The sequence below is a fragment of the Neolamprologus multifasciatus genome, chromosome 23 (genome assembly GCF_963576455.1).
Source record: "Neolamprologus multifasciatus chromosome 23, fNeoMul1.2, whole genome shotgun sequence".
Classification (NCBI taxonomy): Eukaryota; Metazoa; Chordata; class Actinopteri; order Cichliformes; family Cichlidae; genus Neolamprologus; species Neolamprologus multifasciatus.
The window spans coordinates 9,170,878-9,458,533 of record NC_140460.1 but is presented as its reverse complement, the minus strand read 5'-3'; the positions used below and the strand labels follow the sequence as shown (position 1 = coordinate 9,458,533).

Sequence of the window (287,656 nt, the reverse complement as noted above, 5' to 3'; positions counted from 1 at the left end):
TGTACACAGGAGGGCCAGGAACTGGCAGTAAACGGTATTTTGTTTGGGGTCAGCGAGTGGTTACTCCATAGATGTGTTTAGTAATTTGCATGTAGTGGGATGAAAGACATTGTGTCTGTAAATAAATTTCAGAAAAACCCACAGACGCGTTTGCTGACCTAGGAACAGAGAAGAACATGAGGAGGAACAGGAGGAGAGTTTCAAGGGCTTCTGAAAACTTCCTGTTCTTCTCACATGTGATCCAGGCCTCCATCTGGCCTCCAGACTGCTGAGTGTTTTCTTGCCTGTAGACAAATGTGTGGGAAGCAATTTGGTATGTAGCGAGGGAAACAAACAAGCTCAGTGAGTTGTTGTAGTTGTTGGAAAGCTTGAATGGATTATTGCTCGTTTCCTTCTATACAAAATTCAGCCATTTAGATATAGGATTTCTGCCACACCAGCGCTAAATACCACTTGAACTTTATGAATTCTGATTTCTGCATGTTGATTCTGGCACAAGTTTTTAGCCGGATATGAACAATTGTTTCTGGCTAATCCAGTGTCATTAGTACACACAGTTTATCTCATTTAGTCACAAATGTTACAGTTTTTCAAAATTACAGCTGTTTGCAGAGCAGCTACCTAAACTTTACTCCCACAAAGGGTGATAAACTTTTTAAGTGTCACACTTTCTGCAATGCTGAGTACTGTAGTTACTCTGAAAAAGAAGGTGAAAAATTGACTCTTTGGTGCAGTTCAAAAACATGAGCTTTAAAGGGGGTGGGAAGGAAACAGACTATTTTTCTAGGCTAGTTGAAGTTTCCAGCCTAAGTTTTTTTTTTCTTTCTTTTTTTTTAAAAAACACCCACTGTAAAGCTAGGACTTATTACTTAGATTAGCTTCTTTCCTGTGTTCTGTCTCTATGCAAAGCAATGAGAACCGGCCACTGGCTGTAGTCTTGTGCGATGAGCCAAGACATGAGGGTGACATTGATCATTTCATCTAAACCTTGGCAAGAAAACTAACTGCATTTTCCCTAAACTCTCAAAGCATTTCTTTAAGGTGGTTACTTCCATTACTTTGCCACTATGCTGGGCCCCCATCTTCGCTCTCTCCCAGAGTAGGATACTGTCTGGAGTTTGAATGACTCTCTTTCATAAGATTCACTGCACTGTCAAGAGACCCATAAATAGCTTTAAAAAAAAGTCCTCCTGTGTGGCGTTTCCATAGAAACTCGAGAATGGAAGTTTTCCTTTTGTCTCAGAGTGAGAGTGAGACAACAACTCCAGATGAGTAAGCTCTGTCATGAGGCTCTGGTGTGACAAGAACTCATCTCAAGGTCCCTGTGTGACGCCATTATTCTAATGTCAGAAAGTAAAACTTTGGCATGTCCTACTTGTTACTTCCCAGTCTTCATTTTCTTTTAGAGGTTGACCTGCCAAGTGAATTTTCTACATTTCAATATTATGTAATTGAGTATTATATATATAAAAAAAATGAAACTAGTTTGTGACGGGGGGTCGCATTAGCATTACCAGTGTCACAGATTGGGTCTATTCCCATAAGTAAAGCTAAAGACCTAGCACTGCTGGAGGGTAATGGCATGCTATTCATAAACCTGTGTTTCTGTTTTAAATTTAAGAAACGCTGTACGAGGAGACACACGGAAATTTAGACTATCATAATTAGTGGATGTATCTCAACGGGTAGCTTCGGTGTAGTCATCTAACCTCTCAGGTTCCAATATTTTTTTTATATTGTACAGTAGATTGTACAATAATAGATACAGAGAAAAACCCAACAATCATTTGACCCCCTATGAGCAAGCACTTTGGCGACAGTGGGAAGGAAAAAATCCCTTTTAACAGGAAGACACCTCTGGCAGACCCAGGCTCAGGGAGGGGTGGCCATCTGCTGCGACCGGTTGGGGTGAGAGAAGGAAGACAGGATAAAGACATGCTGTGGAAGAAAGACAGATTAATAGCAGGTACGATTCAATGCAGAGAGGTCTATTAACACATTGTGAGTGAGAAAGGTGACTGGAAAGGAAAAACTCAATGCAGGCTACGTCTATTGCAGTATAACTAAGGGAGGATTCAGGATCACCTGGTCCAGCCCTAACTATATGCTTTAGCAAAAAGGGAAGTTTTAAGCCTAATCTTAAAAGTAGAGATAGTGTCTGTCTCCCAAATCCAAACTGGAAGCTGGTTCCACAGAAGAGGGACCTGAAAACTGAAGGCTCTCCCACCCATTCTTCTTTTAAATACTCTAGGAACAACAAGTAGGCCTGCAGTGTGAGAGCAAAGTGCTCTAATGGGGTCATATGGTAGTACAAGGTCATTAAGATAACATGGGCCTGTGGCAAACTTGATACACTCATTGTGATTAGACATGTAAAAAAAAATGTCAGAAGATGGAATAAACTTAAATTGTCAGCGTTGTATTATTTGAAAAATCATTAGCATCATGTCAGTTATAGTTGTTAGAGAAAAATGTGAATCGGTCAGGCTCATCTATACACAAGATGTGGCAATTGGTGTCGCAATGGTTCTGATAGGTGTGTCATTGTGCATCAGTGCATACTTAGGTTTGTAGACATGTCCCTCCCTATAAATAAAGACATACAAATTGAAGTTACGGACAAATAACTTCAATAAAGCTTGAAGGCAAGTGCTTGGTGTGAACCATGCCTAAATGACAACCTTCAATGGAGCTTAAATGAAGTGTTTTAGAGACGCAGAAAGCTGAGCATGGATACGCATCAATTCATCCATACACAAGGAGACAAATTGACTACAGATGGAAGAATTTCAGGACTCTCATTTATAATGGGCGTCCTAATAAGATCTCACATAGAACAAAATGTGCCATCCTGTAAGAATTGAAAAAGAACTCATGAATAACAGCAAGACACCTGCAGGAGTCCCTGCAACTTGTGTCTAGTATAAGAAAGATTTGAATGGAAGTAGTATTAATGTAAGGATACCATGAAGAAAGTATTGAACATTGAGTATAAAACATTGGAGTACATTTCATGTTTGTAGAAGATTACCAGGTTATTTAACAACTCTTCTGTGACAGTGTTCCCTTCTCACACCAGGTAGAGGGAGCATCAAGATTTCGAGTGTCTTTCTTACCTCGGTGCATGATTGTCTTTTTGTTACTAAGAGAACAATTAAATCGAATTTATGTAGCACATTTGACAGGATAATGTCAGGACAGCTGTCTATAATTGGGAAATTAGGAGTGGTTAATAATAAGACATGGACTCAAAGCACCTGAGTAAATCAGCAACTAGTGGTTAAAAAATAAGAAATTAATATTTTTGAATGGCCAAGTCAGAGTCCTGACCTGGATTAAAATAATTATGCCACATGACGTAAAGAGAGCTGTTCATCAGGATATCAGAAATATTAAACTGAAACAACTGCATCTGAGGAATGATCGCTGTTAACCATAAGAAGCTACAGGACACATCTAATGGAGCTCTTTGCTCAGGGAGCTCTACAGGTTACTAAAGTCAGGTACTTTTTCGAGCTTGGAGTGTGAAAAGCAATGTGCGTGCCATTAACTTACTCTGTAGTGTAAGTGTAAGTTACTTTGATAGCAGTTGAAATTGGCAATTTCAGAAGAGCTGTAAACGCAAGATTTTTTTTAGGATGAAAACAGACCCACTGGTGCCACCAATAAGCATTTAATATTTGGAAGAAACCTTTAAAACACACAGTCCATGAAAACACTGAAAGGAAATGTGCAGTAAAATAAATCTTAGGACAAAAAGTTTATAACACTAACAGCTTCAGATTTTCTGCATCAGATTGCTCACTCGTGTGTTTGGCACATTTTGTTTAACATCTTGGCTCTTTAACATCTCTTGTTCCTGGCTTTCATAAGCTTGACATCACTGCCCTTTGTATGCCCCTCTTTTTCTGTTTCTGCATTTCATGCCAAGAAACTCTTAGCCTTTTAGACATTATGCGGAAGCGGTGATAAAAGCCCACTCTGCAATGGTCATTAAAAAGACCTTTAGGAATCAATTTAAACTAATGGAAACAAGATGGCCTGAGAATTTTTCACTCCCATCATGTGTCAGTGCTTGTGCTGCAGCGTTGGTGGCAAGATCTTCACTTAACAGCAACTTGGTAATGAACAACAAATGTCCTATGACCACCTGGTCAGCTTGGCAGATGGAGCCTGTGCTGCTCTTGTAGAGCGCTTGACATGTCTTGGCCTTGAAATATTTGTTGGGCAAACCAGACGGACAGACACCCCCTCACGCCCCTCCCCTCACACACACACAGTTTTGGCAGTAGTACCCCTCTGCTCATTCTTCACCTCCTGCTGAGAATCTGGAGGTGCCCATATGGGAGTGGAGTAATGTCTGGCACTTGCACATAGGGGGTAAAGGTTTCTGTCTGCTGTGGTTACACACAACCCTTGGACTGCTGACAGAGCAAAAGTTACCTGTATCCCTGATGTTGCAGCTGTACACACAGATTGTGTACAACACAAGCAGTTGTTACGCAGTGTAGAATTTTTCCTGCAAAAAGAAATTCCCGGAAACCCCAAAATGTAGTTACAAGAAGAAAACCAAAGAGGAAATCCTTCGTTCTACTTCAGTGATGTAATAAAATTATTTTTGTAATTAGGCCTTCACTTATTATGGTGGATTTGATTATATAATCAAATGTTAAAAAGTTAGAAGATTAATCGATTATGAGATCAGAACTAACAACAGTAGCTCCCTGGCTCCCAAGCTGCACACAATTCATTGATTTATAGTTGGGGAATTATTGACCGCTATGTGAAATATCACATACTGTGTGTGTCTAAGTCAGAACATCTGTGTATCGGTGAAGTTCCCACTCGTTTGAACTTCAGTCACGTCACTCTCGGTATGATTACAGAGTGATAAAGTGGTGAATGATGTAGACTTCTGTAATAAGCAAACCTAGGTGGAGGATATTAACTGCACAACTGGTTGTAAATAGTGTTGTAACAAGTTGTAGGGTTAGGGTTGTTTTGTACTTATTTTTAAAGTTTTTTTTAATTGTACAAACTATTTTTGTCTGTTTCTGTTTATACGTACATGCTCGATAAACGAGTGTAGCTTCTGTTGAAAAAAACAAAACAAAACTCTTTTACAAAATAATCAGTATTAACAAAAAATAAAAGTTTTTTTTGGTTAATATTAATCATTTATCAATAAGTTTTGTTACATTTTGCATTTACTAAAGCATGAGAGACATTATTGTTTATGAAATGTTCAAAAGTAACTGTTTTGTTTTTTTTGTTTATTTTTGTCAAGTACATGTTTCCCACATATAGACCTTACTTGGGTAGGCAAACCCCTTGCTCTTATTTTGAAGGTCTTGGCACTGCTAACAATCTAGCTTCCCATCTCTTGTTTTACTACCTGGCTGGCTAGGTCCTTGTTGAGGTGTTTCTCGTCATCTGTCTGTCTGCGGTTGGATGATCTTCAGCTCTAATGAACTGCAGCTGGCATCCATAGTCCCTCCTCTCTCTACTGTAAGCTGGTGGACCAATCTAACCAGAACCTGCAGCAGGTGGAGAACTGGTTCATTCATATGCCACTCATCAAGGCTAAAGAGTAGAACAAAGAGTGCCGTCACCGTCTACAGCTCAAGATGGTGGAGTCTGAGTCTTTCCATGGAAAGAGAAAAGTGAAGAGGCAGTTATTTGGTTCTCTATTATTTATTGTCACAAAGTGTATTCTTTATTAACTGCTTTACAAAAGCACAGATGTAAAACCTTTCTCAAGTGCTCACACGTGCTAATGCATGAGTGCCCCATGCCCCCCGTTACCTCCTCGAGTACAGTCCTAATTCTGTGGGAAATGCTGAACTCACTGCCTGTAGTGTATGTGGACAATTATTCTCGCAGCTGTGGGTAGTCACCCTCCAAACAGCGATTCTGAGCCAGGAAAAACCCTGCAGTACGTTTGATCATGTTCAGAGTTTATTTTTATTTTGGAGAGGTGGTTGATTGCATGAACCTTTTCGTCATAACAGTTTAACAGTGTGCTGGAACAATGTGCAACAGTCTCACAGAAAGGTCTGCTATATTTTCTTTAAACGTCTCTTGCAAACATGACATGTGTAAAGGCAAGCTGTTAGTACAATTATCCCCATATGACCTAGTCTTTCCTCCATGACATTGCATGGATTTTATGCCTGCCTACTCGCTGGTTGTTGACGTGTTGCTGTGCTGTAGAGTAAAACTCGAGTAATTCAGTTATAATCCAGTGTTGTGGAAGGGAACACTATAACAGCTAAATCCCTTTAGTGCACAGGTCTAATTGCATTATCTGCAATACAAGAGTTATTGCTCACACCAGCTGATGCTCTGCACATTTGGGCTTGGCTCTCTCGCTTTCTCTGATCTGTCTGTACCGCTTTCCAGTATATAAACACAGGTTAGTGTTCACAGCTTCTAGTGCAATTTTTTCCCCACTTGTTACTGCTTATACATCACACTATAACATTCATGTTTGAAAACTGGGGAGGAACCACAAGTCCTACTTTTGTGTCTGATTGTTCTTTTGGCAATTGCTTTTAACTATGACAATTTCTTATCCGTTTCCCTTTGTAAAGTATAGTTACAAAAATGTATGGTTTCATTTGGTAATTTCAAGTCATATTGAATTTAACATAATGTTATTTTGTAAATTATGATCCCACTAGACTCAAAAACGATAATAAAGTAAAGTAGGCTTTACTGTGGGATTGACATTGAAAGCTAGCCTGTGAGCTTGTAGCCTCAGTTCCAAGAGATGTCCTCTGTAATGCAGGCCTTTACATTTTCTTTTAAATTATTTATCATCTGCAGTGGTGCTTTGTTCACCAGAAATTATTATTTAAGTTTTTGTTTTGGGGTAGCAATAACAACTACTACAAGTATTAACAACCTAATGCGGTCTAATGGGGTTATGAAACAGCTGCCTGGTGTAACTTGTGCTTTCTCACTGCTTGTACTGTAATTATTTATACGGTGTCTGCAAACCTAAATATTTCTTTCACCACACCACTTATCCACTATTTTAGCTGAAATTTAGCAGCTGGGTGGTATTAAATTGTCTCTAAGTAACACTCTTAGTGCTTTTGGTGTTGAAAAATTAATGTCCCTCAAATGTCTTGTGGCCTGCAAACTATCTCTTTTGCTTTTTGGGGGCTGAAGTGGGATTTTGCTGCTGTTGGTAATCATGGATTATAAATGTTTAAAGAGGCTAAAAGTCATTAGCCATCTGCGTATTCTTAGAGTAGCGACCTTGTGTTACAGCAACACGACAGTGGCTGCTGTTGCTGTATAATCACTTCTATAAACTTTCACTGCAGATGTTGAACAATTGAAGGCTTGTAATGAAAAAAAGACGACTTGATTTGACCAAAATAAATCCTGTGTTGTAGATAGCTGTTCTCTTGGCTGTCTGGCAGTTGAGCTTGAAATCAGGACAGCGCTTTTTCCACAGCAACATTCATCCAGAGATGTACACTTCCCATCCTGCCCCCAGGGAGGGGTTAAAAGCAATAAAGATGAGAACGATTTGTGTGCACTTGTGTGTTTATGTAGTGTGTGTGTGTGAGAGACTTTTTTTTATAGCATTCATGTGGTTGAAGCTTTTTAGCTCGCTTCCATATGTTCCTGTTAGAAGCTTCTTGTGCTCTCCAGGGTGATGTTTGGTCAGGGTTAATGGTGCTTCTTTATGAAAGTCTCCTGCAGAAACAACAGCACTGTCTCCATGGATTCACACCGGATATTAGCCCCCACCCCCAGTTTAAGACAGTCTTATGCACACTCTTGCATCTAGCTTCCAACAGCTTGTTTCTGGCAGATGATGAACTAAGTGGGTGCATTATAAAATAAATGAACATTTTTCTATACTTGAAATCATTTAACACTACTGTAGTAGAATTAAAAAAAAAAAAATACAAATATGAAAGTAGAAATTGGAATAAGAGTGCCTCCTTTCACCAGGCATGAGGGGGAGATTGAAATCACAAATTGGTGGTAAAGGAAGTACCTCTGATGTGTGTCGCAGGTTTGTTTTCTGCTTTAAAATCATGCCAGGATTGCTTCAGAAGTACTGCGTTTCGTCTGCATCAGGTCCTTTATTTTGAAAGTTGACTGCGTTTGTCTTCCTCTCGGCCTTGTCTTCTTTAAATCTTAAGTTGTTTTTAAAACTCTCTTCAGAACTGAGAGCTACTTCTGTGTTTGCTCAAATCACGAATGTTATCCTGAGTGGGCACGATCAGCTCTAGTGGACAAATGAATGAAGTTTATTGTCATATTCAGTGAAACGCTGACAAAGCATCCATTGCTATGGTCCGTTGACCATATTATTAATTTATCTATGCATTTTTTTTTTAAAAATGGTCCAGATTGATGGAATTATTTGGAAAATCTGAAATTCACATGGCTTTCAATGAGCCTCTTTCCAGTAGGGTTTTTGTACTTTATTAGCATGTTGAATGACTTTTACTGTGTATAGAAGCGATTGCATAAGAGTGCTGATTTTGGACACTGCGCTATTGCTGAAGGGTTTTTATTGAGTCCTGGCCTCAGTGTACAAACAAGTGGTTACAATTGTCCCCGTTTGAGGGGGACAAGCATTTTATATTTACAATGTAATTATATCCACTTGTTTTTGTATGGCTTGAACCTGTTCTGTCATTTAAAACAAAAATGGCAGAGTTTGCACTTTCATTTGCATTTTCATCACGAAACTCCCTGCCAGGCCTGGGTGGGCTCAAAAGCCCTGTTTCCCCCTGAAAGGAGGCCCAGTTCCAGCGCAGTGTGCAGGGGGCTGCAGCACCGCTCCTCCCCTTTCTCTGTCTCCCACAGGCTAGACCAGCAGAGTCGGAGAGCGATTGGCTCTGTGCTTCAGGCTGGGTGATTCTCTGCAGCAGGGCAATGTCACCCTGGCTCACCATCATGGTTCACTCTGTACTTTTACTCTCCACTGAGGCTTTAAACAGTTCATTAGTTTTTAACAAGACCGCAGAGCTCCAAACTCTGCTTTTTTAACCCCTCACTCTCTTGTATCTACTTGAGTCTTCATTGCAGGCTCTACTCTGTGTATTTTACACTATCAGTTTTTTCCAGTCTGTTACATAGCATTTGTGATTCTGATCACTCCAAAGGGAGCAGCATGATAAATGGTGGGGGTTGTCTGGACTGAAGCCTTCCTCATGGACACCCATCCTGAATAGAGAACATTGATGCTTCTCTATCCTCTATGCTGCTTCTCCCCCTTACTTGCTGTCCCTCTTTACTTGGATTGTCATTGCCTGAATGAGCCTTTCAGGACTCTGGTCTAGCAGGCTGAGATTAAAAAAAAAAGTTCCTCCACAAGATAAAGCGAGCAGGGCCCTGAGCCTTCTGAAGACGCTCTCTCCTCACAACCAGCCGCGGCCACACTATAAGTGTGAAAAGCACTTGTTGCTTTTCCTAATCTCGATAAACGGGTGTCTACATGTGAATATATGTGTAGTCCACAAGTTCTGTTTGATCAGGCTGTGATTGCATGCAAATTAATGGTCCTTTAGGAGAGTAGGTTTGTCAAAATTCAAAATTCAATCTTCAACCTTATTTTGAACTTGTTACAGCCCTGAATACATTCATGTAGGGGCTGAATACATGCTTGTGAGCTACATGTCTGCCACTGCTACGGTCCTGGTGTGGATTCTGTCCAATTTCCATTTAAAATGTCAGACTTTTTTATTAATTTATTAATTTTTCTTTACCGTTCTTTGTTGTTCCAACTAAAGAAATGTTAAAACTACACAACAAGAAATGTTTTGGAGCATATATGGAATTTCACAATATTGTACAAATAACATCCATCCATCTCTCCATTTCCTGCTTAAGCAGCTGAAAAAGATAAGTAGTCCTAAAGATAAGTAGTAGTCCCACTGGCTCCAGCACCGGGCAGAAGAGACTAAACAACCCGTCTGATTTCAAGTCAGACTTTGGCAGGATTGGACAGGCATTTTATTTACATGATTTCTCTCAGTTTTCACACCAGGACAATTAAAAAAGCTGTTTTGAATTATAATAATCATTTAAAATGTTATGTTTTATAACTATTGTGGTTGCTGTCGTGCACATTTTCGGTAAGAAAACAAGATTTAAAGTGTTCTGTCTCATAAATGCAAGATGCTTCTAGCATCTACTTAAGAGTCAGTTAAAAATTCACACAAGCCATTATAAATTTAAACTGTGGATAGTCCTTCTGCCACATTATTCATCATATATACATGTCATTTAGCTTTTTTTTATCGTGTTTTTTATTATTTATTTTTTGCATTAATAAATAATGCCTTCTCTAGATATCTGCTGGCTGCTGTGGAAGTCCTGAGAAATTGGCCATTGTCATCAGTACACTAACTTGTGTTTGTTGGCTGTTTGTTTTCATGTTGGTATTGACTCATGAAAACCCTGTCACTCTGCGTCTTTGCATCATATAAGTGTGTTGTAGTTTCTTCTACACATGCTTCAGGCACAAAATGATTGAGCTTTATATGCAGCTGTCCACAACTACGTTTTTCAATCTTTTCTCTCCCCCTCGGTTTTCAGGGCGTACCCCAGCTCCCGTGTGCCAAGGCGCTCTACAACTACGATGGCAAGGAACAAGGAGACCTCAAGTTCAGCAAGGGTGACATTATCATCCTGCGTCGACAAGTGGATGAGAACTGGTACCACGGTGAGATGGGTGGAGTCCACGGCTTTTTCCCCACCAACTTTGTCCAAGTTATTAAGCCGCTGCCACAGCCGCCACCTCAGTGCAAAGCTCTCTATGACTTTGAGCTCAAAGATAAAGAGGCCGACAAGGACTGTCTGCCCTTCTCAAAGGTGAGGCGCAGCAGCACTGCAAACCCACACCTCTGCCACATGGTCAGTGTAGTAAAACAAAAATACCTCTCATTACAGTGACACTCTTTCTTCTAAGCTTTCATTTACTCAGGTCTTGTGTGTATGTTGGAATGTCATTGTTGTTGACGCCCAGAGAAATGGTTTAGATTTTCAGCCAGACTTCTTGATGAACAGCTGTAATTAGGAACGTCTTAACTACAATAATTAAGCAGTTATGTCTGTCCAGCTGTAGGGTCATGCTCTGCTGTTTATTCTTTCATCAGTTTGTGCCACATAAGCAAAAACCGAAATAAGCTTACCAAGTATTTTTCCAAACACAATGACCCCCGTGTTTTTACTCGTGGGCATATACCGTTTAATAAAACTTTGCACCCACCTCATTATTTCTGTTCAGTGTTTGTTCCTCAAGGATGAGCAACTCTCTTAGTTAGCAGTATGCTTAATGAGTGTTTTCCTGTCTGTCTGTCTGGAATTTCAGGACGATATCCTGACTGTGATCCGCAGAGTAGATGAAAACTGGGCCGAGGGAATGCTGGGAGATAAAATTGGAATTTTCCCCATCTCGTATGTTGAGGTAAGACGACTAACGGGACTCTACAGTGTCACCAATCGCTCCAGGAGCAGGTGTCTCACTAAGATCAGTTCCTTTGAACACCTTCCTTATATATCTCACAAAATATGTATGATACTCCTCATCCTTTTGAAATGCTTATGTTTCATTGAACCATTAAAAGCGTCTTTGAAGATTTAGACAGTCGCGGTCTCACTGACAGTCTCGTGTAAAAGCTTTAGGAATAATTTAGACTGAATTAAGCAAATCTTTGCCCTTGAAAGATCATTTCATTTTCACTTGAAGAAACCGTTCACGTGAAGATCAAATAGGTGCGACTCGCTCTGCAAATGTCTGCCTCCTCTTAAATATGCACTCATTGACCACTTTATTATGTGCAGCTGGGATTTCCACACACTGGGTTCTGTAGAGTTTGCAGAGAATGATCAGTTTCCCAAATATATAATACGAAATGGAAATCGTGGATCCATCCTGCTTTGTGTCAGATGTTCAGGCTGGTGGTTGTGTTAAGTGTTCAAGATGTTTCATTGGTACATTTTGGATTAGTTATACCTACTGAGCACTGTCCATTCCTTTATGGTGGCTGCTTCCAGGATTACACACCATGTGACAATATATATAAAGATTTAATGCAGTTTTGAAGACTGACAAAGTGTACCTAAGAAAGTGTCTGGTGAGTTTATAATGGAGTATAATTGTTTGGGGGTGGGGGGTTGTTATGAGCAACGAAAAACAAAGAAAAATTAGTCTCTTTCCGGAAATCATGCGTTGAGAAATATCCACAGACCTTGTGAACAGTTTCTTGTAGGAATCATACTCATTTTAATCACACTGCACCCATCCATCTACCCATTAAGTGAAACTGAGGCATGTGACAACAGGAGAGGATGCAAACGTTAATGGCGTCCTTGGCTGAGCTGGTATGTTAGCCCTCTTCAACCTTCTTTTGATAGCAGATGTAAACCATAGGAAGCAAAAAAACAAAAGTTTCCTGAATGAAACTGTTCACATTTTTGGGTAATTGGATGATGATGTATACAGCTGTTGACATTTTTTTTTTTTTTTTTTAAATTTGACCGGCTCAAATCACGTTTTGTGGTTTAATTAGAAAGCATGCACCTCTGTAATCAGTATATCTCCAAAACTGGGCAACTCACCAAAATAATCTATATAAATTATTATAGAAACATTATAGAAAAAATGTTTTTAAATGCATTTGGTGGAGACATGGTGTCCATCAATTAGATTGCAGAAGAATCTTGAGGTTAGTCTGTGCAAGTTTTTCAAAGCTGTAACAGTTGTTTTTTGTTTTTGTTTTGGCTTTTTTTTTTATTGCTGTTGTATGTTTTCTGTCCTTTTATACTCGTATTTTTCTACACTGAGTAGTTTTTTTTGCAGAAGCAGAATGCAGTGTTTCCAAGGCTATAAATCATTTTGTATCTTAACAACTGAAACTGCAGAATAGAACATTTTGTTGTCTTCTCCCCTCGATGCTAGGCAGTCGTTTTTCTGGTTTAATAAACAGTGGCAGAATCATAGCAAATGTACAGCAACCTAAAATGTTCTTTGTCTCTGCATAACCAGTGAATATCTAGGTCATAGTTTTTCTTTTCATCGCCTCTGGGGCTTTTGTTGCGTCTTCAGTTGTGCATATGAATTAATCTATAAAGTTGGCCTTATAATTTAATGAGATGAAGGGCTCTCACCTGGTGCTTTGCTCTTAATCCTGCATGTATATGTCTTAATGTGCTGACAGGTCAGTGATGAACCTGCACAGGATCTGAGTGTAATGCATAGCTTTTATGTCCTAAGTAGACAGAGCTGCTTGGGGCAACCTGTGACAGCAAGTAAGCACACCCCGTGATTAACTGAACCCTTTTTAGTGTTGCTTCTTTGATTTATACCTCACTGTCAGTCATATATTATGGTGCCTGAAAGGGTTACAAAGCCTGTGGTTTCATAGCTGGCTTTGAACCATCAACTCTTTCAGACTAAAGCCCCCTGCACAGAAGATGTAGCATGAACAGGCATGGTACACCACCAACCCGTTCATTTGTCTAACCGTTTTTCCCCACTCGGTGACACACCCGCTGGGGGTCAAACTCTGGTAATTGGTGATTCTGTTCTCAGACATGTGAAGCTAGAGACACCGGCAACCATAGTCAATTGTCTTCCAGGGGCCAGAGCAGGCGACATTGAAGGAAATTTAAAACTGCTGGCTAAGGGTAAACGTAAATTTAGTAAAATCATAATTCACGTCGGCAGTAATGACACCCGGTTACGCCAATCGGAGGACACTAAAATCAATATTGAATCGGTGTGCAACTTTGCCAAAACAATGTCGGACTCTGTGTAGTTTTCTCTGGTCCCCTCCCCAATCAGACCAGGAGTGACATGTTTAGCTGCATGTTCTCCTTAAATTGCTGGCTGTCTGAGTGGTGTCCCAGAAACAATGTGGGCTTCATAGATAATTGGCAAACCTTCTGGAGGAAACCTGGTCTTGTTAGGAGAGATGGCATCCATCCCACTTTGGATGGAGCAGCTCTCATTTCTAGAAATATCGACAAATTTATTAAACCCCTCAAAATATGACTATCCAGAGTTGGGACCAGGAAGCAGAGTTGCAGTCTTACACGCCTCTCTGCAGCTTCTCTCCTCCTGCTACCCCCCCAAAAACCCATCTCCATAGAGACTGTGTCTGCTTCCAAAAAGACAAAAAACAAACTAAAAACCAGCAACAAACAACTTAAACATTTACAAAGAAAGAATAATACAGTATCCACATCTGAACCAAAGAGTACAACAGTGAAATGTGGATTATTAAATATTAGGTCTCTCTCCTCCAAGTCTCTGTTAGTACATGACTTAATAATTGATCAACAAATTGATTTACTCTGCCTTACAGAAACCTGGTTGCAGCAGGATGATTATGTTAGTTTAAATGAATCAACACCCCCGAGTCATTCTAACTACCAGAAATCTCGAAGCACAGGTCGAGGGGGCGGTGTGGCAGCAATTTTTCACACCAGTCTATTAATTAATGAAAGACCCAGACAGACTTTTAATTCATTTGAAAGCCTGATGCTTAGCCTCGTCCACCCCAGCTGTGAAACTCAGAAACCAGTCTTACTTGTTATCATCTATCGTCCACCTGGGCCTTACACAGAGTTTCTGTCTGATTTCTCAGACTTTATATCTGATTTAGTTCTGAGCTCAGATAAAATAATTATTGTGGGTGATTTTAACATCCATGTTGATGCTAAAAATGACAGCCTCAACATGGCATTTAATCTGTTGTTAGACTCAATTGGTTTCTCTCAAAATGTAAAAGAACCCACCCACCACTTTAATCTCACTCTAGATCTTGTTTTAACATATGGCATAGAAACTGAACATTTAACAGTGTTTCCTGAAAACCCTCTCCTGTCTGATCATTTCTTGATAACATTTACATTTACAATAATTGATTACGCAGCAGTGGAGAGTGGACTTTATCAAAGTAGATGTCTTTCTGAAAGCGCTGTAACTAAGTTTAAGAATATAATCCAGCCACTGTTATCATCGTCAATGCCCTGTACCAACACAGAGCAGAGCAGCTCAATGAACGCTACCCCAACAGAGGTCGATTATCTTGTTAATAATTTCACCTCCTCACTACGTACGACTCTGGATACTGTAGCTCCAGTGAAAACTAAGGTCTCTAATCAGAAGTACCTGACCCCGTGGTATAATTCTCAAACACGTACCCTAAAGCAGATGGCTCGTAATCTGGAGAGGAAATGGCGTGTCACAAATTTAGAGGATCATCATTTAGCCTGGAGAAATAGTTTGTTGCTTTATAAGAAAGCCCTCCGCAAAGCCAGAACAGCTTACTACTCATCACTGATTGAAGAAAATAAGAACAACTCCAGGTTTCTCTTCAGCACTGTAGCCAGGCTGACAAAAAGTCAGAGCTCTTTTGAGCCAACCATCCCTTTAACGTTAACTAGTGATGACTTCATGAACTTCTTCACAAATAAAATTTTTATCATTAGAGAAAAAATTACTAATAATCATCCCACAGATGTAATATTATCTACAGCTACTCTTAGTACCATTGATGTTTAGTTAGACTCCTTTTCTCCAATCGATCTTTCTGAGTTAACTTCAATAATTACTTCCTCCAAACCATCAACGTGTCTTTTAGACCCCATTCCTACAAAACTGCTCAAAGAAGTCCCGCCATTGATTAATTCTTCGATCTTATATATGATCAACCTATCTCTAATTATCGGCTATGTACCACAGGCCTTCAAGGTGGCTGCAGTTAAACCTTTACTCAAAAAGCCATCTCTAGACCCAGCAGTCTTAGCTAATTATAGGCCAATCTCCAACCTTCCTTTCATATCAAAAATCCTTGAAAGAGTAGTTGTCAAACAGCTAACAGATCATCTGCTGAGGAATGGTTTATTTGAAGAGTTTCAGTCAGGTTTCAGAGTTCATCACAGCACAGAAACAGCTTTAGTGAAGGTTACAAATGATCTTCTTATGGCCTCTGACAGTGGACTCATCTCTGTGCTTGTCCTTCTTGACCTTAGTGCAGCATTCGATACTGTTGACCATAATATCCTATTAGAGCGATTAGAACATGCTGTAGGTATTACAGGTATTGCACTGCAGTGGTTTGTATCATATCTATCTAATAGACTCCAATTTGTGCATGTAAATGGAGAGTCCTCTTCACACACTGAGGTTAATTATGGAGTTCCACAGGGTTCAGTGCTAGGACCAATTCTGTTTACATTATACATGCTCCCCCTAGGCAGCATCATTAGAAGACATAGCATACATTTTCACTGCTATGCAGATGACACCCAGCTCTATCTGTCCATGAAGCCAGATAACACACACAAATTAGTTAAACTGCAGGAATGTCTTAAAGACATAAAGACTTGGATGGCCACTAACTTTCTGCTTCTTAACTCAGATAAAACTGAGGTCATTGTACTCGGCGCTGAAAAGCTTAGAAATATGGTATCTAACCAGATTCTTACTCTGGATGGCATTACCTTGGCCTCCAGTAACACTGTGAGGAACCTCATTTTTGAGTCATTTTTGACCAGGATATGTCCTTCAACGCACATATTAAACAAATATGTAAGACTGCGTTCTTCCATTTGCGCAACATCTCTAAAATTAGAAATATCCTGTCTCAGAGTGACGCTGAAAAACTAGTTCATGCATTTATTACTTCCAGGCTGGACTACTGCAATTCATTATTATCAGGATGTCCAAAAAACTCACTGAAAAGCCTTCAGTTAATCCAAAATGCTGCAGCAAGAGTACTGACAGGGACTAGAAAGAGAGAGCATATTTCTCCTGTTTTGGCTTCCCTTCATTGGCTTCCTGTTAAATCCAGAATTGAATTCAAAATCCTGCTCCTCACATACAAGGTCTTAAATAATCAGGCCCCATCTTATCTTAATGACCTTGTAGTACCATATTTCCCTATTAGAGCACTTCGCTCTCGCTCTGCAGGCCTACTTGTTGTTCCTAGAGTATTTAAAAGTAGAATGGGAGGGAGAGCCTTCAGTTTTCAGGCCCCTCTTCTGTGGAACCAGCTTCCAGTTTGGATTCGGGAGACAGACACTATCTCTACTTTTAAGATTAGGCTTAAAACTTTCCTTTTTGCTAAAGCATATAGTTAGGGCTGGACCAGGTGACCCTGAATCCTCCCTTAGTTATGCTGCAATAGATGTAGGCTGCTGGGGGATTCCCATGATGCATTGAGTTTTTCCTTTCCAGTCACCTTTCTCACTCACTATGTGTTAATAGACCTCTCTGTATTGAATCATATCTGTTATTAATCTCTGTCTCTCTTCCACAGCATGTCTTTTATCCTGTCTTCCTTCTCTCACCCCAACCGGTCGCAGCAGATGGCCGCCCCTCCCTGAGCCTGGTTCTGCCGGAGGTTTCTTCCTGTTAAAAGGGAGTTTTTCCTTCCCACTGTCGCCAAAGTGCTTGCTCATAGGGGGTCATATGATTGTTGGGCTTTTCTCTGTATCTATGAAGCGCCTTGAGGCAACATTTGTTGTGATTTGGCGCTATATAAATAAAATTGAATTGAATTGAACAGCAAAAATGTTATAATTTAGTATTTGTTTGTTCAGTTCAGTTCATTTTAATGTATTAAAAGTCATCCTAGACATATTAGTTAAAAAAAAAATGTGTGCACAAACCTAATGCTAATTGTGTTGACAAATTTGACTAAAGGTAAAGAGGTCGTCTTCATATTGTAGTGTACTTTAGTGTGTTTTGTAAGGGAAAAATTGTCAAAATTGTTGCTTTTTATTATTTTTAGTTTGGTTAGACTACAGTCACACATGCCAGGAAGACATTCAGTGACCCCTGCCCCGTATCCCCCAGCCACTGGGGGAAAAAAATGCTTATTGTTTGCCTACTGGTTGGCGAGAGGTTTGTGGGGGGTGATTTCTGTCACTGAGTAAAATCAGTCACAAAGAAGGTGCTGCGCCAAAATCCTTGTGATTTCTTTGATCGCTGATCACTTTGATTGCTGTGGTCGGTCATAGTTTGTATGGAATATACCGATTTGTCTGCAAATACTGGCTAACTACTCCCTGACTGATAGTAAAACTAAAAGTGCAATTTAAACCAGAACCAGAGAACTGTCTTCTTCAAAGTAAAAATTGCACCCTTTAAAATGTGTTGGCACAAGCTTTCATCCCGTGACAGGAAGCAGCCCCAAACAGCTACTCACTAACTGGTCAGGGGATCCGCTTTTTTTTTTTTTAAAACTAGTGATCAAAGGTTGTCATGGAGTTGCCAGCTGGTTTCTAGGCCTTTGTGACCGAGGCTTTAACTAAGAACTTGGTTTGGTTTTATATAGAAAAAATCAAAAATTTTATTTATATGGCATCTTCACAAAGTCCTTTTACAAAAAAGCAAAACCAGAATACTAAATTCAGATGGGCAGATATCAGGATCAAAAGCATACAGAAGTTAAAATTGAGGAAAACATGACAGAGAAAAAAAGTCAACACAGATTATAATACTAATAACAATGTAAAAGCATTTTTAACAAAAAGCTGAACAGCTATTCATAAATGATGAAGGTTAGACAATAGGACTACAAAATATTGCATGAAAGCAAATATGTAAAAATGTGTTTTTAGGAAGTTTGTAAAGAATTTTAAGTGCATAAAAGCTTTTTTGTCTCAGTTAATTATAAGCTTGACATGTAGCAACCTCATTTGTGTCTGTAAAGGTGACAGTGCTGACGTTGGAGCTTATTCATGTTTTGAAAGCTCTTGGAGGCTGATACAGAATCTCTATATTGGTATAAAATTCACTTCTTGTGTTTATGGGTGAAAAATTTGAGTTAAATTGAATTGTGTAAACATATGTAAGTTAGACAAATGTGAGACAGAGGACTGAAAATGTGATACTGTATGTCCAACTTGGGCACGTTCTTTTCCTGACCCTCTCCACTCAATACATTAAGAGAGACTTCCCCTGACAATAAGATTAATTATAGAGAGTGACAGTTTTCGTGATCATTTTAATGCTTCTTCCCCCATCAGTCCTTCATTTTTCTTACTTCCAACTCCTCTCTTCATAACCCTGCTGGCTCTCTTCCTCTCTTGTAGTTCAATTCGGCAGCTCGGCAGCTTATAGAATTGGACAAGCCGTCCGACTCCAGTGGAGACTCCGGGGAAGGGGCCTCCTCAGGGCCTCAGACAAATGGTGCCCACCGGGCAGGGGAGAAGAAGAACAGCAAGAAACGACATTCTTTCACCTCTCTCACCATGTCGCACAAACCCATGCTAGCGCCTCCCCCCCAGCGCCACTCCATGGAGATTAGCGGGCCGGTCCTCATCAGCTCCAGCAACCCCACGGCAGCAGCTCGAATCGGAGAGATCAGCGGGGGCCTCTCCTGCAGCGCACCTTCACAGGTATGATGCCATTGGGGAGTGCTGTTGCCTCTGAATGATGCTATACAAAATTTTTTAGATGGGTTGTACGTGCCCAAACATATGTTACACACTATTTGTGGTTTTAAAGATAATGTGTTGTTTCTTCCTTTCTTTCACATATATAACATATATATTTCTGTCACATATATATATAAGCTCATAGTAAACATGGCCAGAGTTTAAATAATGAGGTCAAAAGTAATCACTGTAAGACATGTTTTTTTGTACTCCTGCATCAGTCTGATGTCAGACCAAGAGGACATCTCCACTTCTGTGTGTGGAGTGTCATCTCCACACACAGAAGCTGCTTTAACCTGTGATGGGCAGCCATTCACAAGAAAGGAGGATCAAGGATTTTTCAGATAATCAGAGCTGGAGCAAAACCCAGCATTAGATAAACAAGGATTATTTTGAGCCATAAGTCATGCAAAGCTTCTCTAACAGATTTCAAGAATAAGAATTTGCAGTTAGGAATGAGAATAATGGGTCTGCTTTAAACACACAGAGTTGAAAAATGTGCATTCCTCTTCACTCCATGATTCTGGTTGAGATGAGTCATTTAACCAGCTGACTTGTAAATATCCTGTTCCCTGGTCTGTAATTGCATAACTTGAAAAAAAGAAAAAGAAGGAAAAACAGAAACCAGCTTCAGCCCTTTTTTCCACAAGATATTTATTGCTTTTCAGAGGCTTCACTCTCCTTCTGTCAGCAATTAGGCCGACTTCCCTTTCCCCCCGTCATACCAAACAGGCCATTGCTCCATCCGAGCGTTTGAAATCATGGATGCGTGACTCTACTCATCCACAAAAATGACTCCAGCTTAGCCCTAAAGGTTTCCACACCAACCCTGACATGACGGCAGCTCACAGCTGCCTTGTGGTTGCCAGCCGGCTGTGATTGAGCTCTGACTTGGCGCTGTGCAAGACAAATGTTTTGTGGGTTTAACTTGGCCTGGAGCTGTCCGTTTCTTAAAGTTTGTGGATCTAATAATAAGTAAATGGTATTTGAAAAGAATTCAAATAGTTGTTGCTTATCAAAGGGAAGTAAAGGCTGTTAAATTGTAATGAATTCATTCAAGTAACTCAAGTAATTTTATAAATGGTGCTGAATTAATCCAGTTAGTTTTATTAGGGGAAGGTGGATTCCCTGACACTTACTGGTAGTTTAAATTCCTGAGCATAAGAGGAAGGGACCTGTTATGCCTTTTCTTATTTTTCGTCATTAGCATCCACTATTGCTTATTTAACTGCTACTGAGTCTTAAGCAGCAGGTTTTCCCATCTCATTCTTAATTTTTGGAAATCATATCCAAGCAGATGTATCTGTGAAACCTTGGGACGGTGCATGCTTATTGGCTAGGGACTTGTCAGTCACACAGTGACTACCATGCTTTATCCCGCTTGTTGATAGCAATGAGAACCATAATTCGAAAATTTATGCCCATGTTCCATTTAGTATCACATAAAACTAATGATAGAGGACATAAACATATCAGGAAAGTGTTTACAAAAGTCACAAATAAGGGAGCCAGTTTGCCTGTAGACTTTATACAATTAGTTTGCTTTTGCAGCAGAGGAGTCGCCTCCTGCTGGCCAGAGAGAATTCATGTAGGTTTAAGGCTTTGCTTTTCAGGCCTGTAAGAAATATTCATTTTTTATAGACACTGCATAGCTATAGTGGCTTCTTTCAGACAGAACATGAACTGAGGGGCTTCATTAAGACCCAGCACAAGACAAGTGGAAGGATTATTTTGAACTACAAATTATGCAGTCTAGTCGAATCCATTAATCAAAATATGGAAGAGTTGGAGGTTAATATAAGGCTTGTAGTTTATTATTATTGTGAGAGAGATTTTTTGTTCTGGGAGTTGTCTGGGAGCTTGCAGCTAAAACATTTTTTCTGTTACTTTCTGATTTTTGTGTATTTGTTTTCCTCTCCTCTTTTTTTTTTTTAACGTACTTACTTCATTGTCTGGTTGCTGCAGACTGTAAGAAATGCTACGTTCCAAAACCCCCTATTAAGCTCAATCATTAATCTTTCATCTGCAGTGAGTGTTTATGTGCTGCTTTGTGAGAGGGAGACAAGGCGAGCGCTTGTCTGCAGTAAAGCGGATATTGAGGATCATCCTGTCTTTTTTCTTCTTCTTTTTTAAACTAAAAGCTTTTCATGTAAATATGATTTACGTATCATCAAAGTCGTCTGTCTGTGCAGAAGGCATAATCAGGTTTATAACGACCTTATCCCAGTAATCATTATCAAGATATTTCAGGAATAAAAGAACCTGTATATGTCTGCGTAAAGTGATCCCCCCCCTACTGACAACAGTGCTAATGATATGTGTGATTTATAGAGCTTTGTTTAATAAAAACACAACAGAAAGAGTCCCCAGGCTTTATACGCACAGATTTTGTCTCCTGTCTCCCGTTCACCTTTTTTCATCTTCTCTTCTTCCAATTCCCAAACAATAGACAAAGGTAAGCCAAAGAAAACAGGCCATGTTTGAAAGCCTTGACTACAAACCCCAAGGGAAACGTATTTATTTAATTTAACATAGTGCACCCTCCTTGTATTTTGGCATTTATTCTTTTCAGACAGCCGTTTCACTAACGGTGCCACTTTTGAGTAGATTTTTCTTGCCCTCCTTTCTGAAAAATACACCTTAGGAGGCGGCTCTGTCTTAGGCAGTCATCCATGGAGAGAGACCACAGGCTACAGGGAGATATTGTGTGTCCAACAGTATGGCCTTGTTGCCAGCACACCATCATGACTCACGTGGATGACTGACTGGGAAAGCCGCCTCTCTTTACACGTCCAATGAAATGTCCTGCTGTGCAGTCACCTGATTTTTGTTGGCCTGTAAGGTCATGAGGCCAACTTTGTGGTTATAACTGGAATAAAAAGCCACACGTGTGCGTCACTGTTTCAGTGAGAGTCATTTACACACAATGTGACAGGCAGTCACAGGGTAATTTTTCACGTCAGTTTTCCCCCACACATAGACCATAGACATGTTTTTATAGAATTTTGTAGTTTTTAATCCGCCTGTTAGAACTACGGCATCTGCATTAGATTTACTAGCACACGTTATTGCCTGAATAAAAACTGGCCTTGTGGGGGTGATTATGCTAATAGGCACAATTGGGCTGTGTGTAGTTACTACAGTGAGTCTCTCTTACCCTAATTAACACAAATGTTTGCCCATTCCTGTTATTTTTGGCCTTTTGATAAGAAGAAAATGTGTCATATGATTTAGTAAATGAGATTCCACTGAAAGAAAACTGCTTAAAAGTATTTTTATCATTTTCCTGGTGATTTTCATTAGTAAGACCAAAATCTTTTTGGAGAACACCAAAATTATTGTGTGCAAGAGAAATCTTGATTGTTGACAATACATCCGTCCACTTCAAGGTCACGGGAGAGTGGAGGGTCGTAGGGTCCTGTCACAAGGCTTATTATCGACAGTCCCCTCACTTCTTTTAAAGTTCAGTCGCTGTAAACTCTTTTCACTTTTTCCAGTGAGTCTCTTCTCTTTCCTGTGTTGGACTACAGCTGAAACAGATCTGGATATCTGCTGCTAACTAGATGGAAATTCTAACATGAATCTGGAGGCGGTGAAAACCTGCTTCATGTTGCTCTACGCAGACCTCACAGAGGCTGCACAACAAAAGAAAAACCACCAGCTGCAGTCCAAAGTCATGAATGCAGCTACTCGGAGACCATTCCAGTGGTCAGCGAACCGTTTTATTGATATACACTGAGGTGTTTAAACTTATCATCAAGGGTACAGGGGAGGTTTTCCAATGTTGTGTTCATGGCAGAAAGACTGTGAACAAATGGTGCAATGCAACAAAGGACTAATGCAAACTGATGGTTTCAGGGAGATGGGAAACATCGGGCTACAAGACACAGCCAAAACAAATCCAAGATGATGAGACAGGGGAAGCGAAACTAGAAAAGAGGTCCCAGTGACAGAAACTACCAGTATAAAATGGGAAGTCATAAAACAATTAAATACCTAACACGGAAAGGGAGACGGTGAATACAGGATGAAAAACTGAAGCTCAGCTAATTATCTTATTTAGCTTATTATATTAACTTCTTACATTTTTTATTTAATATAATATAATTATTATATGTAAACTATATCTATTTATGAATCGCAAAAGGAAACAGAACTGAGACAGGAAAGAATAAAATCCTGGAAAAGATAACAGGAGTTAGAAGCTCGAATACAAAACAAAATGACCAAAACAAAGGGCAAACTAAGAAGTAAATATACAGCAATACCCTAACTAAAATCTAAGGTCAAAAACCCCAGACCACGATTGTTGCACGGTTATTTAGCTGTACTGACAATCTGTGCCATAAACACTCAAAGCTGTGCTGGGATCAGCGGTGATGCACATATGTCCTCATCCTGTAGGTGTAATTAATCAAAATAGCTGGAGCTCATTTCTATTCTTTGTGTGTGAGGAGTCGTTGCAGTGTTTTTAATGGTCTACATTTGTCTTTTGTTGACAGGTACATATTTGCACAACTGGCCTAATTGTGACCCCGCCTCCTAGCAGTCCTGTTACTACAGCAACCGTCTTCACATTTCCCTCAGAGACGAGCTACACATCCATCCCTGTGGTAAGACTTTAAAATTCATACAAATGCTGTCTTGAGCAATTTTTTTTTTTTTTTTTTTTTTAAGTAAATGTTGATTGTTACTGGGGACTTGAGTGGTCTAATAAGGATCATTGGTTCTCTTGTTGTGGGTAATTTAGTAAAAAGACATCCACCCACCATAACCTCTTTTTACCCCTCAGCCTGTAAAAGGCTGATAGGGCATTTTTGTCAACCTGCCAGGCGGGCAACGTGGACACCTAAGTTTGTCAATACGACAACTAGAAAACGAAGCAACGTAGGAATTTGAAATTGATGCTATAAGTGCATCTACTAAAAATCTTGGACGACTTTGAATCTCAGTGACCCTGACCTCAAGGTAATAACTGGAGAAGGAAGTCACTCAGGATTTTCACATTCACAACTTAAGTGTATCTACTAAAAATTTCAGTGGCCGGTGGCCTTGACCTCAAGGTCAAAGTGTGAATGCCCTGTCAGGCCTACCGGAGCTTAGATGGACTGTATTGCAGGGCTTGTAAAAAGTGGTAGAAGCCCAACATTTAGTACACCTCTTATGTCACTCCAGACTTTCAAAAACAGCATAACATCATCTGGCAATGGCATACATTATACCGGTTATTCTATTAAGATTGGATTAACTGATCCAGTAATCCTCTGAGGTCTAAGTTATCGTCTCTATCACCAGTAGGATTAAAATGTAGGTTTGCGGTTACCATCAATGAAGACTTAAACCTCAGAGCGTTAAAACATGTTGCTGATGATTGGCCAGACATCCGTTTATGTCAGGGTCTTTTAGACATAAAGTTTTGTTCACCTGTATTCTGTGCCGATAATGGTTTTACAATTCTACACTTTGCAAACAACTTTTTAACAACACCTATGTGCAGGGAAAAAGAATGAGTGCAGCTAAAAATGTCAAGAAGTCCCTGCAGCCCACACAAAGCAGCACGTACACTTCCTGTCTGTCTGTGTGTATGCTCTGGCATGTGGAGTTTCTGAATGAGCAGGAATGTGTACACAAAAGGTTGTGCTCTCCGCTTCACTTGGGAACCCAACATGATGTTTTTGTACAGATGATTTCTCCAGCCTGCAGGCAACCTAATTATCTCAGCTCAAGCGTCGGCAGCGAACCGAAACGCATATCGACACTCACACATACACACAGCCCATACGCACACCGCAGGGCTGTCTGAGTGCCACTCTCCTCCCCCAGTGTGTCATGGAAGCTATTACTCTGCTGTGCAGAACTGCCAGCATTCGGTTTGGGAAGACTCATCTCGCTCCTGGATAGGAGAGTCCTCTTCAGCATCATTCCAACACACTGAGACTTCATCTGTTTTTTTTTTGGTTTTTTTTTAACAGTTTACGATTTTATAATGTGTTGTTTTCTCTTTTTTTGATTATTTACTGTGTTTCATTTCCAAAGTTACTTATAAACACGGATTAACTGACTCCAAAACTACGACTCATGGCAAACAGAAAACAAAAGGATTCATAACCAAAGTTTGAACACAAATTATAACCGGTTAATGCCAATATATGTAAGTCCTGCCAGATTAAATTGTTATTAAAAAATATGCCAGCCATAAGTACTAAATATACGCAAGTTAAAAGTACATTTTGTCACCATTTTGGAGTGTAGAAAGAATAAAAGGGTTTGGGAAGAGCTCAAAGCTCAGATGTGAAGAGGAAAAAAATAAGATGAAGTTTCACTAGACCCAAAATTAAATCTGTTTGATCTTTATTCAGAAGAACAAATTTCCACTAAAAAGAATATTGAAATATAACAAAAACATCTGTTTGAAAAGCTTCAGGGGCCATTTTTACTGTCGTAAAAGAATGTCATCTTACATTTATTTAGAGAAAAACAGAGCTGTTAAAGACAGATCCTTCTATTCAATTTTGCTTATGTGAAGTTGGGTAGCAGTTGGTAGCAGGCTAAGCAGGGTAACACTTTTTGGTTACTCCTCCTGTTGAGGCGTTTCCAAGCCACATAAAATATTCTAGATCTATCCTAGACCTCCTTCAAATTGAGCATGCCCAAAAATCTCCACAGGAAAGCAGCCAGAAAGCATCTTGTTTAGATGCTCCAATGATACCACCAAAGAGATGGAGAACTTGGGTGAGCACTAGAAAACAGTTTCCTCCTGGACCTGGAAGGGAAGCCCGTTGTCAAGCATCTGGTAGCTGTGATCCATATGGCTCAACTGAGCATATCCTGAATAAATATGTGTTTGCTGTCCTTTGGTTTGCCCATCCATCGTAACAGATTTTAAGGTAGAGTGCAATGGAGGCTGGGCAGCAGACATCAGATAACAAGTTTATAATTTTCAAACATGAAAAATTAATCTTGTGAATTTTTGACTTCTTCCTAAAATTGTACTTCTGCTTTGTCTGGTGACATAGGAGATTGGTGACTTATATCTTAATCCTGTAATCCTAGAAGCACAAAAGACATACAAAGAAAATCCCCTAAAGGCCTCCAGTCAAAAGCTTGAGTCTCTTTTGACCTTAAAGACGGTCACCAAGGGAAAACAAGTGAGTCAAGATGAATCTACTCATGACTGGTTTGAGGGTTGCTCTCAAGTGTGCCAACAGACATGCTTTTCACTTCATATGTTCCCAATTATATACTGCAATGGATTTAACATCAAGCTATGCGGTGTCCTAGCAACAAACAAACAAGCAGAAAAAGAGATTCTCCGTTGCAATGGGATGTCGGGGACGAAACGACGGAGGCTGCCAAACCACTCTCCCTGGTGTTGACAGCTGGAGGGAATAACCCAAATGACAGATGATCTCTCATTCTTCTTCTTCCTTTGTTTCTCATAAACAAACTGGTTTCTGTGCTTATGCAATGTGCAGTCTGTTTGGTTTTTTTCTTCTTCCTGTGGTCCATTCTGCTTTTTTTCTCATCTTTCTGATTCAAACTGAGAGGAAATAAGTGACATAGTGAAAAATAATGTGATTTTTTTTTTTCCTCTATAGGATGCTCTCCCACCACCCCCACCGCCTCCCCCTCAGTCCTCCGTCGGTGGAGCTGCATATTCGCTGGCTGCCGGACAGAGACCCTCCCCCAGCATAAGCGACCAAAGTGGGAGACAAAGACCCACAGTGTGAGTAATAAAAACAGTCCCACATGAAAATATGCAGTCTTCTGAAATGTGCAGTGAAATGTCACAAGCGGTTTGTGCACTGATGGCCCAAAGCCTTAATGCACATGCTCGGATCAGAGGGAGGAAATCCTCGTCTGTCTCTCACACAGCCCCCCCTTTCTCCCTCCCTCCCCCTCATCTGTCAGTTGAGAGTCTGCAGAGTGTGAGCTTCTGCTCAGGTGAAGGGATCAAAGTCTGGGAGTGACAGTCTCCTGGGTCCCATTGGTCCATCCACTCGGTGACCCCTGACTTTTGACCCTTTCACCTTTTACCCTCATTACTCCCTGAAGACAAACCACACACCTGATAAGAATTAGATCCACTCATGCCTGTTTTCCCGACATTGCATGCATGTCAGACTTATCCATTTATGTTCCCTCGCAGACAACACTGAAATCAGACTGAAAACATCCCAGCTGAGGCCTGTTTTTTTTGGCTGCAGTAGAGACATGACCCACAAATTGTTTTGTCCTCTAGTGCAGATTTTCTCTGGGTCAGAGGGCACTGTCTTTGCTGGAGGCTCCCAGAGGAGCTGATGACAGATGTACTGGATGATGGGATGAACGCAAAGCAAATGGCATGCTTTTATTCCAGAGGGGAGAAAGTCTGCCATGAAAGCCATCTATGTGTCTGGTAAATGTCTCATCTTTGTTTGTTTTTCATGCAGCTATGTGGCAATGTTTCCCTACACTCCTCGAAAGGAGGATGAACTGGAGCTGAGGAAAGGAGAGATGTTTCTGGTGCTGGAACGCTGTCAGGATGGCTGGTTCAAGGGCACGTCCATGCACACGGGAAAGATTGGAGTGTTTCCTGGGAACTACATGAGCCCCGTCAGCAGGTCAGGCATTTATTCTTATCAGCATACTGTATACACACACACTCGCAGGTGCACTCGCTTTCACATCCTTTTGTTTATGATGCAAAGCTATAGCATAAAAATTCCTCCAGTTTGCTGATAGTGTAAAGTATGCTGTGTTTTATTGATAAAGCCACACCTGATGTTTATTCTGTACTAATGCTTTTTGCTGAGTTATTGAACCAGCTTAGCAAAGAATAATTCCCATAAAGAATACATTTTGCTGCACAAATTCCTCGTGAGAGTTTTTTGTTTTCCTGCATTCAGCTTTCAGTCTGACAAAATTGTAGACCTCATTTAAGGTTTTAGTAAGTTTTTGGTTTAGGGTCAATTTAAACCATAACCGTGACTCTTATTAGTCACAGTTTAAGACCAGAAATCTTTACCTTCTTATGGCTAATGTAATTTACTAAATGCTGCTTCAGTTCCAAACAACCACAGAGAGACACTCAGACTTAAAACTTTCCAGATTCTTTCAGGGTCAATAAAATGATTGGTACAGCTGCTCCTCCAGGTGCTAAAATCAAAAATATTGTCCAGGCATCATTGACAGAAAAGTGTTTATGAGGTGGATTGGGTAGTGGTAAGCAATGTTGGGAAGGTTACTTTTAAAATGTATTCCATTACAGAATACAGAATACATGCCCCAAAATGTATTCTGTAACGTATTCCGTTACGTTACTCAATGAGAGTAACATATTCTGAATACTTTGGATTACTTAATATATTATCATGCTGTTTACAACTACGTGAATGTACTATTGCTGTGATTTATTACTGTTACTGAAGGTCCGCGGCTCCGAACCGTAGTAAAGGGACCTCTGGCTAATACGTCGGGTTCTGTGTCTGGCTCGTAGCTGTAAAATAGCTTTACTTTGTTGTGTGGGTCAACTTTGCTTGCGAGAGACAGAGAGGCGTTGAAAAGCTGCTCCAACGGAACTTATTGTTTCGGAGGAAAACACGAACACAGTCGAGTCTTAATAGCTTACTTACACCTGGGCTCGTCAGGCTCTCTTCTTGGCTGCAGTGGTTATTATTATATTTACATGCTTCCAGCTCCCGTTTTTGCTCCACGATAACTCGTGCTTTTCCTTTTTCTCCCTCCTCGTGCTCACAGACACATAACGGGTATGGTAGTCCATTCTCCCTGCAGCACGGACTACACTGCCCATGAGGCTACATTCTTTAGAGCTATACCTGTAGCATTCTGCCTGTTAGCTTAGAACAACAACAACAAAAAGGCCTCTCTCACCCAGGAAACACGCAGAGAGAGAGAGCGTTACCCTGTAACCATGGCAACCGCAACGTTGCCGCCTGGAACAACAGAACGTAGCTGTCAAACAAAACCAAAACAGGCCTGAGCCGCGACAATATGAAACAGGAAAGTACCGCCGTGTAATCCATTTATTTCAACAAAGTAACTGTATTCTAAATACCACCTTTTTAAACGGTAACTGTAACGGAATACAGTTACTCATATTTTGCATTTTAAATACGTAACGGCGGTACATGTATTCCGTTACTCCCCAACACTGGTGGTAAGCTACTTAAATCTGGAAATGATGCTCCATGTTCTGACTGAGGTCCTTCTAAAAACAGGGCTACGGTGCTGTGCATTTTTATTTGTCCGTTTATAATCTTCCGTTTATCTAAAGTCAGGTCACAGTGACTGCTGGCTAAGCCGGGTATTCCAGACCTCGCTTTTCCCAGCAATGTGTTCCAATTCCTCCTAGGGGATCTCGAGGTGTTCTCAAGCCAGCCAGGAGAGCTGTGTAATCCCCAGTGAGTTCTGGGTCTATCGGTTGGGTACAGCTCGTAAACCTCCTAAGGGAAACATCCAGGTGGCATCCTTATAAGGATGAGCTGTGTCCTTTTTGACACAAAGGAGCAGCATCTCCACTCAGCCACCCAGTGGGTTAGCTAATTATGTTAGCTTGTACCCGCAGTCTTGTTATTTTCAGACACTGTCCTCACCATCACTTGTAAAGATCCTGAAATATTTAAACTTTCTTATTTGGGGCAACAACTGTCCTCCAAACCAGAGAGAACAATATGCTTTACTGAAATATTTGGTTATCATAAAGTCAGGATCTTAAATTTGATGTACTGAAATCTTAGTTGTCCAGGCTGTGATTAATCTTTTCTGAAACCCTAATATATTGGTGTTCTGGATGCTAGTGCACACACTAGAGCTGCCGGGCACACTTCACACTAAAGATGCATCTCATCATATAAAGCTGCACTGTGTCTTACACCGTTTTACTTCCTCTCTCCCTCTGCAGGACGGCGTCTGGGAGCTCTCAGCCCAAAGTGCCCTTGAGTCTGTGCACTCAGGCAGGCAGAGGTGTCACCATCGTCAGCCCCTCTTCTGCTCCCCTTGGAGCCATTGTTTCAGGGCCTGATTTTAACAAACCGCTCACTGTATGCCCCGCCGCTGCACCTGCCAGCTCCCAGCCTGCAGCGGTGGTCACCACAGCTCAAACAGCCACAGGCCAACAGCCAAAAGTCTCGCTGCACGTCACCTCCCAGATGACCGTGAATCAGGCTCGCAACGCGGTCAGGACAGGTAAACTCACTGGCTTAAAATGGATTTTGTCCTTTTGTATGAAGACAAATTTAAACCTATGAAAACTAAATTTTAATATATTGAATTTGCAGCTGCATGTCACAGTCAGGACAGGCCCACAGCAGCAGTGACACCAATACAGTCTGCAACACCCGTGACGTATCTCCCACACCTTGCAGTGTGCTCGCAGCCCGGGTCAAGCCCTGCACAAGGCTGCACTCGAGTAGGGGTGGCAATGGGCTGCGCAGCTGCTTCCTTGACCCCACCCAATGTCAGCGCTGCATCTTTGGATAGTGACGCTTTGAGACCTGTACCTGTCCTCACTGTGCCTGTCAACCCTGGGAGCAACTCCGCTCTCAATTCCACATCTAACAATGCAGCTCCTGCCTGCAGACTGGATAAAGACATCAAGGTTGGATTTGTTTTTAGACACTCTGAAAGAATTAAAATGGTCTCCAATTGTATGTTGCTGTTTGTGTTTTTAATAGATACCTGTTTTGTTTTTTTCCATCATAGTAATGAATGTCTTCATTTGTAGCAGATGATTGAAATGCCCTGGGAGACTTAATTTTTATTTAAATGTTAATCATGCAGGGACGATTCACCAGTAGGAACAACAAGGAGGGCTGTTTTATATATATATATTTTTTTAAATTTATTTATTTATTTATTTTTAATGTCTGCTTAACAAATAGATGCCATGTTTTTACACATTTACCTTGCCTGCAAAAAAAAAATAAAATTGGAATTTGTCCCACCACAGTTTTTAGTTTCCGTAGGGAGAAACGAACAGGTCCAGACATTATATTATGTCTGTCTGTGGCTTCTGAAAATTACTTGTCATCGCCTCAGAGGTTGCTGCAAAAAAAAAAATGCTTGTCTTCATTTTGCAGAGAGAAAAGAAAAGTCTTCTGAAGCTGTTGTCCTCCAATAAGAAGAAGTCTCGCCCTTCGCCCCCCTCCTCTCCTACCCTTGAGGCTGAGCAGGCCGCTGCTGCTGGAGAGCTGCTACATGGCGCTGTGGGCCCTGACACCTCCCCTCCCTCTGGCCCAGCGAGCTGCCTGGACTCTGAACCTGCTGCTGCTTCTGCCTCGTCATCCTCCTCCTCCTCAGTCCCAGAGTCCTCCCATCGGAAGAGCAGTCCCCTTGATGGATGTGTTCCTATCGCTCCTCCTCCCCGCCAGCCCTGCTCCTCTCTTTTATCTCAACAGCATGACGCACGTCCCATCATATGTGAGAGGTAAATGCGCAGTTTCTTTAGACTGTTTCAGATTATTGTTTATCTGTACAACTAGATCAATCAATAGCCAGATTCATAAAGGCCTGTTTAGACTAGAACTTTGTGTCCATGTTATGGTGTTCCTAATTCAGTTCAGTTTGAGTGGGATATATACACGCGGTACTCAAATTTTTCCATGTGTGCATGTTGTTTGTTGTTTTTAAATCTGTTTCCAGGACACACTCATTGCCATTGTTGCAGTGTGTATCATTCACGATCTGCCTGGCTATTCTCTTTCAGGTACAGGGTGGTTGTATCATATCCTCCCCAGAGCGAAGCAGAGCTGGAACTTAAGGAGGGCGACATTGTGTTTGTTCACAGGAAGAGGGAAGATGGCTGGTTCAAAGGCACGCTGCAGAGGAATGGCAGGACGGGACTGTTCCCTGGCAGCTTTGTAGACATCATTTAATACACGCACGTATACACACAAACACACAGTGATCCATCTGACTGCTGCTAGCCTCGTTAAGGTGTCACTGCTCCCAAGGTTGCTTGGACAGGTCAACCACGATGACACTTCAAGTCTTGAAATAGACCACTGTTGGCACTCGAGAGCGCTGCAGAGAAAAATCAATGAAAGCACATTGGACAGAGTTAGAGGAGAGCACACACTATTCATGAACTTTTCTTTGCTTTTTTTTGTTGGTTATTTATATCTTTGTAACAATTCAACTGTTAAATGTGTGCCTTGTACTGTTCCTCACTTTATTGTACATAAGGACACAAATATGATTAGTCCTAAAACATCCAGTATGAACTGTTTATCCGTATGTTACACATTTTAACTTATTTCATAGATCAACCTTTTTGTAGTGCCACATGTTAAGGGGTTAAGTAAAGCACACGCCTTATTTTAATACATCAGACTTGCTTTTCTCTATATGACTGCTGTTCAGACTGTCAGAAGGCAGTTATATTAGGTGGAACAGATCAGAACAAATTGTGCTGCAGAGTAATAAAATAAGATACTTCTCCTCCTCCGAAGGCATTATTTAATCCGGGGGATCCTAACAGTGATCTGCTGTATTGCACATTTGAGTACTCCGCTTTGACAAATAATTTCTGTGTGCCATTCACAGGCATCTAGTTTTTTCTCGCAGTTTGGTTGCAGTGTAAAGGGCTGATACTGCATTGATCAAACATTTGCATGTGATTAGCAAAGCCATCCGCAGGAGACAAAGTGCTGACAGACTGTTTGGCTCTGCCGTTTTTAATATGCGAAACACACACTCCAAAATGGACTCAAATGATGCTTACTTTGTACCTTCTTTATATTTACTGACCAGAGTAGCTGCTCTCCTAACCTCCCTCGGCAGTAGCCGAACCTGGACAGAGCGCTCCATCACAGGAGCGACATAACATTTCAGTAACAGTGCACGGCCGATTCCTTTCAGTGTGTATTTATTTTATGTTAGCTACAAATTTCAGAGACGCTGACACCTGCTGCTCGTAGAGAGAGTGTCATATAACTAATCGGACACAGTCGCCCCCTCAACGGGCTCCGTTTGTGAACACGAACTCATTCCTAATGTGACTTGTGGCAATAAGAAACACTGCTAGCTAAAGCACAGAATGTTTGCCTAAAGTAGCATGTTGTATCGCTCCACAGGAAGAGGTGCATTCAATCTGTTGAATCCAATCACAAATTTTTTTTTTATTGAAATCAATCACATTGAGCCCTTGATTCCACCCCCCCCCCCCCGGTTTTTCATGGTTAAGCGATTCAAAGTTTGTTTCTTGTTTTTCTGTTAATTGTTGTACTGACTTGAATTACTATAAGATTTCTTAGTGATTGGAGGGGATTTGGCTGTAGGTTTGGTGCTTGTTGAGCTGAAAATGAATTAGCAGTTTTAGAATACTTTTAAAAAAATGAAAGTGTAATCTTCATAAAAGATCATTCTTCTTTGCCTTGAAGTTGACCAGTTATGCTCATTTTTAATTTTGGACTCGAGTATTAGCTTTGCACAACTCACAGTTGGAAATAATCCTTCTTTATCTTATACTGGGCATTGGTGCAGCCTCTAAGTTCTTCCTCTGAAACAAGCAGTTTAGTTCCTCTACTTTTAAACCAGCTTTTATCTGATTGGCTGCGCCTAATAAACAAAAGGCTTTTGATGATAGAGGAGCCAAAATTGTTCAGGAGGCATGCGGTGTCTCACTCTAAGAAGGTCCTGGGTTCAAATCCAGCAGTGAGTTGGGGCATTTCTGTGCAGTTTGTATGTTCTATGTGGTTTCTCTCCAGGTGTTCCAGCTTCATCCACAGTCCTTAGACTTCCATTTTTAGCTGAACTAGTGTGAATGTGACCATGAATGGATGTCTGTCTATCTGTGTTAAATCTGTAATAGACTGTACCCCACATCTTGCCTATTGACAGCAGGAATTGGATAGGTAGAAGGAAGTGGACAGATGGTTTCTCTATTATTATGTTAACAGTTTTAATCTGGTTATCTTTTAGTTATTAACTTAAAGAAATTTAAACAAAATGTGTTTTTATTCGGGATTTTCCTGAATTTTATATATTGTTCACATAATTTGGGAAGCATGGTGTTACAGTAGGAACTTCCGGTCCATCCGGCCGGTGTCCTCTGTGAGACGGCATCATTAGACGACAATGGAATCAAGAAGAGGAGAGGCGAGTGCAATGGAAAGCCAAAGAGCCGATTCAGCTGGCACCTCTATCACACACCACTTTTAACAGAAACATTTAGATTGATCGTGTCAACTTTAAACTGGAAGTGAGTTTGTGTTTTTTTTAGAGGACTAAATGTACAACAGTGTAAAAAAAATAACGGGGTTTGCTTGATTTAAAACACAATACATGAAGTAAACCTGCTAGTGAAATATGTACACCTTTAGTTGTTTGATCCTGATCAATCAGATTTAAATTTAAATCCAGTTCACTGCCCAGCCTGCGGTGGGTCGCGCTGCTCTGCTTATAGAGCTACGTTGAGTCTACAGCTTAGGAGTTTGTGCTTAGATTGGATCACTTTTAAAGTCTTCTACCTGGTTTCAAGTCAGTATGATTAGTGTAGACACATTGGGCTCAGGTATAAATGCAAACAATGACAGGACCAATAAATAAAGCTTGAAGGATAGCTTTATTCAGAAGGACAGGACGCTGACATTTTACAGAGCCAGAAGTAGAAAGACCTGTCTGAAACCAGGAGTTTACTGCACTCTGATGCTCGAGCTTAATTGGTGACCTCATTATGTCAAACTTTGGCCATTTATAATAAAGCATCCACCTTTGTAGCAAAAGCTGTATCACAGAAAAGAAGGAAAAGCATGGTAGGTTCACTTTAAAAAGCCCTCTGAAAAATCAATGAAACCCTTTAGAGTAAACGCATTACTGTGAACCCACCCCCCACCTCCTCGCCTAAGGGAACCTCACAACAGTTAATGTAATGTGACTTATTCATCAGATTTTTTCAGGAAGTCGTTTGAGGTCCGTGGGGTGTTTAAACATGTTGAGGCAATCACTGAATCGTGCCAAATTTGGCTTTGAGAAGGAGTTTAACGACTGATTTAGACCCAGAGTTTCAAGCGTCTGTGATAATTATTTTTTAAGTCTTTTGTTGTTAATTGAGGGGACCACTGTGTAACTGACTGCTGGAAATATGTTGTCATTTGCTTGAAATTTGGAGTGAGGGCGGAAAGCGATGGTACAAATCACTGTTAGGGCTTCTTTTTATATAGAATTAATCTGATGTTTTCTTGTCGTCTTGGCCGTCACCACACCAACCTCAGGCGCTCTGCTCAAACTCTCCCTCATCGAGTGTCTTTTCATTTCACTGGGAAGCCTTTAATATACAGACATACTCCTACACAGAGGCACACAGTTATACTGGCATACACACTACCACACCGTTTCAAATCATACTGACGTCTCGTACATGTTTTCATGCATAGGCTGCACAGTTTACAACTCAGAATATGAAGCATATTGAATGAAGACTAGTAATTATTTCTTAAAATAATTACTAGTCTTCATTCATCCAAACACACGGCAACTTAAGTTTGCTCAATACAGCTTAACAGATTTCTTATATGCCAAGGTGACTTACTTGATTTTTTTGTTTTGTTTTTTTTAAGTCTGTTGATCATCTGTTATGTCTGAAAATGATGAAACTGAAATTGACGTGTTTGGCACAAATCTGTTATGTGAAAAACATTCTGAAGTATTTGAGGGAATCGCACATTTTTTTTTTTTTTTGTAAAAATCTCTAAAACAATAAAAGCTAATGGTTTCCATATTTTTCTGAGGCTTGGTCATCATTTTGTGAGAGCACTCTGGTGTTTTCTCCAGTGACTGTGTGTCACGTCACAGCAGATGTATCTGACCTGGTAAGTAATCGGAAATCTGAAAAAGTAAAGTGCTGTTATTTATTATTATTTATTATTTATTACCTTAAAATGTACGGGCTCGCCATTTATCTGAAAGTACAGCAATGTGCAAAACTCTTGAGCCATCCCTCACTTCTTTATATTTTGCTAGGAAAATGTGAAATGTATCCAGTGATTTATTGAAATGTAAAAAAAAAAAAAAAAACACTTGGAAATATATAAGGCAAAAACAGAGTTTTTAGTAATGAGCTTGAAGGTCAATATTTGGTGTGACCACCTTCATTCTTCACAGCCTGAACAATTTTAAGCTTTCCTATAGTTTCTTTAAGTAGTCTTCAGGTATGATTCTTGTAGGACATTCAAAGCTCTTCTTTGGATGTTGGCTGCCTTTTGTTCTGTTCTATATCTACATGATCCCACACTGCTTCACTAATGTTGAGGACTGGGCTCTGGGGAGGCCAGTCTGTGACTGACGTGTGTGGTATTTTCAGGTATTTTACTGCATTGGCATCGTTGGGATCGTTGTCATCCTGAAAAATGAAGCTTTTAACAATCAGACACTTTCCAGATTGCATTATAAAGTGGTTCAAAATCAAGTGGTATTTTTCTGATTTCACAATTCCTTTAATTTCGACCCACAGCACCAAGATCACTGGCTGATATAGTTATATACAGTTCCAAACCGGGACAGAACCTCCACAGTTTTCAGTTTTCAAAATTTGAATTCTTCACTTCATGAGACCTGTTGCCACTGATTTTCAGGCTGGTTCTTGTGTAATTTGACTTCCTCAGACATTTCCCCACATTTTCCTTAAGAATGACATCTTGGCCTTTCCGTTGAGACCATTCCTGGTGAGGCTGAAGGACCAGATCCATCTCTCCAGCTTTTGCTGGATTTGGTTTTACTATTTCTTAAGGACATCACTTTAAGATATTGATCATCTGATGTAGATATTTTCTTTAGGCCTGCTATTACTTCTTTTTGTCCTAAATATTTATTTTTTATGCCTGAATGAGTCATAGGTCAGTGTTAAGTGGCTTAACAAACAAAAACTCTTCTGAATACTGTCCGGTAGAAGGACTCTACTAAAAAGTAGCAGAACAAGGAGCCAATGTCCAAAAACAAAAAACTTTGCCAGATCTTCAGAAAGCCTGCAGAACTTAGGTGTGACTTCTTGGAAGCAAAACATAAAGAAAGTGGTGACAGAAGACGTTTCCACAGTACTGTAAACACACACTGATTATTGCCAGGAAGAGAGACCTTTGTCCATCAACTGTATAAAAAAGATGGCCACCTTGACATAAACTGGCATTTCAAAGCCACAGTGTTAGCATTCTGGCTGCCATAGTGTTACCTTTAGGAGCCACATGTGTCTATATTTGGACAAGTAGTGAGAGTACAGACCCAGGTGCCTCCTAATTAAAGACTAGAATTTGACTGACCTCAAGGTGGAGAACTTCTCAGGCAAGCTGCATCACACAGCAAACCACAGTGGAGAGGCCCAATTCAGTGACTGAAGTTAGCAGAGGTGAAGTCTAACAGATAGCTATTGAGTACAGCAGCTTCAAATAAAACTGAAAAGTGTAGCTTATTGAAAATAAAAACTGAGCCTCTTTTAGCCCAGGCCTCTCATAGTGTCATGAGAACTTCTACACTTCCCTTTCTGTCACTCTACACAATAGACAGTATAAAACATGAATATAGTCACAGTGAAGCCACCTCCTGGTTTGTGAAGTCCTATTTTGAAGCCTAGAGATGAAACCAGGTGTGATGAGTGAGGGTCCGTCTGACTGTCAAACATAGGGTACATGTTCTTTAGCTAACGTCTGGTGAAAGCTGTTAGCCGACGACCTTTCTGACTTTTAAAATAACTAACATTTACAAAATTAACATATTTTATTCATTATAAACCAAAATGCCTGACTAAATCCATAAACTTCTCATTAAGATAATTACTGATGTCAGCACCTTAACTTTTTACAACTACAGATAATTCCCCCTGGTGGCCTTTATAGAGAATGGCGGTTTTAAGGCCAAAAACAGCTTTTTATCCAGTAGCTTTGTATTTCAGTTCAGAAGCTGACACTCTAGAGTAATCATAATCAGAAATATTTACCAGGATTATTTATTGAGTATTAAAGCATTTTTCATTTGTTCCACTTTATATTAAAAGTGGCTTATCCAATTAATTGAACCCAAAGTGTTTCAGAAACAGTGACGTATTTCTTGGTGATCAAAGGCTCTTTTTTTCAGCCGTGTCTCAGACTGAACTAAAGCTCTCAAAGCCTGGTGGTGTGGTGGTGGAGGAGGAGTCATGAAATAAAGAAAAGAACAGTAACAAGTGCAATACAAACTAAGCTGCATAACAACGACAGAGAAGAGCTGGGTGCTTCAAATTAAATCTATTTGGGTGCTCATTATAGTATTTGCTAATAAAAGGTTGTTACTGCTAAGCAGTGTCTCCCATGACTTACAGCAGAGTAAAGAGAGGTGAGCCTTCCCAGAGTGTTCAGCTGGGAAATGTTGACAGGAACTGACAAGCACCCAGGGAGGTCATTGTGTTGCACACAGCTCCCTGCAGAGGATGGGTTTCCATGGAAATAAGTTACTCCAATATATAAGTATGAGACTATAGTGAGGAGGAATAAGGGGGGAAAAGTGTCTTGTAAGGAACATTTACACTTTAATCATTGTTTGTAACTCTAGGTTGTGTTATATCATCTGTCCACTTGGGTTGTTGTGCTTTAGTAGATTATGCACATGTGCTAAATCTATTCCACGAATATTTCAGGCTGACAGGACTGTGAGTTACAGGTTGGGTAGGGACTGTGTGTAAATATAGGCAAAGCTATGTGTGCATAGCGCAGGTAAAATATTCAGAGTTAGGAGTGCTGTGTAGAGTTAAAGAATTAAGGCCCCAAGGTCAACAATTCTTGATAATGTTTAAGCACAAGGCGTGTGAGCTGATTCAATTAACTGCAGCAAAAGGAATCAAGTCCTCCTTGAACTCTTTAACAGTGCCCGAGGAAACGGGCAGGAGTTATGTGCTTGGCTTCTTGGAATAGATTTTCTGTGCAATGATACCAGAAAAGTAAACGTGTGTTTTTGTGGGGCATGAAGAAAATGTGGCAGCATTTAAAAATAACCCAATGATCAGGCAAAATAGTTCCAGGAACTAAATAAATAAAGCGTTTTCTTTCTCTGAAAAGAAATTCAGTCCAGTGTCTCTCTGATGCACAAGCACACCTAATGAACTCTCGGTTGACAGGCTTAGAGTCACCACATTTAGAGAAATCAAACTGTTTGTAGTGTTTGCATTTTGTTCCTTTTATACTGTGTATGATTCACAGCGCTCAGGGCTACATATCCACTCTGGCACAGGTGATGAATGTGATTTCGCTTCAGCAAATCAATCTGGCAGAATAAGTCTCAGACTGATGAACTGTCCAGGTGTAGGCCAAGGCCACCCAACCGGTCTCAACATGATTCATTTTTTTTTCCTTTTTTTTTTTTTTTGTGTGCACTGATGACAGATTTGCTTTTCTTCATGAGATATATTTCCACAAGGGAACAATGTGGAAAAACGAATGGCTGCAAATAGAGATCACAGTGCTATTTCACTGGCAGTAAGATACAGATGAGGTATGCTGTATTTATTTGAAAAACGTTGAAGTTCCTGTGCTACATCAGCTAAAACAATAAATATAATTTCTAACAAAAAAGCCCAATTTAAAAAAAGTAGCTAGGATGTAACAAAATAAAACAGCTTACTGAGATAACAAGCACTCTAACAGCTAAATCAAGGGAAGTAATTAAGCTAGATAAATAAAAATATTAAAAATATATATAATAAAACTATGTCAGAAGCTTTTGATTATATTACAATAAAGTGATTCTTTATACTAAAATAGATCAACAAAAATGAATAAAAAGGTCAGACTAAATATAGCAAAACAAGCACAGCAAATGTCAGATGGCAAAGTGGGTCAGTGTACACAGGGTGTAAAGTACAGTGGACAGTGTAGGGTGGAACTACAGTGGCTGGGTAAAGGTAAAAAAAAAATCACAAATCAATCAAAGCAGTGCTGGTTCAGTTCAGCCAGTCCAGCGTTACCACAGCGCCCTCTACCGACTAACAACGACCAGCACAATAACAACAAAAAACATGGCGGCGCCCATGACTACCCGCTCCTCTGGTATTCTTTATTTGTTCAGTAAATAACATTTGTTACATTTTAACAGTGTTTCTCAAACGGGGTGACAGACTCAGAAAAACGAGGTAAGTATCATATCGCTGCATAAACGTAACTGTACGATCACATTTAAAGCTAAATACGGCTACTATTTACCGGACAGCGACTGTGACTCTTAGCCTCACTGAAGTGACCCGGTGTCCTACTTTGAGTTGTGCTGCAGAGCATTTTGTCCCACATGTTAAGACAGGGTGTCATATTTTATAATCTTGGCTGTGTTTACTTGCCTAGACCCATACAGACAAACAACCAACCTTACCGTCACGTATTCATCCCAGCACGCGCACTTCCGTGCACTTCAATAGATATAAACTCTGTGCCAAAATAATGGGGGACAGATTAAAGAAAAATATATACTATACTATAAAATGAGTTTTTAAAACAAATCACACATTCAAACAACCTGATGATGGCCGAAGAAGACTGCTCCAAATTTTAGGAGCTAAAAAAAATTGGTTTTAAAGTATAATCGCGCAGCCTCAGTGACAAGGTCTCTAAAGGTAATAAATTAGCCGATACCTGTTTATCTACAACTTAAGAAGAACAAGTGTGATATGTGAGCACCGGCCATCCCTCCTCTGCACATGCCCAAACCCTACCACCTTTGCCTCTCTCCCTTATTAACAGTGATGGTTAATCCATCTGTGCGTAGTATAGATAGTGCTGTTAAAGCCTGTTTTTCTGTTTGCTATTGCAGCGTTTCTTCAGCATCTAAAATACATTCAGACTGATGTGTGTTGACTCAAAAGACAAAAATCCCAGTATATCCCAGTGTTCCAGTCCTAAACCAAATGAAAACTTTGTTAAAGCAAACAGGGTGTTATTATTACTCTTAAGCTCTTAAATCAACAGAGAATTTTTGGGAATTTTAAGTTGTCATATAAATACATTATGCTTATATACTAGGGTGACCAGATCTCAACAAAAGATTGTTTATATGTAACACACATGGGACACATCATATTTGTATTTGTGTAACACTGAATAATAACTGACAAAAAAAGAAAAAAAAACCCCGGTTTTTCTAATTTACTGTCACATCATTTGTGGTAGTGTCCATCGGACACTGACTTTCCCAGTCGGGCAAACAGAGTTTAACCTGCACTTGACTATAATAAAAGTGTTTCCTACTTTCTTCAGCCAGACTTTAGAAAAACATGCCTGCAGAGCCGATTGAAATATGGAACAAGGGATAAAAATGCTGTGTATTTATGCTGTGTAGCTTCCATTCAATAATCAGACTACACCATCGACTTACGAAGAGCATAAAGGGAAGCAGGCATGTCTCTCCTGTTTTTCATCTGAGATAGTCTGGATGCTGTTCTGTAGCTGTAATTGAGCTGTTGCCTCTCCTGCAGGTCATCATGTCCAGACTGGCAGTAGTGTGTGGGGGTTCCAGAGGCATTGGGAAAGCAGTGTCCCGCCTGCTGGCAGAAAGAGGCTGCAGGGTAGCCGTCGTCTCCAGGAACAAAGACGTCGCCCAGGCAACTGTGGCATCTCTGCATGGAGGTATAATGTTGTGCTGGGTGTAATACAGTGCTTAACAAATTTATTAGATCACCGGATATATATACAAAAGAAAGCACAAGTATTTTAGAAGTCTGCGAAAAACAAATTAAATTACTGAACTCACTGAATGGAATTGTTGTTTTAATACCCAAATTATAACCAGCACACTGGACTTCTCTCAGAAATTAATCAAGCAGAACATTCAACCACTGAAACATTTTTAGTAAAATAGTAAAAATTTTTAGCATTAAAAATATTATTTTTATTAACAACTGGTGGATTAACCATTACAGAAACATAAAAAAATATTTTGGTAATCACCAATAGTGTTGATTTAAGGTAGCTGTGGCGTAAACCTTACCCTGGATTTTGGTCTAATAAATGAGTTAATGAGTAAAGTGTACAGACATGTGCCAGAGCTATTAGAGCTTTTCATTAGCGTGCTTTTTTCTGCACAATGGCCATCCTCTAAAGGAAAATTACCAATTTTTATTTTCAAAAGTATGGCTTAATTTACTCAAGCTTAAAATACAGATTTGTTATGAAATTGGCAAAAACAACAGAGAACAACAGCATATGTTGTCTTGAAAGAAAAGCCAAATTTTGAGAAGGAAAAAATTGAATGAATCTCACAGTTAGTTTAAGTTTTTGTAATTTTTGTAATGTGGGGAGCATTTATAATTGAGATGGTTTAAGAAGTTTCATTTACCCACTAGATAAGCAGAAGAAAATGGAGTCATGGGTACAGTTCAGATCAAACAGAATAAATACAAATATGCATCAAAACCTCCTTGTGTAGATTTATTCAAAATTACAAATAATAAAATTAAAGACTTCTCTGTATCATTTTGATTTAGTCTTTGCAAGTACACATTCTAAATAAACAAGCATGTAGCTCCTTCTTTCTTTATAAATATGGGTGGGATATTTATTTTAGTCTAGCTCTACACTGGCATCAACTGTAAGTAAAAGATGGACGTGACATTGGTATGATATCTCACACTGAGGGTTTTTTGGCTTTGAAACTAGATGTGACTAAACAGAGAGACACTGTGCCCTCTACTAACTTGTCAGTCAGTCACATGTTAAATATCATAAACCATTAACCTTTGTATAATCCTTTGTGACTATAACGTAGAACATATTTTACGAAGACAACACTGTTTTGTATTTGGCAAGACTTGAAATGAGAGCTTGAGAACATAAACTCATCAGTAAATCGTTTACTGAGGTCATAAACCAAGTTAGAAGATATGGTAGTTTTCACATGGCAACTGTACAGTCAGACTTTCAACCAGAGGAGTCGCCCCCTGCTGGCCATTAGAAAGACTGCAGCACTCAGAAGCTACGCCAATTTTTAATTAAATACAGGGTTCAGTGTAGACTTAGAGGACCTTTATAAACATACTGCAGTGATGCCGACAGTAGATCTGATGTGTGTCCTCTCTAGATGAGCACATTGCTTTTAGCTGTGACATCTCTAAAGAACAGGAGGTGCAGAAAACATTTGAAATGACCCAGAAGACCTGTGGAAACATCTCCTATCTCGTGAATGCAGCCGGTATCAACAGGTGAGCAAACACTGAAGTTGACACCTCTACTGATTCTCAGCTGCATTTGCAGACATATTTAGACGCATATAAATGCTGAACCCCTGCAAGTTGCTGTTGTCTGTTTGCACAGGGATGGTCTGCTACTGAGGACCAAACCAGAGGACATGGTGGCTCTGCTTCACACCAACCTGCTGGGCTCCATGTTGACCTGCAGGGCAGCGATGCGCAGCATGCTGCACAGCCAAGGAGCAGCTATTGTTAATATAGGTACTTGATGATTCACATTAGTGGTGTGTCTTCAATTTAACCACTAGATGGCTGTGTTACTACTTTTATAGATTCAAGTCAGTGTACCCTTTAAGGAGGATAGTATTTTGTACGGTGGCCCTGAGAGACCAAACGGACTGCAACTTAAGAAAACACCAGCAATAAGAAAAACGCTGCAAAAGCACACAAAACACAACGGAAATAGGAAAAAACTGATTTCCAAAAGCACAATGGAAGTGTTTCTGGGGAGACAATAACCCAATGTTGCAGGGACCAAAATATGCTAAGAATTGCGCTGGGAGACACTTAAAAGAAGTGGAGGATCTATCGGTTTTGTGAGGAAAGAAAAGATGAGAGGTAAGTGTGTTAGCCTAACTATTAGCCTAAAAATCCATCATCAGTATTATATGAATCATGATAAAACACACCAAGCATGTTTTGGGTTCGTGCAACTTGTCCGTTGGGTTATTGTCTCCCCAGAAACCTTGTGCTTTTGGAAATCTGTTTTTTTCTATTTCTGTTGTCGTTTCTCCTATTTCCATTGTGTTTTGTGTGCTTTTGCAGCGTTTTTCTTATTCCTGGTGTTTTCTTAATTTGCAGTCCGTTTGGCCTCTCAGGGCCACCGTAATTTTGTGCGCATTTAATCCAAATAAAATCAGATACTGACAATCTTTTTGAATTCACGCAACAAGCTTGTGGATCTATGGTTTTATGTTTCTTTTTCCTCATGAACTGTAATCAGATACATTATGAGTGAGAGAGAGAGGGTACTAAAGAATCCTGAATAGAAATCTCCCAGAAAATAGATGGTGGCACAAGTAGGTGGTAAAGTTTGAGTTTCTAGTGTTCCAGTTGTTTTCTTTTTTTCTTTGTTTTGTTGGTATATTAAATACAGAAAATAATATGTATTTGTTGAAAAAAGCGGTTTGAGAGGCTAAAAACAACCTACATAATTTACAGAATAACAACTGTCTACTGCTTCTATATGTAGCACCATAAAATAAAGTGAAACAAAATCATATAGAATATAATAAAATACTAAATGTAACAGAAAACAAAGTTTAGTTAATGGCAGATGATATTAGTGTCTCAGTATTGGGGAAAGTGTAGTAAACGGTGCAGGCTTGGGAAAAAAAGCTGTGAGGTGAAAGAACAGATGATTCTCTGCTAAACAGATGTGTGGAGTTATAAACATTACTGCATGAGGAAGAGATTACCTGAATCAGTCTGTTAGTGGAAGTTCTCTGCTGCCTGTTCAGTAAGTGGTGCAAAGGGTGGTTGGGATTATCCACAATTGATAAAGGTTTGTTGAGGGACTTCCTCTCAGAGTCAGCCTTCCTGGTCAGTTTATTGGTCTCTGATGTTGCAGACTAAAGGAAAGTATACACTGCACTCGTCACAGGGACAACTAAAATTAAAAGTAACTTGGATATACCTAAGTAACGGCCCAAGCTGTTTCAAGATGGTAAGACTTGCTCCCAGAAGGGCTTTGTTGAAATCTCGAACGCCACCAACACCTGGGACTGCAGCTCTTAAGAAGCACCGGATTGACTGCATCCTGTAAGAAAATCCAACCAGAATCTGAAACCACAAGCACGGCTATAATAATATTAATGTTAATTCTTCCCTCAAGGTTTACAGTGTTTATATTTCTTTGTAAAGAAAATCTATTAAATTATACAGACAGAGTAACAAATTCTTCATCCAGCACGCTGGGAGTCAGGTAATTTGATTGTGATTCATATTAAATGTGGAATCAAGTCATCTTAATGGATTTCTCTGGTCATGTCTGCAGGCTCTGTTGTGGGCCTGAAAGGGAACTCTGGCCAGTGTGTCTACAGTGCCACTAAAGCTGGTCTAGAGGGTTTCACTCGCTCCTTGGCTAAAGAAGTTGCTTCACGTAACATCAGGGTTAACCTCCTGGTTCCAGGTACAGAATATGCTTCTGATTCTTTCACTTTTCTCTCTCTGTCTTCTCAATATCTGCTACAACCTCTCTCGTTTCCATCACTGGCTTCTTGGCTCAATAAAATTAACATGTTTTACATTAATCTTTGTGCACGCACCCTCCAGAGGAAGCTCATGGCTATAGGCGAGCGTGAGAATGAATAGTATATTTGAACAGTAAAATGACGGTCTCTTCTGGCCCATGGTATCCTTTTACGGTGCCTGATTGCATGGCTGATGTATTGGTCTACGGAGAGCCAACAGAGAGGACCTCAACTATTGCAAACATGCTCCTATGTAGTCCTCCAAAATCCTATTAGTCTTCATTTCTATTCTGCTCTTGACCATGATGTAAGTAGCCTACAGACCAGTTGTACCCCATACTTTGGACACTTCCTACATCTGGCAACAGACACTCTCTGCAGGTAGAAAGGCTGTCTTTAGCTCGCCAGAGAACCACACTGAGCCCTTTAACCAGTCAGCGTTCAATTTACGCGTAGTGTCATTTATATCGAGCTACGTGTTGTTGGTTCCTTGGAGGACTGCGCGCAAGTGGTTGTGTATCTCTTTGAGTAGACTGTGTGGACAAATACCTAATACCAAACCAATGAGTTTATATACAGTCACTGATGCAAACAGACACAAACGCAGTACCGTAAAACAAACACAAATCTCTTGTTTACTTCTCCCACTCATGAACAAGACCATGAGATACTTGAGCTTCTCCACTTAAGGCAGCAACTCATCCCTAACTTTCCTCCAGCTGCCTTATATTCCTAAGAACCATGGCCTCACTTTCATCCCTGCCACTTGACACTTGACACTCTCTGCTCCAATGCAACTTGCGGCGAAGATTAGATCCTTAGATTAGTGATTGGTAATTAGTACAAAGCACTGCTTGTGTCAGTCTCTGTCGTCTCATTGCTGTTTTTTTCCCCCCGTCTTTTGGTAGGTTTTATCCACACTGACATGACTGCAGGGATGAAAGAGGAGGCTTTAGAGCGCTCCATCCCTCTGGGGAGATTTGGAGAGCCAGAGGAGGTAGCCCGGGCCGTCCTATTCCTCCTGGAGTCCCGCTACATTACAGGAGAAGCGCTGGTGGTGGACGGAGGGCTGCAGCTGGCCATGTAGGGAGTAACAGCTTCCTCCGGAGCTACTGTTTTGAATATTCAGTGTCTTATTTTAGGCGTTAAGTGTCACTGTCGATTGAGAAATTTATGACTGATAACAAAAAGAAAACCTTTTGCACTTAAAGCCTTACATCTTAAGTTAAATCTAGAGTTCTGCCCAAACTAAGTTAAAAGTGATACCTGGTAAGCTGCTAGATTATGAGATGTGTGTTTATTACTCGTATCAGATGTATTGCTACTGCAAAAGTCTTCAGATTAAAGCAAACAATGTATGTTGTTAAAACTCATTTACTTTCTTCTGCTGAGTCACTCTGTTCAGCCACAGTGGGCGTGGCCTTTGAGAGTCAGTCATGACTAACGCTGCTGACTCCAGAGTGTCTGGCCTAGTCCAGACCTCCGTGCCCTGGGGTCCTAAATTTGATCAGTAAATTTAACGCTGTTGGTCTTTTTCCATGACTGTAAAGCACCCGCCCGCTTGCACGCCACTGATCCTTACGCTCATGTTTTGTTCCCCACGTCCCCCTGGGAGACCCCCTCACAGCCGCCACATGTTGCCCTCCACAGCCTCCTGCCTGCGCCCCCCAAGCCCACCTCTGGCGCGGCCTATAGAGCGAGGAGGCATTTGGGGCTGCAGCTGGAGGGAATTAAAGGTAGCGGTGGAGGTAGGGGGGTATTTTTAGTGCTGGGAATGTTTTGAGTGTCTAGTTACAGCTCTGGACCTGTACTGTGGATGTGTGGGGCTAGAGGTGACTGTCATGCTCACTGATGAGATTTGCAAAGCTGTTATCAAAACCTGGACTTTAAATGAGCTACAGTGCGTGGGGGCTGTTGTGTGCATTTCTCCTCTAAATGTTGTATGTCTTTCTAAAAGGAGCAGCCAGCCAGGTAGATGGACTCAACAGCCATTTTTCAAGTCTATTTAAACTCATTTTAAACTGAATCTGGTCTACTTTTAGGTTACTATTTATTTTTTAGGTTACTATATATTTACTTTTATTGCATCACCTGATGTTTGCAGTGATGTTCACTCTAGAAACCTTGGTTTTGTGTTAAAACCTGAATGCTCCAGACCAGCAACACACAAAACCTCTGCTTTTATAAAAGTGCTCACATTTCCTGACGATCAGTTAAGAGAGGAGCTTAGAGACCCAAGGTTTTGGGTGATGACACCATCTGGAACAGCTGTAAAAGTCTCTAGACAGGACAAGGCAGCCTTTTCTGACAGGAAATGATTAATACAGACAGAGCGGGTAAGTCTGCAAGGTAAGATTTAAACCAGCCTAACGCTGATCTAGACACACCCACTACTTGATGTAACCTGTTTAATGTGACTGTGTAACAGTGACGCAGTATCAAAAGCAGAACAGTGTATTTCCCAGCATCTGGAGCCATCAAAATGTAATTTGTAACCCTAAGAAGAGCAGTTTCAGTCAAATGTAATTTTTAAAATTATAACTAAAATTTATAAAAAAATGTTATGCATTTCCTAAAAGGCTTCTCAGCTACAATCTTTTCTAAAATCTTTGGCAATTAAGGCCACCGGGGCTTATCCCTAGCTATAACTTTCCAGGTAAGGATAAATCCAGGTTAGATTTGAGGTTTTACAGCAAGGGATGGGTTGAACAATAGCATGCTTATAGCAGGTGTGAACAGAACCGATTAACATGAATAATAATATCAGGCCACACGAGAGTCGCAGTGACACAGAGAAGTATATAAAATAGTTTAATTTTGCTGCTGAAATCAGTGAAACTTTCCAGATAAGGACAAAAATAATCCAGATTTACAAAATAAGAAAAATCACTAATAGAGTGAGTAGATTAAGGCACGACATTTGAATGAACATGTTGTACTTTATCTATAACACAAAGACGTTTTTACTTGAGCAGTAGTTCCCCAGAAACCCTGGCGAGCTATTGCTCAAGACCATTTTAAAAAATTGCAGGAGAGTCTGGCTCCAAAGAAGCAAAGTAAAAAGAACTGAGGGGTGGCTTGAGACTTTTGCACAGTACATGTACCCCTTGTTGGAAATCACTGTGCCAAATCACTGCTTGACTTTATAGCTTTTTAACATTTTTAGCACAAGTGGCATTGCCTTTTGGTATCCTTTTATTGTTTTAGGAGAAGTCTACCAGTCCACAAAAACATTCACACTGTGCCTGAAGAGTTTGATTTTTTATTAACATTTTATAACCTAAAATAGTATCAGGAGAACAATCCATATACAGGCATTGATTGGCATAGAAATGTGCAAACACAAAGTGTCAGCTGACCGAAGCTCAGAAAAAAAGATGCCCACAAAGGAGACACAAATCGTAGATATAAATATGCTTTGCTGTTGATTTCTTAATGTTGAGAGTGTTTATTACCCATGAATACTGAAGGAAAGAAGCTGTTTTTTTTTAAAATGCATCCTAGTAAAAGTTACTTGGCACTGTACAAGTGTCCAAAAAAAACATGCAAAGAAACTGTGTTTGCATTAAGTGATTTAAGGCAGTAAATATATTTATAAAACTTCATGATAGACAGGATTGTTTTATCGGTGAACTGAAGGTTGCAAATATAATTTATGTTAAGATTGCTTTGGAAAGTAAATAGCTTTTTTTTTTCCATACAAAAATAAAATGGACAATCTGTGATGTGTGTGACGAAAAACACTGAAACCCTTCACAGCACCCTCTCTTAAGTGAGAACATTTCAATTCACACTTCAAAAAAAGAAAGAAAAGAAAATCAAAGAAGAAGAAAAAGTAATCACCTAAATAACCCACCATCATTTTAGTTTTTCAGTATTACACTTCACATCCCTCCACTGACTTGCTTTTACTGCCATCTTCTCTTGTTAAAACCAACTTTCCTTAAGGTCTGCTGCACATACACATCCTTTTAACCAAACGTTAAATGTCTTCTGCCCCCCCACCCCCAAAACAAAACAAAACAACAACAACAACAAAAAACACCGTTTGTAAGGTCCGGCCTTGTCCAGTATCTGATCTACAACCTAAAAGCTACATAAGCCCTCACAATAAAAGTCGGTGATCTCCTTCGTCCAAGCTATGATGCTTTGTATCATTCAGTCTCGTTTCCTCAGCTGGTGTGATTGCTACTTATAAATACAGTATTAGTTGGTGAATTGCAAATGGCACCACTTGAACATGCATAGTGATTTGGTTTCATTTTTTTTGTATCTTTACAGAAAGAAAAAGGCACTTTAAAGGGTAAAACAGAGTCAGGCATACACTGAACAGTCTTTTCTTGTGGTAAACACCTCAATCACTTCCAGATCCAGTTAATAAAATGAAACTTGGGGAAACAACTTGATGAATTCTGTAATACATTAGTGTTGTGTCATCCTATTTAGAACAAAGAAACATGGCAACACCTTTCTCACTTTGCCCACCCAAGCTTAAATTCAGTATCTGCAGTTCATTGGTGGTGGACAAGAATATACTCTGCCTCTCCTCGTTAGGAGTGCCGGGATCACAGGCAGCTTTCTGGCTTTTCTGGGTAATCCTCACACCTCTGACTCATCTCTACAGGTCGTCGCTTTCCACCAGGCCTCCGGGCTGCACTGGGCTGGAGTCGGGGAAGAAGGCTGCCTTCACATCCAGACCTCTCTCCGTCAGCGCTGCGTAGCGGCTGGTGGAGGGACGCACCTTTTTGGGCTTTGGGAGGTTAGGCTGCTGCCATTGAGCTAAAGAAGGAATAGAAGTATTTAAATAGTTTGTATAAAAGAAAAAAAATGCTGGATTCAGGGAGAAGTGTGTGATAGCTTGGACTTACTGTGGACATCAAGCCGAGCGGTGCTGGATACGATGCCGGCGTCATTCTTGGCTGACACGGTGTACCAGCCGGCATCTTCTTTCAAAGCTGGCTGGATGATCATACATAGGTAGCCACAGTTGTCCTGGTGCATGCTGGGAAAGAGGAGAAAGAGCATTGACATACATCAGATAACTGATATACATCAGACGTCAGAGACATGACACTTAAGGTAATATTTAAATATTGTTTTTCTTGGCGTACTGTATCTATAATATGAATTGTCATCGCATGTGTTGGTGCTGTGATGGCGTGATCTCCCTAGTCCTCTGGATTGAAATGTTATTGAAACCGTAACTGTGCACATGTTTAGGGCTTGTTTAACTTACTGGGGAAAATGCTTTCTAAATCTCATTTTAGGGCAAAGTCACCAAACCACAGTTTGGTTTACTTATTCCTGTTTACCTGATTCTGTCTGTGTTGTGAGTGAAAGACTCATTCTCCCTCTTCCAGAAGATCTGCGGATAGGGAACCCCCGTCACACGGCACTCCAGTCGCACAGGATGACCCTCTGCAACGCTCGTGTTCTGCAGTTTCTCGATGAATGAAGGGGCCTTGTGCATCTCTTTGGCTAAGGAGAGAGAAGGTGTTACACTTAGATGCACTAATGGACCAGGACAGCAACATCTCCTGCTGGATGTTTATGGAACCCATTCACAGTTAAAGTTAGTTTCCAGGTAGTTTCTAATTTAGACGTTATTAATCCTAGAACGGTCTGATTTCCCATGAGTCCCTCAAATGCCACCCCATTAAAAAAAGTCTCTGTTCGTGCTGATCGTTCTGTTTACCTGCAACGATCAGTTCCAGGTTGAAAGAGTTCTGGCCGGCTCTGTTGCTGGCGATGCAGGTGTAGATGCCTGCGTCGCGGCTGGTCACAGGTTCGATGACCAACGAGTGCACGCCGTTTTCTCTCACCAGCATCTTATGGGCAGAATCAGGGCGGATGGTCTGTCCGTTCAACTGCCAGATGAGGTCAGGAGTGGGCAGGCCGCTCACCTACAGGAGGGGAAAAAAACACAGAAGACATTACATTTGAGTGAATGCATGAATGCTTACGTCGTTTGTGCCTGTTTTTGTTGGAAGAATTTGATTGTTATCCGCATGTTCGTGTTTATTGGGAGTATGAAAACAGTTTAGTTAATCTTTGTTTGTCTGGGGGAGACTGGTCACCTTCATGCTTTGTCATGGGAATAAACTGGACTCAGAGAAGACATGTTTCTCTTTGCAGAGAAACCCAACACCTGCTCTGCTGCCTCTGGCCCACATGGAAAATGTGCCACTATTACAATGTTCACATTCTCACAAAACAGCAGATTAAGCAGTGATAAGCACTTCTGGAAGGAAACCAGTGCGCATTTAGAAGTTGAGACATTTTAAGAACGGAAAATCTAGAAAGCCTCAAATGACCTGCAAATAGATATCTGCTATAAATATCTTCGACATTAAGAGCTCTGAAGGAATGGAGACTCTGGGTTTATTTCTGAAAGACACAAAAAGACAGCCTTTTTATAGAGAGTTAATTGTGGGTCTGCTTTATTTTATTACATGCACCAGCTTTTCAAAGAGGTTCCTCGGTGCCTCAGGCCGCAGGGAGACGAGGTGAAGATGGAAGGGATGAAGAAAGAAAACGAACACGGGTGGTGGGAGTGGTGTAAGGGGAAATAATTGTAGAAAAACCTGATCCCACTTAATCCCTGAAAAATGACACCTGTGTTCCCTGTCTGTCTGTTGTGAGCCATTCATAAAGTGATGAAAAATCGTGTCTGCGCTAGTTCACTAGAGGAACTGGAATGCACGGAAAAGGGAAATGCTTCCTTGGCAGCACTGACATGGAGCCTCCCTGAAAGCAATACAGACGCTGAATTAAAGGGTGGATTTGAAATGGTTTTTTCTCTATTACTATGATTAACATATTCTCTTTGGTGCGGGCATCTTTCTTTCTAGTCACGTCTCACTTATTTTAGACTCTTTGGTTTATCAAAGAATAGCTGCGATAGTGTGTTCACCTGCAGTCTATTCAATAAGCACAGCAGGTTAAATCAAAGCAATGGCTTGGTAAGTAGGGTTAAAGTTAAAATGACAGATTGTAACACACGGGGCTGAAACCACAGGCACATTAAAGTTCATAGCTTGACACGCCATACTCAACCAAAGAAAAAACAAACCCAAAAAACAAAAAGTTTGTTTTTTCTTCTTTTTTACATAAAAAATGCAGCATCTCAAAACCAACTCCCTTTTTCTAACAGTTGATCAAAAACTATACTGCTCATTTGAATAATTCACCAGTGAAAGCGCCAAAGTGATACAGTGTAGCTAATTTTACCTGCAACTAAACAGTCACAATCCATTCTTAACCATTAAACCTGACATCATTAATGATTGTTTAGCTTCTTTTACTCTCCATCTCCTTGTCACTGCCCCAAACTTCTTTTGCTAACAAGGTCAGCCATTATATTGCACTCCTCACTGGCAAGTTCACCGCTAAGGATCTTTTTGTTGTTTTGACCAGCAGTTGAATTTTGAATCTGTCTATTTTAAAACCATCCCATTAAGATAATTTTAAGATTATTGTTCTCTTGTCTTTAACTGCTCCAAAAGGCAGCAATAGGTTGCTGAGAAATATTAGCAGTAATCACATAAAAAAACCCTGTCTTGCCTCTCTTTTAGGCTAAAGGAGAGACTTTGGAACAGGCTATCTGACTAGATCATATTAGTTGATTCTGTGGTTTATTTTAAATGTCACCCAAAAGCACATTTTTTAAACAAATAGGTAAGACTTTTCATAAGCACTCCCCTCCTTTGTCTAGTTTATTTGTGTAGCACTTCCCAGATGTTTTTGTGTGCCAGATGTGACCCTAATGCTACAGTACAACTGATATATGGCCCATATAAGAGGGGTCCGTGCTGGAGTTCAGCTAATGTCCGTCCATCAAGGCCAAAAGTAGACCAACAACTGTAGATTTGGACCAAATTTGGGCCAAACATTCACTGGTACCTGGGTTTGCCTATCATTGGGTCTTCCAGTTTCCTTATGTAAATATAATGCAGTAATGCCACATTAATACATAAAAAGTTATGACTATATTTACAAAAGATAAACAATAGTTATCGAAATTACTTTTTCAACCATGTGCAGCTTTTGATATTAGAAACTTCTTTTTTAAGAGTGTGCCAGGCCATCAACCTTATATGTTGTTTTTGAGTTCCTGTAGAAAACCTGGGTAAAAACAGGGAGGGTTTGCAATCTCCACATAGAAAGTTCTGAAATCAAGACCGTTTCTGTCTGGCAGCAGTGCTAGCCATATATTAACAGTTTTAGCAGGGAGGACCTCTCTCAAAACAGACTGAAAAGAGAACCAGGCTGCCACTAATAAAACCTGCCATGTGCTATTACATCACATCAGTCCAAACACTGTGGAAAAACTCGATGCTTCCAGATTTGGACCATTTCATCTACTTGACCTCCTACAATAATAAAAGCTGTATGCACAGCACATTGGTATATGTATGCTTGTTTATGTAATGCAAGAAGTTCTAATTGTGAAACATTTTGTAACATTGTTAAAAAGTGCTGTATAGGCGTTTTTAATATTGTTATTAATTGACTGAGCAACCACAGGACAACCACAGTTCCTTCCTTCCTCTGTTTTATCACCGTGTACACCCATGCTGGCACATGTTACACTAGAGGTGTGTATTTACCTTGCAGTCCATTCGACACAGACGGCCTTCCTGAACAATGAGGTCACCAGGCGCCTGCAGGAAGTGGGGGCGGAAGTGACGCTCTTGGATGTTATCGTTCTCATCACCGCTGTCTCTAGACCTGGACCTGGGCCTGATAGAGACAAAGACAAAGACAAAGGGTTTCTGGGATTAAAATTTAAGCTCTGAATTAATGAGATGTTTTGGAAAAGAACAAACTTTTAGTTTTTATTTGCTGACTGTTAAACTCTCAACTAAGCCTACACGGGGAAGCACATAAAATCGTAGGTATGAAATCCCCCTGTCAGAAAGAGTAGAATACTTTAACCCTTTAAACCCTGACCTAATTTACCCTTTAAACCAGGGGAAGGCAACTCCAGGCCTCAAGGGCCGGTGTCCTGCAGGTTTTAGATATGTCCTTGATCCAACACAGCTGATTTAAATGGCTAAATTACCTCTTCAACATGTCTTGAAGTTCTCCAGAGGCCTGGTAATGAGCTAATCATTTGATTCAGGTGTGTTGACCCAGGGTGAGATCTAAAACCTGCAGGACACCGGCCCTCGAGGCCTGGAGTTGCTAAAAATGCTAACCGTCATCGGTGACAGGTTAGGGTTTAAAGGGTTAAAAAAAAACTCCAGTTCTCTTTCCCCTTCTTCCACTTCCTGTTTTGTGACATGTAAACGTCTCTTTAAGACTTGTACAGCAGGACAGGACCTGGAGATGTTCTTATGACTATACCCTGAAAAAACAGTGACATCACCACACTGCCTGAATATCAGCCAAGGAGAGAAATAAAGAGAGCAGGAGACACTGATTGTTATCTGGATCTTTCTCCTTACTCAAAACATCCTTAAGCTCTAATTTAATCAGGGTGTGTTCATCTTGATAACAGATTACAGGTGTTTTTTATGTTCTGTAAGCGACCATAAGAATGTCTGCGATCATCAGTGCATTTTTCAATATCTGGCCTTGCACGACTGCATACTGCATATACAAGATCATTAGAGCAATGAAAAACAGAGTCATGCTAACAGGTGTTCCCTCTCGTTAACACTGAGCTTTTCTCCCCCCAACAGTGGGATTCATCTCACGGCAAACATTTGCTTAAATAGAAGCTTCTTGGACTGTTTTGAATCCGTGCGGAAATGTGTGTGAGCGAGCACAGAAGCACGTGCAGATGGTGAACAGCCTGCAACACGCGCGCCAGACGGAGATTTTGTTTGTCTTCTCTCCATCTGCTGCCAGCCTCACCTGCGCATGTGTCCAGGTGCTGAGCGCTGGCTGCGACCTCGCTGGTTCACCGCCTGGACCATCATCCTGCCAGTGCAGCTCACCCTGCCCTGAGAGAGGAAGAGAGGGAACTTATGAGGTGATAAAACGCCAGGAGCGGCAAGTCAGACTGAGAGGAGGAAATGAAATGTGAGTGTTAGAGCTGGAAAAGACAGTTCGAGGGCCTGTTTGACATAAACTTTTGAACCTCTTCAGGGTTTTCCTGTCTCATTCAACCCCCTCTTCCCGTTCAAGCCAGAGAACATTATTTTTATGAGTGGTGACATATCAGACAGGCAGTCGAACATAGGTGTTTGCATTGTTTTTTCAACTCACCTCAGGGTTGCCTGCCAAGACGGTGTAGTTGCCGTCATCGTCCAGGGAGGCTGCAGCAGTGTGCAGGGAGCAGGTTCCATCAGGATCTCGGCTGATCCTGTAGTGCTCGCTCCTCTTAGAGATCTGCTTACCATCTTTAAACCAGTAGACCTGCAGCACAAGATCATACAATTATCAGACAAGTTATGTTTTTCATGGACTGACTTTGGCACTAAAATCGCAAAGAAATCACTTTTCCCTAGCAATACTTGGTTTATATTGATGGGAATAAGGCAGACTGACTCCAGGTCGGCATTGGACTCTGCTACAAGTTCTGTTCATAACTTGTTATTTAAAGATGATATGATCCTGTTGGCCAAGCACAGTGGCTAGGACTAAAAGCAAAACTTCTAAGGCCATTGTTCTTAGCCAGAAAAGGATGGAGTGCCCGCTACAGGGGAGGAGAGCTGGAGATTGACAGACAGATTAAAGGCATTGCTTTTGATTTACTGGGGACGCTTTGCCCCACTCCTCACCTGTAATCATAAATGGGTAATGACTTAAAGAATAAGATTGTAGCTACAAGTGGCAGAAAGGCTATTCCTGGAAAGGGTGAATGGGCTCATTAAAGACTGTAGGAAGACAGGAATAGTAGAGATGCTGCTCTACCATATCAAAAGGAGGCAGTTGGGGTTTTTTAGGTCGCATTCTACCAGAAACAAGCTGAGGAGAGATAGGTTTAGACATCTCTTCTTGGGCTGCTGCTCCTTGCCACCTGGTCTTAACTAAGCAGAACAGGATGGATGGATGAATGAAAGGTAATACTCCATGAATATTTCGCCCCTATCTCATTTCTTATTTTTTTCCGTTAAACCTGTCAACACAGTCTGATTAATACACACAGAGCCAACCGGCCAGTTAGTTCCAGAGTGTATTCTCGCAAAGAGCCTCTCCTTATCCCAGTGTACAATAAATGTACAGTATATACACTTTCCATCAGCACCATCACATATCAGGAACCCCCTCAAGCCAGGAATTTGAACCTTAATAAATGCTTCAGAATAACACGTGAATCATCCCAGCTGTGTTTAAGTGTGTTGACGTTCTCTGAATTCGATGTAGACCCTCTCACCTTTGGTTTGGGGACTCCTTTGATTTTGCAGGAGAAGGTGACTGGCATGCCCTCAAAGACTTTGTAGTGTTTGAGTTTCTGGTCGAAAGATGGTGCCACCCCTCGGCCAGCAGAGTTCTCATCGTGCTCCACGTCGTCGTCCGATTCCTCCACCGGAGAACGCTCCAAACGGTACTCGATCTCACTGATCAGACGCTGCTCAAAGCTCGACACTTTGTATTCCTAAATAAGTAAAAGAGACAAAAAAAATAAATACATTTAGACAAACCCTGCAGCAGAAACACTGCATTAGTGAGAGAGAGAGTCAGTGGTTTGTGTGAACCCATAGCGAGTGCAAGTGCATTTAAAAGCGTGAGGACAGCTATCGATACAACCCATTTTGCCCAATTCGAACTTTTTACAAACTCATAAAACTGTCTTCAAGGTTACTGAAACTACCAACTTTCTCCCAATTTCCTGACTGTCTTTACCCACACGAGGCACTCCTCTATCTCATCATCTTCATCAATCTTTCAGCGCTGGAACTCTGAGGAGGCAGTGGAGAACATCTGCAGAGCAGCTTGCTCTGATGACACATCACACAGATAATGACAGGCCTCCGGGCACAGCTGCAGAGCCAACATATATCCTCCTGAACTTGCTGTGCTGCTTAGGATCACAGCAATTATAGAAGTCCTGAACTGGCGAGCTATTATCTGGTAATAATACAGAGGCGGCTGGTTCCATGTTAAAATCTTTCAAAGGAAGATTGCCTTCAAACATAGTAAAGATGTGGCCTAAAACTACAGCATGCACTTTGTGATGGCAGCAAAGTGTGGACAAACATACGTGGTAGAACCAAATGTGCTGATTGATGGTTATGTTGCAATTAAGCTCTCAACATGCTTTAGTATCTAAAATTTATATTGCACATTAAATGAAAATAGGCAGTAAAAGGTGCAGATAAGGACAAACACTAAACACTCTCTTTTGTGAATATTTGCAAACCAACCGCAAAAAGCGACCAGTGGATATAAAAGCTGAGTGATCAGTAACAAATTCTGTATCCCTGTATCCTTTCTATAACACTTGTTTCCTAATGAGATAACTGCCACACCTGATCCCGCTTCAGTTAAACTGTACATGTTTATGATTTTTGTGTGCATAGCTGGACACAGTGATATTTTAGAGTGAAGAAAAACCAGGAGGTGTCAATAACCTTTTGAGGGTAAGAGTCTCTATCAGATGATTTGTCTTCCTGTTGGGAGAAAAAGAGGCTTTGTTTGTGTGTCTGTCATGATGGATTAAACAGGGCAAGAAACAGTTGTGTTTTAAAGTTTGCTGTTGCTAAATTCTTTATATAAAAGATGGAAGTAGCCACGGTGATGTGAACCACTGGTTTGTGGATTCCAGTTTGGGGGCCATCATCATTACTTATTTTAATAAGAGAATCTATCTAAATAAAAAACTGAGGACACTAGAGAACTGTCAGTTACTACTAAGTATATTTTACTGCTTATTCGAATAAAAATCAGGATAACATATAGAAAATAAACATCATGCTGTATTAAAAGAGACTTTAAACTAGTTATTGAGACCATAAATCCATCAGAAAAGTGTCTACTGGGGACACAGATGATTGGAAAAGAAGGGTCATTTTCTCATAGACTTCTAAAGATCTGACCTCTTATTTCCAACCAGATAAAAGGCCCCCTGCTCGATGTTAAATAATCGCAGTTTGAGGTACTTCCATATAGGCTACGTCCATCTCTTATAGTCTGGTTTGTGTGCATGTTCAAACTTACCTGCTCTCAAAAGAAAAAAAAAATACAAAGACATGCAAGACACTTTATCAAATACAAAGTGGCATAATGCACTAGTGCTGATGCCTTTGCAAGCTTCGCCATGCAAACTATTGCTCTAATCAGCTGAGTTGCTCCTCATACAAAGAGGCATTAGCACATAGGGGTGGCAGAGTGCTAACTCTGACATTGTGGACACAAGATGTGATATGGGGATGTTTACTGGCGAGTCTAGTAGTAGTCTATGTGTGCATGTTTGCTGAAGGATGATAATGCATCACTGTGATGTCCTCCATATAGTCTGATTTGAATTATTATTGGCTATCCCAGTCTAAAATGCTATTGAAATGCACTGAAAGATGTAAAAAACACAAATTAAGGCTTTCATTTCTCTTTCTTTGTCTTTGAAATTCATAACCAACTCTGTGGGGATGTTGTGCTTCTTTTCTGTTTCTCCAAAGTGACTATTTGGTGTCTAAGAGAGCCTTTGAACAACATGTTTGCAGCAACACTGGGTTCTAGGAGTTTGCATAAACAGAGCTTTTTATGGAGGGCTCTGGAGGACTTTGCAGTGTTTACACCCTGCTTTCATAACGTGCACTCAGCAGTGTTTACAGTGGCTTGGGGTGGAGGAAAGCCAGTGATCATGAGATAGGAATGACACCAGCGAAGTATCAGTGGACACACAGAGAGGTGCATGTGTGGTATGCATGCAGCAGGGGGATTTGTGCCGGTGTAGATATGCTGGTAAAACGGTTTCATGCCTGTGTGATTTCAGGTTTGTGCGTGTGCTGTTTTGTTCCTCCCTCCAGTGTGTGTGGATCCTGATAAAGAGCTGCCGTACCTGTGTGACTGGCTCCTCCTCTGTGTCCTGTGTGTTTAAGACCGTGGCTGCGTTGTCAGCACCCAAGAGCCTGCGAGCCATCTTCTCCTCATAGGTTAACCTCTGGAAGCAGTGATTAATGGGGTCAGCGCGTGTTAGTGTGCGAGTTAGAAAAACACACACTTTTACACTGCATTATTTGTATCTAAGCCTTGTGTTAATAAGGGATCTATTATATGTGGAGAAAACATAATGAATTTCCTTGAGGGTGCATGAACCAAACGCTCTTTGAATTTTTCGTTGGTTGGATATGTTGGGACGCTTGTTATTCCGTGTTAATGGTTACTGAACAAGCTCATTCAGTAACTGTCTGCAAACACACTGTTCAGTATTTTACTAAGAATTTAACACACCCACATACACGTACAAACACATACCTGTTGACCATTGCTGATGCGCTCCTCTTTGAAGCGCAGTTTTCTCTCCAAATCCTGGATGACCGCATCCTTGGATCCCTGAATGTCTGAGTCGGAGGCGATGCGTGGTGTCTTGGTGACAGAGGACTTCCTTGGAAATGCTTTGCTAAAAGAATGACAAAAAGTTGAAAATAACCTTTATTTATTATATAGTAGGACTTGGCATTATTTCACTGTCTGAAACAAACCGTTATATCCCCCTTACCCTTCCCTTTAAGCCCCTCGTAAACAGAAGTTTTGAACAGCAGGAAAGTGGCTGAGATCAATATAGGGTCTGGCCCCCTGTCACTGTGTGACTCACATAATCTCAGCACCTCTTTCCTCCATGGCTGCCCCGCTTGCTTTCTAACATGAACCCTTATCTGGACATGTTCAGCTATAGCATTTCGCAGTGTGTCTTCTTATCTCTCACAAGCGCAGCAGGAATTCCAGGAATAGCAGGGGGAGTTCGGGAGTGATGAAAATTTACTGGCAAAGAGCTAAAAGGTGGAATGTCCTTGATGATAGGAAAAAAAATTACTCTCTTCAGGGACGCCATCAGACGAGGATTATCTACACACAAACAGATTTTTATCAGCTAACTCAATAAGCAGAGTGCAAAATCAGCTAGATACTCTGCAGAGTGATAGATTTTTAAAATAAATATAAGCTAACGTTATTGTTTATATTAATTTCAACAAGTCTTTCCGTCTCGAGGACTTTGTGTATATTTTTTTCCCCAATTGGGGTGAGGGCCTTGCACCTTTTGAGCAACTTTTGTTTATGTGTGTGGGGTCTCTAGTTGGCATTTTCCTGTAAACATGCTGCAAAAAAAATGTAAACATGTCATCTTCCATCCAGCAGCAGACATTCTGCACTCAGCTGCCAGCAGTTAGTGCCTGACACACAGACTGTGCTGGCCTGATGCTGCTGACAGACTCTGTGAAAAAAGATATGTGGTTAAAAGTGTATTTGAATGTCACTTACACAGTCCCGTTGCCTTTAGGAAGACCCATGGCATTGACTGTAGGGCTGCCAGGTGTGGAAGGTGTGGAGGGCAACACTGAGGAAAGGAAGCTGGAGGCAGGAGATGGAGGGACGGAAGAGAAAGGCGAGGACATATCTGAGTATGCTGGAGATGTGGCTACGGGTGGAGGGGGAGGAGGAGGTGGAGGAGGAAAGTCTTGGGCGGGACCTGACGGAGAGGACAGGCTGCCGGAGCTGAGGAAGGGCGGAGGTGGAGGAGGGAAGGAAGGAGAGCTTGGGGACTCGAGGCCGCTCGCCTTGGTGAAGGTGGGCATGGTGACCCTGCTGAAGGACTTGTGTGAGGTGGGTGGAGACAGAGGGGATGACAGGCTGGATCCAGAGGAGCCAGAGGACTGGGTGACGTAGCCCGCCCCACCGGGGCTCTGCGCTGCAATGAACTGCTTGGGCCGGGCATAGTTGAATGTGCTGGCTTGCATGGCTGTGCTGTTCTCCAACTCCTGGAAGGAGGGAGGAGGTGGGAGAGGTGGGGATGGAGGAGCAGGTGGAGATACTTCCTGAAGTGGCTGCAGAGGTGGAGGTGGGATTTCCTGATTCTGCTGCTCCAGCTGCTGCTGCTGCCAGTTGGCTGCTTCCTGCTGCTCCAACAGAATCTGGTCCTGCAGCTGCTTCAGCTGTGCCGCGTTCCTGTGAAGAACAACCAGTCATCAGAAAATAAAGTTTCTTTTTAAAAAAAAAAAAAAAACCCTGAGGGGCAGATGATAACAAGGTAACAGTAAAAATGTTACAAAATCATCTGTTTTTAGTTTATGCATGACACAATAGTGTGGTCTCAATCCAACTGTAGTCAGAACACAACTGGCAGGAAGGTTGGAGGCCAGATGTGAACATCATCAATGGAGAGTCAAAGTGTTTGGAAAGTCAAGTGAAGTTAGCTAAGATGTAAATTATTTAAGACGCAAAGCATTTTCAGGATGACATCAGCACTCGGCCGTCAGCCTGACAGTTGTCAGCAGGAGTCGAACTGTGTGAAATGGTTTTCCTCTGCTCTGAAGGTGATAGCTTGTCAGGCCAGAGGCTTGGGCAAAGTGTTGGTATGTGTGCAACTTCTGGGAGGAAACCACTGCACGAGCGGCACCGACTGATAGTTTATCAGCCTCTAGCCTCTAACAAAGACTTGTTTAAAAGCCCGACTGTTGACAATACATCAAGCGTGGCGCTGGAACCAGATGATAAGTGCAACAGTGAAGAAAACAGCTCTGTTCCTGTTGTTCAGCAGCGTTGAAGTGGATGGACAGAAAACTGGGGTATAAGCAGAGCTGTGGAAAAGTAAAACCCCACGGTTAAGGTGTGGCTCCTCGAATTTGCAGAATGAAGGGGGGGAAAAAAATGCAATATTTCTGTGTCATTTTGCCAGGATCCTGATTTATTTTTGAACAGGTGTGGTCAATCAGTTCCTGTGTCATTGTGGAGGAGACGGAGGCTAACTCATAATCTAAAGTTTCAGTTGTCGACACAAATTTTTCACAAACCAGGAGGATTTTTAAAATGTTTTGAAAATCACAGGACATGAGTGAACTCTGAGGTGCTCTCCCTGTGGATCAGAAGGAGGCCGTAGGTCTTTGGGAAAAAAGGATGAAAAGTTATAAACCTTGAGAGTCTACAGCTCACATGAGCATGTGAGACTGATGAGTTCTTCACAGGCTGCCTGCTCAGAATATACTGTACATCCCAGTGGTGCGTGTTGTCAAGAGTCCACCAAGTTCATGTGCCCAAATCTTTTCCAGATGTTGAATAATCAGCGGAGCGTTTCCACTATTTTTCATCTGTGACAATGCAAAGAAAACCCCCTCCCTCTCGGCTCGGGGTACAGATTTACAAATGTCACCAGTGCTAATTTGACAAAACTGATAGTCGTAGCATAATTTGACACAAGTCCTGCCAGATAGACTAAAAGAACAATTTTATCAACAATACCTCAGTTCAGATGTTTCAAACTACTTTTAGCTTTTCCCATCTACTCTTAGTGATTTCATTCAGCCTACCATTTATCAGTTGTAGGTACTGCATACATACTTTTTACCCTTAATTGGAGATCATCACATAGACTGTCCTAGGCAAGTATTTTGGTAATACACTCCCAGAAGGGAATTTATTGGCTCAAATAAAAGTCAATAATTCAAAAAAATCCCCTGCAGTCATTCCACCTGGTGCTCCCCTTACAGGACTCACTAAGCACACAATCAATTCAGTGTGTCCCCCCCTCTTTGTATACATTTTCCTTTACATTCCCCAAAGGTCTCCTGTTTGGGAGTCCACCAAAAGAGCTCTTTTACAGGAATAGTTTGGCAGCTCGTGAGGCTCACAGCTCTCCGCAGCGGTTTGATTCCTTTTTTGGCGGTGTTCTCGGAGGCATAAGCACCCTGCCCGTCTGCTCCAGCAGAGAGGAAACGCTCTTAATTTCCTCAAAGCCTCATCCCACTCTCCTCGACACAATGCTTTACTGCCTCAGCAGGGGAAGACCTCAAAGACCTTTTTAGCATTTACCTACACTTTTGACACTCTCTTAGAGCTGAGTATAGTATTTCTGTTGGAGAAGTTAGTGTTTTCCAACCTCTTTTATGTTGTGTGAGTAGGACGAAGGGCAGATATTATCCTGTAACTGAGTTCATCCCTTTGTCTTAAAAAGAGCTCTTTAGTTTCCAAGGGGTCTTCATTCATTATAAGTCAAACTATACATTATTACTATACAACAATATACTCCTAGTGTCAGTCAGCACTGAAATACATTTCACTTCCAGCTAAATGCCATTTAGCATAGTCGGACTCTAATTTTACTAGATAAGACTGGACTCCGACTCCCATTTGGACATTTGCTTCACATTTGAAAGTGTATGAAAATGTTATGTTAGCTTGTGTTTGAAGCTACACGAATAGTTTTATAGTCCACTTAAAAATTTACATGAAGCAAGTGACCAGGAGTCTTCCAGACTTCTATGACCCTGCAGCTGTGCAGCCTCCAGCTCTCATCATCCGCACCGCTGTGACCACAAAGTGCATGACAAGCCACTACACAATGTCCGGCTTCTTCATCCCATCTGCACTCCAGAAGAGCAGAATCCTTCCTAAAACGTGACCTATACCTTGAGTAGATGATTACAAGTTGTTTAAAATGCGCCGAGAAGCAGAACAGGCTCCCATCACTCGCTCTTATTCTTTGTTCTTGCGGCGAGCGGGGCTGAATTAGGAGGGAAGTGTTCCTCTGTCGTCAAGCCAACGGCACTGTGTTTTGCTGTTCTGGTCTGAGCCAGCTGGCCCACAAAGCGCTCTGCTTCGCTGAGAGAAAATGCTCCAGCTCCTCTGTCTGTCATTCCAACTGTAAAGCAGCATTACTCTTATGTCTGTGTTTTTTTGCCCTCTCTCTTTTTTGGTGGTATAAATAGGCAATAAGCCTTTGAGTCTCCTCTTATTTTCATCCTGAAAAATACTTTCCTTGGGCTGGATCCTGTCTTTAAATCCCTTTTTTATAAAAGGAAAAGGAGGGAAGGGCAAAAAAAGGGCTAAGAGTTTCTAAAAGCTCAATAAACAGACTCCAGAACAGCTTGACAGTAACTTAATTGAAGGACTCTTTTACAGCCCCGTGATGTATCAGCCTGCTAAACACTGAGATGTGCCAGATGCAGTGGGTCATTACCAGCAGCATGCTGCTTTAATAAATGAAGACCTCAACCTTCTAAATATCTGTGCTTGCACTGTACTGTTTGTTATTGTTCAGGAAGCGCAAACAAAGTGCGTGAGAAACTCATCCACTGTTCCACCGACTATCGAAGCAAGCTGGGAGCCATCCACGGGTTTATCTGCCGCCCATCTCGTTAGCTCTGCAGCTGGCCGTAAAAGACGGAGCCGCTTTATTAGACCTGGACAGCTGATGACAGGAAGCGTACGAGGGAGAAGGGGGAGAACAGGAAGTTGTTGAGTGTACATCATCAGTAATGAGGGGTTTCCTTCTGTAAACAACAATATGAGGAGAACTGAGGCTGCAGTTCTCAGCAGCCTCAGCAGGAAGACTGAGGAATGGCTTTAGTGGGTGTTATGCTTTCAGGCTACAGCAGACCCTATTGTGTGTTTGTTTCTACAAACACCTGTGGCTGGGTAACAGCACGGCTTCGCAGTCTGTAAATGATTCATAGAGAAATAGCGAAACTAAGCTCCGGTATCACACCTACAACACAAACACTGCCTGGAAATAGTGTTGCACAAACGGTGACTTAAATCAGAGACCGAGTTCAAGAGAACTGTGAGATTGAATCACACAGTTGCAGCACAAAAATTGGTATAGATATGGAAACACACACATCTGGTTCGCAGCTACTGTTGCTTATATTCACCGGTGAGCATTGCATCATTACTATTACGTGTGTCAGCACGAAGCTGTCCGATGCCCTCGAGCAAAAACACACATCAGTCTGACAAAGTGACTGAGATTGACACACTGCTAGTAAGACTGTCTTGTTTAAATGTGCCGGAGGAGTCCCTTCTGACTCAAGTTTCCATTTGCTTACTTTCTGTGTTATCCTTCCCTAGAAAATGTGTCATGTTGAGAATTTCTAAACTTTGCGAGTACAGAGAGACTTGCAGTGAGTCTTACATGTACAAATCTGTTGTGTAATGTTGTGAAATTTAAATTTACACATGGCAACAGCTGGGAAAATAATTCTGACACAACACAAAGAAGCCTGCGCTCTTTTCTCTCCCTCTCTCTGGACTCCCTTGTTCATATCTGCCCGCCTCTACTTACTTTCACAAGAGAAAACGAGCTAACAAAGAAACCGCTCCAATTTTCCACGAGCATTTCAGAATAATCTCACAGGGTTGTCTGACACTCAGAATGCAATCTGCTGCTGCTTCATCTGCAGCCGCTCTCCATCATTCAGTTCTTCATCTTTAGCTTATTTTCAGCCCCACTCTTCCCTGGTATACCTCCACCACCTCATTCTCTTTGGCTCTAATTGCACACACACCACATAAAACAGAACCAGACTGTTTTCCTTTCTCCCCCTCTCTTTAAAGCGTAACACGGAGCATTTTTCTTATTCCAGCCACACCAGAAAAACAGCTTACGGCTGCCCGATCACACACTTCCACTTTCTCTCTGCCCTACTTTCTCTCTTTCTCTTATTTCCCCCCCTCGCGCTCTATCTGGGCTCATATTTCATACGCAAGGTGAAGAGGCTCTCCACAATCAGCGAGCCCTGCTTTTCTCTATACACCTCCATCCATCTCTCCCTCTTCTCCCCACTCCTCTGGCTCAGCCCTGATTGTTTTTTTTCCCCTTTCTCTATAGAAGGAATGCTGAAGACATTCTTCGGTGGATTGAAGTGGGAAAGACATCGCCATCAAATGGGATTAGCAGCAGGAGTGGAGGGAAAGAAGGGTAGAAGGAGGAGGAGGATGAAGGAAAAGGAAGAGCCAGAGAGAGAAAGAAGTCAGTCAGTGAAGAGTTACAGCGGAGTAAGTCAGAAGTTTTTTCCACCTAACAGACTCTATTGTGTTAACTAATCCATCTGACTCCACAGAGGCGCTCTGCAAACAAATGAACCTCGCCACATAAACACAGTCGCACTGCTGGAAAGAAAACTAACAAACTAACTTCAGCTAAAGTCGCTCATAGTGATGCTACTCTTCGTTCCCCCCCTCTTCTCTCCTTTTTCTTCTTTTTCTCTCTGCAGTCCAAACTCGCTACCTTTCTAGAGCCTCCAAAATGAATGGTTATCACACTCAGCCTCCGTCTGCTCCTAAACCACACACCAGCTCTGACAACATATGATTTAAACATTAACATGTTGAGCTGGTAAACCTGGAGACTGTGAAGGGAAAAAAAAGCTGCTGTTTATTCTACCTCAGTCGTTTGCCTCCCCTTTCTTCTTCTGCTCTCTATTTTTATTTTACTGACAAAGTGTTTCAGTTAAAAAATGCAAATAAATTCAAGAAATTCTGAGAAAAGAGTTTTTGAAAGTTAATGAAAAGTCCCCAAGCTTAATTCAATTGAGATCTGAGTTTAGACAAGTAAAAGAAAAAGCTTTACCTTGAGTGGTAATGTCTGTGGTGGAGATATTTCCCTGCAGGAGAGTGGACTGCAACTGACTGCTCCACTTTCAGGTAGGAGACGCATATATAGCGGTGAGTGGCCAGACAGTGACAGACACAGTCTCTCTCTCTCTCTCTGAGTCAGTCTGTCTGTGAGCTCCTCCTCCTACACAATAAAAGCATGCAGTCTGCCAGCTAAAAGCCGGCCCTTTCAGAATAAAAGTTCAGCACTGACCGCAGAGCTGATTTAGGCACCAAAAATAACAACTTACTGTCACGGATAAGAATGAGAGAGACACCCATATCCGGTGTCTTTTGCTTGTCATTTTGTGTTTTAGATTTATAATGTTTCTTGAATGACTGAAGACTTGAGAGAGACAGGAGGATTGAGAAGAGAGATATAGATCTATGGAATTAATCATCTAAAGAAATCTCTCAAATTCAGGTGACACGAATGAGATTCATCCATTGTAAGGTAAATTTTAAACTAGGCCATGTCTGGAAATAAAACCCACATTCTCTTTATGGCAGCAGAAACATTATCTATCTATGTCAGATGAGCAGGAGAGATATAATAGTTTCATGTAACGCACGCACACTGTTGTGGACCTTTGGAATCATTTAAACAGTGGACGCACTCCAAGTGTCACTGTGTATGTAAACACACCCATCACAACCACATAGATCTGGTTTCATTCACTGAAAGTATTCAGTGTAAAAAACAAAAAAAAAACAAATTTTTGTGGAATGAGTAACTTTTTAAAAAAGGAATTGATCATTTCTATTTTTGTGAGTAGTCTATTTTTAGAGGCTGGTTGAGTCATGGTGTGTTGGTGGGAGGAAAGTAGGACGCCGGTGATCTGGTCCAGTGTAGTGTTTTTGTGTCTGTTTCAAGTGTGCGTGCAATGACTGGGGAAAGGTCAGGCAGTTTTGTAAACCGTGTTATCTACAGCAGTCATTCAGTGTATATGTAAGATACTTTTATTGTGAAAGGAAGGGGAAGAAAAGACGTCATTTTTACAAATTCAGTTTTTTGGTAAGATTCACACTTCAATAGGGTGAAACTTTCCCAATAACCCTCATCACACCCACAAACATGAAGACTGTGAATGTATGCTATTCTTAAATAAACCGCAAAATAGTTTAAACTAATCGAAAATAATCTGCTTTAAAAAAGTTTTAACAAAGTACAAGGAAACGTTAAAATATTTTTGTTAGCAGAGCTTTCATTTTTAAATTAATTGAATCTATTTAATTTCAGTATTCCAGTTTACAGTGTGTTCTACTGTAGGTACAGATAGAAATGAGCACGGCCACAGTTCGTCTAACAAAGGCGGTTTTTTTCTATAAGTTTTAAGATTTTTGCATATATTTTGTTCAGCAAGGCAGTTTTCACACAATAAAGCTGCTTTGAAAATCTTCTGAAGCCCTTCACATCAGAGAGCTTTTAGATACAATGTATCAGTGTCACCTCAGCACTACGAAACCTGTTATTTCTAATGGTTTTTAGCAAAGTATCACCCAATCACTGTGTGAGGCTTTCGTGCACTGTGACCAATAGCAACAAAGCAGTCATAGCTGGGTGAGTATGTACAAAATTACAGTGCAGTGGCCAGCACTACATAAATTTTGGACCATTTGCTTAACCTAGCAGTGCATAGTGCGTTTGCTTGTCTTCAGCATTCCTTCTGCTTGTCCATAAGTGAACAACACAGTGATGTAAACACCGAAGTATTTTTCCCAAAGCCATTTTCTTGGTTTTGGGTAAAATAAAATGAGATAATGAATCCCACATCTTTGGTTGGCATGGTTACCACTTTGTCTGTACAAAATGTGTGGTATATACTTGCTACTTAAATACATCACTTACTTCTGCATTCTTACCTTAAATTTACACGTTTCCTTATTTTTTGTTAGTGAACAGAGCATGAGAATGTCTAAAGCCTGTGTTAAACTAGCGGTCCCCAACCCCTGGGCCTCGGACCGGTACTGGTCCTTCAGTTGTTTGGTACTGGGCCGCGAGATTTGAGGCTGGGTGTGAAATTTATGGTTTTCAGGGTTTTTGATCGTTATTTTTTTATTGTTTATATCGTTAACTCGATTTCCCTGGGTCTTTTCCCGTGTGTTATGAATAAATCTGTTTTTGGTACAGGTACTGGTTTTAATTTGTTGTATTTATCCGCAACACCTTACAGGTCGGTCCGTGAAAATATCGTTGGACATAAACTGGTCCGTGGTGCAAAAAAGGTTGGAGACCGCTGTGTTAAACACAGACCTTAGCTCATTCAAAAACACCCGCTGACTTTGAGGTAAAGAAACTGAAAAAACAAATTCTCTCTTATTCATGCAGCACCTTACTTGGAGAGGGTCTCCTTGTCCATTCGAGGGACGAGTCATTCCCTGCGACTCGACTCATTGACACTTAGAAGCGAGTCAGAGTGGGCCTCGTCTGCTCTCAGTGTCGTTTTCTTGGTGACAGCAGTGTACACATTATCACACCCTCTAATTAACATCCACAAGTGGAAGTTGTGTGGTAGTCTAATTGAGAGTGTGTTTAAAGAGAGATACCGTGTATGCCACACATGAAGCCGCACTCACCACGTGCACCACCACCCGTGGTCAGGATCTAATCACAGGTTGATTGACCTCATCCGGAAACAATTCTTCTCTCCGAGTGTATGTATGTTGGGTAATGTGTATTTATCTGTTTGTTTCTCAGTGTTTAACATACCAGGCTGCTCTTTCCTGGGAAACACACTCTGCTTTCTATGAGGGGGATCACTGAAGCCGCTTAGTTTCCATGCTGTCAACTCCCAAGCATACAGCCTGGTCTCTCGCTCTCCTCATCCCTCCATGTGTCCTTTCATCACTCCCTCCCGTCTGCTCACCCCTCTCTCTCTTTCTGTCTTCCAGCTCCCTCTCTGTGTTATGAAGGTCAGCTCCCACAAGTCTCTTCCTTATTTGGAAAGTTTCTCCATTCCATGCAGGTCACTTTAGCGCAGCCGACCAATCCAGTGGTTTGTTAGTCTAGTGTCTCAGCCAATCCTGTGTCTCCCATGTCCTTTTAAGGGCTGCCCATCTCTCACTCTGGAGGCCCAATGTGAAATTATCTGCTTTCCTGCTCTCTTGTGTCTCTGACTTCATTTCAGCTTTTTTTTGTTGCACAAACCTCGTCCTGTCCCGGATGAGAACTAACTTTCTGTGTCTGTCTTTTTCCAGTTGCATGTAATCAAAAACCTCTGTGGCCAGCAGTCTCTAAAATAAAGCTATACATTAGAGCAGTGGTTCCCAGTTTTTTTCTGACATACAGAAGTCCTCAAAAGCCTCTTGATCACCATCACCTCTCAAGCTCAAATGTGATGCTCTTAACTCATTTTAAACTCAACTCTGGAGCAATTGTAGCTTACGCTTACCTATTAGATTTGGCTTACTGTTAATCAGTTACAACAATTCACATCCTATTTAGACTATTAATCCACTACTTTTTGTTACTACTTTATTTAATAGCTACTAATAACGTTTATGTTTATCTACCTGTGACACTGGCTGGATGCTTTGTTAGGTATATCTGTTCAGTTGCTCAATAATGCAACTATCTAATGGGGTTATCACATGGCAGCAACTCAACAACAGTGCATTTAATGTAGGATTGTTGACACGGTCGTGACGACCTGTGGAAGAATGCGGATTTGAAAAAAAAGAATATATCGCATCAGTAGCAGTTATCTGGGCAAAAATACCTTGTGTATGTCAGAGATCAGAGGAGATCTGTTTCAAGCTGATAGGAAGGCAACAATAAGCACTCATTAAAAGGTCTGCAGGCATGTATTCCAAGTCAGCTAACAACAGGAAACTGAGGCTAACTGTCACACAAACTCAGCAAAATTGGAAGATAGAACAGAAAAACATGTACAATATTTTCTTGGAATATTTTCTTGGTACACTATGGATTGCAAAGCTCTAATCACCTCAGATGTGGTAGAAAACAGTTAGCTTCACTTTTGGCAAATCATTTTTTAACAACTGTTTATCTAGGATGTTTACATTTTGATGTGTTTATTTAAACTTTTAGCTAACAGTTTTAACAGCTAGCCATACTTTTAGCCACTTTCCAATTTTTAATAAGAATTTTATCTTTTTAAAATCCAGTATGTTTATTTAACAGATAATTGTTCTACTGTGCTTTTAGATATGTTTACATTTCTAGCCACGCTAGAATTTTAGCTCAATATTTCAACTTGTTTATTCAATTCAGTTTTATTTATATAGTTCCAAATCACAACAACAGTCGCCTCAAGGCGCTTTATGTTGTAAGGTAGACCCTACAATAATACATACAGAGAAAAAAACCAACAATCATATGAGCCCCCTCATGAGCAAGCACTTTGGCGACAGTGGGAAGGAAAAACTCCCTTTTAACAGGAAGAAACCTCGGCAGAACCAGGCTCAGGGAGGGGCGTGGCCAATTACTGCAATTGGTTGGGGTGAGAGAAGGAAGACAGTTTATTCATGTTTAGATGTTGTACGCCATTACGGCATATTACTTATTCAAGATGTTAAGTTAGCAATTTAATTGGTTTATCACAAATTTTGGCTAATGATTTCTGACTTTAGTTTATAATTTTAGCTAGTCTTTTCTAGCTAAAGTTACAAAATGATTCCATTAGCTATCAGTGTCTAAATTTACATAATTATAAAATGTAAATCAGTTGATGCACTCGGTAAACTATTTTATTAATTTTATTTACTTTTGGCCATTAATTTTCTATTATATTTATGTATGAATTATTAATTTTCCTATCTGTTGTCTACTGTGTGCCTGTTAATTTTGCAGGTCCACACAATCTTACAGTAAATTAAATTGTAACTTTTGATTTTCTTCAGTTTAGCTGAACTAATTTTGACACATACCCACTGACCACTGCAGAAGTACCCCTGCTTGTGAGTTACTGCTTTTTATCTGGTCAGTGCTTTAGATGTTTGATGACGAAGAACCACAAGCAAAGTCAGTGTGCAGCTAGTACCATATGTGGTTCTTTAACATAAATGTTTCCACCACTTTCCATAAACCACAAGCAACACCTCGACAAGAAAGTGATTGTTAATACTTCATTAGAGAGTTCATGACTTGCACCTCGTAAACACAAACACACTGCTGAGAGGAAGCTCTGAGTCACAGCACAGATATGCGACATATCCTGGCAGCCCTAGCTCCTTGCTCAGCAATGCAGCACGGACATAATGTGAATCCTGGTTTAAAGTGAGAAGAGTGAGGTTTTTAAAATGAACAAATGCATAAAGAGTCAATGATGACCTGTTGTGACACAAGTTTATTCTGTGTGTGTTTCTGAGTCAGTTTAGTGAGAGACTAATGAGGACTACTGAAGAGACGTTTGTTTGTGTCTTTGGTTTATACCCTGTTTCCCTGGCAACAACCTCACTGGGGTTATAGCGGTTTGGCGCAACTACGGAAGTTATTTAATCTCAGAGGTATGATAATTATTTCAGTGGACATAGACTAAAAAGTAATATGAAGGTCAATCGGCAAGAAATACGGGCTGCATTAAAGTATATTAATCCATTCTAATTTTATAACTATAGAATTCTATAGTAAAATTCTATTAGTGCAGTACGTAAGCATGTCAGTCCTGTAAGCACTCTGTTGATAACATGTATGTAATGTCTGCATTTTGAGGTGTCTTTTTTGTTTGTTTGTTTCAGAAGCATAATGAACGAAACTGAGTACCTAAAGTTGTTCTATAGACGGTATAGAACAGATGGATGTAGCCACCATGACTGCTGTCTAGTACAAAGTAACCACCCACCAAAAATAAATTAAAAAAATACTCAAACCAAAGTCCAAACTACTGTCTGTACCAAGCAGCAAGCCAAATAAATCCATTAAAAATGCTTGAAAAGTCATCAACACCACAAACATCTTTAAGTTGTATTATGAGACAGCAACTGGCTAAAGCCATACACAGTATAAAACACTGATGTAGCCTCCAGGTTTCAAAAATGAGTATGCGTATTCCCTGATTGGCTGTCAGTGGTTCCTGGCTCTTGCTGGGTAAAATTGATTCACAAAGAAGGTGCTATACCAAAAACCTACCTAACCTAGCTACCAGCTGGGCAATGGACTTGGGCTTTAGCAATCATTTTCCTAGTGAAGGCAATCAAACCTCCACTAACCACTTACAACCTGTTGGAGAATGGTAATTTTTCCTTCACAACCGGTGCCTGTAAGATGGCCATGGACGGATCTCTATGCCTGTGTGATTGGGGACTTATTGACTTGATCACATGTCCAAAATGTCCAAAACAAATCAGGGTCAGATGATCAGTGGTCATGCGTTTGCAAAACCTCAACAGTAGTCTATGAAAAACTGGTTTCATTATGAGAAAGAAGGATTATCTAGGGCAGGGGTCGGCAACCTGCGGCTCTGGAGTGTGGCTCCACTTTGTTTGGGAAAATAAATTAGAAGTATTTAGCTGAAGTGTATTTTATTTGTGTTTAGTTCTTTTTTTAACTTGTAGTTCTAAATTGGAAGATTATTGTAATATTGAAATATAAAAATAAAATTATATCTTATTATTTTTTCATCGCTGAAAATAAGCGTCACACTCGCGGAAGCTGGTATACCCGCCAAAACGCCGTGCATTTATTGAGACTTTCAACACCAGGTAGGCCAATTATGGATCTTCGGATCCACAATATGTCAGCAGCTATTCTCCACTGTGAACTAACTTAAAAGCAAACATCGCTCACACCTCACAGATGACAGCTCACAGTCCTGCGTAAAGATGAAAGCCCCGATTTGCAGATGCTGTGTGCAGAGGTTCGGGACCATAAGTCTTATTGTAAACATATCACGGCAGACCCGACGATGTTTGCATGAACACGCTATTGACCACTTTTCACACACGGTTACTGTACGCAGACATCCGGCTGTAGCTTTTCAGCTCACAGCCCGACAACACAACAGCATAGGTTGCACAGACGTGAAGGCGGCGAGGCGTGATTGCGGGTGCCACTCAGGTGCGTCCGACTCCCATACAGGGGCGCTGCAGACCACGCCCCGCCACACACATTAACCAGGTAAAATACATATTTAGGCAGAATTTTGCAAATATCTATTTTTCATTTTTCAGCAGCATAGTGCTTTTTTTTTCCCAATTATTTTTTAAAAGCCAGGTCAAGGCTCCAAAAGCACAAAGGCGATATAAGGGTGGCGGCTCACAACAGTTTTTGTTTGCTGGATCATTTTAGTTCAGCTGGGTGTCTTTCCTTTTGTTATATTTCTTTAAGAGTTCAAAATGTGTTATTTACATGAATAAAATGTAATTTTCTCTGTAGCACTTCATGGATTTCATAAGCAACACACCTTAGTTGCTCTGTGGATTCTTTTAAAAAGCAGTTAAAAACTTTTCTGTTCAAACAAGCCTTTTGTTTTCTCTACGTATTTTATATTCTTTACATTATTTACATTTGAACCTATTGATTGTATTGTTTATTTTAATATTTGTGTACAGCGCTTTGTGACTGCCTGTCTGTGAAAAGCGCTTAATAAATAAACTTTACTTACTTACTTTAGTTGTTCACACAAAGCATAAAGGTAAAAAACAATACAGTGTTATCGTCATTTTAGATGTCAAAAAGTATTTGTGGCTCCCAGTGTTTTCTTTTGCGTGAAAACCGGGTCCAAGTGGCTCTTTGGGTGTTAAAGGTTGCAGACCCTTGATCTAGGGTCTGCTTTCACAATCACATGGCTTCCTTGTTTGTTACATCCAACTATGACACACCAAGATGGCTTCAAAACAGGACTTCAGAAACCAACTGTTGATCTTTCATACTGTCTATGCCTGAGGAAATGCTGCCACACTCCTAACTTTAAGCCTTACAAGTATTTATATATATAACGAAAAAGTTCACCTCCTTTAGAATTTAAATGCATAGCGAAATATCCACAGAGGCTAAAACCTTTTACTGTATCAGCCTTGAAAACATGCTTCATAGTTAAGCTTTTTGAACGTGTGAGTCTGCGGGGATTGCTTCAACTGGCCATTAGAGAAGTTGCAGTTTTTTTTACTCCTTTTCTTGCTACATTTTTAAACCCTGGAGGCTGGTGCTTAGTAAAACTAGTCACTAGAATTCCTGTTGAAGTATACTCAAGCGAACTGTACAGAACATTCTTGTTAGTCTTAAGGAGGTTTAATTAATGTTGCCTTCATTTTTCAGCTGTTTTTTCTTGTGATATTCATGGTGTTTGGGACCACCCACCCTTTGTCTGTGTGTGTGTGTGTGTGTCTGTGTTAGGGTTGAAAAGTATTTGACTGTAATTGGAATTTTAGAATAATGACATGATCTGATTAGAATTTTTCAGACTTCTGTTATCCAAAAATAAATCTTATTAATATAACCATGATAAGCAATGATCGTGTGTGTGTGTGTGTGTGTGTGTGTGTGTGTGTGTGTTAGGTCATGCCTTTTTACAGCCTGTATTGATCTACTTTCTTCAGAAGGGAAACGTTTTACATACTGTCAGCTGTGTAATTCCCTTCAAATTTTCCACTTCCTCCCCTTTCCAGATTGATTGACCTCTGCTTTCATTATCCAGGCCACTTTTGCTTGCACTTAAAATATTAGTTCAAGACTCTTTATAATCAGGTGCTGTCACTGCTTACTCCATGTACAGTAAGTCTTTGGTCTGTTTAAAATCAAATACACAACTCGTGTTCCTCTTTCTTTCGCCCTCAGGCTTTGCACTAGCCACACACGCACTGCACATTATACAGTCAACCATTCATTATTACAGCATTTCTTTAACAAACCCACAAAAAAAAAAAGCCCGAAGCCCGAACCATTCTGAAACCTCTGCACAAACATCACGATTGCTGTAGTGAGAAAAGTCTAAATTGAGGTCCTGCTGAGTGCCAAAGCTTGCCTGTTTTTCATCATACCGAGTAAAAATGAACATAATGTAGAGCTGTATATAAAAAACAAATCCACAGCAGTACAGAGAGTTCAGCTCGCACGTACATAAGAAGCAGTTTGTGGAATAAAATCCATGCAAGAGACCAATTTTGACTGTCAAAGCCAATTCCTGGTCTTATGAACAAGAGATTAAGCTGTGGAATGGGTTTGGGGATAATTGTTACCTCTGCTACTCATGCTCGTAACGCCCACCTAAACATTATGCGGTACCGACCTATAATATAATGCTTTGCCCTTAGTATCGCGGTCAACATCGTGGTGGTCACACCTTTTTAATGTTGCAGTCTAGTGTCTCTTTCTGTGTCTTGGAGTCTTTCTTGGAGTATTTCAGAGTATGTAAGTCATCGTGTCATATGTAGACTGTTAAATAACCTGTACATCAAAAGTAGGTATCGAAACTGCAGTTTCCCTTTGTTACTTACCAGATCCCTTTAGACAGCAAAGTGAGGAGAGAGGATGACAACTCAGCCCCTCAGCAATTTACCGCTGTTTGGCTAGCATCAGCCTTTGAGAATCATACTATTGATCTTTGCAAAAGGTGTCTCCAGACCATGCTACCATCAACACCAAACACACATTCGCTTGTAACTACGCTTGCATGGTCATAAGGTCATAAGTTAAAAAGATAATGTAAAGCTCTCAAGCATGTCTTTGATATAAAGAGATGTTTAGGACGTAAAGAAGTCTGAAAGTAAAGTCTTTCCTGTATCCACTGGGTCACAGAAAAACTAGCAAGCAAGCAAAATCAGAAGGTTTAAGGGAAACACAACAATCAGCATGATTTGGTAGGGAATAAGTAACATAAGTGTGCCTATTTTCAAGCATGTTTAATATTAACTTTGTATTTGGTTGCTCTTCTAGTTTTTGACTATTGATTAGATGTGAATAATGTTTTTATGGAAGAATAAGTATTCATAAATAAGTTAATGGGGAATATTCGGTCCATCCAGGACTGACTATAGTCAAAAGAATGTGGGTATTTTCTTCAGTGTTCAGTATTTTCTTCTGTTTTGGGACCTCCCTGTACTGACAAGGAACATTGAAGTTGGATTGCAAAATAGCTTGCAGATGAAGAGCAAGTTAAAGTAAAATAAACTGCACAATGTGATGTTTTTCGGGAGTAAGTGCAGAAGGTGTAAGTATAAATATAGAAGGCAAACAGCTGAGCCATCACCTGATGTGAGATAGCTGAAACCTGCTGGGACTGCGAGTGGAGCTTGACTTCATAGCCTCCATAAACGAATACAACCTCTACGAAGATTTTATGCATCACGGTGTGACGATAACTTTTTCTTTTATGAGGTGTCTCAATAGACAAGCATGAACCTTTACCTGTAGGCGTATAAAGAAAACCAACCCTGGATACCAGCAACACTGACACGTCATCTGCTAATACATGTGCACGCATCTGGATTAGAGCACACAGATTTACAAGCTTAAGGTGTTACTCCGCCAGTCTGTCATGAAAGCACTTTACAGGTTGTCACGCGTTCACAGTTAAACCCTGCAGAACAGGTGAGACAATAACTCTTCCCATGATGGCCCTGTCCATATGTTTAGATGCAACAGATGTCTCACTGGCACGCAGTATTCCTCAACTGTTTAAGCTCTATATTTAAGGGCCTGCTATGGGAACCATGGTTTATTTCCCAGACAAGCACACACAATCAAATGAGCTCCAATGCCAAGAGAACTTTGGGTTGCCTTAAATAACAAATGTGCTTGAAGCAAAAGGTCACATTAACTAAACATTTTTACATTGTATGCTTAATCCTTAAAACAGTTTATAAAAAGACAAACAAAAAACTGTCTGTACATGTTTGTTACTTGTTCTTTTATCCTGCTTGCAGTAGTCTGAAAATATCACATCCATCAAATTCACTAAGTACTAAAGCACATAAATCAGCCATAATTCATGTCATTGTGTAGTAACGCTAGATGTAAAAAAGCTGAATTCCAGATGCAGTGAGATAGTGTTTCTAGCTTGCTATCCATCACTTCACTGCCTTGTGGTAAAGAACTTTTGCTTTCCATTCAAACACGAACCTTGGTTCAGATCTACCCAGACAATCTGGGCCTCTCCCCTGAGAATTTCCTATAATTCTTAATGCTGATGTCTGGCATGAACGCCGGACATCAAACCCAAATGCCTACCAACCCAGCTCTGTGGTCCTTCATTAGAGAGAAACAGCAGGTCTGTTTTCACAGCTCGGGTCTCCTGCAATCCCGCCTGCCTGCCAAGTCACACAGCGACTTCCTACATCTCATCAGCCCAGTATTATTAAAGCAAAAGTCATCCCTTACACAGGCTTCCAGTATGTCGTTCCTGTGATTTAGAACATTTTATTTTAGATTTATGAATATGCTCTTTTCATTTGAAATAAACACTAGCGATTTGCGATTATCGAGCAGCTGTTCTCTGCTTGATAATAGCCAGTGCTGTGAAAACACTGCATTTTTGGGAGCTATTTGCATGCATGACTTTCAGTAGTAAAAGCTTAAATGCACATAACTCCAGAAAACTAATGGCGTAGCATGAAAGCAAGTAAGTCTAGACACTTATCCTTTAAGCTAACTAAACTGCTCACTCTGATAATTAAACTCAATCCACACTGAGCCTCACTGCCTTTGTGTACATACAATAAAACAAAAGCTATTTCGCGATAAAACCTTATTTTATATATACAAGACGTTAGTGTAAGAGTTTCCACACTGTGTCTGTCTGCTAACAAAGTGGTTTGTTGGAAAGTCTTATGTAAAAAGTAATTAAAGCAGCAAAGTGGGATTACTTAATTAAGTTGCTGCACTGCAGAATATTGCAGAGTATCTCAGACTACATGGACACTGAACAAACAGGACCTGATGAACTGAATGAAAAGCCCTGGGTGCTTTAAGTTGAGAGTGGTCAACCTCTGTTTATAGAGGCCATTTGAGGAAACAGTCTGGCAGAAAGATGACCTTTGGCTAATGGCATGGCTGCTGGTTTTACTGTGTAATTACAGATTTTAAAGGGGAGAGGGCAGGAGAGGGGTGGCTTACACTGCCTCACAGTTGGGAATTGATTGTTTCTAGTGGCGTACTTGTGATGTTATTGTGGAAAAACTCACAGAGAAGCAGCTTTGCTGATATGCTGCTAGTTGAAGAAATCCCACACATTTGTTAGAAATGTAACCCTCATACACGAAGATGCTGTACATTATGTTATACAAATTAGATTTGGAAGCTAAAGTCAGTATCATTGTCATTGGTATCTATAATATTAATGCCCATTATAATCAAAACCTAAAATTCAATATGAATCATTTAACAGGATCTTCTGTTTCCATCAAGGTTTGAACCATTTTGGACAACAACCAGTTAGTTTACAACTAACTTGCTCTTGTCCCTGTAGCAGTGGTTGATGTTAGAATGATTTAGCCCTATGATTTTTGGCTTCTTTCTGGGTCTTTATGAGTCCAGTTTTTGGGGGCTTTTGTTTTTTGTTTTTTTTACCCTGGGATTAGTTTTGATGTGTGTTTAGGTTGGAGGGATAACACCAGATCTTATAACCCTTAGTGGGATGGTCTGTGAGGCTTCCATCAAAGGGTTGTAAGGCCCTTTAGCCTTTTGCAATTCAGCGGTAATATTTTGCTGATTGTTCGTGACTTCAGTTTTTTCTTTGTTGATAATAAATGGTAAAGTTTTTTGAAACTACTCAACTCGTTTTGGTTATATTGGATGTCTTTCTGTAGGGTTGTAACATCATTTCGTGGCTTTTCTGGGACTGTCTGACTTGCTGATGTGAAGTTTTAATGAGTTTGATTTGTTGTGTGTCTACTACCGCTTTGCCTCTTTCATAGTTAAATTAACAAGGTCTACAGAACATGTGGCACAGCTCTACAGCATCGTCCTCATAGTCATATTTACCTGTAATTTTCTGCCTCCTCCACTATACTCTCAGCTCTGGAAGCACAGAATTAACAAGTCATAACATTTACATGAACACCAGATAGGAGCAGGTATCAAATCCAGCACACATGCAGTGAAACTGTAATCAAACTGTAGACCACATGCAGACAGACATAAGCCACATCAATGCCACACTTAACCATCTGCTGTGGTTTTCATATACCAAATTAACTGTTTTATTTATATTTATATTTGTTATATTTGCAACAATATTTGTTTGTTGCAAATCACCTTGTGGCTAACAGTTGGCATATAGTGGACATCCAGTCCGAGACCCAACAATGTATTTACCAAACTGCATATGTATGTCAGCCAAAAGTTTTCATTGGTAGTATCTTCAATGTCTCATCTCAAAATTGAGAACTGCTTTTGGCCGTTTATCTTACAAGAGGCTGAATTTCATTCACATCTGTTGGTGTTGTTCACCACATTTCCCCTTAACTTTTACCAGAACTAAAAAGATGAAATATTGAAGGTCAAATAAAACTAAAGAACATTGTGAGGGCACTTTTCGGTAAAACCAAAGTTCTGGCTGTACAGCATCTATCCATTAAACAGAAGGAGGTCAGGCGATTTAAGTTTTGTTTTTTTTTTAATTTTTACATATACTATTTCACTTTGTTATTTGTTATGTCATCTGTACAGCACTTTGTTTTCAGCTGAGAGTTGTTTTGAAAGTTCTATATAAATAAATTGCTTGCTTGCTTGGTGTAGTACCTTCCTTGACAACCACACATCATTTCAGTTAAACCTTTCAGTTTTAAAGTGCCAGTATATGATAATTCAAGGATCATTTAGGTCATTAACTGGATTTCACTAGTGTCTTTCTGAAATTTGGAACCAATTCAATACATCTGCAGGCTAGCTTGGGTGATCCGGGGCAGAAGGATCACTATGGTGATATAGGAAACCCGGTGGATTACCAGTATATGTTTCATTCGGCCTTTAAGAATCATCGGTGTCTGTGTGAAGTCTAATTAAAGTCCAATATTTGTTAAGTTCAGTAGACCAAACTGCCATCTTTAAAATAATTTCATTAGGATAACTCTAATGTGAATATGAAACAATACCAGTGCGGCACCCTGGAAGCATGAAGGGAGTGCTAACCACAGCTTCCCTGCTTTTAGGACAAAGGTGGAGTTTTGTTACATGTCCAAAAAAGAAATGCATCTGCTAGGTGGGTAAAACCCATGCACAAAAGGCTTGTTAACTGCAGACAAAACACGGGACTTTTGAAAATAAAGCCATACCCTGTCCAGCCCTTATCTAATAACCATGACATCCTACCTGATCCCTACAGAGCTGTCAGAAAGGTGCTCAGGAAAAAACACTGTACTCTGTCCTGGGCTGGGCGTGCAGTGCGAGGTCAGACAGAAACAATAAGAGCCATCCAGCAAATGCCACTCTGATCTGTTTACAGGCACAGACAGACAGCAGCTCCCAGACTCACCCTGGCACACACGATGCCACACATAAAGGCAGAGGAATGCTTTTGTTCTGAAAAGGCCCGGGAGTCCCCCTTTAACCCTCCTGACAAAATCGAGACTGAACACTATCATTCCCACCACACCTCAGACGATCATCCAAGTATGTCTCCCTCCCTCCAGCAAGCCCCTTGCTGCTGACTAGCATACACCGTAGGCACAAACACATGTGGACAGGACCGATACTTACAGCTTTGGTTTAGGTTTGGTAGGCAGCGGAGGCCCGTCTTTCCCAGGGGATGGAGACAGCTTGCCTGGTGCTGGGGATGAATCTGGTATCACAGGGGCTGGACTTTGAACTGGCATAGAGATATCTGTTGCGGGATCAGACTGTGGCAGAGGTGGCAGTGGGGGCGGTAGTGTGGTCTCTTTAGGAAGGCTTGGAGGTGATGGTGGATGCAGGGTTTGGCCATTTTGCACAGATTCTTTCCCTTTGTCCTCCATCTCTGTGCTCATCTGTACTGGAGGCATAGCTGACACACTGGGCCAGATCTCCAGCTCCTTGATCTGGAGAGTCTCAGCGCTGGGCTGAGGCAGCATCTTGGGTGGCAGCTCCAGGAGGCTGATCTCAGTGGGTGGGGGAGGAGGAGGGAAGGCTGCTGCATCCTCAAACCCTGAGCTATCACCAGACATGCCATTACTGGATGAGTCCTCAGCTGCCGAGGGAAACAAACAAGAAGAAGGTGGATTTTTTTTTTAAACTTTAATGTTTAGTTTTTCTTCTAGCCATCACAGACCTTATAAAGATCACACACACACACACACACACTGCATCACTGCATATCTGATCCGAAGCAGCAGCTGGGTCCAGTCAGTTCAGTCTGATGCAATTCCTGTTTATTCAGCCTTTGCTTTAAACTGTGCGGTGAGTCCCATTCTGTACATACACAGTTCTGTCTGTGAGCATGCACACAGAAATATTTGTGTCCCGCTCCACTCACAAATTTCACCTTTCCCTCACATGCAACATAACAACAATACCCACAAAAGAAGAAAGTGATCTTCTAAAGACCTACCATGGCAGCTTTTATTAATGAATGTAAACTGCAAGACCTCAGGGAAACTACTGGACTATCAGTGCTAGTGCAAAGAGCCAGAACTGACTCCTTTGCCAGATTTCCTCTGTTTTGGAAAGCTTCATCTTTATTTAATTTTATCTTTTGAAAAACAAGGATATTGGCGTAACTGTTTAAAGCCTATTAACCCTCTGAGGTCTAACTCATTAAGGTATTGAAACATTTTATTTTTACTGTTCTCCAAAGAACAATTAAAAACAGGATAGGGTTACGGTCATCTAGGTATGATTCAGGCCTCACAGTGTTAAAGCCCCATAAGGAGAATATAGGCCATCACCAATGGATTTCTCAGAAATCAACCATGATTAAGATGCTTGCCAGCAAGTTCTGTTACTAAAGCCTGAAAATACAAAGTCTGGCAGCACGACAGCACCCAGAACCTGAAACTAGAATCATTGAAAGCAAACAAGTTAGAGCCCAAAATGTCTGGCCTTCGAAATTGCCAGGACACATGTAGGAAATTAGTTATTAACTCTGAAATTCCTCCGGATTTGGGGGATTTTCATGTGACTTCAACAATGGATAATACTGAAACCACAACTTAAGACAAGGATGTCAAACCGTCTTTAGTTTATGAGCCACATACTCCCCAATTTAATTCCAAATGGGCTGGATCAGTAAAACCAGTGAATTATAACATTTTTTAAATCATTTTTTTCTTTCTGTTTAGAGAAGCTTGAGTAAATTCTGAAAACATTAACAATCAGTGAAGCATCCGTTTACGAAACAGATGAGACGTCTTAAGAAAAATAAGTGCATTTTCAACTGCAAGTTTCAGTTTTTCCACGTTCAGTCATTCTACTGTCATCGCAAAGAAACGCTATTGTTGTGAATAAAAGAAATGCATCTGCACGGCTCCTTGGCTTAATCGCCCTACTTCTGTGGTATGGCGGGTGATCAGTAATGTCTTAGTTACAAACAGAGCCGTAAAAGTGACAATGATTCAGACCTTTGGCTCGAACAAAATTAAGAGTTCTGAAAACCAGTCTCATGATATCATCCAATCCAACATCTTGCAACACAAAACTTCCTGCAGATACAGTAGAAAAATCCAAACTGATTCAGTTCTACAATAATTTTGCACAATGCAAGATTGCGCAGTGGACCAGATGTAGATCGTTGGTTCTTGCTGAGAGGCCGTATGTTGTGACAGCTTTTTGCCTAACCCATATGTTTTGGAGATGGGGAACAAAGTAGTCTTTTGAATTTTCCCCCTGGTCATTGTACATACTGGGATGGGTTTGGCACCTTATGGTTTATATTGCATAACCAGTTACTGAACCTGAAAAATATAAGTCCGGTAAGCAACCAAGCCAGAGATAAAATGGTCTAGGTTTTAATGCAGCTGGTTATTAAGTCTTTGACTTTATGTGGGGAATGTGAGGAATTAATATGTGACTCCAACATCTCAAGGCACTTCTATATTTGCCTCATTGGCTTGTTAATATGCTGATAATGTTGTTCAGTCTGTTTCAGACGCACCTGGGGTAACGGTGAGTTGGGCTGTGCTGCTAACAGAGCCATAAAGATTGGAGGCAGTGCAGCAGAACAGACCTCCGTCCTCTGGAAAGGCCTCGGCAATAACGAGGGTGCAGATCTCCTCTAAAAAAAACAAATAAACCACACCTCTGAAAAAAGTACATTTTTGATGATTAAGAGAGTTGAAGCTGAGAGACAGAATAAACACAGGCGTGAGACACTGAGACTTGACTTGTTGTGACTTGATTTGTTTGTGATGAGCAGAGTGGCACGTTGACACTTGATTTGTTTTGTAATGAAACATAATAGAGATATCACATCAATATGGGGATGAATTACATACACAGAAGTGCGATGATTGACATGTCACGTAGACTGATGAATCACTATTCAGACGCACGGAGAGCAGGGAGAAGATGAATAAGCACAGACGTAACTATTAATGAAGAACAGCCAGACACGGGTGCAGATGTTCAGGGATGTCTGAGTGATTCAAAGCCAGAAAGACGCACTTGAAATGACCCCTGAGTCACACAGGTGGGAAATATCTGACATAAATTAGTGTGTGTCATTGTTTATGTGTTGGAGTTGGCAGATGATGGGGCTTCAGGGACTCACTGTGACTGCAGCAGATGCAATAATGAGTGTTGTGTCAGATTTATTGACTTGTGATCTTCTGTAGTTATGACCTAGGCTGCAGTTCAGCTTGAGTCTCCAGCCAAAGTTTATAATCCATTGCTAAATTTAACCACTGACTGCGGCTGGGAACATGAAAGCAGAGTAATTGATAGAGTAGTTCTTGGAGGAACTGAGGTGACATACCTGGCTCAGCTGCAGATCGAGGCTCTAATTTACAGCAAATAACAGACAGAGAGGAAGAGAACAAAGACATTTTGATTATTAATGGATGTGAAATCAGTTTAATTCTAAAATCTAAAAATGGCTTAGCTACAACAGTTTGCTCAATTGTCTCACTTTTCTGGAGAATACGAAAATCAGGAGAGTCCTGGATCTCGTTTCCCTGGCGGTACCATCGGACCTGCAGAGGAGGACTTCCACGAACCCTGCACTCCAGAACCACTACCTGGCCCTCAGATGCCTGGGCATCCTGCAGGAGCTGCACACAGGAAGGAATGAAAAGCCAAAACACAATGAAAAAATAAGAGAGAGATCATGAGAAAAAGGAGCGAGTAGGTGACAAGTACAAAAGAAGGAGAAAGATGGCATGGCAGTAGCTTATATGCAAACAGCAAAGTGGATGAACTTAAGGAGCTACAAGGCTATCAAAAAAATTAAAGCTTATTTTCACAGGACTTCCACTTTAGCGAACCAGGAGTCCCCTTTAATTGGCTCCATCTGGTCCCTTCGTTTTGTGCCTCATGCAATCAGATAATGTACCTTAATCTGGCTGTTTACTCCATATATTTCATCTTTAGTCTAAAATGAGCATCTGTTTCCTTCCAAATAGCTGTCACCAAGTGCCGAGACTTAAAACGAGCTTGGATCACTTTGTCAAAATTGATGAAATTATTTCTTAAATATTTGGACACTGACAAACTGAATGTCCTTAAACAAAAGTCATTGTTTCCAACATCTGTTAATCATCATTGATATGGATGTGCACTGGAAGTTTTTGAAACAGGATTTTTATCACATCACCCAACAATTACGTGATGGTTTTTGCTTCATAAATAATCTCAGTTCAAAATAATCCAAATGCATTTTATACTGGCCTTGGTGCAGCCACTTTTTCTATCCGCTGCCTGTTACAACTTGTTTTAGCTCCCTTCACCCTCGCTTTAAGCTAACTCGTCTCTGATTGGCTGCTCCTAATAGACATAAAATTTGAACAGTGGGTGGGCGGGGCTTCAGGGCAGCCCGAGTCCATGACGATATCTGCTCTCACTGATCATACAGAACAAAGAGGAGTAGGAAAAAAACATCCTGCTGTCTCACAGGGATTACTTGTGCAAACTCTGACCTCAATACTTGGAATTTTGGCCATTATAACACTCCTCATTTATAGAAAAGAAAGGCCTAACAGGTCCCTTTTAAGTTGGCTACCATAAGCTACTACTTTATTAGTATAGTTTTTCGTATAACAGAATAAATTACACTCTTTGTTTGTTAATTATTAACCCTTCTAATATTTTCAGTTGTTTTAAGTTTGGTATAAATCGGGGATTTCAAGTTAATTTTAGTTCCTGGGTCACAGCCCATTAACTCAAGTGACCCTAACCAGTAAAAACAAGTAAAAATGTAGCTTTATTTTAGTGTGAGTAAGAAGAAATAAACAGTGCCTGTTAATGAACCATCCATTCACGATAAGTAATTGTAATATCAACAGTACGTCAGGTTAGGTGTGCACTGGAGTTCACAGTGAATCTACAAAATAGTTTTTTCAAACTAAAAAAAATTAAATAATTTGACAAGATCCAGAAAATATTTTTAGCTTTTTATGCATTAAGTGCATATGCACATGTATGTGTGCTTTAAGGGGGATAAACCCCCCACGTGGGTGCTCTTTATTTTCCAGTTGGAGGCCCTCCACTTTACAAATGGCCACCTCTGTCCAATTAATCACACCACAGCTTATCAAGTTGCAGAAGTGAAGAAAAAACACATCCTCATGAGAGCTGAGGTAAAGTCCACGGTGACATGGACTGCTACATCCCTCAACAGGAGGCACTCAGTGTCAGTGTGGATAAATGTGCCTCTCACTCTGTATTTCTGGGCATACTTTGAGAAGAGCATGGGTTGAATGTACATCATGGGTGTGTGGGTGTATGGGTGCGCTGTAAGGGTGACATCACAGTGCTGACTTCACTACAGGCAAACATCCTCTCATCGAGATAATTAAAGCTTGCTATAGTTTTGAAAGGAGGCTGGGTGCGGGGGTGAAGAAAAACAAGTGACTTTTTGTAATGAAGTGCAAAATGATTTAGAGACTGACTGGCTCAATGAGAGTGAAAGAGACCTGACCCTTGTGGGTTTGGCGGGCATGTTTGAAGCCTCAACTCGTCTCATTCCTGCCATCACATGACCCACAGCCTGAGGAAAAGAGGGAGATGAGGGCTGTTGGAGGAGTGCTGAAGAGTCTGAGTTGGAAAAGGACGTCCTGGAGCCTGAAGAGGAGGAGCTCCCATCAAAGTCTATGTTTTATCTGACCCGCACTGCTGAAAGCCACAGCACTGCATGCTGTTATTATGGGAAGACAAAGAGTCTGCGGACAATGTTTAACAGGTTCTGTGTTTGTATGTGTACATGTACATGCATTGCATGCATGATGAATTGCATGTATCCTTTTTATGGTTTGGGTAACAATTCCCTTGTTCTTTTTAAAGGAAATCTTCATGGTATAGCATTCAAATATGCCAGACAATGACAGGCTTCTAATTTTGCCACAGCAGCAATGAGTTAAAAACGGTGCTTTATGTATAGACTGTACATAAAAGATAGGCATAGAAACCATGATGTCACCCATTGTTTTGTAAAGTAAAGTTCTGGGGCCTCTACTTTAGCCTTGTGGTTGTCGTCTTGATGTTTTTTTGGAGCCAGACATGACGTATATGGACGAGATTTCAGAGTTATTAGCTAAACTTGGCATGCTTGGTTAGTGAGCTGCATCCCCAAACTATACAGGTACACCTGCAAATTAATGATGAATATCATATAAATAAAATTATTTCACTCACCAAGACCTGAGCACAGACTTCTTGGATGTGCTGTTAGTATAATTAACCACACACGAAAGCCACAATGGTTGTCAGATAATTGTATTAAAAGTGCTTCAGGGTAACCAACACCACAAATGTTACCTAAACTTCCAGTTCAGTGACTCACATCAGTAACTAGCAACAGTATCGACAGCAACATAAAGCTCCCAAGCCTTTAGTAATGGTTAACTTTAAGTCTCGAAGCAATTCAAAGGCTAAGTAAGGGTAAAAAAATAAATTAAAAAGCTACTTTGGCTGGTTCCTTGCCTCAAGAGTTCACCACAGTGGGTACCTCTATATGTTTAATTTTGACTTTATTTAATTTTACATCAGATGCCCTTCCTGTTTAAACTCCAAACGAAATTTGTGTTTCAGTCTAGCATTGAAGAAGCAACCTTTCACTTGTCAAGCAAATATGTGTGTACTACACTGAAAAAAACATAACCTTTTGAGAGAAATTAGCTATAGCTCGCTAAACTGCCTCAAGTGGCCATTCAAGAAATTGCAGTTTTTAGCACTTCTACCCTGGCTTCATTTTTCAATCCCAGAGGTTATTGGTTATTGTTGTGGTTGATTATTGATTTTTTTTTTTTTTTAGCAGTCACACATGTTCATGATGTTTGCCATGTCTACTTACGTTTTTTGTAAAGTATGTTACACAAAAGTGTATGCACACTTACCTTGGTGAACAGAGGAGGGCCTGAGACTTCACCAGCATAGAGTGATGAAACTGGGCTCTGCATCTAGAAGACAACACACATTTACTTTTCCAAACAGAGGAAGTTATTTAAAGAAAGAGAAAGAGAAAGAAAGATGTTTTACCCGCTGTGGAGGCTGAGACAAGGACTGCACCAGGGTGGTGCGATGAGGTAGCACCTCAGTTTTGGGTGAAGATGAGCGTATTGTTAGGGACATCGAAGTAGTCTTCTTCTGGACTCTAAAACAAGGAAAAACACAAACAAAAACTTATTTCTAAAAAAAAAAAGGGACAAATTTCAAAACTCTAAGCTTTTACTTAAAATATAGTGCTTGAAGGAAAATTGCCTCCACAGCAATTAAGATGATATCAGTGATCTTGGCTTCAGTGGGTAAACACAAATGGAAACAGAAACGAATATCAGGAAACAGTCCAGATGCAGGGAGATTTATACATAAGATAATAATGAAAAACATTTAGAAAAAGTGAAAGGGCTCAGGGACTGCAAAAAATGCCCTATTGTAAAAATGGAATTGGAATTTCATGCCCAAAATGTCATTAAATGAGTACATATTTTTCACGATTGGAGAGGGAATTGAATAAAACTAAAAGTTAAAGTCTCATGAATTAAAAGGTTTAACATTTGTAAATAAGTAAGAGACCAAACATCTCAGGTGATTTTCCCACTATATTAACCCTCCCCAGGTCATTACTGTGATTGCTGACTTCTGGGTCAGGCTGTTGGCTCTTAAATAGCCTTTTTAGGACCCAGTTAACTAGGAGCAGGCAGCAGACTTGATTAATCGCTCAAGGGCTCGGTTAGCAAGTTGGATAGTTCAAGGTTCACTGGGTCATAGTGTCAAAGGTAGTTTGTGCAGGACTATACATACTGAGGCATGGCTCCTGATCTAGACTTCGATGCACCTTCTCCTTCTGAGTCTGATGACGACGCCCCTGCAGTGGAACAGAATCAGAAGCTGCTGTGGTTTATGTGCTACAGAACATTATATAGGCCATTTATTTCCAAACAGCTGAAAAGATTTACTGTTTTTAAATATGCAACTCTATACAATAAAATTATGACTAAATGTTTCTCAAATCTTGAAAAGAAATCAATTTCTTTTAGTACATTACACCCAAAGAGGAACAACAGAACAGCAGTCCAGTTTTGTGGAAGAAGGAAGTATTGGCTTTGTAATCTAAATTTTTGCTAGAGTTTAGTCACAAGTGTAAATGACTGCAAGGCTTACATTTATGGTGTTAAGATGAACACTGTCCCAGCTTCAAACCCTTTTTCAGAAAATATAATTTATCTTCATATAGTTTCTTCATCTCTTCTACCTTCATCTCTCCCTATCCGTAGCATCCTTCTCTGCCACACCAACCCTCTGCATGGCCATCTTCACTACATCCACAATTCTTCTCTGCTGGTTCCTCTTTTCCTCCTACTTGGCAGCTCCCTCTTCACCATTCTTTGTCTGCTATATCCACTATCCTTTCTCTGCACATATCCAAATGATCTCAACCTTGCCTCTGCACCTTTGTCTCCAAACCATTCAACCTGAGGCATTCCTGTGATATACTCACTTGTGATCCAGTCCGTCCTGGTCATGCTCAGTAAAATCTTAGTACCTTCAGTTCTTCCACTTCCATGTCCACTTTCTGACATTTTGTTGGTGCCACTGTTTTCAAACCATACATCATAGCAGGCCTCTTTACCAACTTGTAAAGCATCCATTTCTGTCATTTTGTTTCCTTATGTCACAAATCACCTCTGACCCTAATCTCCACCCACTCCACCCTGCCAGGACTTTCTTTGTGTTGCTTTGAATGGTTGACCCCACGTATTTAAACTCATCTACCTTCACTGTCTTCCTTGCAGCTTGACTGTTACACCTGTCTCCCTCTCATTTTCACGCGTGTCTTATTTCTAATGACTGTCATTCCTCTTCTCTGTAGCATACCATCTGTTAGCCTGTCCACCACCGCTGCAAACAAGCTGCACCTTCCGGCCTTATCTATAAGTGTTCATCAACACTCTCAAAGCAAACATTGCATCTGTAGTGCTCTTTCTTGGCATTGCTTATCAAACCACAGCAATAAGATGAATTAAACAATTGGCTGTATTCTCCTGTAAGACTTAATATCAGTCAATACATTTGCAAAAGCATCTCTGTAGTCTCAACTGGTCAGTTATTTGGTGTGTACTTTCATCTAACCAAATTTTCATTGGTTGGACAATTACTGTTATTACATCCATAGGTCAAAAAGCACTATATAAATAGCCTTTCAATCTTTTGCAGCCTCCCATAATTTTTTGCATCAGAAGGAACAGATTACCTGTTAAACACCACCATGTTTTTCCCACCGTGGACTTCAGAGATAGCTACAAGTTAGATTACAACACATCAAAGAATTTGCTAGTACGGCTGCATTGGCTTAAAACAGATTATTAAAAAGTCAAGTGTAAGTGCATTTTAGTTATATGACAACACACATACTGTGCAGTCACAACTGCACCAGGCTTCAGCATCTGACCCAAGGAGCAACCCAAACAAAGCTGGATGTCTGTCTCACATAAGTATAAAAGTTCCTTGTTGTCTGTTGTTTTGTTTTCAGTTTGAAATAACAAGATTTACAGTGTTTCAATGTGCTGCATATACTGCCTTTTCATGTGTGTATAATTAATTTAGGCTAGAAAGCATAACAGGCAGAGCGCATGATATACTTTGTGGAACATTTTGTTAATCTGCAGATAAAATTAACCCTCTCTAACCCTCCATCGCCTGGGAACAATTGACTACGTACAGGTATCATTTCAGGCAACCAAGACTTTGGTTGGTTGACAACAACCCCAAGAAGAAGTAATGAAACGATCTGTCTGACCTTCAATGTAAACCTCAGCTGAAGTATTATCTGCTCCGAGACTGTTGGAAGCCACACAGGTGTAACGTCCTGTGTCGTCCTCAAAGGCTTCAGCAATCACCAGTGTGTGCAGGTCACCATCCCTCCAGATCTGGATGTCAGGAGAGTTGTGCAGCTCACGGCCTTCACAGAACCACCTAAAGGAAGAAGTACAAGACAAGTTTGATTACCTCAACATGTTATAGTAATAATTCATAAGAGACCTAAATTAAAATCCTTTTTAAGATCTTGTTTGCCTTTGGGTCAGTCTGTTTAGGGGTCTCCACAGCAGATCATCTGTGTCTAACTCACCTTTTCTTTAGCATCCTTCTCTGTCTCACCAGTTCTCTACATTCCCTCCTTCACTAAATCTATGAATCTTCTCTCCAGGTTTCCTCTTTTTATTCTGCCTTTTTAAAGACATTCCTATTCCTATTCTAAAAGGAGGTCCTACTCAAAACAAATTCACGAATAGTATGCCACTTACTTACACAAACAGGTCCCTTATTAGACTTTGCAACACACAACAGCTCCATATTTTAAATGTTGGACTCTACAAAAGTATGATTGCATCGATCAGAGCTCAAAAAGTCCTTATTTATCTTATACTGGAATTTGGCGCTGCTCCTATCTATAACAAGCCATTTAGGCTCCCTTCCCATTAGGCTAACTTAGAGCAGTCTGAAGCTAGAGTATTTGGTTTACAGGATTTACTCTTACATAAACTGACCTCATTTTTTTGAAACTTTGGTTATATTTAAAATGATACTCCACCGCTGTAACAGTATATATGAAAGAAAATAAAGAAAGGCATAACAGAGCACCCCCCGACCTTTATGGAAACTTAAAAAGAAGCCTATATTATAGACTCGTTTGACTCGTAACAAAAATTTATGTCTTGTCTATCTGACAAGAAAAAGCCACAACTCATCCTGTCAAATACAAAAACTTAAATACACCTCTTCCAAATATGATGGAGGCCTGCCAAATAAATGAACATTAACATCTACTCATTCACACACACGCACACACATACCAGGAATGTCTAAGTTTCCATAGCTGCCAATTGAGGCATGAACAAGACGCCGTGTTACGGGAAGCAGAAACACCCTTTCCCCCTTTCCAATCAGAAGCCTGTGTGTCTGGATGGGCGCCTGGGCTCTGCACCACCTCCTTGGGGTTTTGCTAACACAGACTTTGTTCCCTGATCTGGGACCAAGGAGAGATGAGAGAGTCCACCACACAACCAGCTTCATACGTCTCATCACTCGTCACAGGGTTATGATTAAAGCAGACCCCCCTCTTCTACCAGCCCTATGTTACCACATCAAATAGAGGATCAAACAGCAGGAATCAAATCAACCATCTCCTACAAAATACACACATTCAAGTCCTCGCTTCAAATGCCTCGATTTGTGGGGAGACTGTTACTTTTATCTGCACTTGTATCTCTGGGTGTCGTAGTTTTAAGGTATTTTAAAAAGAGTACATCAGCACACTTCATCAGCACCATACTAAATGGAAGTTGTGTATCTTCTATTCAGATATTGACCTCTGAATTGACAGGGAGAGGGTTGGAATTCCCAAAATGCCAGGAGAACGAACAGCTGTTATGTTCCTCCAGAGCCCAGACCTGAGAACATTCCTACTATCTGGGAGAGCTGCGTAAAAATTCCTGACATCCTGCCGTGTGGCCGTTACATGATTTTATACACCCTGTTGTGTCAGTCAAACATCAGGCCAACTCCTCTTCCAGAAATCAATCAATCAGCCAAAATATCCAGACAACACTTCATAATCGGGGATTTACACCTGGGAGACTGGGTGTGGGTGTGGGAGGCAAGCGGAGAAAGTGTATGAATGGCAAGTACAGTAAGAGAATGTGAATGAGCATGAGTCAGGCGGGGTCGGATAAGAAAAATTATACGCCCTGTCATGACTGAGACAGATCACACTCAGCGGTTCATCAGGATCAGAGACCGACTGAACACTGCAGAGTTTTGTCAGCCTGTCTCAGTTTTCTCAGCCTTTAACACCAGCCACCTTCATTGATTGATAAAAGGATTTGGGGAATATTTGCCCCATTTTCTCCTGTTACAGCTCATTTTAAACATGACCAAAGTTTTAAAAAATTTAGTTTGCATAAGCGCAAATAATCTGTAAAACCTAAAAGCTCTGGCTATAGACGTTTTTTTCTATCCTCGGCTCTTCATGATGTCAAGAGATGGATGTAGCTGGGGCTGCCTTAAACTTGCATTCTTTCTGATAGCCAGCAGGAGGCGACTCTTCTGGCTGCCAAACAACTTCAGCTGCATTAAGTCTATAGAAAAATGGTCCTAGTCTCCCTTGGTCTGTGACCTCCATAAACACTTTCCTGATAAGTTTACAGGCTCAGTCACTAGTTTTAGGTCATACTAGTCAAACAGTAAGTTAATATTGTAAATTTTGATGTTCATTAGAGTCAGAAATCAGGATCATTCAGTGTATGCTCATTGAATGAGAATACTGAGACCTCAATGAACTTGAGGGCTTCACCAATGGCGAGTCTATAATAGATAAGGATTGTTTTGAAAATGTGACTTAAAGCTTATCTATGATAAAAACAAGGAGATGGAAATTACACTTATGTGGGATCTTTCCTCTCTCTGAAACAAAGGAAGCAGGTTAGCCAGGCACCAGTGTGTTAAATGATACAAAACAGACAATGTGGAATGACAGTAATGAAGAGCTACTCAAGGAAGGACACATTATTCACCGTCGTGTCAACCCTTGAAGCAACAAAGACAAGGAGTCATCTACCACATTTCAGACAACTAAAACCCAGACAGAAAAGGCTGGGATGACACTAGATCCAGTTTAGTCCAACTTTGTTCTGAATTCTCATAACCTAATTCAAAATTGATAGCAGCCTGTGACTGAGAGTAAAAAGTTGACATTTTTGAGCAAACCAATATGTCTGTGTGGTTTTGAAATCCATTTTTCTGGATTATAACCAGGCAGAGAAAAGGGAAAACAACTCATCTGTGTGACTGCAGTGTCTGCTGGGGATTTGCTTGGCTGCTCACCTCACTACTTTCTTTTAAGTCACTCGCCGTATTAATAAAAAATGGTTCACAATGGACTTTGCAGCCATATGCACTACATCTGCAGATTGCACAATACAAATCCCCTTCGGTATAGGAAAATCACTTGGGCATTTCTCAAGTGCCGTTAAATTAAACACACACAGGAAAGGGCTTGATGTAACACATGACATCATTAAAGTAATGACTATGGTTTTTGTGATGGAGGATATTAAAGCTGTCAGAGGCAGTGTAAGTGAGCATTTTGTGCATGAGTGTAACTATAGTGAACAGAGGCCAGCAAACAACGGGGGGATAGGTTTCCCACAGGGTGGCCTGACTCCATCCAGACGTTTCCATGCAGCAACATGTGTCAAGCGAAATGAAAAAACAGAATTACAATTAAAGCATTTATCATATTAGTGGTCTTAAGAGGGGTTTTTTTTGCCTTCAGTAGTTTTACTTCTCAAGGGTCTCTCCTTAAATTTAAATCACAAGCCATGTACACAGTAGACAAATGGAAATGGAAATTTGTTCAGACACGCAGTTCTGACAAATCACAGAGCAAGGCAGGACTCATCAGCTCCTCTGAGGGTTGACAGAGCATAAACTGGGAAGCCAAGATCATCCCCAACAAGCACAACAGTAAAAACCCTTATTAATCAACCTTAATGATCTACCATTATGCATAATTACTAAGTAAACTCATTTAGAGACAGACGGTAATGTTTATTTAATCTCCTCGCTATTTCTGTGGAATGCGCTGAGCATCATGATAGGCCTAAACAGCACGGGGATTGGGGGGGGGGGGGGGGGGAGAGGACTTTGCTGAGTCCCATGCAGCACTGCAGCACGCACAGAACAAACGGAGCTACCAGCAGCCTGATTTGGAGGGGAAGCAGGGTGTGTTAAAGAAAGCTGAGTGAAGGTAGAAATTTCTTGGCAGAGTGCAGAATTACCACCCATTTCCTCTTAACACAATACTATTACAAAACACAAATATTCAGAACATGCATATAAAATAGCTGAGAATGAATGGGCTTCACGAGCAACGCCTCACCTCTTCATTCACCTCCCCCTCCGCCCAAGGGCGCCAAGCCAAGAGGCTGATTAAACAACCCACCATCACCATCAAACAGCCTGTCACCAACTCTCTGAACAATGATAGCATGTGAGAAAGCAATTATACAGATTTCAGTGAAGACAATTGAGGCCAGATGATGGCTCGAATAGCGCCGGGTGCTTTCTGTGCTAACTTAGCTCCATACAGAAGAAGAGAGCATTCCATATGACAGGCCAAACCAGAGGCTGTTGCCCTGGCCTCGATAATGCGTGCTGAGGGCCACACTCTCCTCGTTTGACCCTGTTGTTATTTGCCTCTGTTGATGGAAAATTTTATGAAGCAAAGCTCAGTTTCACCACAAACCCAGACAGATGAAGGCCAGAGCACAGAGGGAAGAGAAAAAGAGGGGGGGGGGGGGGGGGGGGGGGGGGTTCAATCACTAAGATGACCTTGGCAAAGATGAAGGAATGGCCAGCATGCAAAATGCACACAAATCATTCATCCATCGATATAGGGTATAAGGCATGGGCAGACTACTTCCTGACTACTTTTTCTATTCCTTCAAACTCTCAGTGTTAAGTTTCAAGCCTATAGACCACAAAATTCAGCCAAAGTTCAACTGGACAAGAGCAGCGGCATCGGGGCTGTCTTTATCCTTAATTACAAACTACAATAGAGGTCAACTGAAACTACCCACACTGTAGCAAGCAGTGCTGATTTTATTATCCTCGACAGACAAATCTCTCAGTTTATGCAAACACTACATAGAAAGCATATTGAGTTTCCTTTCCTCACGGATGCCGACTGAAACCAGCAATCAATCCAGCTTTAAAGCTCCCAGCCAAAAGGCCAAAAGCACAACCTCCATAAATCAAGAACATTTTCACCACAGTACTCCTTAATACTTTAAATTATAAGATTCTAACATAACGCATCATTTAGCCACACCTCCAGGTAGCAGTTTGTACTTCCGGCAGTTTATTTTACCTAATGAATGAAATATTCAACCAACTTGATTTCTGGACCTTTCAAAAGTTTTGACATCTTTCATTGATGATTAAAAAAAGTGAATAGTTATGTGTCAGTTAGAATAATTATTTTAGCTGCTCCCTTATTACATTATAAAGACTTGGGAGAACAATTAAATGAAAACGAAAATTACTTAATTCTGATTGTGTAGGGTTAGCGTTGGAGTTAAGTTCATCACAAATGATGGCTTAGAATTGAGAGGGTTAAAGCCCGACTCAAAGCTGTAACTGTTCAGAAATTTTAATCATACTAACAAGATTGCATTCATCTTAAAATTTATTTAATGCAATAGTAGATCTTACCAGTCTTATTGCTAGTTTTCCCACCACTTTGGTGCAGGGTGAAACACTAACAATTACATTGACATCAAATGTCATTGTCTACAGAGAATAAATCCTACCGATTTTATTTAACCTCTGATTTGTCCTCTTGCATCACCTGTAAGTTGACAGCTTTGGTTTTTAGGTCAGTTTATCACAACTACTATTTGATGGATTAATTCTTGATGCATGCTCAATCATCCAGGTAAGTAAATCCCAAAAGGTTGATTCTGTTCATCTGGACGTAGCGTTTTCAGTGGGAGAAACATTTTGTCACTCATCCAAGTGACTTCAGTCTCAGCTGACAGCAGGTTTCCCCAATCTTATAAAGAGAAACCAAACAACCTTTGGTGGAGCGTATGGCACAACAGAGAAGAGCTAACTCATCAGGCCAGGACTCTGCAGTCTATTTACAACTACAGGCCACTGGACACTCTTTCAATGATGAGGATGTACACATCCTGGACAGGGAGGGACGCTGGTTAGAGCGGGGCATGAAGGAGGCCATTTACGTGAAAAGGGAAAGACCATCTCTGAATCGAGGAGGGGGCCTAAGGGTACATCTTTCACCATCCTACAATGCTGTGATTGTAGCCATTTCCCAACTCAGGGATTGGTACTCATGGCCATTCATCAATGGTCCTTGATCAATGATCAATTGTGTGAGACTGAAGAAGTCACTTGGATGACTGACGAAACGTTTCTCCCACTGAAAATGCTACGTCCAGATGAACAGACTCAACCTTTTGGGATGGATTGATATTTTGTCCCCAACAATTTTTTTTTTCTTTTTTCAATATTCTAAATTAGGATCTACAGAGCAACAAAAATTGGGCTGTTGATGTGTAAAGTAATTGTGATGACATTAGAATCCGTAAACTGAGATTTGTTGATTCTGGAAGCTCAAATTAGTGAAACTCTTGCCATATTTACAAAAGTCTGTGTCACACCCATTCGACGGGTTACACATATAACTCAATTCTCTTTTATTTATTTATGTCTTCAAGTCTATCTGTATTGTATTTTGGCAGTAAGGAAAGCTTGAGAGGTGAAGCAAGAGCTAAAACCGCAATCAGCTAACTGATCTGCTTCCACACACCTTGAATCTGGTTATTTGCTGCCCGACAGGTGTGTTGAAATTGCATGCAGACTGTGTTTCATAGACAATCTGGCAACTTGAGTAACACTAGACAAATATAAAACATGTGGATATGCATGTGCATGTATTCCAGTTATTCATTATAAAGTTTGAGGTTTGTGCAAATTACAGGACTTTCCCAGGAAAACAGCAAAAAGGGGAGGGTGCCAGTAGACTGTCTTAAAATGTGGGAGAAACCTAGAAAAACTGGGATTGTGGGCAAGCATGAACTTATCATCATAGTATTGTTGCTGTGAGAGTGTTCACATACAGTACTCAAGTTAGCATTTAGCTAGCTAGGTATAACCCAACAGTGCAGCTGGCATAGTTATATACTGTTAATCCTGTTGTGATCCTGTTAAATCCAGAATTGAATCCAAAATCCTGCTCCTCACATACAAGGTCTTAAATAATCAGGGCCCATCTTATCTTAATGACCTTGTAGTACCATATCACCCTATTAGAGCACTGCAGGCCTACTTGTTGTTCCTAGAGTATTTAAAAGTAGAATGGGAGGGAGAGCCTTCAGTTTTCAGGCCCCTTTTCTGTGGAACCAGCTTCCAGTTTGGATTCAGGAGACAGACACTAGCTCTACTTTTAAGATTAGGCTTAAAACTTTCCTTTTTGCTAAAGCATATAGTTAGGGCTGGACCAGGTGACCCTGAATCCTCCCTTAGTTATGCTGCTATCAGTGTTGCCAACTCCTTAGTAAGGAAAATCGCTATTGGCTGTCCTAAAAGTCGCTAGAAGTCACCAGATGACGTCATCACCTAATTTGCATAATTTGTCATGCTAATGTAATTGTAACCAGTTGTTGGAGAGAGAAATAACATCGTGGAAGAGACATAAAGTGAGTAAAAAACGTCTTAAATGCAGTTAGAATTTATTTAGAACTACAAATTAAATTTCTTTTAGCAATTATTGTTTTTTAATGTCACAATTCCAACCCTGCTCCTTTATCTGGGCCTGGAACGGCAAAAGTGACCCGAAATTGGCACTCTAGTGGAGTTAATTTGTGTGTGAGAGTGTGTGTTTAAGTAGTTTTAAACCTTGTGGTCCACAAAACAGCATAACAGTAAAGGAAGAACTGACTGCATTACAGTCAATGTGGGAGCAGAGGCTTCGCTCATGCGCGATTCATTTGCCGTTTGGACGCACAGGTGTGAACGTCTCCTGCCCTGATAGCAGCTGGGGGAGGACTATCCTCTGCCTGGGAGCGCTTTGGCACGGGTGAGGCGCCCACGGCAGCACCGCTGCTTGTTGAGAGTAAGAGCGATATGCGTGTTCACGTCAAAAAGTCGTCATAAATAAGTCTCCAATAATACCAGAAAAGGTCGCCAGATTTGTCGCTAGTCGCTTTTTAGAAAAAAAGTCGCTAAGGGGGTCTGAAAACTCGCTAAATATAGCGACAAAGTTGCTAAGTTGGCAACACTGGCTGCTATAGGCGTAGGCTGCTGGAGGATTCCCATGATGCATTGAGTTTTTCCTTTCCAGTCACCTTTCTCACTCACAATGTGTTAATAGACCTCTCTACATTGAATCGTATCTGTTTTTAATCTCTGTCTCTCTTCCAAAGCATGTCTTTATCCTGTCTTCCTTCTCTCACCCCAACCGGTTGCAGCAGATGGCCGCCCCTCCCTGAGCCTGGTTCTGCCTGAGGTTTCTTCCTGTTAAAAGGGAGTTTTTCCTTCCCACTGTCGCCAAAGTGCTTGCTCAAAGGGGGTCATATGATTGTAGGGTTTTTCTCTGAGGTGACTGCTGTTGTGATTTGGCTCTATATAAAAAAAATTGAATTGAATTGAATTGAATTAAAAAATCAAAACCTCAAAGAAATTCTTTATCTTTCTTCATCTAAAATAGGATTTAGCATCTTTCAGGTCATTGTGTTGGGCAAGGTGACAGTTTTAAGCTAAAGTGCTGTTGCCAACTTGGCAGCAGTGGGGAGGAAGAACTCCCTTGAGAGGACTGTTGTTCTGAATTGGTGCTATATAGATAAATATTACTAAACTGAACTAAATTAAATTGACATTAACGCTAACATTCCCCTTATTGCAGTGACAAATGTGTGAGAATGAGGCATGTTGTATAAAGTACGGTAAATAAAAGTAAATCAAATGTACTGATCATGTAAATACTTATGTGAGGCCATAACTTGTGAAATATTTATTCAGTTTATTGTTGGAGGGCTATTTTCAAGTAGTCAAAAAAAGTGTTTGTATATAATTGAAGCTGAGAAGGAGGCAATAATTTTAAATGACATTCAGATTTGTTAAAGGATTTCTCAGAAACTCAGTGTTTGCTCTAGTCAAAGCCAAAGTAAATGATCATCTTCTATCTTGCAGCCTTTTTGTTTGAGTATTATCATCTGGACTACAAAATTAGCACAACAGCTCAGTTTAAATGTTTTCCTGCATGACTGAAGAACATGCATGTCTTGATTAAAGATGATACATGGAGAAACCGAGCTTTACACAGAAGCAAAGGGCCTCTGTTGATGGAGCCTGGTTAATGATGGCACAGCATCAGGGGTCAAAGTTCACCGGAATATTCCAGCTAGAAGACAGCTGCAGTTGACAGTCAAAGCTCTGACCGGATGAAACGAATGATATTTTTCTCCAAGGAATTTTAACCAAGTCCATTAACTGGCATTGTCCACTGCAAGAGAGCAGAGCTCAGTGTGGCTGTGCCAAACAGGCAAATGGTTCAGTCTGAATCATCATTGTGAAATTCATACTGTGGGTAGCAGAAATAATAGATACTGAATGCTAACTGCATTTGTCAGTGCAGTAATTAATTGTTATAGTGACTGACGTGTGTGTCTGTTTGTGCGTGTTTACACATTCAGCTGAAATAGTGACAGACATTTGCAGCAGCTGAGCTACAAATGCACACACCTCAGCACTCAGGAGGAACCCCCCCCACACACACACACACACACACACACACACACCCACACACATACTAACACATATTTCATCTAATTTTTTAAAGTGAGTAGCGTCCCTAGAAAAAAAAAGGATTGATATATACATGAATGAACGTATTCATTCATTCACATACAAAATCCGCAGTTTATCATGTGTTGTTTCAGAAAGCTACATTACAGTTTTATTCAGTAAAAAGTTAGAAGTGTTCGTCTAGAAAACCCAAATTCTGATGAGTCTGTTACCCTTATTACAGTGATGTTCAATGAGGCTGAAGATCAAATCAAAGAAATTCATCACACAAGCTTGACTTCCATTGAATTGTAGTGACAGATGGCATCAAGGTTGTTTTTCAGACTTACCTGAGCTGCTGTGCTGTTCCCAGTCAGATAAATCAAACTTACACAGATTCCCTTGATCTTGAAGTTTTTACACAGTGCTTCTCCTCCTGACAGCGTGACACACACTGACACTCTCACACCAGGACAGCCACTCTGAGTCACGCAGTCATACAGACACACACAACACTCGGGCTGAGTGGAGGGCTGAGAGGGAGGGAGCAGCCCAGGCTGCCAAATTCCACACAAGACAGAAGAGCAGAAAAAATACATTTAAGACTCATTTAAAACACAAAAACTGCTTCACAGTTGGCCACATTGAATTCATTCATATAATTCCAGTGGTTGGTTGAAATGTCTCCATGTTTTTGTGTTCTCTACACCAAGGATAAATCCTGCCCAAACCAATCAAACTCTCTGCCACTCTAAAGCCTTCAAAGCTGGATGCAGGTAAACTTCCTCTGATGAGAAACATTTTGTGGCCTAAAAGGATTTTAACAAGTAAACCCAGTATTTTTTGGTTGTGTATTTCTGGACTCTGTCACCCAAACAAAGAGCAAAACTTCTGCTCCTATACAGATCCCGGCCACAGTCTGCTGACCATCAAAAACACCACAGAGAGCACTGGGTTTAAGCCAAATGACCCTGCCACCATGGAAACCTCTGGGCCTCTGATCTGTGACTGCAGGAAGAGGGATATCATGAAAATAAAAGATGACAGTGCTGCAATACACACTACAGTGTGCCCCAAAAAAGAGGACACTAACTATACTGACCATTACTTAATAAATCCCACATGCCAGAACTAAGTAGGCCACTTAAAAAGCCTTGTTAGGCCTGAACAAAAATAACTTGGATAAGTGAGGATCCAAATAGACCACTTTGAGTTGGCATCACCTGGCAAGTACAAGACAGATGGCTGTGGCTACTGCAAGCAGTGTGGGTACGTCATGATTTGTACACACCCATGCCGACACATACACACAGTGAGACCATAATAATCTCAAATGCTCCTAGCTTCAAATTCACCTAGTTTGGCAAACATAAATGTGGTACTGGTGGTTTGTTTAGAGTCAGCAGATTTATGTCTGATGCACTATCCACGGCAGAATGAAAGGGTGCGGTGTGCTTCGCTCTCTGCGGGGGCTCCACTCAGGCTTCAAGGCAGGCTGAACTTGTGATATTTTGGTCGCTGCCAGAAAGAGCCTACCAGTAGGACGTGGCAGGTGGGCTTGTTTGTGGTGCTTGTTACGAAGATGGTCTGCTCCTTACATGTTTACATATGAAATTTTACCAGATTACATGCAAATATACAATGAAAAGAACCTTGCCGGGAGACTGCATATATAAATAGATCTTATCAACGTTATAGTATCAGTATTTTCATATTGGAAATGTTTTCTTGTGGTTTATAGCATTAGAAAAGCAAGACAGGGGACTAGAGCCTTTAGCTGTCAGGCTCCTCGGTTTGGGTTCACGACAGTCACCCTCTCTGTACTTAAGGGAACATACTAGCAACCACAGTAAAGATTCACACTTATATACTGGACAAGAGGGGAAAAAAGCTTTTTAAATTACATTTTGTGACAAAATTGCCTAAGTTTTGAAACCATTTTTATTAGACTCGAGAGATACTAATCTCAACATTTTATGGCCCAGTAACTACTGCAACTAAAGATATGAATTTCTCACCATTCATTTAGACAGGGGTTCCAAAATAACTGCCCAAACTCAATACAAAGACTGTGCTAATGGCTAGGGCTGAATTTGGTGACTCAAAACCATCTCCTAGTTGGCTGCTATAGACACAGGTAGCTTTATCTAACCCTTAACCTAAAGCAAATGGTGTTTTTCCAAGGTTTTTGGATTAATGTAGAAAATAAACCTTTAAGGGAAAGAAAAGCTTATGACGTAGATTTTTTTTATAAATTAATATAACTTTCACAAACACATTGTTAACAAATGGCTTCGCAGGTAATGGCTTCAACATTCAGAGTGGGATATCACTGGGTTATAAAGTGTAAAAAAACCCCTCTAACCAAAAACCCATTAAGAAGAAACTTTTATCACTTTCAACAGCAAAGATGAGACATTAAGGAACTAAAAGCTCAAAAAAGTATCTAGGGCTCATTCCTGATCTACTCTCGTCTGGTAGAAGACCTCCCATGATGCACTGAGCATCTCCATCCTGCTTTCCTCCACTCCCCATGGATTTATATGCAGGAATTCCACATCATTAGTTTTTTGTCATTTCTCTCTCCTAGTCTGTCCGACCCTTCGTTCTCCAAGTTGTTTTTTTCCTCGCTCATTGGTATCACTGAGCTTCACTCTATGACGTTGTAGCATCTTTACAGTACCTTGAGGTAACAGTTACTGTGATTTGGCATTATATAAGTAAAACTGAAAGAACTGAATGTCCTGTCCCTCTTGCACAACCTGTCATTATGTGGGTTGTGAAGAAGCTTATTCTAATTTGTAGTGATAAAACCTGAAAAGCACTGTTCTTCCCCCTAAGTGACTATAAAACCTGGGTTAATGAGAAGACTGGGTTTTACAGTCTCTGGATGTTCCCATTAATTACTAGGTATCTGACAATAGCCCTCGCAGACCCACTGCTATTGTCTTACTGTATAGATGGCAAGAAATTTGCAAAATTAAGTCGACAACATATCAGGCTGTATTTATAAACATCATATTATAAATCTCACATTATAAACATACAAACACAGGTTAACAAAGACACTAGGAAAAGCTTCCACACAAATCAGGAAATGTTCAATAATTTCCCATTCCTACCACAAACAACCAAACATTTGTATGCATTAAATCAGAGACTCACTTACACATTACGTCCTGTTTAAAAAGGTCTTGGAAGTTTCAGTTGACATCACAAAAATGGAGGCCATGCTGCCATGGCAACTCCTGTTTTTGCTCCAAGGAGACCAAATGACACTAACAAAAACAGAGGCTATGTCCTCTCATGATGTCATACTGTGATTGCAATAAATCGTCCAAACTTTCAAATAAATCCAGTATGAAAACCAACAAAAGTTACTTCCAGAAGAGCCTAAAAATTAAACATATCAGCCATAAAAAATAAATGAGTACACATAATTCAGGAGCAGCATGTTGCCTGTACTTACAGGAAGTGGATCAGATGTCTAATTGGCCAGTTATTGAGGTTACATGTTTATGGCTTTTTCACATTTTTTTCTAAAACTAGTTATGGGTTAAAGTTACATTAATTGCGACTGGTGCGGTTCTGGAATTAAGGAAGTTAAGCAAAGTCTTTTCTCATGCGTTGACACCTATGGGAGTGCTTCTGTCTGTTCCATACTAAATTTCATTGATTTACATTAGTTCTTTCATAACCACAACTACTTATCTCCAGCATCTGAGTAATTTCCGTTGAAGGCAAACCACGCAGTAGCCTGTGTCAGCACTCATTTTGGTATGTATCATATATTTCTGGGAACAACCATTAGATATAGTTAATACCATATTCAAAGTACACTGACCAGATGTGTTGTCATAAGTGTGGTTAAACAATGAGTCACCTACTGCAGTAGTTAAATCTTTTTTATCTAATGCCCCCACAGCAGCACTGTGAGATGGGCCATAGAAAGGATGTAGCTCCTCAGTCTGAAAAGTGGAGCTAGTGTGGAAGTGCATTAAACCCGCATTGTTTTTAATAGCCAGCGGGAGGCAACTTAAGATTGTATAGGAACCCTCAGCTCACTTTCTCTATGACCTCAGTAAACACTTTCTGTTTATGAGTTTATGGGCTTAGTTGTTAAAATCAAGTCATATTGAATAAAACAAAGTTTATTTTGCAAATTATGGCTCTACTTAGTTTCCAGAAAGACAAAAAGGCAGGGGTGCTTTACAGTAAATGCTGGTTTCCAAATCAAATCCAACCCTCACTTGTCACTTCTTTTTTAAAACACCAAGATGGCAATGGACTCTGATAACCAGCGAGTGACATGATTCTGGTTACTGCCAGCTTTTAAATTCAGTCTATGATATGGGCCTAGGAACTCCTTTGGGAACACAACCTTTCAAGTTAAAATATACATGTTTGAATTAATGTTAAGTTAGATTAAGACTGTTGTCATTAATCAGTCAATTATGGTTAGGCCCCAGTCACACAGGCCTAAAGACTGACTAGTAACCCCCTGGCAACCTTCAGTTGCTAGGGAAAAATATATATTCCCTTACCGGTTTTTCAAATTTTTATTGTTATTTCTATGGTTGCTAACAAATTGCCAAAAATCACCAAAAGACTGCCAACTACTCACTAACAGCCCTTTTCCTTGGACTTGCCTTTCAAAGAAGCGCACACACAGCTGATGGGCCTTTTCTTGACCCAGTCTGCAGCAGCAGATCGTGTGGAGCGGAGAGTGAGGACCCAAAAGCTGACATTTGGGGGCGAAACTGGGTTTTAACAAAAAGCAGGCTGTTTATTAAGGCTGCATGAAAACAAAAGGAGACTAAGGTAGTGGTAACTAAACTGGGCAAAACTAACACTAAGAACATGGAGGGAGAACTGACAAAGGAAGGAGGAAGACCGGGACGATGTGTACACTGAAGGATGATAAGGGAAGTGGAAACACATGGGAACACAACAAGAATGAATTAGACATAACGAGATGGGTAGCAAAACTGAACACGCTGAACACAGGATGGGAGACTGTCAAAATAAGACAGGAAGTACAAACACTGAGACCACGGCTAAGACCTGTGAACTTGACACAAGGAGGAACAAGGCAACAGGTAAGGGAGATGAAATACAGACAGATGAAGTGTGAGGGAAAGAGGAACACACAGAGAGAGGGAGCAAGAGACAAGATGGGCTGGGGAGACTACGGAGCCGCTAAAGACAGAACACAGAGATAAAGACTAAGACAGATGGGACAAACTTAAGCATGCATAGTTCAAACCCATTTTGTATGGCTATGTATCAAAATGGCTATGCTCATCTTTTATACTTTCTATAACTTTAACCCCGAGTTTGCAAATCTTTTGGGAAATTTTAATTACTTGTTTCAACTTTTTATTCTGACAAAAACATGTATTAGACATACAAGTATCTAACAGTTTCAAACTTTTTTAATATAGCTTTTTAAGCTGCTTAAACATACTTGTTTCAAGTAATTTCAAGATTTTTTTCTTTATTTTTAATTATTGTCTTCTTACATATTTATTTGTTTTGGGTGTCTGTTTTTTTCCCTCTAACTATTAATTTTATTTTTTTTTTTACTTGTTTATGTCAACTGAATTGATTTTTTTTTTTTTTTCAAATTAATTGATGGAATTTGTCCACGTACACCCCTGGCTTTTTTGCCTATGATACTGGTTGGGACTCACAACTGACTGTACAGTTTCATCTTTCACAAGAGTAACTCATAAAGTAAACCTCTGACCATCTGTAGACCAACTCAAGTAAATATACAAGAAATAATAAACAAATGATTCCTTTTTTTTACCACTCAGCCATGACCATGCAACAAAATTACAAACATACAAAAACATCTGCTTCCGTGACAAATCACCTTAGTATCACCCGCCGTGAATATTTACAGCTCGAAAGCAAATTCTTAGCCACCCTGAGACACTCTGTGAGGGTGGAAGTATGAGGAAAGCTGATAAGATATTTCACAAACTGGATGCACATGAGTCAGAAGTGAAACACCCTGCAATTCTGCTGTGTTGAAAGCTGAAAAAGAGTAGAAGACATTTGCCGGCGGAGCCAGTGGCTGAAGTTTTTGTCGACATGGTCTGAATGAACTCTGTAACCTTCTCTCCTCCCAACGAATTTATAGACTTAGATCTGAGCTCACATCAGTTGCACCGAGAGCCCGACATTAAACATCTTCCTCTTTTCCACCTCCCCTTTCCCTTGATATGAAACCAAATCCTGCAGACCCCCCCACTACAAGTGTCGCCCCCTATGATATCAATCTCAGGCTTAAACTGAAAAGGGATATTTTATTCAAGTCACAGGAAAAAAACAAACATGGAGAGACGAAGGAACGAAGATGCATATCTCGAGTTTCTGTGTAAGACAGTTTAACATTCGCACAGCTGTTATCCTGTCACATGTACATGGGAAGGAAGACTTGAGCTTGTTTTTATGAGTCCCATTTGACCTCGTCTGCTCGTAACACAGCCATCCCTGTGCAGACTGTTTTTCGCACAATACACTGCCAAGTGGACAGTACATGTACGCACATTTTACAGTTTAAAGTACCAGCAGAGTCCGCTGCTATATCTGTACACATAATAACACTTTAGATGCACAAACTCTTATAAAAGCACGCACTAAATTCCACCACTTCAATATTGTCGGCGATCCATAATTGAATCGGGCTCAACTTCAAACGCAGCTCTTTGGCAGCCACGCAGGAATCCAACATCCAGGAAAAATAACAGCCTAAAATATCTCATCAAAAGGCAGATTACTGTAAGCTGAATCTAATGGCCATGCCTTATCAAGCATGATGAATAGTTGCGAGTCATTTAACAGGTGAACAGAGGAATGCAACCCGCTGCTTACTGTTCCACAGTCCAGCTGTGGAACAGACCCCGAGGCCCGGATGACTCAGAACTACAAATCTTACCTGAGAGCACAGACACAGACAGCACCTAAGTGTCTAAGCAGAAAATAAAGTCCTTGTTACCGTCAGCAGACCTGTAGACCTGTCCCAAACGTGCGCAGTCAGTTTTGTTATATTATAGTGCAGAAGGGATTTTAAAGAATCAGAGGCTTAGTCTGAGTCTTCGTGTGTCACTGTCTATCGTAGACTTGATGTGCTTGGTTAACGCTCATGGTAAGTGGATGCATGTTTAAAATGAGGTCAAGAGACCTGCTAACATTAAAGGAGGAATAGAAGCTTCGGTACAGAGTTTAGATTTATGGAGTGTCCTCTGCCCATCCTCCTGCTGAACTTGTCTTGGATTACCATCCTCCCGCCGTGCATGACTGCTGCCTTTGTCCACAACAGACATGCTTCATATTAAATCTGGTATTCCACTTCTTCAACTGTCACTGATCCACTTATATAACTCCCTACAAATCTCACTCCACTCTCTTCGCATGTCTTATTTAACCCTTTCTGACACTATTTAGGCTGCCCATATAATTGAAGCAGAATAAAAATATTCCTTCGTTATTTTTTACTATCAAATGATTTTTCATGGTATTTAAAGATTCACCTACAAAGCATAAAATGGGATTTCAACATGATGCTGAAAGTGAGCCCAGAATCCTCCCAGCCTTGTGTATGCTTTATGCACCAAACTGAGATTATTAGATGTTTAACTTTTGGGTTAAAAGTTAGATGTCTAATGTTTACCACCCCTATTCCACTGACTCAGGTTCACATTTGTGGTCAGTCTAGAACCGGTTGAACATGGGCTGTGTTCTCTAAATGGACAGAACTTAACTAACCCAACCACCAGCAGAAAGCTAAAGTGAATGTATGCATAATGTTTTAATTTGCTACCATTGATAAAACCAAGAGATAATTGCCTCTATAAGTATTTGGACCACCGCGCTAATGTACTTAATGCAATACTTTTGTGAATTAAAGCTGAAACTCTGCACTTCAGTCACATTTTGATTCAGTCGCTAATTCTAAAATCCACTGTGATGGAGTACAGATGCTTAAAAACACCTGCTTAGATGCTGAGAAACTTAAAAACAACTACCATTGTGCAAATTCTTATGGAATTAACTGTGTATTAAAAACACATGTTACAAGCAAGACAGACCTGGTATGTGTCCATGACTCAAGCATCTATAACTGGATTAAAAAGATATCTGTGAATTTCACGACTATTTGTCACAAGCAGTCGATGTCAGGAGCCTCCTAAACTCAGAAAAAAGTCTCACCTTGTTGTGTGAAATCTCACACTCTGTCTCTAAGCCAGTTCAGGGCCAGAGGTACCGTCTAAGCGTGAATACTGCTGACGTCCATCAGAATTGTTTTACTTCTGTTATTTCAACAAGTTCATGTACATAATCTGTATTAGCCCAGATTTGAAAATGGAAGAATTAGTGGAAAAAGGTGTGTATATAGTCTTCTATGTCTGTGATATAGATTACACGAAAGCTACTTTGTCTATTTATGGTTGCAACACAAAACTCTCTGGCAGTCTGCACTGGAAAAGCTCAAATGTTCTTGGGTCTTGAATACATCTTTGCACACATATAACGCATAGTCACGAACACAGTTCAGTTGTCAGTATGGTGAGAACAGAATAATACGTCAAACTGACGATCTCACATCAACTTTCAAGATCTCCATTCAGAAAAGGTAAAGTCCCAGCTTCTTAAATGTTTTCATGTTTCAGGAATGTTGCCGTAAAATAGTTCCCGTATCGTATTAAGTTAGAGCCTTACAGCCACTCCAGGTTCTCTCATTATTTGGAGTTTAAATATGAATGACATCATGCTCTCCAAATGTTTTCTTAAAAAAGCGCAGGTATAAAAATACCAGTGCTTTTCCCTTTCCACTCCTCCTGCAGAGATCAAATGAGTCCACCAGGGAGAATTTAAAGTTATGGCTTTCCAGAAACAGGCCAAACAGTCAGCATTACAGCGGGACTACGTCATGAGTCAGCAGTGGGTCACCTGCTATGACCTCATTGCCAAGTCTGTTCCACAAAACATGGGAGGAAGGGCTACTGTAGCTGTTTGCTGGTATGATAACTACTTCTACAACAAGTAGCTGGTATCCCAGCCTTGAATCTTTTATGTATGTCTGCCAGAAAGTGTAAGAAATTCAGTGTCAAATGGAAAAAAACAACAGCCGTGAAGCCAAATCCAGAAGTTTAGCTAAAAACAAACCGGACTCACTTTAATAATGACAAATGATGATGACCACCTTTTTCTTAACATGTAATTGTGCAGTCATTCTCCAGTTTTGTCACAAATGCTAAATTTAAATACCTGGGGGCGAGGGGACAAAAGACAAACTGTGGAAGAGAGATTAATAATGCCAGAGTTCAATAATAAAGTAACTTTTTGTACCTCTACTTCAACAGTTACAGAGTTTGCAAATTTAAGTAACCAAAATATATTGAGGATGACACAGGAAACACAAGCATGTCAAACATCACAAATCCAAAACCAGTAATTTATATTTTAACACAGCTCACATATAACCTGACAGTGCAAACAAACCACCATTAATAAAAAGAAAAATAACTACAATGAAAAATACTTTGCGGAATATATTTTTTTAATGTGAAAAGGTAACAGGAAGTAGAAAGAAGGCAACACCTCGTGTTTGTCAATTTTGGCTGTGGGAGAATATACATTTTTTTTATCAAGCGGTTTGGTTCCTGAACTGGACTGAAACATGACTATTTAAAAAGCGACTATCACAAAGATTGACTGAATCACAATTATATATGACTGAAAATAAAAATAAAGTGACACATAGTAGGTCAACTTTCATAAAAAGCTTTTGTGAGTATTTGGCCTTTTATGCCTTGACAACAAATTCCACCATCATTCAATAAAGTTTTGCCTCTCCTTGACGTTGGAGTCTCTTCTTGATGCTGCCTAGTGTAGATGTCTTAGCCAAATTCTTCCACAGCCTCTCAGCTTCCAAAAGTTTCCCCTGCGGTTTTGTGTATTTGGCTGAAACCAAGACGCCAAGGCTGGTCTCTACCCTCACATCTCTCCTCATTCAGCTCCAAGTGAAGTTTTGAAGTGCCTTGTTTGCACAGCATGCAGTTAGAGTAATGACATGAAAGAGCAACAAGGCACGACACAATGGGAGATGGATTTTCTCTGTCACTTTTATAGTACACTGAAATAGTGAGACATCAGTCAGCAGCCACCTGCGGCGTGTTGGATGTTTCACACAATGAGACCTCACACTATCAATTTAGTGTTGAAATGCTCTCTTTAATAACACACAGGGGGCTTGGACAGACTGAATACATTGCCTAATTCTTCATGCCAAGAGCCAATCTTAACCCCCCCAAAACAGAGACTTGAACAAGCCAAAATGACCTCACACTGAAAAAATGTGCAGGTTCGCATGGATGTAGCTAACATGCACACAAATACTAGAAATGCATCATTAAAAGCTGGGCATTACATAAAACACTGTGAGTGAGGAGATTGAGGGCATGCTGAAGAATACCAGGCACTCAGCACCGTAAGATTCTCTGACCGAGACGAATTGTGGTTGACCACAAAAGACCGCACCCAGAAACCAAGAATGCCTTCCAAAAATGCTGGCATCAGCACATCCAGCACCAACTCATTAGCCTGAGAGAACGCGGAGGTGAAGAGGTGCATCACCTGCTCGAATTGGCAATTGCATCAAAGGCGCTGCCTGTAGGAAATGAACACTTAATAGAAACGAGGCATTTGAATTCAACCTTTCAGGAATCTTTTTTTTTAAACCTGTGCAACTATGCAACAGTAACCAAACATCAAAGAAATGCCTTGCAATACATTAAAAAAATCATAGGTTTCATCAAAAAACCTTTTCCTTTTTACTCTTTAACTCAGACGAGCAACGGTCTTTAGATGCCATATAGTTCCATATGTTCATCACATATAACTAGACTTGCAGCACAAAAATCTTTGTCTTTGCAATTTCACCTTTTAAGCAGCTGCTTAAATATCTTTCACACTTACAGATGAAGCTGCATGTCTGTTTTGAATGGTAAACAACTTGCTGCCATCTAGTGTTCACATTCAGTATCCAACACAGGAAGTGATAGCCCTTGTGCATAGATTATACTGACTGCTTCTCACTTCAAGAGCAAAAAATCAGTAAGAAAACCTGCTGCTAGGATCTGCACTCACCTGCAGAATTTTCCAACTTATTGCGTCACAACAACAACAACTCAGTTTGTTTTCTACGGCACAAATATCATAATCTTTCTGTAATGTTACAGTGGAAAGGTAAGAGTGAAATAAGTCTGTTGTTTTCCACTCTTCTCAGCTTTATGTTTGTTGTATTTGTTATATAATGGAGCTACCGCCGGTGTGTCTGGACTCTCCGGTTTCCCTACACACTACCTTCATATTTCCCAAAAAGGTGTTAGGAGATGTAGAGTCTGGTGACTGAAAATGCCTAGTCATTGCATTGCCTGCATTCCAGTGCCTGGCTCATGACTATTTATACAGCCGCAGAGGAGGCCCCCCATATCCTACTGGGGAGATTCATATCTTGAGCATGGGGCTTTATAGCTTCTTGTTACACAAACACCTCAAATTAAATTACACGCTCAAAAATCCCTTTAAGTTGACCTGTTATGTGTTCACTTATTTGGTATAATAAATATGCTGTTATAATACAGGATGCTCATATCAAACATGGAAAAGAGTTTGAAATAATAAGGTCAGTGTATATTTATGACAGTTTTTTTTCTACTCTCTGATTTGTATGATGTCAGAGGGGATGTCCATAATTTGGTCAACTCAGGCACATATTCAACCATCTGTTTATGAGATGCAGTCAATTTGAAGAAAGATGACTTAAAGGACGTCAGGATAAAACAGCTTGTTTCAAACTGTTAATAAATTTTTTTAAGATACAGGTAAGGAAAGATAAGGCTGGAAATAACTTAAGCGGAACCACAATTGGCTCTTTTGAATCGGGGATGTCAAGCGTGTAGCCCAGGGGCCACAACTGGCCTACTGGATGGCTTTACAAAAACTAAACCATTATCAACCAGAGGCGAATGACTCATACTGTATCAAATATGATGGTATTCCTGTTGCAGACAGATGGTATTTCTAGACGACAAGTTGCTTGGATAATAAAGAAGTAGAATATTATTGATATTTCTTTCCACTTTAGATCATAACACCTTTTTTATCCTTTTGTAGATCCAGTCTGATCCATAAATTTTAATGCTACATATAATGAGAACATCTGAATGTGGGAAACAGGCACTGTTGAAATACCTATTTTTCTTAACTATTTGTTTTGTAAATGGATGATTTATTAAATACGGACAATGTTTTTGCCCATCTGACCCAATAATGATCAAATATAAGTCTGACAACCCTGCTTAAATATTTTGTCATTAAGTGAAGTTGAAGTACAGTAATGCACAAGACATCCAGATTTTCAAGCTTCATGTAACCTTTGATAGCTTAATATAAGCAATAGAATTATTAAAAGAAGCACTTTGTGAAGTAAAAAATGTTTCTATCCAGTAGGTTAACAGAATCTTGAAGAAACTGTTCTAAAAATGTAAGTTTAATATTTCAAATGTGAGAAAAGAAAAAGCTAAAGAATTAGAAGGATGTTGACGTTTTAAACAGACTGAAACTTTAATTACTTCAGGTATGTCTCTGTAGTAAACAGCAAATGTGTGGACTGAGATGTGAGAATGACTTATCCAGAAACAAGAGAGGAGTGTATTTTTAGTTTTCTAATGAACTGGTAACCAGGGGCCAGTGGGGCCGTCCTCTCAAGAGCAATAACAGTTCATCCAGGCGTAAATTAGCAGCGTCCCTGCTTCATCTGGCACAGGTACCAAAGGACAAATGTGCTTACACAGAGTGGAAGTCCCCCCTGCTTGTCAACACATCGGCAACTCGCACCCCTCGCTCACCTTATCTGTAACAGCCAGGCCAGTGAGGCTGGATCCTGACAGTTGGTCTGTTGAGCATCACTGACACTGTGATTTAGGCGACAGTTATATAGAGGTCAGTGCATTCTTGAAACATACTGATTTAACATCTTAGGGCCAAACTATCCTTAAAGGGTTATTTTAACCAAATTACAAAGGGCATGTTTGTTATACTTGGTGCTACTGATTCAGTGGTTTGTTTTGAGTTCTTGTTCTCTGAGATTTCTACTTTTAAGATAATGAAATAGAGATAATAGGAATCTGTTTCTTTACACTCTGCAGCAGCTGCAGCAGAGTAGCAACACAGCTAAGCTAAAGCGGGGGGGGGGGGGGGGGGATTAGTTTTAAGAATATTAGAAGATATACTGAAATAAGAATTTTTTTAATCCCGTTAATTGTTTTGGCATCAGCCCCAAAAATCCAGTATCAGTCAGTTTGCTATATAATTATATAGTACAGCAAATTAAACCAAGAAAACATGATGTTTGTACCAAGGCAGTACACAGACTTCATACAACAGTTTTTACAAGGTAACAACTCGAGGTTATAAAATATCCAGAAAAACAAACCAGCTTTAATTCTTCTGGGTTTTCTACAGCTAAGGACAACTTCTAGTTTCTTTAGTCTCACCAGCCAACTTTAAAGGAATAGACTTAAAATACAAATTATTGTCAACCGCAAGCAACTAAAAAATAAGACAGTTCTTTTGAATCCTTGTCCTTATTCAGAAGTGCCTCAGTCCTTATTCAGTTAATGGGTAGTCAATACAACCAAAATCTACTTTTAAAAAGAGAGCTGGCTTAATAAATCTTAGTCTAATAGACACAAGTGGATCTTTTTTTCATGGCAAACTAAACTTAAAAATCTATGAATTAAAAATCTCCATAAAATTAGGGAACCAAATACAATAATTATATTCTATAATAACAGATAGCAGGTACCCTTCATATGCAACCTGCACAATAAAATCCAAACACATCCAAACCTACCTGACCAACGGCAGGGGGTTTCCTCTGACTCTGCACTCCAGACGAATGGGCCTCCCTTCTGCCACCTCCTGACTCTTCAGCTTCTGAAGAAAGCGAGGAGGTGACAGGGGTCCGTATGCTGTTGGAGCTTCAGAGTTTTGGTACCTTGAAGAAGCTGCCACTCCTGCTGGGACACCAGGCTGAGTCCCCGTGTCTGATTGCCTGTACTGTGCTTCCTGTTGTTGCCCAGGAGATAAAGAAGGACCAGAGGCTGATCCCTGAGGGACCGGCCGCTGGCTTCTTGGAGTCAGATAACCACTATCAGGAGAGGAGGAATCCTCCTCCATCCTTGCCTCTGAATGAGCAGGACCTTTAAAGATGGATGAGAGCTCCTCGATAAATGTGGCAGCTCTGCTGCAGAACTCCGTGGCTGAAGCCACTCGATCATTCAGCTCCAGGCTTTCATGAACCAGCCTGGGTTTATCCTGCTTATATACTGGTTGGATCGGTTTGTGACGTACAGCCTTCTCAACACAGGATGGAGCCTCACTGGACACATGTACAGGCTTACTGAGGGGGGCATTCTGGCTGGAGGAAACATTAACTGCTGCATTATCATCTGGGTTGGGGAATTTGGTCTGATGCTGCAGGTTTGGGCTTGAAGTGAGGTTTTCACTAGTTTGTGAGGGCACAGAAAGGGAGGGGACAGATTGGAGAGCCTGCTCCACTTCTGTTGGATTAGAGGGACCTGGATCTTCAGATTCGCATGTATCATTAAAGGCCTCCCGGGCCAGGTCCAGGCTACGATTAATCTCTTCAGCACTTAAGAAGGCGGTAAGATCCGGAAAGTCTCCATCTCCAGAATCCAGTTCTGTCACTGAGTCCAGGTAGAGTTCCCCATCAGAGGATGCCTCAGAAAATATGCCCCCATCACCCTCCAAAGTCGCGCCTGGTGGCGGGTCCTTTAGCAGCAGTGAGATGGGGAGTGGCTGATTCCAACTCCCGTCCTGCATCCTGAAATACACAGCAAATGTCATAACCAGCCATTTATACATGTTTACATAGCAGACAGTGCAGTGTGTAATCATCTGTAAAAAAAAAAAAGAAAAAAAGAAAAGGAAATGACAAGCTCACAGAAGAGAAGACAGCTTAGAAAATAGACTTTACTATGCTGTATCATTTGCTCACGCAGACATAGCAGGCAGCATGAGTCAAGCTGGTGTTGTTTGGACACAGTTGGTGGGTATTAGCAAAGGCCTTTACTGAAGTCATAGTGAGCATGACTGCCATTTTTCACTCACGCCGCTCCTGTCAGGACATTTTATCCTGGGCCCCTGTTCTGTGTTATACTTTCCTCACACATGTTCCTTTGCCCCTCCACACAAACTGCGATTGTCTTACATCCGTTAGGGCTGAAATACCTTTTATATTTGTTTTAAAACGTGTTCATATAATAGACATAAATACTAATATGAATACGCTTTTTATGAACACCAAGAGCTCATAAACCAGAAGGATGTCTGCCCTTCTAAAAGAAAAGGTGAATTTAAAAATAATTTTTGTGGATACACTGATTCTTTCGACATTGATGTAAACATTGTTTGGGATTTTAAGTAACAGTAGCATCAGTCAAATGATGGTATGCCAAAGAGCGATCAATAACATCCATGCATTTCCTGCTTATCCAAGGGTTGTGGGAATATTGGAGCCTAACCCAGCTGTCATGAGGTGAGAGTTGACAAATTCGTAAAATTGAGAGCTCATTCATATCCACGTCTATGACCAATTTAGAACCACCAATTAACCTGATAAGCATATTTTTGCAATGTAAAAGGAAACCTAAAAAATATGCACAGGTGCAGGTATGATATATAAACTCCACAATGAAAGGTCGCAAAGTTCCATTAAGTTCAAACCATCACCCTTCTTACTGTGAGGTGACATTTCTACACATGCCACTACCATATTGCCATCATATGCTAAAACTACGAATGGATTAATGAAGGTGTTGATGTTAAAAATCGAATTTGCTAGAATGTCAGTTAAACAGAATTGTAGAGCATTTTTATCCACTGACCCTCACCCCATCCCATATTATGATGATTTTTGGAATAGAAAAAGAAAAACAAAGGCTATCACATGAGACCATGTGATAGCCTTTGTAACTTTAGCTTCCTATTATGCTTGTAAGAAGGTAAATTGCATACAAATAACTGTAAATACAGTCTATTTGTTGCCAGTCTACTCCAACTTCTCCATATTGTGCCAGAACACGTGATTTTTTTCATATGATGCTTCTTTACATGTGAATTTGCTGTAGTCCAAACTGGAGCTTACTGGCGTCTATTCATGTGAATGGACAAGGGATCACTTTCACATGTAGTTTAAAAGAGGAGTGCTGCTTCAGCTCTGATCTCTATGGCGACATCAAACCTAGATGTATGTATGCATATTGTAAAACTGTTGATGTAGTTACATATAAGACGCTGTGTAACACTCAGGGCCTCATGGCGTCCTGAAGACCAGCTGTTGTTATTTTTAATCCCCTGGGCTATGTTTCACAGCAACACTGCAACCCCACACACCCCAAGCACAGGGGAGAGGTTGCTACCTTTAAACACACACAGGTATAGCTGCACTTGCACAAAATACACTTATGGCAAAGGACTAAACCTGGACAGTCTCCCAAAGGCAACAACAACAGCAGCGCAGTGATAATTAAATATGAATAAACACTGAGTTTGGCTGACAAATGTTAATAACTGCCATTGCTGCCCAAGCTACTGCTACCTCCTTATTTTTTCTAGAGTTCATGTTTTACATTATTTTACAATCTCACAATGGTATAAATAACAGAACAAATTCTTCAGAGTGAGAGGGAATCAAAATGCTTTTAAAAACATGTCAGAGGGGATACTGTATACATGATGCTTGAATCTGACTGAGAGACTATATTTAAAAACAGCTGTACTGTTACTGTCACTGTCAGATTAAATGATTTCAGTCACACACTTGATAAACAATAAAGAAACATAAACATAAAGCACCGAAAACAGAAGAAACCATACCTTCGGGTGTTCTGTTCGTCCTCTGTTTGCTCTCTCCTGGTTTTGTGGGTCCAGGTTTGTCTTGTTTAAGTAAGAATGAGTCGAAAAAGAAGCTTCTCTTTCCAGAAGAGCATTCTTATTGGTCAGGCAGGCAGCAGGATCTCTCGGGTTCAGGGTCCAATAGCGTACTGCCTCTGCAGTGGCCTGCTGTCCCATCTGTCCCGGTCCCTAACTGCTCACTGTGTGGGGCTATATTTGGCCCCTGGCTCAGGTTTCACAGCCAGAATACTGGCACGAAGAGATAGTGTTGAGGTAGTCCAGGGGAACAGGAGGCGGCGGTGACATTTTTATACTGAACCAGTATTTGTTAATTAAAAACTGTAAAGCCATGCTGTTATAATACTTCAGATTGCACACCTGCAGTGTACTCCTATAAGCCCTTACCAATAGGTTTACAACACCAACTAATCTGTGTAGTCAAGATAAATAATATGCATCCTGCAGAGTATGTCATTCTCTATCTAGTAGAGCCATCTGACACTAAAGTGACTTGTTAGTGTTGCCTCTATGCCCAACTGAGCTGACCCACTGACCCCAGACCCTCCGCTAGCTGGTTTGCCTAGAGGCATGGCATCCTACAATGGTCCTCGGATCAACACTTGGGTCGAGCTCAGGGTTCAGCTTCAGTTTAATCAAGGTCAGTACTGTAGACATAGCAGTAAAGGTCTAAATGCAAGTGATTGCTCCAACATTCATAATTTGATTCCTTGCATTTTAAGGGCATCAGAGAAAGATGGTAACTGCTTGTCACAGGGCTGATAGCCTCTACGGTAATGCCACCATACATTTGACACAAGATACTGCGTCAAATGCTACAGGGTGGAGGTAAACAACATATAAGCAGATGTTGTTGCTTTATATTAACAATATATTGTTCAAAAGCAGGATGCACAGAAATATAAAACAGGAAACAATTGTGACCAGCTACCTGCGTCAAAAAAATAAACAATATGAAATAAAGAGCAGCAACATTCTTACTCCTAATTTGATTAAACAAAAGAAAAACACTGTGTGGTGTTTGTGGGGTGGATCTAATTGTGTGTTTGCACCTAGCCAAACCACTGGCACTAATCATTACTTCAAAAACACAATTAACTTCACCTAGTATCTCCTTGCAAGGTCCTTAAGCACACTGTTAACCTGCACCCATGCATATGGGTAGTCATAGTAAAATTGCAGTTATTAATTTATAGTGACTAGTGATAATTTTGTGCTTTACTGTCATAGTACACAAAGGCACCCTTTAAAAATGTATTAAATTACGTATAGGAAATACGCTTTTTATATCCTGGTTCATTCACCAGCTGCTCTGGATGTTATCAGTACATTCAAAGGACTTTATTAACAGTAATCAGCTCCACAGATATTAGCCAGTACACTTGGAAATGAACACGGGCATTTGTATAGTGCTTTTCTCAAAAACTCAAGGCTCTATTTATCTCATACACAAACCCACTCTTACTGTGTATGTGAGTGTAGAGTATAGCTATGTGGAGATCCATAATTAGCCCTAAAAGGTATATATGTGTCAACTGTGCCTTTAGAGAGACAAAAACGGAAAGGCCAGTACAGTGGGGTAGAAAGACGCAGACAGTGAAGGACCATGCAGCCTCACTTGATCTATTTATGGGCCACTATCACATTTTGTGCTCTCAGAGCTATTCTGGTTCTTCATCAAACCACTGATTACAGTCAAGAGTAGGTGATAAATCTGGAAGGAATTTCCTCTGTAATAACTATCTAGTCTGCACGCACAGACACACCAGCTAATGAGTAATCTTACATTCAACTTGCTTGTCATCCTACCCCACTTAGCAATAACTTTGTAAGGTATCATTTAAAAATAACCACATTATTTAGCAATGACTTCTATGCATTACAGTTTGTGGTCTACTGTATGTAAGAATAGCCATGGAACATTTCCAGGAATCCTTTATAGGCTACCATGTGTGCAAAAGGTCTTCCATCAGAGATTATATTTACAGTGTTTTGGTTATAGGTAAATGGTCAGACATAGACATCATTTGCTAATGCTTAGAAATATCAACACATCTATGTATAATTATGTAATGTCTAATTTTGTATAACATTAAGCCACTGGGGTAGGGTAAAACAACTTACAAAAGTACCTGTCTAATACAAAACAGTAATCCAGGAACACACAAGGAGTTTGAAAGCACACAGGGCCAAACAGGGACAGACGGACTGACAAGACAATACAGGGCTCACTCAACACATGTAAAACTAATGAGACAGACAATCAAAGAAAACAAAAAACCTTGGTTGGCTGGAATGTCAGAAAAAAGGTAGGGAAGAAAACGAAGACTACGACAAAACAGATGGAGACAAAGACAAGGAAGTACATGAGACACTAGGAATAAAAGAAAGGATATTAAAAAACTCAGGGGCCAAAACTCAAACATGTGAAAGGAAACCAGAACTACTACACACATGAATCCAAAAGATTAATGCAAAAGAGAATTAAAAGGTTGTTCTTTTGACACAAAATAATGAAAATGTTTCCCATAAGTAAACCAGGTATACACCCAGGAGGTCAAAAGCACCTGAGTTATTTATTACAGCTGAAGTGTTTCTACTGGTTCTACTGCTGCACAAAAACAGACATGTTAAAACGTGCATAAATGAATGTGCACAACACAAAACAGTTTCTTTGCAATGGATTCCTGAAGATTAAGAATGGCTAAAACTCTTCAGTGTCAATTTAAAATGGCTTTGCACATCTGTCTGCTTTTTTAAGTGCTAAAACTGTTTGCTTCAGTCTTCAGTTGTTTTTTGACTCATTAAATTCAATCATTAAACAATACAGACATAAAATTTACAAGTCTCTGTTTTTTTTAGTTGGTGTATAACAATACAGAAAGAGCCATGTGTTGCATATAACAATGACAATGACAATTATATATAGCACATTTCATTACATGAAAAGTCGACATGCTTAAAATAGAAAATGAAAAAATATTAATAACTATGTAGGTTTAAAGTGCCCTAAGGCAGTGAAAACAGCAAAGCAGAACAAAACAAAATGTAAAAAAAAATAAATGTAAAAAAAAATAAACAAACTTATAAATTGTAGGACTGTGTGAATAGAAAGGTTTTTACTGTGTTTTTGAATGTGCATACAAATTGGTCTCAAATCAGCAGGTAGCTTGTTCCAAAGAATAGGGCCACAATAACTGGACCTACCTTCAGCATACTTAGATCTGATTCTAAGAACAGTTAAAAAGTCTAAATCTAATGACCTGAGAGGTAAAAAAATAAAAAATAAAAATAAATAAATAAATAAATAAATTGCAATAATCTAACCTACCTGATGTGAACACATGGACCAGTTTCTCAGACTCAGCTTGTGATGGGAATTTTCTAACCTTAGATATATTTTTAGTTAAGGTAACCTTATCGATGTGATTATCAAAACTGAGATCATTGTCCAAAATTATGCCAAGGTTCCTGACTTGCTCACTGTGTTTCAGAGAAACTGATGACAAATAAGAAGAAAGTTTTTGTTTTTGACTTTTTGGACAAACAACACGTATTTGTGTTTGTTCTAAAAACATTTGATAAATCCAGCATTCAATGTAATTGATGCAGCTCATTAGTTTGTACAAACATTTTAAATCATCAGATAAATGAGAAGTACAACTTTGTGCCATCTGCACTTTTCCAGTTGTCATTTCAAGTGTCATTAAATTGCGTTTCTCTTTTAGTAAATTTGTCCCTTGCTTTCCGCCGTCGCTCCGCAATGATTGGTTAAAAGAAAAAAAATGGCGGCGTCCGCGTAGTTGTAAAAACATCGCGAAGCCGCATTAAAATTAAAATTTCGGCGGCGCAAGACAATTTGGAACTCACTGTGGCATATTATGGTTATCATATTTCCCCGCTTGTAATGTCCTAAATCATAAAAGATATTATCCATGGCCTTCTTTCTGCATTAGCTTGCTAGCAAAACCGCTAGCATAATATCAGTGGAACAGAAAACTCTCATCTGTCAGCTTTAAACGGTAAGTGAAGCTTCAGTTTAGTTTAGATTTAGGTTGTGGATTAGGTTTAGATATTTTATTTATTTTTATTTTTTAATGCTTGGCTGTTTTTAACAGAGATCACAAGAAGTAACCTCGTGAGGTTCAGGAACCTGTCAGAAAACTATAAAGAAATCAGATTTTTATCAGTCAGTGAATCTGTTTATCTTAATAACTGCACTATAACGGTGTTGTTTAATATGATCTCCATAATCATATTAGAGGTCCACAGATACAAATTTGTGACAACTTAAAGAAAAGTTCTGAATCTTTTGACCCTGTGTTTAAGGGGATCTTTTTTTGGCGTATGAGACAATTTTACGGGCATGGTTTGGCTCCACTTCTTTGGCCTGGATGTTAAGCATAACTCCCAAGGAACAGTAGTGACCCACTGGATGCCGTTGCAGTGGGTAAAAAATTGCAGTTATGTCAGAAATTACTGCAGTTTTTCAAAATACTCTGCTTTACCTTTTTTTTTCCTTTAGAAAGTTCAAAGTATTTTTAGATTTAGTTTCAGTTTATTTGAATCATAAAGACATTCAATTTTAAATTCAATTCAGTTTTAATTATATAGCGCCAAATCACAACAGCAGTTGCCTCAAGGTAATTTGATATGACACCCCAGTACAAGGGCCAGTTCAGTATTCAACTGAAAGTGGCGTGAGTGTTGTGTAGTGGTTACCACCTTTACCTTATTTTAAAGCTCCCTGGTAAGTGAGAGCGTTACATCTGGTGCAAAATCTGCCAAATCAAACTCGTGGATTCATCTTATTTTCAAGGGAGAAAAGGGGGCCACCAAAAGTTAAAAGCTAGTGGTGTGAAGAGGCTAATCTCCCCTGCTACCTTTTCTCAAAGACCCCTAACTGTCTGCTCCCCGAAATACCTGTACAAAAACTTTGGTTCACTGCAGAAACGTTTTCTTTGGACAGGTACAATGAGTATGTTATCTGCAGGTTATATGTTTTATTTAATTTTTTTAAATAAACTAAGATACCTGACTTTAGTTTTTCCTTCAACAACACTAATAATACAATTAAATAGCTAAAAAAAAATTGAAGCTGTTAATTAATTAGTTTAATGTACTTTTTGCAAATAACTGATGGATAGTAGTGTCTGATTTGTGAATTGTAATAATATTGTTGATCAGTATCACAGTGAAAAATTGTTTCAAGGGAGGTAATGAACATACTATTTGTTTCTGCTGTCCAATAAAGAGTTTGACTTAAGCACAGTAGTGTCATTCTTCAACAAAAGCTCAGCTGATTTTTTGGCTTTGACACAAATAAAAGCAAAACTGTACAGAGAAAACGTTCACAAAACGCTTAACAAAAAGTGTGTTTTTCAAGTTGATACCTGTTATTTTTATTAACATTTTTTCAGCCAACAAAATGCCTGCCTTCCGGCAAGTAGGAGAGAAGCAACTTCCTAACCCTGTACTGTGTATGGCATGGTCTCCGAAGAGGGATCTGATTGCTCTGGCCAACACAACTGGAGAGGTAATATTAAAACAATTATTCTGAAACACAGCTCAGTATTCTGTGTGTGTGTGTGTGTGTGTGTGTGTGTGTGTGTGTGTGTGTGTGTGTGTGTGTGTGTGCTTTTTAATACTTTAAATACTTGGCTTATGTTTTTCCATAGTTGCTGCTTCACCGCTTGGCTGGTTTCCAGCGTGTATGGACCCTACCACCCAGTGAGTATACTGGCAAGGAGATCACAGCGATTGCCTGGAGACCAGATGGCAAAAGTAAGGAGTGACTGTGTGCATCTTTTGCTTTTTTTAGTCATGTGTTTGATGGAATCATGATGTAATATATCCTCTCTTCAGTTTTGGCATTCAGTCTTGGAGACACTAAGCAGGTAGTCCTGTGTGATGTTGAGAAAGCAGAGATCCTCCATGTGTTTCCTATGCAAAGTCCTGTAACTTGCATGCACTGGATGGAGGTGATTGAGGAGAGCAGGTATGCATTGATTGTGGCTCAGGAACCAAGCAAATGGTGTGGAGGGTGTGTAGAATAATGAGAGTGATTGTTTGATGTGTTTCAGTGCCCTCAGCTCTTTTTACAACTCTGAGGATGAATCCAAACTCTTTCTTCCCAAACTACCAACTCTCCCCAAGAGGTAACTGCAATATTAATGGCACATGCAATTGTAAGAAAACAGCTCCTTGGATGAATTATTAATATTTGTCCAAACTTTTTTTTCCAGCTATAGTACAACTTCAAAGATCTTCAGGTGGGAAAACATTTTAATGAAATGAAGCTGTTATCTAATGTGTGATTTGATCATTCCTTGCAGCAGCTGAGTCTATTTTTCTATTTCTTTCACAGTGAGGAAAAATCTGATGAGATACTTAAACTCCTAGGGGAAGTCCGGTAAATAATCAGTACATGAACAAACAGTAGTATCTCAAATGCACTGCGCTTTGTAAATGATTTCACTACCTTATGTTGTTTCCATGCAGGCTGAACATACTTGTTCTGGGAGGAAATGCAAGCTTTGTGGAGCTTTATGCCTATGGCATGTACAGGATTGCCACACTGGAAGGGGTAAGGCTTTTTTTGCTTGTTTGCTTGTAAATCTACTTTACACTGATGACATTTTCATTAAGTGGCTTCCAAGTGAAGGAAGACCAAAGGACGCTTTTCAAAATGTCTTTTTATTTTGAGTTTAATAAGAATGTTATGATATCAGCAATAATCAGGTATTGTGACAGTCCTAAATGATATAGATGTAGAGCTGTTAATGTTTAGTTAAAGCATGCTAATCTGGTAAAAGCTATAAGTACATCAGATGGAGTTTATTTTTTTGTTCATGATCCAGTTCTGATAAAGTGAGCAGGCCTGTGAGTTGTTTTTGATATTCTGCCTTGCCAAAGAAAATCCAGGGTATGAAGAGAAACTGTAGATCTGAAGGACTGTTACACCCCTTAAATGTAAGCGTATGTTATCGCAACACCAGCAGCTCATATAATGTAAACATCGGCTGTGTGAGAAACGTAACAAAACAGAAAGAAATGTACTATTAAGCCTATATGCAATGTAGAAAATTGGTTTTATATTTTATTAGCACAATATCTCCAAAGTGGTATGGATAGAGGTAAACATCAAATCAAAACCCTGTCTTCCTCACTGGGCAGGTATTAGCCACCAGAATTAACAATTTAACATCAGACTTCATGTCAAAAGCAAACTATTTTAGGACCGCTCCCTTTAAGCCAACTTTCTACTGATTAGTGGACACTCATAAACAGACAGTGTGAACTATGCTCACAGCTCAGAACCAGGGCTTTGTGTCTGGGGTGACCATATTTCGGACATTGCCTCTCTTTGACATCATAAAGAGCCTCAAATAAAAAGAAGATTGTCTGAAATGGACTATTAAAACCATGCTGACCTTATTATTTAAAACTTTGGCCTTATTTAGTATGGGCATCTACCATTATCAGTAGCTATGTGACAGAAAATGAGAGAAAGAATCCTTTATGGTCCACTTTAAATGGTGAAATAATAAATCCCACAAATTACTATCTAAATTGCACAAAAATAATATTGATTAAACTTTTGCTGCTTTTGTTGCCGTAACTACACCCTGCAGGTTTTGGGAACATGCCGGAGCCTGAGTCTGTCCAGTGATCTTAAGTCTCTGTCTGTCATCACAGAAGTCAGATCTGCTGACGACAACCCAGAGATCTGCTATGTTCAGGTGAGACGGATTGTTTGACTTCGCTATTCCATTTTCTGACATCCTCTCTGCTTTTACCTAAATTTCTCTTAAACCTATGTCTTCTTCTTCCAGCTGGACACAGGGTTGTTGTCAAATTGCCTGCCTGAGGTCACCAGGATGGCACGCAAGTTCACCCACATCTCCACCCTACTGCAATACCTGCACCTCTCACTTACCTGTATGTGTGAGGCGTGGGAAGACATCCTCATGCAGATGGATCTTCGACTCACTAAGTTTGTGCAGGAAAAGAACACAAGCACTCAAGTTCAAGATGAGTTTCTGGAGCTTCTACTGTGGGGGCAGTCCAGGTGGGACAGAATTAAGTTTTTTTTTTCTGCTGTTTGGATTTGCAATGTCTAGAGTGTCCTGTAGATGGTAGCAACACATCTTGAGCCGCTAACTCAGCATGTTGTTCTGCAGCAGTTTGAGGTAAATCATGCCAGACTGCTCTTTTTTTTTTTTTTTACTTGCAGCCCTGAACTGCAGGCTCTTCTCATGAACCAGCTGACAGTCAAGGTGAGGCTACAGTCCCTTCACCGTCACATTCATGGCAGCACATGAATGTGTCTTTTCCTATATTAGTTTCTGCACCATTTGTATTAGTTAGTAACTTTTTTAGCATTTTAGTAACAAAACTATGAATGTGTCTCATTATATATACATTAAACGGTCTGAACAACACAAATTTCTGCATTTCAGTTCATATACTGGCGTACATAAGTGATACTGGGTAAACTTTCAGTTTACCTCTGTACCTTGCTCCGTCTCAGCTCCAACACTCCTTCAAACAGTTGCTTTTTGTCATAATTTTCCCTCTGTGGACTTTGGACATGGAAAACTTTGTTGAAGGAGCCAAACTTAAATACACTTTCAGTTGTGGTCTGAAGTATACATGGGGATGAATGTCATGGTAATTTTTGACTTAATGATTTCTTTGCACTGTTCTTTTTCCAGTGAGGAATGATTGGAAAGCATACGCCTTTAATGACTTAAAAAAACACAAAAATCGGGTGTAAAAGCTTTAATTTATTTGAGGTTTTCACATAGCTGCAAAGGATGGGCCGATATCATGTTATGCCCTGTAGGTATGGTCATATGTATGTCAAGGCAGACGAATTAATACTTTTGGCAGTACAGTATAAATAAAATTAAATTTTATTTATACAGTGCTAAATCACAGCAGCAGTCTCCTCGACGTGCTTAATATTTCTCTGTATACAATACAGGGAAAACCCCCTATGAGTAAGCACTTGGCGACAGTGGTAAGGAATAACTCCCGTTTAACAGGAACACTACCTTCCATTCTTCAGCTTCACCTAAAATCAACAGCTAGACGGTTGAAACTTGGGCAAAGTTGGGTGGTCCAGTAGGACAATGACTCCAAATACACATCAGAACTGGTTTTGAAATGGATAAAGCAGGCTTCTTCTGAAATGGCCTTCCACAAGCTCTGACCTGTGGAAAATCTGTGGACCTGCCAGGAACCCAACCAATTTAAAACGAACTGAACCAATTCTGCCAAGAAGAGTTAGAAAGAGGGAAGAAAGTCATTATTCTATCAACACCAGTCCCTTTTTTTCAATTTTCTTCCCCTTTTAATAGTCCTGTGTGTCCTCTTTTCTCTTTATGCACAATTACAGTTCACATAAATCTATTTTGACCAATAATTTTGAAAATTGCCAGTACAAAGTCTTATGGAATCTTTCCATTTAAGAAATGTCCTTTTACAATGGCTAGCCACTCCCCAACGACTGGTGTTATCCAGCCTTATCCTTATTGTTTGTGTTACTGGGTTACCAGATTTTCTCATCTGGTCTTGCACAAATTTTCTTTTTGGAGTGAAAAATAATTCTCATCCTCCATAAAAAAAATTCTCTCCACTGAGCAGATCTGTAGGTGCTGGCACTTGTTTTACACATATTTAACCAATCTGTTCCATCATTGTAATATTTGCTTCCATCAGATCTTAATGTATCATAGAATGTGTCTTAAGGGATTGCAAGCTGATTCTTGTTTTTTAAAGTTGTTAAAGATGTATGCCGTGTAATTACTCCACCCTGGAAAAAGAACAGTTCAGAGAAATCATTAAAGTCCTAAATTACCATGACATTCATGCCCATGATAAGTGTGTGAGTGCAAGCATCCCAGGGAACATAATGTTTTTCTTGAGAAGCCTGTGGTATTTGTGTATTGTATGCCATCTTGTTTATCTGTTGCACTTTAAATGTGTCAATTTTGCATGGCCCCTGCAATGAGAAGTGCCAGGTTACTTCCTGGTTAAATAAAGATAAATAAATAAATAAACCTAACACACAGACCTACCTAAACTCAGCTCTACCATACATTTATCACAGCACAGACAGTGTGTGACAGGTCAGATAACAAAGCTGAAGTGTCACACAGCAGCAGTGTCTATTCAGAAGTGAAAGAATCATGCATTCGTTTACTCATCTGACACAACTCCCATGGCTTAAATAAATAACAAATCAATCCTAACATGGAGACGGGATGTAACAGCAAATAACATTGTGTATATCACTGTCTGAGTCACACTCTAAGCACTATAATAAGCTGCCATGCTGTAGCTCATGTCTAATAAGCAAATTAAGTGTGTATCTGTATAGGCTGTGACATCTGTAATTTTTATAATAACCTACTACTGAAAAGGCTACTATAATAACCTACTACATCTTTCATACTATCATTATATTATGCTGCTATCCTGTATATATTGTACTTATTTATTGTCTGAGTACTACAGTTGTTTAATTGTACTTTTTATATTTTACATTTATATTTATTTTGCTTTTTGCACCAAGGGAGTGGCACTCCAATTTCGTTGTACTGTGTACAATGACAATAAAGGCTATTCTATTCTATTCTATTCTATTCTATGTCACTTTCAGTACTCTCACATCTCATAGGATAGGTGTGAGTACTGTGTGCCATTCTCTCAGTGCTGTGAAATTATCCAAATCAAGGCTTCAAGTAAATTATGTAAAAAGGGGCTTTTTGTCCAGTTGGCAGAATACCGTCACTTTAACATATTGATGAAGCCAGCAATGTTTTGTCTCAGATGTCTAAAAACGGCTTAAGAAGCATTAGGGTATAAGACTTTGTGAGAAGTTGAAAATGATGTTTTTTTATTTAAAACTAATTTCTATCACAGGGATTGAAGAAGCTTGGACAGTCCATTGAGTCTTCCTATTCCAGCATCCAGAAGCTAGTAATAAGCCACCTGCAGAGGTATTTTGTCTTTTACTTTTCATCATGGCTGCCCTACCCTTTGACTGGTTGTCATTTTAAATCTGTCCATCTCTTTTGCTGGCTGCAGTGGCTCAGAGGCTCTGTTGTATCACCTCAGTGAGGTGAAAGGAATGGCCCTGTGGAAACAAAAGTTTGAGCCCCTCGGCTTGGATGCAGCAGCCATAGAAGGTGCATTTCAGGACATGCACAATGATTTAAAACAGGTTTTTTTTATGTCAGTAGTCACATGTGTGTATTTTATTTTATTTTATTTTAGGCGCTATCACAGCAGTTGGATCCTTTTCCCTGAAAGCAAATGAACTTCTGCAGTAAGTTCAGGACCGTAATTGAGTAATGTTCATGCTTTTTACAATTAGTGCTTCTGTTTTCAAGTATAATATAACTTTTTTGCTATTTAGGGTGATTGACAAGAGTATGAAAAACTTTAAGGCCTTTTTCCGTTGGCTGTATGTAGGTAAGAAATAAAAAAAAAAAAAGAATTGTTGATCTTGAAACATTTAAAATAATTAATGTGCATGTATGGTCTTATTTATAGATTTGCAAATTACTGTTCATATGCTCACACACTTTTTGCTTTCCCACAGCAATGCTCAGAATGTGTGAGGAGCATGTGCCACCAGAACTCAATAAGGTGAGCTTTATTTTTTTATTTATTAAATGTTTACTAGAAGCAGTTAACAAACCGTTCCTCCTGTTCTACGTATGGTAATCTACATCCCAGCAAATGAAATGCACAAATTGACATAAGGAAAATAATGTTAGAAATAATGTTATTTTGATTTAAGTGTTCATGGGATTATTTTAACATCCATTATTTATTATAACATGTTGTTTAACTCCTTAGATGACTCAGAAGGACATTGCCTTTGTTGCTGACTTCTTGTCTGAGCATTTTAGTGAGGTGAGATCAGCATAATAGCAGAAACATGCTAATAAGTTTAAAGACTTTTTTAAACTTTTTAATTTAATGTGGTTTAACAGAATGAGGAACTCTTCGGTCGTAAAGGGAAGTACTTCAACGTAGAACGAGTTGGACAGGTAAATGGTTTTGTAATGTTTATCTTTAGCTGGTCTTTTTTTGTTTATTTGTTTATTTGTTTGTTTTTAATGGAACTCCTGCTTGACCGCATAGTGGTTTGTCTTTCCTAATAACATTTACAGTACCTGAAGGACGAAGATGAGGACCTTGTGTCTCCACCCAACACAAAGGGGAACCAGTGGTTGAAGTTTTTACAGGACAGCACACACCTGAAAGGTGAATTATCACCTTTGTGCGTTTTGGAGTTGGGTTAAATTTTTTGTTTGGCGTGAAACTACTTAGATGTTGATTGTACTCAAAATACCTGTTAGTCACCTGATTAAATGCTTCATTGGTTTATTTAGGGAGCCCTTTGCTGTTTCCTTCATATCCCCAAAAGTCTTTGCACTTTGTCAAGAGGATGATGGAGAATGTGATTGAGGATTGTCTACAGAAACCTGCAGTAGGTTTTGTGCACTGTAGATTTCTGCAGTCATTCAAAATATAAGGCTGGCTGGCAATGTTGTGTCCTCTCTCCTCTTAATTGTTTTGTTTCTTTGTGTGTAGGAAGTAATTGGAAAGTCTGTAAAACAAGCCATCTTTTTGCCCTTGTACAACGTGCCAGAGAGGTATAATCCTATGTGTAAAGTCTGTTGTATTTTAAATATAAGCCATACACTGAGACTAAATTTGTATTTACCTGTTTTTTAGCTCCGAGAACACTCCTCGGCTTTTTGAACTTCCATCTTTGTATGTAAAACACAAACATCCTACAGTTTTTGGGGTTTTTTTAATCTGTAAAAGCAAAATGGGGTTTTAATTAATGTTATTCATTTGTCAATCTATAGGTGGAATGACAAAAAGGCCAAAATGCATTATGTTGTGTTTTGCATGCCAGAGATTTCACCCCACAAACTCTACCTGTTACGCAGAGGAACTGACCCAAACAGGTACATTTCTGTAATTCAGTAAGTACTTTTTAGATATTTGCTTTTCATTTCTAACCTCATTTTTTTTATATTTTTGCAGACCTATCCCAAATAGTGTCATGTCGATTAATCTCACCCATCACCTTGACAGTGGGGATGATGGAAATGCTGTAGACCAGTGAGTCACGTTTATGTTGTTCCTTTACTGTATGAACAGATATAAACACAAAGAAATGTGTTTATGAGAAACGTGTTTATGCAAGGCCAAAAGATTTTAAGGTGTGTTTTGATTTTTTTTTTGTCAGGTCTCATTATTTTTACAGCTACCTGGATGCTCGTTTTTATGACGATGAAATGCTAACTGTGGTCTTACAAGGATCTGAAGAACTCAACGCCAGGCGTGTCCTTGCTCAAATTCCAATTTCTTCCAGCTTAAGCTGTGAGACAGAATTCAACTGGGAGCCAAACCTGAGGTTTGTGTTTGCGAATTTTTTTGATTTATCTTCATTTAAATATTTTTCTGACATTTAAAAAAAAATACAGATACACAGGTACATGACACATACATCATCAACGCAAACACTCTAGGAACACCAGCGAGTCCCATCCAGGTGCAGTCTGTAGGTTGATTACCTTTTTCTTGCATCCCAAATTAGAACTTAAATGGCCCACCTCAAATATAAAACACCCTACTTTTATTTGAAGTAAGGAAAAAGTGGATTTGTAATTTTGTTACTGTTTACTCTACAAAAGTAGTGCCAACATTCCTTTTTGAACATTGCCTGGACATCCTTCCATTGTTTTACTTTTATCAAATTATTTTTTAAATTACATAATTTCACTCACCAAAACTGAAGCACTGAACAGGACACGACAAAAATTGTCCGGTGCTCATAGTTTGATAATCTTGATAATCACATTGCTCTCAAACCATAACTAGTTTTTGCCAATGACATAGCATTGCTGGTAGTCACAACCATGTTTGTTGTGTTTATCTAATTAAACCACCAATTTTAAGGTGCTGAACCTCAAAAGTGTATACATATCACTTATAAACTACTCACATGTTCACAAATTATTAAGTACTATTTTATTAAATCTTTTGGAAGTACTTAAATGTAAATGTAGTTGGTTTATGACATGTTGTAAAGCTAAAACTTTAACTTTAAAGTGCACATCTAACCTTGGCATATATTTACAGGCTGGACCAACAGAGCAGTTCCATCCCATCCCAAGGCCTGGTGTTGGGTAATCAGTGGCGTGAACTGGAAAACATGAAAGCCCAGTTTGTAGCTGTTAATGGAATCCGCAAAGTGGCCTGTGTGGTAAGAATTCACATTATATTTAGTTTATGTGGATTTTGTTTCACGATATCATGAGTCATCTTCACTGCTGTGTTTTTCAGTGATCAGTCTAATGTCGTTTAAGCCATTTTCAGTCTTCTCATGTTTCTCCGGCAGTGGGGGAAATCCAGTGAATGAATATTGTGGACTGTGGCCAAACATTTACTTTTTCTTCCCCGGCAGCTAAGTACCAATCTGAGGCACATACGTGTTTTTGAGATGGATGTGGAAGATGAGGATGAGGAGGGAGCTGACTCACAAAATGCCAGTGCTGATCAGGAAGGACTGGAAGCTACCATGAGCAGCCAGGGACAAGGAGAGGAGGAGAATTTGGAGGCTGAAGGTGGGGCTGGAGAGCAGGAAGAGGGAGAAGGTGTTTTTCAAAAATCTGAGGAGCACCTGGAATCAGAAGAGGCCCTGGATAGCTGAGAAGCTATCTCCAATAAATTAATCTACAGCTTTCTTTTTTTGTTACTTACGTTTTGCTGTTATTGTTGTAGTTTTTCACAACATTTGTAAAACAATAAATAAATGAAGGTGTAAAAATAAAGCTACATTCTCATGTTTGTTTTATCTTGACTAGTATTTTTTTTAATGGGGTCCCACAGGAATTGACCCACAGCGAGCATTATTTTAAAATATTTGGATCCTTTTTATACATAAAGTTCTCAATTATACCTTAATAATAATACTATAAAAGTTTTGTCATCAGATTATCAGAAGATGAAGGCTAGTATTTCATTTTACACTGCTATGTAAAAGTCTTTTACAATCCCTTGTAAAACCTTTTACTTTTTTGATTTTTAGTAATTTACAAATTCAGCAAAACTTCTGAAGGTCTTTTTCTTTGAATGAAAAAGCAACCAATGTCCAAGCATTTAATCTGTTCCCATTTATTTAGCTGATACTGTGAAAAAGGCAAAAAAAAAAAAAAATGACAGTTTAACGAGCATAAAATGTAAATTTATCTTGGCATAGTGTGCAGCGTGTCCTTAAAAAAATCTGAGGATACTCCATAATTGGAGGGTAACAGAAGCAGCAGGCCTACAAAGCGATCTACATCTGATCAGCGAGTTAATTTTTTTCAGAATTATTCGATTTTTGACCTGTATCCCAGTAGTTATAAATGTATAAGACTGTACCCTGGCGGCTAATTGTAAATATGTAGTAAATCACAAATAAACATTCAAAATCCTGCGTTTAGGAGTTCATTCATATGTTACAATGTGGTTTCTGTAGCCAAATTTTCGATTCATATCTATAACGGTGTAGTTACATGTGCACGCGCAAATAGGTGTTGGTTACGTGGTCGTTCCCGATATGGAACGTGGTGACGTGTGTTCTCCGCCGCCTGTTGGTCTTTCACAGTTGGTGACGAGTATTATGAAAATGGCCTCAACCCTACCCGTGAGCACGAATAACCGGAGAAGATGACGACGCTGAGCTTTTCAAGTCGGTTGAACACCAAAGTGTCTTCTTTGAACACCCATATAGCAGTGAAGTAAACAAAAACAAAGGGACTCTCGGCAAAGAAACGCCTAAAAATACCCCCGACCACTGCATATTTTCGTAGGGCTGAGAGGAGCCACTATGGAGGATATCAACTCTAATATCAACGCGGACTTGGAGGTGCGGAAGCTCCAGGACTTGGTGAAGAAACTCGAACAACAAAACGAGCAGCTCCGGAGCAGGTCTACGATGTTGTCTTCGTCCGGACCGATGTCAGGGAACCACAGACCCCTGAGCGCCGGATACGACTCGTCGTCCCTGTCAGCAGGGATGGCAGCCGGTCTGGCCGGCTTCCCTGGGGTGGGGTTCGCTGGAACGGGCGGCTACGGTGGGCTGTTGGAGAACAACCGCTGTTTAAACCCCAGACTTTCTTATGACGGCATCAGTTTCAGGAGGGCGTATGAGGGTGAGGGGGCATCTGCTGCCACCTCTTTATCGAGTATGAACTCATTTTATTCAGACACTAGCAGGGGAGGTTTCCCCTTCACGGATGAAGGGGAAACCTCAATTCTAGATGAAGTGGAAATCTTAGATCTGGAAGACATGGACTGTCTAAACGAAGACGAGGACAGCTGGTGAGTCAAAGCCTTGTCTTGAGAGGTAACTTGCCTGCTCTGCCGTGTTTTTGTCTTCGGGGCTGGGTGACAGCTTTAAATGCCTGGTCACAGCTGCTATACACATTAGCTGCCACCACAAACGCCTGGCATGAACAATCATTTCAGTAGCTTGTCTGAAATCTGAAGTCATCCCCACTGAAGGAGCCTCATTGTGGATTACTGACTGCAGGATGTTGTTTGGCAAGTCATATGGGCGATCCCAATGCACTTCTGTGACTGTCTGAATATAAAAGACAGGCTTTGTCTTACAGTCGTTGTCAGACCGCTCTCCATTCTTTCCGTGCTTAGAGTTTGTTCATTAGTTTCAGAGATAGATCAGCAGGCCTGTGGCAATTAAAATCATCAGTTTCTTGGTGTTGTGATGTGACAGATTGCTTGGCTTGTCGTGTCAGTGTTGTACAGTAAAAAAATCAAAGTTGTTTTCCTGCCCAGCAGCCATGTGGGAGAGGTAGCCATGGTTATATTCCTCTTCTGAAATCCCTTTAGCGCAGCAGTTGGCACACAGCTACAAGTGCTCTGCAGCACCAAGTGAGAGATGTGAAATAGGACAGTTATCTCATCATCATGGAGAAATAAACGCTATGGCAGGGTCCTAGAGATGATTACAAGAATTGCATTAACAGGGGTTATAAACATAAACTGTTAATCTTATACACAAGAGAGTGTCTTGTGTATAAGATTAGCATTAGGCAAGGATTGTAGCAGTTCCCTCAAACCAAGGTGTTGTGCATGTCCTGATGTTTTGTCATTAAAGTGACAAACAAAAAAGGGACAATGTTTTTACCACAGCCCAGATCATTAGATTGTGATTGCATCATGAACAAAAAGCAAGCTAAATTAGTCTGATGTATTTCCTGTTACCTCTAAGATCTTTAAATGTACTTTTTGTAATTTCCCCCAAAAATAGAGACATCAGGGGGGTTAGTATTTTAAAAGTGAGTGTATTTATACAAATTTAGTTGAAATTTGCTTTTTAAATGTTTATATTTCTGTTTAGATGCACCTATTGCTAATCCACCAGTTGTAATTAGGTCTTTCTAATAGCATTCCTCATTTTAAAGCCAGACTTGGAATGCATAAAACTGATATTCACACAAGTTAAAAAAAAACTATCCTATGTTAGGCCATTACAGCCAAGTTTGACAAGGAATCCATGTTTCTTTGAAAGTAGCTGCCCTTGAAGAGATACCAAATCATACAAGAGGTGGTATTACACTGCAAAAATGTAATCAACGTGAAACATTTTGGATTGTAACATTACAGGCTAAAAATCTTTAAAAAAAAATATGACTTTCACTGTACTCACCAGACACTGACAGCAACACTTTAACATTCACAGTAGAGGAAGATAGAACTAATACAGTATTGTTGTTCTGCCTGTTAACTCCTATGTATTTCAATATCCTTTCCCGCTAGATTGTGCCCATATAATTTAACCAAGCACTGCGCATTTCTGCCCTTAGATGGCTTTAGAAAAGAAGTGCAGCCCGTCAAACTCCAGACTAAATTGGATTTGACTGTTTTTTACTTCCAAGACCATCATTGTTGACTGGATGAGAATATAATGATGGCCCTTTTCTTCAGGAAATGGTTATCTATCTTATTAGGACGGGCTTATATGCATTGCTTCTGCTATGGTAATGATATTGTAGTAGGCAACACGAGGGCGTAACTCTTAATGCATCTTAATGGCAGTTTTTAAAAGCTGCTGCAATCAGGGCATATCATCTGTTTTGAAGTTGAACATGCGCCAAGTGCTTTTACATTTGTAGAACACTCCTAACACAAACACTGTTTCTTCAAGGGAGGATAAACACGAATCCTGTTAATCAGTTTGCATTTTTTGTAGTTATTATTTGAGCTAACTCAGCTTTTCCTGCCTTGCTTGCAGCTGCATGCCCATGCCAGCTACTGAGCCCTCGGCATCAGACTACTTTCAGACATTGCTCGCTCATGCCCAGCCAAGCTAGTCTCATTATGCCCTGGCTGTTTGTCCATCCTCTGGATTAGATTGATATCTGGGATTAGCCTATAGTGCCTAGCTTTTGCCAGCTCCTGTCACAGACTCCTGTAATCCCATGAATTAGCATCAGAGTGGATTTAAAAAGGCTGCCTGCTCCTGCAACACTCGGCCTATCAATGAATGCCCGTTGCGCTGATGTTTCTGCATGCGCATGACACATATCATTGTTTCAGATGTAGTTTTACATTGCACTGTACCACATGTGAATGGCTGTCATTGTGTTGATAAACAATGACAATGTGCAGTGCCGATTAAAGGCCGGTATTTCTCTGCCCTTGCTTTGCCTGTAATGTTTCTGCTTTCATCTTGAAAGGCTTCCTCAATGGCTGCAACAGTGCTGACAGCTGCTGACTCAGATTTCTCCTCTGAGTGGAAACTCAACTCTTCTCTTCTCTTCTCTTCTCTTCTCTTCTCTTCTCTTCTCTTCTCTTCTCTTCTCTTCATAAACATTTCTATTGCTTTTATAAATGGGGAACACAATTAAATTCAATTTTGATGAGTGAAACCATGTTTAGACTGTTAGAAGTTGAAACCATATAAATTTTACAGCCACTGAAAGTGCCACAGTCACAATTCATTTGCTCCAATGCACTTTTTGACCTCATCTTAATATGGAAATGAGGCGAGGCTGATAGCTTGTCAGCTATCTCAGGTAAAGCTGTATGTACTTCAGTGTTATTTCTTTTCCAATGATCTTGTTAGGTTAGCTTATTTATGCATGTTCTGTACTTTTGCAATCAAAAGTGACATAGATTTTGTCATTTTTCAGTTCAGCAACTTTATGAAGCCTCAGTTCTCTGTCTATGACTGTATTTCTTGCTGTCAAAATGACATCACAAATGTTATTTGTAAGCAGAAATTATGTCGTGGTAAACAAATGTCTTTCTTTACACTCAGTAAAGCTGTAGTTAACTCAGTGTGTCACATGTGTGTAGAAATGGTAGATGTAGCCACCATGACATCATCCAGCGGTCCTGGACTCTGCATTTTGAAGATTCATTGTTTGTGTTTTGGCTGCTCCTATTTTGGTTTTTGCAGCCAGAAGTTACCATATGTGGAGAGAGGATGCAGCGCTAAGTTATGAGCTAATGCCAGATAGATTTGTTAGCAGGCTGCAAAAACTTGTATGGGTGCAGTGAACAGAAACAGATACCTGGTAACTGGTGCCAGGTGATGGTCTGAAAAAATACCAGAATTTTATTCATCAAAACTGGAGCCTAAACTTCTAAGCACCTAGCAGTCACTGACCAGCTCCAGTTGCCTGTCAACACCTCTCACCCAAAGCAGTCACACACCGCAAAACCCCCCCAAACATTTTTGTACCAGACTATAAATATGGTTTTTAATGCTGCTGAACATTTTAACACTGGAACCTGTGGGAATTGACCAATTAAAGAGCTACATTTTTAGGCACTTTAACTTAATCTTCTAGCTCTGGAGGTTGCTCGGGTAAAATTATCTGCCTGCCGCATCAACTTTAAAAAAAAAAAAAAATCCCACATTTTGTTTTTCACTGGCTTGTCAGTTTGCATATGAGGTGTCATTGTGTCTCTCTGTTTAGTTTGGTGTGTGCACTTGGTTCTGCAGAGCAACTAGGTGTGTGAGTGTGTAGTGATTTTCAGGCCGTATTTTCAAGCCTTGAGTTTAACTTGAAGCCATATTGAAAGTGTTTGGCTATTTAAATGAGTACATATGATTAAGTATTGAGATTTATGGTCTTTTCAGATTTTTTTTTTAAGACTGTTTATTCTTAAAATTTCTTAAAACTCAATACATGCAACATAAATAAAAGGGTACTAAAAGGGTAGTTACTATATTTTTAGAGTCCCCTTAAATAATTAGCAAGGCTTAAGATTTTAAATATTTATGTCTGAAATAAATTAGCATTAAAAAAATGTTTGTTTTATTTCTTTTCTTTTTACTAAGAAAACATGAATTCCTTCCTGCCTCTCCACATCATCCACTATAAGGCAGCACTTTGTAATAAAACCAGGTCCAGATTTGCAGCTTGTTATCCTCTCAATCACATTTCCTCTTCAAGCTGTTGACTCACAACATATATGAGGTGTGATAGGAGTGATCTGTCGGTCATTATTAGAGGAGAAAAATAACTTGCTGTTGATATTTTTTTAGGTTATATGAGGCAAAGCTGAACAGTCCCCTGCAAAAAGCCTTGAGTCCTATCGTGTGGTGCCGCCAAGCTCTGGACAATCCGAGTCCCGAGATGGAATCAGCCAAGCGCTCCCTCATCCACAGACTGGACCTCACCATGTCAGGTAAACAGGAGCATAGTTGTAATTGTTTCAACTGTAATTACAATACCGATACACTTAATTTATCTTTCTTTTGGTATGTTAGAGGTCAGAAACAAATAACATGTGTACCAGACTATGTTATCTGGATCATTGGGCTTCTCTATTAGTGTCTGTATTGAGATATGTTCTTTTGTGTTCACAATTGTCTGGCTGGCCTTCGAACAAACATAATGCATTTCAGCTGAAGAGAACCAAAATCACTGAACCAGCTCTCCTGCTAGTGCTTGCATCTGCTTTTTGGGTTGCTGATTTATGTTAAAATAGGGATGGGAATCAAGAACCGGTTCTTGTAGAGAACCAGTTCCCGGTAGTTCAGTTCCTTGGAATTGTTAGTATGCCTGTTTTCTGATGCCGCTTAGTGGTTTCACTTACACTTGTGCTACAATTAGCTGATTTCAGTTCATGTGTTGGAAGAGGAAGGCAGTAACTCAGTCTGTGCTCCACAAGGTTCATATGGATATTTAAGAAAAGTGTTCTGTGTAACATTTGTAATATATTACTTTTTTTTAGTAATGGCCCCAACACTGATCACAACAAAGAGGGGAAATGCATCCAACATTCAGAAACATTTAACCACATTCATGCAATTAATTTGCATGAATGTAATGTCTTTGATGTACTGCTTAGCGATGGTGGTGACTCTCAAAGCCGTTAATGAAAACTCAAAGAGAAACAATAAGGAGTAAAATTGATGTAATATCGATAACGAAATCGGAATCGTTAAATTCTTCTCAATTCCCATCCCTAGTTAAGAGGTTGTTATACTTTCAGCCTGTTTGGATCCATATGTTTTGCTATTAAAGGGTGAATGCGAGGCTCTGATAGTAGGGTAGTTGACATCCACATGCCCTCTGGTTTTGGCACTTGATGATGTGCATGCAGACAGCTGTGGACACTGCAGCTGTGTAGTCCTTTTTATATTTTCTTTTCAAGACTGCTCAGAGTCTGCAAGAAGGGTGTATATGTAGTTGGCGCATTGTAGCATAGTGCCTCGATGGGGATAAAGGCGCACTGTGGTCCACACGGAGCCTTGCATTCACAGTCTCTTGACAAAATTTACACCAGTAGGAGTCTGCCTTTCATGTGGATATCTAGTCGGCTGTTGAAGTCTTCAGCTGCCCTGGTCCACTAGTGAGCATAATGACCTGGCTGTGCCTTATGTGTATGTCATTTCTAATATGCACTCCTAAACTATGGGTGTTACAACTTAAGGAAAAGAAATTCACTATATTGTCACTTGTACAGGAATCAAAGAAGTTGAAATGGATTTGATTTCTGCAGAATATCTCATTTCCAACTATCAAAGGATCTCCCTTTCAGTCAGAAAATAGTAATATTAAATCACTGCAATGCTGGTAAAGACTAACTTGCTTGCACACTTGTGTCTCCAACGAGGTTACAAAAATAAAGAAGTGCATGATTAACCAAAACAACACCAAAGTGTACTGCACAGTAGCAGTTGTGTCCTCACTTTTAGTTTTGGTTGCAAGGGTGACAGTGCTGAGCATACACTGCTAAATGATCTAGATTTATATCATTTGGTCAGAGTGAAAATTCTTCTTCTTTTTCTGTTTAAAAGCACCAGGGTTATTATTTTCTGCTTATTTTGCTGGCAGATTGTATGAGGAGCTGTTGTGCCCTGGGACCTGCAAAATATTTATTATTTTGTGTCACGTGATAGTGCCTAATTGCTTACTTATTTATATTTACATCTGTGATTTTTTTTAATTTTTTTTTTGTATTCTTATTTTGCTGCTTTTCCAGCACTTTCTTCTCAAACAGCAGCACCGACAATCCTAAACTGATCCATAGTGAATGGCCTGAGCTAACCAGCGGACCTATCAGTCTCTGATCCCCGAGTGTATGGATTCAATGAATGAACTTCAGACACACTCAGTTTACATACATAAAGTGAGATTTTTTTCATGTTGGGGTTTAAATCGTTTAGTTGTGTATGAGAGTATGTAAAATAAGGAAAGATAGACTTATTGTCATAACTATACGTGGAGCAATCGTGCTGACGTTTGCAGTCACTCTCGAAAGGCCCCTTCTTATAGTGAGAAGAACCTGAAAAAAACAACATTAATGTTCTGATTTTAACCACATTATATCGCACAGAGTTACCTAATTTCTTATGCCTGTAGAGTTTTTGATTTCACTAATTATATTTAACCTTTCAGTGAGGAGAACAGGGCTCCGTTCCTGAAAGTTAAACTAAGAGGCGAGTCATTTCCATTTTGACTGTGGTATGCTCATGTGATAGTTGGATCACATTGAGCAACAGTCCAGTGAAGGTTGTCACTGGGGTCAGTGGGATTCTTTCAGCTGTTGTGAAAGAAACACCTGGTCACACAGTTCTTCCCTCATCTGGGGATAGGGAAACTTGTTTATATGAATATTGTTGCATGGAGTAGTTATGTGTTGGACTGTCTTCTTAAGTAATGATAAATCAGATCAGAGTGAGGCTTGTATAATATAGCTTATTGCTCTTTATTGGCAGTTTATACCAGCTACTATAGGCTGGACTATGTGACCTTTTGTTGAACATTGCTCTTAGCCTTACCTCACCTTCCCTTGAGAAACCTCTTGCCTTACCAAACTAGTTGCTAATTATGGCCAATTCTGCTAACATTTCTCTTAATAATACTCACTGAATGGCTCAATTGTGGAATCTTTTTATACTCCTAAAAACTCATCTTTGAGAACACAGTGATTTACTGCAGTATGTTAGGAGAGAATTGACCTCACTTTTGTATTTAAGTCATTAAATTCACACAATCTGTTAAATCCATGAAACCTTAATATGGAAGTTTGTTATCTTACTGTCCATTTGTCCACCCCCATTGTTCCACTACTTGAGTCTGACCCACATTTTGAGAAACACTGATTTAGGGAGTGGTGCTTACTTGTGGTGATATCATCGATGTAGGCGTGGCACGATAACATCATCCTAAAAATACCCCCCTTGTCGCTAATAGCATCTGCCCCACCTCATTCATTCCTCAGATGGCACTGGTGGAAAGTGAAAGTGCACTATGGGGAGGCTTATGATTCACTGACTAAAGTGGTTAAGACATTCAGATCTAATGAATTAAACACCAATATTGTGATTTTGTAATAAAATATTTAGAATTTTTTCATGTAAATGTCAAAATAAGACTTATAAGGTTACATAGTATCTCAATGTCTGACCCAGACTCTCTATTAAAGCGAGGATCAGCATCAAGCAGTCAGTGTACATGGATTTACTTTCTACATCTCATCTTTTTACTTCTACGAAAACTTAAATAACTTGATGAATTAGGAAGTCAGGTTGTATATCATCTGAGGGGAAACTGCTTATCCGCTCAGTGAACACTTTCCTGATTAGTTTATTGGCTCAGTCTCTAGTTGCTGGTTTTATTGAATGCAATGCAATGGTCATTTTCTAAACTGCGATCTTAGTTTTCAAAAAACTAAGTTTATGATGGCAAACTTGCTCAGCTTTACAACATGGCTATGTTCAAATTTGATTTAGATTGTTGTAATCGAAAAATTCTTCACAGTGAAGTCAAAGTGAGAGTTAAATAATACCATTAAAACGGTCTAATGCAGCTGTTGGTTGCAGTCAGCATCTGTCTTTTTGGGAAGGCTGCACTGGAGTCTTTGGTTAAACTCCCATAATCCTTCTCTCTGCATAGCCAGAGAGCTACGCAAACACAGGACCATGAATTTGGCTTTAAGCGCTACATTCTGAAAGCATTTGTGTCTGTGAGAGTCACCAGACAGGGCTTTATAGCTCCGGGCTGAATTATTTTTCATACCCGACCTCTAGCAGGAGCATGGAAATGCTGTTGCTTTGGAATCGCCAAATAAACTCTTCACTTGCGGCAGATTGTTATCAAAAGTGTGTGAAGATTTCACATCTGTCTAAGCATTGTGCCATCTTCTGGAATAAGTGCATATTCAGATATTTTAAACATGACCTTCTGTGTGAGGAGTGACCCAAGCCTTTTGTATGCGCACACCCTGTTAAAATCTTCTCCGCAGATGACGTGTCTCAGTTATATAACTAAGAACAGGGAGGAAACTCCTGGGAGACATCTCCTTGAGTTGACTATACTAGTCAGACAGCACAACTTTATTCATACCAGACAGTTCAGATATGCAGTGGAACCACTTTGTTATTAGTGCTGTACAATTAAACAAAGCTCATTTCCTTTGCACTGCTTTGACAGCTGTTCCACAGAGTACGTAAAAGACCCAAGAGGTCCCAACCACAGTCACATGGCTGACCTGCCCTGTTTTTGACTTTTGCACAGTTGTTGCACCTCCTTCTTGCATGTCTCTGCCAGTTTTATCCCCTTTCTTCTCTGGTGTATTTATCTCTAGCATACAATAGTTTTTCTATTTGCTTGTCTCTTGGATGTGCTTACAGCTCCGTGCTGCTGCTTTAACCCATTCATTCTTTTATTTTATTTTTGTATCAAATGGCCTCAGTGAAAGGTTGGTCTTCTCTTCCCCTCCCCCTTTAAGGCCTTAAGCAGTCTGCTGTGTGCCGCCTCATTTAGTTTTATTTTTGCCTGTGGAAACTGGCCTGAAGTTTCCACAGACTGGCGCAGCACAATTTCATATCACAGTAAATGGAAATGACATCAGTCACAGTGGGCAGAAAGAACATTTCCTTTTCTTTCTACTGACTTGTTTCAGTACACGAGGGTGTCAAGGACACTCTATTTTTATTGGTCCCTGTGCTACTGATCCCATCAGATTGGTCTCATTCTACTGACAGTGTGTTGCCAGGATTGCTGTGATAGGCCAGGTCACCTAACCACATCTAAATCCTCTGAAACCTGAATTGGCCCTTTGAGCTGTAGCACCATTGTGATTTTAGCTTAGACCCAATACAGACTAAAGTATGTCAAGCTCTTCTGCTGTGTTGTACACAAACAGGCAGAATTATTTTTAAAAGTTGATGATCAACTTAAATGAAAAGTTTACCAGGTGTGGGGCTTAGCCTGACTTAGAAGTGATATTGAAAGAATGACTTCTTTCCCATTATGAGATACAAATTGGACATTTCAAGCATATTGTAAAATAACAGACTAATGTGGATCCTGATATCCTTCTAAAATCAAGTTATGATACTTACAGAAACTAAAAGTAGATATGAAAAAACATTAATAAAAATAAAAATTACACAGAAAGTAATTAGAACTATATGGTGTACTTAGTTTTAATTCTTAAATTTAATCAAATTTGCCAGCAGAAACAGTCTGAGGAGGCTTTGATGTTTACTGAAATTGTGATGTCTGTGTAACCGTTACCTTGAAAATACACCAGCTCCAACATAGCCATCAGAACTATTTGCACCCACTCAGGACAGTGTTTGCAGTTCTGCCAAATGACCCACGGTGCATTTCAAAAGCTCAAAATGTAGCCTGGTCTATTTTTAACGGAAGCCACATCAAGTTGCACAGCGCAGAAGAGGAGCGCAGGAAGGCGGATACAGGATCGGTACAGAAAATTTAGTCTTTTATTTTCAAAATAAAAGACAGTTTACAGGCTAAACATTCAGCTTCTAAAACAGTGAGATCTGAAACTCTGTGAAGACCTTATCTGAGACACGATGTCACACTCATGGTCAAATGTCAAGTGTGGTATAGTGAACCTCTTGAATTTTGTCTTTTTCAAATATGTATCCATATTTAAATTCTAAAAAAATACTAAAAGTAACACTAAAAGTATTTTCAAAACAAAATCAAATTTAAATATAGGTTAGATATAGGAGCAGAACCATTCTGGAAACTGAATTTGAGCTGAAAACAAAACAATGTTATATATATTTTTAAAAAAATATTTTAAAAAACCAAAACAAACACTTGCAGCACTGTTCTGGATCCAGTAACCGCTGTTTATGATTTTACTGTATGCCGTCACAGAAATATGCCGTTATATCAACTTTCTTGTGATGTAAACACAGTGGAGTTTTACAGAACATGCAGCTTAGTATTTACTCTTTCATTTACCATTTCACCAGGTGAACTCTTTAAATCTGTTGACCTTATTGTTCTTTTCTGGAAAACAAAGCGTCTTTTGGTTAAGTGAGTGCAGCATTTCTGACTAAACACGTTCCATCGTTGTTGGCATTCCACAGGATCTGATCCATGTGGATGGCAGCAGAGGAGACATGATGGCGTTTTCTAAATAATGCAGGAGGACAGAGTGCAGAGCACGAGGTGGAACAGGAGAAAGTGAAAGGAGCGATGTGGAAAGAGCAGAGAGTTGATCTTAAAAGGCCGCCTCACCACCGAGCAATGTAAACACATCCAGTAAGAGAGATTAAAACAGAGTGATGATGGGTAAATGAACAAACTCGAGAGATGTTAACCATCTAAACCAATCAGAGTATCACTGTGACAGAGTGTCCAGAGTCTGATTTCATGATTCAGACCAGCGACTTTGGACTGTAGCCTGTGACCGCTGCTTTGCTGAGTTTAACAGAGAATTGTATTGTGCTCTGTGCGTATATGGACTGAATGGTTTGCATTGTTAAGCGTTTGTCCCAGCTAATGATGTAGGAAGTCTCCATCAGGCCCACACTCAGCATACATTATAAGAGACTCAATCAGATTGAAAGCTCTGCAATGTGCAGGCATAGATGTGCCGGCTCCGAGCAGACACTCCTGATGCTCATAGTCAGAAGGCCAACAAGCTTTGTCAGGGCTTTTAAGGGGTTACAGCGTATAGATGGTGAATGAGCAGATTAAACAATGAACGACAAGTTTTGATCCCAAATTTCTATGGGTTGGATTTTAGACTTTCATTTCTCTAAAAGTTGTGATTCTTGGTAGAAACTATAAGATTGATAGCTGCAAGTTTGTTTTTATACGCAGGTAATTTATGAAGTCGAGGAAACAAAAATCCCCCTTCAGCAGGTATGCGGGGATGTTTATGTGATCGATGGTGATGAATATTTTTTGTTTTGTTGTTTTTTATTCTCTCTTTAGCATAAAAAACAAAAAAAATATTATAGTCTTTCAGCAATTCTTCATCTTTGAACATTCAGCCAACACAAACTTTATATTGCACAACAGAAAGGCATTTGCCACTGACCTGGTGGTCGCCTCCTCATTTGTTGAAAGGTTTAAAAGCCGTCAACAAGGCTGATGTTGGCCATGACTGTGTTTGGTTGACAGGTATTGTAGGATGAAGTGCAGATTTTATGATATCCTTTGAATGACAGAAGCATTACTGAAGAACAGAGGCTGACTAACTGGTCCCAGTGAAGAGAATATTATGGATTATTCATTGAGAACAGTCTTTCTTTTTCACCTATTAATGTAGTATACTTACCAGAAGAAATAGTGGTAAAAAATGTTAAAAATAAGAAATCATATCACCTCAATAGAGTGATGAAATTGCTCAGGACACACATATTAATATTATTAGTTGTCCAGGACAAATATACAAGTACCTAATATAGTGAAAGTCTATTAGTTTGGTGCGTTTGCTGTATTTCTCTGTCACATTTTCTTAGTGGTCAACTTTTAAAACAATAAAAACAACAAAACTAAATAGTTTAGTGGGTAATACTTGCCAGGTTCTAAATCTGCTTGTGCAAAGTATCTAAAACATTTATTTGCTGACTTGTATAGATAATATAATAAAATGTCAAAATGAAAATAAAGGAACTGATGACAAAATAATTATATAAATATACCAATAAAGGTATAAAATATTGCAAGTAAATGTAATATATGATATAATTCTGTATTTTGATTTAACACCGGTACTTTCCCGCTTGAAAGTTTCATAGATTAGTGAATGAGAGGACGTGAAACTGCTTAACAACTCCACCACATGTAGACAGCATGGATTTTGCAACATGAAAACTTTATTGACAAGTCTTTCTGAGTCTCTCATGTGATGCTGTCTGACATTGTAGTTCTGCTTTTTGCCTCTACAGCCAACAAGCGCCGGAGCTTGTATGGAAGTCCGTACAACCAGCAGAGTTATGGAAGTCCTTATAGCACAAATGCAGCCAACAGCCCTTACAGCAGTGGCTTCAACTCCCCCTCCTCAACCCCAAGCAGAGTGCCCATCGTGCGACAGCAACTAATGCCCAGTAACGCAAGTATGGGTCTCTCTATAGTTCGCTGTCTGTTTCAGGTATCTGTTTAGTTTATCTCTAAAACATTCACATATGATTTCTTCACCAGTTCATCAGAGAAACTCGGCAGCAGAGAGGAATCCTCCTGCAGTTAGTCCGCAGTCATCGGTGGACAGCGAGCTGAGCACGTCAGAAATGGATGAGGACTCAGTGGGATCCTCAACGACCTATAAACTCAATGATGTCACTGATGTCCAGATATTGGCACGCATGCAGGAAGAGAGTATGTATCCGTCATCCACATCTTTATTCTTCAATTTTTTGCAATTACATTTTTTTTTACACCACACCTTTTTTGCCAACAGGCTTGAGACAGGAATATGCTGCAACAGCATCCAGACGGAGCTCGGGTTCATCCTGCCACTCACTGCGGCGCAGCACCTTCAGTGACCAGGAGCTAGATGCTCATAGTCTGGAGGACGACGAGGAGGCGGTGCACCCGGCCTTTCACCTGCCCTCCAACCGTTTCAGCCCCTCCCCTCGCCACTCTCCCCGTGCATCCCCGAGAAACTCTCCCCGCTCGCGCTCGCCTGCTCGTTCCATCGACTATAGCCACAGCCGGGGTTCTCCTCAGCCCATCATCAGCCGCTTGCAGCAGCCTCGTCACTCGCTGCAGAGCCACGGGCATGACCTTCAGACTAATGTGGTGAAAAATGAAGGTAAGCAGTGGAACATATGAACAAGTTGCATGTTTTCAGTTAGTCCAGTGTTTCCCACATTAGGTCTTATTTTCATCACAAGTAATGTGTTTATTATCAGATGTATTATCAGATGGATTTTAAAGTCAGAGAGCAGCAAGGAAGCTGGGGATGGTTGTCCTTACTTTGTGATCTCAGTGAGATGGAGGTTTAGAACGACTGCTGTCACCAAAGGCACCAGTCGGTGGACACTGGACAAAAAATTCAAACAGCTGTTTATCAAAGACCGCCACAGCAGCGACTTGACCAACAAGCCAGCCAAATAAAGACTGACTTTTCAGACCCAAATGTAGCTAAAAAATGAGGCAAACTCAGAAGTGCCCAAAACATGGGTTCTTTTTAGCTGACCCGCAGCCTACTTGTTCTGTAAAAATTAAACACTACTGTCTCAGTAGCTAGTTTCAAGGGTTTTCACTGGCTACTTGTCTGTAACAGTCGTTAGCCAGTGAGCATATCAACGAGTTTGGCATTTGGGATCCATGTTTTACTCGTTACCCCTGGTTTCAAGACTCCAAAATACCAGCATCCATTATTTTATATACAGTCTATGGGAAAAAATAACAAGAGACAGAAAGGGTAAGGGTGATTGTCCATAACTTAATCACATGGATAAGTATGTTACCAAATATACTTAAACTAATACATGTAGGAGTACACCGGCGAGTAAAAGTTTATCTGTGGGAAACAGTGATTTGAGTTGACGCTGACTTTGATTCTTGCCTGTGCTACTGTTGTAGAAAAACTGCGCCGAAGTCTTCCGAATCTTACACGCACCTCGGTGGCGGCGGCAGTTCAGGCCCCAGAGCCCGTGAAGAACAGTCGCAGCTGTGAGTCCAACCTGCAAGTGCCAAACGGCGGCTCTCCCCGACACCAGAGCCAATCTGCCAGTGAGTACTGTAACAGCCACGGAGAGCATCACTTTTTAAGCCTTTTAGTTTGAATGCGAAATATTTATTAACTTGAAGCTTTAGACTGTCAGATTCATTACTGAAGTAACTTTTTGTTAGATCGATATTTGTTTTGCTCTCCAAGCGCAGCGACATGGCAGGCTGTGTAATCTCATGTTAGCTTTTGTGTGAGCGTTAATCCTTCTGGCTGCACATTTGGTGTAGGGACTGCACTGCTTTGTAGTGACATGGCTTTGGTGTTTGGGGATCCTCTTTTGTCTTTGATCTTTTTTCCTTGTAATATGTTTAACACACACAAACACACACACACACATACACACACACACACACATCCTTCCTCTTATTGTCTTGGCATAACTTTCACTTCAAAGAAAAGCACTCATCCTGCAGAATAAAAGCATGATGCCAGAAACACTGACAATCCAGAGCGACTCGGGGGATCTGTGACACAAACATTGTTTTACATTTCATGTCCAATGGTTTTATGGTCTCTTTTAAGAGCTTAGAAATCCTCCTCTGCGAGTTAAGACTATCCATTTGATATAATCCTGTAATGGGAGATAAAGGTAATGGTTTAGTCCTTAATCCAGAAGCTGTAATCTCTTCTCTGTTACTAGAGGCAGATGGAGGGGTCAAAGAGCAAGTTTCAGCAGGTTAATCATGTGGTAGCTGCCTTTTTCTTGCCTTAACCAGCTCCTAGTGTGGAAGGGTGGTGTATTTATGTGCTCCCTTGGCATACATACAGAGCAGCTATTCAGTTTTTACCTCAGTCTTTATACATTTATCTGTGGTGACTGGTTTGTGTTTTTCTGAGCTTTGGCTGTACTGGACATGGGCACCTCTGCTGCCTCTATCACTGGCTTCTCTTCCCTGTAAAGCATGTGTAAACCATACACTCCTTTTCTCTGTCTGTGCTGGGATTGGTTGTTAAACCTGTCAGAGGCAGAGGGCACTTTGCTCTGATAGTCGTGCTCCTCCTTCACTATCTCAGCGTGCGTGCTTGGAGAGCCCTCTAGTGTCCTCAACCTGCACCTCAGGCTCAAATGGCCTTCAGTGCCAAAATAGCCCCTCTTTCTCCATGAATTCTGTGACAGATTGAAGTCTAGTGCTGACATGTTTCTGTTTTCCAGCAGCACCTCAGCTCCCGAAATACTTGACCCCTTCTCGCACCTCACTGAAACCCAAACAGCAGCTCCAAAGCCCCACTGCCCTACGAGGTAACAGCTAAAGGCTGTGAGACTGCTCTCTCACACAGACAAATGCACAACTTATGACAACATAAAAGTCAGCTGAAGGTACAGATGACCGATGAGTTGTAATGATGGGTTGTTATGTTTATGGAGTGGAAATGAAAGTGAGGGAAGTTGCCAGCTCGTCATTTGAAGCGCTGAGAATGTAAAGCAACGCTGAGCACACGCTGAATTTTAGCCTTTTATTTTTGTTGCTTTCTTTGCAAGACGTTTAATAAGAGGTAACCATGGAGTACGTTTGTTGTCAGAGATGAGGATGATCTTGCAACCTTGTAAGAAATGTGTGAATGTGTATTTTCTTTGGGTTGTGGTAATACTTTCTTTCTGTAAAGAATCATGCATGACAGGGTCAGTGTCGTCTCAGGTAGGTAACACCTTAGAATAGCCATTGCTAATAAATAGTAAACTGATAGTCAATTAGACTTCAGTTATGTTTTTTATGATTCGACAGTTAGATCATAATAATAATAGTTGTAAATAAACATTGTGCATTTATAATATTTGTCATCTTGATAGCTGTTAGAAAGTTGCCGCTGATGTTCAAAATACTTGTTTTGTATAAATGGACGCACAGGTGACACTGGCAAAAATCCAAAGACTGGAGAGCGTGTACTGTTTCATTCACTGTTTAGTTTTCTTCTCTCTTGCTCTTTACCTGTTTGATGCCACACAGACAAGACACCTGATGGCTTTCCTACGATGCAAGTTCAACATAGCCAGGCTTTCTTTGCGATAGCTGGCTCAACACAATGTAAAATCTCAGTCAGAGGTGGCGGGTATCACGATGGAGGTTATATACTTTCTCTGCTAATCCAGGCGTTCTGCTTCAGGCTCAGCATAAAAAGGGATCGAAGCATCTTTTCACTCTTGGATGCAGATCTATAAAATCTAAAACCCCCAAAATATAATAAGAAAAAGAAACGACGTTCCTGAAAATCCTGTGAAATCTTGTGAATACATAAGTCAATACATATCTATTTTACTGCTAAATGTTGCCATGAGTGCTGCACGTTAGACCCCTGAAACTTTAAACATGATACACATTATTACTCTGTATGTCTGGGCATAGGGCTGTCCTGTAGCCTCATAAAATCCCCGTAGATTGTGGGCAGGTCAAAGTGAAATAAATGTTATTGATTGACTATTCTCAGTGATAAATTGCCAACAAACAGGCCGATGAGTTTTCTAATGTGTTCTCTGTTAGCTACAACCTCAGCAGTGTACAAAATGATTTGGCAGCAGATTGGGACCAAGCATAAATACAATATTACATTTTCTCCATGACCAACTGAATGCATGCAGTACACAGTTTGTCGTGCTGTAACTTTACTGCACAGCTTCCTTTTGTGATATTAGTAAGCCTATCAACTCGCCTGTATGAAATATAAGTCTAGAGAATCTGTATTTTACTTGCTTTAAGTGAAAAAAATCAATGAAAATCAATCCTGATGATTTTTAAAGAGACGATCTGAACACGAACCTACTCCAGACCAGGTTATGTGCCTAGCCTAAGTTACCATGGTGACCTAGCCAGGTAAACAGAGAGCCAACTTCATGACAGAGCTCACTAACCCATTAATCTCGCTTTGTTGTGCACTTCCTCCCAGAGATGCCAGCAGCTTTCACTAAATAGCAGGAATAAGAAGGGCAATTACTAAGGAAGCAATTAAAACAAAACATTTGGTTGTCATTAATAAATACATAATAAAGTACATAACATTGTTAAAGGTGGCCCCGAAGAGGTTTTAGTTATCCCAGCAGAAAATCCTCTCCAATTTGCAATTTAAATAATTTTTCTTACTGTATATTTAGGTGGGTTTTATTTAGTCAAAGGATTCTTCTTTATAGATAATTAAAAATTAGAGGAAACTGCATAGATATCATGTGTGGCGTCAGCCCTAAAGGCCCATTTTGAGCAAAACGCCCCAATACACTGCATGGTCAGCACGTTCCTCCCTCCCTGCTCTGAAATAAGGCCTGTCTCTGTTGTCTTCGTCTTTGTCTAGTCCCACTCTCCTGTTGCTTTGGAGAAGAAGGTGATTTCAGTGAGTATTCACTGAGAGCCTCCACCTTTTTAAATATCGTGATTGTGGTTTCCACGCCGTGGCCGCATCGATGTTGTGTTGTTGGTTTTTAGTAGTAGAGTTTGCTCTGTGTGTTTGTATCATCTCATTCTGTCAATGCATCCAAAATCATAGCCGGCAGCTGTGCTAGTTAACCTTTCTGTTCATTTATTTGTTTTTGAACTTATGTAGAAGTTTGTGAATTTGGAATGGATGTTGTTAGTAAAAGCTTGCATACTGTACGTCTCAGATTTTTATACCGGCATCATATTTAAATTAACCTCACACCATCGTGGTTTTGATCATTACTTCATTATATAGATACTGTGTATGAAAGCAGTCCATCATAATCCACTTACACCTGACTTTTCTGCCCGTCTCCAGTCCCATCTCCCAGTAAACTACGGACTCCTGCCACCCCATCACCACTAGCCTTGCGGCAACCGGTAAAGGCCACATCTACCCCCAATTCTGCCACCTCCACCCCCACCCGCTCCCTAGCTCCTCCACGCAGTGGCCTGCCCCGACCTAGTGCTTCTACAGGAGGAGGAGGAGGAGGAGGCGGTGGGATCCCTCTGCCTCGCAGCAAACTGGCCCAACCAGTGCGCAGGTATGTACAGACACGTTGTCCTTATTGTGCACTTCTCTGTCTGATTAAAGAGGACGGTAACACTTTATAATAAGGGCGTAATTCCCCTGTAATTAAATGGAATTTCAATGGAATTCATTTTAAATTACAATGTAACTATATTGGGCAGCACGGTGGCACGGTGGTTAGCACTGTTGCCGCACAGCAAGAAGGTCCTGAGTTCAATTCCAACATCAGGCCGGGGTCTTTCTGTGTGGAGTTTGCATGTTCTCCCCGTGTTTGCGTGGGTTCCCTCCGGGTGCTCTGGCTTCCTCCCACCGTCCAAAGACATGCAGCTTGTGGGGATAGGTTAATTGGATAATCCAAATTGTCACTAGGTGTGAATGTGCGAGTGAATGTGAGTGCGAATGGTTGTCTGTCCCTATGTGTTGGCCCTGCGACAGACTGGCGACCTGTCAAGGGTGTACCCTGCCTCTCGCCCTATGACAGCTGGGATAGGCTACAGCGCCCCCCGCGACCCTGAAAAAGGATAAGCGGAAGCGAATGGATGGATGGATGTAACTATATTTACCTACAAATACTTGAAGTAAGCTGCAGCAGAATAAAGAGGTAGCAAGTAAGAAATAATTATACTTTAATTTAACCTCCTTTATTCCAGTGTGCCTACCTTTAAGTATAGCTAGGTAAATATGATTACACTGTAATTTCAGATAAAATACATTGAAGTTCCATCTAATTAAAGGGGAATTACACTCTTAGTCATGCAGCAGGTTATAAAGTGTTACCAGGCAGGCGTATTGTGCTTATATTTTTGCTCTTATGTGTACACCAGTGATGTTACTGGCTGGTAATTAACTAAAAATTGACCAGTCTAATATCAAGACAACAGTCAAAGCTGAGCACAACAGACTAACAGACAATGTTAAACACTGTCTGTAATTACATTCCTCAACAATCAAATTGTAAATTAAACTGAAATTTTTAGTTGCTGTCACATAATGTTACACAGACAGTCTTATTGTATTTTCTGAGTGTAGCAGCAGCAGCAGCATTCTTCTCTTCCAGGTTTAAATAGCTGGCTGGTTATTTTACTTTGACGGAGAAAGAGAGAGAGAAATGCTGGTGTAGCCGCAGCTCCAGCTAGTGGTGAGTGGTTGTAGAATCTCCATCCACCACTAGCTCTTTTAATGTCTTTTGATTCCACTGTTCTTACAAATTTGTACGGTTTTACTGTCATCGCCTGTCTTTTAATTTCTATAATTCAATTTCTGCGTTCTGTGTGTTGCTTTGTGGTGGTTCCATTCACAGATTGATTCCACTCTTATAAAGGTTGGCCAGTCTTGCTTCCTCCAAATAAGAACCTTCTAACTTTGAAACTAACACCCAGAAAAGGTTAATCCATCCATTTTCTTAAACGCTTATCCAGTTCAGGTTTGAGGGTACACTGTCATAGGACAGGAGGGGGGTACACTCTAGACAATCACCTGTCTATCACAGGGCAAACACACTAGAGTCACACTTGTGGCCAAAGCTGCATCTCTTTGCCTGTGGGAGGAAGCACAAGTACCTCCAGGCAAACGCTGGCGGATTCGAACCCAGGACCTTCCTGCTGGAGAGCGACAGCGCTAACAATCACGCGGCAAAACGCACTTTCTGTTCATTCTTATTGGTTTAATATGCAGACATTCACTTTGGAACAGTCTGGCTGGGAGTGCAAAGCTCGCAGAATTAATGACCAACTTTATATCAGTCCTTAAAACATATTTTTATGCGATTCCATCAGAGTCTGGTTGATGTCTTTCAGTTGTTTTGTTTATTATCTATTTTGACTGCTTTAATGTGTCTGTGATATTTATTTTGAATTGGTTTCTGTCTTGTATCTCTTTATTTTTATTATTATTGTTGGCTGTTACAGAAATGCATTTTCCTTGCTTGCCTTTTCAGGTCCCTTCCTGGTCCGCGGACTTACAGCGGCGGCGGTGAGAACTGGAGAGAAGGTTGTTACTAAGGCGGGCCACCAGGGGGCTCTCCAGTCAAAACTATCAATAAAAGGAGGAAGATGTTTTAACATGGCACTTTATCTACCTAGATAACTCTTATAGGTCAGAAAGACCAAGCCCCCAAAAATACATTTGATTAGGAGTTTAAAAAAGAAAAAGGGAGAGGACAGAGTCCACATTGTGTCAAAGTCATTGTGTCTCTCTGTGGGGACTGGCTCTGGAGGGGTCAGGCATGTAGTGCAGACAGCCCAGAAGATGCCAAAGAAACCAGCCCGTCTCCAGCGCCCCATCAGAGGACACGTCACCTGCCTTTGGTTCAACTGCAGTCATCTGTGAGACTGTCCATATCTCCACATGCCCAGCTTTCCTCCCTCCCCCGCCTCCTTGTCCTCCTCCCCCCTGTTCTTCTTTCACTTCCCTCAGGTTGAAATGTTTCCACGCATTTCTCTCTTTATGCTCTGTGTTTAACAGATGTCGGTGAGCGATCTCTATGATGATGCTGTGCAGGTGAACTGTCCCGTAACGTTAGAGAATTGTTGATGTCTTGAAACAGTGAAAGCACCTCTTGTGTGGGTTTGACATTTAAGAATCTTTCCTCTTTGTAAAATCAGCCAGAATGTATGCACAAGTTTGTTTTGGGAAATTATTTATTCAAAATTATTTAAGAAGTGTACATCCAAACATCCATATCAGTATTTTGTTTTAAAATTTCAGTTGTTTAAAATGTACGTTTTGAACCTCAACTGCAAAGCTAACTTTCCAAAGCCTTTTTTTGTTTGTTTGTTTTTGTTTTTAAAGTGTCAAACCGGGTGGTTAAAGACATCCCGGCCAAAGCCTCAGTTCTGACTTGTTCCACAGTTTGCCAAGATTATACTTTTCCATTTAAGTGCTTAAAGTGGTCTGTTCAAGAACAAGGGCCAGTCTCACAAAGATGACTCAGTTCTAAAACCGTGTGTAAAAGTTGGATTTAGCCACTGGACGAGTAGGTGGAGTGGTAAGCTGACAGCTAACGCTAGCATTCATAAACTGCACCGGTACAGCTCACAGATATACCTGCTGCTTCAGAGAGGAGGAAAAGAGTAATTCAAACACTAGAATTTTAAAATGCACTAAAGCTACAAACAGCAGGTAGGATCAGTTCAATAACTCTGATTAGCAAATGTGCAGTCTGCTCCACGTGCATGTGTCAGGATTCAACACCCATATTTTAATTTAGTTTAAATTAGCGAGTTAAATTGGGGGGGGAGGAAGACCCCAGGAGACTAAAACTAAGCTGTAGCTGTTTGTGCAACTTTATGCGTAAACAAACCAAAACAAAAAAAACCCAACCAAAAAACATGGTTGACCAAAGTGCTTTCCAAGACGGCAAAAAAAGAAAAAATACATAAATAAAATTTCAAAAAATACCAAAACACATTAAATAAAATTAAAGATAACAATAAAACTGACTAATAAAAAAAACTCTCTAGTGAGTTGCAACTCAGTGAACTGCAATTTTTTTCCCCAGCCCAGCGGTTTTCTGCTTGGCGACATAAACCAGTTTGTCCTGGACTATTTTTAAACAAGAAGCAACGACTAATTCTGGTTGAACATCGTAAATATCATTTTATCAGCCATGTCGCTGAGTGAATACATAATTGAAGTTAGCTCTGGAGAATGGTGACACTTTTGACCTAAAGGTACTTTTTTGTAAATCTTTGTTTTTATTAGTGGTTCAAAACAATAAAAATGAACCAAAGCTGTCAGCAGAAGAAGAAGAAGAAACAATCGTTCTAACTTTATGTCCACATTGCCTTTGAATTATGTTTAAGAGCTCAATCTGGGCCATTCTGTACTTTTGTGCAGTACGATTTTGCACCACAAGATGGTGCAGTGAGTCATCGTAACTTTTCCTAAACCTGACTAATCATTAGGAGGAACACATGCTTATTTGCTCTGGTGTTTTGGGAAAAAGGGAAGCCTCTTGTATAAATAGGGAAGGGTAAAGAGTATCAAGTTTAAAAATGGAACAAAAACATGAATGTGCTGCCCCCTGCTGGTGAAAGTTACAATTAAATTATGCAGATAACTACAAAAAGTACCTTTAAATAAAAGTCAGTGGTTCTTTTTGTGAAATTCAGACTAGATTACACATTGGTGACTCGGGCTTTTATTTATCTTACCTGCAGACAATAGCAGGCATTTCATTTATAATTGTTCATAATAGTCCTCTTTCCGCTGCAAGACCAAGCTTCAATTTGGGATCCACTCTGAGCTACTGAATTGTGCTTTTAATAGAAACACAGCACTTCATGTAAGCACTTAAAGTTAAAAGCCCTTTCATTTGGGACTTTTATCACTAGACCCGAGCTGCTAATTGACTCTGTTGCAGAAATATGGCAGCCAAAGAGCACATTTTAGACCCTCGCACACTGGAGTCTCAGATCTCTTTGTGAAACTGGCCCCAGGTTAACATTAGCTCTGTTTTTACTGATGTCTGATTTAAAAAAAAATGTTGAGAAAAAAAGCCTGAAAGAGCTGTTTTGTCCCTGTTCACCCATTCAGCCAATGAAAACAAGGAAACTTTGATATTGTTTATCAAATCCCCATAAGAGATGTGTCAGTGTGTATCATTCATACCATGAAAAAAAAGGAATATGATGAAAATCTGTCTTGAATACGTTTTAGGTTTTGATTGGCTTTTACCTCTTATGCTATGAGAATGAATCAAAAGGCATGCTAGTGTTCGGGAAGCTGTACCGGTGATTGATGTGGTGGGTGTTCTTAAACTAGTGCCTATAATTTAAAGTTTGAACATCATTTTGTTTGTATGTTTTCTTTTTTCTTGGTGCCAGTTTTTGGTTTCGCCAACATTGTTTGCAATTTTGCATCTGATTGCTTGATTGATTTGCTTGTTGCCTGTTTGTTTTTTTTAAATAGAATCAACACATTTATAATTGCTTTAAAAAAATGTTTTAAACGCGCCTTTGTATTTATATCTAATTACTCGCTCTGTAAATGAAACTATTTATTAAAGAGAGAGGTGCCTCTGTTAAAGCTCAGATTCAGTGGGAAGCTGTTGGACGAATGTTGCAAAAAGACATACCACACCTTTTGTGTGACAGGTTTTGTTATTGAAATTTTTTTTATATCCACAAACATGACATTCGGTTTCCCTGTGTAAAGTCACATTTCAAATAAAAGCTCAAAAGTATTCTTACATGTAGCTTTTCCTTTTTCTTGTTTGCAGTTTTGCTCATTTGGAACTATAAAACTGTTTGTAAACACCAAGTGTACAAGCTGCACACTGTGGAGTTTGTACACATTTAAGGGCAGTTTTTTAAACCACATGTATACTGAGCAGACACTTTAATGTATCTAAAAAATAAATAAAGTGACTGTGGAGGCAGTGAACTCATCATCATGTTCAAGAAACCACTTCTGCAATATGGCATGTTATCCAGCGGGGAGCAGCCATCTGAAGATGGTTCACTGTGGTCAGTACTAAGGGGCCCGAAATTGAGATTAGGTAATGTTTTTCAGAGGATGAACTGAGGGTGTGCACCAAGGCCCAGAAGAAGGTACATAAGGGAATATTTTTATGTTATTTATTTAGATTTTTACTTAAAACTGCCATAAAAAACACATCTTATATAGTGCTGTAATATCTGAGCACTCAAAGCACTTTATACAACTTGCCACAAGTTTTTTTTCTCCATGGTTTTAATAGGTTTAATAGAGTACACTCATATATTGTGTCAAAATTATTTCTGGGTATGTAAATCGGTCTCTGTGTGCTCTCACTTTACTATAACATTTATATTTTCTAAAAGAAAAACAAACAAACAACAACAACAAAACAATTTGCTTGCACTGTTCCTTGCTCTTGTCAGCTGTAATCAATTACAGTATTTATTCATTTTGTACTGTACTTATGTTTTAGTCTCATACACTATGTCCAGCTGCTGATGGGGACACATTATGTATTCTGCACAGAGACAGCGTTACGTACCTGGAGTCACCCGCTGCTGCTGAGAAGGGACGTGGTGTGTTTCTCTGGGAAGGGGAGGAGATTGAAAGCCTGAGTCACGACTGTTCTGTCCCCTCTTCAGCGCCGAAGAGTGAATTTATTTTTTCCAGACTCTCATCTTCGTGTGCTAGATTCACTCAGGATCATTTCCTGTGTGCTGCAGACACACAGAACAAAGACAGTTCATATGAGTGATGCTGAATATGATAAACCATTATTGTGAAGAACACACTGTCACAGCAGCAGACCACAATATTTCACCGGTGCTGCCTATGCCGTCTACACAACAAAGGTTTAAAGTAAGCAACAATCACATGTACAAGTTTTACCTCACTCATATATAGGATTTCTGTTAAAAGACAAAGGTTTTCTTTGTCATATTGATGGATAAAAGGTTTCAACATAAAAAATATTATGTATTACAGGAATTGAAATTTAATAATAAATATAGGCTTCAGAGTTATAAAAAGCAGATTCAGCAACAACATTCATCCTATTAGCTGTAATATTGTGTAACTGCTCTGCCCATTAAACACCAAGGACCTCTGGGTGTGTCCTGTGCTTTCTGGCACCCAGGGAATCTTTTCAGTCCTGTAGGTTGAGGTGTGGGAACTATGTAGTTTGCTCCGTGGCATCACGCATTTTAGGCTCAATGCGCCACAGCAAAATGTTTTTTAATGTTTATGAATCATACATATCTACCTTATTTGAATTCAAGAATGAAAATATATGTGGGAGTGAGCTTGAGCCCGCTTTAATCATGTAAGAAATATATCAGACTCCACCAGGAGTGCTTTTGGGAGCAACTGAATTATTTAAATTCCAGCTGATCTGACCAATATATATACAAATTCAGTGTGATATATATACTCTCAGGTTGGTATTTATAAAACACTAATCAGAGTTCCCAAGTTCTTGTGTGAGGTCAAACGCTAAAGTCTGATTTTAATAATAATAATAATAATCTACTGAACCAAAAGACTTATGCGCAAGGTAACGTTAGAGGTGAGGACTCGTGCGTAATGCGACCACCATGACCAAAAAACGGGGGGGGAAGAAAAGGGAGGGCGGATTTTCCCAGTTTGCTGCACTAATTTAAAGATCAACACAGCCTCTGCTTAATCAACCTCAACAAGCAACCGACTTACCGCAACTCACATTTCCCATAAATGTCAAGGATCTTTTCCATCCTTCTGCAGAACACGCGAGAGACGAAACAGCAACCACTCAACAGAGTCTCATTTTTCAGGATGGCAAACTGTCAGAGTGTAATAATAAGATTGAAGTTTGCGGGGTCTTTCAGCGCAGACCTCAGTGTAAATGGCAATGGTGGTAGTTATTGATTGGTCCAGCCACTCTTGCTTAAACTTACGACCCTGTGCTGTCTTTCCTCCAGCAGTTTAGCCCAGAAACAATCTGTGGCACCACTCAGACTCATTAGACTATCAGTACCATGGCACCATCGCATACCCCGACTACTGGACCTTCCGCAGTTTCTTATTAGTGACAGTGCGTCACTAGAGGAATCGTTTACGCACGAGCCAATACAGGCACAAGGCGACGGTTGAGATTTTCTGATCTCCTTTTGCGCCATGGAGAACTCCAGTCTGCCGGGTGGAAGTGCGCAAAGTGCTGGTTCGGTGGACTTTATTACTTTAAAGCAAGGGGATTCTCCGGAGGAGGGTGTCATGAAGGGATTAGGAGCGGTCGGTCGTGCCGTGTTTCTCCAAGGAAGCGGTTACAGGACTGTAGCCGAGTTTATGGCGGTTCTCCCGACGGAAACCTCTCACCTGATGCCTGCCTTCTGGGACTCCCCGCTCAGTCACGGCATCAATGTGTTCGTCGGACTGGTACTTTGCTTCACTATGTTGGGGCTGGGCTGCACGGTGGAGGTCAGCCAGCTCGGAGAACATATCCGCCGACCCATCGGGGTGCTCCTGGCTCTGGTGTGTCAGTTTGTTATCATGCCACTAGTGGCTTTTCTTTTGGCGCTAGCCTTTTCTTTGGATGATGTGGCGGCGATGGCCGTGCTCCTCTGTGGCTGCTGTCCTGGAGGAAACTTGTCAAATATTATGTCTCTGCTTGTGCACGGAGAGATGAACCTAAGGTAGATCCCCTTACTCACCTAAGCATGACTTGAAGTGGGTTTTGGTGTTAACAGTGTTTTGTGCGCAAATTCTGACATTTACGCACCGAAATAACAACACGTAAGAATAACTTTTAAGTTCTGCATGCTTTTTTAAAGCCATTGCTACATTTTCCTCAAACGATCCAACACCGTACGTGCTTCACGTCCACCATACTCCTTCTTTTCTCTACTCCTCCCAGCATCATCATGACCATATCCTCCACTCTGCTGGCGCTTGTTTTGATGCCGCTCTGCCTCTGGATCTACAGTCGAGCCTGGATCAACACCCCTGTGGTTAACCTCCTGCCCTTTGGGGCCATCATACTGACACTTTGCAGCACCCTCATCCCCATTGGGTTTGGAGTTATGCTTAGGTACCGCTACACGCGAGTGGCGGATATTGTTTTAAAGGTAATCTGACAACAATTAACTTTTATACATCCGTTCGATCATTTCGTTCCAGCCGAAGTACTTTTGGTTAGGGGCCTTTGCCCAAAAGCGCATTGCGTATTTCTTGGTCTCAGTTATTACTAGTGGGGTGGCTGACCGCTGGAAGAGTGACATCAGAGGCACTATATCAGGAAGAGCTCCTCCCTGTGCTTTCTGATAAAAGCGACACATGATGGCCTCATAAGTTAGAGTACACAGTTATGTTGGGCACCACAAGCACAACGAAATTATATGCTATCCCCTTAGTGCAAAGAAAGCAGTCTATCTTAAACTTTTATTATATGTACACAATTTTTAAAAAGGAGTTTACAATAAATAAATAAAACAACATAAAAATATGATGTTATTAGTTATTATTGGTTGCGCAGGTTGGATATTGCCTTTATGGTTCAAATGAAGAAAAAACCCGAAATGTTTTGGTTTTAAAAATCATGTCTTGTAGAAAGTTGCCGCCATATTTAAAAAAAAAATTCTCACGCTGAATTCTTGTGTTTGCAGGCTTCTCTGTGGTCTTTGTTGTTCACCCTGGTGTTACTCTTCATCCTTACTGGAGCAATGCTGGGGCCAGAGCTGCTCTCCACCATCCCGCCTTCTGTCTACGTGGTGGCTGTGCTGATGCCTCTGTGCGGTTACGCTGCAGGTTACGGGCTGGCAGTGCTTTTTGACTTGCCCCCCAACAGTCGCAGGGCCGTGTCTCTGGAGACGGGCTGCCAGAATGTGCAGCTGTGTACGGCTATCCTGAAGCTGGCCTTCCCTCCTCAGCTGATGGGGGGGATGTACATGTTTCCCCTGCTCTACGCCCTGTTCCAAGCAACCGAGGCTGGGATTTTCATCCTGGCCTACAGGATGTACAGGAGGGAGGTCCTGCATAAACCAGATCCCATGGTGGACGGTGAGGACACGGACATAAATTATCAAAGGTTTGAAGACGAGGACTTTGAACCGTCATATGGTGCGGTGACAGTGAGCGACCCAAACACTATCATGCTGGATCCTTGTCCTCCTGATCCAACTCCAGTTTAATCTGGATAAAAATAATTATTTAAAAAATCAAAACTCGCTGCTCCGCTATGGAGGACCAAAACTGCCAAATGGAAAAAAGAAAGAAAAAACGAAAAAACATATATATATGACTCAGTAACACAATTAATATACATTAAATTATTACTTAAAGACAGAAATGAATAAAGCTATAAGATAAACACTTGTTTTTATTGTTTTCAACATGTCACTTGGTATTATAGTTATCCCACTTTATTACTTTCATTCATTTTTACTTTTATTTTAAATTTTTTAATGATTGTTTTTATTATTTATCTATTATTTGACTGTATTTTTAGCCAAGTGGGAACTCCTAGGACTAAAAAATGAAGCAAATGCAAAGGTACTAAAACCTTCATCTAATACTGGTCCTTTAAAGACCATGCGAGGTTGGCTCCAAGCAGACAGTATAAAAGATGGATCTAGCTACCGTGACATCACTTGTTGGTTTCTGAAGTCCCATTTTGAAGCCTGGGGATGTGGTTCCCCAATCGCCAGCTTAGTTGCAAAAATCCACATATGAAGAGATAACAGTCTGACTGTGAAAATGGATGCTCAATGGCTAACGCTCACTGACTTGTAGCTACATACCACAGATATCCTTCCATTCTGTTTTGCTTATAAAACAGACTTTGGTTTTTATTTTTAGCATGACCCAAAATGAGTGACTGAGACCATAAACTCAGCAGGAAAATCAGAAAATAATTTTCCAACAGAACTATAGAATTAAATTACTTTTCGAAACCACAGCTATTGCCATCTGGTGGCCTTCAAGTAGGATACAGATATTTTGGCACTTCTGCATTGGCTTTATTGTTAGACCCGAAGGTTACGTCCATCTTTGATACATGTGTATGATTTAAAGTGGTTGATTGAAATTCGGGTGTTTTATTTGTTTCTTGCTTAAGATTAGCAGGGATGTGCACCTTTAGCTCCTCGCAGACTCTGTGCCGTGTTATTGTTTATGAGCTTTTGATTGGCCAACATTTTTTGAAGGTTGGGGTTATATCACCACCTGTTGCTTTAGCATGCTCTTGACTGCGCTCGAGATTGGTTTTGCATTTTCATGTGTAAGGAGACATTTAAAGACAAACTCAGAAAAATCTTGTTTTAAAAAGTAAGCCTTCACACATAAGCTTTCCTTTTTCTAAATGGGTCACCCTCCCTCAACCTTCCCATTTATCCAGGCTTTGGAATAGCACCGGGAATCCAATAGCTTGTGACCTCGCCTTGGAAAAATGTGGGGGTAGGGGTGCGTTCTCCTAGTCTCAAAATGGTGATCATGCACATGTAAGATGAATGTGTTAACCACTACACTATGTTGTTATATAAATCTGGAAACTTCAGCCACTGATAAAGCATATAATCTAATTACTGAGTCATTTATTGACTAATTTCTTTATTTTTAATTTTGGCAGTTATGACCTTCCATACATACTATGACGCAGGGAAGCAGATTAAGGCGTTCAGATGGATTTATCATTTCATCGCTGTTATTCATAAAAGAAATGCCTGTAAAATGTTAACATGATTGCTAAAAAGGTGCTTTATGTCCTGAGCTTAACTCGTTCATCCTAACCACTGATGTCTCATTTCGTGATATAAAAAAAGCAAAAGAAACATGACTTCATGACTGCTTTAAGTGTGTGTGTGTGTGTGTGTGTGTGTGTGTGTGTGTGTGTAAGAGAGAGAGAGAGACTAAAAGCCATTTTAAAAACATATCAGACTGATTCATGTGCAGATTTCCCAACAAGCCTGTGCCAAAACTTTAGCTTACCTGTGCTCTACAGTCTGATCTTAATTGTACTGTAAAAATTGTGCCAATTAAAGACGTATAAACACAAAACAGGCACACCGCTGTCACGTGTCTACTTCCTCCTCCTCCCCCCCCCCCCCCTTTTCTTGTAATGAGACGTCCTACACCTGATCTTAATTAGGTCTAATGGAGAGCTCCACTCTATTTAACTAGTTACAGCAAAGCCTCGGCCGGTTGAACAAACATGGCAACATATGGTGACGAGCCAGTGGATACCTACTTCTATTCTTCTTACAATCCTTACATGGGCAGATACCCCCGGCCTAAAGACGCGGGGTGGAAATACAAAAGTTACTTCTCCCACTATGGAGACTCTTCTGATGCCTTCAACAACCACCAGCGCGCACAGCTGAAGTCCATCTTGTCCCAAATCAACCCCAAACTCACCCCGAGGCTCAGGAAGGCGAACACCAAGGATGTGGCAGTGCAGGTCAACCCGAAGAAGGACGCTTCGGTGCAGTGCTCCATTGGCCCGCGCACCCTTCTGGCCATGAAGCGGGACTTCCAGCGCAAAAGGAAGCAGGAGCTAGCGACGCCCGGCAGCCCCAAATCGACGGGCGGTGTGCGTTACCCCCGCACCCTCGCCGTCTACTCCCCGATAGCATACAGGAGCGTCACCTCCTTCCTGGTTGATGAAAATAACAATAAGGAAACCTCCAGTGAGACGGTGCAGACCGGTGAGCCCCCGGGTGAGCCGCCCGAGCCCTCCGAGGACACCGAGGGGAAGGACGAAGACAGCCAGACTGGAGAGGATGAAACGACCGAAAAGCAACTAGAGCAGAGCAAAAAGCTCAAGTCCAAACAGCTGGCCAGGAGTGAGGATGCGCAGCCAACTGCGGAGGACTCAAAGGGCAAAGCGCGTGTGCGGTTCCAGGTGAGTTAATCACGCACCGGGAGGTTTATACTTGGCAGTTTTTCCAAGAACGTTTGCGCCACAACTGCTTGGAACTTGCCTTGTATATTAAATGGATAATTAAAGGAGATGTGTTGGCGCATTTCTTTTTCTTTCAGAACTGAACGTCCAGTTTGGAAGCTGTAGTACGTCCCAAAAAAGTGCAAAAATGGCACTAAAATACTCCCTTACTGTCCTTATAAACTAGTCTTTAATTTGTTCCACTTGTTGGATACTGTTTAGGTATTGCACAAGTGGATGGTTTATTTTTGGATGGATTCCTTCTAATGATTTCATTGAACTAATTTTGGTTTTTGTCCTTCAGTTTCTGGAACAGAAATATGGATATTATCACTGCAGAGACTGCAATCTGCGATGGGAGAGTGCCTATGTGTGGTGTGTTCAGGGCACCAACAAGGTGAGCAGCTCTGTTTAAGGTCCTCCAAAGATGAAATGTGCTTTATCAAGAGTCCACCGTAGGAAGTCCTCAGTGCAACAATGACTGACTTTCAGAGACCTGCTGCCTAGAAAGTCTGAGTCCTCTGCTTATCTTCCAGGTTTACTTCAAACAGTTTTGTAGAAAATGCCAAAAGGAATACAACCCATACCGTGTCGAGGACATCACGTGTCATGTAAGTCCTAATCGGTCTGTGTGGCTTTTAAATGGCTTGCTAGTCTCCACTTAACGCTTTCTCTCTCCTCAGACTTGCAACAAAGCACGCTGTTCCTGTGCAGTAACACAACGACACGTCGATCCCAAACGACCCCACAGACAGGATTTGTGCGGCAGATGCAAAGGCAAGCGGCTCTCTTGCGACAGCACATTCAGCTTCAAGTACATCATCTAAGGAGCGTCTCGACTGAACTGTCCTCAGTATGCTGGCACAACTTGTACGTGGGGGGCATCATGAACCCACTGCTGGTGCAACGATGGCATCTTGGATGCAAAATGTATTTTTGATGTTTCTGTACTTTATTTCACACCAGTTCTCTTTGTGTTGATCAAACTGAAGCGCCACATGTGCTTTACGATGTAATAAACGGCTAGCATGCATTCTGTCTGTAAGCATGCTCACTTAAACTGTCACTGATCTCAACTCAAATGCAGCACCTTGGAGAATCCTATTGTCTAAAATCAGGCTGACATAAACCTGAACATGTGCAATAAACTAAGAGTGGCGTTAAATTATTGGAAACTAGGTTGCCATGGCACCAAAGACACTGAAACTGGTGGGTCGAAGACTAAACACTTGGCTTAAAAAATAAAATCTGCTGTTCTAAATATCAGTATCGTATCCATTCCTTCGTAATTGTTTGCAGATCTGTTGGCCAAAGGTTCACTGGTAGCTATGAATACTCTGACTTTTGAGTGATGAGAACATACAGAGCCAAAGAGCACGAATTGGATTTAAATGGTTTTGTTTCATATATCAGCTCAGGCGTTGGGTTTCCAACACAATTTTCCTTCTCCATTCTGTCAGAGTTCATATGTACAGGGATTTTTACTACAAACCATTCACCACTTTACCCAGTGTCTTAAGTGCTTTCTAATACACACTTGCACCACAGGGAATCTGGGTTTCAGTGTCTGGCCCAAAGATACTGGGACTGGAGAACATCAACCTTCCCACACTCTACCTCCAGAGCCACAGACGCCCCTGTGGTTTTGGGAATGTGGCATTTCTAATCAACTACATATTTATTTTTTAAAACCTCCACACTGGTAAGCAGATGGGGGTGTACCCATGCAGCACATCTTGTTTGCAGAATTTCAATTCAATATTTATATAGCGCCAAATCACAACAGTTGCCTCAAGGCACTTTATATTGTACAGTAGATCCTGCAATAATAGATACAAAGAAAAACCCAACAATTATATGACCCCCTATGAGCAAGCACTTTGGCAACAGTGGGAAGGAAAAACTCCAGTTTAACAGGAAGAAACTTCTGGCTCAGGGAGGGGCGAGGGCCAGGTGAGGAGCAGCCAATCAAAAGAAAGTGGACTTTTAGGAGAGAGGATGTTAAAGGGGAACTAAAGGAGCCTGTTTTAGAGTATTTTAAGATAAATTAGTATATTCTTTTTAAACTTACAGTGACATCTTATAGTGAGTCTGGCAGAGTCCAAGAAAAAACATATGGTGCTTTCAATTTTAATAACTGAAGATCAAGATCATTCTGTAAGGTTTTTATTGATCCAGAAAAGGCTGGTATGAGTGAACAAGGAAAAAAATGTATAATGCAGCTCTACATTAAAATATCTTCCAGGTAAATAATCATTAAATAAGAACAGCATTCATATGTACCAGACAAGCAGGAGGAGAAAAAGAGAAGCTCTGAGGAATGAGTACAGTGACTGTTACAATGTGCCATGACAAGCTGTCCAAGAAGCATTCAGATAACGGTTCATGTCCTGCAGTCACAGCAGCAAGTAGGGGCATTGTGAGAGTACAGACACTTCCCCTCAGAAAATAAATAAACAGGATCAAAACGCAGCAGTGGATGAGCGCCGCTTTGCAACATGATCAACCTACATGGACAGATTCAAACCTCATCTCCTCCCTCGTAAGGCTTTAAGCAGAGCCTACGCTGCTAACAAAAAGATCACAGTGGAGACAAGGAATGCATATGTATGTGGGGCTTGGCTGGGTTGGTGGGGTCCAGCAGAGGAGATGGAGGCTTGTTTTGATCTCCCATGCCATCGCCGCCAAAGGCAGACGGGTGGCTTGTCCCAAACGAGCATCGCTTCCCTCTTTTGAAACCGCAACCACCAACCAAGGCAGCCTTTGGGAAATTTGTATGATTGGATGACTAAAGGTGGAGCGGACCATTAATGACTCAAACCTGTTTCTGGCTTTCTCATCACATTAGCTTTATACAGACATCCTAATCGGATGAACAGTGCATTACACAAAAGTACAAGGGGAGAAAAAAAATACTGGTTTTACACTATACATTTTCTAAAATATATACAGAGTAAAATAAGTTATGTTTCCATAATGAGCTGTAGCCAGTCCGCACTTGTGTGCAATTATATGCATTTTTGTGTGTGAGCGTATACCAGAATATCTAATATATAATCACACAGTCAAGAGTCTCTAAAGGCATCTACTTATTTGGTTAAAGAGTGAGTTTTGCGTGAAGACCTGTTGAAGGGGACTCTCCTCTCAGAGCAGATCAATAAACAGATATATTTCTCTTTGTACACTCCCTGAAGGTAAACGTCTCCCACAGGGTTAACATGTTAAATATCCTAACATTTACAACCTAGGATGTTAGCTCTAATAAAAAATACATTTCTCAAAAAAATATTCTTGCAGTGCTTTTTCTCTTTCAGCATGCGTTTGAAAACTTTTCGGGTTCTTAAAGACTTTCTGAGTTTGCTTATGAATCTTGATGGTGCGTCCTCACACATACGACACCTCCTCTGGACTGCCTCCCAGGCTTCGACGCCGACTCCCAGTCCAGACCCCGAGGGGCGCATCCGTTCGGTACAACGGGGCCCCTCGGATCAGATCCAGCGAAAAGAGAAAAACAAATAACAACAACAACAACAACAACAAAAAAGTTATCATCCCACAGCGCCCTCTCTTATTCTTTCCCAGGCACGCCACCACATGACTTATTGCAACTGAATTTTGCGAGTTGGCTTAGTCTGGGAAAAGATATTAGCTTTAAGCATTCATACATGTAATAATATATATTAAGAGTCACAGTTATTCCCACGCATCCTTTAGCCCTTTATAGGTGGAGTCTCTCTTGTCCTCCGCCCCTCACCGTCTACACTCCAGCTGAGGGGAGGTGTAGAGGAGAGGGGTGTTTTTGTCCAGTCTAGTCCAGCCTGCAGTGCCTCAGGTTTACAGTCCGGTGCTGACTATGTCGGTGTGGGTCTGGCAGGTCTGCGCCTGACTCAGAGCCTCACGGATCTGCAGGTTGAGCTCCATGAGGCGGCTGCTAGCCTGAGACAGGTCTCTGCTGGGGCCTACGACCGCCAGGCAGCCTGTCTGACCCAGCGTCTGGTGACGGAAGTAAATGTGTAGAAGAGTCTGGACCGCGTCGTCCGTCTCGTTGCCGAAGATGTCGTTGGGCCACAGAGATCTGGAGATGAAGAAGAGATGTGAAGAAAAGGGGATTGTACCGAACACATTCTTAGCTGCTGGATAAACAGTTTTCCTGAGGTGCTTTGGTTTGTTAGTCGACTCATCTGAAAACATGTTCAGGTCTGTGAACAAATGCACTTTGGGCAATGTTGGGCAGTAGTTCATTGAGCTTTAGAAAGAACACAGTATTAAATTCTAGGCACTCATTGTTTAGGTAATGCTACAGGTGCGTACCATTGCACAGTTTTTGTTAGCAACTTTATTTCAAGGGGGTGTAGCAGTTATTTTTATGCACAGTCTCTCATCTTCACAGACTCATGCCTCATCACCAAGCAGCGAGCCAAAGGTTTCACGACTGTTTTAACTGTGTGACTGGTGAGTCTACACGTACTGCTTTCACATCCCAGTGAACATCCCATCTCATCATTTAGATGGGATCTTCAAAATAACTGCCAAGAAGCATCGCAAGCAGGCCTGCCAAGTCAAAGGAGCTTCTGCCTCTGAACATTTCAGTAATGATATGCGATAGAAACAGGAGTGCATTTTAACCTCCTTTTATCTTATATCTGGGCTTCTTACTTGAAATGATCATGCTGGATGTCACAGCCTGAACTTAATCTGCAGCATCCAAAAATCGCAATATTAAAATATGTGACTGTGCCAAAGAACATCCTTATTATGTTAACAAAAAATGTTTTTCTGGAGCAAACTCGCAGCTGTCTTCCATGTTGTAGTAACCAAACTGAACGGATGCTGTGTCTGAGTGAACCCGTGAGGATCAGTTAGTAACTCGAGCCCTTAAGCGCAATGACATGAAGCACGAGACTGGAATGAAACAGCCAGGAATCAGAGTGCATTAAAAATATCAACTTTTTACTTGTTAATTAATGTTTGACTGGGCCTTTTAGACAGGAGGCTTAATCACTGTATTGCCTTGTTATGTCACCGATTAAAGCCACTGTTTTTGTGTAACTGTAGTGTTTATCTTACCTGAAGATTTTGACTTGTGTGAGAGCAGAGCTGAAGTCTCTGGCTCTCAGGGTTTCAATCAGCGACTGTATGGCTGTCTCGGTGTTCGTCTGGGCATTGTCTGACATGCACACATCCTCCTGACCATCATTTCCTGTTTCCGCCTCCTTCAGGCAGCTCTCTAAGATAGTGAGCTCTTCGGACATGTTGGTAACCTTAGAAACGGAGACAAAGGAGGATTATTGTCACAGCACCAAATAACACAAGCAGATCTTCCTCGGGAGGTGAACAAAATGAACCCGGACTAAATATTACCTGGACTAGCTGACCTCAGCGCTCAGTATGGGAAATAATTTAATTTTATTAAATGTCTAGATTAAATTAAAGCGCCATTAAGATGCAGCTCAGAGAAGGATGGACTGCAATACAGATTTAGTAAAGCCTGTTTATCGATCCCGTGGGTAAAGGAAAATAATTATCCAATCAAATTGTGTTTCTTTGTTTTGCACATTTTTTATTGCATTTTCTGACTCCAGCTCTCTTTATATATATTTTAAGTTTTAAATGTATTTTTTCTCTAGTGTTACTGAAATAAGAAAAACTATCATACATTTTAAGGTATACTGTTTTGCAGTGGTTCCCTGTGGATTTGACAAGAAACTAGCACTGTCAGCGTTAATCTCATTAAATTGACGTTAACGCCATAACCGCATTAACGCAGCAATTCTCCGTTAGCGAGTTAACATGGATCGCCCCGTGCGAGGGGCTGCACAATGCTAACACATTAACTCGCTAACGCGCTGACGCAGTGCAGACCCTTGCACGGGGCGATCCGCGTTAACTCACTAACAGAGATTTGCTGCGTTAATTCACTTCTGGCATTAACGTCATTTCAACGAGATTAACGCTGACATCACTACAAGAATCTAAATGAAAAACAAACAAACCCTAAAACTGAACAAGCAAGTCTTTACGTTCTCCATCTATAAAAGTGTACCCACACAACAAAGCTGAAAAGCTTTAATTTGAATGTCACTTTTCACCAGAGCCTCTTAATTTTGCTGAATCTCAGTAGCAGCAGCTAGTTCCTCCAACTATGGAATCACCCCCCACCAAACAATAGATACATAAATAAATAAATGTGGAAGAAAATGGATTATATAACAACGCATGGACAAATTTACGCTAAACCTTGCGTCTCTCACCTCGGCCTCTCTCTTGATGGTGTCCACCCTGCTGATGAGCTTGCAGTAGGCCTGGAACAGCAGCAGCAGCTGAAAGTGCAATTTGTAGAGCCTCCGACATAACTCGAGCTCCTACAGAGACAGAAGACAGAAAAACACACTGTCACATCTCAGCAAAGCGATGATCTAACCTGCACTGAATCACTCTGATCTCATGATTAGACAGATGGGTATCCTGGGTTAGAGGAAGAGATGAAAAAGTTAACACGGAGGGTCATTTGGTTTGGACCATGGTGAGTCTACTATAGGGTCGTCCCAAATTGGAAAAATTGTCCCCACCTGACCTGAGTCAGCAGAATCAGATGATTTTATTTATTATATTAACTTTAGCTTATTTAATGAAGGCATGCAAAATTTTACCTGCACACTATGAAGTACATGGAGATGGGTTGAAAAATGTCATAGTGTGCAGGTAAATTCTGCACAGCTTCATTAGAGATACCAAACAAAAAGAAAAAAGAAATCAGCTGCTTCTGACGGGGTCAGATGGGAAATACTGGCTGATATTTCATGGAATGACCCTACTGCTAGAATTAGTGGTGAAAATTTAAATTAGAAAACCTAGGGCATCATCTCATTGATCCCTCAGCATGTAGAATTGATGAGTGAGGTGTGGGAAAACTAAAAGTTAAGCCCCTAATCTCGGAGGACATGGGAGAAAATGATTTGAACAAATGGGAATGGAACAATGGAATCATGCAAAATGAAAGTGAATTCAAACCTAACAACACTGGACTCTCTAGCCATCATATCCTACTGATAACAGAGCAGCCCCTCTGAAATCAGGTGGCAAATCTACACTGAATACACGTAGATAGACAAATTTATCTGCAGACACAATCAGTGCAACAAGCAAACAGAAAAAAATGCAAACAGGATAACACGGCACGTTATGATTGGGTGGGTGGATGAAGAGGTTGAGCTGGGTTACATGACCAATCAAGCAGAAACATAGACAGAGAAATGGGTGGGGGTAGAACACAGTCTGTTTCTGCACAGAAAGATGAGATGTCAGTGTTTTGTCCGGTTGGCAGCATTATTTAAGTCTATAATATGAGAACCACTTACTGCTAGATTTTCCATTTGCTAAGCAAGAAGGTGAGCAGGTCACACACACAAACAAACAAACAAAACAGAAGGAGAGAAAGACCAAGAATTAGTGAGCTTTAACATGACAGCTGAGACACAGTGACCTGACGAGCAGGAGCAGTGCTTTATCATCTTCCCTTCACACAGGTCAGATAATGTGAGCTCACGTCAGCAGTAACAGAAACCTTTATTCTGAAAAGGTGAACAACAGCATGTGCGATGACGGGCAGGAAAGACGCGGTGGTGTGGTGGCTACGCAGAGAGGAAGGAGGCAGTGAAAGACCTCTGGATACTTCTGATTAAAAACAGAGCGTCAGTTTAACCCAAGGTAACATCTGTGTGAATGTCAAACACAGAGGGAGCTCCGCAGATCTGTCCAAGGAGCTCTGTGTAAGAGAAACCTACAGACTAAGACGTGCAGTGAGAGATCATGCAAATACGTCAAGGGTACAAAGTCTGTGTCTTAAATCTTACATTTCTGAATTGGGGAAAAAAGTCTAAAAAAGTCCATCTGAAGTCACAGTTGCAATTCTGTTGTTGAAGACAAAAATTATTTACACATCTTCTTTAAATCTACTGCTAACATGTTTATCACCCAAAGCTAGTAAAAATGGTTGCTGGCGAATTGTTAGAAACACTTCTTGCCCTCAGGGTTTGTGTTTAACTGGCAGCTGACAGCGCCACTGCCACAGCAGTACAGAAATGTTACTTAAAGAGTTTTTTCCTCTGCTTGCCTTTCACAATAAAAGAAAGGCTGTTCCCTTCTATCTTAAGTGGTCCCCATAGAAGATGAACCTGCATGTTTGCATATTTGGCACAGATTTTATCCCGGATGCCGTTCAGGATGCAAACCTTAGATTTATCTGCATTAGGAGAACGCTAAATTGAACCGTCGATCTTTCATGTGTGTAATGTAAACCTTATGTAAGATATAGCTTTGTTTTTCCTTCCCACTGTCGCCAAGTGCTGCTCATAGGGCGCCGTCTGATTGTTAGGGTCTTGTCTCTATAATTGTAGAGTGTGTTTACCTTGCAATATATAAAGCCCCTTAAAACAACTGCTGTTTTGATTTGGTGCCACATATATAAAACTACGGCACTAGTTAAATGAAAGACTTTTCATTATCAAACATAATCCCAGTTTACCACCAAATAAACAGAAGGGCTGGAAAATGTTTGAATAAACTGCATAGAGAGGCTGTTACAGAAGTTCTTAATTATTCATTAAGCTAATTATTATCAGTAAGTACAATTTAAGGTAATCATTAACAACTCGTGATTACATCAAACTTTCCTTCAAAAGTGTCTTTAAAGGCACAGACAGGCCTAAATGAGTGCACTGTAATAGAAGAAATAAAACTCAAAAATAAAATTAATTTGCAGATGTCATGCAACTGTGCTTTAATGCAACACTAGCACTGTTAGTAACACTGTTACTAGAAATGTAACAAGAATTTTACACATTTTCACAGGCATGTAACACAAATGGGATTTCCAGCGCAAATCAGGCAGCAACTGACTGAGACACGGGGCCATTTAATGGGAATGGAAAGTGCTGTTTGTGGTATTGAGGAATTAAAGCTCATTGAAACCTAAATGACTGTACTGATACATTCACATGCCTTTAATATGCTGCAGCTGAAGACCTAATTAGCGTAACAGCACATTAACGTCTTGGGTTTGATATGAACCGAAGTTTTGTAATCATGGTTTGACTCAAGCTGGTATGCTTTCTTCGCGCTGTGAGAACAACGACTGGTATAATTAGCGGATATGCGGGCCAAAAAATTGAATTTCCTTAACGGAGATAAAATAAGTGAATAAAAAGCTAAATCTTCAATCATCTTTACATGTTCATGGTTATCAAAGGCATTTAAGGAAATGTGATGCCGCCTTTTCTCTTTACATTGTTTACTCACATGCAACCAAAGCATGCTTGTACATAAATCCCTTTATGTACAACAGTAACTGTTTAGCTCATAGCTAAATGTTGTACTTTGTGTACATGTTTCAATGATACATACATTTATCATTGCATTTTTAATAATAAATAACTTGTAACATTATCCTGTATCCGCAGGAAAGCTGGTGCAGGTTCTCACTTCTTTTAAACCAACATGGTTTTCTTAAAGAGATGCGCTTTGACTGGCTTGACGACACTTAGTTAATGTCTCTAATGCTGTGTAATTTCAGTTGGACGTTACCGATTCAGCTGCAGTGCAACACTTTCAAAAGTCAAACCGGTCAATAAGTATGACAAACAAATTCATGCATTGTAAAGTAAAAGTGTTCATCCCTACCTGTGCATGAGTATTGGGTCGCTGGCTGCTATCTTTGTCCCCGAATGTTTTCCTGCAGTTCTCGAGCCACTGCGTAAACAGGCAGGACACAAAACAGGAGAGAAAAACATAAAAGGCTTAGAGGAAGGAGAGGAACTTGGAAACAGAGGCATTTACAAGGCTTTTTTTTACCCCATGGACATATGCATCTACATTTGTGTGTGTACATAATAAAAGGAGGAGATTTAATAAGTGCGTTGTATTTAGCGAATTAAAGAAGGCCTGTTCCAGAGCATCCAGAGTATCTAGCCCTCCAGGGAACATTGCCGTCTCACTCAATTAGCGCCCCTGCATCCCAGAGCTCTCTGCAATCTCATCTCTTTTTCCCCCTCCCCTTTCCTCCCAGCTCCAACCCCTCACAGCTTCTCCCGCCTGGCCTTCTGTAACTGATTTAGGAGAGCTGAGGGTTATTTTTATCCCTTCAGCATGGTTTCTCACTGGTGATGCAGACACTAACGGCAGCTGAATGTACTCATACTGAACACTGATTCAGTGTCTGCAGCTGCTGATGAGACAGACTGGGCTTATCGTGTGCAACATCAGCTATTCGTCTTTATGTTCTCCTGGCTTTTTGCAGTGAAACTGCATAGAGATGAAAACCACTTTACGTGTTTTAAAAATAAAGAGGATGTGAAACAACATGTCTGGTGGGAAAAGGTTCAAAGAGGATAAAGAGGATGGAGAATGTGGAGGATGTGGAGAAAGATAAAGATGGCTTACACGCTCTGCTGCTTCTCTCTTGGCGTTGTAGGTGTCCAAGTGTTCCTGCAACTCCAGCACACTAAACTTCAGAGTCTCCAACAGTCCACAAGAGACCAGCTACAACAACACAGGACACCACACATATTAAGCTACAAGAACATCCACTACATACACATAATGGCCCCAAGGCCTCATGTTAGTGTTAGCTGGTCTCTCCTGAATGACAAATTGGTTTTCATTTGCTTTGACTGTGTTGCCGTTACCACAAATTTAAGCCACAGCCAGTTTTAAATTGGTACCTATTCTTCTTTCACTTGTACATAAAAATTGGATTAGATATTTTTCTGCTGTGTTGACTTCCCTTCTCATTTTTATCATAAATAAACTGGGCATAACACAAACTACACAAAAATATCTACACCAGGACACACACACACTCAGCACGACATAAACCATTTATATAAAATAATCCAGCCGTGTAACTGCTACAACATTACTGGAATCTCGCTTTATCAGATGCATCAGAATGACTGCAGACAAGCATGCGGGCCAGCCTCACCGTCTCTGCATCCAGCAACACAGTGGGACACTGCGAGCGAGACGTCATGACTTCCAAGGAGCTAAGGAACTGATTACCCATTCGTTGGAGCCTTTCCCCGAGAAAGCGAACAGATGCATGTGTAATGGAGCCAAACTTTCTCTGAATACTCTGGAAAAACACACACACACACACAAAAGAAAACAAAGTAAGATCATTCGGAAATAAGCTTCCTTGTACACAAGATGCAACAGATAAGGAGCAGGCCTATCAGTCAAAACTGCAAGAACATAAAACATAAAAAACATAAAAAAAAGAACAAAAAAATGTGGTACACATTTACCTGAAAGAGTCGAGAAAACACGTGGAAAGTATAAACAGCCGAGGACCCATCTGTGTCTGACAACATCTGGTTGACATGGCAACGCCAAGCATCCTCGTCATTGTCATAGGCAACTGGCTGGAATGCAGCCAGGATGGCAGAGAGGAAGGGCGAAGGGGGCGGAGAGGCTTGAATCTCTGGGAAGCCGTCTGCGTCACCTTCATCTTGGCTAAAACACACACGGGGGCCAATAAGCAGTCAGACATGTTATACCCCCCCCCCCCCCCCCCTTTCACTGAAGGACAAATGTAAACATACACACGCGCATGTCGTCACTCGCAGCAAGTAAACAACCTCACATTGCTGCATCTCTGCCTCCCTCACTGAAAATTCTGCTGCAGTGCAATGAGAGCTAAAATCTGCTGCAGTGCTCTCACAATAACAGCGATTAGCATTTTAGCATTACACAGACGTGTCTGTCTCTCTCTCGCTCTCTCACACACACACACACACACAGACGCACGCACACAGATACTCACAGGCCTGTGGGACCAAACAGCCTGAAGAAGCAGACAGAATATAAGTATCTAAAGCCTGCGCTGCCGAGCGCTGCAACGGACACGGTCTCTGTCCTCATCCTAACTACCGCTTCTCTTTCCCGTACTCTCTCCCCTCGTCCGCAGCTCCACTGTTAGCAGCACTAGCGCACTGCACTCATCCCACACAGGACTGCAGAGGTCTATACAAGCTAGGCATTTACACATACTGACTCACACACACACGCACACGCACACAGTACTGCAAGCAGAGCCAGCTCCCAACCCACTGAGGTAAAACGTTGCCGAGTTGTTTCATTTTACTCTCTCCCACTCACATAAATCCTCATGCACAGACACCTACACTAACTGGTTAGTGTCCTGCTGTTTTCAGTCAGTCTAAGCTACTCACACAGTTGCTTTCCATGCATGCGTGTCTCTGTTAATTGAAAGAACTTCAGTACAGTTACACATGGAGGCGAGTGAGTCTCTATTTTCTAGTTTGTTCAGCAGTGCTTCTCAATATTGCTTTAGAGCAGTTTAAAACCCTGACTTTACAACTGTCCTCCAATCAGATTTGGCCCACCTTGAAGTGTTAGGAATGAAGTGAAGTCTGCCAACACACGCATAGTTCTGATAGGCCACGCCAAGAAAGAAATTAGCTATCACACCATCTAAATCATGTCAAAGAAGTTAGATTAGTCATGCACTGTAGATTAGTCAATATCTTCTTCAGCCACACCTAAACTAGTCTACAATTAAAATGAAAGGTCAGCTGTTTTACTTTACATTTTTAAATGGGAGCTGTCTGACACAGTCTTCTTAAATGGACAGTTCCAGTTAATGTTTCACCATTACTTATTAGTAAAAGGTGGAAATTCGTAAAAACCATCTAAAAATTAAAGATTTTTAGACTGTGTGAAATTAAAATAAAACCAACTGTACAATGACTTAATGAGCTATCAGTCAGTTGCTCAGCACACTGGTATAAATTCCACCATTTATTCAAGCACAAAAGGAAATTAAAACTGCATGTTTTTGCATGTCTAAATGTCTAAATGTCTCTTATCGATCAATATTTGCTTTTTGGGTTTCAGGTAAAGGTGATTTACATGATCCTGGCAAAACTGGCACAAAAGTCATCCAGCATTTTCTCAGATCTTCTCAAATTCTTTAATACAGTGGTATGAATTAGAGATGGCACGATACCACTTTTTAATGTTCGATACCGATATCATTAATTTGGATATCTGCCGATACCGATATAAATCCAATATAGCGTATTTTGTAATCAATAAAATTGTTTTTTATAAATATCTTGCTGCATTTTGTTTAAGTTCATACTCAAGTTTTAAAAAACAAGAGACTGAAGCTATTCTGTTATACCTGTATGCAAAAAATACACTCCACCCAAAACATTTTATAGTTCAGCAACACTGATCAATCTAATAAATTTAAACCTATACCATCCTCCCTATTCTGGCATTTTAAAAAGTACTTACCTACCTAACTAAAAGGGTTGCCAACTCCCAGCAAAAATATTAAGGGAACCACCCCCCGCCCTTAATCAATGTAATCAACTTTAATTTAATTCAAGTGTAAAACAAATGCACAGAAATCAATTATTTTTCTACAATAATTAAATAGATTCAACATCTTTCTTCAACAGAATTGCAGACTGCACAGATGGTACCTTCCGAAAGGAAAACATACTATAGCTTACAAGGGTGTATATTAGACTTATTAGTTACTATATACAATAATGGATTTCTATACATTTAATCAGATGACCACTTTGGTTGTAAGATTCAGATAATTATTTATTCAAAGTTTTTAAATGACATAACAAAGAAAATATTTCTTTGTGCCCCCCTTTCCCTGTTAATGCCCTACCTGGCCCCCTGACAAAACTTTGCTAGAACCGCCCCTGCAGTTACCAGCCGTAAACTACATAGAAAAGGATCCTGGTGTTATTTGTCTCTCAGAAACAGTTCATAACTTCCCCTCAACTCATTCATGTCACCTAAAAGTTAAACCTGTTTCTCCATCACCTGTTCAGCTCTGATGATTCAGTAAGGACGTCTCCTGGTTTCATCTTCATGTTTCCCTCTCACCACATATCCAAACGGATATCATGACCAGCAGCTTTTACAGCTGTGGCTCCAGCAAACTTCAGCTGATACTAGAAAGTAATATTAAATACATTCTAACAACAGCTTATCACGCTTAAACGTGCTGCTGTTGTTTATCCGCTGGTCTCCTGTTTCTAGCACAAAGTGGGTGTTAACAAACAAGAAAGACGGGGCTTGCGGCAGAAAAGCCGATCAGCTGATCATTGATCAGTTTCATGTTTGAAGTAATAACCGGAGAGGGAGGGGGAGTGAGAACGTGTTGGAATAAGAGAAGTAGATGCAACTGTGCAGCAAAGACAGAATAACTCCAGCTTTGTGTCTATTTTTTAATTCTAGCTGAAGTACGGGACAAATCGCTTCCTTTTCACCTCAATATGGAACTCCGATGGCCAGTCCAGCTGTGGCTCAATACATCAGTTAAGCTTAACGTGGAAATACTATGCAAACATTCAGAGATGAATTTAGACACTTGCTTTACTTCTCTCGGATAGTTTTCGCCGAGATGAAATGCCACGGTTAGGAAGCATGTAGCGAGGCTCCAAATGCTCCAACAGACCACCAACAGGTCTTGCAGACAACAGCCGCTCTATCACGTGACCAGTGTTGTGGAGTAACGGAATACATGTACCGCCGTTACGTATTTAAAATACAAATTATGAGTAACTGTATTCCGTTACAGTTACTGTTTAAAAAGGTGGTATTTAGAATAGTTACTTTGTTGAAATAAATGGATTACACGGCGGTACTTTCCTGTTTCATATTGTGGCGGGTCAGGACTGTTTGGGTTTTGTTTGACAGCTACGTTCTATGTTCTATGTTCCAGGTGGCAGCGTTACGGTTGCCATGGTTACAGGGTGACGCTCTCTCTCTGCGTGTTTCCTGGGTGAGAGAGCGCCTGTTGTTGTTGTTGTGCTAAGCTAATAGGCAGAATGCTACCGGTATAGCTCTAAAGAATGTAGCATCATAGGCAGTGTAGTCCGTGCTGCAGGGAGAATGGACTGCCTTACCCCTTATGTGTCTGTGAGCGAGGGAGGGAGAAAAAGGAAAAGTACGAGCTGTCATCGAGCAAAAACGGGAGCTGGAAGCATGTAAATATAATAATAACCACTGCAGCCAAGAAGAGTGCCTGACGAGCCCAGTTGTAAGTAGGCTATTGAGACTCGACTGTACACTGTGTTCGTGTTCTCCTCCAAAAACAATAAGTTCTGTTGGAGCAGCCTTTCAACGCCTCTCTCTGTCTCTGGCTAGCAAAGTTGACCCAGATAACAAAGTAAAGCTAGTTTTCGGCTACGAGCCCGACACAGAACCCACCGTATTAGCCAGAGGTCCCTTTACTACGGTTCAGAGCCGCGGACCTTCAGTAACAGTAATAAATCACAGCAATAGTACATTCATGTAGTTGTAAACAGCATGATAATATATTAAGTAATCCAAAGTATTCAGAATACGTTACTCTCATTGAGTAACGTAACGGAATACGTTACAGAATACATTTTGGGGCATGTATTCTGTATTCTGTAATGGAATACATTTTAAAAGTAACCTTCCCAACACTGCACGTGACACATACTGCTCCGATGCGCCGAGCTGGGCTACGCCAAGTAGCGCGTTTTGTGAGGTGATTTTGTGAAACTTTGGATCGGATTACATTTTTTATTTCTCTCCGATATCCGATCCGGTAATTTACGTCAGTATCGGACCGATACCGATACGTAATATCGGATCGGTCCATCTCTAGCATGAATACAAAGAAAGACTCTGAAACACCTACCTGGACATCCCAGAGAAGTCCGCCTCTTCCTCCTCACAGCGCTCATCCAGCTCTTTCAGCGCCTGTGTCACATCTTCTTCCCACACAGATCCACAGGTGCTGTCTGGATCTGGATCTGCATCCTGCTTCGTCTCTGATGCCAGACAAAGAGGCAGCATCGTTTGGGACTCGTCATCACAAAGGAGCCCTGGTGGTGTGTCTATGGCCGGCGGGGGAGGGGGGGCTGGATCCAAGTCCTCCTGAGGGTCTTGAGTCTCTTGGTGATCCTGAGCATCCTGAGGGTCTCGTGAGTCTGGGAGGTCACACATCTCTTGTGGGTCAGAGGGCAAAGGGGGGGCGCTGCAAAACCCCGTGTCCTCGCTCACGCTGCTGCTCAGCTCGTCAGCCGCCGTCATGCTTATAGCATCCTGTAACATCAAAGCAGAAGGGGGGCTCAGCATGGCAGGTAATTTCACATTACAAAACATCCATCAAAATAATATTTTTATTTCAACAGTGGCCGCCAACACTGATACATAAAACACAGATTCACAGTTGAGCCTCTCGTAAAGCTTGAATTAAGACCACTGTAGCCTATTCTCAAAGCTCACAGCTTTAATTACACAAGTGGGACTTTTGACTTTGTACCTTTTGCAATATTCAGTTTCTCTGAAATTGCTCTAGATGTCACGTTATAAGCTAATGTCTATTAAAAAAAACAAACAGATCACCCAGTATTTATCACAAAAATGCCACTGAAAATTTGACGTCACTGCTAACAGAACAGCAACATCGCCTGTCAGGAAGTGACAGACCCACAAATTAATTAAATTAATCAGTGGTGACTCATAACAGCTGCATGACAACTGATTTATAGACAACTGCATAACTACAGAAACAACTAATGGACTGAATTAGCAACCTAACAAAGGAACAAGTCATTGTAATAAATTGTAGGCAGACATCAAGCAAGGCCACAATTTATAGACAACATTAGTATTAGAAGCATCTAACTGACTCATATGTAAAAGGAGGATATGCCGATACATAGTCGGTAGACGCGCTAATAGGAGAGAGCGATATGTTCCCATGTGCTGATATGCTGAAGATGGCACAGGGGTATTCTAATTAAGAGGTCTTTGCTTTTTTTTTTCCCTTTTTGTTTTTCCTTTCTTTATTATTCAAAGTATAGTGCATTAGGGATACTGTGCATGGCAGACAGCCAGTACATCACAGAGACAGCAGCTATATTACAGAAAGCTTTTAGAAGTGGTCATGGCCATCCCGGAGGGAATGAGCAAGACTATTGATGGTTTTATCTAGAGCTCATTACACTAAGAGCTGGGGCTGTGATGGGGGAGATGTCCTTGGGATGATATTGAGACCACTTGCTTGGTTGTGTTCCTAAAAGTTACAGAGGTCACTGAGGGATAGATAGGGGAACCTGATAGAGAACTGATTTGCACTATACACACCAATGAATTTAGTGGTTATTCATATTATACGGATATAAAGCTGAAATATGTTAAACTTTAAAATGCCATGTACATGCAAATGCAAATCAGACAAAATGATATACTTACCATTGTTAGTGGAAGTAATAAATGTGAGTAGCAGTAAATACAGAAGGCAAGCTATGGCATGTTAATATCATAGTGAATTTCATTGGCTAGCTTTTGAGTTAACTGCACTTGTAAAACTAAGACACCACTTATAAAGGACTCATACTCACACATGCATCTGCCGAGGATTAAGGAGCTGGTGTCTCTTTCACAAGTTTTTAAATGGAGGATTTAGTTGGAAGGGTCAGTTGCTGTGTTATTGTAGGTGAGGTGAGCAGTAACAGCTGACCTGAGGTGAGCTTTAATTTTTTTAACCATTCCCAAAATCATACAATCAAGCCCCACTACTATTAAGGCAGCAAGAGCTACACAGTTAAGACTTCAGCAACCATGCAGAGCAAAGTAACAAAGAAAGAGTGAGAAGCAGCAGAAGCAGCAAACACAAACATGCACACACACGCGCATATATAGATCTTAACCCGACAGCAGCCAGACAGTCCCTCAGAACCAGCACTTTTACTCCATCCTGTCCAAAACCCCCTAAAGGTAGCTGATCGTTTGTCTAAATGACAGATAGGCCAACAAATACAGAAAAAGCAGATACGAAATGAACAAAAAGAAAAAGGCAGGCTAAAAAGCACCCGAGCACCACAGTTTATTGTTGCTCCTGATTCATCGCACCTCAGGCAGCTGACTGCTGGTGCTGTCTGAGTGGGTCATCTCCAACATGGGACTATCCAGTCGAGGGAGGGAGGGTGCGGAGGGCAGAGTGGGCAGGACAGTTGCCTCCTCCGTCATGGCACTGCTGGTGGACTCTTGGGACTGCTGCAAAGAGTCCACATGGTTGGATGCAGTGTCATCCGTAGCAGAATCACTGTTGAGCTGGAAAAGAGAAACACGAACTGTTTGGCTTTTTTGCTGAGGGATGTATGAACACAATAGAGTATGATGTAAACCTTTATTACAAGTGTACTAATGCCTAAAGCCCTACTATTTCAAAACCTGAAGTGGACAACGGTTACTTTGGAAGGTCATTCAAAGAGGTACCTCAATAATAACATAATGGTCTTGAGAAGTTGCCTAAAGAGTTTGGAAAGAAGACGACTGGACTTGTTTAATCATGAGCTATAAATACATGGAAAGAGGCTGTTTTAGGCTATAAGATTCTGTGTGTACTCAGTGAAAAATATTATTGTTACAAAACAAAAAATAATGGACTTCAGTTTTGGAATAAAACAGTTTGAAAAACCTGTCTCACAAAAAAATAATAAAAGACAATAATAACAGGCAATTTTCTATAGGATTTTTCATCATATGATTTCCACCAATTGATTATTGATTTTTTTCCCCCAAAAACCAATCACTTTGCAGTGGGATAACCATATTTACAAAATATAAAGTGACTTTAACATTTATTTTTCAAATACTGATCCTACCAATTACTCATACATTAGTCTACACATTTAATCGCTGGATTATTTAATCAGAGGTCCAGAATTAGTGCTGATTACAAGTTCTCGCTTTGGCACAACTGGTCTCTGTATGTATGTTAAATTACGTACATAGGGTAAGCAGTAACGTAATACTGCAAACTTAAATTAAGTCACTACATGTGCTGAGATATCCCCAAATATCTTTATGAAATGCAGTAAAACAGAATCTCATTTGAGTATTTTCATAATAATATAGTAATATATTTCATAACGAAATTAGATCATCAACATAAAGCAATAACATTTTAATCTTAGTAAAGCAGACACGCCTACAGATTAATTAACTTTTGACAACTTACAACAACATAACCCCTGTTTCTTTATCAAGCAGAGCATGTTTAGTCATTTTAGTCATTACTGCATCTTCAAAAAAAAAAAAAAAAAAAATGGCTTCAGGCATCAGATCATGCTAGTATCAATAACATCAATTAATTTTATGAGCAGGTTATCTCATTCAAAATTCTAGGGAAATAACACAGAAATACTGCATGCTCGTTTTTCTAGTGTGTAATATTGTATGACTACAAAGTCTCGGGGCAAATGTCCACTAAAGCCAAAAGCTCATTCTCTCACCGTGCACTACCAAGACCAAGAAGAGCAGAAGAAGAGAGAAAGAAAACATCTGTATAAGACTGAGGACCTACATCCGATAATTATTAGCGTAATTAGCAGATGTAGATAAAGGCCTTGCTGGGAAAGCCAAAGAAAACAAAGAAGAGTTAAAGAAAGGCAGCCAAACTGTTAAACAATGCAAAAGAAACATGCTGGGTTTAAATATTTGATTCATTTTATATGTAAAGATTTTTATTCAGAAAAATTTTTCTAATAAGTTTACAAAAAGTGTCCTAACTAGTCGTAATTCTACGACTAACCAGTCGTAGAATTTAAAGGTCTAGGAAACAATGAAAGCATTGGTCTTAAAGCTAGAGGGAGTAGGCTGAGATTTAAAAAGGGATTCTACCACCAGCGAAGAAGCAAGCGTGTAGCTCCTGTCCGCACTGGAAGGAGGTCCAGCATAGTATGCGCGCGCACACACACACACACACGCACACCATGCCAGCGGGCTGTGTGGGGAGCATGGTGGCTGGGTTGGGTGGGGGACCCTGATTAGAGTGAGACTTACAAGGCCAGAGCGGGTGAGAATCTGGCTAGCGCTCAATACCTCCTCCTCAGACGATTCGTCTGTGTCCTCGTGGTTGGTGAGGTTGAGGCTTGGCGTGCTGCCCGTGTATTGGCATTCCTGCAAAGACGGCGTGTCCCCTTTGTCCATGCTCTCCAGGGAGCGACGCCGCACACCCCAGTTGAAGTTGTCCATGCTCTCCCCCTGCAGGACAACCAAGTAAACGGCAATGAGGAATATGGGAAAAATTATATTGTCTGGGTTAGATATTACAAAATAAGCAAACAAAGAACAACACAAATGCAAAATACATAACTTAAAAAAAAATAAGACAGTCATGTGATTGAGCGGACGACGTAATTTTATCCATGGGATGGTAAATGATGCAATGATCTACAACTATAAAGGGTTCACGACAACAGGAGCGATGATTTCAAATCAAAAGGTAGTACTGCACTTTACTGGATGACACAGGGAGACACCAGGGCACTGAAAAGAACAACATATCTTAGTAGCTTTCTTGGCTTCAGACTTACCTGCAGCTCCTTGTGGCAAGAGAAGAGAAGGAATATGTATGTTAGTAGACTTAAGAAGGACATAAAAGTTCTCTACTACAGTAGTAGGACAAGTAAGGCAATTTTAACAAACAAGACATTAATGTTAATCTGTCAAACATCTACTACAGTATGGTCAACAGAAATGATGAAGAGTGACTGAACAGAGCACAGAAGTTCAAGTTCCCTACACTACATACAACTAGAAAACCTTTAACCTTTCTGAGCAGTCCCTTTCCACTTGCTATAAGTTCCTTTAAATTACCACCTTTTTATTATTTTTCCCCTCATACAGGTGGGGCCATTTGAATGTGCTTTCTCACCTCAGCATCCTCCAGCTCCACATCTAAGAAGTCAAAGTCCTTAAAGACTCCAAACTGCTGCTCACTGCCTGTATCCTCTCCCTGCAACTCCTCCTCTCTGACGGCCTCCTCCACTGTGGGGATAAGACTGGTCTGCTGGTCTGCAGAGTCCAGGTCCTCATTGGATGAGAATACCACCTGCACGGAATGTCAGAAAATTAAATACAATTTTTAATCAATCCATCATCATCTTAGAAGTCCAAATTAATCCAATTCTAACACCACCACAAAGACAGCCTCGATTGCTCATGTCAGTGATTTTACAGAGACCTTATCTGAAGCTTTAGAGTAGGAGAGGAGTCTTACAGATGGATTTTTTGGGATGCCTGATTCTGGACCACATAAAGATAGGACGTTCATCAGCCTCTCTCTGGTTCTTCTCTGTAATAAGAAGACATGCGAGATGAGAAAATGACAAGCTGACCAGGTCAAAATTCTTTTAGATGGTCTTTTAACAAAAACAGAACTCACATCTTCAGGCAATGCAATGAAATATGTTAATAATAGCAACAGACTGATCAGACTCACATGTGTTTGGCTTTTGTTTGCTTACAAAATACTATTACAACTGCTTAAAATTAGCCAGTATGCATGTAGCAAAAGTAATTATTTTTATGGCTGTGTGTGTGTAAAATAAATTGTCATGATTTAATTATTTAGTTGAGCTTCTTTTCTAGACACGTTAAGCTTGTTAAAGACAGATCATAGCTTAGGTCCGGTGTTGCGTCTGGGAAGGTACCTGAGAGAGTTGTGGCCTCTTCCAGCTTACTTGGACGAGCCCATTGGAATTAGATCCAGATGATGTAGAGGAGGTACTTCTTGTGACAGCAATCACCTGTGGCTTTCCATTCCTGCCTGCTGCAGTACGCTGATCACCATATTTATGCCCGATTATTGGTGTCTATAGAGTCAAATAATGCAGATTAGAGATAAAATCAAAGGTAAATCAATATGGTGAACATAGTAAACTTAAGGAAAGTAGGACACCAACCTCTGAGATGTCAAAGTGGAAGTCCAGAGTCTTCCCGGGCAGCTCTTTGGAAGAGTTGTTGAATATGCGCGTGAAGGCAATTTCTGGTGAGCTGCAGGACTCAGAACTGTAGGAGCGTTGCACATCTTCTGGAACAACAAGGCTGGCTGAACGGGATACAACCAACTTCAAAATGTTTTGGGCCTCTTTCCAATGTGGGCTCTGGAAAAAAAACAAAAAAAAAAACAAAACAATGCAGAAATATAACGAAGCCACTGTGAGGAAGCAAGCTGTGTAGGTGTTTCTGAGGAATTTATGAATGTGAAAGGGCATTTCGGATCCCAACCAGCTACTATTCATATGGCTTATAGTCATATTGGTAGAATGAGAAAGGAGGCTTAACACAAAAAGCTTGCAGTTCACATCAGTGCACATATGCTAAAAATCTCAATATGCACAAATACAATGTTTCCTTTTGTGGAATGCACAAAAGAAAACACTGACAGTAAGCTAGGATGGCCAAAAGTAGCTTATGGCAGCCCTGGGTCAAATCTGGAAAAAACAGGCTTCATAAATAGGTGTAATAGCATCAAAACACCTCTTTACAGTGACCCTGAAACATATGTTATTCTTTCTTAGTCTCAATTGTGCTGCTATTTATAGAGCAGGACACCGCAGTATTTATTCACGTCAGACTAAATGTGAAAATATGCTGTTCAGAGTATGAAACACACACACACACCTCTTACTAAACATAAGGCATACTGCATATGGATGGCTGGTGCTTTGGTGATTTTCTTGCCAACCACACGGGAGACCCTGGCTGATCCAGCAATAAAAATCTCATTCAGGCATATGTTGTCTGACAAAAAGCAAATCCCACAAAATAAATGCTTCTTGTTGCAAGACCTCAAACTAGCAGTAGACATAATCGCACACTTTACAATTAGCAGCAAGAGAAATTCAATGAGACCTCCACAATGCATTCCTCTTTTGACCCAAACCCTAAAGTCGGTCTGTCAGGCTGTCCAGTGACGTCAAGGCTCACCTGAACATATTTGCCAATGATCTTCATGATCTCAAGGTTGAACTGTTTGACAGGAGCTGCTGACAGGTCAATATGACTCAGCAAGCTATAGATGATCTGTAACAAGGACTGCTGCATGCTGGGAAGACCCTTCTCTAGCAACTGATGGAGACAGAAATGGATACATTTGTTATTTTTCCATCTGTGACCAACATAAGAAGTGTGACCTTTTTCTCATATACCTCAGCCAAGTAAGTGACCAGATTCAAAGTTTTCTCTGCAAAGGCATCATGGAGGTAACGACAGACCACGTTGATCCAGTTGGTGTAGTCGCGGGAGTAGCTGTGTGTGCTGTAAAGGCTCATCATATGGGCCAGGTTAGACAGTGTGGCCGACTTCTCATCCGCACACACTTTAGCGATCTTATCGGCTGTCTCCTTACAGAAAGGAGTGGGGTTGTCAAAGTGCTGGATGAGATGCGGCAGGAGGCACAGGATGTTCAGAGGAAAACCTGCAGACATGAAGTAAAAGTCTAACCTTAAAAATGTAAATCAATACAAATAAATAGAACTGGGGTCAATATGGGCTTATGAACAAGTCACAGTTCTAAATATAGACAGGACAAAATCCCGGCATTACCTTATTTAACAGATGTTAAGATTTATTGCAATGCCAGAGATTCCCCTTTGGGGAACCCCAAAACCCTGACTGGTTTCTGAGCAACTGGTTATTATATATGATCAATTTTCTTGTCCCTTTTATTTATTTTAGATTTTAAAAACTAAATGATTTAAAACTGTAAAAAAGTCATTGGTTACCTGCTACTTGTGAAGGGTCTACCAGTGTTTGTCTGGAGACACTGATGAGCTTACTGAGCAGGTGGATGGTTAGCTCCTGAGTAGCAGCAGAAGTGAAGCCCTTCAGGAAGAGTTGCAGCAGACCAGGGAAGTTGTACCACTTCAGCTTGTTTTGGACCGTCTCCAGACGTTCTCGGCTGTCCGCACGATCCAGGGGCAGCTGGCTCAGCAGCTTGTTGAGCAGTCGCAGAGCCAGCAAGTACTCAAACTCGTAGTCTGACTCGAGCAATGACACGGCGATCCAGAATACCGTGGCCATCAGATTTGAAGGGTCCACAGGTGGCGCAGAGTCCCCTCCTGGACTTCCTGGACCTCCTCTGCTTAGTGATGATAAGCTCCGTGTGCGAGCCAGGTTTGCATAGCTGCCACCAAGTCGGTCAGCAATGTCCAGGGTGTTACTCCGACGCCTGTCAGCTTTTCGTTCACCCATCATCAGGCTGGCTCGAAGAGAGTTGCTGCGAGTGTGGACATAATGCAACAGACCACTACTGTTCATATTCAGCTGGCCTGTGCTTTTCCTGTTGGCAGCAAACTTGGCCCCCAACAAGTGGTCGTGGGTGGAGGTTCTGTGGAAAGAAATGGCAGAATTTTGTACACAGCTATTGCAAAATGTGTCAGGATGTTAGTTAAATTAAGAAGAATTCAAACATTAAAATAATAAACCAATGAGAAGACTTACTGTGCTAAGGCAGTGAGGAGATCATAGTTTTTCACTGTGTCTGCTAGTGTGTCAATGCCAGACTCCAGCGTCAGGAGAAGCTCAATGACAAAGCCCTGAGGAGAAAAAGTAGGAGAGGTCAGCTCGTCAGAAAGAAATCACAGATAACAGCGAGTTAACACATAGCATCTATGTTTTCTACAGAAACAACTCACAGGCCTGTTTTCCAGTTTGATGCAACACATTTACTATGTATTTTGGCACATGATGTGCTTGACGATACAAAGAGTGGCCCTGGGAAAGAAAACTAAACCTTAAACCACTGAGAAAATAATTTGATCACATTATGTTACTGCAGTCACCCCTCATCAAATGTAAAAGCATAACAAGATAAGAAGGTCGCTTCTTCATCAATAGTATTCATGCTTTCTTTAAACCTTTGTCTGTCCTCAAACATTAACTAAAAATGATATACCGATAGTAACTTTCTGTGTAGATGCAATTAAACAAGAACTGGTTAACTATATCTGTAGGAACAGGCTTTGCACACCTCTCATAAACACATAAAAGACATAGAAAATCAACCTATTTTTATATTTGAGGTATGGATCTCCCCACACATATGAATGACTTAAATGCTGCTCTCACACTCAGTGCAGCTACTTTCATTGATTATAGTGGAAGTGCAATGCTGCAGCACAGATTCTGCAAATGCGCAATGTGTGAGGAATTCAGTGCAGCCACAGGGTAAAGGACACTGGTCTATGCATGGCCGCTGTATCACTGTTATACATTAAGTGTCAAAATCATGATGCTAAATGTGTGAATTTTACTGGCAAAGTGGCTTTAAAACCAAACACAACGAAACCACGCGCAATTTAAATAAAGAACATTTGACGTTTTGCCATGTCCTATTAAAAACCTCATTCTATGCAATATTTTGCTGTAACACAAGCAGGAATGTTTTTAATAGCTGAATGATCATGTGGTCAAATTAAATATAACCTTTAAAATGTTGTTTCATGTTATACATTTTGACATTGCAGGTAAAAGACCAGACTTTTTCTAAAAATGTTCTGACCTGAGCTTCCTCTCCAGGGTCTCCTACAGTCTCAACCAACCGAGACAAAATGTCAGACAGTGTGGCAGGAGTCAGAGGTTGTTTGAGTGCCCTGAAAATCTGGAAAGAGCGACCGGCATAGTGGCGAGAAGAACAAGATAGAGCTGACCTTAAAGCTACTTCACTCAGCAATGAGTCCAATTGGAAACCTGACAGGATACACAAGCACAAACAGGTAAATATGACAAAAGCACTTAATAAATATCAAGTGGCTGTGAACCCTACAGACCTGTCTGGGAATGCTTGAAGACTGTCACCACATGTCTGACAAAAGCACTCAGCTGTTCAGCGCTCTTAATGTTGGAGTTCTTAGGTGACACATCCTCGTGATTCCAGAGCGGACCGCGTTTTCTACAATATACAAATAAACACGCATGAACAAATGACCTGAAACACTATCAAAACCTTTAGTGTTATCACACCAAGCAAAGAAACTAACTCCAAAAATCAAACCCATGCAAATCAAAGTACCCCAGTCCTTTTAGACACTGCTGGAAGCATGAAAGCAAATCATTGTACACAATGAGTAACATCTAACAATGTGTTCATAGAAATGCCTACTAAACATGTGAGGTTATACACATTTCTAAATGCTAAAAAAGACAGTTCTTGCCAGCAGCAAATAGTGACACACATAAATGTCATACATTTCTGGGAAGGTGTTCTTTTTTTTTTTTTTTTAAAGTCTCTTCTCACCTTGAAGTTATAAACTCAATCAGAGCTTTGGCCTTCTCGTCATGTTCAACAGTGACATCTACTTCACTTAGAAGCGTGGGAGAGAGGTGGGACACAGCACTGGCCCCTGCACCAAGGCTTATACTGGACGACGTCGAGCTTGAGCTGAGGCCAGAGTCTGTCATCGGTGATGGCTGACAGTCTGGCAAAAGTTCCTGTATTCCTATAGGAACAAATTGCAAACACATTGTCAGCTTTTCTGCATTTTACCAGCCAGGTGGCTAGCTTGGGCTAAACACAATTAAAGGTACAGTTGCTAATAATATAAGCAGACCATAAGTTGGTGTCCAAAAGTGAAGGTAGGCTAAATGATTTCTGTATAAAAATATGATTCACTGCTCTCCTTCTTGTATAGACACACATTACTTTATCTTAATTTCTGAATTAGAAAATAAAAGGGTCTTTTTCAGGGAACCTTTTTCTATGGAACAATGATATTGTGTAAATCTGTCTATATGTGGGCAGGAGGTTGCTGCCACGCAGTGGTCAAGTTTGGCACTACGCCTATATGTGTCCTGTTCCCTGTCCTGTTGTTTTCCCCTCATTTCAAAATAACTAAAAAGCAATTCCACAGCTGATAGCGAATCCGCACATGTTCAACTATAAAACAGTGATTCTCATTATTATTGCTCTCTTCCAGTTCTTGTTTCTGTAGCAGAACTAACCTGTGAGGTTGAACTCTTGAGCTACAGGCTTTACAGTCAGGACCCTTGGATCATTGTAGTCTCTGTTGCGTAAAAGCACCATAGCGACAGACTGAACACTGCTATTTGCACCCTGAACTATGAGCAAGTGAAGCAGCAGGCGTTTGCAGTGCTCATAGACCTCTGGGTGCTGGTGATCTAAACCTGAGAAAGACACAGAAGATGAAGACATTTGACATCATTCAACTGAAATTTATAGACCTAGTAAAGGATTATTTATGCAAAACTCCAAATATGCCTAAAACATTTTGCCTTAATGTATACAAACATATAAAACAGCACAAAAAGAAAGCAATTTACCTAAGAAAACTGCGTGTAGCAGGAGTTGTAGGTAGGCACTCCATTCTACTTTGACCCCATGATCAACAATGAGGTCTGTGAGTAGGATGACTGCAATGTTACATCTGAAAAACAGAAAAAGTGTAGTGGATTATAAAAAGAACTCAACACTGCAATGCTTTGTGAGATAAAAAGTTGATTTTTGTGTACCTGTGGAGAGGTACAGCAGGTGTGTTTGTCTCTGGCAAATAGTCCACAAGAGGGGACCAGCAGCCTCCTGTTGGTGGGAAGGGAAGAGGCTCTGGCTGATTGTGATCCATCACTTTTAATCGCCAGTTAGCATAAAGCGGCATGGAGTCACCTGGAAAATAGAGAAGATTAGCAGGCATGGTAGTGGGTGGTATAAAAATGTAGTGGTGAGTATGGAGAAGAAAAGATTTCCTGCTCACTCTTCTCATCTTCATAGGAGCCTCCAGAGCTGCTGCTGTAACGAGATTCAAGACGGTGGTGGTGGCGGTTCAGGTTGCTGTTCAGACCACTGTAGATATCCAGGTGTGTGCAACTGTAAAACAAACATGCATGTTTAGAAGGACAATGCCACTTTTTCCTCACTAATCATGAACTTTAGTCCAACACAACAAAAACGTTTAATTCATCAAGCCACAGATTGAATACAAAAGAAGGATGCAGCCTGGGGGCCTATATAATAAAACCATTGAAAGTCCTTTAAACCTGTATTTATTTAGGGCGTATAATCAAGTGGCAAAAAGACTCTACAGGAGTCTGAGAAAACGATCTAACTGCTCAGTTCATGACCCCAGTAAAACATTTACTATGGCTGTACGTTTTAGTTTTAGTTAATACAGCATGATGTTAATTCTGTAAATTTTAGTTATTTAGTGCAGTGTCTTTGTCCACCATTATAAAAATTGGTTAATATTTGTTTGAACTCCTGAATGGATGTACATGTGCTTTTTTCATGTCTTCAGCATAAAATATGACTGACCTGACAGAGACATTTGTGTTTTTCCTATACTTATACCATCTAATAATAACAGAGCATTGCAGTTCTTTATTTTGTACCTGTCATCCATGTTTGAGTCTTTCATCTTGCTGTCATGATGAGCATCATTTCCTGGCACCATGGTATTGCTGCTGGAGGTTGTTCCTGAGAAAGTAGACATTAAACATTTGTCTCCTGGCACCAGAAACATAGCATATGACCTCTTGGCCTAAGCTGTGAACTTGGGCATTTATAATGCTCATTAACCTGAGGTGACTGAAGGAATCTTGTAACTGGAGCTGATGCGATAATAAGGGGGGTTGTCCATGTGAGTGACAGCTGAGCTGACAGGATCAGTCAACTCAAGCTCACACATCAACTCCTCCAGCAGCTGCATAGTCTTATCTCTGCCCAAGAAAACCACCACTCGTTTCACCTGAGGACACGCATAACATGAGGCGAAAAGTCATGAAGATTAAGTATCAGACACAAGGACATGGCACATTGAGTGTGCTGCAACTTACATAGGGCAAGAGGCTGGGGTCACTGCTGACTCCAGACATACTGATGAGGAAGTGAAGAATGATTTTGAGGTTCTTTGGCCAACTATCTGCTAATGTAGTCCAGACATTCTCGATCTCTGACAACGCAAACTCATCACCATACTGTTAAAAAAAATATAATAGTTTAATGATAAATGAACTTGCCCAACCAGCTTTTTAAGATGTAGATGTGTAGATCAGAATCACAATCAGAAAGGGTTTTTATTGCCAAATGTTGAGCAGGTTTACAACATTAGGAAATTGCTGCGGTACTTAGTGCAAACATAGATGGTATGTTAGCTGTGTCACCTTAGCGGTCATGAACATGAGGTTGTTTAGCACCATGGTTGTAGCACGAGGGGATCCCCAGCCCTCTCCACGGAGCCAGCGACGGCTATTGACCATCATAATTTCTCGGTCTTGCACATCCTCATCATCCTCGCCACTGCAGCAGTCCTCTGGTCGTCGTGGAGTTGGTTTGAAGTCAACAAGCTCCACATTATTCATCCAAGGTAGGAGGTAGTGCAACATTACTTGACGACCACCAGGATGTGCTGTCTGGATACGCTGACTCACCTCTGCAGTGTGGATAGTACAAACAAAGACATTAACACAGGGGTGTCAAACTCCTTACAGTCACGAGCCACATATGGCTCAATTAAAAGCTGAAGTGGGGGTAAAAGTATAGTTTTCAGTGGGAAAAAGCTAACTTTTTAAGTGTCATAGGCAGTTACCAGAGTGGCTAGGATGCCATTTGAATGAACTTAGCTATAATACTAAATATAATACAAACGAAAAAAGGACCTTGAATGGAAATATACAGCCGAATTTGAATGGGAAAAATCGTGCTTATCTCCCCAAAAAGTCAATCAACAGCAAAAACAGAAACCATATTAGCCGACTATCAAGTTTTATGAGCAAAAATCTTTTCTCATAAAAATAAAAAAGACCTAAAATAACTGGTTTCACAGTAAAAGGAAAGCGAGATATTTCAGTTAACGGAATACTTATCATATTACATTGATGAGTATTCATTCAGCAATGTAGCAAACCTGAGAAGATGGGCAAAGTGAGCTCTGGGTAAGTCCTTGCAAGCTCCTCAGAGAGCTGGTAGTAAGACACAGAGTAGAGGTGTGGCAGCGGTGAGGGAGGGGTCAGGATGCCATCAGTCCGCTGAATCTCCAATTTGTGGGCATAACGGAAAAGCTTGGGCTCTAGGATCTGCATCACACAAACAACCACAGATTATTAAATTAATGATTAAAGACCCAATTTTTTCTACAGTATGTGTAGGACAAAGAAATTCTGACCTGTAACAGCTGCATGGACAGTTCATAGATTTCCCTGGAAGAGTCAGCCGCCTTGAACAGAATCAGGTTGAGCAGCACCACAGTGTCAAACTGGTAATCCCTAAAAGAAATATAACACATACAGTATTTAAGTCACAAGTAGGTGGAACCTTAAAAAATGACATAAAGATGGCACCATGTGGTACCTGTTGTGAAAGACATTGGCAATGGCCCTAAAGCAGCCGGCAGCTACACGACGGGAGCCAGTGTAGCAGCGGTCCACAGCCCAAAACATGAGGTTGCTCTGGTCTGGATTCAGTTCTAGTAGCAACATCACAGCCTCACAACCCAGCTGGTGAACCTAAAGGAAACCACACAGCAACCATTAAGAATCTCTCCTTCAGTCTGCAAAACTCTGATGAGTTTTACACATAACTTCTTAATATCAAATGAAAAATACCCAGTATTAGAGTTATGAGACTGAGGTTTGCTGTTAATTGCAGAAAACTAATATATACTTTACAACAGCATAACTATAATTAAAACTTTTAAGAATTTGAGAATTAATCAGATCAGTTTAACCTACCATTTCATTTTAACTAAGTGCAAGTCATTTATTGAATGTAACGTTTAGCAGGGCTTTATTGCAGTACTTCTGAACACCACTGTGTGGTGCTAGTGTCAAATGAAGTAAATGTGTGCTACATAACTTTGACCTCGTGAAGTCTTGCATCACAGACTAAACTCCTGCTATCTGTGAGAAAACATCATCACCACTCATGCTTGGTGACTGGTCATAATACTGGGATTTTGTAGTGTGACATTTATTTAATGACCAGAGACACAATTATTATACTTTAAAAGTAATTAGCTAACATTTAACCTTATAAATATGTAGTGCATATATAAACTTGATTTAAATAGCTAATATAAAGTTTAACTGGATTATAAAAGGCTTGATTAAGCTTAGGTTTCACCCACTGTTTAAGTTCAGGATGAAACGATTGTGGTTTGAAATATGAGGATATGGCATTCAGACTTGTTTCACTATTGCCACCATGCTTGAGTCACAGGTCTGACACTGAAGGAAACTTTTTGCATAGATCTGAGACACCAGTGGTTTTGACATAACAGCAGTAGTAATGAAACCTTCCTTACAAAATGTCTTTTATGAGCTACCCTGCAAAACACATTAGTTTAAATAATGCAAATAATTATTTTTATTACACAAACCCATTACATAAACACGGATTTTATAACATTACCCATAATAAAAAATATATTATTATTGAAAGTTTTATTGCTAAAGTTGAATTACTTGTGGATTTACCACTTGTTAATGACAGTTAAGTGATACAATTTTAGTTCGAATAGATTCAAAATGGCAGAATTTCTCTGACCTTCTTGTCCTGAGAATCCAGGATATTGTCCAGCCACTTGTAGAGGTAGCCATCAGAGGAGAGCCCTACATTGTCAGCTACAGGTCCACAACATAACACTGCAGACATGGCCTGGATCAAACAAAAAAGTTTGCTGGTTATCAGTAAGTGCATGACACAGTATGTAAAAAGCAGATTTTCTTGAAATGTTTAGATGTTGAACCTTTAGTGCACAGTACTGATGGCGGTTGATCTGGATATTTCTGTCACTGTAACGATCCAAGGGTGTGAACATAATGCTGAAGGGCCCAGCCCAGTGACTGAACAGCATGAACAGACTGTGTCTCAGTGATTGCTGGGGGAAGATGGTCCTCCTCTGGTTCACTGAAGATAATAAGTAAAGAAATTGATGCACAAGGTTAAACTGAGAAAAATTGCTTAAAACAAATGCTTACTTTGTAAGCATTTGTTTTAATTAAGAGATATACCTGGGACATTCTGAATGATGTTGGCCACAAGTGCGCTGAAGTGACAGCGAATGTCCTTCAGAGTGTCCGAGTCTTTGTCATTCTCAGCCTCGAGCAATTGCCTGGTCAGATCAACATACTCGAGCAGCGTACTATTCAGAGAATGGCTCTCTGAATCCAACCCTCCACTTGCCCTGTAAAAAGAAAAGTTTATAAACTGCATATATAAAAATAAATTCCTAATCATGTGGTTACTCCAGATGTTTGAGGATTACATACACTTGACTGATGACACCAGCATCAGCAAGTAGCTCAAATATCCGGACCAGCTGGACCCTGAGGACGTCACGACGCCTGCGTCGCTTCATGTTCTGCAGAGTAAAGAATATTTGAACTCAGTAAAGTGTGTTTCTATGCACACAGAAGAAATACAGAAAACATTTTCAAACCATCAATGAAGGGCACTTACTTCAGGTCTTCTCTCTAGAGCTTCCTTTATGATGGAATTTAGCTCCTCCATCAATTCTCTGCACAAGAAAACACTATATGTAAGCCATCAAAAAGTCTTCATAATTCTAAAAATGTATAGCAGTGTATAGTGCTGATTACCTGAAGACCATGGGGTTGGTCCTGCCAAGCCCCAGCACAAGAGACTCGGTGATGTCCATGCTCTCAGAGCGCATCATTGGAACAATGTGTTTGAACAGTGAGGAGGGGGACGGAGTGCCAACAATCTGTTAACACACAGAGCAGAAATGTAAGGCTTAAGTGTTGCAATAAATTATTCAAAATCCTCTAATTTTTTACTGCTGTCAGATTTTTATGTGGCTAGTGTGCTGTGTCATACTTGCATTGTGAGTGAATTTCATTATTTCATCCTTTGTGCAAAAGCTCCTAACCTTTCATTTTAAAATATTTATGAATGTGTGTGAAAACCCGGCATAGAGTGCTGCTTATGAAATTGCCACCTTTGAATCATAACTGTAGCCGCTGTCCGGCGTGGACGCCAGCGTCTCAGGCGGGGAGCAGCGGACGGAGCCAGAGGTGGAGGATGACGAAGACATGGAAGGGGAGGGAGAGGCAGAGCTGCAGCAGAGAATCAGGTAGTTTCTCCAAAGGCCAATGTAGGAGTCACTGCTGTTCAGACTGTTGACCTTCTTTGCATTAATGGGGCTACTGCAGGTGGATATTCAGTAAAAAAAAAAAAAAAAGAGATAAATTTTATGTTGAGGGTCAACATAAAATGCAGCTTTAATCATAATTCTTTTGTCATAGAATTAACCCAGTTAATAAGCATAAGAAAAAATTATGTTTTGTTAAAAAAAAAAGTACTAATTGCCTAAGTAAGCACATAATGTCATCATGTAGGCATCATCACCCAGTATTCAGAGTCAGACCATAATGAATACACCCACAATGACAAAGAAGTTAAGGAAACCTACTTAATGTCAACTTGTGGGGACAGTAGTTGCAGGCGAGTGTAGGCAAACATCCAGGCATAGTTGATGGTGGTGGGGCAATGTTTAGGTAGATTCTCCTGTCTCAGGTAGCTGGATAAGCTGATGACCCAGGGGTCCTGGCCCTGAGTAACATGGGCAAACACCCAAATGTGCGAGGGGCTCACTACATCAAACTGGTGGCTGATGGGAGAGGAGCTCCACTCTGCTAGCGTCTGCAGATCAATCCCACTGGGACAATACAGCAAGTTGGTCTGCAGAGAAGAACAGAAGATGATGAGCAGTATGTACTTTTAAAGGTTTTAGGATTTTAAAAAAAGAAAAGAAAACCCATTCATACCTGGTCAGCGCCTGTGAGGTGAATGAAGCTCTCCAACACAGATGCACTTAATCTATCCATTACATCAATAGCCAGTTCTTCATCTCCCTGAAAGATTAAGTAAGAAAAAATGAATGCAATTGTCCTTGCGCAAAATTATTATCATTTTCTTTCCATGCAGGTTTAAACATATTTTGCTTCTTTCAACATAACAATATCCCCTGTAAGCCCAAGAAAATTACCTTGCTAATGCTCAGTGCAGTATGGAGAGCTCTGACCTCCTTGAGGACATTGACTGCTAGCCTGCGCGTGGCAGGGCGGCAGCTACAAAGCACCACCAGTGCCAAACCTTCCACCACATGCACCACACCTAAAGGAAGATTACGCTCCAAGGACAGAGAACGGCCACTGCTTGAGCTCTGTTAAAAATGACATTTAATTTATTTTAAACATGTTTGTCAGGCAACATAAAACCAATGAATACAAACTACACTGGTGATCCAAAAACAGCTTTTTTTCACCAACCTGTGAATCGTGGCTTTTATTGCTGCTCTGCACTGCCTGCTTCCACTGGATGATGAGCTGTAGAAGCATCTTTACTGCATTGTCCAGCAGTGTGGGATGAACGTCAGTCACCTCTCTGACTATGAAGTAGACAAAACCTGAGAGTACATCTTCTCGCCATTCTGGGAAATCCACCATCAGGGCCTGAAGAGTAGTAAAGGCAAGGCCACGCAGTTCTTCATCCATGTGGATGGTTAGTCTAGAGGAGGAGAGAGACCCAACAGGAAGATGGATATTAAAAGACATGATGTGTGCAGCAATGTGTCTGCAGAAAGGTTGGCGGGGGTCAATTACTTGGCTAGAAGTTCTATTAGGTCTTGTCTGCTCATGCCATCTGGTATCAGTCTTGGGATGGCGGCCACACACGTTCGGAATAGATCGATCTTTGGCTTCCTCTCTCCCCTGCAGGACAGACAATTTATGAGAACCTGTTAATAGGTCATACAGCACCACTCAAAGTTTATAACTGGGTCAGGGTTTCCAAACCTTTGACTGCAACTCTAAGTCCTACATAGCTGCATGGATGGCAATAGGAGAGCATAAAGCTGTTGTTACATACGTGATCATGTCCTCAGGCTCCTTGTTGGACATCTGTACATTAGTCATGCTCATGGAGCGTCCCACTTCCTTGTCCAGGTGTCGCAGGATGTTATCCAAGGCTTTTCGTACTTGCGGGTAGTATAGCGACATGCCTAGAAAAAAAGTTGGTGGACAGGTTAAAAGCTGCCTCACCTTCATCAAATGTTAACTCTTATTGTAAATGTCAGCTGTTCAAGACTCAAACCCACCTATCACTTTTGCTTCTTCATCAGTGAGGGTGGTGTTGAGGAAGATCTTTTTGACACGCAGGGTGTTGCCAGAGGGCATGATGATCCCTGTAGTAGGCATTGGAGGTTCCCCGTCTTTCTGCTGTAGACTGTCAGCAATCACCAAGAAGGCTCGCAAACCGATATTCATCCTCTGGTTGGGCAGAGAGACAAAGAGGATAAGAGATAACATACAAACATTCCCTCATTACCAGAAGCTAAAGTATTATGTATACATTACCTCTGGATTGATGGTAAAGGTTTTGTGAGACTTGCCCACGCACAGGAGGTCATAGATAATCTCCTTCATAGCAAAGTCCAGTCTTTCCTGTAATAACCAGCAAACCCGCAATCACTAAACCACACCTCATATGTGGTGTGTGCCTAATTTTATTTATTTTGCTGTGACTTTAAAGTATGTCATAGTTTGTGCTCCGGGCTTACCTGAGCTATGAACTGGATGATCTTGACAAAGATGTTGAGGGGGGTGTCTCTGGGTACCACACTGCGCGAGCCTTTGGGGAAAAGTGCTGAAACGATGCTGAGGAGTCGACTAGCAAGAGAAAATGGGGAAACTGTTTTTTAGCTACAAGTATTCTCATACAAAGCCTCTTAGGAAGAGGACAACAGTAGTGGGTCGCAAAAAGACTGTTTGTTGGGTATTCTGCAACTGACCTCTGCGTGACAGTGTTACTCTCACACTTGATCCTGATAATATAGACCCACAGCAGTCTGTAGAGTGACTCTAGTGCAACACGGGACATCTTTGGGTCTTTATTCTGTAGATGTCAAAAACGAGAGAGAGAGAGAAGGAAAGAAAGATATAAGCCATCCATTCCATTTTGACACTTTCATTACTTACCTGAGAGAGACCAGTTTGTTGCTGTTGTCTGGAGAAACTTTGATTAAACACATTGCAATGGCATGCAAGAAACTGATGACAAAATTGTTTCGTGAGACTGCTGGTCACAAATTGATATGTGAGCACTGAACATCCACATGGTCTGATGAGCTTCATGCTTGGAGAAATTTATAAGGTATAGTCGGCAGCAAAAGGAGGAAAATGCAGTATTACGCTGAGTACAAAGACAGTCACTGTAAGCCATGTAGAGTCATCACCAGAAAATTAACTGGGCAAGCTTTGTAAAATGCAAACATTCATTCATTTCTTTCTTCCAACTTGCATCCTACATCAGGTATCTGTATTAACGGTATACATTTAAAGGGTCTTTGGTTCTTTAGAGCTACCAGGCTGAGAGAATGTGATGTGATCGGAGTGTGAGGGATTTTCCAGTTAATGCCTTTATATTTTTCACATGATTAACATGAAGTTTCATTCGATATTTGATAAATGGTTTTAGGTGATTATGGCCCACACTTTTCTATAACCATTACTAAATGTCTCATCTCCCATTAGCTTTTCTTAATACACTGAACAAACTAACAAATCTGTGTATTTTTATTTAAAAACATTTAATTTAATATGGATTTCATTTTTAATTAAATTAAGGATTCTTTATGCTATTTGTCAAAAGTAGCAAATGTCATACTAAATGTGACAAATGCTTTTGTGATTAAGGTGAAGTGAAACTTCCTGTTGTGCAAACACAAAACCTGTCACGCTTTTCGTGCCTCAATGATCGATCTAATCTTTGTATCATCTAGTCACTGAAAGACTGGTACAGTGAACGGCAGGTGACTCACAAGTGCAGCTAAAAAGAGCTGCTCAGTGTCAGCATTTTATTTTTTTAACAACATAAACTCTTGTGATAAGATGCTTTTAAAGCATGTGAATAAACTTTAATACCTCTGTACTAAATAACACCAATAAAATAATTTAAAAAACTCTTATACATGCACAACATCATCTTTTTTTTTTTCCCAGCCTAACATTTGGCACTGAACACCAAAGGCACAAAGGCACAAACGACACAACAGCTGACCTACTATGGCGTCTTTTAAAATGTCTTTTACTTTTGTAACATAATCAAGATGCCACAAATCGAGTACAGCCAGTGGGGCAAGTAATCGATTTGTGTGAAGGGTTGAAAAAGCACCAGTGAGACTACAGTGTAGCTGTCGCTACATAAACTAAAACCCAACCCAGCAGGCAAACTAAAGGTATCACTGCGATAATGAATACATCATTAAATGCTGAAATATATTTTCCTGTCTATGCCAGACCCTCTGGTAATATATATACCAGAGACACATCACTTCTGACATAATGAAATCTTACATTAATATTTAACGTAATTAACAACAGGAGTTTGCATTTTATTGCAGCACCACCGTGTGTCTACTCTTCCTGCATATGCTGTAACAGCTTGCTTGGTATACATGTGAAAGAAAATGAGGCCACTTTAAACACTACAACACTGTGGGGCTCATATAGTCATGAACCTGTAATTACATCTGAATCATCCACATATTAAATACGCCTGATGTCTTTGATATCATCACCAGTCTGATGACTACTATAATGTGCATTCAACGTGCTAAAAAGTGCAAAAATGTTAATAATTAACCAATTTTTTTTTTTTTTTTAAATGACATATTATAGGTTAGATTCTTCTAAACCAGGGGTGGGCAATCTCAGTCCACAAGGGCCGGTGTCCCTGCAGGTTTTAGATCTCACCATGGGTCAACACAACTGAATCACATGATTAGTTCGTTACCAGGCCTCTGGAGAACTTCAGGACATGTTGGGGAGCTAATTTAGCTATTTAAATCAGCTGTGTTGGTTCGAGGACACATCTAAAACCTGCAGGGACACCGGCCCTCGTGGACTGAGATTGCCCACCCCTGTTCTAAACCCTCTTGTAATGCAGAAAGACAGAATAATCTCCACCTTTATCAACTTACACATTTATCCATCAACAACTTAAATGCAGTAACAGGTCACGCTAATTTATTAATAATATAAATAGCAAACGATAACTTCCTTTACTTTGGCAATAAGTGTAGTATGGTAGATGTCATTTCTAATGCTTTTCTTATCATATAAAAGAAACTTTTTCCGCAGGGGTTTTAGTTGTAACAGTGTTTCTATGCTGTGGCAACTAGCTTAAAGATTTAAGGACTTTTCCCACTACTGTGCATCTCACCATGTAAAAATGTATCAACAGTCAAAATGAAACTATTTAACTACAAAGACACGAAAGCAAAACACCACTGCTCATAAACACAAACCAGCTCACCCACAAAGCCTAAAGCAACAACACAAGCTTCAAGTGTGCCCTTCATTTACTGTGTTCACTGAGCAACGCTTCAATGTCACACCAGAGAACGATTAGCCTCTTCACAACTGCACTAGCCTACATCGTGATCAGGACCCTGGACCGTTAAAAGGAAGGGAGCATCAAGCTAGCCACCGTCACCAGATAACTCACCTGCAGCGTCTCAATCTGCTTTCGGATGCTGTTGTTAGACGGCATCTGGAGCGAGCCAACGTGAAAAAAAAGGGTCAAATAACAGGAGACAAAGAATGTAGGGTTTGGGGAGGGACACATGCAAGTTATAAGCAAAAACAAAGACACACAACCTAAACAGATATGACAAGAGCAGATTAAAATCTCTTTACTCTTGTCAGTGTGACAGTATATAAATCAACATAAACCGAAAAGAAAAATAATGAACTCTTCAACATACCGCTTGCATGTTGAGTAAAGTAACAGTTCATTTGTATTTGATATATTTTGATGTTATTTATTGAGAAAAAAAGCAAAGTAAAATAAGGTGTGCTGTGGTTTAGAAATCAAACACACAGAGAGGGAAATTACAGAGAAAGGAATATATGCAAGGCGAACACAAGGACGGAAAAACAAAAAACAAAAGGAAAAATGCCACAATATTTGTCCATTTCACCTATTAAGCAATGAGCAGCCACGGCCAATTCAGTTATTCCGCACAAAATCCATGCTTAACGAGTTGTATTTTAACCATGTAGGGTTCAGAATATAAAACAGGGCTGCAAAACTACGGCATAATCCCTGGAAACCGTTGTGTGTATTTTTTGTCACTCCATCGTGCATTTACTACATGCAGACATATAAATAAAGGTAAATAACTTGTATAATTATTCAAGCAAGCAACATGAATTCTTGACTTTTCGCTTCAGCGCAGAGACAAAAAACTACCTCGCTCACCTGGTTGAATTTGACTTTTACCAAGTATTCAAATGATGCAATTTGTTAAGTGAAGCAGAGCCCTTACATTTACAGCTCTCAAGAGCAGCCACAAGGTTAAAAGCATGACCCGGCAAATCACTAAAATCATCACTACAGTCAAACCATAGCACAAACCCACAAGATCACAGATCTCAATCACAGAATCACTATCAACGCTTGGGAAAATTACTGATCATAATTTTTCAAACAGAGGAAATGCAAAACAGTCACTCTAGTGAAAGAAAATGCTGGAATGAGATCACTGAAAAGACAGACGGCCATTCAAAACCACTGGATAGCAGTAGAAAGTCACAAAGACGCAAAGTGTAATTTATCCACCGGAAGATCAAACAGTCGCCTCAAAGGACAATCAATGCAGAATGGGAAAGACAGTCATTAAGTCAGGCAGTCAGTCAGTGATTTGGTCAATCTGCCTCTGGGTTGAATGGTCAGAAACAGGAGGAAAACAGGTTTGACCCCTTTGTAATTGGTTTACGAGGAGTGATTAACAGACCTGAGTGAAAACAGCACTTGAATTAACATAGTATGCATTGTGCATTACGGTTTACATTTCATTACAGGTTTACTTTAAATGTACAGCATATAAAAGTGCTAGAGTCGCATCTTTGAAATTAGCCGTAGATGCACAACCAAATACAATAATTTTTGCTTACACATTTCCATTTTGTCCACTTTTGAGTATATATGGTCCATGCATATTATATACATTAAACAAAAGCTGTACTTTGACATGATCAAATCAAGTGCTATTCCTGTCCAGATCTGGTTCATTGATAATGGAGGGGAAAGCACATTTTGATACTGAGACAGAACCACAGAGCACACCCTTGACAACAAAGAAAACATCTTCGATCAACATATCAGTATCAGGATACCAAGATTTTGTTTACTTTTGATAGAAATAACCTTTGTATTAATTATTTTAAGAAAAAAAAATTGTATGGTTCCTTTGCAGTACCATAAAAACACCAGAATATCATTTTCAGACTTGAACTGAATTAGAAAAAGTGTAGTGACTTTAAAATACCTTAATATAAATCTACTGTTGAATTCAACCTTTGTGAATTGAACTGGATTGTAAAGGATGATGCTAACATTACCTTGAGGTGTGAGAGGCAATTTTGCAGGAAGATGTGCCAGTTGTTGAGAAAGAACTGCTTCTGACTGACACACAGCAAGCATGTCACCAGGGGATACAGAGCCTGGGGAGAAAGACGGTGTCAGAATCAAAATAAACTGGTTTTCTCACGAGGTCTGAATTTTTTGTATGTGCTTCTGATCTGAAAACAAAAGGTCTCCCACACTAAACACAGACCAAAAGCAAAGACAGTATCACAAGCTGAGACCAAAAGATCTATTTATTGCAATCTGCACAATACTAAAACTGCTGGAAGCATCATCAACGTAACATGTTACATTAGACAGGGATGAAAAAACAGAAAATCAAGGCACGTCCTGCCTTCAGAAAAGAAAATATAATGGACAAAGATGAGAGACTGTATTTATTTATTTTAAACATAACATTATCTGGATGATAACGTCAGACTTGGTGGTCTGGGGGCAAAATAATGGTGTTGACAAAATAAAAGAAGAGTGATAAGATAAGATTCGGTTTCCAATAGCACAGCACCGACAGAAGTTACAGAACGTGAGCAGAATATTATATATATACACATATATAATTAGAGAGACATCTATAAATAAAATATACGAAAGGGATAAATAGAATAGAGTGTGAGACAAAAAGAAAAGGAAGTGTTAAAAATTTGAAGTAAACAGGGTCAGGGCTGAAGAGGAAGAGAGGAAAGAATGGATGTCGGTGTTATTACCAAAGAGTGCTTCTTTCTAGAACTAAGGTCAAATGTTGTCTGGTAGAGCATCTCCACAAAGGTTTTTAAGCATGGCACGTTGACTTCATTTTTCACCGCCTGGAGGATGAACCGAACATTAGTTTGGCAAAATGAGATTCAGACTTAATGTTTACGCAACAGTCCAAAATTACACAATGCTTTGCTGGTTACTCACAGCAGCGACGGGAATGAGAATCTCGACAAAAAGGCCAGCAAGAGCGTGCTTTATGTCTTTATCCTTCACCTCCAGGAAATACTGGGCACATTCCTAGGAAGGATACCAAGGGCATGCATGTAAACAAGAATGCAGCGGATACAAACTAGCCAAACATCATGAAGACGCGTCATTACACTCCATTTACATGAGTTAAGTAGAAAATTGAATCACAGGCCTGGACCCAAGCAAAAATATATAGACAGACCTAACCAGTGTGATAAGAAATGCAGTGATCAGACAATATAATTGGGTACAAGATCCTATCGAGTAAAGGACATAAACCATAGCATGTTCCATTAACACAGTAGGAAATTCTGATAATGGTAAAAGAGAACAGCAAGTGTTTTTTATCCCCCGACCACTGTATAAAGATTAATGAAAAAGCTAGTGCTCCATTCACAGCTCCTAGCAAAGCCTGAAATACATTTACACTCAATTCTTGGCAGACCTCACCTCTGATCGTTACTCATTTAGCTATATGAGCCATTGCTACAGAGAGCTGCTGAGTTTGAACAAAGGGGCAGCAGTTTAAAAAGAAAAAGAAAAAAAACATCTGGTACAATTCTGAAAACGCATCTAAGTTACACTTGCAGGTATACTCTGCATAAATAGTATTATTTACCTGCATAAACTGAAACGAAGCCTCAAAATCCTCCACGGGATACATTTTAACCCGAAAGAACTTCATGCCCATGATGAGACTGATAATGCTTTGGACTACGTGAGGACTCTGCTCTTTTTGCCTGAGCTCCTTCAGTTCTGTGATGAACTTCTTCCTCACTGCCTGGAACCTGAGCACAGAGGCAGAGATATATTAGCACTTACAAAAACCCTCCTAACAAGAGTTTGTACGCGGTAATGTATATAGGCAACATTCTGCCTGGCAATGCACATTTAAATTTAATTACTAAAGAATGTAATTAAATGGTTTTAATTGTTCTGAAATTCAGTTGCAATATTTGTACAAACAAATGTCTAATCCCATCTATTACACTGTGCTCAATTCAGACCGTTTTCTTTTAATGAGAAATGTGAAAAACTGTAAACAATTTGTCCAGTCTTACACTTAAAGGCACATTTCAGCTTACTCACTTTGACTGTGTAAGAACCCCTATAACCTCAGCGTACAGGTCTGCAATGATGTGCACGTTGCCAGTGTTGGGTCCACAGTACCTGGAAATTAATAAAGGATATGGCATCAAGTCAAACAACTGCTGAATTATTTAACATACATTAAAAAACTATTCACACAACAACAGAAGCACTTAAAGTAACTGTGTTTACTTGAGGTTGACTCATGATGCTCAACAAGAGCTACTTGTGCCTTGTTTAAATGCAAATAATGAGCATTGAGCCAGTCTGCTCAAACAGACATAAATAAATGACTGACTCCCTACTGCAAAGCCAAAGAGGGTATATTCATCAGCACTTTTTAGTCTGGTCTTATTCATCTGTGTCACTTCTCTGTCTGGAGTTTGATGCTTACTTACCCCTCTTTGTGTTTAAAGTGCTTGAATGCCAGGTTTAGGACTTCGTGTACCAAAACATCTGGCACTGGATGAAGAGGAATCTGTGACGTAAACATGAAATCATTAGTCTTATTAGAAGCATTGATAGTTCTCATTTGCTACCATTCATTACTCTCCCTTCAGGAGCAAAGCCAAGGACAACTCTGCCCTGGTCCCTAGGGACCGGCTCTTAGTTCAGAATGCTGCTCAGTTCTCAACAGTCCACTTTAGAAACACACTCAGCTGGGAGTTGGTATGTTGCCACTGAATTTATTAACTTTGTGCTCCCTAGTGGGAAAGCTCTGAATAGCTACACTGTAGTTCACTTCTCCACCACAACATAAACAATACAAATATATAATAAAACTGACGTGTTAGCCAGCAAATCACTGATGAGTTGAATCAGGAAAAAAAGTACAGTAATTCAAACTGTCTCACAAATGATGACACCAGAAGTTAATAGTATTATTTCCCATTTGTTCCTTATTCTTATTCTTGGACTTCACTAGAGCAGTTTGCATGCTTCACAGGTTTATTTGCATTATCAAGGGGCCTTAGTGCAGCCCCTCAGTGCATCCTTAGTATGAAACAAGCTAAAACAATCCTAAAAATAGGATTGCAACTTCTTCACGACTAGGAAAAAAAACTGGTGGTTTTGTTGCCATCAGTAACCCACTGCAATTAGCTAAAGTAACCAACTGATTGCCCAGGCTGAGCATGCAACCCCTTGGGCGAATACTTTCGATTGCAAGGTGGTTGTACAGGTCCCTTGGTACAAGGCCACCTGTTTCCAAACACGGGCAGTCTGACTCAGACTGATTGCAATTGCTCCATAGTTTTGCAAAGAACTGTGGCCTAATTTATAAACTCAGAGAGACAACAAGCTGCAATCAATCTGAGCTGATCTTGTCTGGAATCTGTCTCTTTTACTAGTTGGCTGCCAACTGGTTGCAAACTGGTTGTATTCTGGTTATATTCTTGTACGAAAGCCAGGGCTGCCGAGCGTTTACCTCATTTTGCAGTTAAACTGCCATCCCGCAGAAAGTATGCCACCACATGTATAGGAATTTCTGAATTGCTACTTCAAACATAAATTATAGGGTTTCCACGGAATACTGACTGTGAGTAGTTAACATGAATTTCTGTGCATGTCATATGCAACAAACTGACGATTTTCATGGATTCCTTCCAATCAATCGTAATATTATCACAAAAAGATGGTTTGTAATTGCCAACTTGGCAACGTTCAAATTGCAAGCTGATAGCAGACTGATTCCATCTTATTGCCATTTTATCAAAACACATTAGTCAAACAATAAAGTTGATGCTCATACTAAAGTGTTGCTGTGGCTTTAACCTCCTTAGAAATTTACTCTTCCACCTTGGAAGTTTGTGAAGTTTTGCCAAAAATCTCTCTTCTGTTTCTCATTGTGTTTTATCATAATATTGTTGTGTCGAAGATAGCAACAAGTGGTTGCAGACTTGGTCCCCGTCTGTGAAGCAACCCATTGTCACAATAATTTTGGTCATGCAATGATTTCCAACCACTGTTTTTTCTAGTGTGACTTTACGGTAAGCCAACTTTTTTCTGATTTGCTGCTAATCTCAAATAAAGGGTTTGAACAGCAGAGCCAGAGCTGCTTATAAGAGCAGAGAATAGTTCGATCAACCAAACAACTGGGTGCAACAAAAAGGTGGATAGTATAAATCATTAAACACAGAGTGTTAGGTAACTCACCTGTTTTAGAACTTCCACTGAAACTAAACAAAAAATGAAATCTATGGCTAAGTCCCGACGCTCCAGAAGGTAATCTTTGTCCCGATGCTGTTCATCTCTGCAAAACAGGAAATATAAGAAGTCAAAAGATAATCCTAAAGTAATCATTTTTGCCCATAATCTTTTTGTTCGAGAGAAGAAGGTTAAGAATGAATGAAACAATGATAAGTATCTCACCCTTTAGACTTAGTACTCGAGCGAGGCCTGTACTCATAAGACTCGTCTTCAGTGCCACTCTGCCGCCGGTACCAGTCAAACAGTGTGCGCAATAGGGAGGGCAAACAGTGTTCTGCTATTGAGCTCATAGAGCTTATTAACTGGAAAACAACAACATGCTTGTTATAACAGCTGGCTATTCCAACGAAAACTACACAAAATCAGCATTTGCGCGATTCAAAAATGTAATCCTATACAGATAAAAGTATGTGTGTAGAGAAGGCTGCTCCACAAGCAGTACTTATGACTAATGAGGAGCATTTAGGGTGAGTACAGAACACTACTCTTAACTAAATTTCAGGGCCTTATTTAGATGTGTGACATAAACGTTTAGTTATTTCCTGGCATAATGCAGCTTTGAGCATTTAAAGTGCAAAGACAGAGTGTAAGTGTCTAAGTCATAGTGCAGTGAGAGAAGACATGCAAAACACTACAAACATGGCTTTATTTAATGCAATAACAAATTACATCACTAAAAAAACAAAGCAGGACTGTATTTAAAAGCAAATCGAAAGGATTCCAAGAAGGCACACATGCTTCTGAGGTGTTTATGTCTAAGACCACAATAACTTGCTGATCTCAGCACTGTGATTGCGTCAGTGATCATGTGAGCTGGTGCCTTCTGCCTCTGCATTAACAGGTCAGCACGAATTAACAATTTAAGAGTATATGCACATTTGTGTGTTTAAGGTTCAGCACAGCATGATGAGGAGGGTGGTTGGATGACAAATGCCATGCAGGAGAGTTATGCAATTCCTCTCTCTGCCCTTATGGTGCCAGGCAGATACACTCCAGCACCCGATGCTGATTTACTGCTGAGGATGACACAGCGTTTCTACACTCTCACTTTGGCGCTCTCTATACCCATTTTCTCTCCCTCATTCACAATGGGGACAGCTGGATCTATACCACCATATCCTCATTGGCTTTGTGTTGTGCTGAACAAAGCATTCTGTAGCAGGCGCGCCTATTGTATAGAGTCCTGCACCAGCTACAGATGAGGGACAGACGAACCACTGAATGAAGCATTGATTGGGTAGAGCTGGTGTTTTAAACACAGTGCACACACAGAGGTGTGACTGTTGTTTGTCCACGTAGGAAATGAAACTGTCAAACTCATATTAAATGCATGACGTAATCTTTACTACGGCTGAACTGACCTGGTCAAACTGTGAGTCTTCTCCTCTCTGGAGGGAACGGGACAGGGGTTTCTCCTGTTATTGGAGAGAAAGAGAGAACGAGAATTATTGTGTGACGAGCCCAGCAGGGATACTTTTGTTAACAGCATGATAGCAGATTGCTTAGCCCACTATTCAGCTTATGAACCACGCTAAAATTCTTGAGAGCAAAGTTAAGACTTGAGGCTACAAATATTAACCTGACAGCAACCTAATGTAAAAGACATGAAATGTACAACAATGCCGTTGCTCATTTACAATAACATTTGCCTGACAGTTAAAGACTTGGCAGTTGGTTGCAAAACAGAAGAGGCTGTCTCAGCAGTATATTGCATCACGTGTTGTGCATTAAATTACATTTCCTGTGTTTCTTTACATCAACTTTACCCCCTGTGGACTCACCAGCGGTTCAGCCATCACCATCTCGATCTTCTTCTCAGCCAGCACAGCAAACTCAGCAAATAGACTCTTGATGACAAACTCCCCGGGCTTGAGCTCGGGGTCAATGGTGATGCTCGACATGGCGGCGATGTTGTGTTTCTCCCACGAGAGGGGGGTCACCGAGGAGGGTGCACGGCGTCTACTCACGCTGCTGCTGACTGGTGCAGAAGCTGCAGAGGTGCCAGAGGGTAGAGGTTAGGAAATAATACAGTGAGAGTCAAAGCAGCATGGTCATGTTAAGAACAAGACTCTTGGAAAAAATGCAAGGTCATGCGCTCGTTCTAATCCAAACACGAGCTCAGACGTTTCCTAAAGAGATAAAATGACTGAAGTGATGAGAGAGCAATTGCAGCGCCGACTAGAACAAACATACAATTTCCATTTGAATCGTGTCTGTTTTTAGTAAGCTCATTTTCTAAACTCATACTGCACATAATGGGTTCAAATCACCTGAAAAAGCAAACACAGGGATAATCATAATTCCTATTAGAGCCATGTCATTAGTTATTGTAATCTATCTTTTAAAAAAACTAAATATTTTGTTTTCTAAATCTAGAATATTATACACCAGCTCTTTCTGCTAAATTAGTCTGAAATGACTAGGGATGGGTACCGGTATCCGGTGCCATCATAAACGGTAGTAACCAGACCGAAAAGCAGCGCACATTTCGGTGCTTTATTTCGTTGCTTTTTTCCCCCCCCTGAGGTGTGATACACTATCGATTCTAGCCAATCATTTTACGTTTCCGAGGATAGTAGGCGGGCCCAGGTACGTACGTTCTTTTAGAGCAGAGCTACAGATTAAAAATGCCCAAGGCAAAGCGGTCAAAGTCTGGCTGTACTTCACAGCAAAAGATGCAAACTCAGCAGCCTGCAACAAGTGCTTTAAGGTGACACTGTGCAAAGGAGGTAAACCTCGAATCTGATGAAACACCTGGCGACGTATAGCGTCTCTTTAAAAGCCGAGAAATGCGCCGTATTTGATAGCTTGCTGCGAGCCCTCACACCGTGCACATCTACTGCGGGTGTAGTGCCTGTTATCGGACCTGGATTTAGCAACATCCCCCAAAAACCCGAAGAGGAGAGTCCTGGCCCCTAGCCCTGCCAGTGTAGCAGAAATGATGACGGATGATAATGGCAGCAACAGCAGCTGTTCTTCTCTGAGTAGCTTAATGTTCTTCGTGTGTAATTTACGTTGGGTAGGCTAACCACGTTATTACATTAATGCATGTAAGGTGAACTAGCAAACACCGTTGTAGTGACATGCGGCTGTCTTCTTGTTTGATGGCAGATACTCCCTTCACCCTGGCCAAAAAGGCTAAAATGACCAAAGAAAAAGTGGAAAACAGTTAAACATGAGAGGTTTTTGGACAAAGTTTGTGTTTTTTCCATTGATTAAGCACTGCTTCCAGCCAAGAGTGATACCATATATGCCCCATAGCTGCAGAAAAGGCTAACATTGTTATCTTTTTACAAAAACAGCTAAACATGAGAGGTTTTTGGACCAATTTTGTGTTCTCCATTCTTTAAGCACCGTTTTGAGCACCGTTTAAGCACCGGCACCGTTTCAAAAGTACCGGTTTGGTACTGGTATTGGATAAAACCTAAACAATACCCATCCCTAGAAATGACTATACCTTTTTTATACTTTACACATTTATTTATGAATCTACTTCTCTATTGTGATCAAAGGGAGCACACTGGCTACACACAACAACTTTAAGGTATAGTCTGATTGGGACTGACTGTTTTGCTTCCTTGCCAAGACATTAGATAAGGCTGTTGATAGCAGGCTTATATTTGTATGATAAACATGAAGCTGTATCAGCAGATTAGCTAATGTTTTTACAAATACTAGAAAAGAGCTAAGTAGCCATCCCCAGCTTTTTTCCCCAGAGGTAGCAAAATTCATAAACCATGACAAAAAAAATGTTTTCTAGCTCATTTTATTTATACATGCTGAAATGATAAAATCATTGTATGGGTAGTTATTTGTCAGACTAGTTCTACCTTGACTTGTTCAACAGAGGGATGCAAGCTACTTTTTGTGATAGGGTAAACCAAGTGTGTCGTATAAATTCTTCTCTTGTAGCACAACATGTCCATAAGCAAATTCTGCCAATGTTTCATTAACACTACACCCATCTGCTTTTTAACTTTTATTAGCACACCAAACCTGTTTAAATACAGATATATATATAAAAAAAAAATCAGTATATTCCAAATATTTGCCACCACTGAGATTAAAATAGTTACAGTTAATACTGAAAATACAAAGCCAGTAATGGTGAAGTTGGGGGGGAAAAAAGACCAACAATGAAGTATAATAGAGGGGTGACTTTGATTTCCTGCCTCTTGCTGTGCAGTAAAATTTATCAAAGTGCTTAGACGATTTCGTAAATTTCATGTTGCAACAGATTTTAAAGATACAACAGCAGAATATTTTCAATACATAGACAGAAGATAGATGGCCTGCTATACATTTACCACAATATTGACCTTTAAATGTTTTTAAGGCAAAACTAAATAAACTGTAGTGTTATCTGATGCAGTGGTGTTCTCCACATTTTTACGGGATTCCTTCAGTAGACCATCTTTCCTGAAACATATTTGACTTGGAAAACCCAGGGCACTCTGCAGGTTTGCATGTGGCACAGAACATTTGGTTCTCTGATTTAAATGTTATAAGCAAATCTTTAGAAGAGTCTTAAGCTATGGCTGAAAAGCTAGAGCATGGATACACTTCTATTTTTGTCTGTCTGGCAAAAATAGAAGTGTATCCATGCTTAATGCAAATCCTATATACAATAAGATGAAATAACCACAAATCTCAAACGCAAAAGCAATGAATATCACAGCACAAAGGTTTTTACTCCACTACTCAAGTACAAGGTTCAAATTATGTTCCATCTGACATAAATAAAAAAAAATCAAATGAACCAAAAGGTCTTAACAATCTCTATAAAAGGAACATATAGTGGTGTTTAAATTTATGCAACTGCTGGGACACAACTAGTCTAGTCTTCAATGATCTGTGCTAAGTGTATAGTTGACAGTGAATGGCCCCTTATCCTCTTTCCCTCCCAAGAAAGCCCTTGTTCTTTCTCTTCCTGGTTATGGTTGTGGCCACTGATCTTGATTCTAAATCACTAACAGGCTGATTCACGTCATAGAATAATGACAGCAGTTTTCAAATTACTCTTATACTGCAGCATAGGTAACCAAAATGTTAAATTATGCAGCCACCAAACAGTACTACACTCCTGAATAAAACATACTACATTTAGTCACATTTGCAATCATTGCGAATTTATTTATTCACCTGCTACCTATTTCTTTTGCAAGAATGCAGTACAATTTTGAGGGTGAGAAAAAGCAAAACTTCCAGAGAAAATCTACAGTGAGAACAGGGAGACATCACTGAGCTGTCTCACCAACGAGTTCCTCATTACTTGTACCGAAACCAACTCCACCAACTTGAAGTGCAAGTAGTGATAGCAGTCCCTGTTCTGCTCTGGGTTTGGTATAAAACCACATGTGCCAAGTTCTCACCAATTGCAGATGTTTGTTAGAAAAGCCATCAAAACAAAATCATCATTGGCTGGTGGGATGTAAATTTTGAGAGAATGTGGCACTATAATCACTTTATCTCACTTATCCTGTCTTAATTATCCAAAAATTAAACTTGATTGACTCTGTAAAGGATTTGAATTATATCAAAAACTCCCACAACAGAGAAAAGGTCTGCACGGAAGTACTGGAGCTACCTGGTAAATAAGAGGGAGATGATTCACTGACGGGGGGAAAGTGAAGCGGAAATGCAAAAATATATTATCCACGCCAAGAGAGCCACTGACGTTAGATACGATGTAAGTTCAAACAACATCAATCTCAAACCTTCTGTGCCTCTAAGTGACTACCTGTACAAAGTTACACTGTTACATGTATCACTTACTAGATAAAAATATAAGGCAAATGTTTTTCACGTCAGTATGCAGTAGAAGGACCACTCTACATCACATAGTGCAAAGAGATTTGTTGTAAACCAAAATCTGCAACCACCATTCAATAAACTGAGATTCCCAGTGTTTGTGTGTACGCATGTGTCTGACTTCCTTTAAGGTTGATCAAAAGAGGATTAAAAGGTGGGAGTAATTTGAGGTATGGAACAATGTGCAGGCAGGATAATAGCAGGACACCAACAGTGAGCACTCATGGATGTAAACAAGGCTGGATTTTAAACACTTACTGGATTTGGCATTTTTTAGTCCTCAACTTTTGTTTTCTTACAAAAAAAAAAGGGAGAAAAGAAAGAACAACAACTCTATAAAACTTAATAACCGTCTTTTTTAAGTGCAAATGAAAGTAGGGAGGTAGAAGAGGCAGCGTAGTAGCATGTATTGTGGTCATGCTGTCCAGCAGTACAGAGAGTCTTTCAAACATTTCCCTCTTTGTTTACTGTGCTCCACCAACACCCCCAGTGATGTAACACAGCTAGCTCCTAATAGCCAATCAGTGTTGCGTCCTTTACCCCCTCCATCCTTTTCGCTCCCACCCCGGTCCAACTGGATTGTGTATACTCCAACAGTGTACTTTTCTAGTCAATGAGAAAAACAAAGCAAGGCATCCTTTTTTGGGCCAAGTGTCTGCATTGCTCCTCCCCCTCTCATTCTTTCTCCCTAGGACATGCCAGTCATTAGTAGGATGCCAGGCTATGACTCTCTGCTAAAACCAACAAACGCACAAATCACAGCAGAGAAATGGAACGAAAAACAAACAAAAAAAACCCCCCAAACTATACGGTTGTTTACAAACTCCTCCAGAATTTAGGCTAACTGAAAGTTTATTAACAGAGTTTTTGACTAGGGTAAAAGCCAAAGAGTAAGTGCATTGTGATTAATGTAGCTATTATTATTCAACTTTTATAGTGAGTAAACTGAATGAACTAATTGTTGATTTGATTACCGCAGCTCTCTGAGCTCTCCAGCTTTTACCTCCTTTGGCTTTATTGGTCTTCACTGCAAGCTGGCTGATTTCACATTAGCTTACACTGCTTTTACAAGAAGCAATTAAAGTATTTTAACAAAACATGGATATTTAGTGATCACATATTGCAAGAGGAAGCAATAGAATAAATTACTTTATTAGTATTTTGTCACACCCTTTGCCCCGAAGTCCTGTTTCACTTCTCATTCAAAGCCAAATTTCACTTCTGGCAAGTCTAACTGTCAAAGCATGTTTAAATGCTAATCACTGGAGAGAAGAGGGGAAGCAGTACAATATTGTAGTATTAGTAGCGTTGAACCACATGTAAATTCCATATCTCATCTGAATGCAAATGAGTTATTTTAAATGAATGTTCAACACTTGATGGCTCTGCAATTCCATATTTAATAACTAATGGAGAATCTCACTTTAAATTTAGTTTACTGCTTTAGTTTACTACCAGAGTTATGTAACTGAACTCTGGGATCTCAGTTTCTAAGAACATCATGATCTCAGGGTTAGACAGTATTGCAGTTACATTTCTAATACGGAGAAATGTTGTGCTTCTGCTAAAACGCTGCATCAGAAAATGCTCAGCGTGTTTTGTTGTGTGAGGCCTATAAAAAGTGCTTAAGAAATTGAGCACCCCGCAGGATTACACAACTATTACAGCAGTGGCTCCACCTTGTCACAGTTAAAATAAAGCCCTCCCAAACGCCTGCTCATGAACACTGGCAACAACAGCACAAACACACACATACGGTTGGAATGCAGAGCTGAGGGTGCGTCCTTTTTTTTTTTTTGAAACAGAGACAAAAGACTTACTGCTAGGGTTTATGTGGTGTGGCAGTGCCAGTTCTGCCATTATGTCTCGACATGCTGAGTTTTTAACAAGTTATTACTGGTGTACTCTTCACCATTATACCTTCCAAATAAAAGGGAATTTGAAAGATACACTGGAAAAATAAATGTATCACCAGAAGCTGAGGACACATCAGTTCAAAAGAGATTAATTGAGAAACCACTAATGACATGTTCCATCATGAATGAGCAATATTCAGCAATTAAAGGCCAAACTTTGATTTCATTGAGTGTTTTAATTAAATTATTACTGGATGTTGTAATGGAGAAAGCATCACACATGCATTTAACTTAGGAGCCCTTTTTGCTATGTATAATAGTAAAGGTAGAAAGTAGTTAAAAAGGGATAAATGGAACAAAGTTGTTTACTCAACAGGTGGATGTTTTACTGCAGAGCCTTGTATTTCTGTGTGCCCTCACATACTTACAATATCTTGTGTTACTTACTTGTAAATTTCCAAGTAAGTAACACAAGATTGACAACTGTGTTTAAGGGTAACTGTCCCAGTTAAATGCATTATAAACTCACATTTTCAAATACAAATTATTTTTGGGGGATACAATCTATAATTCTTCAAGTATTCTTCAAATACTTTTTTTTTTTTAAAAATATAAAAGTCTTCAAGTAGGGGTGGGCGATATAAACGATATACGATATAAATTTGGCCAACGATAGAGACTCCTTGGTGATAGATTCAAAATAGAAACTGGTAATTGTGTTTTTTGTGAAACGGAAGAGGAGGATTTGGACCATCTATTCTTTTTGTGCAATTTTATACAAATATTTTGGTTGGATTTTCATACCTGGCTTTATTCCAGTGGGGTTCAAATTACCCCATTTACCTTAAATATGATAATGTTTGGAGTGTTTTTGAAAGAAAAGAAAGCTAATTATGGTGTTAATGTGTTATTAATCTTGTGCAAGCAATTTATACATAAATGTTGTTTTCTTAAGACCAAACCAACACTAGCTTACTGGAAAAACGACTTAAAACTGTTGGTTAAATCTTTGACTTTAGTTAAAAAGAAAAGGGCTGCTTTTTTTGTTTCCTTTTTTGAAGATTTTGATTTAGTGAGTTAATAATCTGTTAAATTATGTGACCCCATCTTTATATTTTCTTTTTCCTATATATGAAAGTTGCTAATATGTAAAGAATGTTTATTCTCTGAATGTGTAATATATGGTGCATTTTGTTTGTATGTTAATTTTACTAATAAAAAAAAGAGAGATTTTGACTATACCGCTCTATCGCGATAGTGCATGTTGATGATGTCATCAAGCTGCGCCTGTTTTGGTCGAAAGCATCACAGCGGCTACAACCATTATCATCTGCAAATTATCCCAGGCGACAGTCATAGCAAAGAGATGAAGCACTTTTGAAATATGGGGAAAGCCAAAAACTGCGCTTCCTCCACTTCTGTAACATTGATTCATTAATGTTGAATTCTCTCGCAGCTGTTCTATTCCCATGTTGTTGCCGTATATTAATAACTAACCTCGTATTGTGGATGAATAATCTCAGTTGTTCTCCTGACTGAAGTTTGCCCCGTGTATAGCATCCTGCTATGCGATTACATTTGTCCCTGACCAATAGAATCCCTCACGTTAACTTTTATCGAGTGGAAAAAAAGTTGGCGCTCATCCTCCAGTTTCACTGTGCTAATGTTATGCTAACATAGCTGTGTCGCTAGCAATCACGTAGCACAACATTATATACCAGGTAGTCCAACTTCAGTAACCCTGCAAACACCACTGCTGTTTAGTTTCCTGTCTTCGTTTATGTTGGAAGTGACTGTATGTTTTAATTAGTTTCAAAAATCTCTCAGTCAGAGAGATTTAGGTGGAAACCAGCAAGCTAACTTCCTGTTAACTTCTAACTCCGTTAAATTGAATAAATTCTGTTTTCATGGATGCATGGATGTTAAACTTAATTGTTACACCTGCTAAAGCAGCAATGCTGATGATTTTATTAAAGATTAAAGAATTTAGACCGTTTTTAACTCTCAGTGTTCATTTGACTTTGGGACCTGAAGCGGACGGAGTTTTGGACCCAGATTACTCCGTGAAGCTCCTCACTACGGTGCTGTAATGCTCTGACAATCCATCAAAACATTTTTTAAACAGATTTCTGCTCGCCAAAATCGGTTTGACGTCAGTAAGCACAACCAGAATTCATACATAAGGCACACTCGATTTTTGAGAAAATTAAAGGATTTTAAGTGTGCCTTATAGTGTGGGAAAATACGTTATACAGAAAAAAAAGAATATATTGCGATATATATCGTTACTGCACATGCTTCAAATTATATCACGATATGGCTTTTAGGCCATATCGCCCAGCCCTATCTTCAAGTATTTGCTACCTTCAGGGAGAGGATTGAGACTTCCTGCAAATGTGTCTGGCTGGATGTTTACCATTCTTACATATTTCAAGGGGGGAAAACAGTTACCAAGGTCAAACAATAACTGCTACGTGTTTCATGAAAAATTTGTCTTGTGATCACAGCAACCACACTCTCCTCGATTTTATAACTCACATATCCGTTTCAGGGTTAGGGGGTTCACGCCTCTCCCATCACATACTGGGTGAGGAACAGGGTAAAGACTGAGCAGGTCACCAGTATAAAAATATTCAGGTCCATGGAACATTTATTTGGTTAACCTGCAAATCTTCAGACTGTCTGACAGAATAAGAGCACCTGTAGCACTTCTGATGCAGACTCAGAGAAAACATGCAAGGTTGACAAAAGAAAGGCTCTTGAAATAACACTCTGCTATGTGAAAGGGGGACATGTTTCTTTTCAAAGCCAATGAAAACAGTTAGACTTTGTGCATTTGTGACAATTTCAAAAAATCGAAGTTCAACAAGCTCTCATCCGCCTAAAAAGCTAGAAATAACTTTATACATAATTTTAAAGGGAGTTAATTTAAACACATTTTGGATGTTGCTGATACAAGTTTGCATTCTAGAAATTTAAATAGCAAACTTTTACCTTTTAGACTAAAATGACTGTGGTTATTAAACACCTAGAAACTTGTGTTGTGGTTATGGCAAACAGAAATGAAGTGTAGGTCCAACCTCGACATTCACTTAGCTAGCTCAAATTGTGCAAAATAAAACACATCAATTATGTTAAAAGCACTAGATCGTATATCTTCTGGCACATAGTGATCTAAATGGCTGGCTAAATCCTCAAATATACAATCATTGAAGTGGGGTGTAGCACATCTGTTCATGTTCACTGAAGCTTAATACACAAATTTCTCTTTGTTGGCACTCTGTTTTTTGGCCAGCATGCCTTTGCCATTTTACATGGAATCCTGACTTGCAGAAATGGCTCCCAATAACAAGAAATTTTTTTAAAAAAAAATCAAAAACTGTGATATTCTAATGCATCGAAAATTGTTAAAACGAATTAAAATGAATTTAGCTGGCATGCTGATCAAAATACATAATTAATAAGTCTATTTTATACCACATTGCACGTATCTAGAAACAATATCAAAATGCACGGCATACACGGCATGAAAATTGACAAATGTTATAGCCATCAAAACTGACAAATTCCACTATGGGTGTGAGTGGCAGAGAGAAACACAGGTAATATATTAGCATACACAATTTAAAAAAAAAAAAAAAAAAAGCGTACGGCCCTATAATCAGTCCCAGTCTTTTCCTCATTTGATAATATAAACAAAGGCAATGCCATTTAGCATCTGTTACTGAAAAATTGATAAATAATGTGCAAATCAATCATTTAACTCCAAACCTGAATGATACAAATCTAAATTTAAATTTTAACCAAAACAGAATAAGTCGGGTGATTAGAGCCCAGCAGATAAGCCTTTAAAGAGGGTCTAACTATTCCTCTTTCAGACAAAAGGAACAGTGGCTCAGAGGTTGTATCGCTGAGCTAAAGCAGTCTCAGCAAACACTTTTGCGTTGACGAATAATTCTGTTGCAGCCTATGTGTTGTCTTTTGTGCATTCAAGGTGAACTGTCAAACTGCATAAACACAATTAAACTACACAACAGTTATATGTGTTACTAATGTAACTAAAAGAGGTTTGTGAAGAGTGCAGTTTACTACTTGACTTCTTTGTCTATCCCTACCATTTCAATGAGACTGGAGAGACAATATCTTTTTGATTCCTGATATATTATGGGCTGCATGGGAAGCTAATAATAGGAGGCAACCAGAAGACAGATCAATAGTAGAGAAACATTAGCTGGCCCAGAGGAAAGGAAGAAGAGGAAAGAGAAACTAGGAGGACGGGGAACGGAGTAGATAGGAGAGCACTCCTAAGGAAGTGCTTAACATAGTAATTTGGATATTAAAATCAGGGGTGCGTCAGCCGCATTTTAGTATTGGCGAATTTGCTTTGATGACTCCAGTGGCATGCACTGATGTCAGCTGCTGATAATTCGCTGTTGTGTCTCATAAATTTAGAAGTCCTTGAATCCTTGTGTTTTGAGTTTAATTTCATAAACTTGCAAAACAAGGTTTCTTTGTTCCCTTCGCACAGATGTGGGGAAAAATGAAAAGACATCTATATTCACTGTTACGCAAACTGTTAACAACAGCCAGCCGAAATAACAATATTAACATTGATAATATATCTATCCAAAATGTATAATCAGTAAATGCAGATAGCAAGTTGCTAAATACAGAAAAAGTAAAAGAAAGTTAGACAAGATCTTCAAAAGAACAGAGGGAATACTTCATGTCCATCTGTGTTATGTATCAGTAGATGCTCATCAATAGAAACATTATCTTTGGGACATCCAGGAGCCAGCAGAATGATGATGAGTGCAGGAAGAAGGGCACTCTGCTGAATGAAGACTTTAATTGTACCCACCTGCATACACATCAAACAAGGCCGACTAAACCTGCACTAAACATAATCTGTCATCTTGACAACTCCACTAATGGCCACTTTTCTTATACGGGAAGGAGATATAAGAAATCCACGCATGGAACGCACAAAGACATGTACAATGCTACACAGGCTCTGCTGGCTGCGTGTGGCAGATAAGTCTGGTGGCAGTAAGTGCGGTATGTAAACATTTGTGCAAGCTTGGAAAGATACTCACAGCTGCTACTCCAAGACTTGAGGAGAGATTTGATGCTGATCTCAAAGAAGACAGAATCCTGCAGGCTCAGCATGGTAGCTCCCAAAAGTTAAGCTTCCCCAGAAGGCACAAATTTTACAGGTTTCCTTTCACCTTTATTCCCCAAAAGCCAAACATTCCACTCTTCTCAAAAATAAACACCTTGCACTTATCAAACTTGCAGACTCCACCAGTAGGAGCTGAGTACTAGCCTCCACAGGTGCTAGTTAAAGGCAGCATCCTGAAGAACAGTGCGAGCAGATGCTGACGGAAAACCCAAGAAGCCCTACCACTTTTTTCGCTTTTGCCACCCAGTTCGCTGAAGAGTAAAAGTGATCAGAAAGAAGAGAGAGAGCGCACAGCCTGGCTAGTTAGAGAAGTATTCCACCCCAGAGCCTGCTGCCCACTTGCCAGTCCACAGAGTCCCTCATCCCCATTTCAGCAGAGAAAAATCCAGAAAACCGAAGGACAAAACTGCATGAGAACTTTTGTTCCTGAAATGAGGGAAAATGGCAGCAGAACAGTACGCGATAGAAGTCTTAACAATGTGCGGTAATATTCCTTCTCCCCTTCTCTTCCTGTGTGTATGTGTGTGTGTGTGTGCGTGCATGTGTGTGTGCCAGTCCTAGCCCACTAGCACCGTCAGCCACCCTCCTCCTCCTGCCCCAAAAGCTCTCTCCCTCCCTGTTTGCTCATGGCCAGCCCCTCCTCTTCTGAGTGAGCTCTTGTTCTTTTACCGATGCCTGCTCTTTTCTCTCAGAGTGAGAGAGATGGAGAGAGCTTGTTTCAACAGCAAACAGGGAGGGAGGGAGCAGTGCATGGGGGTGGGTGATGTCATCAAAATGCTGCGAGTGTTCCCTGGCCGTGGTTCAGTAATGCATACGCATGTCAGAGCTGCTACTGTGCTGCCTCTCCGCTAGCCTATCAAAGCAATACTTCCTGTAAGCTCCGCAGCAATACTGATGCGTCATTCCAAACTGCAGTAGGAGGGAAAGGAAAGAATGGGAGGTGGATGAGGGAAAGGAAAGAGGAAGGATAGATTGAACACACCTTAACTAGTCAACCAACATAATAAAAATATGTTCCTAAATTAAATGTATTAAATGTACATTTCACTTTTTAAAACAGGAATATATATGACGTAATAGGAATATGTTAATGCAACTCTCTACAGCCAAGTGACATGGATAGATGACTTGCTACCTGTTTTCTTTGGCATTATAGTGATCGAAACTAATCTTCTTGCTAAGCTAACTGCTCACACCCACAGGAATCATGGGCATTACATCACTGCCCTGTCTGAAAGCTACCAGGCATAGTAACACACAGAATGATACACAAACACACAACACACCCCATTAGTAAGAAAACAGCCCATTGTTTTTGTGTGAATGTGAAAGACACACGCACACGATTCAGCTGATATTTTAATCTTGCATTGACGCTAGTTATTCCTGCCCTGGCAGAGACTTTAACGCTGATCCACATGACATCAAGCAATTTGTAGTCAAGCACAGGATTAAGTTTGTTACCAAAATATTCTGAGGGGAAACGCAGTGGGAAAGCTGCAAAAGACAAATGTTCTTTGTCTTCTTTTAGTTTAGTCTTCATTTCTCGCTCGCCCTCAGTCTCTCCCTCCGTCACATGTCCTCCACTACACAAGTTATGCAAAGTGAGGCAGAGCTCATTGCAAACAAACAACACAAGCAGATGCTTTGTCAAGCCCTGGCTGGTGCTACCCCGACGCAGGCTTCCACTGTGAAACTCTGCCTTGTAATACACAAACAGATTGTTTACAGTACCACTGCAAATTTGCAGCAATCACACTGTTTTATTTTAAGCCTTAAATCTGAACTTCTATGAGTCATGTTTAATCTTTCCTAGAGCTACATTAAAAGCAAGATACTGCCCCATCCGTCTGTTCAAATCGGACCAACTGCATTTCCCCAAATGTCAAAGTATTACGTATGTGTCTAATTTACTAACCTAAAAATCCCCAGGAATACACTCATGCAGCAGCTTTACTGTGACTAATGGCCACAACTGGAGATGTAAAGCCATATATAGAAGTCTGAATGAGAAGGGGAACAGCTTGCTGTTGCACAATTCAAAGATAATTTAGGAACATAGCAGGATGTTACAAAATATCAGACAGTTTCTAAGTAATGAAGTAAAAGTTGTTTTGGGGTTATTTTGTTAAGATGTCACTAGATTACTTGTAGCCTTAAATTAGTTAATTTAATGAGGAAATGAAACTCTTGAGATTAAGAATTTCTTTTGTGAGAGTTCTGGGTCATGTCAGGAAACATGAGCCGACCGCATTTTTCAATGGGAAACAAAACAACACACACACACAAAAAAAAACAAACCCAAGCATGCACAGGGGCAACATGCAACACAGAAGGACTCCTTCTGTGGGGTTTTTTTTTGTTTTTGTTTTTTAATCTTTGGTCCACCCTTTTTCTACTTGACACAAATGCAGTAAGTAACAGCACAGAGGGTGGATAGCTGAATAGTTTTAGGGATCAGTCAAGTTTGACTGTTTTCAAATATAACTTACTAAATGTCCTCTCTTTACATGCCTTGGCTCTAAGTTCATGTAGTGGGAGGACAACAGAAGAACTCATGGTCAAATCCTGTTTAAAAACAACATCTGGGTTAATATTATTGTAATCGACAAACGAGTCAACATAAAACAATCAGAGCTCTCTGCAAACATTGTTTTCTGTAAACCAGCTTTATTGTTTAAGGAATGCAGGACTGACCACACCGTCTCTCTGGGAACACTAGAGCTAAAAGCTACTGTCCGACGGAGTTGACGTAAGCCGAGAACTTCAAATAAACACCATTATAACTCACTTCCTGGAATAAAGACCTCACTGATCAAATAATCTCAACTAAATGCACAATCAAGGCAGGTTACTTTAGCTTCATTCACAAAGTAGGAGCAGTGACTGACAGCTAGCCATCCTGGCTGCAGACAGTATAGAGCAGCTGCTCCTCCCAGGAGCCCATGGGGTGGAGGATGCATTTCCTGTGCTGGCCTCTCTGAAGGGCAGTGGTGGGAACAATAATCGATAGGAGCTGTAATTCAATCCCTGACCTCCCCTGCGATGCCTGGGCTGCAGAGGACACATCATTTAGATCCATCACAGCATTCTGAGTATGCAGCACAATTCTGCAACCTGCACATCTACTTACTTCCACATGCTCCGTTGACTCAGACCCAGCTATTTCATTGCACTTCTGTATTAAACACCACATATTTAGACAAAGGTTTTACACAAAACTAAATAGGCTGGATTTTTTCCCTTTAGTAGTATATTGCAGTTTAGCTGAATGACAGTGGATCTAACCTTCATATATAATGTGTTGCATAAACCATAAACGGTCAAATTCTGAGACAATCTATTGATTCTGCTCAAGCTGAAAATGAGCAAACTCATTCTTTTGATTCGCCTAGCAAATTAAGACAGTCTAATTGAAGAAGGAAAAAAAAAAAAAAAAAAAAAAAGAGTATTTCTTAGGTCAGAAGCAAAAGCCCCTGTGGAATGATGAGCAGAACATGAGGAAAATCTGAATAAAAACACCTCTTAACTCAGGTTTTAAAAGGTCAGTTTATTACTCATAGAACCAAATGTCTTAAAGTTTATTCACTATGGAACAGCTGGCTGGAGAATGAGTATGAACAATGATTCACAGCATTCGTCGATATGACACCATATTCCCACTAAATGCAGGCTGCAATGCGCACCATTATGGAGTTTGTTTCACTATAGTTGGCTAACGACTACTTAAGCAATTCCATGAATAAGTTCATCCATCCTGTCTGGATACACACCCTGTGGAGTGTTTAGAGAGAAATTTCACAAGGATCTTTTATTACAGAAGCACAACCCATCACTACACCATTTTGTCACATGCTCCAAACACTCCCTAATCACAAACCCGCTGCACCCATTAACCAAATACAGTCCTAATCAAACGTATCCTGAAAACTGAACTGTGCATCAAGCAGTTGAATATTGTCTAAGCCTGCAAAAGATAACAAACGACAAAATGAAAAGAACAGCACCGCCTTAAAAGCCACAGACTATGCAGGTTCTTCAACAAGGGAAGTGTCACTCCACACGGAGTTAAAACTCAATTAAAGCTCCTCTGACCTCATCTTAATGTAGCAATCACGCTACGTCTTGTAATGCATAACTCACCATTGTGACCCCTGCCATCACCAGCATGGTTCAAAAAGGAGACTTTTTTAATATGATGGATCTTTCCTAATAGGGAAGAAAGAAGGAAATGTTTGAAAACAATTTGCCCAGTCAACAGAAATTGTCTTTCAAAATGAACATCAGCCTATAGCCTGCAGTCTGAGCCAAGCACATGCACACAGACGCAACAAGAGTTTAATGAGCAAAGCTAGCAAAACTTTAGATTATCTTCACACTTCACCAAACCAAAATGAAGAATATCACTTTGTTATTGTGGGTTAGTTTAACCGGTTGAATAATGCTATTCATAAAGACTAAGAGGCCAAGTGAGTGCAGCAGAAGGGAAGGCTGAGTCATATTTTAGCCATGAGCAAATAGGGAGCAAGCATGCTCTGACAGGTAGCAGTGGAGGGGAAAAAAGAAAATACCCTGAGAAGTTTACCAGTGTAAACTGGCTGACCTACATGAAAAATTATATGTACGTAAACCTTTAACTACTGTCACAGGCACAATATATGACCTACTACAGAGGCATGACACTGGCTTTGGATGTGTCCAGGCGGTGAACGATTATTGAGTTGATGTGGCAAAAGATTTGTAATATGCTTCAGAGCAGACATGATAGCAGCTAGTATACACCACCTTTTGTATCCTTTGAACTTAATGCTCCATAGAGCTCCACGCTGTCTCACGCTGTCTGGAATGACTTCAAGGTGCACAATGCGATGGATGTTTTACAATGTCAAACTTCCTGACTGGAAGCGACTGGAGATGTTGACCTTGAATAAGAGCTGGCCAAAAATTTAATCAAAGACCTTTGACTTTTATGGATCTGTCCTCAGAGATTTTTGATCACACCTTGCCTACAGCTTACCTGCCAAGTAAAAGAACTCAGCACTGTTAAACAGACATAACCTGCATCGCAGCTTTCCTTTTATGTTTTCTTTAAATGCTTAAGATCACAAAAGCTCCAGCCAGAAACAACAAGTATGCTTTTTATCATCCAGTAAGATGTCAGATTGCTAGATCAAATGATGACAAGACACCCAGAAAAGTTATGATAGTGGGATTTCTATGGAAAGGCATGTTCACAGATAAAAGAGACTAAATAAATAAAACACTCTTTTTTAACAATCCACCATTGTGTATATAAGTAGCAGTATCTTAAAAAAGGAAAGAAAAATCAAGGAAGAAAGTTATATGTATTTGACATATATTTTGTGATGCTGAACTAAACCACCTGGGTAGGACAGAAATCCACAATCCACTAATCCACAAACACTAAAAGGGGTTACGAAAAAAGGTTCTATTGACAGTAAACACATCAAGCGGACAGAGTAACCTTTAACACTTTTCTTTGCAAACGCTGTTATCATTTTGACTGGCTCTGTCACAAAAGACAAATAATTTTGTTGCTGTATTTTAAACTTTTGACAACTAGGTTAATGACATCAGTGAATAATAACAATAATAATGGATTAAGAATGCAGACCATGAAAACCAAAATAATGTTATTAATTGGGCTTGGAAATTTACACTGTATACAGTGTAAATTTCTTTACACAGACTATATTCTTAAATATAGTCTGTGTGGGCACATCACAGCAACCATTGCCTTTGTAAGCTAAAAGTGGTTTGGTAATATTCGTGAATTGTTTAAATAGCAGTCTGACAGACTACAGTCCAGCCTAAACTTGGCTTTCTTATGCTACTGCTATGTGCTGTCACATTACACAGTTAAGAGGGCTCCACCTACACTACCTCAGTTCTGTGTAGCTGCTTCTGTTTAATACTGATGTGAGATCACATTTTGACAATGGATTTGGCCAACTAGGCGAAAAACCCGTAATGCACACAGTGACATCACTGCACCAATCCCAAATTCAGTATGACATTCGATGACCTGGTGCAAACAGAGGTCACACCTTTTTCTGACTTCACTTTCAGTGGTTTTCTGGCTCACAGTGAGTGGGTAACTAGCCATCAGGAAGACAGTCTTGCACATAGTAAATTAAACTTACTACTACTAATACTTTACTGGTATTCCAAACAATTTTTAAAGAAATTTTAGAGAAAAATAATTTTATGAAAATGATTTTCCTTTGACTAAAAGATTGGATGGGTGCCAAAAATCTTCCACTCTGTTAACAGTAAGTAAACTGACTGCTACGAATCATAAAATATCAGGAATCCTGCGTAGATAAACTTACTCAATATATACTATATGGTATAACACATCCAGGACAGGCATCTAAAGCAATTAAATCTCTGTTTTCTACACAATTAATTGGATTTGGATTTATTTATTTATTGCACAATGTGAGAAAAATGTGTCTTATAACTGTTTGCACTTTAAACATTTAATAGCCTATGCCCAATAAATAAAGAAGAATATGAATAAGGAATAAAGCTTTTATCGCAATGTCAAATTTTTTGCATACCTACAGTGGTATTTTGTGTATTGTATATGTTCAGATTGAAATCACAATGGAAATACAATTAATTTGTCAGCACACATGCCCCTATGCCACACTCTCAATTGAGCATGGATTGAGAGTGGCGACCACAGCATTTTACTGCCCTCCACAGTGAACAGAAAACACAGATAACCCAGTCGTATTTTTTCATACATGGTGTATGTAAGCATGTGTGCATAAAGTAGGAGGGTATTAAGCCAGTTTTTGGACATATGTTAACAGAGATTAACCAAAATTGTAATCTATAGGAAGCACATAAAAAAAGCTATATATATATATATATATGAATTGTGTATTTGGAACATTTGTACCTTTAAAGCGGGTATGGTTACTGCGAGCATGTTTGGAGGAGCCTATCCCAGCATCTTGCTTTGTAACCGGATCTACCAGATCTTCTTCAATGGTCTGTCCCATGGTTAGCAGGCCCAGTCTTTTCACCCGCAGAAGCCGTGGCCCTGGCTCCCTGGGTTCAGTTCCCCCATGTTCAGCAGATCCCTCACCTGAGATCACAGCTGGAACCAGGCTCTTTAGAAAATCCATGGTCGATGAGACTTTAGGTCTTTTACTCTGGTGCATAGTCCAGTAGCCTGTGCCACGCCATTCTGACACAAATTACCTGCCTGTTTCACGTGCCCCATTTACAGAGTAGGTAGAGTCTTTATAGCGAGCTGCAACCTACATGTAGCCGTCAGACGTGCACTCACTGTCAAGTTCTTAAGCTGTGGGCCCTTACAGAGCAACACAGAAACTTTCTGTTAGGCTCTCTAAAGCTATATAGAGAGCTCCAACTGTAGCTAGTTAACCTGACAGAGTGAGAAACTTTCTACACTGCACATTACCTGTCTGTTGACAGTGTAAAGAGAAAGCAAAAAGACATGGATCTTTTCATAGGCTGTGATGTAATTGCAAGTAGGCAGGGCTATATTTGAGTGCCAGGCACTATCTGGGGTGGGACTAGAACATGTTCCACAGGAGATAACACAAGTTTGGGCCTCTAGCCAATCACAACAGCGACGACACCAGCCACACCCTGCTGGCCTGTGTTACTCACAGGAGAAACACCACAAGAGAAGGAAGAAGATTGACAGGGACTAAAACAAGTAAGGAAGCGCCATAGAGCAGGCTTCACTCGCCCGCCTGCATTTACTGATAGCGCTTATCCCAGTCAAAATAGTGTCACTTTTTAGTATTCATGCACAAGCATAAATGCGCATTTGCTTTCTTACTAACTTGCTTAAACAACAAGAGCACCCCTCCCCTTGCTTTCACTTCTGTTCAACTGTGCTGGTGTCTGTGAAACAGGGTGATGACAGACTGCTGTGCTCTGCTTGGCTGCACAGTTTGTACCTGCAGTGAACTCAAACCCTTCCAAATATCCCTTGCTGCAGAGTAAGGCTGTCTTATGCTGTGCTGACTCTCAAAAGCTCACTGCCTAAAGAAATCATCAATTTACAAATGCAGTGAGTGCTCTACAGCAACAGAGAGCTGGAAGCATTCACAAATTCCAGTGATGGCCACAGCACTAATGTGCAAAAAAATATTAAAACACTTAAGATGAACATTATATGCTGTTTCATCAATCAGTAAGCAGCATGATAAAGGGACTGTTCTAATGAAGACTCCAATAAGCACTTTAATATTAATAATGAATTAAGCAACTCTAATATAAAGAGGTTTATGGCACTAAAGTACTCAACAGGATTTAAAACCTTGCTTTACATCTTTAAAAGCTTATTCATCCATCTTCCTAACAACTTATCCAATTCAGGGTCGTTGGGGGCTGGAGCCTATCAACTGCTGTCAGGATGAGAAGCAGGGTACACCTGCAGCATTGCTGGTGCATCACAGGGTTAACACAGAGAGACAGACAACCTTCCACACTCACTTTCACACCTAACATACAGGTAGGCACAGGGAGAACATGCAAAGTCTCCCCGTTTTCTGGGCCTGACACTCACACTTGGATGAGTTTCGGGGTTCTCATCTTCCTCCTGATGTAAAACTTAAGTCCATTATTTTCCAGCGAGTCAAACGCGGTTTGCTAGAACCCTGTACAATACAGAAGAGGGAGCTACTCCAAGCTGACATCAAAACCAGGTTTTTGCTATATTAGCCCACATTGATAGCATTATGCTGTTATGAAACACGAATGGCAAACCTACTCAAAAATTAACCGTGGCCTTTAAAGATTTTTTCTTTGTTCGACTGATGGCACCGGTTCTGACATAAACAGTAGTAACCAGACCGAAAAGCAGCGCACATTTCGGTGCTTTATTTCGGTGCTTTTTTTCCTGAGCACTTTAGATTCTAGCCAATCGTTTTACGTTTCCAAGGATAGTAGGCGGGTCCAGGTACGTACGTTCTTTTAGAACAGAGCTAAAGATTAAAAATGCCCAAGGCGAAGCGGTCAAAAGTCTGGCTGTACTTCACAGCAAAATATGCAAACTCAGCAGCCTGCAACAAGTGCTTTAAGCTGATACTGTGATACTGTCAAAGGAGGTAACACCTCGAATCTGATGACACACCTGGCGACGTATAGCAGGTTTTTTTTGTTTTTTTTAAAGCCGAAAAATGCACCGTATTTGATAGCTTGCTGCGAGACCTCACACCGTGCACATCTACTGCGGGTGTGGTGCCTGTTATCGGACACTGTGTTAGCAACATCCCCCAAAAACCCGAAGAGTACAGTCCTGGCCCCTAGCCCTGCCAGTGTAGCAGAAATGATGACGGATGATGATGGCAGCAACAGCCGTTCTTCTCTGCGTGAGTAGCTTAATGTTCTTCGTGTGTGATTTAGGTTGAGTAGGCTAACCACGTTATTACATTAATGCATGTAAGGTGAACTAGCAAACATCATCATAGCTACATGCGACTGTCTTCTTGTTTGATGGCAGATACTCCCTTCACCCTGGCCAAAAAGGCTAAAATAGAGCTGGGCGATATATCGAGTTTTTAAAAAATATCGATATATTTTTATACGAGATATAAGATGTGACAATATCCTTTATATCGATATAGTCTATGTTACGTTATAACTATACTTGTGGAGCCGCAAGTTTGCCTCTCTTTCGTCCACTTTTGTCTTTACGCAACATTACTCGGCCTCGCCCCTCCTTCACTGAACACAACTCCCCCTCCTCCCCCATCGCTTCACCTGCAGGAAGCGACAAGATGGACACGGCAAATCTCCGTTAACGAGTTACTGCGCATCGCCCCGTGCGTGGGGCTGGACGCTGTCAACGTGTTAGCTAGCTAACAACGCTGACGAGCTAACCACGCTAACGCCATGCAGCCCAGAGGCGCTGCACAGCCTAAAATCCTTTCATTTTCTCAAAAGTTGACAGCGCGCCTTATGTATGAATTCTGGTTGTGCTTGATGGCCGCGAAGCGATTTTATGTGGTACACAGCGCTCAGCAATCTGTCAAAAAATGTTTTAGTACGACTTTGGTAAGCTACGGTGCAGCACCAGTTGATGGATTGTCAGAGCATTACGGCTACCGAGGAGCCTCGCGGAGTGATACGTACTGTGCTTCAACGTAATATTACCCTACTGTGTATAAGGACCATAAATGGCACCTGTTAAGAGACGTGGTTATGAAGAGGATTTCAAACTCAATGCTGTCAGTCACACAGTAGAAGTTGGGAACAGAGCAGCTGTGAAATCTGTCTTTGTTACTATGCTCTGCGTCTTTTAGTTTACATTTTGACTGCACAATTGTGAGCTTTTTGTTATGCACAAAAACAACATTGTTTTCTTTTATTTATGGAGCATTATTATTTAATAAATGCTCATAATTTATTTTTGAGTAAATTTTATGTACATCTATGCTCTATGTTAATAAAAGTGCCTGTGTGACATCTGGGACACAGCTTTGACTAAGAACTCTCTTTTTGTTCTTACTTTATGGCTTAAAAAAAATATCGAGATATATATCTTATATCGCCGTCCAAGTAAAATATATCGAGATATGAATTTTGGGTCATATCGCCCAGCCCTAGGCTAAAATGACCAAAGAAAAAGTGGGAAACAGTTAAACATGAGAGGTTTTTGGACAAAGTTTGTGTTTTTTCCATTGTTTAAGCACTGCTTCCAGCCAAGAGTGATACCATATATGCCCCATAGCTGCAGAAAAGGCTAACATTGTTATCTTTTTACAAAAAAAACCCCCAGCTGTACATGAGAGATTTTTGGGCCAATTTTGTGTTCTCCATTCTTTAAGCACCGGTTTGAGCACCGTTTCAAAAGTACCGGTTTGGCACCGGTATCGGATAAAACCTAAACGATACCCATCCCTAATAAGGAAACATGCACTCTGTAAGACCAGTAAGTGTGGTTAGGGAGTGTTTACACCCTCTACTGCAGTGTGCGAAAACGTCAACAGCAAGATGATGTAATTGTTGTAGTGTATAAACTATGTCAAAAGGCAGAGATAGGAAGTAAAAGTAAAAGACATCATCCTCTTCCTGCTTCTCTCCTCTGTGCTTTCTGTAAATATAACTGAAAAAGCAATGCATGTAGGTATGCATGTACGTAAATATGCTTGAATGTGTTCTTGCATTGGCTGCATATGGTATAAAAAAAAACCTGATATACAAATAAGGTAGCTGGCTCTATATAGTAGGAATGTAAATATTGTAGTGGCAGGAAACGCCAGACCCACTAAAAAGGTCTAAGACGGCCCATCAATATGGCCCTATGTATTTATATTAAATAAAAGGGGAACATTTACGGGCATTTTTACATCTTATTATGCAACAGTTTCTCTGGTTTGGCCAACTTTTGATCACACTCTGCTGTTTTTAGCACTTGATCTAAAATTAGTAGTTACCCCAAGCTTTAGAAGTTTACAATATGACTACTTGACAAGCAAGCAGAACACTTGTTAAAGTGGGACTGTAGCTAATTAACACTTATGCCCAAAACTACACTACCAAAACATCAATTAATTAATTTTTTTAATCACTCAATTTTTCCACTGGCATCAACATTTTCATATATAAAAAGTCATAAAATTGAATTAATTTACTGTTAAATCTATCGAAGTGTAAACCTTCACAATCCAGAAAAAGCAACTGACACAAAAATGTTTTGTCCTCACTTAAAAGAACACCAGGAATTGAAATGTTAGTTCAGAAACTTCAAACCATTTTGCTTCCATTGCATATAAAGTGCAGCAGGCCTTTTAAGTTGCCATTTCCACTAGAGACCACAGATGTCTGCTAAGGCACAGGAACTAATTTGTAGTTCTAGTGTACATAGTCCTTTGAGTCTTTAAGAAATTATATGAGAGTGAGGTAGCTAAAAACGTCAAAGTGTGCCCATCTGACCTCTCATCTTACTTGCCAAACTGATTGCCTTAGTTATGGCATGCTGCAATTCATTAGGCTTTCAAGGCTGAAATCTAAATACAAAACTTGACAAATTATTAAAAAATATAATCCCAAATGTAAGCACAAGAGAAAAAGAATGTTTTAAGTTGCAAAGATGGATGTTGTTTCAGGACTATTGCCAGGCAAAGATGCAAAGAGGAGTTAGTCAGAGAAAGGGAGAAATGGATATGGCAAAGATAGCCATCATTGGGCCAGGGCACCACAATGGTCAGTGGAGGCAGCTGTGGTTAGCTGGGGCCAGGTCTGTGGTGCTGGTGAGTTAGAACAATACCCCTGCACAGGAGGCCCAGATCCCAATCAGCCCAGGAATGTGGAAGAGGAAACTCCGAGAACAATGTACAGCGTTCCTAGGCCATTTTGGGTCCCACCCATTTGTGCCTTGTTCTGCTTTCAAGCAGAAGAAAACAGGAAAACTACTGGGCCAGGGACCAGAAACCAGGGTCTGTTCTGCAGTCAGCTGAGGGGGCTGTCAGCATTAAACCTACCAGAGTCACTGTGATTGCTTTGTGCATGCATGAGTCTACTGCCCCACCTCTGGATGTGAGTAAACAGCTAGCATTCCATGTCAAGTAAGGTGAACATGAAAACAATGTTACACTGCCCCCTAATGGTACAAACAGCCACCACATTCAAGCTATAACTCTGCCTTCTTATGCAAGGCTCTCAAGTGTAACCTGAAATGATTCAGCCATAAAAATAGTGTCTAAAATATTGCTTGGGTGCAACTTCATCTTAATTTTTGCTTACTAATGGCTTGCTCTCCCAAGTTAGTCCCTATAAACTCTGGCTATTCAGATGATAACTCTAAATCTCTCAATTAGGAAACCAATACAGTTAATACGTTTGAAAATAAATATCAGTATTTCTTTTTGTATGCAATTTCTTATGGCCCTATTTGTTTTTATATTTACATAACTGAATCAAATTTAATGTATGCCATGGATCTATTTTTAATTTCCTGTTATGGGTGTACACAAGTTACATTTTAAGGCTGTGTTTTTCATTGGTAAACACAAACGAAGTGCTGAACATTCGAACATTCGTACAGAGAGAGATCAAGCTGGTTCAGCCCAGTGCTGAATGGCTGTTGAAAGGCAACCCACAGAGAGCCTGGTTGTCACTGCTGAAGAATGTGAGAATGTGACCTAACCAGACCCAGTGTCAAAATTAACCTCCTTTCTTTCTTTTTTTGTGTCCAGACCAAGTGTGAGATGACACATATCTCCCGGAGACCAAAACAATATGCACAACCACATATTTAAAGCAGTCATGTGACACATGCCGGCATAACCCAGCTTCACGGCATTTACAGCTCACTGCTGAAAGAATAATTTCAACACTTGATTAAAACTTTTTTCGCCCCTTAAATATTAACACCATAGCTGCTACTGAGAGTCATTTTGAGACCTAAGTGGCAGAATTTGCCAACACTGCCTCACACAAACTGTGGAACAGTGTTACGGAATCAGCCGTAACACTGACACTCAACATATTTTGAACCATTCAAACAAAAAACAGAACAGTAGGTGGGCTTCGGTGTAACTGGAGATGTTTTTTAAACCTTTTTTTAGTTGAATCCATTTTTTATTATGTTTGGCACTGTCAAACATAACAATTACTTTATCAAATATTTTATCAATTACTGTCTTATGATGTTTGCTTTCTAAACATTTAGGCTTGAAACACAACAGCTATGTCTGATTTAAAAATGCCCTGAAAAATACCTGATACAGCTTCCACTAGAATAAAATCAACTTTAGATAGCTAAGGGGGTCATTGATTCGATGTTAGTACTCAGTTGTGACATGCAAGCGTGTGAACTCAAAGTTACATTCTGTGGGTCAGCTCATTTTTGATTTTCGCAGTAGTGTTTCTAGTTTGGTCATTTATTTCTTCATTTTTTCTTTAAAGCTTAAAAGAGGAAACTCTTGCAGCGCTGTGACGATAATATGAGTCAAAGCAGTCTTACACCTTTGCAATTGTAAAATGACACATCTATTCAATTCAATTCAATTCAATTTTATTTATATAGCGCCAAATCACAACAAATGTCGCCTCAAGGCGCAAATATATGACACAATTACTTGAAACTGTTAGTCTAACTGTAAAGCCTGTGTGAGAGCAGATAAGAATAAAGTTTCACCTTAGGACAGAGGTTCCCAAAGTGTGGGGCCCACCCCCTGGGGGAGGGGGGGCATTGCAGGGGGGGGGGGGGGCGGTATCGGGAGAAAAAATAAAAAAATAAAAGAATGCTTGGACACTGGGGCTTCCACACAAACGCAAAGCAGGAGATGAAGCATCGGCAAGTATGTTTTCAAACCAACTTCATTCTAAGCCAATGACTACAAAATATGGTGAAGCATATCTTCCGTTTGGCTTCACCTGCACAAGAGCCAAGGTAGGAGATTACAAGATCTTTGTTGTAAAACAAAGAGGGGCCTAGCAAAAAAAGTTTGGGAAACACTGCCTTAGGACTACAGTACAGACAAACACAGATGAAGTTAACCAAGTCAAACAAGAAAAGAAAATGCCAGCCAGAAAATACTAAATACTCTATTGTACTACTTTTAGAACTTTGCAAAACAAACACAGCAATTAATCCAACACCGTCCTCATTCCCACAGTATTTAGCTTGCATTTGCTCTAAAACCTAAACCACAGTACACAGTGGAACACAACCCCCTTAACCCATGCATACTACCTTAAGGCCATAGAGCAGGGGCTGGAACAGGAAAGTGACAGGAGGGCCCACAAATTTGCTGCACAGGAATCTGAAATGGAGTGCACATAAATCATCCCTTTAACAACTGCAAAGTAGAAAATTGATATGAAAACAGCATAAACAACCAGAGGAATAGAGAAAACACACTCTTTAATCTTAAAGTGAATCTACTGTGCTCATTTCATGCGTCATATTTTAATTCCCGGCCTAATCACTTTGAATGATTCCCAGTTACAAATAGCCCTTATTTATGTCATGCTGGGGCTTTGTACAGTCCCATATCTTAAAAAAAAAAAAAAAAAAAAAAAAGTAATTTCAGCTCCTCCCGCTTCAAGCCCCTCTTCCTTTAAGTAAGCTTTCTTCTGGTTGGCTGCCCCTCACAAACCAAAGGTTTGAACAACAGATGATTGAGCTACTTTGTCTGGGATGACAGTATTAGACATGTTAGCTCCTAAGGGTATTAGAATGCCAAGAATAAAAGGTTATAGGTCTGTGTTACCTTGCTTGACAGAAATCATTGTAAACTCTTGGCATTTCTGATCATCTGCTGAAAAGACGACTACCACAACTGAGTAAGTGAAACCTTTGTCAACAAAACTGTCTAATTCTTTTTTACAGTGCTGCTGATTTTTCTTTAGCTGTGGCTAAAAACCTCTTCAGACAGATTCCAAAGATTCCTCAATGCAGGAAAAAGCCTGGCTGCTAGCTCGCAGAAAAACCTTGTGCACATGTTGACCTCCCTGTTTAAAACTCTAGCCATGAGCACTAACATATCAACAGTATATTAAAGAAAGAACATTCATTATGGGTTTACAGTAACATTGGTATAGATGCACTTACTTTGTTAATGTATGGAAAACATTCACACATGTGTAACTTCACTAGTACAATCTTAAAGCTTTCAATAATAGTGTTGGTATTTTTAAAGATATGGTATAAAAATGTCTAAAACAGGCATTTTCTCACACCCCTCCACCCCCCGATTCTGAGGCGCCAATCAGCAGGAAGGATATGAGCCATAATCATATTGTTGCGGTGATGCACAGAAGAACTTCATGGCCATTTCAGATATGTGCTGACAGACATCTACTCATTTTAGGCCATGAAAATAGGTAGGTACGTTTTTTGGGGTTTTTTTTAATGGTACATCTCTATACACTGAAATTAAAATTATGAATCTCTTCACATTCACTCAGAGAAAAGCCCTAGAATATCCACCCAGGATCATTCAAGGTAGTCTACCAAGTCGTGAGATTTACTTCTAGCAGGACTTTGGCTGCATGTCTCCATCAATTCAGAAACTTCTCTCCACTCCACATGAAGCGAGTCCCTGGATACTTGGATAATGATATGTTTTGCTTTTTCTTGAGAACATCAAGATTATGCCTCCAAATTCTTTTTACTTCAATTTGATATGCACTTGTGAAGTGATGACATGAAATATTCAGTTTGGCCAAATTCTGAAACGTAAATAATCCTTCCAAAAATTCCTGGCCCCAGTTAATCCATTTCAAACTTGGCCATACCTCACTTCTCACTAAACGTTCACGTAAGTGACAAACCAAATCAATCACACTAAAGTAATTACATGTCTGAAATTCGATTATACAATTTTTTTAATCACTTTCTCCAACACATCCTGTATAATCATAATGCATTAAAGACAGAGTGCTGCTGAACTGTCCAGTCACAGTTTCAAAGTGATGGGTCAGCCTACTGTTGGCTTCAGCCTGATTTGCTCTGTGTTGGGACAGGATTAAAACCTCCTCCTGAGCAGAGAAATAATCTGAAGATTACCCACGACATCCAAGAGGCAGTTACATAAGCATTCAAAGCCTCCAAAACCGTACTTTCCTTCTATCACTGTAGCAGCTGAAAGGGGCTCCTTTTATAGTCAAGTAATCTCATAACCAGTCACACATTCATTGTTACTGTCTGGCTCAGAGGAGACAGCAGCAGTCATTTTAAAGTAAAAGTAAAACGAAGGCTTGGTAAATATAATCCAATCTAATAGAAATGAATACTGAAAGTAAGTACTGAGACTAGGAACTTCAAACTATTATCAAACCGTAGTTCAACAAAGGAAGGAAGAACAAACCACTTAGTCACACAGCACCCAGACAGAGAAGCCGAGTTGTGAATACTTCCACTCTTAACATTGCGGACGAATGGTGAGAACAAGTCAGCGGACATAACAAGTCAAAGCAAAACAAAACCAATGACAGCCATAAAGTCACGTCACGGCGACATACCGTTACCAACCTTTTCCCACCCACCACAAACACAGCTTGAAAATTAAAAAAAAAAAAAAAAAAGTCAGGCAACATCACTCACTTCTCACACTGAAAGACCTGTGAATAATATATCTGACTTCCTGTTCCATCTCAGCGACTCCAAAACACACAAAAAAAACATGCGACCGCAGAAGTAGAGTAAGCCAAACGCAGAGCACCTCAAAAACGCTGCAGCAGAAATCAACCCAAGTAACAAAATCTCCTGCTCTGTGTTTAAGCACTTGAATCTAAGTATTTTCTCTGGCCGTGCTTAAACATATCTCAGTAATTCTTCAAACAAGCAGGTGCTTTACCAAGTCAGAGTATATTTAAGTGTTTAAACATTGCACGTTTTGACGTTGCTGCAACTCGTGCAAAGAGCTAAAGGTCAGCAGTAGCCAACTGATCTGATCAATGGTTAACCTGGCTTCATATATTAAAATCATCCTGCTCTTTCTGGTATGGGAAGGATGCTGCAAATAGGAGGCTGATACAGGAAATAGGAGATAACCCTGACAAAGACAAGACTGTCCTGTCACATGTCCTCAACCCACAGGCTGCAAAACTAAAGCAGAGTTTTCTTACACAATCAGCATTATAATTTAGAAAACAAACTAAGAAAGTGTAATTCAATGCTTTTTTTTTAAGATAAGTATTAAAAAGGTTTGTAGTTTAAAACTGTTTACAGTCAGAAAGAGGCAGTGTCTACAGCAAAATAGACAAAAGAGGAAAGCCTATATCAAGCCCTGTCCAACAGTAAATGACAGGCCTGGCCTGTTGTAATCACTACCTCTTAAACAAAAATTTACTGGTTTCTTCCAAATGGAGAGAGAAGTGTGCAAACACACACCTTTTTTTGAAAGATTCAGCAGATATTCCTCTTATCTTAATCTCGCTCTGGATTACATTCATAGGCAGAAAATATGAGGCATTAAAGTAGAGTCAACTGATCTAAACACAGAGGAAATGCTAGGAACTTAGCTGAGGCCGACTTAAGGGCAAAGACAGGGTGGTTTCTTTGGCGAAGGCAGACCCAAACATCAATTATGCTCCAAACCCTCTTTCCCAAAGCCAAGGATAATCTTGCTCAGCAGGGCTCAATTATAGGTTATTTCTAGCTAGACTCAGTCCACATTGTGCACTACATTATGCCAAGTCTTCCAACACAATCAATAAAATGTATCCCTAACTCAGAGTATGTAATACTATGCATTTATCATAAAGCACAATGAAAAAGAAGAGGCTTTTGGAAGTTAACTTTATGAAAGTGCGACAAATGGTGACAGACAGCTAGTTTCAAAACAGCTACACAACTACTAGTAGCTATAAATGAAAACAAACAAACAACTTACTGTAACAAATCCTCCCAGTGTCTTCTAATGTTCCTTACCCATTATCACCAACATTAAAACTACCTATCTGTCAGCTTTTTTTTTTTTGTTACAGACTCATGAATATTCTTATCTTCACAGTTTCACAGGAAGCCTTCGTTGTGGTGTGTGACTTTCCCACCAACAGAATGAAAGAAAACAGTGGTGCTGTTCAATGTTAAGCACTCTGGAAATCTAATTTGCATTGGAGTTAATGCTCAATGCATTAGAATGTGACCAAAGACAGGTCCTAGTAGTAGGGTTGTGCAATTCCAATTGTCATTGTACCTTTCAGCACATCGCTTTCCTTTACTTCACACTGCTTTCTTTAGTTTTTCAGTTGATTTATGATTAGAGTTTAAGGATAATTAATTACAAAGTGAACTTGTCTTTTTTCAGTTTAATACATCAATTTTTAACTCCATTTTTAAATAATTGTAAATAATTTCAATGTTCATAAGAGTGACCCAAACAACTGATAATATTTGTTTTTGCCATAACAGAACAGGCCTAGATCTCAGCAAACACACACACACTGGGGGAAATGGTCAACTGAACAGCAAGGAGTTAAACCAAATTTGTGTCTGTTCCTTAGAATCTTCTTTCCTCACTTGTCCAGTTAATGATTTAGCTTTGTGCAAATACAAACACAGAGACACCTGGATCAAACCTATGTTTAGATAAGATGTCTACCCGTCATTACTGCACCAAATAAATGACACGTGGTATATTATATGCTATGCACACATCACATGAACTTTGGAGTCGTGTCCGAATTTGAAATTGAAGGTGATAATATAAAACCAACCGACTACTAGGTCAAAGGATATCAAAGCTTGTGCTTAAGGAAATAACCTAGCTAAGCAAGATGTTTGTGCAATTTAAAGCCTATATCCAGGTGCCAAGATGACAGCCATGAGAGATGGGTATAGATAATAAACCAAGAAAAAAAAAAGCTTCAAGTATTAAAATAAGCTGAAACAGAACACCCAAATATGGTAGCACCTGACCACTACTGCACAGCAAATACACAGCAAACAAACCCAAAAACTATGAATGACTTCGGTCAATAAGACACATCAAATGTTTTATGCTGCATAAGATTTTTATACACTCCACTAAAATGTTTATTTAACAGTTAATCCTTGCAGGGGGCAGCTTACTGAGAGCCCACTGTGGGGGCATTTCACAGAGCTTGGTTTTTCATCCACATACTCTTTAATGCCATTAACGTCTTTCCAGATTAAAGCAAACACACTAATTCACTGGAATTATGTCCCAGATAATCACAGAGAGATGGTGATCTGCAATCTAGGGGGATTCCCCCTAGTTGGCACACATCTGTACTGCCATCAGAGGCTTATCCTGGTAGATTTTGGGGCAGGGGCAGAAGAGCTGTAAGTCAGTTGCAAAGACCCACAGTCTAGCAGGCCAGTGTCAGTACATCACTACAAAGGCTTGTGTTTACAACACTTAAAAGTAAGTGATGTGTCACTTCATAACAAGTTCACCTTAGCTGCAGTGCAGTACTTAACAGCCATTATACTGCAGTAGAAGCAAAGACAGTAGAGGACACTATTTTTGGTATAATTTCTTAACTTGAACTCACAAAACTCTCAATAAAGATTAAACAAATTCAGGAGAATTTAGACAGGGGTGTTTTCTGCCTTTTCTGACACACAGCAGAAGGTAGTCCATTTTAGATGCGTTCAGTGGAAATACTGTATGTGGGTTAGGTGAAGGTGCCTGAACAGAGTACGTAGGAGTGAATATGATGACCACTCACTGGAGGTAAATGCATCAGACAATCCGCTTGTTAAGTGTGATGTCTTTATGCTCCTTGAGTTCTCATTGAGAGTTAAAAATAATCTAGTGCAGCTGTCAGGGCATCTATGAAAAATGGCATTTAGTGGAATCAGAAGTTAGTAGCAAATTGTTGACATTGATTGCTGAAAGACCATAATCTGACTTATGTAAAGAAACTTTTGGATGGTCCCTTATTCACAAGGGGTCATCAAAGCAGGTTGGTTTGCTAAATGTGATTTGACAGATTTTTACAGCTGATGCTCTTCTTGATGCTACCCCCCTTCCTCCCCCCCCCTCCCCCCAAAGGGATTTGTGCTTTTCCCTTAGCTGTGAATCAGGGATCATTTGCTTGTGAGGCAAATCACTACACTATGGAGCCAACATATTCTAATTTAGTGCTTAGAAAAACTTGCATAGGTAGAGAATGAAATGTTTTGGTGGTGCTTCTCTCAAGCAATGACCTCACTTGAAATGACATCACTTAACAAGCAGACTAGCGCAACCTGACATCTCACACACTTTGCAACAGGAAGATGCCAATTTAAAGCCAAGATAAAGTCCAATCTAGCTAGGCTGGACATTTATTTTTTTTTTTATCAGGCGATGTCTAGAGAAGATTACTTGGCTAGCAGTGCATGTGTAAAACCAGAAATGCATTGCATCTGGAAGGTTTTTAGAATAGTCAAAATCTGATCTTTTTTTTTAATGTTTCACAGTCAACTGAATGTTTAAATAAGAGTAAATAGACATTATTCCCTCTTACTCAACTGCTTTTAGTGTAAACAAGACAAAAGACCATCCAGTAGTGGTCAGTTGCTACTACTACTGCCACACCAGTACTTTCATATACTTCTCCCAAAGCTATTCCTGTACTTTTTTGGTAATACACTTTGTTGGTATATAAACCTTTAATCCAGCCTCTCAGCACTCTGGAAAAAGGTTTTTACTCAGGATCTCTTAAGTTTTCTATATTCATCTTTCCTTCAGTCCTGATGGGTCTACCATTGCTGTCACAGAATTCACCACATGATGTGGCCACCACCGTGTTCAACTGTGTAGAAAGTAATGTGGTGATTCTGACTGCCAAGTTCCCTCCATACATGCCTTTGGGGTTTGTGTCGAAATAGTTCAATCTATGTTTTGCTTTTTTCTGTCTGAGAGACCTTAAGGTGTCTTTTGGCAAACTCAGTGTACTGATGGTTGTCCTTCATAGTTACCATAGGGCTGTATTTTCAACCATGTTTCTCAAATGGGCCACAAAGTATACTGACAGCTGCCCAAGTATTTTTTATAGACAAATTTACCCCCCCACCCCCACCCCCGAATGGCACCATGAACAATTCCCAATGTCTTTCCCAATGTGAAAGTTCAGTCACTACTAATGAGATAGTTTGGACCCAACAAACTTCCCTTTCCCTCCCATATCTGAGCAAGTCTTTTAATGCTGCAGAAACACCTTAGTATCCAAAAATTACAACAAATCTTATTGTGGGAAGATCAAGGATCAGTGATAGAAGTATGATGCACCGGGGTTCAACTATCACAACAAACAATGTGCCATCAACTCGACGTTTCAGTTGTTTATATGTTTGCTCTTGTTATTGTGCAGCATATGTGCAGACAATGTGTAAAACATAACAGAATGGGGAAATTTTGAACATGGATTTGGCATGGATTTTTAGCATATATTCTATATATGCTGCATGTTTTGCAATCTGTGCAAATATGCATAACAATGTTCCTGTTCTTCAGACCACTGTCCTAATTTATTTGAGCAAAGGAGCGAACACAAACTGGCTTTTCTTCTTTTTCTTATATAGTTTGGCTATCTCCACCTCCAGCCAGACAGCAGACTGACCAGATTCCTTTCTGCCTGTATCCAAGTGTCACTGCTTGGGTCTCAACAGAAAAGGAACAAATGCTTCATTGTGGGTCTTGATGCACTCTGAACAGGGGAATGAAGTCCTAGATAGATGCAAATCTCGAAGTTCTCTCATTGTTATGCCCATGCACAAGAAGCACCATGCTTGAATATGATTATTTCCTTTAAGCCACTAATAGTCATAACGTAATAAAATAATGCATCTTTATTTTGCTGAATAATGTCCCAGATTTTAAAAGAAAATAGCGCATTAAACACTGTTGGTTAACTCTGTGCTCGTGTTTACTTTGATCACAGCGGGTAAGTATACCAAACAAGTTTCACAGCAATTTATTTCCCACGACATGAACGTGAAAAGCAATGCTAAAGATGATGCTAAAGATGTACATAAAAAAGCCTGATGTGGCTAACATACAGGAGAATAAGCTTCAATGTAGCCTTTAGTTAGCAACTAGCCTGCTGTTAATACTCCACTAAGGGTACTGCTAAGCAAAAGGCTAGCTAGCAACAGCAGCAGCCAGTTGTCAACTACAAGTTAACGTTCAACATGTAAGCTAACGAGCTGGCAGCGATAAAAGTAATGACAACAGGAATCTGATCGATGCTAAACTTGCAAGGTAGACAGGCGATTAACTCGCCCCAGCACAGCAGCCAAACTCCCTCTTTTAGCATGCTACGGCAGCCGATTTTGGTACCACAGTTGGAGAGCTAACCTCAACGGCAAAGTTAATCGCGGAACTTGGCATAACCAACGTTAACTACATTTGATAGCAACCTCCCGTGCCCTCATTCACCTCACTATACGTTAAGCCGACGTTACTCACAACTTTTGTTTCTTCTCCTCTTAGTTGAGCTAGGTGGCTAGCTTGCAGACGATCTTTTCATTCGCCGAACAAGCTTCAACATCCTGGCCCTTCTCCATTGGAAGGATTTGCGTAGTGGTGTGATTTTTTTTTCTCAGTCGGTTTCGGTGTTGGAAGAGCCCCACTGCCAGAACAGACGGCAGCTTGTTTGCCCCGCCTTCTTTGTTCTGATTGGCTGTGATGGTGTACGCCTACACAGAACTCTGCGTTCTACCGGATAAGAAAAGTGCCAATCTTGATAGAACGACCTGTTGATTGGATGACGTCTTCTGCGGGAGGTTCACACGAATCTACCTTTTTTCCCCCTTTCTTTTTCAATCTTACTAGAGTACACCGGCCTTGCGCGTATAGGCGGGTAGTCGGAAGAGACGCAGTATGTCAGGTATTTGAGCATTGCTGACGGCAGTATCGAGTAATCACAAAAATATCAGTTAGAAAGCTTCCAGACGGATACAGGGGTTAAGTATTATTTCATTCTGCGGACTAAACAAACATTATATATTATTATGTTAAAATGTGGAATCAGCTGTATCGTCTCTTTTTTTTAAATGATCATTTGGATATATTTGTTGAGGCGTGTGGGCATGCCTGCAGTGTGTGTCGTGCCTCTTATGGAGCACTTTGGTCAACTTTGACTGGATTATCAGTTACCGATAAAGGTGTTCTGGTATCATTTATTACTCATAAAAATATATAAATATAACGCGGAAGGGACTACTCTATCTCTGTAAATAAACCAATTAAACCAATATAAAGTACTTAATATAAGACTAACTGTGGTACTGCAAAAATTGGGAATGATTTTGTTTGCATCACTATATGAAGAAAGTGGAAAAACCAAAGGCCAGCAGTTATGAGCTCCTTTCATAAACACTAACTGAACTCATAAAACTGATTAAACTTCATATTTCAAAAATGACCAGCTGTCTTCATCAAAAGAGTCATGAAGTCCTTGTATTATTTGACACTTTATAATATAAAATATATATTTGAAAAATTAAATATAATTTTGGCAAAATTAAATATAAAACACGTTTCATCATAAAAGGAGTATTTACTTCCTAAAAAAAATCATCATTTCATCCCAAATATGATGATTTATTGCCTTAATTGTAGGTTAGCTGAGCAGTGCTGCTAACTTTCCAAAACAGATTCAGGTTCAGACTCTGGCTAGGACCCTCCAAGACTTTCATATAATTTTTTTCAAATACACTCTGGTGTTGTCTTGGCAGTATGATTTGTTGAAATGTGAACATTCACAACTGCCTTTAAGCACTCTGAAAAGGGTTTTCACTCAGGATTGCTTAATTTTTGCTTCCATCATTCCTCCAGTTTCTCCCATTCCTGTTGCAGTAAAACATTGCTGATGCTACCATCACATGTTTGACTGTACTAACTGTAAGGGGGTGATGCTGAGTGCCTCATATTTCTTCATTTGTTTGTCTGCACGCCACATGATATTGCTTCTCAAGCTCAAGGTCTGAGAGTCCTTAAGGTACCTTTTGGCAAACTCCCAGCTCACTGTCACATGCTCATTACTGAGGAATGTCTTCCATCTGGCCATTTTACCAAGACCTGATTAGTGGAGGCCTGCACTGATGTGAGCAGTCTGGGTAACTTTTTAAATCAGACGTTATATTTGTAAATGCCTCTACACATATCTGAAGTAAAATCACACTTAGCTTAACATTACTACAAGTAGTGACCAATTCTCATTCACAATAGGGTAATAAAGCCACATCGTGTTTTTTTCAGTTATACAACTTTGTTACTGCTTTCACTTATAGACACACGAAAGCACAGGTTTTAAAATGTTATGGCTGTCTGTTCAGCTCCAAAGTGCACCTTCTGTGCTATAAACTGTCAAAATTAAGACCAGATTTCTTAATGCTCAAAATGTGGAAAAGAAAACAAAGAGAAGCCATTATTATTATTATTATTACTGGACTGGTAAGTACCAAATATTAAAAACTCAAAGATATGTTCCCTGTTCCACCTTACATTAAATTCTGTAATTTGTCATGTACAGATTAACCCCTTACACCTTACAGTTGTTTTTGAAGGTAGCCAAGCATTGCATATTCACTGAGCAACCTAAGGTAGGACTACTGCTGCTGTTATGGATGTGGTCGTTACTGTACTCATGCCTGATGATTCAGGTTTGGCAAAACCTTTTTTTTTTCTCCATTCTCATAGGGCTGTTATTTATTTATTTTCAGTTCTCATTCTTAACATTCAATAACTGTTTAGTTGTTGATAATTATGTCCAAAGACCTGGCTTTACCCATTTATTCACCTCCCTGTAAAAACTAGAAATTCTATAAGCTCTTGCTCTTTGATAGAAAGGATAGCAGCGCCCCCTGGTGGTTATTTGATAAAATGAGACGTGTTTACAAGTTTTATTGAAGACATTGATAAGAAGGTGATGAATTCATGCAGAAAATCTCTCCAACAGTAGTGAGGATGAAAAAGGAAAGGAAATACTTAAATAGGTGTGCATCAATGTACAGTGACACAAATTATGTAACATATCAAAGTTGTCCTTTTAAAAAATATATATTGTTTTTCTTATTTTCTGATAGTTTATATTTGCACTAATCTGAATACATTATTTTTACAGTGATGCACACTGAACGTTACCGTACATCCGTCCTCACAGTCTTTAAGCCGGACCAGCTGGTGCTGCTGGAGCATTTTTCTTACATTCTTCACACACATGGTGGTAGGGTCTGTGAAGATAATGTTTGGGTAAGTGTCATGCTGAGGCGTAAGGGTATTGATCATCCAAAGAGAGGAGAAAAAATAATAATAACAATGGCTGATAAAAATAAGTATCTGTAACATTTTTAAATAATTGTTTTTATGTCATTTATTAAAGGTGGACCAGCACAATGACACAATTTCCTCTGGGATTAATAAAGTAATTTGATTCCAAATGATTTTTGAATGCTTGCACTGTAACTCTGGTGGTCAATAAACAAGACAGAAGAGCAATTACTCAGAGAATATAAAAAAAGTAAAATGAAATAAAAAACAAATGGACAATCAAATATACAACGAAAAACCACAAAGATAGTCTTTTTCCGATTATCAACACTCCTCTTCCAAGAATCTGTGAATATTACCATACAACATGATAATATTACACAAACAGAAATTCAGCACCTGCCCTCCCTGTGTCTATGACCAGGGTGATCTCTCTTTGACCAGGGTCCAATCCCCGGTCCACCCTGAATGCCAAGCTCCTGGAATTTGCTCCGACAAGTGCCCACATAGGATGCTTTCCCCACTGCAAATCCAAGGATCCCTGCAACTGAAGAAGAACAATTATTTCATTAATCACTGCTGCCACTTACAAACTGAGATCCAAGATACTGAAAGACACAAACCTGCTAGTTTCGGAAAAGGACCAAATCGCTTTGATGATTTCCAAATACCTATGTGGAGTGAAAAAAAGTGATAACTATAGAAACACCTGCTTTACTTTGATCAATATCATGCAATTTAAAGTACGGGGTTTGAATGTTAATGCTTTACCTTGGTAGATGAGACCACCGGTGACAGCCATGCTGCCCAGAGACAATGGAAGCGCTAAAAACAGAAATCAAGTCAAACAGAAGTTGCTCTGAAGCTGATCAAAGCCACAAACTGCTGGACAGCGTTTGGGGAAATATTATAATAGAATCAGAGTAAAGTTATTTTAAAAAGCCAGCATTGAAAACAAATACATAATGTATAAAGATAAGTTTTTCTGTCTGTGATTAAATGGCGATATTTCCCATATGAATGAATCCACTAGAAGATGTTAATTTTGCTTTGTTTGCCTATAGTTCAACCTAAATGAACTTTGGAGTAATGAGACATATACCGAAACCTCATGTCCTTCAAATGGGATGGAAAGGACGGATACAGGAAGAAGTGATTGCTGCCACTGCATGTTTACATAACTGCTTGATGAGAGAAGATGAGCAGCAGCTGTGTGGTCAGTGGTGAGAGGCCGGGCCAAGATGGAGACTAAAGACAACGATGTGTTGCCACATGAAACACTAATAATCTTCAGTTTGGGAATTCTTAATCTAAAAAAAGCGTGACCACAATATTTTCTTTAGTGCAAGCTGCTCACAGTAGCTTATACAATCTTAAGCTTTTGCTGTGATAAATATTTTCTGACAGTTGTATAAAAGATGTGTGGGTGTGCATAAATGACTGATATATCTTTAACCCTCTTGTGTTTTTTTTCTTCTACTACTTTTTCCAGATCGGGTGGGGTTTTTTTCCCCCTTAGTTTTATCTTGAACCTCTTTTTTTACCTCTGGACACTCCCAGCCAAGCTTCACCCAACCTTAACCTTAAGTAAAAGCTCTGATCAGGCAGGGCAGAGTGGTTATAGTATTTAAATGATTTCTTTAAAAGCAATGCAAATTGAGTAGAGATATAAATAATCATGATCAAATAAACACATTGTAATCACAACTGACAGAATGACGAAAGTATAAAATCTTACTATGAGTTACTTACCATCTTACTGATCTGCCCCCCTTTTTTAAGACCACACACTGAATTCTGCAGTGAAGAATGTAAACGCTCAATGGTAAGCTTGATTGATGACCCCTATCCCCTACTACTACAAAAACCCTGCTTACACATCAAAGAACATTTCCAATGTCTCTCACTGGGAGACATTTCAACAAATTGTTAATAAAAATTTGTGACACACGTGAGAGCATTTACTGAATGTCTGAAAGAGACTACCTCTGTACCAGAAGCTCTCCTCTTGGCACTCTTTCCAAACTTTTCTCACATCTTCTCTGTGAACATGGGCATCACTCAATGGGCACTGTAAGAAACAGAATAGAGATTAGTTATCATATGTGACATATAGCATTGCATCTGGGCTCAAAATGTCTAGTACAAATTTGTTTGCCACTCACTTTCCACCCTCCTTTAATGGGAGCTGAACCTGAACCAGCAGCTGCCGGTTCCCCGGTCGGCACTGTTTGCCCACTTATTTCAGCACTCATGATCTTAGACCCTTCAGTAGTTTGTTGCTGGAGCTCTACTGTGCTGCTTTTGAAGCTTCCCCTTGCTTGTGTCAAATGCAACAAGCTGTAATAGAACTTCCTGGACTAGACTTTTAACTCCGCCTTCCTAACAGAGCTCTGCCCAGTCAGATTTGTTTGAGCATGAGGATGACAAGCCATGAGGCAAAGAAAACCCCTAAAAAACATTGACTCTTAACATATAAAACTATGCAGAAAAGGAATTCACTGCTTTAACATAAAAAACAGTGTTAAAAATAAATGTGTTCCCATTTGTCACATGAAATAAAAAGACGTGTCCTCACCTATGGTGTTAAAAACAGGTAAGGTTCACCTCTGTATACCAGTTTACACAACAGTGTTTGACACACCTTTTTTTGCCTACAGCCTCGTGTTTGCTCTTTCATATCACTATTTAGTAGACCCACAAGTGTGGGTAAAGGTAACATATTATCTACATGTGTTTAGGCTAAAGATTCAATATACGCAGTCAAACTTCATAACAAGATCACCTATTATTGGTTATTTCATTGGACACACATCCCTATAAGCCAAAGATCAAGGTTTTCTTTACTACCACTAATAAAAATGCAGATATCAGTGCTACAGTTTCTCTAATAATGGTATGTATAATCTGTACTTAATTACCTTTCAACAGGTCACAGCTTAAGGAGCAAAGGCTCACTTATCCATGAAGCGAACACATTTGTTTTACTACTTATTTATTAACGCCATTGCTGAGCATTAATTAAATAGCTTAAATTTTCTATATCCTAACAACTGCAACTGCACAAATTCTACAAAAATGCTCTGATTTAGAAAAAAATAGTAGCTGTTCACTAGTACAGAACTAATACATAAAATTATTCTAAATAACGTATGACTAAAAATAATTAATTTAAAACTGATCCAGGCCAGTGCATAAGGCATCGTATTTAATATGTGAGGTATTTCCAACAAATTTCTAAGTGTACCTGCCAAAATTTTTTAATTAGGTTTAAAAAAGGGGAGGGAGGGCTACATTCTCCTCTAAAATGTAGTTTAATAGTATAAAAATGAAAACACACATCAAATGCAAAGTAACCCACCTTGAATCCACTATTAAATGCCCATATGCTGTAAACTGGTGCCGACTAGGACTGTCAATGCATAAAGAGTGTAACTGGAAGGCAAAGGAACTACATACACGACTGTGCAGTGGACAACTCAGTAGGCCGTTTTACCCATTTCCACCAGTACAAAGTAATACAAATTTAATCATGGCTGTATTGAGTAAGGTGCTGTGGTTTAAATAATCTGGTGAGCTTCTCTATACTCACACGGGGTATAGTTGCTTAGCTAATCATTTAAACAGAGTCATGTGAGTAACACCATAATGTTACTGATATATATATATATATAAAAAACAACTTTGGGCCCAACAATGTTGCTACGTTTGCATTCGTTCGTCTTGTACAAAAACTGAGATTTAGAGTCACATGACAAACAGGGCATACTAAATTTGACAGGGTAACGTAAATGAAGGTAAGTGTTCAGAAAGACTTTATTTATTAATTAAGAGTGCTATTTAGGGCAGCATCACTGCAAACATTCCGGAAATTTAAGTGCTGTCGTCCTTACCTTGGTAAAATCAAAACATAACTCACATTACCAAATACACTGTCTCCTACTTCCAACAAACGGCGTTGACTTTAAGCGAACCCAAACCGCGATTACACTGGGAAGTCAATTTAGAAGTAAAACTACCAATCAGATTTCATCGTGGGTTGGTTTCAATTTTGCACGAGGAAATTCTAGTGATTGACGTGCGAATAGCACGGCCTGTTTTGAGAACTATGACCAATCACATTTCGTTGAGGGAGGAGCTGGTGTCTTTTCCCTCCCTCTCATGACATGACACCTCGACTAGCCAATTGACAGCGAGCAAAGGCGGAGGCGAATGAGGCTGACCTTCAATCCACAGCTGCGGGCGTGGCTTACATTGACAAGGCCCGCCTATTGGCCGGTCTGCGGACTTCCCACAGACAGTTGTATGTTTCATAAAAATGCACTCTGATGCGGCAAGTAAGTAGTAACGTTAGAGAGGTTTTTCTGGATCAATTTGGGACCCCATAGCGCGTGTGGCACAGACGTTAATAGTCTTGCTCTGTTTTGAACAACAGTTTTGTCTCATGGTCGTGTGGCGTTTGATGAGGACGCGTGAATTCTGTGCTATTTGCTGCTCTCTTTGTATTTGCTAGTGCTGTCTTGTGCGACAACAAAGGGAGGATAGCTGGTGTAATTTTAGCTGTTTGGACATGTGGAAGGTTATATTTGACACTGAAGGTTTTGCGAAGTTAATTTTTCGAGTCGCGTTAGCGGTGCTCGGCTGAATGCGGCTGACGTTAGTTAAATTCAGAAGGTTTTCGATGGTTAAACGGCGTGTTGAGCTGTTTATATTCATCTTTATGGGTCACGTACAGCAGGTATCAGCTCACATTTGGCATCCATGCAGGACCATTGCAAATCGGTCAATATTCTGGTCAACTGCGGACTCTTACAGGGAATGAAAATTGTGACGCAGTTGTGTAAAACAGCTTTCATTGCCTGCTGCAGCACTGCCGCCGGGTTTTGCGCCATCTACACCAGCTGCTGCAAACGCCTGTGCGTTGGTTTTGTGCCAGAACACATATAATGTTGTATATTTTTCAAACAACGTAAAATGCATTCAATCAGTTGGTGTAAATGTTGGGGGTAGAAGGGTCTGAGAGAAGTAGTTGTTTTGCAAATGCATGGGAATTGTAGTTTAGTATCCCAAACAGAGCTTAGCTTCCAATGGCCTGTTTAGAGGAAATGGACTACAACGCCCATACGTCCAAACTCTCCAGATACTTTGTAAACTCTGTGCAAGTTGCGCGTCTGCACTGCTATTTTAGGTATGCAGCTAGTGCTATCTGCTCGGCAGTGTACTGGTTTGAGTGTGGTTTTGGCCTCTGAAAAAATGTTAAAATCATCGGTGTTTGGTGACAGCTTTTAATCGACAGTGCACAGAAGGCTTGAAGCGAGAAGGTAGCATGCATGATCGTTCTCACGTCTTTAGAGGAATGCAGAGAGTCCCTCCCTCATTCGTGTGAGATATTTTCAGCAACGTAGATCTTTGAAAACTGGAAATCAAGCGACAGTAGTGCGTGCTCTGTGAATGTTGTGTGATTCCTAATCAAAGATCACCTGAGATTTGAGTCCAGTGTTCTTACTGGGGCTGTGATGATGTCACCTTCTTGTACCCTTGTGCTCATGCCAAGCATGATCAGAAGCATAAAGCTGAGTGTCACGGTTTAGTTTAGTTCTTTTCTGACGTTGTATTTATTTTTTGGAAATAGATTTTCAGCTGAATTCCCACTTGACTACACTGGCCAGCATCCATAAGATCCACCACACCTTGCACAGGCTGGTAAATGCATATTAGCAATATGTTTATGTGTGCTTTATTTTAGCATGTATGTGCCCTGTACATCTGTGTCCTACTCACACATATTTGTTTTGAATAGAACTTGGCAGAAGACGTTGGACAGGACAGCCACCCCTCAGGTAACTATACAGCTGCTCTTTTTTATGTTTTTTTTAATCAGTTTAGTGTTTTTATCAGGCCAGATGTACATTAACATATCACTTTCTGAAGTGGACTCTCAGTGCTTGGCTAGTACTCAAATGTTTTGCTATAGAAAGTTGGCATAATGCATGTCGTTCTTAAAGATTTATGCTTTCATTTTCTCCTGTTTACTTCCCTAGCTTGTTGCTCTAAAGCCATGCCTCCTAGGAAAAAGAGGAGACCCTCTGCTGGAGATGACATGTCAGCCAAGAAAAGTCGCCAGGACAGGTGCGAGATCCCTTTAATTAAACATTCAGTGAACTCGAATATGTGCAGTACACAGTTTATTTTGCCATTAGTAAACATATAATAAATGGTGTACTGCACGTGTAGTGTGGTTGAAATTTTCTTTTTCTTTCACAGCGTTTTCAGAAAACATGAAACATCCCAAATCCGAGAGGAGGAGATGTTTTCTAGTAAAAGATGCTTGGAGTGGTTCTATGAATATGCAGGTGAGCACTTACTGGACACACTCTTAGTTTCATTCAATTTGACCTCTTCTCAGTGCATACATGGGAAATTGCTGCTATTGACATTTGTCTATCATAATCAGGCTGTGATGATGTGGTGGGTCCAGAGGGCATGGAAAAATTCTGTGAGGACATCGGGGTGGAGCCGGAGAATGTAAGCGCATATTTAAAATCTTTTATATTTCGACATCTGTTTATCTCTCTGGCATTTTCTTTAATGACATCCTTTTGGCAGTGGTGACAATTTGCATTTCTGATCATTTCTGATACTTTATAAAAGCCTCTATTAATCTGCATTCTCAATCAGCAGTCCTAGACCTTTAAGGTCATGTGATATGTAATGGATTGAGTATCTTGTATTTAAGAATATCTGCAACTGTCATATGTTGCTTGTGCTCAGGTGGTGATGCTGGTTCTTGCTTGGAAGCTGGATGCCCAGAGTATGGGATATTTCACCCTTCAGGAGTGGCTGAGAGGCATGGGCTCATTGCAGTATGTCATTTACTTACTTTAGTGCTTTTTTCTTTTCTTCATTTTTAAAAAAATATAATACAGTTTTCAAGATTGCCTATTTAGATTGATGTGTTTTCTTAGTGTAACTTGCATTAAATTGGATCCTGTAACATACCTAAGCTAGTTTTCTGCTGCCGTCAGGTGTGATTCGACTGAGAGGCTGAGGAACTCACTTGACTACCTGAGATCTGTCCTAAATGACAGCACCAGCTTTAAGCTCATTTATAGATATGCCTTTGATTTTGCTCGGGTGAGTGGAGCAGTCAACACACAGCATTCAACAACCAGGTTAAATTCATTTGAACAAATACAAAAATCTCAGTAAGAAACCGTAAACATTTTAATCTGGCTGTCTGACTTGACTGTCTGTTTGGACTTGTTGCATTGATTTGAGAAAGTCTTGGGTGTTCTGATTGTACAGGAAAAGGATCAGAGGAGTTTGGACTTGAACACAGCCAAATGTATGTTGGGGCTTCTTCTGGGAAAGACGTGGCCTTTGTTTCCTGTGTTTAATCAGTTTCTAGAGGTAAGCAGTTTGGTTGGTTGGGGTTTTTGTTTGTTTGTTTTGTTTTTTGTTTTTTAAGAAAATCAGTCACAGAAGTCTTGTGAAGTAGTTGTATATACCATCATTTGTTGCCCATTTTAACCTTAGAAAGAGCTGTTGTAGCTAAAAAACTAAAGGATTTATTTGTTATTCCTCAGCAATCAAAGTACAAAGTCATCAACAAAGACCAATGGTGCAATGTTTTAGAGTTCAGCAGGACAATCAACCTGGACCTCAGCAACTATGATGAAGATGGTGCCTGTAAGTGAGCACACATTTACGTGTAGCTGAGTGTTACCCAAATACTAATTTTGTAATATACTGAAATTTGTGCCTCATCTTTGTTTTTGTTTGTTTTTTTTCATTAGGGCCTGTTTTGTTGGACGAGTTTGTGGAATGGTACAAAGAAAGACAGATGTCATAACTGCAGCGCAAAAATGGGAAAGTAATACAACTGTGACAACAACGACTCTGAGAATCAATAACCAATAAGTAACCAATACAAAAAAAAGTAAAGGAGTGACTGTGGGTGCTTCCTGGGGAAAGGAGGGGTTTGGGCTGTGGGTGGGCTAGGGTGGGGTTGCTGGGTTTGCAGCCTGCATGCACGCTGCTCAGAGCGTGGAGGCAGGAGGGCTGCTGTGCTCCCTCCCGAAGTTGCGTAGTGGGCAAGCTTGCAGCAATCCCTAGTGGCATTGCTCTCTCACTGTGACATGTCATATTGCTGTCTGTGTTAGGATAACGTGGTGTCATACATGGATGATGGAAGCAAAATGGTATTGTGTGGGAGAACCACTCCTCACCCCTTGTCTTCAGCACAGAGAAACTGAGAGAAGTGACCATTCATGCATTGTGTCTGAGTCTTAAATAGGGTCACTTTGACCTGGGCACATTAAAGTATTATACATCTGTGCAATGAACTTGAACTTGAGCTTTTCTGGACAGATAGCACTTAAATTTTTTTTTTGTCATATTTTGCGTTTCATAGGAGTACTTCAAGAAGCACACTGTGTCAAATGGTTGATTGCAAGTTTCTATTCTATTGATTTGTGCCAGTTTGTAGTTGTTTTTTGTTTGTTTTCTTCTTTCCCCTACAGTTTTGATTGCTTCAGCTTTTTTTTTTTTTTTTTTTCTTGCTTCTAGCTATTCATTTGCTAGCCCCCTGCAAAGGCTTCAGACCTCATAACACCAAACAGTTTAGCATTGCTGCTTACCAACTCTTATTACAGTACAGCGGTGAGCCACTAGTGCTCTGATCAGCATTTATTGGTCTGATGACTGATATATGTATCTACGTTCTGTAGATGAGAGTATTACTGTGCCTCAAAACATGGAAGTCACTTTGTGTGTCCCACACACATACCAATAAATCCAAATGTACATACACGTGTGATAAGAGTACATGCACACAGACACACTGAGTGGTCAGGGATTATTTCAGGATGAACTCAGACTGTTTTGGCTGTGTTATAAGTTGACATAGAGCTAGTTGGTGTCCATTTTGTCTTGATATGTGGCATCTGTTTGTCTTCCTTAGTCCACTGATAGTTTCAGGTCTCCTCTTACCAGTAGCATCTCTCCCAACACTGACGGTGTTAATGTAACTGCAGTGGAAGACCGGTGACCCTCTCAGGATGAGGTCCTTTAGGCTTGAGTAGTAAGGTACGTTTGGTGAAAGTGTTGCTTTGTACCACCCATAGGATGTACTCAAAACAGTGGACACTGACAGTTTGGAACTTTGTGATGATGCTATGCTGTTCTTTTCGCCTAGTATAATGTTCTTGTAACACATGTATAAATTTTTGTCTTTGGCTGTGATGTGATGCTGAATTGTCAGAAGATTTAATATTTGCATGCATGCTCCGACAGAGCCTTTTGTGAATGGATGAGATTTTTTGAAAACATTTTTCAAACTTTTTGTTTTTGTTTTGTACAGGTTTTTGTGCAAGTGTTTTGTGCTTAATTTCATAAACACAATCATGTTCTTTGAATTCTGATGATAAACATGATTGTGTCTATTAAGACCTGGAACACACCTGTAACCTCATGGTGGAACAGGAGTTCCCTCCTGCATTTACCCTTTGTTACACATCCTTACATATGCTGCAAAACTTTGGCAAACTGCAGGCAATGCAGACAGTAGCCTGTTTTGCTACTGTTGCACTACATTGTCATGACATACATAAACGCTTCCATAAATCCATTTCAGTTGAAAACTACACAGAAACCTTTGTCGTCACTACAGTGCATCAACCATCAGCATAAACCTTAAGACTAAAGTAGTTGTAGGATTGCTTACCAAATACTGTGTAGAGATCAGTGGTTTAGTCTTCTCCCTTGATAATGCAGGAGGATGAACAGCCTTGTCCCAACTGTATATATGTATGTAAACTATGTGTCTATATGTCTGTTTTCACTATAACCTGTGTCTATACAAGTAAATAAAATGGTTTATTAACTTATTTATGGCTTATGTTCTGGTTATTTAGTTGATAGTTCGCCCTTGTTTAACCTTATAATGTCAAGTGTATCACATTTAATACATAGGATTTTGAGACCTCTACATCATCAGTTTTTGTACCTGAAATAGCTAAATAAATTGCAAAAAAATCTGGGATGTAGCAAATGTACAAATAAAAATGTATATGTGCAAATTTATATTTTTATTATTATTATTATTTGCTAAAATGTTCAATTAGAGATACAAAAATAATGTAAATAATTTCATGATTTAGTCTTTAACATCACTGAATTTAGGTTTTCATACACAAATTTGAGCCATCACACTGGACTTCCTTCAGAAGTCAGAAATTCTGTTCATGAATGCAAGTAAATAACTCATTTGGCATCTTATTTTGCAGAAATAAGTCAAACGTGAAAGATAAGCATGGTGCATCGATAAAGACTGCATATAAGTGCTCTGTGGCAGCCCTAGCCAATGAATGATTATAGCTTACATTTCATTCCAAAGTCACACATAATATACAATTCACAATATTTTTGACATTCACAGGATAACCTAAGCTCAGAGAATCATGCCTATCATCTGAGTGGCTTTTTAAGCGTTTAGCATGAATTGACTTGTCATTAAACATGACTGATGTTTGAAGTGTTTAAATAGATTGGTGGGTATTCTGGTGTAAGCGAAGAAGCAACAGGTTCCTCTGTGTTCTGTCTCTGTTGCTGATAGGTTCTATTTCCTTCCGAGCCGTGCTTCTTATTGTCCTGTGGAGATCTCCATGTAAGCCCAACGGCCTCCTCTGGTGGTAGTGTTACAGGAATAGGAGGTGGGGCAACTTGTGGTGGTTTGATGTCATGGCTCCTGTAGCGGGGAAGATCATACAACAAATCTGTAGCTCTTCTCTCATCTGGTGAAGCAGAGGGTAGATGTAATCGTGGCAGGGGTTTGATGTCCGGCTCAGACTTGCGATAATAAACACCGGTGTCAACTTGTGGACTGTGGTCATCAGCTGTAGGAGATCCATCCCCACTGAAATCCACCGTGTCCCACATTTTTCTCTCGGATGACATGACTTTTAGGGCACTGAGGCCTTTTCTTTCCTTCCTATCAGAGAGCAAAAGAGGGCTTGGATTCTCATATGTGGTGTTGGGTGAGTTGTAAAGCCTGTGAAGAGCACCTCCGGATGCAGAAGAAGTACTATTGGCACTAATGGATGAGAATTTATGTGTTGGCTTTACATCTGATTTCCAACTGTCTTGCTTTATTTTAACGTCACTTTTGATGCTGGAGGAGTACAGCTGGGGAAGTTCTGGTTTTGCAGGTGAAGCCTGCTGTGGAGGTGTTGTATTCAGACCTGTCTTTAGTGCTGGTGTAGAGATTTTAGACAGATGATGACCAACACCAGTCCATTTTATCTCTGGTGGTATATCTGCATTTGCATTGTGTCTTTGTTCAGTCCTTCTCCTTACTTCATCCTCAAAGCTCAGACTGGATACTCTCTTTGGAGCAAGTGATGAATTTCTGTCCTTTTCACTTTCCTGTGCAACATTTACCATTTGGCTCTTGCCACTGGGGGAGAAAGAACTATCAGATAGCGATGAAGTTTTCATAATTGAACGCTTATAGATTGGAAAGTCAACATATGTCATGCCTGGAGGAGCTCTGTTTTCTGTTATCTCATCTTCACTGCTGCTGCTGCTGGAAGAGGAATCAGAGGGTTTCACATGTTTGTTTTCAGGATTCAGAGAAGGGGAGTCTGGCAGAGGTGATGAGGGCAATTTGGATGGTTGAGAACTCGGTGATGTGATTTTAAGGCGCTTTCTAAATCGGGAGACACCAAGATTCATTGTGGCCCATCGTGACTGGAGCTCAGAGTTTATCTCTGGTGTTGTGCTGACGTTGTCTTTTCGATTTTCCCTCAACTCATCTGTTATAACAACATACTTTTCTAATGTAATATTGGAATCTTTCTTTGAAATGTGAGGAAGCTTAAACAATGTAGAAGTTGGAGAGCCTAAGTTGCTAGCCATTTTAACAGGCTGGTCTGTAGTCCGACCTTCACTCTCATCACTGCTGGAGGAGGACTTAGGTAAACGTGTCTTGATATCCAGACGCTTTTTGACATAGGGGATAGTGCTGAGGCCCATTTCGGGCAATCTTAAATCTGGTTTAACTGCAACTGGGCGGTTTCTTAAATCTTCCATCCCCTCCTCATCTGAGGTACTTGATGTGTAAATAGGATCATGACGTTTGGTTTGAGATTGTTGAAACCCCGTTGAGCCCAAACTCTGCTTCTTTGTCTGGCCCCTTTTTTCATCTTCACTGTGACTAGATGACTCAGAAGCTGATGATACTGATTTGATGTCTGCAGTATGATGAACATATTGGGTTTTTGTGTAAAGCAAATCAGTTTCTTGCCTTGGACTATATATATCTGCTTGTTCGTGTTTCTTTATGTGTTTCGTTGTTTCCTCCTCACTGTCACTGCTAGAAGATGTGTCCGAATCTAAAGATGGTGCTTTGATATCTAGGCGCCGCTTAACTCGAGGAAGGTGTAGAAGATCAGTGGTAGGCCACTTTGCATTTGGATCAGGACTCTTTGTTTGAGATTCTTTGAATGGGCGGGGTGGAATGCCCAAATTCCCCGGACTCTGCTGCACTTTGTGGCCTGCTTCATCATCACTTTCACTACTAGAAGATGAACTAGAGGCTGATGAAAGTTCTTTGATATCTGAATCTTTCTTGATACTCCTGGGACACTCAGGAGGAATGGCAGGCCTTCGAATATTATCCTCTTGATTTATTTTTTGAGATGACCTGTTTGGAACAGTTGGCATATATATACCTCCTTGCTCCTGTTTCTTTATGTGTTTCGTTGTTTCCTCCTCACTGTCACTGCTAGAAGATGTGTCCGAATCTACAGATGATGCTTTGATATCTAGGCGCCGCTTAACTCGAGGAAGGTGTAGAAGATCAATGGTAGGCCACTTTGCATTTGGATCAGGACTCTTTGTTTGAGATTCTCTGAATGTGCGGGGTGGAATGGCGAACCTTCCTGGAACCTGCTGCACTTTGTGGCCTGCTTCATCATCACTTTCACTACTAGAAGATGAACTAGAGGCTGATGAAGGTTCTTTGATATCTGAATCTTTCTTGATACTCCTGGGACGCTCAGGAGGAATGGCAGGCCTTCGAATATTATCCTCTTGATTTATTTTTTGAGATGACCTGTTTGGAACAATTGGCATATTTATACCTCCTTGCTCCTGTTTCTTTATGTGTTTCGTTGTTTCCTCCTCACTGTCACTACTAGAAGATGTGTCAGAATCTACTGATGGTGCTTTGATATCTAGGCGCCGCTTAACTCGAGGAATGTGTTGAAGATCAATGGTAGGCCACTTTGCATTTGGATCGGGACTCGTTGTTTGAGATTCTTTGAATGGGCGGGGTGGAATGCCCAACTTCCCTGGACTCTGCTGCACTCTGGGACCTGTTTCATCATCACTTTCACTACTAGAAGATGAACTAGACGCTGATGAAGGTTCTTTGATATCTGAATCTTTCTTGATACTCCTGGGACGCTCAGGAGGAATGGCAGGTTTTCTTATGTCATGCTCACGACTGGCTTTTTGAGATGACCGATTTGGAAGAATTGGAATATGTACAGCTCCATGGTCTTGTTTCTTTACTGTTTCCTCCTCACTGTCACTGCTAGAAGATGTGTCCGAATCTACAGATGATGCTTTGATATCTAGGCGCCGCTTAACTCGAGGAATGTGTAGAAAATCAATGGTAGGCCACTTTGCATTTGGATCAGGACTCTTTGTTTGAGATTCTCTGAATGTGCGGGGTGGAATGCCCAACTTTCCTGGAACCTGCTGCACTTTGTGACCTGCTTCATCATCACTTTCACTACTAGAAGATGAACTAGACGCTGATGAAGGTTCTTTGATATCTGAATCTTTCTTGATACTCCTGGGACGCTCAGGAGGAATGGCAGGCCTTCGAATATTATCCTCTTGATTTATTTTTTGAGATGACCTATTTGGAACAATTGGCATATATATACCTCCTTGCACCTGTTTCTTTATGTGTTTTGTTGTTTCGTCATCACTTTCACTGCTAGAAGTTGTGTCAGAACCTACTGCTACTGATGATGCTTTGATATCTAGGCGCCGCTTAATGTGAGGAATGTGTAGAAGATCAATGGTAGGCCACTTTGCATTTGGATCAGGACTCGTTGTTTGAGATTCTTTGAATGGGCGGGGTGGAATGCCCAACTTCCCCGGACTCTGTTGCACTTTGTGGCCTGCTTCATCATCACTTTCACTACTAGAAGATGAACTAGAGGCTGATGAAGGTTCTTTGATATCTGAATCTTTCTTGATACTCCTGGGACACTCAGGAGGAATGGCAGGTTTTCTTATGTCATGCTCACGACTGGCTTTTTGAGATGACCGATTTGGAAGAACTGGAATATGTACAGCTCCATGGTCTTGTTTCTTTACTGTTTCCTCCTCACTGTCACTGCTAGAAGATGTGTCCGAATCTACTGATGATGCTTTGATATCTAGGCGCCGCTTAACTCGAGGAAGGTGTAGAAGATCAATGGTAGGCCACTTTGCATTTGGATCAGGACTCTTTGTTTGAGATTCTCTGAATGTGCGGGGTGGAATGCCCAACTTTCCTGGAACCTGCTGCACTTTGTGGCCTGCTTCATCATCACTTTCACTACTAGAAGATGAACTAGAGGCTGATGAAGGTTCTTTGATATCTGAATCTTTCTTGATACTCCTGGGACGCTCAGGAGGAATGGCAGGCCTTCGAATATTATCCTCTTGATTTATTTTTTGAGATGACCTGTTTGGAACAATTGGCATATATATACCTCCTTGCTCCTGTTTCTTTATGTGTTTCGTTGTTTCCTCCTCACTGTCACTGCTAGAAGATGTGTCAGAATCTATTGATGGTGCTTTGATATCTAGGCGCCGCTTAACTCGAGGAAGGTGTTGAAGATCAATGGTAGGCCACTTTGCATTTGGATCGGGACTCTTTGTTTGAGATTCTTTGAATGGGCGAGATGCAATACCCAACTTCCCTGGACTCTGCTGCACTCTGGGACCTGTTTCATCATCACTTTCACTACTAGAAGATGAACTAGAGGCTGATGAAGGTTCTTTGATATCTGAATCTTTCTTGATACTCCTGGGACGCTCAGGAGGAATGGCAGGCTTTCTTATGTCATGCTCACGACTGGCTTTTTGAGATGACCGATTTGGAAGAATTGGAATATGTACAGCTCCATGGTCTTGTTTCTTTACTGTTTCCTCCTCACTGTCACTGCTAGAAGATGTGTCCGAATCTACTGATGATGCTTTGATATCTAGGTGCCGCTTAACTCGAGGAAGGTGTAGAAGATCAACGGTAGGCCACTTTGCATTTGGATCAGGACTCTTTGTTTGAGATTCTTTGAATGGGCGGGGTGGAATGCCCAACTTTCCAGGAACCTTCTGCACTTTGTGGCCTGCTTCATCATCACTTTCACTACTAGAAGATGAACTAGAGGCTGATGAAGGTTCTTTGATATCTGAATCTTTCTTGATACTCCTGGGACGCTCAGGAGGAATGGCTGGCCTTCGAATATTATCCTCTTGATTTATTTTTTGAGATGACCTGTTTGGAACAATTGGCATATATATGCCTCCTTGCTCCTGTTTCTTTATGTGTTTCGTTATTTCCTCCTCACTGTCACTGCTAGAAGATGTGTCAGAACCTACTGATGGTGCTTTGATATCTAGGCGGCGCTTAACATGAGGAATGTGTAGAAGATCAATGGTAGGCCACTTTGCATTTGGATCAGGATTCTTTGTTTGAGATTCTCTGAATGGGCGGGGTGGAATGCCCAACTTCCCCGGACTCTGTTGCACTTTGTGGCCTGCTTCATCATCACTTTCACTACTAGAAGATGAACTAGATGCTGATGAAGGTTCTTTGATATCTGAATCTTTCTTGATACTCCTGGGACGCTCAGGAGGAATGGCTGGCCTTCGAATATTATCCTCTTGATTTATTTTTTGAGATGACCTGTTTGGAACAATTGGCATATATATACTTCCTTGCTCCTGTTTCTTTATGTGTTTTGTTGTTTCCTCCTCACTGTCACTGCTAGAAGACGTTTCAGAACCTACTGATGTTGCTTTGATATCTAGGCGCCGCTTAACACGAGGAATGTGTTGAAGATCAATGGTAGGCCACTTTGCATTTGGATCAGGATTCTTTGTTTGAGATTCTTTGAATGGGCGGGGTGGAATGCCCAACTTTCCTGGAACCTGCTGCACTTTGTGGCCTGCTTCATCATCACTTTCACTACTAGAAGATGAACTAGACGCTGATGAAGGTTCTTTGATATCTGAATCTTTCTTGATACTCCTGGGACGCTCAGGAGGAATGGCAGGCCTTCGAATATTATCCTCTTGATTTATTTTTTGAGATGACCTATTTGGAACAATTGGCATATATATACCTCCTTGCACCTGTTTCTTTATGTGTTTTGTTGTTTCGTCATCACTTTCACTGCTAGAAGTTGTGTCAGAACCTACTGCTACTGATGATGCTTTGATATCTAGGCGCCGCTTAATGTGAGGAATGTGTAGAAGATCAATGGTAGGCCACTTTGCATTTGGATCAGGACTCGTTGTTTGAGATTCTTTGAATGGGCGGGGTGGAATGCCCAACTTCCCCGGACTCTGTTGCACTTTGTGGCCTGCTTCATCATCACTTTCACTACTAGAAGATGAACTAGAGGCTGATGAAGGTTCTTTGATATCTGAATCTTTCTTGATACTCCTGGGACGCTCAGGAGGAATGGCAGGCCTTCGAATATTATCCTCTTGATTTATTTTTTGAGATGACCTATTTGGAACAATTGGCATATATATACCTCCTTGCACCTGTTTCTTTATGTGTTTTGTTGTTTCCTCCTCACTTTCACTGCTAGAAGTTGTGTCAGAACCTACTGCTACTGATGATGCTTTGATATCTAGGCGCCGCTTAATGTGAGGAATGTGTAGAAGATCAATGGTAGGCCACTTTGCATTTGGATCAGGACTCGTTGTTTGAGATTCTTTGAATGGGCGGGGTGGAATGCCCAACTTTCCTGGAACCTGCTGCACTTTGTGGCCTGCTTCATCATCACTTTCACTACTAGAAGATGAACTAGAGGCTGATGAAGGTTCTTTGATATCTGAATCTTTCTTGATACTCCTGGGACGCTCAGGAGGAATGGCAGGTCTTCGAATATTATCCTCTTGATTTATTTTTTGAGATGACCTATTTGGAACAATTGGCATATATATACCTCCTTGCACCTGTTTCTTTATGTGTTTTGTTGTTTCCTCCTCACTTTCACTGCTAGAAGTTGTGTCAGAACCTACTGCTACTGATGATGCTTTGATATCTAGGCGCCGCTTAATGTGAGGAATGTGTAGAAGATCAATGGTAGGCCACTTTGCATTTGGATCAGGACTCGTTGTTTGAGATTCTTTGAATGGGCGGGGTGGAATGCCCAACTTCCCCGGACTCTGTTGCACTTTGTGGCCTGCTTCATCATCACTTTCACTACTAGAAGATGAACTAGAGGCTGATGAAGGTTCTTTGATATCTGAATCTTTCTTGATACTCCTGGGACGCTCAGGAGGAATGGCAGGCCTTCGAATATTATCCTCTTGATTTATTTTTTGAGATGACCTGTTTGGAACAATTGGCATATATATGCCTCCTTGCTCCTGTTTCTTTATGTGTTTTGTTGTTTCCTCCTCACTGTCACTGCTAGAAGACGTTTCAGAACCTACTGATGGTGCTTTGATATCTAGGCGCCGCTTAACACGAGGAATGTGTTGAAGATCAATGGTAGGCCACTTTGCATTTGGATCAGGATTCTTTGTTTGAGATTCTTTGAATGGGCGGGGTGGAATGCCCAACTTTCCTGGAACCTGCTGCACTTTGTGGCCTGCTTCATCATCACTTTCACTACTAGAAGATGAACTAGACGCTGATGAAGGTTCTTTGATATCTGAATCTTTCTTGATACTCCTGGGACGCTCAGGAGGAATGGCAGGCCTTCGAATATTATCCTCTTGATTTATTTTTTGAGATGACCTATTTGGAACAATTGGCATATATATACCTCCTTGCACCTGTTTCTTTATGTGTTTTGTTGTTTCGTCATCACTTTCACTGCTAGAAGTTGTGTCAGAACCTACTGCTACTGATGATGCTTTGATATCTAGGCGCCGCTTAATGTGAGGAATGTGTAGAAGATCAATGGTAGGCCACTTTGCATTTGGATCAGGACTCGTTGTTTGAGATTCTTTGAATGGGCGGGGTGGAATGCCCAACTTCCCCGGACTCTGTTGCACTTTGTGGCCTGCTTCATCATCACTTTCACTACTAGAAGATGAACTAGAGGCTGATGAAGGTTCTTTGATATCTGAATCTTTCTTGATACTCCTGGGACGCTCAGGAGGAACAGAATCACTAAATTCAAATAGTTCTTCATTCTCCTCTAAATAACCAGGGTCTGTTGTGTGTGGTGACCATGGCTCAGAGGTAAATCCAGGCATTTTACTTTTGCCTTCTAGTGATCTTTGTGGCACCTCTTCTTTTGTAAGTATTGAGAAATCAGTTTTCTGTTGAAAAGGGTCCTTTGTCACCTTAGGAGTCTTGGTCATTGTGTGGTGCTCCTTGAATTCTTTTTCAGATAGTGAAGAATCTGAGCTTGAAGAAGATAGGCTTCTCTTTTCCTCTAGCTCAATAGGATCTGGGATGGGCTCCATGTTGTGCCTATGTCCAGCAGTAGTGTGATCTCTGCCATCATTTAGTCTACCCTCTGAATGGCTCTGATGTGAGCCACTTTCATTTCCTGAATCTTCAGGAGTATGTTTAATATTCTGAGCCTCACTAACTTCACAATCAATCACTACATCATTATTGATGCTTTCCGGATTGCCACTGGCTACAGTATCATAATACTGTACGTTGCCATCTTCTCTGTAGTTTACAGTGGTAAATGTAACTCTCCTTTCCCTGTGATGTCCTGTCCTTTCTAGTTCCTCTCCAGTGGAAAAGGCGTCATTGTCATATTGTGTTTGTTCCACAGAGACTGCAGAGTTAGTTTCACGGGACCGTGTATTGATGTTCTTTTCGGTGACTCTTTTCCAAAGAACATCAATACATGGTCTTGCAAGGACTCCAAGGATAAAGGCAATTAGAAATGTGATGAAAATAGATAGACACACAGCCAGTGCCAAGTCAGACTGAGTAACTGCTCCAGCTCCTTGACTTGTCCCATTACGTACACTCTTTGTGGGGCCTGCTTGGATTATGTATTGGCTGGTTTCAGACAAACTTCTAGGTTTCCTTCTTGCAGCACCTATTTTACTGATTTGGAGGTTAAAAACAGACACAACCTGTTTTTCTTTAGACATACACACATACAGTCCCGTGTCACTCTCTGTGATGTCACTGATGAGCAGACCACCATTAGGCTGGTTCACAGACGCTTGACCATTGGGCGTCCACCACACTAAGTCTGGAAAAGATCACATTGATATGCAGTATTATCAGTTTAAATGGCTAAATATGCATTAAGCATTTTTGCATCATTTTGATGTATTACCTTCTGCTGAACAAGACAGCAGTATCTCGGAGCCCCTGTGGACTGTCACATCCTGATGGAGCTCTGGGATGTTACCAGTACTGAGGCAGTTCAGGTCATCATCCTGCAGCTGAAGCAGATCTCTGCCTGAGAGGGTGGATGGAGAAGCACACATGATGCTCCAGACCTGCAGGCCTCTGCTGCTGTCAAAGGCTATCCGCTGTCTTAGACTGTGCATCCTGCAGTCACACTGCCACCTGTTTCCAAGCAGCCTAACTTCTGTTCCAATGTTTTGCAGGGTGAGGTACATTAAAGGATGGATGCTGGTCAACATGTTGAAGCTCAGATCTAGGACCTTTGAGGGCAATATAATATTTATGATGAGTTTGACTGGCAAAACAAATTGCATCTTAGATATTGACATTATCAGTTAATTAGAGTAGGCATCAAGGTTTTAACTCTAGCTTTTGAACAGATATCTGAAAAACAATCACCTGTATTTACACAAAAAGGCCCCAAAATACAAAAACAAACAACAAAAAAACAAACAAACAAAAACAACGGTCTTACTTTGAGCTGTGGTAAATCCTGAAACATCTGTGGATGGAGACTTGTGATGAGGTTATGTTGTAAGTGTAACTCTTTCAGTTGCTGAAGATGGCTAAGTTCTCCCAGTCGTAGAGTTGAGATCCTGTTGAAAGACAGTTGCAGAACCTCCAAGGATTCAATACCCTCCAGCCCTGAATGACAGAAAATCAGAGTTGCATTTAGAGATTACTGGGTAGCTCCCATAGAGAGCAAGACATGTATTCTGTATTCCAGGTTTTCAGTAATAATAACAAGTTTGTCTGGCTCTTGTCCTCTCTGGATCCTCGCTTGCAGGTCTGCCATATTAACACGGCTGACATTATATAATATGAAACATAAGCCTCAATCAGTGTGGAGTTCATCAATGAAAAACAAAATCAAATTGTTTTGTTTTCACAGTGAATAGTGTTACAATATGTCTATTTATGGCCATTTTCTACTGGCTCCTCCTTTTCAGTAGAGACAATCTCCCCGAGACTGCTCTGCTGAGGAAAAGCACTGTGGATCTGTGCTTCATTAGAGAGGCACTGAAGGTTTTGTGATCTGAATACCAAATAGAACAGGGTCTATGATTGTCAACAGAGCTCTTGCTAAGTAAATAGGGGGTCTATACATTCCTTTAAAAGACTTATAGTGAATGGTTTCCTTTGAAACACTCACATGTTCAACCAAGGAGAAAGAGGAGAAACATGACAATGCCCAGGAAAAGTGGCATTGTGTGATTCACAACATTCCACAATTTCATTGTACATGTACAATGACACTAAAGGGCTGTTCTGTTGTATTCTATTTCCACCGTTTTAGGGAAATGTCGATTAACAACTGTGACTGGTTGGAGGCTGTACAGGGGAACTACGTGCGGTGGTTTATTCCTGCCTGGAGCAAAGTACTAAAGATAAAGCATATCAGTGGGGTGGTTTGTTTATATGAAAAGAACAGTAACTGACATGCATAAATCTCACAGATTTATTACACTATGGACTTTGAGGTAAACCCACCTGAACATGGTGGCAAGGTGGACCAATCTTTCCAGTGTGACTCATGGACATTTCTCAATGACATTCCATGAGGAAATTAAAGGTGTGCCTTTAAGGAGTGTGCAACTTTACCGTTATATATTATTACCTAATATTAATGATAACAATAAGTTATGGCCCAATTAACTAGTGTGAACAAATTCTCTCATAATCTGGAAGTCAAAACACTTTTAGATGTTTACAAGAGACTTGCATGACTAGTTCCATACTGAAGGTTAAATTTAATATGTCAGTTTTTCTACCACCTGTTTATGTTCCACCCAAGTTAACAGTCAGCCATAGTCATGTAACCAACCTCAAAATGTACTGGGTGTGGTTTATGAATACTATGTAATATTGTTATATCACTGCAATTTGCAAGACCAGTATGTTAGGATGGGTTGCTACTCATATTGGCTGAGAATTGTGCTGATATTAATGTCTAAGATTTTGTGATTGTAGTTTGTAGGATTATTAAATTCTGCAGTATGTGCAAGTTCAACAGAATTGTAAAGTACAGTAAGTATATTTACTAAAGCACTGTAATGAAGAACAGTTTTCAGGCAGTTTTACTTTTGCTTGAGTCAACCTTCTTCTCTTTATACTTAGATTTCATTACATTTTTGTGGGAAATGTTACACTTGTAGTGGATTGTTATAAACAAATGGTTGACACATTAAAGGAAAATCTTTAACCTTTGATCCTACTGTAAAACGAAGAGTGGCTTCTTACTCTGGGAGACGTAGTTTGCTTACATGGCTTGATTCCCCTTACTGGGAAGGTTTTCTCAAGAGAGTGATCTCTTTCAGGATGATAATATCAACAAAAAATGTGCATTATGGACGCAAAATGACACATGAATATTAAATGGATGTTAACTAAAAACCAAACAATTCTGGAGCAACAGTGTTAGAAAGCATGTGCTGCTATCATCATTTGGACACCAAATGATATGATGGATTTAAAAGTAAAAATTTTTCATCCTTCCAATAGATACCTGTCGAATCAATGCTAAACACATATATTTTTTGCCCTTGCTAAGAAGCTGTCTTGAGTTTTACAGCAAAAATTAGCTGCAAACTTAAACTGCTGCTAATGTTATGCACAATCTATTCGTGCTAAATTGTACTTTTTATAATTTTTTTCCAGTTCTTTCTTATTACAGCAGTTTAAATATTTTCCCTTTGGTGAGATGAAAGTTTGATGAAAATTCACCAGAAAATACAATTCGTCTATAGAAGATGAGTGTTGTTGAACCACCAGGAAACACTGCACTGTATATATAATGCTAAGTGATATTGAAATCTTTTAAAACACCTGCAGATTCACCTGACAGTGAAATTACTTTTAAATGAAATTAATTACATTTTTCAGGTTTTCAGTTAGTGCTGACTGGTAGCAGTTTTTATCAGTGTGAAAATGTGTATGTTTATGTTCTTTGACAGTGTTATACTTATTTATTAGTTTACAACCATATAACACTGACTCACCCTCTGGGAGTTGGCGTAGCTGATTCATCTCAACAGAGAACAGCTGCAGGGTGGGGGCCCAAGATACACATTTCCGTCTGGTCCAAGGTCTTGAGCGATATTTATCTCTAAGATGTTGACCACCGAGGTTTCTTCCAGTGCACAGGGACAAACGTGTGATACTGTTGTTTCCCAGCCACACACTCCTGAGGTTATAATGTGGCTGGTGAAATGTTACAGATTTGAGGAGGTTATGAGAAAAGTCCAGCTCCGTGACAGAGTCCTGGATGTGCTGGGGCACCGAGGAAAGGCCAGCTGAGGAACAGTTCAACAGGAAAGCACTCTGACAGGTGCAGGACTGCAGACATGGAGGTGAGGAAGAGGAGCAGAGAAGCGAAGACACAAGGACTAACACAGCGGCCAATAATGGCCCCTGCGGTGCTGCCATCACAAGCTGCCCTGAGTACAGATTGTCACATTGCAGTTAGAAATAAATTAAAAAGGAAGAACTATTTTTGATTCACAGATAGGTTTAAATTAGCATTCACGGCAATAAAAATGAAGCTATTACATGAACATGAGGTCTACGTTATAATAGGTGATGAGCCCAAACTAAACACTATGCAATCTGAATGTGTAAGTTTATTTTTTTGGAAAAGAAAGACAATCTAATGGACACACATCTAAAAGTATTTATATATTTACCCATAAAAGGTTTTTCTGTTTTTCAAAAACCTCGGGTTAGGCTCATCACCAGTGATGGGTTAAAAAAGGTTAAATATAAAAGTAAGCACACAGTAAATGAACTGAAGACTCACCTGTGCATCCACTCTTTGCCAAACTGACATGAAACCTTGTGACTCTTCACACCCGGAGAGCTCTACTTCAGCTGTCTCAAGCAAGTTCTGATCGAAGTCTGAGGTGTATTTTGCTGCGTCTAGCTTAACACGTCCCTGCCCAAAGAAGCTGCTCTGCGATTCATTCAATCATTTACACGTCTGGTTAATGTCTTACTGTCACAGTCTTACTGTGATGGTGTAAGTTTATGGCGAAGACCAAACCTTCATACTTTGCATTCTATTAGACAATAAAGCGCTATAATGAGGCGCAGTACGCTTTTATGGTTTTAAATGACCGTGGGCGCATTTACTGAAACAATGATAACACTTTTCACATAGCAACACATTTCTTTATTGAAACAAACATGCCAATGAAACGTTGGACAAATTTTCAAATAAGGCTGGTCGCAATATTTATTTCTTCAGTTTTTCTTCGATCAAATAAGCTGTTCTTTCATGACAGGCATGAAGTCTGTGCTCTGAGAACAACTATTGACGTTAACATCAGTAATCGTTAACATCAGTTGACAACAGACAAGACAATCCAAAGCAAAGTCAAATATTATATATTATATTGCACAAAATTCAAACAACCCCATATAGGTTGCACCCACAGTAGCTGATGAACTAAAATTCTCAACATTTGCATTAATCTGTAGCAGAATGTAGTGCACACCGTTTTTTCAATACTGTATTCTTCTGTTGTTAAAAAAGCTTTTGCAACAAAATTAAAATATTACACATATATCTAATGATATATAGTCCCTTGTATATCCATTGGCACGTGCATGATAAACAGCCCGAGATATGCAGAAAGAAACCTACTCTGCTTTAGCATCACTGGATGGCTTAAAATGTATCATGTATAACAATTTATCATTAACTCTGTGCATTGCATTACCTGCAAGTTTTACATACATCATTACAGTCGTGTAGTGTCTTCCACATGTCAGCTAATATGACAGAAAATATCACACAGCTGCCCGGAATAATGAAACGGCAAATGGGATCTTATGCAAACCCCATATAGGGTTTTTATATTATTAATACTGGACGGCAAGCGAAAAAAATAAATATTGTATCTGCTCATTACTGCTAAAGGGGAGTGAAAACGATAATAATACCAATAAAGCATACATGAAACACTACATGTATAAAGGCTAATTTATACTATCTCAAAAACTGACATAGATTTAACTCTGTTTTTGCAGCTGGATTGAAGGAAGAACTATTTAAAGTTTACATTTTTTGATCTTGTGTAGCGCCATCTTGTGCCAGTACAGAACACGACATCACCGGATTGGTTGGTTGCAGCTAATAGACTTACATTAGCTTATGTTAGCTAACTAGTAACCAGTAACTCAGGTGAGAATAAGGACACTAAAACTAAAAAGCAGTCTAAGGGGATCACTTTTGTGCTGTCCCTGGCTGCAACAATAAATGTTATCAAAAAAACAAAAACAAAACAAGGCTATATTCAGTTTCACTTTCTGTTTCTTAAGCAGTAAGTGTTTGTTTGTTGTTTGGTTAGCTGCATTGAAACAGTAAAATCCTCCTGTTAGGCACAGTAGGTGACCAACACTTGTTTACAAAGGTTTATAAAGCACTTTATGAATGAGGACTGTGTGGAGGAGACCCTGTTTGAGTCAGGTGACAGGTGGTTCACCAGACAGACACGCTGCTGTCCGATACCGCACCTTTTCTTCAGTAGGTGAGTGTACCTAGAAGCTGGCAAAACAGATGTTGGCAAGATGCAATCAGCACTATTTATGCAATAAAATAGTCTCTTTTCCTATGCACATCCAAACAGTTTACAACACAACATACATAAAAACATCCATACATTTTATTGCATAAATTTGATCGCATGTTGTGGCCTTTAACTGATTGCGCTGCTAGGTACATCTGGCCAGACGAGGAAAAAATCTGAGTTTCTAACACCAGCTTGTTGGTCTGGTAAAACAACCTGTTACTTGACTCAAACAAGCTCTCCTCCACACAGTGCTCATTTAGAAAGTGCTTTACGAACCCAAACATTACAGATAACAGGTGGATTTTCCTGTTTCAATGCAGCTAGCCAATTAATAAAGAACCAATTACTGCTTTAGAGACAAAAAGTGAAATTGAACAGCATTTCCTTGGTTTTTTAACATAAAATTCATCATTGCAGCCAGGGGCAAAGAAAAAGTGATCCCCTTTGATCCCTGCTTTTTTTGGTTTTAGTGTCCTTATTATCACCTGAGTTACTGGTTCTGTGATTAGTTAGCTAATATAAACTAATGAAATGCCCTGGTGATGTCATGTTCTGTACTGGCACCAGATGGCGCTAAACATTTAAAAAAAATGTAAACTTGAAACATTTATTTCTTAAATCCAGCTTCCCAGAGAGAGTTAAATCTAGTTTTTGAGAGTAGGGCTCCATAGTGTACATTAGCCTTTGTACGTGTAGTGTTTCATGTCCTACTACATAGAAGTAATATAGACTGATATTATCAGTCTATTATAAGTTGGCAAATCTGCAGAAAAATAAAATACTACGGTTTTTATCTTTGGCCAAGTGGCAAAAATAATAAGAAACACAGAATTTGACACATGACCCACAGAGATATTATGCCCAAGCCATTATGAATGTCCTGTATATTAGAGCTCCACATTATCAAAAATAAATTTGAAAGTGGTTTATCTGAATTCAGTGTGGACTGATTGAGATGCAATAGCAGATTCCAGTCCTAGTGAGCCTTCTTACATGGGTTATCTAAAGTCTGGCAGCCCATGTTGGTAAATTTCACCCGCACACGGAACAGAGTTCCATCTTCACACATGCAGAGCTTGTACCTCTCCTGACCTTCATTGAAATACAGATCTCCTGCAGAGTTAGGAAAACGCGTGGCATTGAACATGACCGATCCATTGAGCACGATGCTGTTCTCCTGCGAAGACAAATCATCATTACTCATCGATCTTCTGGCCCTTTACTCGATCGGCTTTATTGTAGGAAAAATTCCATACTCACAGCCCTGAGCTCAATGTTTCCACCCATTTTGAACTCGATTGTCCGACCCATGATGTTGACCCCTTCGTTACCACGAATGATGGCAGAGTCTCCTCTAATGTTCAGGTCAGATGCAGCATTACTGGTGATCTAAAAGTCGCAGAGAGAATATGAAGTGTAGAATATAATGTTATGAGCAGCAACACAAGACTGTTAACAAAAAAGTTAAAAAATAAAATAAAATAAAAATGATACTGTGAAAGACATTTTTAACAACTATTTTTTCCTCCACTTATTAAATGTGATGCAGCATGTCTGCAAATATCTCTTAAGGCTACTGTATTTCCATTAAGCAGTTTATTAGCAGTATAATCTGAAAATAAATAGCACACTATGTGCACACTCTATGCTGGTTAGCTGGGACTTTTCCAGCTAGCCTGGATGAGGAGGAAACCCCCCGCTCAGCGCAGCCACATGTGCCTGAGGTGTGACCTGGGCAGTTAGCCAGTGAAATTTGCTTCCTCTGTGATGCTGGCAACTTTTCCATTTTTGGCTTGTGGCAATACAATTGCGTTCATTGTGGTCAACAGACAGTTTCTTGTAGATCTAGTGGCATTTTTATCAGAAGTTTAATCATTTACAAACGTGTACACAAAAGTGTATTGTTACTAAATTTAACAAATATGCATCTTTTGACATCTTCAAGTTAAAAATTCATAGAAAATAAAGAGATATAAATTTAATCTTTTTTTTAATTCTAGAAGTTTAGAAAGTTTAGGAAAAAAGTAAAAAATACATTTTTCTAACTTTAGCTGTGTTTTTGGAACCTGCGTCACAAATATGTCGCAAACATATTTGTTTGTGGTTATTTATTCTGAATCTTTTGAAAGGCACCACTGCTTGAAATTCAGCTCTGTTACGAATCTTCTTGAAACTTTGTTTAGCAGCTTTGCACACCTGTTTTTTCTGTCAGGTTCTCTCAGCCTCTGATAAACTGGAGTCATGGTGAACTGTAAACTTTATATCCCTCCATAGACTTTCTAGATTTTCAGATTTAAATATATTTCTTTAGAATAGTCCAATTTTGTTTAAACATTCACGTGATGTGGCGTCTATGAATGTTTGGATCTGAAGTAGATTTGTGAAAACAACTTTCACTGGGTTAAAAGATGAATTCATAACTGAGCCTTTCTTCTGTTTACACTGATGAAGTTCAGCATCTTCATGGGGACTTTTCCGTGTTCTGTAAATATGCTGTTTTGCTTTACCTTTATGGATTATTAGCTAATGTTTGGTACAGGTTATAAAACACTGACAGGACTAATGAAATACTTTGTTATTGCACCCATCAGTGAGTTACTGGAAACCGTACACACCCTTTCTGTGGAAGCTTTTTTAACGCTGAGGACTTTGACTCCTTTGGGCAAATGAAACTCGTGGTTTTCAAAGTCAGTGCTGAAGAATGTGGTCTGGGTCCGAGGGTCTGTGAAGGATATGCCGACATCACTGACGACTGAGGTCTTGTCCTTTTCTACGCTCAGCTTTGTAGTGCCTTGCTGGAAGACTACCTGTAGCAACACATGTGAAATAAAAGAGGAGAGTTTTTAATGTGTGCACATTATGGGCTTTTCTTGTCTTTTTATCGATACTCAGCTTTTACTAAACTCTGTAACACACTCTGTATTGCTCACCGGGTTGTTGTTACCAACAATGACCAGATCCTGGTCTTTACGGCCTCCTACTGTGCTCTTGTGCAGCGGGTGGACAATACCCATGTCTGCTTTCTGTTTGAAGCGCAGCAGGCCACTCTCATGGAACTCCATACTGTCGCAGCCATTCGGACCGATGCGGATCACTGTCCATATAACCAATGTGATCTGTGAGGCGACAGCATGCACAAAATATACAGATCACACACTAAAAAAAGCAACACACAGACAAATACACTGATGTTTTAGGTACTCACAATTAAATTAATTAAGGCGAGGAGGAAGAGGATGATGATGATGCACACAGCCATGTTTCCTTTGCGTCCTCTTAGCCCTGTCTTATGAAGACGCTCTTCCTCTATGGGTACATAGCCTGCTTTGAAATTACTGTTGTGCTCCTTGTTGATGGTGCGGCGTTCTATGGCTTTTTCTCGCATGGACTTCTTCACTGGCCCATTGGAGCTTTCCTAGAAGCCAGAAAACAAACTCTGAGGTCTAATGCTTACAGTCTTAATAACAAGTAATAACAGATAATAAAACCTGTAATCTATGGTGTAACTGTCCCACATTTACCACGTAATTCTACTGAATTACTTGAAGTATCTACTGTTTCTAAATGTAGCCGCTTAAAATGTAGTTATAGCAAGAAATGGTAGTAACAATTAGAGAAACTAATTATACTGTAAGAACTTATAAATAAGAAGACCTATGAGTACCTATGAGTATTTTAACGGAGAAAGAAATGAAAGCTACATGCATGCATTTTTAAATTAATTAACACCTTCATGTTGTTTTAATGGAAAGTAAAGACAACCTTTCCTCTTTTTACAATGTAATTGCACAGTTGTTAGGGTGTATTTGAGAGTATCCACTCATAGGCCTAATTTTTATAGCTTTAGAGCACATATTGATTATTGAGATTGGTTTACCCAGAATCTCACGTTTACGCACCAACTGTTGTATTTTCTTGACTTTCTTTTCTTTTTGAATCGCCTCTACTTTCTTTTTAGGTTTAAATTAAAGTTTTTAGTTCCTGCTTGTTTTCAATGTCCTCTCTGCATCTGTTAAATACCCGCGACAGCCTGTCGCTGGCCATAACTAAAAATAAACTGCACTCACTTTGGCAGCAAAATGGAAATAACATGCTCTCCGCTGTATCAATATTACACAGCTATAGTTTTATTCTCTTCATAGTGTTGTAATAAATTCGCTGTCAAACAGCAGGTCTAGTAAAAGAATAAGATTTTTATTTATTTCCATATGACGCTTTCGCTACCCATAGCAAAGGCCACTAATGTTTTCTGTTACACTGATATTCCGATAGAGCCAAGACAAAAGCCCAGTACGCTTTTTTTTTTTAAAAATTAATCCAGTTTATATTGTGTATTATTTAGAAACTTATATATAAGTGTTCCGTTAACAAAATGCAAAAAAGGCGGAGAAAAACGCAAGAATAACAAGAAATACAGAACATAACGGACCTGTTCAGACGCCATGTTGACCCTCCCTCTTCTGCTTGCTGAGAGTTCGGAGCAAACCACTTTTCACAGATAAAGGGGATGACAGTACTCCATAATGATTACGTTTTTAGTTGTTGACTGAATGGTAGTTGAATATGACTTGACTATAGAAAACAAATACATACACAATAAATATAAAAAACAGATAAATAAAAAAAACTATCAATTTTTTTTGGATGACATTGAAAAATGGCATATTCCAAACTCAGCCAGCCAATGACAGAAAGATCCTAAAATAGAAGAAACGGTCCATTCATATTTTCCACAGGTGAACTGTCAGCAGCGGCCACGATTCTTAAATAATAATAATAATAATAATAATAATAATAATAATAATAATAGATAGATAGATAGATAGATAGATAGATAGATAGATAGATAGATAGATAGATAGATAGATAGATGTTAATTATATATATTTCATAGCTGTTTCATAGTGATCATTTTTTATCACAAAATATTGTGATACAATTGTGATCATACACTCAAAAAGTCATATTTAGGATAACGTATTTAAAGGCATTAATTGAAATGATTGCTAATTTTAATCTGGATTACAATACATGAGTACAACACACATAAGTATTCCAGTTATTATTTTAGATACTACAATGAACTGCACATTTAATTTAGCATGTCATATTATCGTATAATCGGATTTGACCCAACACCGCCACTCAAGCAGCACCTGACCCCAGGGGGGGGGTTAGTTAACTCCCTCGGCATTGGTTTCGTTTAACAGGATGTCATTACGATCGTATTTACATCTGGGGGGAGACAACAGTCTGCAGAGGCCTGACTGAGACGGGAGTAATTTATTTAAACCCTGCGTTGATTCGTTGCTCCCGTGGTCTCCTCACTCGGTTGCCACAACTGAAGGCGACGCTTGGCATTCGTGTCGCAGGTCCAGGAATTTTTACTACACTCCTCGTTAAGACGTACCCCCCTTCCGCCTGCTGCTAAAGCTGCAGGCCTCCTCCTGGGGATTTTTAAAACCTCCCGAGGATTGTGGATCGACATGGCTGACACTTTAAGGAGATTGACCAACACATCTTCATTCAGCGTCTTACAGGACAAGCTTGAGAGTTGGCACAAGGACTACCATGTAAGTTCATCAATAAGTCATGATTGACCTAAATCTGACCACGCAACTTCATCCGTGTTAGCCAGTCCTATTTCCACGATCACTATCCACTGAATTGGTATATTTGCATACAGTTGAACCTTTTAGCCAAAGGGTTTCAGATATATTATGAGCATCCTCGTCTTCAGAACATGACAAATAGGTTTGTTTGCTCTCGTCCATTACTGATTTTTATTCGTTAAACCTGTGATTTTCATTTGTTTTGTTCCACTTTATTATTATAATCATGAATAAAACTGTTACATGCAGGTTTGGAAACGCTTTAAATCATTTTAAAAAATACAGCAAAGGAATGCATTTGTTTAGATTTGATTTCCCAGTGGAGTTTGGTTGGTATGGACGCCGGTTGCCATGGGTACTTTTAGACAGCTCCAAAGATATTTGCCTCAGGTTGAGATGGTTCACTTCCTCTTTCTTCCTGTAGAGGCAATAACTTCAAACGCAGGAATCAAATGCCTTCGAGTGTTTACAGCTAATACGAAATAAAGCTAATAAGAAACTAATAAGTAAAAATGAGTAATAAGTAAGTAATAAAGAAATAACCCTCATAATATATATAATATAACAATATAGCACTATATCGATTAATTGATTATATATATTGAATTTTTTTTTAAGTGAATCGTTGTACTAGACTGTGACAGCTGGGAAGGCTCCATGTGACCATGATGGATAAGTGGTTAAGATAATGGAAAAATAAATTTGTTTCCCTTTTTCTTATTTCTTTTTTTAAACCCTCCAAGGTGATTTCTTGTGACCAGAATCTGAACAGATGTTGTGAGCTGATTGAAATCACCGCCAAAATCCAGGGCCAACTGTTTGCCATCCTCAACCTTACAGCTGCAGAAGGTACAAGCTTCATCAGTGTATTTATGTTTATTTTATTGAGCACAGGTTCTAACATTTTGTCACTAATCAGGTGGACACTATGCCGGAGTGGACACTCTGAAAACACGACTACTACCATGGCTCGGATCCTGTTTCTCAATGGCGAGGCCCTCAGTCAGCGATGACACCAGTCTACAGCTCATCCAGGTGACTCCATCTATCACTAAACCAGAAAATATGTCAGAGTGTTCAACCATTCAGCTCTTGTACTGTATCATCATCATTTGTTAATGTTAGGATTCAGCAGAGAAGGACAGAAAGATCAGGGAGCTCTCTGCCTCCCATGAGAATGACTTGCAGAAGCTGGAGACTCAGCTGTGCTCCGCTCGGCTACAGCTGGAGTCGGTCAGAGCAGAGTGAGTCTAAGTTATAGATAAAAAAACTGTCAGACCTTCTTACCTCAGCTTCAATGGCTCATATTTAACTACACTTTGGTCAGTAAATACAGGTACCGATCTGTTTAAACAGGCTGCTTGATGCTCAGAAGGAACTGGATGAGACAAAGAGCAAGTCTACAACCACCTTTCTGGCCACTGAAGATGAAATATTACAACTGAAAGCTGAGTAGGTGATGTAGATGATTTACTTGTTTTAATATGCATGTATGAGTTTTTCTGTTAACGTGAAGTGTGTCTGTGCTTCAGTTTGAGATCCGCACATGAGCAGGTGGACATTTATAAGAGAAAGCTGGAAGCTCTCGATGACTATGAGCGGCAGATTCGCCTGTTGAGAGACGAAGTGTCTTACCTGAGCACAGAGAAAGCCATGCTGCAAGCGAGGTACACACACAAACATTACACGCTCACACACTGACACCGTTCAGCGTCTTAAATAATTAACATGTTAGTTTTTTTCTGTCTCTCAGGTTGGTGAGGAGTCGTTCTCTGAGCCCTTTGTCCAGGCACAGCCGCTCTTCCAGCCCCGGAAGGAGTGAGTCACCCACCCGAGCCCAGCTCACTAACTCCTCCCGCCACGCCCGCCTTGTGTCGCGCTTCAATGACCTATATGCTGTGGAACGTCTGGATGCCCAGGCCCTGCTTCGCCGCTACATTTCTGACTTGGAGATGGTCCAGAGAATAATCTTTATTGCAGTTGTGGTATGGCTGCAGCTATTTTAGAGCTGTGTGTACACAGAGCTGATCATTTGATCTGCTGTCTGCTGCGATTCATGGAAATGTATGTATTGCCTGCTTTCCTGTTATAGGAATCCTTCAAGACAGCAAAACTGGCTTACCGTCAGTTCAGGCTACGAGTCAGAAAGACACTGTCCACATCTCACTTTGGGCCGGAAGGTCTAGAAGATGCAGCTGTGGACTACATCGTCAGAAACCTGGACCTTTACGATGTTCAGACCAGCGTCAATGTAGGCTGATGCGTCTCATGTGTTCTGTGCAACACTCATGAACAAAATGCTGTGGTTCTGAAACCGTGATCGTCTTTCATCTCTGCAGGATGTCATCAATGCTATGAATGTGAACCCTCGGATCTCCTTTCCGCCAGAGGTGGACTTTGTCCTCATCAGTTCGTTGATCAGAGAGGCATGCAGAGTGGCCTTCGCCATGCAGACACTGGACCCTCCACTGGACTTGGGCTTTGCCACTGATGGAGAACTATACAATGACATCAAGTCAGTCCTGTTTTTGTACATCCAGCAGTCATTTGTTCATTTTTTAAAGGGAAAGGTTTAAGTAACATGTTTTCCATGCTGCAAGCAGTCACTACAGAATATCACTCCTTGAACTTCAGCCTGTCACTGAAAGCCTCTACCAGTAGATGTCACCCACAACACTTAGATGCACACTTCCAACTCTCCCCCGTCTCTTTCCCTTAAGGTATCGGCGCAGCTACGACTCTGAGTTCACTGCTCCTCTTGTGATGTACCATGTGTGGCCAGCCTTAATGGAAGGAAACACTGTAATAGTGAAGGGCGAGGCTGTGACTAGAAGTGGTGCTCTGGTATTGGTTTTTTAATGTTTAAATATATCACAATTACTGGATGTTATTTAACAGGCTACGTGAGGACACGAAGATGCACACAAAGCTCACGTGCATACTGGTGGTTTTTCTGTTTTTGCAGTGGAGCCAAAGCCGCAGCAGAAGCAGTAGTAGCAGCCCTGTGCGCTCTCGCTCTCTCAGCCCAACTCGCAGCCTTGTAAGTCACTATAATATTAAATAGTCCAACCACACAGAAAGAAAAGCACAACTTGGGAGTTTTGGTCACACATGGGATAATTTTCTTTTCCTGGGTATAACATCGCTCAGCTACTCATGAAATTATGATTCCTTTCACTTTTTGTACCTAACAACGTGCATGCATACCCATGGCTCTAAGGGTATGTATTTCAGAATCACTTTTTAAAATGTAATTTGGTTTGTTTAAGCTTTAACTTACTCAAAAACTGTAAGTATAATCATCATCATTGTCTTTTTTAGGCATTTAACAGCAGAAGAAGCTTGTCTCCTGGATGTCTCAGAGCTAGCCAGCTGTGACATTTGGCCACATGTGCTGAAAGTCAAATGCATGGTCACACTTATGCTTCTACCAAATAAAGCAATGAAACCGTTCTGTGTGCATTGTTGGAAGGAAGCTTTACAGGACATAAGATGATATAGATTAAGCAAAATTAGCCCAGTAGATAACTGAACAGTTGTTCTACTATATTTACTCTATTAATTTTTGACTAACAGTATTGTAGTGATGTTTGGGAACTTAAAGGAAAGGCATATTTCAGGAACAAAAAAGACCTGCACACTAGCACTTTATTGGTGCTAAAATTAGGACCCATACTCAACACTATCAGTCAACATTTCAGTGGCAGATTGTATTACTGTGCTAGTAATTGGTGCTAATTTAACATCCTCCAGTACTTGAGTTACAGATTTTTGGTCAGTGTTTTTAGTGTTTGTTGGATGCTGTGTTGTTATTCTTATTTTATTTTTTTATTCTTTTAATATTTTTCGTTATTTTTGGTGCTGTTGTTCTATGTACATATGTAATACCAGATCAGACTTTCAGATAAGATGGTGATGAGATTTTTCCACTAAAAACGTAAAGAGTTGTTCACGTCGTCATTGTAAAAAACCGAAGGGTCAGTGGCAGTTTTTTTGGGGGAAAAATATCCGGGTGCATTCAGTGTGACAGTGCGTGTCTTCTTATTTCAATGGATTAAAGAAGAATTAAAACATATTGATTTTACAGTGATTTGGTTTGCAATGTGAGTATCCTTTAATGGTGCCTTATATGATTGTTTTTTGTATTAAATGGCTGATGTGTAGTTTAGTGCAACTCCAAACTATTTTTTGATTTGTAATGTATCATTTTATATTGATTAAAGACTTTTTTCTGTAGCCTTAGTTCAGTGTAGCAATTAATTTCCTACAGACATAATTTTTTTTTTTTTTTTATCAATTTCATCAAAATAGCATCAGAATCAGAATCAGCATACTTTATTAATCCCTAAGTAAATTAATTGGGTTACATTTGCTCCATTACAGTAACAGTAACAGAAAAAGACTAGACTATTTAACAATACAATATGTTACAAATTTAAGAAATAGCACAATATATACAAATCCCTCAAAATAAATATCAAGGATTGACAGAGGTGATTGTAAATAAATATCAAGAATATTGACAGCAACATTACTGAGTAGTAAACAGCATGTACAAGAAGGATGTAACTGTTGGAGTGTTTACAGTGCATTAGATGGAGGGGTTGCACAGGGAGATGGCCACGGGCAGGAATGATTTCCTGTGTCGTTTAGTGGTGCTTTTTGGTAATCTCAGTCTCTCACTGAACGTGCTCCTGTGGCCAGCCAGCATGGAGTGGGTGGGAGGTATTATCCAACACTGTCTTTATCTTGGACAACATCCGCCTCTCCGGCACCACCTTAAGGGAGTCCAGCTCCATCCCCACAACGTTACAGGCCTTGCCGATCAGTTTATTGAGTCTGTTGGCATCTGCGACCCTTAACCTGCTCCCCCAGCATGCAACAGTATAGAGGATAGCACTGGCCACAACAGACTCATAGAAAATCCCACGCATAGTCCGATAGATGTTGAAGGACCTTAGCCGCCTCAGAAAATAGAGATGACTCTGGCATTTCCTGTAAAGTGCAGTGGCGTTTTTAACCCAGTCCAGCATGGTAATGCAGTTAAATCAGAAGGGACAGTTTTCACCAAAACCATTTTTAAACAGCTGATGTGGTGTGGACACCCAAGTTTGTGAATGTGATAACTCGAGAACAAAGTGACGAATTAGTTTAAAATTCATACCATAGGTATTTCTACGAGGTGGCTGAGGGGTACCACTGGCCGTCGCCAATATTTTTTTTTGCTGCTGCGTCTTATACTTTTCAAATAGCATTACATTCCTACAGCCCGATCCGACGGGGAGGTGTGGGAAGCTTGATCGGCCACCCCCCCCCCCCCTTCTGGCTCGCCTCTCTGCTCTCTCCTATCTTGTCCCTTTTGTCTTATTTCTCTCCATCACCTTTTCTATCCCTTTGAAGAAATGAGGCTCCATAAATGCTAAAGAGGTAAGTATTATTTCTCAGTTGCAGTGAATAGATAGGAGAAAATAAACAGTAGAAAACTAAACAGAAGAAAGAAGAAGAGAAATAACAACTTAACATGAACCAGTGACACACTCCGGAGCCTGATAAACCCTGGCAGGGCCTCCTTGGATGAGGGTGTCCAGTAATAATGGCGGAAACACCCGATGAATCCAAGGTCCACTACTGACGATCTGTCCCAAATCTTAATATGGTAATCTAGATCAGATCTATAATCCCCCCCCCACAAAAGAAAATGGCAGATTAGCCTGGGTAAAAGACTGAAAGTTGAGGCACACAATGATGTGTGCTGCTGGTAAAGTTTCTGGGCTGCCTTTCCTCATAACAGCCATCTCTCAAGATTCTCGCCATTTAAAGCAATGCATTATCAGGGACTATAGCATCTAGTCCTTTTAATGAATTTCCTACTACTCTGTTTGAACAATAGGATTTGCTGCTACTCTATCAAAGCTCAAGAAGTAAAACACTGCAATGTGTGGAGCTTAATTTAAGTGTGGATTTACTCCATCATTCAACACAGAATTAAAAAAAACATGGGTTATCACATTAATTGTGCAATTTCAAAAAGCCTGCAAATATGTTACGACGTTTTATGAAAGTTGGAGGCGGAGAAAAGGAGCCTTTACTGGCAAATGCAAATCCCAAAGTAACACAGAACTGAAGTCCAGCCAAAAAAACAGCACAGGAAGCATGAGAAAAATCCGGGAGCACAACAGATGTCTTGACACAAAGGGGCAAAGACGTTATTGCATGTACACAGTGTGCAAATACACTGCACAGGTGAAATCATCAACAGAAGGTGAAACTAGGCCAAAATATACGAGAAAACCAACCTACAAAGTAAAACAGGAAATAATTAAAAGACAATTAAAACTGACCCTAAAACCATGAGTCACATAGTGGAAAATAGCACATGAGGGCAAAGGCACAAACTGAGAAGAATAAAAACAAAATCCAAACAGTCTCAAATACTAAAACTCAGCACTATAACAGAAAAACTCCTGGATTGTGGCAATTTAAATGAAATGTTTCTAATAAACTGTGCACCGAGTAGAAATAAAAAACAAAATGTTATCCTGTTAAAGCAGTGTTTTTTTTTTAAAGAAGTGAAAAGTATAAAGGAATAATAGCGCTCAGACTGACACATTATCTTTACACTTGGACTAATTTCTTTGCAGAATCCCAGCAGCAACACCCCAGTTAAGGCAATTTTTTATTCCTGAAATCTAATTAGCTTTCCCTGTTTGCTGGCCTTCTTCCCACCAGTCAAACCAATTATACTGTCAGCTCTTCAAAACCATATCTAATATCGGAAATCAAGTGTTAGTTCTGCTAAGCAGAAATTACACACTCACAAATAATTGCAGCAATGTGTGGTGCAGTGTTGGTTGGCTATTTGCTGTATTATGTAACTTGCACTATTATCGAGAGTTTTTGATGAGAAAGCTGCTTTTGCTGTTTTGATTAGATGCAATCATGGTGATTATACTCAGCTGCTGTGACCAGAGATTTGGTCTGTGTGGTCGCTGATTAAAGATTACATGGTTGTTTTTAGCATTAGCATTTGTTTGTATGAAGCGTGTAACATTATCCAGTGGTTTTAAGGACAGAAGAGTTTTACATGTAGCTTTACTTTACATTACATTATGTTTAGGGGCGATCGTGGCTCAAGAGTTGGGAGTTTGCCTTGTAATGAGAAGGTTGCCGGTTTGAGCCCCAGCTTGGACAGTCGCTGTGTCCTTGGGCAAGACACTTCACCCGTTGCCTACTGGTGGTGGTCAGAGGGCCCGGGGGCACCAGTGTCCGACAGCCTCGCCTCTGTCAGTGCGCCCCAGGGTGGCTGTGGCTATAATGTAGCTTGACATCACCAGTGTGTGAATGTGTGGATGACTGGTTGTGTAAAGCGCTTTGGGGTCCTTAGGGACTAGAAAAGCGCTATACAAATACAGGCCATTTACCATTTTACCTTGCATGCCATTTCTCTAGAGACAGGCAAATTTAAGTTTGCTCTCGCAAAAAATACAACAAATCCTTTGTTATGCCTCGTATTAGGAATACAAAGAGACTTTGAATGTGTACTGGAAAAAAAGTGAAACCAGTGGGATCTTCTACTCTGCTTCCACAACAGATTTCCTAAACAAAAGGTGTATTGTCAGATCTATGATGCGTCTGAGAGGTCCTGGCTCCTGGAACGCAGGCGATAGCCTGCTATGGAGCTATGCAGTGGACTGTTTCAGCTTAGTTGTCCTGTGAGTCTGGGGGGAATTGTTTACTCAGGTGTGCTGTGGTCAAATGTGGTCATGGACACAGGAACACCAGACTGTGGATAGACAAAGAAGAGAGAAGAGAGAGATGTTCTGAGAGATGGCCAATACTGAAATACTGCCTTGTACATTTTAACTGATAGAGAGTAAGACAGTAAGCGTCTATATCTAGATTCAGTTTACTGTTTCCCTTGTGACTAGAGGTAAAATCTCCATATATGCACCATTTTGAAAAGACAGTAGAACTTGGAGCTGACCCTAAACAGACAATAGAGAGCTGGAAATCCAGCCAAAGTTCCCACTTTTGTGGTAAAGGCCTGACTCAGAGCTGCTGGAGCATGCCATGTTTCCTCTGGTTCTTCATAGCCTGCTACGTCCTGGCAGCGGTCTAGTTTCTGGAGCAAGCTTGAGGAGTGGACACCCTTATCCCACAGCCAAAAGGGAAATATTAATGAGGCTGTATATCTGAGCGCACGATGACATGGTTATGGGTGACCAGACTCCAGTTTGTAAATCAAAAGCAAAACTAAAACAGAGCATAGAAGGAATGACAGAAAATAAAGCAACAGTGACTAAATATGAAGCAATGATGGAGTCACTCTTCAACACAGGAGTCAATGAGCCACTGCAAGTCAAGGAGGCTTCTGTGTCTCCAAGAGAGGCAGTGATGTCTTAGGCCCGGAGAGCCCGTTAAACACATCTGGAACGGAGCAGGATGCAGGTTTTGCTCAGGAGGACTTCACAATTTATGACAGGAAGGACAAAAGAGAGGTAGCAAGCAAAACAGTGTTTACGACTGTGGCTTCATACATCACATCACATGTGTATGTGAATAACTGCAAGTGGACCTCATGGATAAGCAAACCCCACCCTGTTTTATCCCATTTTCAGCAGCACTGTAACACCCAAGGGCGACTTCCCTGGCACTAAGCAGCGGGTGAGGTCATAGCAACGGGCTCTCTGCAGGCATCTGCCTCACGGACGCTACGGAGCGAATAGGCTGATCTTCTTCCCAGTTCCAGTGATATCAGATGTTTAGTAGCAAAATCCACTGCCAGAGATACCACGGATAAACGCTTCCTTCCTGTCTCTATGACGGCTATCATATCAA

General features: G+C 40.3%; 13 protein-coding genes and 2 long non-coding RNA genes across 34 annotated transcripts in view; 9 read left to right on the top strand and 6 right to left on the bottom strand.

Annotated features, from left to right (window-relative positions):
• Positions 1 to 34,608, top strand: part of sh3rf1 (SH3 domain containing ring finger 1) — a 52,514-nt gene extending 17,906 nt beyond the window's left edge. Inside the window, exons 3-12 of the mRNA XM_085150337.1 lie at positions 10,576 to 10,851; positions 11,351 to 11,446; positions 19,090 to 19,395; positions 23,937 to 24,047; positions 27,033 to 27,160; positions 27,867 to 28,037; positions 30,338 to 30,621; positions 30,714 to 31,033; positions 31,515 to 31,861; positions 32,141 to 34,608. Of these exons, the coding sequence (XP_085006463.1) occupies positions 10,576 to 10,851; positions 11,351 to 11,446; positions 19,090 to 19,395; positions 23,937 to 24,047; positions 27,033 to 27,160; positions 27,867 to 28,037; positions 30,338 to 30,621; positions 30,714 to 31,033; positions 31,515 to 31,861; positions 32,141 to 32,309 (2,208 nt within the window). The 3' untranslated portion in view covers positions 32,310 to 34,608. The remainder of the gene's footprint in view (positions 1 to 10,575; positions 10,852 to 11,350; positions 11,447 to 19,089; positions 19,396 to 23,936; positions 24,048 to 27,032; positions 27,161 to 27,866; positions 28,038 to 30,337; positions 30,622 to 30,713; positions 31,034 to 31,514; positions 31,862 to 32,140) is intronic.
• On the top strand, positions 23 to 832 carry LOC146491020 (uncharacterized). Its single transcript, XR_014872240.1, has 2 exons — positions 23 to 522; positions 558 to 832. It is a non-coding gene; the product is annotated as an uncharacterized LOC146491020 (long non-coding RNA).
• Positions 34,609 to 40,372: 5,764 nt separating the features above from the next.
• On the top strand, positions 40,373 to 49,823 carry cbr4 (carbonyl reductase 4). Its single transcript, XM_085150338.1, has 6 exons — positions 40,373 to 40,525; positions 41,858 to 42,008; positions 43,459 to 43,579; positions 43,692 to 43,828; positions 45,624 to 45,758; positions 46,728 to 49,823. Exons 2-6 carry the CDS (start codon positions 41,864 to 41,866, stop codon positions 46,904 to 46,906), a joined length of 717 nt encoding a protein of 238 aa, XP_085006464.1. The 5' UTR covers positions 40,373 to 40,525; positions 41,858 to 41,863; the 3' UTR covers positions 46,907 to 49,823.
• Positions 49,062 to 118,275, bottom strand: palld (palladin, cytoskeletal associated protein). 4 transcript variants are annotated; one of them, XM_085150333.1, is made up of 23 exons: positions 118,100 to 118,275; positions 115,053 to 116,045; positions 91,557 to 91,732; positions 89,561 to 89,624; positions 88,796 to 88,910; positions 88,654 to 88,716; positions 85,233 to 85,374; positions 85,080 to 85,103; positions 84,261 to 84,380; positions 81,893 to 82,358; positions 80,177 to 80,212; positions 61,192 to 61,875; positions 60,187 to 60,331; positions 59,771 to 59,872; positions 58,344 to 58,382; positions 57,146 to 57,367; positions 56,035 to 56,184; positions 55,681 to 55,769; positions 54,429 to 54,561; positions 51,515 to 51,722; positions 51,132 to 51,297; positions 50,688 to 50,821; positions 49,062 to 50,598 (listed from the first exon to the last, which is right to left on the bottom strand). In XM_085150333.1, exons 2-23 carry the CDS (start codon positions 116,042 to 116,044, stop codon positions 50,438 to 50,440), a joined length of 4,431 nt encoding a protein of 1,476 aa, XP_085006459.1. In that variant the 5' UTR covers position 116,045; positions 118,100 to 118,275; the 3' UTR covers positions 49,062 to 50,437. The 4 variants fall into 4 exon arrangements, with proteins under 4 accessions (XP_085006459.1, XP_085006461.1, XP_085006460.1 ...); XM_085150335.1 differs by lacking the exon at positions 58,344 to 58,382 and having other exon boundaries at positions 118,100 to 118,274; XM_085150334.1 differs by lacking the exon at positions 80,177 to 80,212 and having other exon boundaries at positions 118,100 to 118,274.
• Positions 118,276 to 121,886: 3,611 nt separating this feature from the next.
• Positions 121,887 to 133,005, top strand: anapc4 (anaphase promoting complex subunit 4). Its single transcript, XM_085149904.1, has 27 exons — positions 121,887 to 122,157; positions 123,556 to 123,671; positions 123,814 to 123,919; positions 124,001 to 124,133; positions 124,219 to 124,293; positions 124,381 to 124,407; positions 124,503 to 124,547; positions 124,637 to 124,721; positions 125,770 to 125,877; positions 125,971 to 126,206; positions 126,372 to 126,414; positions 129,068 to 129,144; positions 129,233 to 129,333; positions 129,422 to 129,473; positions 129,564 to 129,619; positions 129,750 to 129,796; positions 130,010 to 130,066; positions 130,147 to 130,203; positions 130,327 to 130,420; positions 130,549 to 130,646; positions 130,751 to 130,812; positions 130,895 to 130,933; positions 131,032 to 131,133; positions 131,213 to 131,290; positions 131,418 to 131,585; positions 132,314 to 132,437; positions 132,639 to 133,005. The coding sequence occupies exons 2-27, from the start codon at positions 123,564 to 123,566 to the stop codon at positions 132,882 to 132,884; spliced, it is 2,424 nt and encodes an 807-aa protein (XP_085006030.1). The 5' UTR covers positions 121,887 to 122,157; positions 123,556 to 123,563; the 3' UTR covers positions 132,885 to 133,005.
• Positions 133,006 to 133,780: 775 nt separating this feature from the next.
• slain2 (SLAIN family member 2) lies at positions 133,781 to 155,465 on the top strand. 4 transcript variants are annotated; one of them, XM_085149909.1, is made up of 10 exons: positions 133,781 to 134,539; positions 138,738 to 138,880; positions 146,868 to 147,035; positions 147,121 to 147,294; positions 147,377 to 147,730; positions 148,507 to 148,656; positions 149,808 to 149,894; positions 151,934 to 151,972; positions 152,375 to 152,600; positions 154,524 to 155,465. In XM_085149909.1, the coding sequence occupies exons 1-10, from the start codon at positions 134,046 to 134,048 to the stop codon at positions 154,585 to 154,587; spliced, it is 1,899 nt and encodes a 632-aa protein (XP_085006035.1). In that variant the 5' UTR covers positions 133,781 to 134,045; the 3' UTR covers positions 154,588 to 155,465. The 4 variants fall into 4 exon arrangements, with proteins under 4 accessions (XP_085006035.1, XP_085006032.1, XP_085006033.1 ...); XM_085149906.1 differs by lacking the exon at positions 151,934 to 151,972 and having other exon boundaries at positions 133,783 to 134,539; XM_085149907.1 differs by lacking the exon at positions 149,808 to 149,894 and having other exon boundaries at positions 133,784 to 134,539.
• Positions 155,466 to 157,120: 1,655 nt separating this feature from the next.
• slc10a4 (solute carrier family 10 member 4) lies at positions 157,121 to 164,099 on the top strand. The gene is made up of 3 exons (XM_085149911.1): positions 157,121 to 160,695; positions 160,917 to 161,127; positions 161,665 to 164,099. Exons 1-3 carry the CDS (start codon positions 160,181 to 160,183, stop codon positions 162,187 to 162,189), a joined length of 1,251 nt encoding a protein of 416 aa, XP_085006037.1. The 5' UTR covers positions 157,121 to 160,180; the 3' UTR covers positions 162,190 to 164,099.
• Positions 164,100 to 164,184: 85 nt separating this feature from the next.
• zar1 (zygote arrest 1) lies at positions 164,185 to 166,166 on the top strand. The gene is made up of 4 exons (XM_085149912.1): positions 164,185 to 164,897; positions 165,241 to 165,333; positions 165,473 to 165,547; positions 165,620 to 166,166. The coding sequence occupies exons 1-4, from the start codon at positions 164,208 to 164,210 to the stop codon at positions 165,761 to 165,763; spliced, it is 1,002 nt and encodes a 333-aa protein (XP_085006038.1). The 5' UTR covers positions 164,185 to 164,207; the 3' UTR covers positions 165,764 to 166,166.
• Positions 166,167 to 167,086: 920 nt separating this feature from the next.
• fryl (furry homolog, like) lies at positions 167,087 to 245,378 on the bottom strand. Of its 11 annotated transcripts, none has more exons than XM_085149901.1 (63): positions 245,196 to 245,378; positions 237,020 to 237,089; positions 211,239 to 211,447; positions 210,819 to 210,872; positions 209,620 to 209,759; positions 209,404 to 209,500; positions 207,648 to 207,727; positions 207,250 to 207,330; positions 206,780 to 206,948; positions 206,116 to 206,208; positions 205,920 to 206,018; positions 205,191 to 205,292; positions 203,293 to 203,337; positions 200,576 to 200,679; positions 200,345 to 200,453; positions 200,142 to 200,228; positions 199,883 to 200,054; positions 199,654 to 199,786; positions 199,389 to 199,496; positions 199,056 to 199,293; positions 198,773 to 198,949; positions 198,552 to 198,638; positions 198,197 to 198,465; positions 197,723 to 197,930; positions 197,364 to 197,488; positions 197,224 to 197,281; positions 197,034 to 197,125; positions 196,776 to 196,948; positions 196,511 to 196,671; positions 196,309 to 196,419; positions 195,115 to 195,269; positions 194,930 to 195,029; positions 194,672 to 194,840; positions 193,929 to 194,197; positions 193,602 to 193,742; positions 193,345 to 193,513; positions 193,158 to 193,242; positions 192,524 to 192,636; positions 192,285 to 192,435; positions 192,096 to 192,199; positions 191,757 to 191,939; positions 191,053 to 191,254; positions 190,586 to 190,707; positions 190,318 to 190,505; positions 189,258 to 189,352; positions 188,540 to 189,144; positions 187,964 to 188,232; positions 187,743 to 187,883; positions 186,716 to 186,916; positions 186,464 to 186,625; positions 185,995 to 186,105; positions 185,686 to 185,862; positions 184,812 to 185,012; positions 182,877 to 183,077; positions 180,655 to 181,061; positions 176,237 to 176,444; positions 175,915 to 176,064; positions 175,374 to 175,472; positions 174,615 to 174,683; positions 172,295 to 172,312; positions 171,188 to 171,298; positions 170,004 to 170,197; positions 167,087 to 169,011 (listed from the first exon to the last, which is right to left on the bottom strand). In XM_085149901.1, the coding sequence occupies exons 3-63, from the start codon at positions 211,356 to 211,358 to the stop codon at positions 168,771 to 168,773; spliced, it is 9,303 nt and encodes a 3,100-aa protein (XP_085006027.1). In that variant the 5' UTR covers positions 211,359 to 211,447; positions 237,020 to 237,089; positions 245,196 to 245,378; the 3' UTR covers positions 167,087 to 168,770. The 11 variants fall into 11 exon arrangements, with proteins under 11 accessions (XP_085006027.1, XP_085006018.1, XP_085006022.1 ...); XM_085149892.1 differs by lacking the exons at positions 237,020 to 237,089; positions 245,196 to 245,378 and adding exons at positions 226,450 to 226,515; positions 229,238 to 231,442; XM_085149896.1 differs by lacking the exons at positions 237,020 to 237,089; positions 245,196 to 245,378 and adding exons at positions 226,450 to 226,515; positions 229,238 to 231,442 and having other exon boundaries at positions 184,851 to 185,012.
• Positions 201,230 to 203,286, bottom strand: LOC146491012 (uncharacterized). The gene is made up of 2 exons (XR_014872172.1): positions 203,087 to 203,286; positions 201,230 to 202,664 (listed from the first exon to the last, which is right to left on the bottom strand). It is a non-coding gene; the product is annotated as an uncharacterized LOC146491012 (long non-coding RNA).
• Positions 245,379 to 247,619: 2,241 nt separating the features above from the next.
• Positions 247,620 to 250,925, bottom strand: ociad2 (OCIA domain containing 2). The gene is made up of 7 exons (XM_085149919.1): positions 250,166 to 250,925; positions 249,987 to 250,071; positions 248,772 to 248,825; positions 248,624 to 248,671; positions 248,400 to 248,547; positions 247,870 to 247,963; positions 247,620 to 247,678 (listed from the first exon to the last, which is right to left on the bottom strand). Exons 1-6 carry the CDS (start codon positions 250,253 to 250,255, stop codon positions 247,897 to 247,899), a joined length of 492 nt encoding a protein of 163 aa, XP_085006045.1. The 5' UTR covers positions 250,256 to 250,925; the 3' UTR covers positions 247,620 to 247,678; positions 247,870 to 247,896.
• A 1,308-nt stretch (positions 250,926 to 252,233) lies between these two features.
• dcun1d4 (DCN1, defective in cullin neddylation 1, domain containing 4 (S. cerevisiae)) lies at positions 252,234 to 257,887 on the top strand. 4 transcript variants are annotated; one of them, XM_085149916.1, is made up of 11 exons: positions 252,234 to 252,337; positions 253,633 to 253,703; positions 253,801 to 253,840; positions 254,042 to 254,129; positions 254,265 to 254,353; positions 254,455 to 254,525; positions 254,772 to 254,863; positions 255,026 to 255,134; positions 255,306 to 255,410; positions 255,587 to 255,689; positions 255,797 to 257,887. In XM_085149916.1, the coding sequence occupies exons 1-11, from the start codon at positions 252,319 to 252,321 to the stop codon at positions 255,850 to 255,852; spliced, it is 843 nt and encodes a 280-aa protein (XP_085006042.1). In that variant the 5' UTR covers positions 252,234 to 252,318; the 3' UTR covers positions 255,853 to 257,887. The 4 variants fall into 4 exon arrangements, with proteins under 4 accessions (XP_085006042.1, XP_085006044.1, XP_085006043.1 ...); XM_085149918.1 differs by lacking the exon at positions 252,234 to 252,337 and adding an exon at positions 252,344 to 252,916; XM_085149917.1 differs by lacking the exon at positions 252,234 to 252,337 and adding an exon at positions 252,344 to 253,321.
• Positions 254,914 to 271,656, bottom strand: lrrc66 (leucine rich repeat containing 66). The gene is made up of 5 exons (XM_085149891.1): positions 271,433 to 271,656; positions 270,636 to 271,073; positions 268,112 to 268,281; positions 267,563 to 267,896; positions 254,914 to 267,475 (listed from the first exon to the last, which is right to left on the bottom strand). Exons 2-5 carry the CDS (start codon positions 271,060 to 271,062, stop codon positions 258,513 to 258,515), a joined length of 9,894 nt encoding a protein of 3,297 aa, XP_085006017.1. The 5' UTR covers positions 271,063 to 271,073; positions 271,433 to 271,656; the 3' UTR covers positions 254,914 to 258,512.
• A 125-nt stretch (positions 271,657 to 271,781) lies between these two features.
• Positions 271,782 to 277,763, bottom strand: sgcb (sarcoglycan, beta (dystrophin-associated glycoprotein)). Its single transcript, XM_085149913.1, has 6 exons — positions 277,636 to 277,763; positions 276,412 to 276,621; positions 276,137 to 276,322; positions 275,822 to 276,013; positions 274,467 to 274,595; positions 271,782 to 274,383 (listed from the first exon to the last, which is right to left on the bottom strand). Exons 1-6 carry the CDS (start codon positions 277,648 to 277,650, stop codon positions 274,183 to 274,185), a joined length of 933 nt encoding a protein of 310 aa, XP_085006039.1. The 5' UTR covers positions 277,651 to 277,763; the 3' UTR covers positions 271,782 to 274,182.
• Positions 277,764 to 278,343: 580 nt separating this feature from the next.
• Positions 278,344 to 283,054, top strand: spata18 (spermatogenesis associated 18). The gene is made up of 12 exons (XM_085149910.1): positions 278,344 to 278,779; positions 279,562 to 279,667; positions 279,738 to 279,853; positions 279,944 to 280,062; positions 280,175 to 280,270; positions 280,351 to 280,485; positions 280,572 to 280,803; positions 280,911 to 281,069; positions 281,158 to 281,333; positions 281,539 to 281,662; positions 281,784 to 281,858; positions 282,140 to 283,054. The coding sequence occupies exons 1-12, from the start codon at positions 278,693 to 278,695 to the stop codon at positions 282,194 to 282,196; spliced, it is 1,482 nt and encodes a 493-aa protein (XP_085006036.1). The 5' UTR covers positions 278,344 to 278,692; the 3' UTR covers positions 282,197 to 283,054.
• Positions 283,055 to 287,656: the final 4,602 nt, after the last annotated feature.

Coding starts and splice junctions, on each gene's coding strand:
- cbr4 (XM_085150338.1), top strand. CDS start 41,864: ATGTCCAGACTGGCAGTAGTGTGTGGGGGTTCCAGAGGCATTGGGAAA. Junction 43,580..43,691: donor AATGCAGCCGGTATCAACAG/GTGAGCAAACAC, acceptor CTGTTTGCACAG/GGATGGTCTGCTACTGAGGA. Junction 45,759..46,727: donor GGTTAACCTCCTGGTTCCAG/GTACAGAATATG, acceptor GTCTTTTGGTAG/GTTTTATCCACACTGACATG.
- palld (XM_085150333.1), bottom strand. CDS start 116,044: ATGCAGGACGGGAGTTGGAATCAGCCACTCCCCATCTCACTGCTGCTA. Junction 85,375..88,653: donor GCCCTCCTCTGTTCACCAAG/GTAAGTGTGCAT, acceptor TCCTGTGTGCAG/CTCCTGCAGGATGCCCAGGC. Junction 56,185..57,145: donor AAGGAGTCCCCAAACCAAAG/GTGAGAGGGTCT, acceptor CTTGTGCTGCAG/GTCTACTGGTTTAAAGATGG.
- anapc4 (XM_085149904.1), top strand. CDS start 123,564: ATGCCTGCCTTCCGGCAAGTAGGAGAGAAGCAACTTCCTAACCCTGTA. Junction 126,207..126,371: donor CTACTGTGGGGGCAGTCCAG/GTGGGACAGAAT, acceptor TTTTACTTGCAG/CCCTGAACTGCAGGCTCTTC. Junction 132,438..132,638: donor TCCGCAAAGTGGCCTGTGTG/GTAAGAATTCAC, acceptor CTTCCCCGGCAG/CTAAGTACCAATCTGAGGCA.
- slain2 (XM_085149909.1), top strand. CDS start 134,046: ATGGAGGATATCAACTCTAATATCAACGCGGACTTGGAGGTGCGGAAG. Junction 134,540..138,737: donor AACGAAGACGAGGACAGCTG/GTGAGTCAAAGC, acceptor ATATTTTTTTAG/GTTATATGAGGCAAAGCTGA. Junction 147,295..147,376: donor GGCACGCATGCAGGAAGAGA/GTATGTATCCGT, acceptor TTTTGCCAACAG/GCTTGAGACAGGAATATGCT.
- slc10a4 (XM_085149911.1), top strand. CDS start 160,181: ATGGAGAACTCCAGTCTGCCGGGTGGAAGTGCGCAAAGTGCTGGTTCG. Junction 160,696..160,916: donor CACGGAGAGATGAACCTAAG/GTAGATCCCCTT, acceptor TACTCCTCCCAG/CATCATCATGACCATATCCT. Junction 161,128..161,664: donor TGGCGGATATTGTTTTAAAG/GTAATCTGACAA, acceptor TTGTGTTTGCAG/GCTTCTCTGTGGTCTTTGTT.
- zar1 (XM_085149912.1), top strand. CDS start 164,208: ATGGCAACATATGGTGACGAGCCAGTGGATACCTACTTCTATTCTTCT. Junction 164,898..165,240: donor AAGCGCGTGTGCGGTTCCAG/GTGAGTTAATCA, acceptor TTTGTCCTTCAG/TTTCTGGAACAGAAATATGG. Junction 165,334..165,472: donor GTGTTCAGGGCACCAACAAG/GTGAGCAGCTCT, acceptor CTTATCTTCCAG/GTTTACTTCAAACAGTTTTG.
- fryl (XM_085149892.1), bottom strand. CDS start 229,502: ATGCACCAGAGTAAAAGACCTAAAGTCTCATCGACCATGGATTTTCTA. Junction 198,950..199,055: donor ATAAAAGCCACGATTCACAG/GTTGGTGAAAAA, acceptor CATTTTTAACAG/AGCTCAAGCAGTGGCCGTTC. Junction 192,637..193,157: donor GACTCAAACATGGATGACAG/GTACAAAATAAA, acceptor TTTGTTTTACAG/TTGCACACACCTGGATATCT.
- ociad2 (XM_085149919.1), bottom strand. CDS start 250,255: ATGAGTGCTGAAATAAGTGGGCAAACAGTGCCGACCGGGGAACCGGCA. Junction 248,826..249,986: donor GGAGAGCTTCTGGTACAGAG/GTAGTCTCTTTC, acceptor TTCTGTTTTTAG/CGCTTCCATTGTCTCTGGGC. Junction 248,548..248,623: donor TCCTTTTCCGAAACTAGCAG/GTTTGTGTCTTT, acceptor GTTCTTCTTCAG/TTGCAGGGATCCTTGGATTT.
- dcun1d4 (XM_085149915.1), top strand. CDS start 253,331: ATGATCGTTCTCACGTCTTTAGAGGAATGCAGAGAGTCCCTCCCTCAT. Junction 254,526..254,771: donor TCGGGGTGGAGCCGGAGAAT/GTAAGCGCATAT, acceptor GCTTGTGCTCAG/GTGGTGATGCTGGTTCTTGC. Junction 255,411..255,586: donor TGTTTAATCAGTTTCTAGAG/GTAAGCAGTTTG, acceptor GTTATTCCTCAG/CAATCAAAGTACAAAGTCAT.
- lrrc66 (XM_085149891.1), bottom strand. CDS start 271,062: ATGGCAGCACCGCAGGGGCCATTATTGGCCGCTGTGTTAGTCCTTGTG. Junction 268,282..270,635: donor GCTACGCCAACTCCCAGAGG/GTGAGTCAGTGT, acceptor TCTGTCATTCAG/GGCTGGAGGGTATTGAATCC. Junction 267,897..268,111: donor AGGATTTACCACAGCTCAAA/GTAAGACCGTTG, acceptor TTGCCCTCAAAG/GTCCTAGATCTGAGCTTCAA.
- sgcb (XM_085149913.1), bottom strand. Junction 276,323..276,411: donor TCGCCTTAATTAATTTAATT/GTGAGTACCTAA, acceptor GTCGCCTCACAG/ATCACATTGGTTATATGGAC. Junction 276,014..276,136: donor TTGTTGGTAACAACAACCCG/GTGAGCAATACA, acceptor GTGTTGCTACAG/GTAGTCTTCCAGCAAGGCAC.
- spata18 (XM_085149910.1), top strand. CDS start 278,693: ATGGCTGACACTTTAAGGAGATTGACCAACACATCTTCATTCAGCGTC. Junction 280,063..280,174: donor CTGGAGTCGGTCAGAGCAGA/GTGAGTCTAAGT, acceptor CTGTTTAAACAG/GCTGCTTGATGCTCAGAAGG. Junction 281,859..282,139: donor TCAGCCCAACTCGCAGCCTT/GTAAGTCACTAT, acceptor TGTCTTTTTTAG/GCATTTAACAGCAGAAGAAG.